This window comes from Pseudoliparis swirei, chromosome 4, assembly GCF_029220125.1.
Source record: "Pseudoliparis swirei isolate HS2019 ecotype Mariana Trench chromosome 4, NWPU_hadal_v1, whole genome shotgun sequence".
NCBI lineage: Eukaryota > Metazoa > Chordata > Actinopteri > Perciformes > Liparidae > Pseudoliparis > Pseudoliparis swirei.
Window position 1 is genome coordinate 5,122,623 of NC_079391.1, and position 288,358 is coordinate 5,410,980.

The 288,358-nt window shown below is 41.0% G+C and overlaps 11 protein-coding genes, 3 non-coding genes and 1 pseudogene across 20 annotated transcripts in view; 10 read left to right on the forward strand and 5 right to left on the reverse strand.

Moving 5' to 3' along the window:
- The first annotated feature begins 24,799 nt into the window (after positions 1 to 24,799).
- znf710b (zinc finger protein 710b) lies at positions 24,800 to 51,334 on the forward strand. Its single transcript, XM_056412175.1, has 5 exons — positions 24,800 to 24,843; positions 42,398 to 43,948; positions 47,491 to 47,682; positions 48,642 to 48,813; positions 49,831 to 51,334. Exons 2-5 carry the CDS (start codon positions 42,440 to 42,442, stop codon positions 50,016 to 50,018), a joined length of 2,061 nt encoding a protein of 686 aa, XP_056268150.1. The 5' UTR covers positions 24,800 to 24,843; positions 42,398 to 42,439; the 3' UTR covers positions 50,019 to 51,334.
- A 2,579-nt stretch (positions 51,335 to 53,913) lies between these two features.
- tmed3 (transmembrane p24 trafficking protein 3) lies at positions 53,914 to 57,172 on the reverse strand. The gene is made up of 3 exons (XM_056412177.1): positions 56,943 to 57,172; positions 56,310 to 56,555; positions 53,914 to 55,103 (listed from the first exon to the last, which is right to left on the reverse strand). Exons 1-3 carry the CDS (start codon positions 57,084 to 57,086, stop codon positions 54,870 to 54,872), a joined length of 624 nt encoding a protein of 207 aa, XP_056268152.1. The 5' UTR covers positions 57,087 to 57,172; the 3' UTR covers positions 53,914 to 54,869.
- A 976-nt stretch (positions 57,173 to 58,148) lies between these two features.
- On the forward strand, positions 58,149 to 65,297 carry si:ch211-107o10.3 (uncharacterized protein LOC407663 homolog). The gene is made up of 7 exons (XM_056412176.1): positions 58,149 to 58,408; positions 58,790 to 58,930; positions 59,112 to 59,303; positions 60,556 to 60,717; positions 61,434 to 61,550; positions 62,766 to 62,970; positions 64,095 to 65,297. Exons 1-7 carry the CDS (start codon positions 58,333 to 58,335, stop codon positions 64,189 to 64,191), a joined length of 990 nt encoding a protein of 329 aa, XP_056268151.1. The 5' UTR covers positions 58,149 to 58,332; the 3' UTR covers positions 64,192 to 65,297.
- A 22,562-nt stretch (positions 65,298 to 87,859) lies between these two features.
- On the forward strand, positions 87,860 to 131,929 carry LOC130192590 (ras-specific guanine nucleotide-releasing factor 1-like). Of its 3 annotated transcripts, none has more exons than XM_056412683.1 (27): positions 87,860 to 88,135; positions 94,260 to 94,366; positions 98,981 to 99,128; positions 99,890 to 99,982; positions 102,678 to 102,931; positions 103,059 to 103,138; positions 104,837 to 105,030; positions 106,547 to 106,656; positions 106,751 to 106,869; positions 109,430 to 109,590; positions 111,234 to 111,294; positions 112,041 to 112,183; positions 114,089 to 114,171; positions 114,897 to 115,145; positions 118,266 to 118,657; positions 122,472 to 122,593; positions 124,927 to 125,095; positions 125,816 to 125,922; positions 126,019 to 126,134; positions 126,593 to 126,653; positions 126,760 to 126,866; positions 127,026 to 127,110; positions 127,768 to 127,965; positions 129,091 to 129,170; positions 129,252 to 129,369; positions 129,455 to 129,523; positions 129,780 to 131,929. In XM_056412683.1, the coding sequence occupies exons 1-27, from the start codon at positions 87,860 to 87,862 to the stop codon at positions 129,870 to 129,872; spliced, it is 3,795 nt and encodes a 1,264-aa protein (XP_056268658.1). In that variant the 3' UTR covers positions 129,873 to 131,929. The 3 variants fall into 3 exon arrangements, with proteins under 3 accessions (XP_056268658.1, XP_056268657.1, XP_056268656.1); XM_056412682.1 differs by having other exon boundaries at positions 118,266 to 118,645; XM_056412681.1 differs by having other exon boundaries at positions 118,266 to 118,645; positions 122,472 to 122,588; positions 124,925 to 125,095.
- Positions 131,930 to 132,110: 181 nt separating this feature from the next.
- On the forward strand, positions 132,111 to 146,007 carry wdr76 (WD repeat domain 76). Of its 2 annotated transcripts, none has more exons than XM_056413548.1 (14): positions 132,111 to 132,170; positions 134,561 to 134,925; positions 140,937 to 141,029; positions 141,512 to 141,570; positions 141,888 to 142,005; positions 142,224 to 142,310; positions 142,499 to 142,539; positions 142,685 to 142,829; positions 143,508 to 143,666; positions 143,765 to 143,880; positions 143,984 to 144,082; positions 144,668 to 144,820; positions 144,915 to 144,968; positions 145,053 to 146,007. In XM_056413548.1, the coding sequence occupies exons 2-14, from the start codon at positions 134,875 to 134,877 to the stop codon at positions 145,300 to 145,302; spliced, it is 1,425 nt and encodes a 474-aa protein (XP_056269523.1). In that variant the 5' UTR covers positions 132,111 to 132,170; positions 134,561 to 134,874; the 3' UTR covers positions 145,303 to 146,007. The 2 variants fall into 2 exon arrangements, with proteins under 2 accessions (XP_056269523.1, XP_056269522.1); XM_056413547.1 differs by having other exon boundaries at positions 132,117 to 132,170; positions 134,544 to 134,925.
- Positions 146,008 to 146,129: 122 nt separating this feature from the next.
- LOC130193150 (FERM domain-containing protein 5-like) lies at positions 146,130 to 216,460 on the reverse strand. Of its 2 annotated transcripts, XM_056413546.1 has the most exons (15): positions 216,446 to 216,460; positions 213,481 to 213,594; positions 163,285 to 163,389; positions 162,705 to 162,747; positions 162,463 to 162,541; positions 159,949 to 160,046; positions 158,639 to 158,762; positions 155,779 to 155,866; positions 155,487 to 155,575; positions 154,471 to 154,534; positions 154,278 to 154,369; positions 153,713 to 153,787; positions 153,000 to 153,068; positions 152,775 to 152,881; positions 146,130 to 150,113 (listed from the first exon to the last, which is right to left on the reverse strand). In XM_056413546.1, exons 2-15 carry the CDS (start codon positions 213,580 to 213,582, stop codon positions 149,521 to 149,523), a joined length of 1,728 nt encoding a protein of 575 aa, XP_056269521.1. In that variant the 5' UTR covers positions 213,583 to 213,594; positions 216,446 to 216,460; the 3' UTR covers positions 146,130 to 149,520. The 2 variants fall into 2 exon arrangements, with proteins under 2 accessions (XP_056269521.1, XP_056269520.1); XM_056413545.1 differs by lacking the exons at positions 163,285 to 163,389; positions 216,446 to 216,460 and having other exon boundaries at positions 213,481 to 213,582.
- trnah-gug (transfer RNA histidin (anticodon GUG)) lies at positions 215,221 to 215,292 on the reverse strand. The gene has a single exon. It is a non-coding gene; the product is annotated as a tRNA-His (tRNA).
- On the reverse strand, positions 215,963 to 216,034 carry trnah-gug (transfer RNA histidin (anticodon GUG)). The gene has a single exon. It is a non-coding gene; the product is annotated as a tRNA-His (tRNA).
- Positions 216,283 to 216,354, reverse strand: trnah-gug (transfer RNA histidin (anticodon GUG)). Its single transcript has one exon. It is a non-coding gene; the product is annotated as a tRNA-His (tRNA).
- A 494-nt stretch (positions 216,461 to 216,954) lies between the features above and the next one.
- LOC130193155 (cryptochrome-1-like) lies at positions 216,955 to 222,042 on the forward strand (annotated as a pseudogene).
- Positions 222,043 to 238,058: 16,016 nt separating this feature from the next.
- alpk3b (alpha-kinase 3b) lies at positions 238,059 to 256,689 on the forward strand. 3 transcript variants are annotated; one of them, XM_056413543.1, is made up of 14 exons: positions 238,059 to 238,096; positions 238,292 to 238,534; positions 244,892 to 245,013; positions 245,578 to 245,695; positions 245,932 to 247,144; positions 248,685 to 250,599; positions 251,491 to 251,638; positions 251,790 to 251,917; positions 252,544 to 252,579; positions 252,686 to 252,960; positions 253,709 to 253,797; positions 253,907 to 254,124; positions 255,110 to 255,158; positions 255,262 to 256,689. In XM_056413543.1, the coding sequence occupies exons 2-14, from the start codon at positions 238,392 to 238,394 to the stop codon at positions 255,533 to 255,535; spliced, it is 4,728 nt and encodes a 1,575-aa protein (XP_056269518.1). In that variant the 5' UTR covers positions 238,059 to 238,096; positions 238,292 to 238,391; the 3' UTR covers positions 255,536 to 256,689. The 3 variants fall into 3 exon arrangements, with proteins under 3 accessions (XP_056269518.1, XP_056269519.1, XP_056269517.1); XM_056413542.1 differs by lacking the exon at positions 238,059 to 238,096 and having other exon boundaries at positions 238,203 to 238,534; XM_056413544.1 differs by lacking the exons at positions 238,059 to 238,096; positions 255,110 to 255,158; positions 255,262 to 256,689 and having other exon boundaries at positions 238,201 to 238,534; positions 253,709 to 253,838; positions 253,907 to 253,991.
- On the forward strand, positions 240,851 to 242,453 carry LOC130193154 (zinc finger BED domain-containing protein 4-like). Its single transcript, XM_056413552.1, has 2 exons — positions 240,851 to 241,716; positions 241,879 to 242,453. Exons 1-2 carry the CDS (start codon positions 240,854 to 240,856, stop codon positions 242,177 to 242,179), a joined length of 1,164 nt encoding a protein of 387 aa, XP_056269527.1. The 5' UTR covers positions 240,851 to 240,853; the 3' UTR covers positions 242,180 to 242,453.
- Positions 256,690 to 266,677: 9,988 nt separating the features above from the next.
- Positions 266,678 to 273,875, forward strand: sec11a (SEC11 homolog A, signal peptidase complex subunit). The gene is made up of 6 exons (XM_056413554.1): positions 266,678 to 266,837; positions 267,352 to 267,461; positions 269,343 to 269,492; positions 269,731 to 269,850; positions 273,199 to 273,256; positions 273,360 to 273,875. The coding sequence occupies exons 1-6, from the start codon at positions 266,787 to 266,789 to the stop codon at positions 273,408 to 273,410; spliced, it is 540 nt and encodes a 179-aa protein (XP_056269529.1). The 5' UTR covers positions 266,678 to 266,786; the 3' UTR covers positions 273,411 to 273,875.
- Positions 273,876 to 275,971: 2,096 nt separating this feature from the next.
- On the forward strand, positions 275,972 to 277,178 carry nmbb (neuromedin Bb). The gene is made up of 3 exons (XM_056413555.1): positions 275,972 to 276,153; positions 276,607 to 276,800; positions 276,897 to 277,178. The coding sequence occupies exons 1-3, from the start codon at positions 275,988 to 275,990 to the stop codon at positions 276,948 to 276,950; spliced, it is 414 nt and encodes a 137-aa protein (XP_056269530.1). The 5' UTR covers positions 275,972 to 275,987; the 3' UTR covers positions 276,951 to 277,178.
- A 7,039-nt stretch (positions 277,179 to 284,217) lies between these two features.
- LOC130193156 (tetraspanin-3-like) overlaps positions 284,218 to 288,358 on the forward strand; it is a 5,213-nt gene continuing 1,072 nt past the window's right edge. Inside the window, exons 1-6 of the mRNA XM_056413553.1 lie at positions 284,218 to 284,368; positions 285,176 to 285,367; positions 285,478 to 285,552; positions 286,437 to 286,538; positions 287,310 to 287,462; positions 287,594 to 287,677. Coding sequence (XP_056269528.1) covers positions 284,306 to 284,368; positions 285,176 to 285,367; positions 285,478 to 285,552; positions 286,437 to 286,538; positions 287,310 to 287,462; positions 287,594 to 287,677 — 669 coding nt within the window. The 5' untranslated portion in view covers positions 284,218 to 284,305. The remainder of the gene's footprint in view (positions 284,369 to 285,175; positions 285,368 to 285,477; positions 285,553 to 286,436; positions 286,539 to 287,309; positions 287,463 to 287,593; positions 287,678 to 288,358) is intronic.

Here is a 288,358-nt window from a genome sequence, read left to right on the forward strand (position 1 = left end):
AGCCCAATAACCCGACTGAATGCAATCTATTGCCATGGCACCCTGCAGCGCCCTAATGGCCGGTATCCGTAGTAACTGAGCAACCACACACACACACACACACACACACACACACACACAGAGAATCACTCGGAGCCTCAGCCTCTCCTCCCATGGCTGCGGTGGCAGCGATGCCGGCTACCGGTGTTTGTCCGCCACTCTCTGCAGAGCCCCTCCTCCCACCCCGGCTTCCTCCCACCGTATTGTCTTATTGTGACCCGCTATCGCCCGCTGTCACGAGAGAAAAGGAGGTACTCACCACGCTTTCCTCCCCCTGCCACCCCCCCCCCCCCTCCCCCCAACGGCGGCAGACAGGAGGCAGGTGGAGCGAGCGGAGGCTGCAGCAGTGGCGGAGGAATCCCCCCGGTAGTGTATGTGTAAAAAGTGTGTGAGAGGGGAGCGTGGAAGTGTGCATATGTGTGTGTGTGTGAATGTGTGTGTGTGTGTGTGTGTGTGTGTGTGCGTGCAGGGAGTCAGAGCTGATCCAGCAGATGCAGACGGGAGCCACCAATAGAATGAGAGAGAGAGAGGAGTGTGTGTGAGAGACGGAGGGAGGGAGAGGCGGCAGAGGAGGGGTCTGCTATAGCATTACATCATGGACTAGGGAATGGCAGGTTTGCAGGGAGGTATGGGCGGGGGAAGGTGTGTGTGTGTGTGTGTGTGTGTGTCTGCATCACCATCACTGTATTATCTCCCTCTGCGGCGGACCACAGGTCGATTAAAGGTTGTGGCCACGCTGCATCCAGTGCACTGTCGTCATGGTGGCTGCACCTGTGTGTGTGTGTGTGTGTGAAAACAACAGCAATAATCAAGAAGGTGCACTGATCACACCACATTTCATAGATCATGCAGCCAAACCTCCTGGAATCTATAAATAAACATTCTCACAGTTTTTATGTGCACGATACTTTCCAGATGCTGATTTTCCTTTCTTTTTTTCTTCTTCTTCTGTTACTTCGAACAGAAACAACTCAGACACGCCCCCTTCCCTCCACACCGCCACAAGCTAATGGCTCCCTTGTCAGTTTGAGAGAAGAAGAAAGAGAGAAAAAAAGCACTGATGGACACCCTGTTAGGAAGTCACTGACATTTCAGGTGAGTGATTCCAAACACTTTCTGCTGGCTGTGACATAGCACGCCTCTAAGTGGAAGAGAAACACACACACACACACACACACACACACACACACACTTCTTCCACCTCATAGCATCAACGATCACCTGTCTTGTGTGCAGCCAACAGAGAGGGAGGAAAACACAAAGACAGCTCAGGGTCATCCTGGCACCTCGGCTCCGTCTGCTCCGTCTGCTCCGTCTGCTCCGTCTGCTCCGATCTGCCCTCATGACGGACGGACCACGAGGTTGGAGGAAAGCAGGTGGCAGAAACACGTAGATAAGGAAGTTGTGTCGGGGGGTGAATTCAACATATTGACCTCAGGAAGCATCATGGAACATTTGAACTTGGCAACAACAACAAAATATTGTAGAGAATATACGATCTTTGAAAGATGTCCTTTGTCCTATAGAGGATAGAGAGCTGGATGCAGCTATATACACGACATGTCTTTACTTGCAGGAGGTGGTTATACTGCAGGTGGGGGGGCCGGACACTTGTGGTAAAGACCATCTTCGCAGTTCAAGCTGCACAAATAATACAGCTGGAGGTTTTTAAAAATCCATTCAGCCACGATGGAGATGTCCTAAGAAAAGTGTCTCGACTGCCAATCTAAAGGCGTTGTTTTTGTAAGTGTAAGAAGTTGTATAGGCGAGTGAATTCAACACACTATTCAACACTTGTGTGTGGGGTTTTTGAGACTCAAAACACAGACACACACACACACACACACACACACACACACACACACGTGTGTAGCGATTCACAAACAAAGGCAGTGCGATCGACAAACAAATGAATAGAAATCCACATAGAAATGCAGAAATATATTTGTGATTTTTATTTTACATTTATATAAATAGCATTTGTTAATCAAATTTATTTGTAAGAAGATAGTGAGGTCTTTTTTATTTTTGCACCATTCAAAAGAATAAAAAAATACAATAAAAATCACAACAGAGATATAAATGAATAACTCAGTGTAGGAAGAGACAAAAAGCCAACTGGGCTAATTTGAAGCCTCCACCTATCTGTCAATCAGACTCATTTGTAATAAGTAAAGTAAGTAAAGTGGATTTATTTTGCACTTATAACATACAACGTATCACAAAGTGCAGTTGAGTTGTCAAATAATAAAATTTGTCAATAACAGGGGCCAAAAAAATGTTAATATTAAAAGAGTAAAGCACAATACACTGTAAAAGGTGCAATCAAATAAATAAACAGAGAAGATAACTAGCAGGACATTTGTGAGACTAGAATACATAAATAACGGTATACTTTTAAAAGTACGGGAGAAAATCTCAGTGTGTGAATCAAACAATAAAAAGGTTCCTGAGTCTGAATGATTGATGATTCTTCTCTATTTAACATATTTATGGGACGTTTATTGTTGCAGCTTTTAGAACTGCTGCCACTCACGCAATATTATGCGATATGGTAAATACTTTTTTCACACACACAAACCTTCCCATAGTGATTCTTGGTGATGTTTCAAGTGAAAGCATACGTTGTCCTCCTTTTACATCTCCCATGTCGAAATTGCAGACTGGGAATGCTCCATCCATCTTCTGTGAGATGCAATGAGGAAAGGAAAAGGAGAAATTCGTCAACCAATGCTAAAAAGAAAAAGGAACAGAATTGCAGAACAGAAAAATCCCTTATTATGTCCATCAAAACCATTAAATCATAAAAAATGAAATATTTATGCCCCCTCCCCCCCTTCCCCTTCCTTCAGAGGCACTTGGGTCCCATGATTGCAAAAGCCTCTTTGCGTGTCTATTTCTTATGTTTCATTTCGGCAAAACATCTTTATTTTTAAATTGTTTACGTCGATGTGCGGGGAGCTCTGAACAGGTTTGACCTTTTATTTGTCACGGGCCAGGAGGTCGTCCTCTCCACTCGCTAATGAAACACGACAAAGTGGACGTGACTCATTCTGGCACCGCGTTCAGCTTTCTAGACCGACGCCTGTTTATCGTAGAAACCGCCGCGAAAGACTGAAAGTGTCATTAATATACGATACATGAAACACAAAATATAAATAAAACACAAGATTAGTTTAGGTAATCAAAACTCAAATAAATATATCTGTTCTATGTTAGTTCTGGAGATAAGACGTTCCGTTTTAATATAAAATGTACGAACGTCCTTCAACCAACAAGAAAAACAATTAAGATGGATGGATTATTTTGTTTAATTATCAAGTTTAATGTATTACTAGTTTAATATCACTCTACAGATATAATTTGTTAGTTTATCTTCTATATTTGGTGTTTTTTTCACAAAAATGGTCCTGTGGTCCACTACAGTGGACATGCTGTACAATTTTAAATACAAAGAATTAAAAAAAATTGTATTGTAAGATGTTTCTTTAACTCTAAATAGGTAGGAAATCGCAAAAAATAAGAAGTTGAAATACTCTATTTCCCCTTAGTCTCCAGGAGGATAGTCTAGAAAAGTCAGATTTTCCCTTTAATTGAAGGATAAAACAGCCTGAATATTTGAATAACTTCAAAATAATGGTAATTTATTGAGTATGGTGGCCAGCTTGTATTTTCTTTGTAAGTTCCAGTGAAGCTGAATCTTCTCGGTCTTACGAAAACAAAAAAATTCATGCCCGGTTGAGAAGGGGCCACATCTAAAGTCAACATGGTGGCAGAGTTCCCAGGCTCTGGAAACGAAGCACCGGCTAAGACCGCTGACATCAGTATGGCAGCCCAGAGTGCAATACATCAGTGTGTGCACACACACACTTACACACACACACACACACACACACACACACAATGCTCCACCGGCTGCATGACAGACGAGATGTTATCTTGGGATTTAATTAGCACATATGGAAGGAAAAAAAATCAATAAAAGCGTTAATGTGAGAGGAGTTCCTGCAGCGGTGAAATTACAGCGTGTGCAGATAATGACGAGTAGATATAGCACAGGTGTAAATAATCTGAAAGTTTAATAAACTAAATCAAATTCAGCCATCATTCATTGTATTGCACACACACACACACACACACACACACACACACACACCCTGTGTGAAGCTCAGACAGAACAGATGTTCTTCAGATGACTTCAGGGCGATTCCTCTTATCTCAGATGATTTGTGGAGGTATTTTGATCACATGTGACGTCTTTTGTTGAATATTCAGGAGTCCATGTGAGGAGTAAACGAGAACATTACCCAGTACCCAGCTGGGATGTTGCAAATACATGATGTACATCTTAAATCACTAAGCAACTTGGCCAGGGTAGACATATATATATATATATATATATATATATATATATATTTATATATATATATATAAATAAATAAATATATATATATATGTGTATTTATTTATTTATATATGTATATATATATATATATATATATATATAGAGAGAGAGAGAGAGAGAGAGAAATAGATAGATAGATTGATAGATTGATATATATATATATATGTGTGGATAGGTGATGGATGGATGGATAGATGGATGGATGGAAAGATGGATGGATAGATAGATAGATAGATAGATAGATAGATGGATGGATGGATAGATATATAAAACACCAAAAATACCTGCTGTTGGAAAAAACATTATTAGAAATGTGTTATCCCTCTAAAAGTACCATTCAAGGTAAAATATCACAACATTGTTTTCATTAAAATATCCTGTTTACAAGCTGGTGGCAGATCTACAGTCAACGAGTTTTAGTTAAGACATAATTTAGACATATTTCCAACGCGCCTCATCTGTTCATCATTTATATGAATGAGTCTGTACTTGAATCCTTGAAAAGAAGACACTAGCATTTCACTTCCTCCACCACCGCCCGCCCGGAGCAGATCTCATCTCTCAGTTGGTAATAGATAAATAAAATGATACGGGGTGTATTTTAACTCCGTTACCAACGACTGCATAGTTCATTTTGCGTGTTCATTTCCAGTGCACTGGAGACCGTCAGATCTGAGGATATCCATTCATGCTCTGGATGCCCGGAATTTTTTTTGGCGAGGCTCCTTCCCTGATATCGGGCTCCTCAATTTTAGACACTTGCCTAAGCAGCACTATTTATGCTTTTTAACCTTCCTCTTGTGTTAGGGTCACCCACCGACCGTTTTTTTTTAAATGCAAAAAAAACCCACACATTTGTTTTTTTTTCAAGGAAAGGCTTTTTGACTGTCTAGAACCTCTAATTTCAACAAAAAAAAACAAAAACATTTTGTTCACTAAAAATTAAAAAATGCTGGTTGTGATTATGACCTTGTTTGTGTTGTTATTGGTTCGTTTACCGGTATAAAAAAAAAATTATAAAAGCAATAAAAGAGCCAAAACTGAACTGAATCATAGCCACTGTCAGCCAACACAGTGACAGCCAGCCCCTCCCCATGGATTTAGGAGCTTTTCATTTCTCATTTGCATTGTTCTCTCAGCCTACAGCACAGGTGGCATCCCTGAAAAAATCCTAAGAAAACCAAAAAAAAAGAAAATATGGTGCAGGTCCCTGCTATGCTAGGTCACAATCACACTATCACTTCCTCGACACACCTTATGACTCAGTAGACCCAGAGAGCCACCTGATGAGGTGAAGCTGCGTGTGAACACGAGACAAGCAAACTGCAAGACGCACCAATATCAAGAAAAGAAAACAATAAAGAAGACACAATTGCAACACACACACACACACACACACACACACACACATACATGACACATACAAGTTCTTTTTTTTTTGTTGGTTTTGTTTTTTTTTGTTTTTTTTTTGATTTGCTTGATTTTTTGTTGTTTTGATTTTGTGATTGGTTGTTTGTTTTTTATTTGAAATCTATATTTTTTTTTTTATGACTTGTTCTGCTTTTTATTTTGTGTGTTTATGTTAAGTTCTATTGCTGAAAAAAATACTTTTTAGCCTTGAAGTGAAGTAAATATATATAAATTGAAATTGAATTAATATTAAAAAAAAAAATAAATATAAATATTAAAATAAAAAAATAAAATATAAAATTTATTAATAGATTTGTCCTCAGTAATAGTCAGGTAACATACACAAATTTTTATTTTATTTTATTTTTATTTATTTATTTACCATTTTTTTTTTTTTTACATTTTTACATGAAAAATGAAAAAAAAAAAAAGAATACACCAAAAACACCAAAAAGCTATTTATTCATATTTTCATGGATAGAACAAGGTAACATGGAGATGAGAAATGGATGTGATGATAGATTTGAGATTTTGTTTGTGGTTACAGCCGATAACCTCAGAGGCTAACACAGAAGCTAACACAGGAGGAAGGTTAAGTAACTTCTCTTATTCTCCCTTAAAAAGGCGAGTGTGGAGTATCTTAAAGCACAAAAGGTGTGTGTGTGTGTGTGTGTCCCCCTCCCCCTCCCCCTTCAGGGTGTCTCCGGTTATCCCCATCGGTGCAGACCTCTTCTTTCACTTCCCTGTTGCCTTGGCAACCCCGTGGCCAGGCCTCACTCACCCTGGATACACAGGGACTTCTGTTCTTGCCCCCGAGCAGCTGAGGAAGGAGTCGCTGAGGTTTTTTTTTGTTTTTGCGCAGAGGCAAAAGGTAGAAGCTCGTCCTCTCCTCCTTCTCCCGCTGAGACGCTCGCAGGAGCAGAAACCAGGAGAACGAAACCGCTCCACCCAGAAAGGATGAGCAGATAAATGCGCTGCTGAATACTGCGCTGCATGTGGATTCTGATGAGGTCGACACCCGCGAGGTTGTGAGTCAGATTGTGTGTCTCTTGATTTCATCCAAAGTTGTGGAGGACAAAAAAAGGTTTTAAAAGTTAAAAAATGTTCTGAAATAAGCACATTTGTTTTCTTTCAGTTCGACGAGAAGAAAGAAAGTTCATGAAGTACATTTAGGTTTATTAGCATTAGCATTTAAACGCTCATTCTTAAAGTAGAAATTAGGAATGCACGTTTAGTTGATTTTGTGTCGTCGACATGTTATGAGTTAACTTATATTTTGACGATAAAAAATCCACTAAAGTTGCATTGATATCATTTTTTTTCTTTTCCACTGTAAGAGACTGACGGATGCAAGTACGATGTTAAATGCCTTGAACCCTGAGATAATAATAGATAATAATAATAATAATAATAATAGCTAATATAGTTTATATTTCGAACTCACTTTGTGCTGCTGCAGTTCAGTTTGCTTAATTCTAGGTATTCTGTATTTTAAGTTATGCTCCATTGACTTCTTCTTCAAGGTCGAATTAAGTAGATGTTGTTTATATATATTTTTTTATCCCAAAGCCTGCGTCCCGTGACCTGCTGCTCGTCGGCCAATCACAGTCGAGTCTAATCTAACAGAACCGAACCAGGAAATGTGAAGAAAGGAAACGTCTGCCACCGTGTTCAATAAACAACACCGGTTATAAAGCAAACCCCTTAATGATGAAGAGATGTGAGTGGAGGGCCGTCGGTTGAATTCTGCTGACACGGCAGAATGCAGCTCTTCCGGGCCGAGGGGCTCGTCCCCGGGCCGAGGAGCTCGTGTCCGGGCCGAGGGGCTCGTTCCCGGCTCCGATCCAAACGATTTAAGGAAGCGCCAGGAGGACGGAGCTCATCGTCTCCTCAGCTGCAGCTCGTCAGCATTAATTGCCTCGATGTTCGTCTCCAAGGAACTTTTATGTGTGTGTGTTTGTCTGTGTGTGTGCGTGCGTGTGTGTGTGGGTGTGTAAGTATGTGTGTCTGTGCATTTGTGTCTGTGTGTGTGTGTTTGTGTGTGCTTGTGTGTGTTTATGTGTGTGTGTGTGTGTGTGTGTGCGTGGGGGTGTGTGTGTGTGTGCATGTGTGTGTGTTTGTGTGTAAGTGTGTGGGTGTGTCTGTGTTCCTGTGCATGTGTGTCTGTGTGCGCGTGTGTGTGTTGGGGTGTGTGTGTGCGTGTGTGTGTGTGAGTATCTGTGTGTGCATGTGTGTGTTTGTGTGTGTGTGTATCTTCCCTTTGGCAGAACAAATTGTTCTGTTCTTAACAAGATCTTCCAGTTTCATGGACTGTCTGGTCAAGAGGCCTCTCAGAGTTCCCCCATCGCCCCCCCCCCCCTCTCAGAGTTAGGGGGGGGTGGGGGGGAGTCAGGTGCAGCCTGAAGTACTTCCGGTTTCTAAGAAGCACTGAAGGCTTCATCCTGCACAGGACTCAGACCAGTGCTTCTCAAATGGGGTACGTGTAGATTCAAAATACATATATCGTAAATAAGCATCCATTAAAAAAATCCTCTAAAGATAGTTATTAAATAAATATTCAATCCAATATAAGTCTACGTTCATAAAGGGAATGGTATATATTCTATCAGACCCTGATGGCACAGCGCTGTGTATTACATCATTATTATCAAACAAAGAATGCTTTGCACTGATCAGAGGGTATACTCTATATATATATATTTATATATATATATATATAAATACTTCACTAGGGGTTCAAATCACTGAAAAGAGATGGAGAACCTCTGAGTTAGAACACAGAACAAGTTTCACTTATTTTAACGATGGAGTGAGTTAAGGGATTGGAAGGGAGACAGAAACAGGATGTCCCTGAAGGCATCATCACTTGACCCTGTTTTCACGAGGCGGAGGAGGAGGAACAAGAAAAGGGACTAATATGGAGTTTTCTTGGAGAGAGAGAGAGAGAGAGAGAGAGAGATCCTGAGTGTGACCGCCCCCGGGTGAAAAGCTTGTTTTATTGACGCTGGCAACGAGACACACTCGAGTAACTAATGAGAGAATTACTCAAATCATAAGAGCAAACAGTGACTGAAGTAACACGCTTTATGAGAAGGAGATAACCTGTGACCTCCTGACCTCTGTCTTCGGCTTCTATCAGCGGTGCTCACGACCTTATACGGTTCCTTAGATCTGATCCCTCGGACACAGGTTGTTCCCCTTTAAGGGAACACATGGAACATGTCACAGCTTAAATTACTTTAGTTAGATAGATTTTGTTTCCTGAAAAGTTGTTTTTATGTTTAAAATCTGAGACTAAATAGTTGAATTATGTGTTCATGTTCGTGTTTATGGGCTATGAACAAAATGCCTTTTGGGAATTATTGTTATCAGAGCATTCAAGAACAGTTAGGGTTTGACTGTATCTTTGTATTCTTATTGTTCACAATGTCATGATGACGTAAACACACACACGCACACACGCACACATCCAATCACACACACACACACACACATCATTTCAACAGGATGAATAATAATCTTTTAAGAAGTAAACGGGTTATTTTATACTGAAAAGGCTGTTTATTTCACACACACACACACACACACACACGCACACACACACACACACACACACACACACACACACACACACACACACACACACACACACACACACACACACACACAGTAGTTTATTTTGAGTCAATCCCACACGCACAGTCCTGCTGCCAGAAATACACACTGTAGCATGAAATCCATATTAATCCACTGCTAAAAACGTATGTATATAAAATACTATTTACTCCTGTTTTTAGGGACAGACTAACACTCTGTTGTTGTTGTTGTTTCACTTTGACAATAAGAAACCCATATAATGACTCTTTTCCTTTTCCTATGGGAGGCCACAGAGACGACTAATTGTGCAGCTCGTCTATATTTCACTCGGTGCGTCTGCCAGTCATCCAGCCAGCCAATTAATCAGCTCGGCAGCCAGTCATCCACAAGACTGATGACATAGTGGGAACAGAGGAGAGGGGGGGGGGGGGGATTACAGAGAGGAAGAAATGACTGAATCGGTGAATTAATTCATTTAAGAACAAGTTCCTGTTTGAGTTGAAGGAAGCAGTGTGTGTGTGTGTGTGTGTGTGTGTGTGTGTATGTAGGAGATATCGTGGTTGCAAATTTCAACCAACCGAGTGTTGAAACACTAAGCCGGCCTTCGGGTTTACAACTGAATGCAAAAAGTCTGGCTCAATTGGGAGTTTCAGCTCATTTGTACACGAAAGAAAACACAGTGTTGAAGATTAAATTCCATTTCTGCCAATAAATCCCCCTAAACCTGCACTCCGTTGTACTTTACTCAACTCCTCCCACTCACCACCAACAACAAGAGAGATCATATGCAATGAATCTTCAAATCCACTTGGAAAGGCCCCCCCCCCCCCCCTCCCCCCTCTCTGATTAGGCTGTATATAATCTGTCAGCGTCTTGTGTAAATGTCAGCTCGGCCACATCGGGCCTGTTTAAATGTTAAAGGCATTAAAAAGGGGGGAAGGCCGTTCAACTGATTATTGTGACTAATGCCAGTCCAGGAATGAGTACACACACAAACACACAAACACACACACACACACATATATATTCTGCACTTAACACACCAACAACGGGGGAGTTGAGGTCAACTTCCTCCCGGTAAATGGGGACGAGTTGGTTCTGCTCTTGGCTGAGTGTGGGGGAGTCAAATATGTTGACATAATGGTGGAAAATGTTCATTTCCAAATTGTTTTCCTCATTAACGCAGGACTCGAGTTACAAGATGTAATCCCGACAGAACTGTGATGTGCGTGCAGTCAATTTGAAATCATCTCGTAAAAATCAATTTGGTTTGGCGCTTCTTCTCCTGTCAGGACGTGTGTGTGCACGGGGGAGAAGAATGTAGGAGTAGGCTGTAAGGGGAGGCTGGATGAAGAAAAAAATGGAAAATTGTGTCAGAAATAGATCAGAAAACATCAATAAGTCACACACAGAAAGATACATGACCTATTATAATGGTGAGAATGATGAAACAACAGCAACGTGGCGACCGCTTGTTGCCGGGCGAGTTAGTGGACTTCTGGACTGAACAGCTCACGCTACCCACTCACAATAGCCCCCCCCCCCCCCACACACACAACGCCTTTTCGTTCAATTAAAAAGAAACAGAAGAGGAAAAATAAAGCTTTCTGAGCAAAAAGTATGTTGGTATAGAGGAGAAATAAGTAGTTTGTCATAGATTACTTTTTTATTCATTTTTCCACAACAGATTTTATCAATGTCAAACACTTACGGGTAAAACCTCTCTACTATCCGGGGGATAAAAGGAGGAGCAAGGAATTCAGACAAACACTCACACGACGTGTGTGTGAATGTAAATCAGTGTTTCAGTGTTTCAGTGTTTCAGTGTTTAGTGTTTCAGTGTTTCAGTGTTTAGTGTTTTATTTGTCTGCAGGGACGAGCACACAGCAGTCAGAGCACATTTCTGCACAGCTGGACCAAAGGATCGAGTCAGTTTTCTTGGAAACAATTGATTCAGTGCGAGTGCGGAGCCGTGGTTAAATGTGTGTGTGTGTGTGTGTGTGTGTGTGTGTGTGTGTTTTATGCTTGCGTGTGTTCCTGTGAGAACACATATACGATCACTTCTTTTTAACTCAACAGCCTCTGAACTTTATTCATAATACAACCTGCAGTCTTCAACGGATGACGAGTCAAGTGACATCACTAGAGGCCATTTATCTACTCTTACTGCTTTTGAATATAAAATGAAAGAAAAGGAGGCAGGCTCCTATAGATGTCAATGTTTCTGAAATGTCACTTGTCTCTTAACTTTTAGTTTCTTTTAACTCGTCTTGTTCTGTGTTTTTTGTTTGTAACTACATGTTTCTCATGTCGCTGCCTGTCTTGTCAAGGTCGCCCTCGAAAAAGAGATTTTTTATCTCAATGGGACTCACCTGTCATGATCCGGAGTTTTTGTGTCTTATTTTGAAGTCCCCGTCTCTCGTGTCTCTCTGTTTCCCTGCACTTCCTGTCCCTGTGATTGGCTGCCCTGTTCCTGATTGTTTCCACCTGTGTGATTGCTAGCCCCGCCCTCATTGTGTACACCTGTGTCTCGTTCCCGGTGTCCAATCACCTGCACCTCCCTGTGTGTTTAAACCCTGTTTGTCTCGTTCGCCAGTGTGGGATTGGACTGTTTAGTTTTTGTCTTTGTTAATGTTTAGTTTTTAGTTTTTGTCTTTGTTAATGTTTAGTTTTTAGTTTGTGTCTTTTGGTCATGTTTAGTTTGTCCTTGACCTGTTTTGAGTGAATGATTAAATCTTCTGTGAAAACGTTGTTGGCATTTGGATCCAATCTCTCTCTGGCTACGAAAACCTGACATCACCTGGTTAAATAAAGGTTTAAAAAAAAAAAATCTCCCAAGAGATCCCTCTGCTGCCACAAAAAGCTTTTCGACACTTTTTTCCCCCTCCCATAATGCAGTATTCCTTCCCCGATGAACAGACTTTAATATGTCCAGGTGGATTTTTACTTTGATACAACAACCACCAAAACATTGAGCGCTGCACATACAGAGATAAACAAACGTGTCCGTCAATTGACATTCAACATCTTTGAAAAAAAATTGGAAATATATCAAAACACATGCTGATCTCAAACTTTTTAGCATAATCTCAAAACCCAAGGCCAAAGAAACAGAAACGATATGACGCGCTCATCATATTTTATGAATTTTAATATGTTACTGAAGCCGCCGCGGAGCTGAGCGTGAAGCACAACAACACTTTGAAGTCCTTTCGCCGAGGAGGGATGAACAAGTTTATTCAGCCTCTCCTCACCTTTTGGCTTCAAGAAAGAATAACGCTGATCCTCGTGTAAGGAGATGCAGTTTCTCGCTGGTTTTGCGAGGCGGCAGTAATTGCGCCCGTCGAGGCGTCTGCGGCTCCCACGCCATCAAGAGAACAACGCAAGACGAGAGCAGCTTTCTGCTAAACACAATGGGGCTCTGACAACATGGAATTACAGCCTCTGCTGCTGAAAAGCGGCTTTTTAAAATTTATTTTTATTTCTGTGCTCCTTGGGAATGGAAATGAAAAAAAGGTGGGACACATCTTGAATAATAGCATTGATTCTCATACAAAGAGCCAAAGTGGCGACGCTCGAGCATCTGCACTGAGCTGTCACTCCCAAATCTATAAAGGAAAAAAAGAAAGGAAAAACAATGCAGAGAGAACACTGGATGTGAGATGATTCATGTAGAGGCAGAGGCCTGCGATACATCAGCCTCCGAGGAGCGTATTGGTGTGTGTGTGTGTGTGTGTGTGTGTGTGTTCATGCATGTGGGCCGGTGCTGAGCTCACTGAACAGCTGTGAGGCTGCAGGTGAAAGATGAGTCGAGTCCTAAAGGGGGGAGACAATCAATCATTGATGGACGGATACATCTGAGAAGAGAAGACAGGAAGGGGGAAGCCCGGAGAGAGCGGACACCAAACTCACTGTTACACCGTTGAGTTCTTGACCTCGCCCGGCCCATCCCGGCCCGGCCCATCCCGGCCCGGCCCATCCCATGTTAATCCAGTTCAGCCCAGAGGGGAAAGAAAGGATGTGATGCAACGTATGATTTACAATGAACACTTGTTTTCCAGAAACATGCATCACCAGTCTGCCCATCGATGTCGTATTAAGGCCAAACACTTAGATGTGTGCGGGGTCCCTATAGGTGCCTTATTGTACTTCAGGATTATTAAGACGAAGAAGAAGAAGAAGATGAAACAGAAGAATATGTATATGTTGTGACTTATTGATGTTTTCTGATCTACTTCTGACACAATTTAATTTAATTTATTTATTTATTTTACTCACTTTTTTACATTTTGTTTTCAACAACATAACAATATGTATCTTCATACAGTCACCTTCTTTGTCAATTTTTCAGTTGTATGTCTTGGTGCAGTTTATACAACACTCCTCACTCCAAGAAAAGAAGAAAAAAATTATAATAATAATGAATAGATTGCATACAAATAATTAAATAAAAAATAATAAAAATAAAATGAAATAATTTAAATAATAATTGTCCACTACTGAGTGTAGTAATTGCATTGTTAATGTTGGATTCTACATTTATACAATTCTAGGAAAATTATCCGTAGTTTGCACATTAGTTGGTCTGTGATGACAAAACTGAGGGACACAAAGAAAGAAAAATGAATGCAAGATATTTTAATGGCAGGGCTTTAAGTTTATAACTTATTACATTCTTTCATTCATTTGGAGTTGTGTTTCTGGCCACCTGTTAATCCAATAAGCTTTAAGAGATATAAGAGGCACAAAAAACCTCCAGATTGATGTTATATTTCTCCGTGGATTTGTGAACTATGAATGTCTTTTTTTTTCTTTTTACATGTTGTCATTTGATTAATTTCCAACATTAAGAATATGGATTAATGCAGCTTCAAGAAGCAAAACAAATTCTACCGGAGACCTCTACTCATGGATATACCATCAGGCCATGCACGGAGGTTTCAGTCTGGGGGAAATTGTAATGGATGTCCCACTTTATGATTTACACTAATGGGACGGATGGCGGAAAAAAACATTGCATGGTTTTTATCCATTTTATCTGGAATCCAGAGAACAAAAAATACATCTGGACCTGATTTATGGCTGAACACATAGTGCAGTTTGCAGATGGTATAGAGTCCTCCAGAAGCCCTCCAGGGAAGAGAGAATGAATAAATCACATTGTGCATCAAAAATTGACTTATTACTATTTGTAGAAAAATTATTGTTCCAAAAACCGAAAGAAAGGTTCAAACATTTGTTACGGAAATTAATGTTTATCACAGGAACAGTTCTCTTGGAGCACAGTTTAAATCTCATTTCAGGGACGCACAGTGTCTCTGACCCAGTTCACTGGTTCCTCCTGTTGGTTCCTCAAGGTTTGTTCTCCTTTATTACCTTCGCATTGAAAATGCGGAAGGTAATGTTTTGATCGCCGTGTATTTGTATGCGTGCGTGCGTGTTATTCGCAAAAGTAAAAAAGTATTAAACCGAATCGCATGAAATTTGGTGGGATGATTGGTTATTATACGGGGACCATTTGATTAGATTTTGGGATCGATCGGTTACATCAGTTTGAGAATGACTGGATCAAAGCTCCTTGGAGAGAGGAGAAGAAGAGGAAGAAGACAACGAAGAAAAAGAAGAAGATGAAGAAGAAGACGAAGATGACGAAGAAGAAGAAGAAGACAATGAAGAAGAAGACAACGAAGGAGAAGAAGAAGACAACGAAGACAACGAAGAAGAAGATGAAGAAGAAGACAACGGAAACAACGAAGAAGAAGACAATGGAGAAGAAGAAGACAATGAAGAAAAAGAAGAAGATGAAGAAGAAGACGATGAGGAAGATGAAGAAGAAGACAATGAAGAAGAAGACAACGAAGGAGAAGAAGAAGACAACAAAGACAATGAAGAAAAAGAAGATGAAGAAGGAGACAACGAAGAAGAAGACGACGAGAAAGAAGAAGACGACGAGAAAGAAGAAGAAGAAGACGATGAGAAAGAAGAAGAACAAGAAGAAGACGATGAGAAAAAAGAAGAAGAAGAAGAAGATGACGAGAAAGAAGAAGAAGAAGAAGACGATGAGAAAGAAGAAGAAGAAGAAGATGACGAGAAAGAAGAAGAAGAAGACGAGAAGAAGAAGAAGAAGAAGAGCCCATCCCGGCCCACAGTAGTGACCGTTGTGTTCTCTGAGTCTCAGCCAACAGGAAGTGCTTCATGTCTCCGGCTCTCTGACCCTCAGTGTGATGCAACCTTTGACCGGCGGCCGGTCACCGAGGTCACAGGAATGAGTCCATGTGCCGCGCTGTCATGGCTCCTGGTGGATGGCACGGTTAAAGTCTTTCCTCTTCACTCCAGTTTATTACTTCAACTTGTCTCTTTGTAAACCTCGACCGACAAGCAACAACATCTAAAAAGATTGGAGGAATAAAAAGGACGGCAAAAAAAAGAGGCTACCACCAAAAATGCGAGTGTGTGAGAAGCAGCGTTCTACATAGTTCTCCTGAGCTGAACGAGGTCGTGCTCGTTCCTTCAGACTCTCCAGATCTCCTGAGGATGAAGTTCAGCCCAACTCAGTCAGCTCAAAGCCCCGAAACGTCGTACTGATCGTCCCGTCGGCCTCTGTGACGCTTCACTGAGACGACAAAGACACCGAGCCGCTCTCTCTCTGAACTCATCTGAACGAGTTGATATCGGTTTGATCTGAAAAGTTCACAAAAATTACAACGATAAAAAAAAGACCGCTCTGGGTGTGAGCCGTACATTTTTTAAAAATTTGTTGCAACTTTAAAAGCGAAAGTGCAGTACAGTGGTCAATAAAACCATCGGTCAATAACAGGGGCCAAAACATGTCAACAGTTAAATAAGAGCAAAGTACAATACGCTGTAAAAGATGGTGCAATAAAAAAAACCAGTAAAACAAATAATAATAATAATGTAATAATAATAATAAGACAACTAAATAAAAAAACAGATAAAAAGCAGGACATATAATATGTAATTACCAAATTATAAGTAGGGATTATCTATCAGTAAAGATATGTTTTACCATTCCTGTGAAAATATTTGAGTCATCACTAAGATGTGCTTTCTGCAAACTCCAAACAAACGACGGCATCTTGATGAAAATTCAGAAATAATTGTCCCTAAAATCAGTGAGACACAAGTACTGTACACGGGAAGAGAGGAATCAGAAGTTCCTCTCTCGTTGTGTGTGTGTGTGTGCTTCCCCCACCAGGACAGAACCACTTTAAAAAAAGAGAAATGGTCAATGTTTTATTGATCAACTGAATGTAGGAGGAGAGTTTATCCAGAGTGAAGCTGTTTATTGAACAATAAAATCCAATATAAAGTATAAAGTCCATCGCTCACACTTAGTTCAGGCCACCTGTAGTAAATAAACCAAAGGCACAAGGGGCATCCATGTCTTTACCCTTCAAAGACTCTCGATGTCAAAGGTTACTTTTAAAGCACGAGTGGATTCAGAAGAGAGAACGTTTAAAAAAAAATACCTCAGGTGGATACAGGTGGCTGGATTTCCCCCATCCTGAGAGTCTACATCAAACAGAGGCAGCACCTGTGCTAGAGCCCCTACACCTCGGGCTACACACACACACACACACACACACACACACACACACACACACACACACACACACACACACACGCACTCTGAGAAACCCCCTTTATAGGTGCACGGCTCACATCCTCCAAAGCTCTGCACTGCAGCCGGATAGAAAACGAGCAAACCCAAATTTCTTCGATTCCATATAAAAACAAATATGTTGTTCTTTGCTGCTTTCAGTGTAGCCTTCGAAAAAACTTCTTAGTTCAAATATAATAATATTTTTTTGTTGCGCGTCAATGCCCGACGCGATAACAGATGTGTGTGTATTGAACTAAGCAGGAATAATCTGATTCTGGACAGGTTTTGTCTTTGTTTTGAAACAATTGCAGCGGAAAAAAAAAGAAGAAGGTGGAACAAGAACAATGAAGTGTTTTCTGGTCTGGTTTCCAAAGCTGATTATAAGTGCTTCTTTCAAGGAAACTCGACGTGTCGGTGCCGGTTTCCATTTTTAATGCGGATATCCTTCTCAGACGTGAACACATATCCGACATGCGAAAAGAAAACATTGAAGTTAATACAACACGTCGTTAGTCTGCAAAGTGGAATAACAAGAATTGCGAATTGAGTAATGATTCTGAATATTTTCATTAAATCGTACTACATTTGAATGTTTTTTGTACTTTTTTCAGCCTGAGCCTCGTAGGTTTTTGTTGTTGGTCACATTTTTCGTTTTATTTTTATTTGAAAAGCAACAGGAAATGCTACATATTTGTCACTGAGCGGCGCCCAGCAGAGCCATATGAAGAAAAGAGGTTATCATATAACTAGTATCTTTCATTAACGACAATCTTAAAAGGGGCATTTCAACCCCAACATTAAAATTGGAATATAAGATTTACACAAGTCTGTGTGTGTGTGTGTGTGTGTGTGGTAAAGTAAGGCAGAGCAAGTTTATTTGTACATTTCAACAACAAGGCAATTCAAAGTGCTTCTCATGAAACCATTAAAAGCATTGAAAGAAAACAAGATTTAAAAACAATTGAGAACATTTATTGACACAAAAACAGTCAAAAAAGCAAGAAATTGAATAAAAGTTGCAGTTCGAAAAATAAAATGTATTTATCAGATGCAGAGATGGATTAATATCCTTGAATCTGGTTCAATTAAAGGCAACAGCAAACCAAGAAGTCCTCAATCTGGATTTATAGGAGCTGAGGGTCTCTGATGGTCTCTGAGGGTCTCAGCAGAGCTGCAGCTTCCAGGGACTTTATTCCAGATATATGGGGCAGAAGACCTGAACGCTGCTTCTCCATGTTTAAATCTGACTCTTGGACCAGGAAGTAGACCAGTCCCAGACCACCTGAGGGGTCGGGATGGTTCGTAAGGTAGCAGCAGATCCAAAATGTATTTAGGCCCTATACCATTCAGTGCTTTATAAACCAGCAGCAGGATTTTAAAGTCAGTTCTTGAGCTGCAGCTTTCTGACTTTTTACAGAGACCTGTAAACGCACCGTTACAGTAGTCAAGTCTACAGAAGATAAACGCACGGACAAGTTTCTCCAAATCCTGTTGAGACATAACTAATATAATAATGATTGATATATTCTTCAGGTGATGGCTGGCGGATGTTGTGATTGTCTCGATGTGGCTGTTCAGGTTGGGGTCTGAATCTTGGTGAAGTTATCTACAGCTAGATGTATGGCTTGGTTCGTCGTTTTTAACATCTGACTTTCAATTGTTCCTTCTTGGGAACAAAAACAATGACTTCTGTTTTATCGATATTTAATTAAAGAAAATTCTGGCACATCCAGTTGTTGATTTATGTAATGCATTTAGCTAGCCCTTGTATGGGATTATAGTCCCTTGGTGATATAGTTGTGTATATGTGTGTGTCGTCTGCATAAAGATGATAACACACTTTGTTGTTCTTCATAATCTGAGCCAGTGGAAGCATGTTAATGTTGAACAGAAGTGGCCCCAGTATTAAACCTTGGGGAACACCACACGTCATCATCTTCTTCAACTCTGATGCGTAATTATCATAACACACTTAAAAAAGATAATCTGAGCCAGTGAAAGCATGTGGATGTTGAACAGAAGAGGCCCCAGTATTAAACCTTGGGGAACACCACATGTTATCTTCGCCAGCTCTGATGCGTAATTATCATACCACACTTTTTCATAATCTGAGCCAGTGGAAGCATGTGGATGTTGAACCAAAAGAGGCCCCGGTATTAAAGCAGTGTGGTCCAGTTGCCCACAATACGTCCCATCATGTCTCTCCTGCATACGTTGTCATATCATATAAACATGTACCCCTCTTCTGAGTTTGTGGAGTTGGTTTCAAAAGTGGTGAATAACTTGTCTAAATCAAGAAAGGTTCAAATAAAAGGAGAATGGGAGGCCATATTGATTACTGCTTGCTGAAAAGAGGCGGAATTAAGCATCTCCCTTTTTCAGTGGACTCCAAGTATCACACCAATGTATATGTATATATATATATAATATATATATATATATATATATCGTATTTTATAATATCCGAGGATCATTTGATTTATCTTACCGTGATGTAACCGCATGTTAGGGTTGGCTGAAGATAAATCAAGTGAGCTGTAGGACGTGCACTCAAGTAATCAAATCAACCGCAGAATCCAAAGGAATGTTCACATATATTTATTCATCTTGAGTGGGAGTGTACTTCAGGTCTCACTTTTAACCGCAAAAGACGCTCGCGATATTCACTAACTTCTCTGACTCATGTCTTCAAGTGTTTTATTCAGTTTTTTTATTTTATTCAAATGGTACAAATGTGTTCAGCCATGAGCGAGCTGCGTGACAGCCGCCCTCCGTGACGGCCTGCATGTGTTGAGGTCGTAAGAGCCATTTTGTTTGTTTTTATGTTTTGTTTAACCTCCCACCACTAGGGGGCGGAGGGCCACTGTCAATTAAGACAGAGGCCAATATAATCAGGAGGAGCACTAAGAGTCAGGTGTTGCTAGATTGGCCGGAGCACACCGTTTTTTTTGACCATGGGCGAACGTATAACATTGTGTTTTTGATTTCTAGCATCATGTTTTTGAGGAATAGACGAATGGGAAGCATATTTTGGATTGTGTTGGAAGCCATAAAACATTAGCAATAAATAACCTAAAAAAACTGACCATACACAGATTTCACAAAATGTTTGGTCATGGAAATTTGATTTAAACTTCTGGAAATCCATCAACAAGTGTATGAACCCTGTTCCTACAATCCTGTGGAATGTGTGTGCAGCAACCTTCAAGTCAATGCTGCAGAGCATTTTAGCATCAAGTTTTTTTTCAAGAAAAGAGAGTCTTACGCAACAGCCCGTGCATTCTCCGGGGCTTTTGGCTTGATTTTGAACACGTGAACTTCAGTTCAACGCGCCCTGCCTTGCACATCTCTGGAAAGCAGTGAACGCTTGGAGTGAACTGTCAAGGGGACGACTGAGGTAATGATGTTACACCCCACTGAAAAAGGGGGGAAACAGAGCAGAGCGCTGACTTGAATGAATAGTAAACACATGTCGGCCCGAAAGTTAAAAATCCAGCGTAACAAATGGAACGGACTCTCATTTTTATGCACCGGTCAATTTTTTAAATTATTAAATATGACTCGACGTGAAGTGTCAGTGAGGCATACATAAGTAGTGGAGGACAGTATCTGTGTTTATATTCTAATTGCAAGATGACTTTCCTTATAATCATTACAGAACAAGACTCTGATTGGCTGATTGAGACTGCAGTGCTTTGAGATAAATGCTAAATGTTAGCACGCTAGCATCAACATATCGGGGGATCCTCTGGGGAACATGATTGATTTATTGATTATACCAATTCCATCCAGTAGATGTTGAGACGTTTGAGTCTGGACCAAAGTGATGAACAGATTCCTTGACTAATATGGCTATAAAAAAACAAAAACATAAAATCTGATAAACACTACCTGGTCCCACGGCTCGATGTGGCTCGCGGCTATATGAACTTTTATGTGACTAGTAAGAACGCGGCTACTCTATAATCAGTCACATTAATTAGTTTGTGGGATAAAAGGTGTAGTTTAAGTATTGCGCAATCGTGAGAATAAACCTCCTTTTTTAATCATATATCAGATTGTTGCACAAACATGCTAAAATTCCTGTTGTTAACCGTCTCAAACTCTTGCATTCACCGTCAATAACTTGTTACATAATTTGGGTCTTAGATGACATCATCACTCGCTCCATTATGTGTATAGCTTTAGAAGAAAATTATACTCTTATCACAGAAACAGGTCTAAGCTCGCCGAGGCCCTGACAGGTCTTTCCCCTCATGAGAATATCTTAAGTTTAATGTTATTAAATCATTGCGCAACATGTTCCTCTACTTTATAAACTAATGCAGCCGTAATGTATACTCATCAGTCTGATGATACTGTACTTACAGGATGGACACCGGCCTCTAATGGACTTCGAATAAAAGAAGATTTATTGGCAAGTAGATCTGACAATAATCTGCTTTATAGCTTCTTACTTTGTTGTTGTTGTGGCTGTTTGTGTGTGTGTGTGTGTGTGAGAGAGAGAGGGAGAGAGAGCACAGCAAACAGTGGACTGACCAACGCAGATGAAGCAGATGGTTATCACAGTCTAGACAGGCAGGCCAGAGAGGAGGAAGGCGAGCAGGAGATGGGCCTTGCTGTTTAAATCAACCACCCACAAGAACAACTTTTTTTTTTAAAGCTGCTTTCAAAGACTCTCCACTACACAGATTTCTGCAATGCGAAATAAAAAAGAGCAAAGCAAGGCAGTCAAATTATCACGGTAGCGCATCATGATGAACCAACAGTACCAGACTGGAATATTAATATGTTGGCAGGAGAAGAAAGGAGGGCGGGTGTGCTACTGTAAGTCGAAGCCTTTTGCTGCATATTAACTTACATATTTTAGGTCGTTGTGCAGAGCTGCACTTTGTTTCTGCTCATAGAGGAAAGAAAGACATATACAGGACTGTCTCAGAAAATTAGAATATTGTGATGAAGTTCTTTATTTTCTGTAATGCAATAAAAAAAACAAAAATGTCATGCATTCTGGATTCATTACAAATCAACTGAAATATTGCAAGCCTTTTATTCTTTTAATATTGCTGATTATGGCTTACAGCTTAAGAAAACTCAAATATCCTATCTCTAAATATTAGAATATCATGAAAAAGTATACTAGTAGGGTATTAAACAAATCACTTGAATTGTCTAATTAACTCGAAACACGTGCAAGGGTTTCCTGAGCCTTGACAAACACTCAGCTGTTATAAATCTAGTTTTTTACTTGGTCTGAGGAAATATTAAAATTTTATGAGATAGGATTTTAGAGTTTTCTTAAGCTGTAAGCCATAATCAGCAATATTAAAAGACTAAAAGGCTTGCAATATTTCAGTTGATTTGTAATGAATCCAGAATGCATGACATTTTTGTTTTTTTAATTGCATTACAGAAAATAAAGAACTTTATCACAATATTCTAATTTTCTGAGACAGTCCTGTATATATATATATATATATATATATATTTATATATAAATATATAGATATTTATATATATATAAATATATGAGGAAGCTTCAAATGGCCTGAAGTTTGACTTATAACCCAGTGAGCTTACCAACCACCCACACATTGTCTGGTTGCTCTGGCAATGCCTGCAGTGTTCTTACCCCTTATATATATATGATATTATATATAATTTTCTAACAAAACAATCAATAACAACTCATCTTACTTCGCTGACACATGTTTTTAACCCACGTTTGAGACCAACAACCCTTTGCACACATTTAAATTCACAGTGCATTTGCATCGATGGAGCCTCTGAATGCTAAACGCCGACCACAGCAGCATCGAAATGTATATTAATGAGCATATTCTGTCAATAACACTGGGTAATCACAGGCTGCAGGAAGGGGTGGAGACGGATATAGCACAGGACAACAGGACTGGAAGGCACAGTAATGACACACATACCAACTGCTATTCTTCTCCATTAGACAATAGAAACAGAAGGAAATAAAACTTGATAAATCGAGAATCATTTAGCTTTCATGTTGTAAAACTGAAGGCCTTTAAACGAGGAGAGCTGCCACACTGCGGCGGACATGCCTCGATCTCCTCTGACAGTTTATTAGAGGAACACTGGTCTGGTAATTCCCACATTAATAGCAATTAATCAATGCAGGGATCATATGAGACATGAATAATCATCTGGACACTGAAAAGAGGTTTTAAACGCCGCTCAGTCACACACACGGTCAGTGGAGCGCTGGTGCCCTCTAGCGGCAACATTGTGCATTTTTATCGAAGAGGTTGATTGCGGCACAGTTTCTAAACACTAAACAGGGAAAACATTATTCACAGTTTCTGAATCTATTAAATCAAAATGTAAATCAGCGGCTCAAAATAACAAATAGTGTTGATTTCATAGAGGGGGAGGGCGTAAGGAATAATATCAAAAGGTTATGTTCTTAATTGAAATCTCCCTCGTTTCCCTTCTATTCAAATAATTATTTAAAAAATGACTTAAAAAAACAAAACTCTGAGTCGCTCATTAAATAATGCTAATGAGTTTGCGTCACATTGTCCTGCTCTGTGTGTGTGTGTGTGTGTTGTATTACTGACATTGTAAGGGTACAAATGTGTTCACACAGTCACATTATGAAGACTCGTGGGTTCTTAACACATGTTAATTATATTATATTTTTTAGCGTTAAGGCTTATTCTAATAAACGTACTCCTCCACTAAAAAATGGATGTTTGAGCTTCAGAATGAGTTTGGCAATCGAGGACATCCGGGTACTTTCTCTGTGCTCAGCGTTTGTATACGAGCAGGATTCTGTGACACCTCAGCTGGTTTGGGGCCCAGCATGTAATTTACATAAATGTGACGTGGGTACTTAAAACATTTTTCTGCAGCTGCATCCAGCAATGACACTTTTTATTCATATCCGGATGTTTAAATGATTTTTATTGTTAATAAGATAGACTTTATTGAATACAATTCAAATCAATCATTCAAAGCAACGTCTGCAGGGGAATCTCAATGGAGTCTAGTCACAGTGCCAAATTAAATCATGTTGTCAGGGGGCAGATTTGGCGCCACCTGGTGGAATTTGTTAATTCCATACAAAATATGTTTTACAGTAAAAAAAGAAGAAGAAAAAAAAGACTCGTTTTTTATTTAATTTTGTAAATATTAAAATAAAATGACAATATAACATAATTATCGTATGGATTATCTTTTTTTAATTATTTTTTTAAGTGGTAATGTTTAAATTATCCATACGCTGTGGCATATTTTAGGCTATAATAGTCAATATAAAAAGGGTTGCGAAAGCTTGTTTAAAACCCCGATATCCGCCGTTAAAGACCGCGTACAGGGGGCCGTGCGATGACCGGTGGCTCGTTCCACTTAGTGAGCCACATTCCGCCTTTACTTGTGGCGTCGAGGAGGAGCTCAGTTGTTTATTCATTCACGTCAGCCCCTCTCGCCTTCCCTTCCCTCCTTCCTGCTACACACAACGGGGACCCACCAACTGTTTTTCCCCCCACATACTGAAATTTAACCAACATCACGCCGCCACCATAAACCGATTTTGGAATCAGGTGAGTACGCGATTTTTATGTTCCTCTTCTCTTCCATTTTTTTTTTTGGGGGGGACGACGATTTAGACGGAAACGTCTGCGCTGTCGGAGCGTTGACTTGTCCGGCCCCGGCGAGGCGGAGGAGGAGGAGGCGGAGTGCTTCAACCGTAACTTATTACATTCTTCCCCTGTCCGGGCGAGAACATGTCTACGCGGTATGTCTGGACATGTAACTGCCTGGACGGTTGGCTCCGGTGTCTTTCAGTCGCGGGGTTGTTTGAATGTTGTGTTGTTTCGTCAACGCTACACGGGAAACCAACGGTCGATGTAGGTCAGCAACTAGTCAAAATGTCGTCTTTTCTTTTTTCTTTTACTTCCACATTCTCTCACGCCACAAACAGATGGCGTCGAGATGGGGGGGTGGAGAGACCGATGGGGGGGGGGGAGAGACTCATCGAGGAGTCGGGACTCTGGGCTCTCCACCAGGCCACATTAGCCCGGGTCTGCCCATCACTAATCTCCGCTGCCCTGCGCTCGCGCGCGGCGTCACCCACCTCCTCGTGCCAGGACGCGGGGAGGCCGAGATGTCTCGCGCAGGGCCCCGTCTTGAACAAAGTTTTTTTTTTTTTTTTTTTGCTGTTAAGTTGTCGGGCCCTTTTTCTTTTTTCTTTTTTAAAGATACAGCGCGACTTTCGGTTGGAATATCGGTTTATTGTTTCCGCAGGCGAAAGTGACCATAGTAAAACCCCCGATGTGAGGCAAAGAAATGCTTTGGTGGTCGCAGCATTCAGACCAACCCAGTGCGGTGGGGACGGGGGACGGGGGACGGGGGGGGGACGTGACACCTCAAAGCACCGGAAAGATGCACTGCAGTAGATAACCTGTGGCCCGGGCTGCATGCCCCTGAGAGGGGAGACGAGCCACCACCAGTTGGCTGACTCCTCACCGGGCTGTCAGAGACCATTGATGGGGGCCACAGGTATCCTCTAATGAGGGCACTGCATCTCACACTTGGCTGTCAAAGGGATGTGAAGGTGCTGTCTGGGGGGCCGGTCTGGGTGCTGCAATGGACACTCTTATTTTATTTTTTTTCGGACTGCTTCCGTCGTGACATTTTCTGTATTTTAAGTGCAAGGCCATCGAATGAGTAATGACGCCGCTGACCCCTCCGCCTACCTGCCACGCCGGAGGAGTCTGATCGTGCGATGCGGATGGTGCGCTGGCTGCACGCATGCAAGGCGGCATGCGTACATACTGTGCATACCAGTTGGCAGAAGGCGGGGTGTGGGGGGGGGGCTATAGATGTACTCCGGTGCAGTTCGGTGTCAGGGCAGTAATTAAAAAGACATCCTCCCCTTGTGGTCTATGGGTCATCTGATTGATGATCATTGAGATGGAAATATTCAAATGGCTCGGCGTGGTTCGACAGAGGTATCCATGCCCCCCCCCCCCCTCACAGATCTCTCTGACCGCAGTTTTAAAAGTTGACCCATTTCTCTTTCAGACCTGAAATGACACCTTCACGAAACTGATTTAATCATCTCGGTGCTCGAGGGACAGAAGGGTGTCAACCGTCTCTGTCCAACTCGCCCATTCTCCAGCGGTCCAGTAACCTTTTGACAGGAGATCATATTTCATTGAGCACTGTCCTGATATATTTTCTCAAACTCCACCTCCTCATCATCTTCTCAAGAGTGCTTTTATTGGCACTTCTCTGCCTCCTTTCCCCGTTTGACGATAACCTCTCCAGTCGGTTTTCGCTCAAAGGCATGTTGCCAGATATTTATTTGCAGAGCTTGCCGTCGCTCAGCTCGCTGCTATATTTGTTGTCTTTGGTGTTAACCTTGTGTTAATGACGTGAACGTAAGAGAATCTCGGGATTTTCGTGTTGTGTGATGAATGATACAGGGATTGTGTTTCGGTATTTGGTGTTATACTTACTTAATTGGTGGTGTTGAATGTTTGATCGATGATAGCGGTTAAACATTTTATTTTTTTACATAACATACGATGATCCAATAACTTGAGTAAATAATAGCGTCCCAAAAATAGAGCTGTCGAGATCTCACTTTGTCTCTGATTTAATGCCTCTGAGTTTAACGCTCCATTTCTTTTATTTTTTTATTGCTTCGCCAGCTTGAGTTGCACGGTGATTGAATGAATTTTCCCCGAGTTTAAAAATCGATAACGCGTTATTACGCTGCTGCTGCAAGCCGCTACTCCACAATCTGCTACCCGGGGGCTCATCACCGGCAGGCTGATGAGCCGAGCGGAAAACACATCGAGACGTCCACGATGCGCATTAAAAAACCCACTGAACAAATCATCTTAACGGACGTGGAAAATGTAGACGCACCTCCGTTTTTAGAAATGAAAATGAGCTTGTTCTCTTTTTGTTCCTCTCTCTCTCTCCATCCTTTCTCTGTCAGGACGTGGCGATGGAGCTGTGCTAAAAGGTTTAGAATAGCTGATGACGGTGTCAGCACATTGCAGCGCTGCAGGCACGGGTTTAAAAAAGAGGCCGATGTTTCTCGAAGCACAAAGGCTTAATGTGTCGATGAACAACCTCCAGAGTGTAACGCCACTTTGTTTGTGTGTTGTGTAGTCCTGTTGCAATAGCTACAATACTTCAAGGCCTTCCTGGAAAATGAGGCCTGCAACATCCAACTGTTCATGAATTACATCCCAAATTATGCTCCGTGTCGTTCGGTTGGCTGACCGCTCGCTCTGTATATACGGCTTCGTTAATAATAAATGCATCTTTCTCGTTGCATGACAGATGGTTGGAGCTTTGGCGCGTTAGACTGTTCACTAAGAACGTAACTGTCAGTGCACACAATGACCACGTGAACACGTATAATTGGGATTCAAAGCAAAAACAATCTTATCCGCTGCTAGATATACAAGTGTTGTTTTTTTAGAGACGTTGGGACCTCGATTTAATCACTCATCTGTCTCCTATATCTCCAGCCAATGTCAGGGCTACTTTATTTTCAGCATGCCAGTGGAGCGTCTATTGACTATCGATTGATGTGATAAATGACACTCGTTGTCCTCAGAGGATGAATCCGAACTTTGGTGATCCTCTGAATTTCCCTCCAACGCCTTTTCACTTATTTGGTGGAATATGTCAACGTCTACGGGATGGATCGGCACATCAGTTAGTGCAGACCTTCATGATCCTCAGAAGATGAATCCTACCCACCTTTGTCAATGTGGTAGTATCGGATGGATTGCCATGAACTTATTACCTTCGCATTGAAAATGCGGAAGGTTATGTTTTGATCGCCGTGTATTTATTTATTTATTTGTGTGCGTGTTATTCGCATAACTCAAAAAGTATTACACCGAATCGCATGAAATTTGGTGGGATGATTAGTTATTATCCGGGGACCATTTGATTTGATTTTGGGGTCAAAGGTCAAGGTCATGAAAAGGTAAAAATCTTATTTTTACCATAGCGCGGTAAATTTCTATCCAATTGGCATGCAACTAATGCCAAAATGTTCATAATTCAATGCCCAATCTTGTGATATGCGAAGGTATGCGCTCTACTGAGTGCCCGTTCTAGTTAATATACTGTAATAACTTTGGTGGTCCCTTAACTTTAACATCTTGTTTTTCTTCACCAAATACCTGCTGGACTAATGTAATTCTCTTAAGCTTCAGCTGCACAGGACTAGACAAAAATGTTTGAACAGTTGCGATCAAGGACTCGGCTCCAAGCACCGAACTCGCCGAGCTCTTTTTGGTCCTGAAATTTTAAAACGCTTCAAATAATTTCCTGTTGGAATACAGACAACTGGCAATTAGCTGTGTGTCTGTTTGCTGCCGATAAATAATGATAATAACTTTATTTATATAGCACCTTTTAAAAACAATGTTTACAAAGTGCTCCACAGAGAGTCAAAGCAAAACAAGTGGAACAGCAAGAAACCAATATTACATTTAAAAGTATATATTAAAATAAAAATACAAATAAAAAATAAATCAGGAATAAGCTAGGAATTGGAAAAAAATCACTGTTTAAGTGCATGCAAATACATATTTGTTCTGCTCCGTGGAGTGTATGCAGGAGGAGTTTTTCTTAAAGATAACTGCAGTAAACTGCTTATTAAGTGCGATGCCTTTCAGTTTGGTCTCGCTGCTTGTCCGGCGGAAAGCTGTCCAGCTTTTACTGCGAGGTTGTTCCTCGTCGTCTGGTGTCGGGTCAGTCCTCCCCAAATCCTGCCAAACTCTTATTTTGCTGAAGTTCAATTTAACATTATATCGTACAATCTGTTCATTTCTTCATAGCTCAAAGTGTTTGTCGTTAAAAACCGGACTATCGGTTCTCGCATAAAGAAGAAAAGAAAAAAAGACTGCTTCTCATCGTTTGCTCCTTTCTTCTCTTTTCAATCTGAATCCCAATTTTTTATCCTTTCGAGTCGAGATCGGGCCGCAATCATCTGGGCTGACGGCAATCGGCACTGCGTGAAGGAAGCAAACAATTGTTTTCATTGTTGACTTTAATCTGTCGACTATTCCCTCAATTATAGAATTAGTTATTTGGTGTATAGACTGTCAGAAAATGATGAAACTGTGTTTCTAACATCTTGTTTGAGCCACAAAGGAGAAAAGAAACCAGGAAATATTCACAGTTAAGAAGCTCGAATCGATTTAATTAATTATCAAAATAGTTGGCGATTTTGACATAGAAGTTTGGCTGAATCTCTGCCGCTCTGAAGCTGGCCTCAGATATCCTCCTGCCCCCGTGTCCCTGCGAGCCTCTGTTCCCTTATAGCTAACGACCACTTTCCTGCAGCGCAGTGGCCTAGTTCATGCCCTCTTCAGTGTAATTTTAGCTGTGTGTGTGTGTGAGTGCATGCATCGTGTGTATCTGCGTACACAGACGCCTCTCTGTTTTTGTCTCCTCCTCTTCATCGTCTCTGTTTCCCGTCCCCTCACTCCCTCTCCGTCGGTGACCAGGCTGTTGTCGTCGTGACACTTGTTGGCGTGCATGAACCCGGGTGGTGACGAGGGGGGGGGGGGGATGACGTTGTTCTCGAGGAAGTCCGAGACGGTACGGCCATTTTTACAGCGTCGGTTTGGTTGACGGCCTTCGTGTTGCTCGGCCAGCACCGGCTGATATCGGGTGTATGATATATGCGCATGAGGCCTTCTAGATTGAATGTTGTGGACGAATGAGGAATATTCAGGTGGTAAAACTCGAAGAAGGAATCACCAGTTTGCACCTGTAACGGTGTGATCGTTGCGTAATCCTCCGGAGAGCACGGGTTTTATTTTTACCCCATCAAGCGTCCCATTCGGTGTGTCCCTCGGTGCCAACTTGAGAGGAAACAAACTAACGTCTCCTTACCAGGTTGTTTACATATGTCACGTCTGTCTGCTGCTGTCGTAAGTGCACATGGAGTCTGTGTGCAAGATTGTCTGAGCGCCAGCTTCATGTGATGAAGATGAATTCACACTGAACAGACGTCAAAGGCTGATGTCAGGCGGATTAAATCTCACTTCAGAAACCTGCGGTGGGTGTTGTGGGAACTTTCCATTTAAAGCCGCCTGTTTATTTCATCGGGATTACTGACAGCCAATCAGAAACCGGATTAAGAGGAATTCTGTCCGACCATTTCTGTAGTTCGAATCCAACGTTGAAAAATCCATGTCCTGACGTGTGATTGGCCAGCAGGAGCCCCGGTTTAAATGTCTCTGACTTGCTCTCTTTAAAAAAAAAAAATTATAATTACACACTATACATTATATATATATATATACAGGACTGTCTCAGAAAATTAGAATATTGTGATAAAGTTCTTTATTTTCTGTAATGCAATTAAAAAAAACAAAAATGTCATGCATTCTGGATTCATTACAAATCAACTGAAATATTGCAAGCCTTTTATTCTTTTAATATTTAATAATTTTTTAATTGCATTACAGAAAATAAAGAACTTTATCACAATATTCTAATTTTCTGAGACAGTCCTGTATATACTGTCTGTAACGCTATGCATATCAATCCCTGTATGCACGCATATACAAGAGAATAATACATGACTGTGCCGTAAAGCAGGGAAAGATTTTAATCTCCATTTCCACAAATGTCTGCCGTGCCGAAGAGCCCTTGAGCAAGACGCTAAATCTCCCGCTCGTCCCTGGGGGTGCTGTTGTGTAGCTGACCTCCGAAGAACAAGTGCAAAGAGAATCCCCCCCTCCAGGGATCCTTATTATACCAGAACACTAATCCTGTTGTTTAAAGGGAATGATTGTTCCCTTTATGTCCTATTTAGTATTTTCACATGGGGGGGATAACAAGAGATCCTGATCATCACACTGTAACCACATGTGCAAACTCAATCTGGAAGAGAGGGAAACCCGTTGAGGATAATAATAAAACAAGCAATGAAGGAGTAGTGGGAGTCTACTGGAAGTGATGAAAAAAGAGGGGAACATGGGGGGAGAGAGAGAGAAATAAGGGATGTAGTTTGAAACTGTTGGAGCACCGGAATATAACGGTGGGCCCGCAGCAGCAGACGACGTTTATTGAGACTTTAAATTGTGTAAGCGATGCACCTTGATATTTTATGACGCCACGGTTGGTGAACTTTTAACGCAAGGACGAAACGCGATCGGAATATAATTGAGTCTGGGACTGAAATTGAAATGCGGCTACGTTGGAAACAAACCCAGACTCGCCTCTGCGATTATTCACGTCTCCGTGGGGAAACAACAACAACAAAATCAAATTGTGTTTTAAATGCTTAGCTCAAAAGTCACAAGGCCGTTTTTCACATTTTAAAGACAACAAAGATGAGCCGGATAACGACGTGTGCTCAAGACTTTATTCTTCGGCAAATATGATTTACTGTAAACTTAACTCACGCATCTGTAAATAGACTTAAATCTGCCGTAAGCTCTGATGGCGTGTTCATAGACGGCAGTTTAATGTTGATTTTAAGATCAATCCTTAAATTCAAAGGCGTGAACCTGTCGGCATTTTAATGTTTTTCCTTTGTAATGCTCCCTCGGTCAAGTTTGTTGTTGTTGTTTACCTTCGCATTGAAAATGTGGAAGGTTATGTTTTGATCGCCGTGTATTTATTTATTTATTTGTATGCGTGTTACTCGCATAACTCAGTCTTAAACCGAATCGCATGAAATGTGGTGGGATGATTGGTTATTATCCGGGGACCATTTGGTTAGATTTTGGGATCGATCGGGTCAAAGGTCAAGGTCATGAAAAGGTCAAAATCTTCTTTTTACCATAGCGTGGTCAATTTTTATCCGAGTGGCATGCAACTAATGCCAACATGTTCATAATTCAATGCCCAATCTTGTGATATGTGAAGGTATGCGCTCTACCGAGTGCCCGTTCTAGTTGTTTGGGTTTATCATTGGAATTCTGTTGGTTCAACTACTTTTGAATACTGTGTTTTTGAGTAGTGCTCTAGCGGCATTTGGAAAGCGATGAAGACGCGTTGCTCTCTCACGCGACAGGCCGACATCTCCCCGGTGTTCGGCTCTGGGTTGAGGTCAGGCGACCAAAGGTCGGAGCACACGACCGGAGACGTTCTTCGTTGACACAACGCTCTGTGATTCGGACGAGTCGATTCGATCGACGGGTTCGTTGAGTTTCTCCACACACAAAAATCAGACGAAAGCAACATTTTTAATCTTGTGTTGAGAGGTGTGCGCATAAGTTTCATAAACTATTACAACTTAACAATAAGAAAACACTAATCTCAAGTCGACTAAAACCAAAACGGCCGATGAGTCGCCCGACTGAGAGGAGCCCTGAGTGGAAGTCCACCGAGTCGTTCAGGTTGTTATCTTTGTATGGATTATATTATCAGGGTTCACTTGTTTTATGAATATTAATTTCCTTCCAGTATAATGCGAGTGTGTCAAAGTGCAGAACTTTGAATTATCTTGTGCTCCTCAACTACTAAGGGTAGTGAGCCCACTCTTTAGTTATAAGTATGAACTATTCCTATAAATAGTACATGAGTACACTGTAGCTACATCTCTCTATTAACCTGCTTTATTATGACGATAAATAATGCTCCACACTCTCTGTATGTCTGTCTGTCTGTCTGTCTGTTTTACTGACTCTCTGTCTGTCTTACTGACTGTCTGTCTGTCTTTCTGTATGTCTGTCTGTCTTACTGTCTTTCTGTCTTAATGACTCTCTGTCTGTCTTAATGACTCTCTGTCTGTATGTCTGTCTGTCTGTCTTAATGACTCTCTGTCTGTCTCTGTCTGTCTTACTGACTGTCTGTCTGTCTGTCTGTCTCTCTGTCTGTCTTTCTGACTGTCTGTATCTCTCTGTCTTTCTGACTGTCTGTATGGCTGTCTGTCTGTATGTCTGTCTGTCTTACTGACTGTCTGTATGGCTGTCTGTATGTCTGTCTGTCTGTCTTACTGACTGTCTGTATGTCTGTCTGTCTTACTGACTGTCTTACTGTCTGTCTGTCTGTCTTTCTGACTGTCTGTCTCTCTGTCTGTCTTTCTGACTCTCTGTCTGTCTGTCTCTGTATGTCTGTCTTACTGACTGTCTGTTTGTCTTACTGTCTGTCTGTCTTACTGACTGTCGGTCTGTCTTTCTGTCTCTCTGTCTGTTTGTCTGTCTTACTGACTCTGTCTGTCTCTCTGTCTGTCTTACTGACTGTCTTACTGTCTGTCTGTCTCTCTGTCTGACTCTCTGTCTGTCTGTCTTACTGACTCTCTGTCTTACTGACTGTCTGTCTGTCTGTCTTTCTGTGTCTCTTTCTGTCTCTCTGTATGTCCGTCTGTCTTACTCTCTGTCTTTCTGGGTCCGTCTGTCTGTCTGTCTGAGTCTGTGTGTTCAAGTTCAAACTTTGTTCCCTTTTATTGGTAAAAATAGTTGTGTTTATCACACACACACACACACAATATTTTGAGGTGCTATTGCGTGAGGCAACCCGCTCTTTGTTAGCCCCGTGCTTTATTTATAGAGCGGCAGCGTAAACACGGGACACCAGATTGAGTTGCAGGTTCAGTCCTCAAACTTCTGGTGAACGGCTCCGGTGAATAAACGGGTCGTTTCTTTGTCGAGTTCTTCTGAGGTCAGGACCCCCACTCACCTCTTCACAGCGGTCACTCTCGTTGCTGTTGGGCTCTTTAAACCCAGGAGGGGGGAAAAAACCAAATAATCTTAACTTCTATCTATGGTATTTCTTGTGCTCGAGCATCCAAACAAATGTATTTAAAAACATTTTTCTAATTCTCCTGTACTTCCCAGTGTATTAATATCATCGACACGTTTTGCATCGTTTTCACTCGTGTGGTAGTGTTGCAATATTTTTTTTGACGAGGAACTTTAAATTGAGTAAATATTATTATTATAATAATAATAATTATTATTATTATAAGTGTTATTATTATAATTATTATTATCATGCAGGTGACCTGGAATGACTGAACCGATGCAACTATTGGAGGAAACACTGAATTATGATCGCAATGACGACGCTATTTCCATCGTAAATAAACGTCCAGAAATTTCGGTCGAATCGTAAAAACCAGAGATCAGTCGCTCCTTTTTTATTCTCGCAGAACTCACCTGAGAGTCATCTGGTTTGGAAGTGTTCTGCAGTGTCGACATAATCCAGCGACGGTCGTCCGTTCATGCAAACGTGAACCGCTAATAGGTAATTCGGCACATCGCCAAAAATGCAAACAAATATATAATTTTAAAAACTCCCAGGAGGTGAGAGGTGATGGGAGGACACGCTTGTCTGGATTTATACATCCACTATATAACATTTTAGCCATTGAAGAACCACATTTAGCCTGTTTTTAGGAAGGATCACATCCATTGATTATGATGGGAGGACAATGATGAACATGGGCGATTCCATCTGAGGCTGTTTTACTGTCACGGTGCTGCTCTGGTGTTTGTTGCATAGAGAGGACTTGGAATAACCTTCTTCTTCTTTTTCTTTTGCTTCTAATTCTTTTGCTGCAGCCATGTTTTGTGAAACCACCAAATAGAGTGAAATGGGTTTTGTGCTCTTTCTCCCTCGCTCACTCCCTCATTTTCTTTTCTGCACGCTCTTTCTGTTTTCTCTCTCCAGCTCCCTTCCCCTCCCCCCCCTCTCTGTTTCTCTATCCTCCTCTCTCCCTCCCATCTCTCTTTCTCTCTCTCATTTTATTCCTCTCTTGCTCTTGGTTTCCATCTTGCTTTACCCCTCCCTCCCTCTCTCTCTCTCTCTCTTTCTCTCTTCCTCTCTCACGTTGCACACTGCCCCTCCCTCCCTCTCTCTGCCTTGCTCTCACGTTGCTCCCTGCCCCATCTCCCTCTCTTTCTCTCTCTCCTTGTTTTCTGTCTCTCTTTCTCTCCCTCTACATCATCCCCTCCCCCACTGCTGCCTCTCATTTTCTCTCTCTTTTCCTCTCTCACTCCACCATTTCACTCGCTCACTCGCTCCCCCTCCCATCCCTGTTCTCTTTATCTCCTCCCCTCCCTCCCCCTTCAATCCCTCTTTCATTCCATGCAATCATCTGTTCTCTCTCTCTCCCTCTCCCTCTGCTTCCTCTATTACGCCCCCATTTTGTCCTCTGCTGTTTCCCTTTCTCTCTCTCTTTCCTCCATGTTCTCTCTATCCTGTTGTTTACCACACTCCCCCATGACATTTTAAGTCGCAAACTTTATTTAAAAAAATGTTTTCTTCCACAGAAAACCCCCCTGAAAGCTGAATCTTGACCAAAAGCTTCTCTCCCCCATCACGACTTACCTGCTTCTTATTTTTAACCTGTCCAGCTGTGATGCTATTCAAGTACCGCCGTCTGCCTCCAGGAGTCTTTGGGGTTCGCTTCTGTTTGTCGATGTTCAACAAGTGGCTAACGCGCCGGGCGACCAAACAACCGCAGAAAAAAACCGTCCTCGTCTTCACAAAATCAAACCCTGTGAACCAGGTGACCGCCTCGCCTCTCGGGTTCAAGCCGAGACGATGGCGTCCGACACCGAAGCTGCTCCTTCTGCACAGCTGGAGGTCTGCTGAGGTTTTAATGGGTCTGAAGTGTCTTTAACACCCGACGATGGAGGGTTGCCGGGGTGACGTATTTAGGCCGACCCTGGAGGTCGGCGTCGTTACCTCTTGACGAAATGCCAATTGGGATTTTTTTTCTTTTTATTGTTGTATTATTGCAGAAATGTAGCTGCGTGGCAAAAGGCGATGAAGGCGGCCTCGTCGCTATGATGGCCCTGAAGGTGCGTTCACACCAAAAGCGTTGCGAATTTTCCGCGTAAGTAGAGCCCATGCAAAGTCAATGTACAGACGCGAGTTGTTGCGATAGATGCACATTTTCGCTGGGCGGCGAATTGTCTATTCTGAACATTCGCAACTCGCCGATATGATGTTAATGTTATGAACCCAAACACGAGGGCGTTGGATGGTCCGACGTTTGTGGGACGGCCTCAACAAGTATAAAGCAGAACTAGTGGTTAGTTCTCCCGTGGCGGCTGGTGGAAAATATACCCGTTTGCATGAGCGCTGCGCCCGGAGATGGCGCGCCCCTCAAGAAGCGTGGTGTTTTTATCCGTTTTTTTTTTTTTATTTTTTTATTTGTAGAACAAAACTTTAAAATATCTTAAACCACAGACTGTAATTCAGTCGTCTAACTAACAAGACATCGACTTTAAGACGAGGGGAACGTTACGTGCTAACATGCTAACGTGCTAACGCCTTTCCGGGTTTTTAAGACTCATTCCTGCAGCACCGTTTAGTTATTTAAAGTTGCGTTCCCCAAAGACTTTGTTACGTGTTATGTAATTTTTTGTTAGAAATCGAAGGTACAGGCCCGTGTGCATAAAACACTACAACCCCCAAGATGCATCTTGGCCACATCAGAGCTTACGGTTGTACTTTTGAGAAAACTGATTTGGAATCTACCATTTAAATCACTTTTCTTTAGTGTATTTATTCTCTATGTTGAGCACGGTGTCTTCCTTTGCTGTCGTTTATTTATTATTAAAAAATCCACGTTGAAGTCTTCTAATATCTCGTTTCGTTCGACCAAACATTTGAGAAGCAACACGAATATATACGGCGTGACAGAATATATACAGCATAATGACGAGAAGAAGAGCAGCTCATCCTCACATTTCAGAAGCTTGAGCCAGCGAATGCCATTGTGCTTTATAAATAAACAATTGATGGGTTTTTTAATTGACGAAATGATTAACTGACTAATTGTTTAACTGAATATTGCTGTGGCGAGCGGCCTCGCGGCCTCACGAGCAGCTTCGTTTACTCGGGTGTCACTTCCTGTTTGATTTAATCGGAAACTGTGACTGCGAAAAAGCCCAATGTGCACTTTACTATAGATCTAGAAAATAAAAAACATATTTAAATAAATAAGTTAACACGTGTTTGGGAGTTTTTTTTAAAGCGGAACAATGCAAAAGCAGCATGAGATTAATTTCCATTTTTTTTCTCACTTTTGCTTTATTAAGCTAAACTTGATGTCACAGACTAAACGCAGTGGAAGAAATCCCTTTGAGCTCGTTGGCATAAGCCCGGATAAAGTTAAACTATCTGTGCAACGTTTTTTATTTTCTGTAGATGAAAACATGGAAATGTAGAGCGCCGACACCGTCGCGTTTCAGACCGGCTCGGAACCATAAAATGCAAAGATTATAGAAAACACGACCAGTGTTGTTCGCCTTATCAAACATATCAGCAGAAAAAAATAATCAAGTAATTTAAATACACATTTAGTTTACGAAATTATTGATCTTTTTAAATCTTTTTATCCAAGAGCCCAATGTCCAATAATTGACTAGTCAAATGATCAAAGTATGGTTTTCGCTCTAGTTTTAATCAAGCAAACCTAATTAAGGTTTTCCAGTTGGTGAAATTAAACCCAAAGTGTTTACATTTTAAAGCGGTAATCGTATTTACACTACCGTTCAAAAGTTTGGGGTCACTTAGAAATGTCTTTATTTTTCAAAGAAAAGCACTGTTTTTTCAATAAAGATAACATTAATCAAAAATACACACTATACATTGTTAATGTGGTAAATGACTATTCTAGGTGGAAACGTCTGGTTTCTAATGAAATATCTCCACAGGTGTATAGAGGCCCATTTCCATCAACGATCACTCCAGTGTTCTAATGGTACATTGTGTTTGCTAATCGCCTTAGAAGACTAATGTCTGATTAGAAAACCCTTGTGCAATTATGTTAGCACAGCTGAAAACAGTTATGCTGGTGATATAAGCAATACAACTCGCCTTCCTTTGAGCTTGAAGTTTGAAGAACAAAATTAATACTTCAAATATTAATCATTATTTCTAACCTTGTCAATGTCTTGACTATATGTTCTATTCAATTTTCAATTCATTTGATAAATAAAAGTAAGTTTTCATGGAAGACACAAAATTGTCTGGATGACCCCAAACTTTTGAACGGTAGTGTATATGACATTCTCAGTCGCCTTTTTATTCCTTGTAATGGATGCTTTCTAGTAGGGCTGCAACAACGAATCGATAAAAATCGATTATTAAAATAGTCGGCAACGAATTTCATTATCGATTCGTTGTGTCGCGCGATTATTACGGCGCTCAATAAGTCGCAGAGTATAATACAAGTTGAGTTGAGCGCAGAGCGGCGCTGGAGAAAAAATAGCGGAGCGGAGGGAGAAGACAGACGGAACGCTGCGTTGTGAGAGCCAATCAGCACTGAGCTGCTCCGCTGTTGATGAATCTAATTGGCTGCTGCTGCCCTCGTGGCGCTGGATGCGGAAGTCATTCACGTCGTCGGAGGGACATTCACGGAGCTGTGTGCGCCTCCGGGTGACGTTATCAGGGCTCTCAAGTGTCACGCATTGAGCGTGAGACTCACGCATTTCGGTCTTACGTCACGCACTCCCGCCACACATCGTATTTCTCACGCTGAAAAACAACTCTCGGCTATTTAATGTTTTAATGTGCCGCAGCGTGCCAACATGAGCCGCGCTGCCCTCACCGTGGAGGAATCAAGCGCTCCCCTGGAGTTCTGCTGTGAGGAGCCACTTATCAGCCAATCAAAAAAAAGAAATGGGCCACACAATAGCCAATCAGAAAATAACTTATCTGTTGTATCTGGGTACGATTTAATCCAGCAACCAATGAAAATAAAGCATCCTGGAATTGCGCGCGACTGATATAACACATTTGCATTACTTTTCCAAACATTTTGGGATTTTATTTTTTTCAATTACTTTTCTAGGCCTGGAAATAGCCATTTAAAAAATCCATGACTTTTCCAGGTTTTCCATGACTGTACCAACCCCGTTTTGAATAAAGGGTTGAAAATTACAGGTTTCTTTTATCCGATTAATCGATTAATCGAAAAAATAATCAACAGATTAATCGATTATCCAAATAATCGTTAGTTGCAGCCCTACTTTCTAGATTTCTATTCAACCCTTCCGACCCTCTGTCTCTGGAGTGATCAGCGGTTCTTTCACCGCTCGTGTTTCAAAGTGTTTCTCTGGATCTCCCACGAGAGACGCGTGGAACCACCGCCTGAAAAAGGAGCGCTGCAACCAAAAAAAGGGACATGAAGTTGACCAGCGCATCGTAAACACGCCGGTTCTTCACCTGGCTGGTCACCAATACCTTCTCCATCACCTGCACGGGCTCACACACTCGTATAAAGTTCATTTCCACGAACGGCCGACTGACGCCGGACGAGTGTTTCGAGACCTCTGAGTGCAGGTTTCGTGCGATGCGACGCGCTGCGACTCGTTTCTTGGGAGGAAGTGCGGCGACGCTCCCGATTCCCCGGCTTCTCGTGTCCAGCCATCGTTTTGACTCTCGTGTCGTCCAGGTTTCATCGCGGGCGTCCTGACGTGCGTGACCTTCGTGCGCCCCGACGTCTCACGCCTCCACGGCCGTCTCATCTCCCCGAATTTAGATGTCCGCGAGATGCTGTGAGAAAAAAAAAAAGTTCTACAAACTCGAACTTTGGATGAGTTGGTGTCAATCAGGGGCCGTGTGTGTGTGTGTGTGTGTGTGTGTGAGAGATTTTGAGGGATACATTGGCCTGTTTGCTGCATCGTTAAAATAAGTGCCAGACCTATTTTTTATTCTGTCCCTTTTACTCTCATTCGATCCTCTTCTCTCCCTCCATCTATCTTCCATTTCTTATTCTTCTACCGCATTCTGCTCCTCTCTTCCCATCCCCCTCTCTCTCCCTCTCTCTCTCCATCTTTCTGTCTCTCCCCTCCAGCCCTCCCCTCTCTTTTCCTTCAGTATTCTCTCCTTCCACTCACTCTTCCTCTCTTTCACCACCACCATTTCTCTCTCTCTCCCTCCATTCGCTCATCTCCTTGTCAGTCACCTTCCCTCTCTATCCCTCTCTTCTTCCTCTCAGACTTGGATACTTGCATCCAAGTCTGCACACAACAATCGTCCAACACTTTTGCTCTTGAACCTCACTTGCTAAATGAAAGAAGGAAAGAGAGAGAGAGAGAGAGAGGTAGCTGCATAGAGGAGACGTAGAAAAGGACTCTGCAATAGATGGAGCTCCAGGAATAAGCAGAAACGAAGAGGACCAGACGGAGATGGAAGAAAGAAGAGAGTGAGGCAAGAGGCAGTCTGCTGGATCCATCATTTCAGACTGATATGATGTTGATTTTATTGTGTGTGTGTGTGTCTTGTGGCTTTGCGGTGACTTAGCCCATTTATCACCCGACTATCAGGGTGTGCGAGCCGGTGATGTATGAGCTATGCATTTATTGTTGTTGTTTGTTTTTCAAACCCACTGACCACACGCTGATTCGTCTGTGACGGTGCGACCAGAGTCACTATGTACCACAACTGTGTTGGAAGAAGAGGGGGTGGAGCCGGGCGATATTAGCCCCGCCTCCCCCCCCCCTCCCATCCCTCACGTATAAAAAGGAAGGGGCCGTCGCCCGTTCTCACTCCAACACACTCGCTCTGGAGGATGAGATCCTTAAAGCACCTGAAGCCTCACAGCAAGAGGAGCGTGGTGAGTTCAATGTCTCTCTCTCAGCGCGTTGAGTGTAGTTTACAGACCGGGGGGGCCGTCGGGACGCTGAGGCTCCCGGGAGGTTGTCTTTGTTTTTAAAGTTGCCGTTTGCAGATCACTTGTGTTCTCGTGTGTGGCGTTAACTCCGCTTGCCCTCTTTCTTTTAAAGCCGTTTTCAACTCTTCTACGTTCCTCTTTTTTCTCTCATTTCGTCATTTTCTTTCTCCTTCTGTCTCTTGGTTGCTCGCTGCATCTCCCTCCCTCTCTCCTTCTCTACCTCCCTCCCTCTCTCTCTCTTTCTCTCTCTCTGTCTTTACATATCTTTCTTCCTCTTTCTCTCTTTTGACTGCTGCCTTACACTCACCCTCTCACTCTTTCACTCAGCTCTCTCCCTCCCTCCCTCCCGTCTGTCTCTCTCTCTCTTCAGGCTCTCTCTCCCCTCCCTCTCCAGTATTTCTCTCTCCAGTCTCTCTCTCTCTCCAGTATTTCTCTCTCTCTCTTTCTCTGTCTCTCTTTCCCTCTCCAGTCTCTCCCCCTCCCTCTCCAGTCTCTCTCTCCCCCTTCCCTCTCCAGTCTCTCTCTCTCCAGTATTTCTCTCTCTCTCCCCCTCCCTCTCCAGTCTCTCTCTCCCCCTTCCCTCTCCAGTCTCTCTCTCTCCAGTATTTCTCTCTCTCTCTCTGTGTCTCTCTCCCCCTCCCTCTCTGTCTCTCTCTCCAGTTTCTCTCTCTCTCCCCCTCCCATCTCTCTTCAGTATTTATCTGTCTCTCTCTCCTTCCCTCTCCAGTCCCTCTCTCTCTCCCCCTCCCTCTCTGTCTCTTTCTCCAGTCTCTCTCTCTCCAGTTTCTCCCCCTCCAGTATCTCTCTCCCTCCCTCTCCAGTATTTCTCTCTCTCTCTCTCTCTCTCCCCTCCCTCTCTGTCTCTCTCTCACCAGTTTCCCTCTCTCCCTCCAGTCTCTCTCTCTGTCAGCTTCCCTCCTTCCCTCCTCCCCACCCCTCTTCTCCTTATCTCTTTCACTCTCCCTCTACCTTTCATTTTATTTCTCTCTCTCTCTCCCCCCCTCTCCTCCTGCTTCCCTCCCTCTCTGTCTCTCCCCCCTGTTCTCTCTCTCTCTCCTCTACTGCTTTTCCATTCTTTAAAAATAAAAAAATGTCTTCACCTTGCTCATTTTTGTCTTCCTCTTTCTCCACTTCTTGTAGTTGAATGTGTGTTTTTGTGTCGATCAGTAGGCCATCGTATCACACACACACACACACACACACACACAGTGACCGCACTAGATCAGGATGGGGTCTGTCACTAGATGTGGACCGTCTTGATTCAGGTGGACTTCTTATCCCAGAAGCATTGATTTGTGACAAGGCCTCAGAGTGTGTGTGTGTGTGTGTCCTTCATAGGGATGCTATTCCTGTTTCTCTCGACAACCAGCTCATGTGTCACCGAAGGAAAGCGCTCCGATCTGAGGACGGCGTGCTGCAGTTTGACTCCAAATCGCTGTCATTGCTTCAGATACTTTTGGACGCAGAGGATCGACACGCTGCTTCCAGCTGCGTCGTTTCCTGAGCTCAAACCATTTTGTTTACATGCTAGATTTGAGAAAGTCTGAAACGACAAACGGACTTTTTTACCTCAACTTCAGACGAGAGAGAAAAAGTTTCCCGCCACAATATCGCGGAGCACTTTTCAGTTTTGCTGACTCCATGTGTGTCTTCATTGTAATTGCTGATGGCTGCCGTGCTCATGCCTGTGCCCGTGTGTCTCTTTCTGCTCCAGGAGGAGGCGAGCCGGCGCCTGGGTAGATGTGAGCCCAAGGTGATGGCCCGGCTGGTGGACATAGGCACACAGACAGACCCGGTAGTCGTGCTGTCCCTCGCCCAGGCCGCCGTGCTAGGTCTCATCTCCCAGAATGAAGTGTTCGGCGCCACCATCGCACCCAACGGCTTCTACACCGGCGAACCCAAAGAGTCCCCCGCGCCGCAGGTAGAAGGAGTCGACTACGAGTACGCCGACCAGCTCATCGGAGCCAACGGAGATTACCTCGGAGACAACGTGGGCGAAGACGGACCGATGCAGCCCAGCTGCAGTCAGAGGCGCTGGCAGCAGGGCCCGGCGCCGCCGCAACACCCGGACACAAAGATGGTCGGCCCCGATCGCCACGGCGGCGTGTCCTCGTCCCACGTGAAGGGGGAAGTGGTGAACTCTGGGATGTCCTCCTGTGTCCACATGCTGAACAATCTGCCTCCCAGAGGCGGTTTAGTCCAAGTGGACCCGGCATCCCTCAGGGGCCCCAACAAGAGCTGCGTGGAGTGCGACCGGGACCCGAGCGACCAGCCGCGAGCCAACGCCCCCCCTCCCCCCCCGCAGGTCGGCCACCGAGGAGGCGAGCACGGCCACCGGGGACCGCAGGGCCAGCGGCCGATGGGGGGCCACGGTCGAGGCGGCGGCGGCGGCGAGGGGAACGACATGATGAAGCCCACGCAGCAGGAGGAAGCCATCAGCAGCTACTTCCAGACCAGCGAGGTCGGGAGCTACGACTCTGCGGAGATGGGCATGGCGGGCGAGTACGAGGACAGGAGCCAGAGCATGATGTGGACCGACGGGAGCGCGGCGGCGGCGGCGGCGCAGCAGCAGCAGCCGCCGCCCCTCCAGCCGCCCCGTCGGCACGGCGGCCGCCGGGTGGACCGGCTGGACATCAACATCCAGATCGACGAGTCGTACTGCGTGGACGTGGGCGACGGCCTGAAGCGCTGGAAGTGCCGCATGTGCGACAAGTCGTACACGTCCAAGTACAACCTGGTGACGCACATCCTGGGCCACAACGGCGTCAAGCCGCACGCCTGCCCGCACTGCGGCAAGCTCTTCAAGCAGCCGAGCCACCTGCAGACCCACCTGCTGACGCACCAGGGCACGCGGCCGCACAAGTGCGCCGTGTGCAAGAAGGGCTTCACGCAGACGAGCCACCTGAAGCGCCACATGCTGCAGCACACCGACGTCAAGCCGTACAGCTGCCGCTTCTGCCGCCGCGGCTTCGCCTACCCCAGCGAGCTGCGGGCGCACGAGGCCAAGCACGAGCGCGGCCGCTGCCACGTGTGCTCCCAGTGCGGCATGGAGTTCCCCACGTACGCGCACCTCAAGCGCCACCAGGCCAGCCACCAGGGGCCGCACGCCTTCCAGTGCACCGAGTGCGACAAGTCGTTCGCCTACCGCAGCCAGCTGCAGAACCACCTGCTGAAGCACCAGAGCCCGCGGCCCTACACCTGCTCCCAGTGCGGCCTGGAGTTCGTGCAGCTGCACCACCTGCGGCAGCACTCGCTCACTCACAAGGTACGGACGCCTCCGCCCCCCCCCCCCCCGGAGCTTCCCGGACGCTCCCGTCGATGTTTTCCCGCATTGATTTAACCCTCCTGTTACCTTTCGGGTCAATTTGACCCCATTCAATGTTTAATGTCGGTGTTCTTTGGGGTCAATTTGACCCCAGGCTGTTTTTCACTGTGTCAAACATATAAGAACTAGAGCGGGCACTCGGTAGAGTGCATACCTTCGCATATCACAAGATTGGGCATTGCATTATGAACATGTTGGCATTGGTTGCATGCCACTTGGATACAAATTTACCGCGCTATGGTAAAAAGAAGATTTTGACCTTTTCATGACCTTGACCTTTGACCCGATCGATCCCAAAATCTAATCAAATGGTCCCCGGATAATAACCAACCATCCCACCAAATTTCATGCGATTCGGTTTAATACTTTTATAGTTATGCGAGTAACATGCATACAAATAAATAAATAAATACACGGCGATCAAAACATTACCTTCCGCATTTTCAATGCGAAGGTAATTATCAACTTTTTTATATATTTAAAGGGCTATTTAGGTAGTCAACAAACAAACATAAAGTACCTCACACTTAAACTTGGGAAACAATATTAATTCTAATAATTTTCTGGAGGTTTTAATTGCTGGGGTCAAATTGACCCCGAGGGTAAAATATGTTAGTAAATGTGAAGGTAACAGGAGGGATAAGACGGAAAGGAATTTTGTTCCTTTTGCCGTGGGAAAAGAAAATGAGAGTAGAGACTAGAGAGCTCATCTTGTGTCCTTCGCTCTGGGGGAAGGAGACGGGCATGAGCACTTTACCTGGCAGGCATCCGCCCTCGCTACTCTCACTGTCCTTTTGGGGCTTTTTCTAACTTCTTTGGCATTTCTGAGGTCACAATAGAAGAAAGTAGAAAGGGCAACAATTTTCTGAGACTTGAAAAGGCGTTATTCTTTTTTTCTCCCTACATGCAGTCACCGTGCGTACAGTTCATCAGGCGCTCTCTATTCAATAGAGCGAGTGTTCTCGGGAGAGTTGAGTTTAACTATTATTTATGTTGACGACAAGGAGGACAGATCTGTTGCAGGATAATTAATTATCCCATAAGCTTAAAAAAAAAAAAAATCCCTTTCACTTAAAAAAATGTATTTAATTGGGGAAATGAGAAGCAGAGACGATATGCGTGTCTCTCTCTCAGATTTAATTCTCAGCACCCTCGAGCCTGAGCGACTTCCAGTAGTCCTCATCATAGTCTCCATCAGAATGAAATGTGTGTAATTGCTCAGTGACCACACACACACACACTAAAACTGCACTCTTTGCAAATTGCCAGACTTTTACTTCAGCTGTAGTTTAAATGCTGGATTCCTGAGTGTTTACCTGAGTTTGGTTTCAGGGGAACAACAACAACAACAACAACAACAACCCAAAGACACCTATTCTCAGTGGAGAGAAAGCTCCCTTTTTGTATTCCAGCCTGCTGGCTGTTCACTGCTCCCCCTGGTGGACAACACGCGCACTGCACATTTGCTGTGCAGACAGTGGCCGTCTGCCAGATCCGTCTGCATAAACAAACGCAGTCTCTCGACCCACTGGCGACCTTTTAATACATATCGGCTCTTCTCGAGACGCCGGAACCCGGTTATCAATGCCCACGTGTTCGCCTGCAGAGTGAAGTGCGTCTCTAACGCAGCGGCGCCTTCATTCAGACGAGCCCGCCCGGAGGCCGCGAGCGTTCTGCTCCCGTGACCCGCTTCTCGATGACGACACATTTCCTGTCGCATGTGGTTCAGAGGACTGGAATAGAAGGAAGACGGGCGGCAAGGGGTTTACTTATAATAATAATAATCTCTTTTTGTACATTATTATGGTCAAACTGGAGGTCCCGTGCTCGATATAAAATGAGAATCTGAATGCGATAGATACGTTTAACAATATTTAATGGCAAGAAGTCTAAGCAGCAAATTGAAGCTACGATCGTCGGGCCGACCGGAATATTACGCCACAGACTAACGTGAAAGTAGCTGATAGGGAACCGTCTTGTAACCTTCCGACCGTCGAGAGAACGAACTCACCCTTTCCACCCGTATTTATTAGTAACGGCATCCACACCTCTTTATCCTAAAGGTTAGTTCCATTGGTCAGTTCAGCATGCTGCACTCTAGTTGGCTTACGGCCAGGTCATAAACAGGTAATAAAACGGGTCATAAAATAGCCGGGTCAAACGTCATGATCCCGCCACCAATATTACTTCCGGTCACCGATGTGAGGAAAGTTCCCTTTCACAATAAAAGTCCCACATGTCACTCTCCTGCTTCAAGCAACGTCACGGACTTCAACCGGCTTCCAACTCATGTGAAACAATAAACTAACTTTCATTCTCATGCGGCAGACATATAATCATAAACATATAAACAATTATAAACATTACTTCTGCCATTGACGTATACACAGAGTAGACATTACCCCTATGCTTCATAACACATCAACTGGAACGGGCACTCGGTAGAGCGCATACCTTCGCATATCACAAGATTGGGCATTGAATTATGAACATGTTGGCATTAGTTTAATGCCAATTGGATAGAAATTGACCGTGCTATGGTAAAAAGAAGAGTTTGACCTCTCCGTGACCTTGACCTTTGACCCGATTGTTCCCAAAATCGAATCAAATGGTCATCGGATAATAACCAATCATCTCACCAAATTTCATGCGATTCGGTTTAATACTTTTTGAGTTATGCGAGTAACACGCATACAAATAAATAAATACACGGCGATCAAAACATTACCTTCCGCATTTTCAATGCGAAGGTAACAATATCAATATTCTCCCTAATATTTCCTATGATAATATCTTGCTATATGTATTAATTTAAAGCACAAACGTTCCCTATGTACATGTGCAAAGTCAAAATGACCGATTACAACTCGACAACACCCAAAATGGCTGCCGTGGATTTTTGATACGGTCAAGCTAACGAGCGTCGTCTGGCGGGCGGGACGTGACGACGCCACAAAAGACAGACGAGCGTCACTGCTCCGGGGAGACGGGAACATGTGGAGGGCACATTTCCTAATCGTGTAAAGAATAATCTATATACGGTCAGGATAGTCATCTCTCGATGTTTTGGAATCGCAGCTCCCACAATGCAGTGGGGGGTGTAAAAAAACCAAATACAATGCCATGAATTCAGGGGTTACCCAGCGGGCTCCTTCGACTATTTTAGCCGACGTTCGTTTATGTTTCGTTTCGCCGTTAAACATTTTTTCTGAATCAGCCGTGAGCGGTTATTGGAAACGGCTCGTAGAGGCACGGACGATTGATCATGAAGAAAGTTCTGGAGTTGTAATGAGCGCGTTTATGACCTGCAAGCGGATCAATGAACATTTAGAGAGATGGGTTTGGAAAGTGTAATCTGTGCGTTCAGATGTGAATCCACTTCCGGCTCACTTTTTTTTAGCGAGGAGTAAAACGATGTCGCTCCATTTGAACGATTAACCCTTTTTGATTTTGATTTCTTTTTCGTTTTTCCTCTCCCGAAGGGAATGAAAGGCCACAAGTGCGACGTGTGTTCTCGTGAGTTCACCCTGTCGGCCAACCTGAAGCGCCACATGCTGATCCACAACAGCGTCCGGCCCTTCCAGTGTCACGTGTGCTTCAAGAGCTTCATCCAGAAGCAGACGCTCAAGACCCACATGATCGTCCACCTGCCCGTCAAGCCCTTCAAATGCAAGGCGAGTGCTGCAACCGAAACATATTACATCATGTCATTTAGCAGACGCTTTTATCCAAAGCAACTTACAACTAGAACGGGCACTCGGTCGAGCGCATCACAAGATTGGGCATTGAATTATGAACATTTTGGCATTAGTTGCACGCCAATTGGATAGAATTGACAGCGCTATGTTAAAAGAAGATTTTGACCTTTTCATGACCTTGACCTTGACGTTTAACCCGATTGATCCCAAAATCTACTCAAATGGTCCCCGGATAATATCCAATCATCCCACCAAATTTCTTGCAATTCGGTTTAATATTTTTTGAGTTATGCGAGTAACACGCATACAAATAAATAAATGGTGCGTACGTAAGACAGACAAACAAAACAACAACAGTCAACATAGAGCAATAATTTAAACATAAAATTTACAATTTTATAAGATAAGTAATTTATTTCCATATGTATACATACCGTGTGCATAGTGACAGGCATTGACAAAAAACAAAATGTACGAATGGAGGACCGTCCAAAGACCGAGGTCTGGAGGCTCCTCTGAGATGAGGAGTTGGACGGCCCCGCCCCGAACCCTTTAGCCCCGCCCCTCCCAACTACTACAGGCACACAAACAGTACACACACACATGGATCAAAACATAAAATGTCGTACAAGCAAGGACAAAAACCCGAGAACAGGAAAAAGAAAAGAAAAAACAAAGAAAAGAAACATAGTAAACATAATAATAAAGGCAAATGTGAAGTATTGATAACTTCGAAAAAATAATATCACGAACATCAATGTATGTATGAAAATAGATAAAAGTGCACCTAAAATATCAGTGGGTTTGCTCCAATGAAATTGCTTCGCTCTTGGCTCGTCAGGCAGGACGTTGTCATCACTTAACTTCCATGTTACAAGTAGACCGTAAAAAAAAAAAATTGTGTTCGTCATCGTCGATATTATTTCTGTTTCCAGGTCTGCGGCAAGTCTTTCAACCGAATGTACAACCTGCTGGGCCACATGCACCTGCACGCCGGCAGCAAGCCCTTCAAGTGTCCGTACTGCACCAGCAAGTTCAACCTGAAGGGAAACCTCAGCCGGCACATGAAGGTCAAGCACGGCATGGACGTCTCGCCAGAAGGACAAGGTGAGGCACACCTGCAATTATTATTTTTGATTTGGCCATTTGGGATACATGTTCAACTGTAATGTTTGTTTTCCTTCAATCGTAAAATTTGTATTATCCTTGGATGTCATTTTCCCCCTGATATATGAATTTCATACAGGCGCTTTTTCTTTCTTTTAAAGGTTCATCTATGGATGTAATAATGTTTACAATAACCGTGAAATTGAAGTTTTAACCCTTGTGTTGCCTTAGGGTCATTTTGACCCGAATCAATATTACACCCTCCCCCCGCCTTAGGATTAATTTGACCCCATTCAATGTTTAATGTCGGTGTTCTTTCGGTAGTCAACAAACAAACATAAAGTGCCTCACACTTAAACTTGGAAAACAATATTAATTCTAATAATTTTCTGGAGGTTTTAATTGCTGGCGTCAAATTGAACCCAAAGGGTAAAATATGTTAGTAAATATAAAGGTAACAGGAGGGTGAAACATTGAATCGGGTCAAAATGACCCAAAGGCGGGGAGAGGGTGTAATATTGATTCGGGTCAAAATGACCCTAAGGCAACACAAGGGTTAAAGTCCATACAAATAAAAATAAATTATCTATTGGTTTCTAATTTGTGAGATCCGACCTCTTCCTGCTAAACATGAGATTTCTGCCATTCGTATATTTTTGTCTTTCTGATCATCTCACTAGTTTTGAGGCGGCCGAAGTTGTGATGATCAGAATCTGATGACAGTTTTCGGGGATTGCCTCAAATCTGATCAATTCTCACCCGTGAAGCAGATTAGCTGAGTTTTAGATTAAGTTTTAAATGCCTACAAATGACATGAGATTGTTGCTATTTTAAATATATATACATATTATACATATCTATTAAGAGGCTTTAAGTTGATGGAAAGAAGAAAACAAACCTATATAAAAGACAAAAGGTTTTTAACCCCCATAAACAATGTTGTCCCAGGAGTTTCGTCAGACTCTGGCTGTAGCTTTGGAAAAGCACTTTGTAATGTTTTTGTTTTTGTTTTTCCAGATGTTCATCCAGGAAATGAAATGAATAGCCAGGGGGAGTATGAAGGTCAGAGCTTCAGCTTTACGTCACAAGACAATATGGTCAACGGTGGCTCCCAAAACCTCACCAAGCTCACGACGGCCAACATGGACGACATGGAGGAGTATTACAATTTCGGGAAGGACTCGAGCAGCTACGCGTCGCCTTGAGCGGCGGCGGCGGAGAACCCGGAGAACCCGGAGAACTTTGGGCTTCTTTTCTCCTCTTCTTTTTACGGCAGACGGAAATTACAGAGTTCTTTTCAAAAGCTTCGGGAGAGACACATCGGGGACGGGGTTCAATTTAGGGGATTGGCCTCCTTCCAGAACTGAACTGAACTGAACGACCTCTGATGGAGGAGGGGGGGGGGGGTGGGAGACACTTCAACTCCGAGACTCTGAAGCTGCGGACGCCGGTCTGGAGCTCCTTTTTTTTGGGGGGGGGAGGGATTACTACGCAAAGCGACTCAAAGACTCACCGGCTGGACAGTCGAATCTGTATGTTGTGTGTACGTATCAGTTATTTGAAGAAGAAGAAAAAAAACGTAGAAAAAGTTGCAGAGCCATCAGTTACATTCGATGTGATTTAGAAATCTGTTTCCCATTTTGCCATATTTTTTGTCATCCACAACCAACGTATGCCCTTTTTTTATTTTTATTATAAATATTTGTGTCTGAAAGTGCCAGCTAGATACATTAAGCTTCCACCGTGTCGGCTATCGACTCACCGTGCAGATCGAACGTTTTGGTACGTAGTCGCAGCATATTCATAGGTTTGAATGCTCTACTAGACGGAGAGGAGTCGACACCGCAACAGACTTTGGTCTCGCATTAATAATCCATCCCCCGTGTCGTGAATGTACTGCTCAATGTTTTACTGAGGGAACAATGCAAAGCACTTCCCCCCCCCCCCCCCCTATTTGAGACCCGTCATCGTTTCGGTCTTCAGTACCCTCGTCTGCCTCCAGGAGAAAAAAAGGGTCGGGAAATAAAGATCGTAGAATCTTCCAAACCCCGCATAATGGCAATATTGTTAAACAGATATGCTCTTCTCTGTATTTTCTTTTATTTCTTCCGCAGTTCCGTTGATATGAATATTTCACAGAACGAGCAGTTTGTGTGTGTTCCGTCTTCTCTTCACTTTCAAGTCACTTTAGTCAGAAAACAAAACGCCTGCAAGTGGATGATATCAAATCCAATCTGTGGATTTCAAAAAAAGAATAAGGGAAAAGAAAAAAATGATCCGTGTGGAGTCGAATTGAAAGTGGACTGACGCTAGTTCTGGTCTTCATCATTCTGTTTCTTTTGGGGGAAGGCGGTCGGCGCCCCCCTGTCCTGCCATGCAGGTCAGCCTCGATATGCACACTGAACCAGAGGAAACCGGTCTGCAGCACTAGTTCTTCTTTTGAGATGAGGAATATCAAAACTGAGACCTCATGGAAATTGACCCATGAATTATTTAATAAAGGTTCTCTAGTTTAAATGATGGAGAGACTGGTGTTTTAATCTGTCACTGTGGGGGTGGGGGTCCTCGGAGTTTGCTGTTTTGAGCTCTGGATGGCGATTGGTCCAGGCTTTATTTAAATATACGTATGAATGGATTGTCATAAAATGTAGTCACTTTTTGTTCTCCACCAGAATCACAGTTATGGTTTTAAATTATGCGTATTATCAGTTATTAGATGGATTGCTCAACATGACTTTTCAACTAGAGCAAAAATAACGGGCAATAATTTAGTTTTATGATTGAACGCTTACAAAACTACAGAAAAACAAAGAAGGAAACGGGACGGCGAGATGGCCGGTGACATCACCTAATATCTAATATCTGCTATGATGCAATTATCTAGATTTTAGTATCCAGCACTGAGGCTGAGTGGACATATCCACTACTATAATAATAACTAGAACGGGCACTCAGTAGAGCGCATACCTTCGCATATCACAAGATTGGGCATTGAATTATGAACATGTTGGCATTAGTTGCATGCCAATTGGATAGAAATTGACCGCGCTATGGTAGAAAGAAGATTTTGACCTTTTCATGACCTTGAGCTTTGACCCGATTGATCCCAAAATCTAATCAAATGGTCCCCGGATAATAACCAATCATCCCACCAAATTTCATGCGATTCGGTTTAATACTTTTTGAGTTATGCGAGTAACACACATAGAAATAAATAAATACACGGCGATCAAAACATAACCTTCTGCATTTTCAATGCGATAATAATAATAATAATAATAGCCTCTGTTCATGCTGTCGTTTGTATTAATTTTGCAAATGATAGCCGACTAACGCATAAAACTAGGACGTTAAACATTCTGCTCCACGTCAGCATTGTGTTGACCTCCCCCCCCCCCCCCTCCATTAATTGGTTATAACTGTTTCATAGATGCTTTGCAGTAGTTATGCATATTAAAGCATTTCCCAGGATGGGGTTCAGATATCTATAACTCTTTTAAGGCTGCGGCTCCTATTAAGTGGGCGGTTCTTTAGCGCTACAATGGCTTCATCGGAATCTTCCTCCAGGAGGAAATTAAAACAGGAAATGGAAAATGTATTCATAGCACCGCGACTATTTTATCTGTCATTTTTAGTGACTGTCAGAAAGAGAGCAGAGGTCAGTGGGGTTCAGTTTGGAAGTGACTCGTGTCCTTTTAATTCACGGCCTTCCTAAAGGAATGTTTTGCTTCCGTCTACTCGGGTTGTTATGCAGGATAACTGAACTCCTGCTGCGCTCGAGGAACAGAAACACATCTGGAGGTACATCCAGGCGTCATTCGCTGTTCTCCATCCATAACGAGCTGCAGGGCCCAGCAATGATTTCAGGAGAGCGTCTGCGAGTGGCAGTCGAAGCCTTCTGCACACGGCTCGCTCGCCGCGTCGACATCGGCCGGTGTTGTGCTGTAATTGTCCTAAAAACTCCCATTAGGCCACGCCCCCTGCTGGAGCAAACGGCACCCACGGTCGTGCACTGGACTCGAGGAGCACACTGCACGATGAATATTCTCCTGGACATGGGCTGCAATTAAAACGTAGACTCAGATGGCTTGAACGTGAATCACGAGTGGGAATCTCTCTAGCGCCCTCTGGAGGCGTTATGTGGAAGTGTAGGGAAGTCGCATTCCTTAACTGTTGTCTCGTTAAATCATATCCGTGAAGCTCTTTCAGAGGGCTCGAGGCTAATCACATCAATACTTCTCGTTAAAATTCTCGACATTTCACGCATTCTTCTTAAATATGTTCATAAACTGAAGCATAAAATGTTCCTCTGTCACATTACATTGAATTATATCCACTTTGTTTGCCCAACTAAATTGAAAATGGGTGAGTATAATCACAATAGAGGATTTGGGAAAATGAATCTAATCGGGAATGGGAAGATGTCTCCAGGGAACGTTGTGTTAACGGCGTTGGTATCGATTCATGAGGCAGAATCACAGTGTGCGATGTGTAACTGGACATCTGGCACCGGGACCATGAGCACAGTGGTGTGTCAGTGAGCTATAGAAATACAAAAATAGAAAAGAGTGGTCCCTTTAAAAAAAATTGGATACAAAGATTTATACAAAACAAAGAAGAAAAAAGTGTCTAAACTTTTTTGAGTTGCCAGAGCCGAGTCGAGGGTGTTATCAGGAATACACAAAGGTGTTTTGTGCACATCTGCAGTCTTTCTGATTAAAACCTATTTATGACCAATCAGGCGACCTCTAGTTTCTTTAGAGTGAAAGTCTAATTCATTTTGTTTGACCTTCTCTTTGATGAACTCCCAGATGATGAGTCATCTCATCGCCGTCAGCCTTGATGCTGAGTGTAGCATAGAGGACAATATTTCCATCAATAAAGGATGAAAATGCTAATATGAAGTACAAGTACCTCAAAATTGTTCACCCATACAGTACTTAAAAACTGTTGCATGAATGTATTGAAATAGAAAATATATTTGTATCCAGGGACCAAAATGTTCTTTACAAGTTGGCAAGAAAAAGTGAGAAATAGATTATAAAATCCCCCAAAATTGGAGTCACCCGTCATTTAGAAAACAGAGACAAGGCTGCACAATTACGTGAGCTACTTAATTTAATAATGAAACCTGGATCTAAGTTGACAGCTCCATACACATTGTTCCAGAAAATAATTTTTTTCTCAAAATACAAACCATAATATGACAAATGTTAAGAAGCCAGAATTTCATCGCTCCAAAAAAAAAAGGCTTTTATCTCAATTAATTTTAATCTATTGATTGTTTTTTACAGATAAACATAGTTTTTGTTGTTGAAAAAGAAAAGCCGCCATCACAATGATGTCACTTAAGTGTTAATTAAACACCTCGCTGTATAAAATAACCTGGATTTATAATCCACGAGAGAGAAAACTGAGAATCCAATCAGTAACAGATGTTGGTACACAACAGACCAATTAAACGTAAACTTTCAACTTGGTAGAAAATTAAAATAAAATGTCTTAAGGCACTTTGTATGAGACACAGGGGGATGAGGGAGACGGAGCTCTTACACCTCTTTTTTCGCACATAAATTAAGGTAATAATAATAATAATAATAAACACAATATAAAACAAAACAACCTACATTCATCCACAACACCTTGTGTAATTAGTATGCAGATGAAAACCCATGATTCTCTTAATTATTAACAGATCAATCTAACCCTGCTTTGTGTTGCACTAAAAATATATATATATTATAAATTATCTGCGCAAGGTTGAAAAGGTGGAAATATCTAATTTCCCCCAAAACGAGTACGAGTCGTTTCTTCTCGCCCGTTAACATAAATCGGCACAGTCTCGATAAAGACACTCACAAGTGTGTTTGACACTTGGTGCGCAGGAGAAAAAAAAAAATCGAGAGACTTCCCAAATTATCCCCTTTTTAACAAAAAGGTCTGCTGAAAATACGACAAGGTGTGTGTGTGTGTGTGTGTGTGTGCTAATCTCCAGACGCACGTGTTGCCACGCCGCCACCGGGTTCTTCCCGAGGTGCAAATCGAGACCACGAGTTCTAAGTGGCGGCCGCCACGGAGCCTTTCCTCTCGCTGAAGAAGCTCTTGAGCATCACGACTTGGCCGAGGCCGATGACGAACAGCAGGACGGTTTCTCCGATGGACCAGTAGGTCACGCGCTCCAGGAGGTGCTCGGCCTTCGTGCGGTCGTGCGCCTCCCTGAGCCGGTACCACGTCTGAGAGTCGTCCACCACCTTCAGGACCTCGTGGATGGCGACGCAGGACGACTCCAACTGAAAAGTAGAAAGATCGACAGCGATGAATCCAGAGCGACGCGTACACAGCTGGAGGAAGAGGAGGGTCACGTATAGGCAAAGGAAAACTGAGACTTCCCACGCATGTCTCCGCACTCAAAGTGGCCCGAAATACAATATATACATAAACTAGAACGGGCACTCGGTAGAGCGCATACCTTCGCATATCACAAGATTGGGCATTGAATTATGAACAAAATAAGATTTTGACCTTGACCTTGACCTTTGGCCCGATCGATCCCAAAATCGAATCAAATGGTCCCCGGATAATAACCAATCATCCCACCAAATGTCATGCGATTCGGTTTAATACTTTTTGACTTATGCGAATAACACGCAAACACGTAAATAAATGAATACACGGCGATCAAAACATTACCTTCCGCATTTTCAATGCGAAGGTAGCAATCGTGGATGTAGTATTGCATTAAAAACACTAACTAGGGATCGACACGTGTGGGAATTGTGAGTTATATTCGGTGTTCTGATGAACTGTAAAACTGCAATGAAGATGTTTTTGCCATTCTCTGAAAAGGGGGCGTTAACAAACCCGGACATTTCAGGTATTTTGGCGTAAGGAGAAGACATTTAAATACTCGCAAATACGATTCAGCCATGGTTATGAACACAATTTTTGCAGTGCACTGCGATACTCGTCAATTCACACTTTTATATAGAATAGAATAGAATATACACTTTTATTAATCCCCAAGGGGAAATTAGTTCTCATTTAACCATCCCAGTTATATTAGAGCAGTGGGCTGGCGGTGAAGCCCCGAAAGCAACTGGGGGGGTTGTGCCTGCTGCAAGGACACTTTGCAGCTAGCGGGGAGGGGAGGCGGGATCACAACCCACAACCCTGCAGTTGCAGGGCCCTACCCTCTGAGCCAGCTGAGATATTTGCACTCTTTACGACATTGTATTAAAAAAATGCAACCCAGCAATGTCCCTAAAGGGCTAAATTAAATAACAGCTTTGGCTCCACTTAGTGGACTTTTAAACTGTCCCGCCTCTGAAACTTCACCAACAAGGGAACAGTAACGGTTGTTCTGAACCTTTTCCGATTATTTCGCCCAATTTACAAAACACATTGTCTCATAATGTCTCTTTAACTTGGCTCATAACTCTAAATGTGCGCGTATTGGATTGTCGTGAACCTGCAGCCCCCTTGTTCCTCAGACGCACCTGAGTCAGCGCCGTAGCTCCATTCATGGTCTGAATGAGAGGCTCCTCGTCTCCGTGGCGGAAGTCCAGGTACACGGTTTTGTGCGTGAACGTGGAGAACTCGTTGCTGAAGCAGACCTTGTAGGCTCCCGCCATCGTCGTGGTGTGAGAGAAGCTGTCGTACTGCTTCTTCTTCTCATTGTACAGGACATTGTATTGAGGATCGGTGACGAAGCTGTCCACGTCGTAGTTGCCTCCTGCGATGACCTGAGAGAAAAGAAGACACTCTCGTACACATGTGGACGACAAATCATATATACATGCCAAAATAGTTGAGATATATATATATATTATTTTTGTGACGTATGGAGTGTGTAAGGTTGAAACTGCTCATACTGGTTGTGCAGCAAAAGTGAACAAATCAGTTTTTTAAACTATTTCTCCTCAGCTTTATTGTGTGATAAACTGGAGGATAAGGAAAGCGAGAAGGCTCAAATTTAGTTGTCAAAATGTGCACTCGGGAAGGCCTTTTTGAAAACTATAGGAACTAAAACGATGCACGTTTACTCAAATTGCTCGTGGTTTTTTTTGACAATATGCTGCATAAGTTCTATGTTAACTCGTGGGAGTGATGAGGCTTTCGGAGTAACTTACTTGGAAGTCTATTTCAAACTTCACGTCTTTCTGCAGTGCCTCGTAAAAACATTGCTTTTCGTTGTCGGCGAGCTCGAAGGTGAGCTCGGTGCCGAGCACCGCGGACACATGCAGCAGGAGACAGCCGAGTCCCAGGAAGAGCATCGCGACGGAGAGAAAGAAACAAGGCAGAAAGCGGACAGACAAGTGTAGCTAGCTGTTGGTAGCGGCGGATGGTAACAAGTGTGTAGCTCTGACGTGGCACGAGCGCGAACCACTTCCGGGGCGGGTTTGTATCTTTTGTATGTAAAATTTAAAAATAATAAAATATTATCGAACTTAAAATACCGTCAAACAAGACAGACGGTGACTCTAAATGTGAGTCGATATGTTTTTTAATCAGTTAAAGTCACGAGATGACACATTGAATCTCAGCCAGAGCCGTTTATTTGATCCAGTTACAGCACCGGCATTTGGTTTTCAAAATAAATTACCCTTTTAATTTATTTTTTAAAGTCAGGCAGCACACATTATTTTTTGCTTTGGAAAATAAAACACACATTTTATGAAGTATAACCCCGAACGGATTTTTGGTTTTAAAGTTCATTTATTTATTTTCAAGCATTCAGAACAATTTATCCTGCATTCAAAATCTATTTAACTAAAAGTACAGACATATATGTAATGTAGTTAATGCTGAACTTGTTGTTGGTTTGTTTAACCAACATTACATTATAATTTACAAACTGATAATGTTTTGCATGTAGTTTTAATTGAAAATGTAAAGTAGTTCAATGAGTGTAGTAAAGAGTTTTTGCATCAGTAGTGGAGTGGAAGTACAAAGTAGCACAACATTGACATACTGAAGTGAAGCACAAGTACCTCAGATTTGTATTTAGATACATTACTTGAGTCAATGGTTACTTTCCACACCAATCATAATGAATAAAGAACGATGAATTAATTTATTTAATAAAATAAATGAAAATAAAAAAACATGTCCTTAATCCAGATAACTGTAGAAGTCCTTTGGACCTGTAATATATTTAAAACCTATGTAAAAGAGTCTGACATTAACATGTAATTTTCACGACAGCAAATTGTATTTTTGTTTGTGAACACACCTAAAGCAGCAGCTTGTGTCATGAGTTGCCAAGACAACAGAATGTAAACAGTAAACAAGAGTTTTATTCTGAAAATCCCAGACGGCGCACGTCACGCCCCCACTTCCGCACGGTGGAGTTGACTTGAGCGAGATCGAAATCGTTTTACAGCATTTGATGTTGTATTATCTAAAGAGGAGCGCGGTGCTATTCTAAACCACACCGTGTTTACTGGACATTGGTGATACTATTCCCACCGAAGCTTGCAGTTATTTAAGCTGGTTAATTCATAATTAACAGGCTAAAATATGCAAAACTACGCAGATGCCATCAGGCACTTAATAACCAGACACGCGACCGGTCTCGCTGTTGCGTGTATTGCAGGTAAATTCATTATTCTATCTAAACGATATTGTGTATGCTAAGTTGTCCTTACATGTAAGTAAACAGTTAAGTGATAATAATCCGCCATGTAGCCAGAAAAGCAGTTTATTCCACCATGACAGTGATATTCTCTTTTGATGTCAAGTCATATTTAAAAATGCACCAGCAGTTCAACTTTATGTATTTATTGATTTATGTTTTCTCCTGCAAGTGAACAAGTTTTACTGCCGCTTTTTTAACGTCACATTAACAAGGAACGAGAATGTTAAAAAAATTAAAAAATAAACTGAACCAAATGGGAAATAAATATTGACAACCACAACAAGGAATATGACACTGTATTTGCTATGAAAGATAACGTTTCCTTTTTTTTTCTGGCAGGGGCAGGCATACTGGCCTTGCGCAGGTGGATGGCTGGGGGAGTGTGTCGGAGCAAGGTCAGACTAGATGGGAAAACAGTCCTGATCACAGGAGCCAACACTGGCATCGGCAAGGAGACGGCCCTGGACATGGCCAAGCGAGGTACGACCCTCACCTCCTATTCGTGTTGCTACTTCTTCTTCTTCTTCTTGACTTTGTGCAGCACTTCCCCCCCTATCTTTAGAGTGGCTTTGGATTAAAGCTAAATTCCAGCCTTCCTGCTTTGACTACGAATTAATTATACTTACCGTCTAACTCCTAAACACACTGCGCGCCGCCAAAGGAGCCAGAGTGATCCTGGCCTGCAGAGACGTGACCAAAGCCTGCATCGTGGCCGACGAGATCCGGCAGCAGAGCGGCAACGGCAACGTGGTGGTGAAGAAACTGGACCTCGCCTCCCTGCAGTCCGTCCGGGACCTGGCCAAAGACGTCGAGGAGAACGAGGAACGTCTGGACATCCTCATCAACAACGCAGGTATGTTCAATACAATACCAACACTGATGGCTGCAAGCGGAATGTATTATAGGGGAGGGAGAGGAGACAGAATGAGTGCGGACTTCATGACACGTGTTTAAAAAAACACCTGTAGTGGCCATTTGTCCAATAAATCAATTAAAACTATAAATCAAATTGCCGCTGACGCACCGTGGGGGTTTTGGAGTTGACGCAGCAAAAAGAAAGTAATGTCCATTTCCTTATTCCATTATTCTTATAATTAATTTACTAAACAAACAAAAAGAACAAACTAAATGTTGACACTGTGTCTCTCGTGTGCTCGTAAAAAACCATAGGCCACCCCGGTGCATGCTGGTCCTGAAGCTACCCACACCTATATATAACCACAGGGGCCCAGTGTTACCAATCAGTGAACCAATCCTAAAACTAAATATATTTAAACAACTATCACAATGAATTAAACTAAATTAAAACTATCGTAAGAAAAAAGCTCTTTCAACATATCAAATATATAACCTGAATAGGCAATGATTAAACAATATTACTTTCCAATAAAACTAAATACTAATGTCAAAAAATAAATAGCTCCAACACCTTTAACAATGTCCTGATGCTGTTTGGTGTGTTGTGTTTATTTATTTAAATGTCAAGGATTGCTCTGTTTTGTTGAAAATGCAATAAAAAAAAGGTTTTTAAACACCTTGCAGCTAGAAAACCTGTATCGAAATTAATCGGAATCATTAAAAAAAAGATCCCATATTTTTCATATGAGCGGCTGCTTTTAATGGCTGAAATTGAGCCGGCTGTATTTATTAACCTCAGTTTGGGGTTTAACTGATGGTCGCATATTCAATTCAATTCAATTCAGTTTATTTGTAGAGCCCAATTTCACAAATTACAAATTTGTCTCGGAGTGCTTTACAATCTGTACACACAGACATCCCTGCTCCAAAACCTCACATCGGACCAGGAAAAACTCCCAAATAACCCTTCAGGGGGAAAAAAGGGAAGAAACCTTCAGGAGCGCAACAGAGGAGGATCCCTCTCCAGGATGGACAGAACAATAGATGTCATGTGTACAGAAAGACAGATTTAGAGTTAAAATACATTCAATGAATATGACAGAGTGTATGAATAGTTCATAGTAGGCATATTCCACGATGGAGACCTCCACGATCCATCAGGCAGATGGCGGTAGAGAGGAGGAGTGGGCGGAGTCTCAACTCAACTCAATTAAGTTTTCATGTCGCATTTATCCGTTGACTTTTAGGTATCATGATGTGTCCGAAGTGGAAGACCAATGACGGCTTTGAGATGCAGTTTGGCGTCAACCACTTGGGACATTTCCTCCTCACCAACTGTCTCCTCAACCTGCTGAAGAAGTCGACTCCGAGTCGCGTCGTCATCGTCTCCAGTCTGGCCCACGAGAAAGGTAAAGACGACCGATTGGTCATCTTTATGTCCAATTAAAAGTTAGAATTGGCCGGTCCGATTGTCATTTCCTTCCTGGACATATTGTACTTGTGTGATGTAATGACTGTGTATCTACTCTGTAGAGTGATGCAGGTGTGTATACCAGATATGTGTGTGTTTAGTTACATATGTAGACGTCTGGCTCGGCTTAATGAGGTGACCTCTTTGTATCTCTTTTGTATATAATTATTTTCCTGTACTCTAGGTAGGTGTACCAGTGGGTGTACCAGTGGGTGTACCAGTTTATTATCTGTTTGTATACAGTGGGTACGAGAAAGTATTCAGACCCCTTAACAATTTTCACTCTTTCTTTCATTGCAGCCATTTTCGAAAATCAAAAAAGTTCATTTTATTTCTCCTTAATGTTCACTCAGGACCCCATCTCGACAGAAAAAAACAGAAATGTAGAAATTTTTGCAAATTTATAAAAAAAGAAAAGAAAAAAAAATCACATGGTCATAAGTATTCAGTACCCACTGTATGTCAACAAAAAGATGAAAAACAAAGGAAATATCAGTTAAAGTGCATGTTTACTGTGTTATGTACTATATTTCCAAATAATAAAGGGATATTACGCTTTTGGTTCGTCTATGATCGATACGACTTACGTGATTGCTTTCGAATTTTTAAAATGTCATTTCTGCTCGAGGACTACACTGGGTTGTTTTCTTGCAGGCAGCATCGACTTCGACGACATCCACCTCGATGTGCAGTACCACCGCGAGACGAGCTACAGGCAGAGCAAGCTGGCCAACGTGCTCTTCTGCAGAGAGCTGGCCTCCAGACTGCAAGGTAGAGGGTCCTAGAGCTGCACAGGCATGCTCCGTCTTCATGGACCCTCGAAGTCCACGGTCTGAGCTCGAAATTATCATACGAGTGTAGCATAGAGTCCAATATATCCATCAACTAGAACGGGCACTCGGTAGAGCGCATACCTTCGCATATCACAAGATTGGGCATTGAATTATGAACATTGTGGCATTAGTTGAATGCCAATTGGATAAAAATTGACCGTGCTATGGTAAAAAGAAGATTTTGACCTATCCATGACCTTGACCTTGACCTTTAACCCGATTGATCCCAAAGTCTAATCAAATGGTCCCCGGATAATAACCAATCATCTCACCAAATTTCATGCGATTCAAGAAGATGTTGACCTTTTCATGACCTTGACCTTTGACCCGATCGATCCCAAAATCTAATCAAATGGTCCCCGGATAATAACCAATCATCCCACCAAATTTCATGCGATTCGGTTTAATACTTTTTGAGTTATGCGAATAACACGCATACAAATAAATAAATAAATACACGGCGATCAAAACATAACCTTCCGCATTTTCAATGCGAAGGTAGTTATAAAGGAGAGGAGTTCAAGTGTATAGTTGCAGAAAATGGAAATGCTAATATTGAGTACAAGTACCTACAAATTGTACTCCAATACAGTACTTAAATATATATATATTTTAAATCTTTTTTACTTGTTGGAAAGAAAAAGTGCGAAATAGATGATAAAATCCCCTAAAATTGGGGTTCACCCGTCACTTAGAAAACAGAGATGGACAATTATGTAAGCTACTTATTTTAATAAATGAAACGCGTTTTCTGAAGAAAATGTTTAAAATTTAAAATACACATTACGTGAACCTGGATCTAAGTTTTCAGCTCCGTACACACTGTCCCAGAAAATAAACAAAATGTCTCAAAATACAAACTATAATATGGTAAATGGTAAGAAGCCAGATTTCCATCGATGAATAACTCTTCTTTCAATTTCTTTAAATCTCATTTACCGGTTTTTTTACAGATAATTAAGACACAGATGAACATACTTTTTGTTGTTGAAAAAGAATGATGTCACTTTCACAGTGTTAATTAAACATATCTCTGTATTAAATAACATTGATATTTAAAATACACATAACGAGACGTCTGGTTTAATGCATTGTATTTTGGTTTGATGGATCCCCCTCTCTCTCTCCCTCCCCCCCCCCTCTCTTTAATAAGGCACCGGTGTGACGGTGTACAGTCTCCACCCCGGTGTCATCCGCACCGAGTTAGGCCGCCACCTGCTGCCCACGCTGGCTCTGTGGCAGAGGATCTTCGTCACGCCGATCATCATGCTGATCAAAAGCCCCGCCGCCGGCGCTCAGACCAGCATCTACTGCGCCGTGGACGAGAGCCAGGCCAACGCCAGCGGCCTCTACTACAGGCAAGAGCAGTGAAACCGAGGAGACGAACTTTAATGAGTTCATGTGTGCAGTTGTCAGTTGACTGTGCGCGTTTTGTACTTTATGGGTTTAGATTATGAGCGTTTTTTACGTGTGTTAATTTGAGAAGTGACGGTAAACCTTAATTAAAAAAAAAAAAACATTTCTGTAAATGTGCCAGAGTTAATAGCCAAGAGGCTATTTTTTCATCTGAAGCCCCGAGAGGCAGATAGTCACAAAACAGACCTAAAAAACATAAGATTACATATTTGTACGATATTTACGCATTTCAATGGGTGCAAAAACAATTAATAGTGAGAATAGTGACTAACAAACAATGCAACTAGAATATATCATTATAATCATAATCCTCATATCATAATATCCCCATATAACTCTCCCCTTTCCCCTCTTTCTTTTCACAAGACTCAGCACTAGCCTATTTATTTATTAACCTCTGGCCTCTCCTTTATGTTGATAACCTGTTTTTTAAAAACTGTATCTAACACTGTATATTCTACCACCTTATGTACAATGTGTTTTTATATTTTGTCTTATTACCTTCGCATTGAAAATGCGGAAGGTTATGTTTTGATCGCCGTGTATTTATTTATTTATTTATTTATTCGTAAGCGTGTTACTCGCATAACTCAAAAAGTATTAAACCGAATCGCATGAAATATGGTGGGATGATTGGTTATTATCCGGGGACCATTTGATTAGATTTTGGGATCGATCGGGTCAACGGTCAAGGTCAAGGTCATGACAAGGTCAACATCTTCTTTTTACCAATTTATATCCAATTGGCATGCAACTAATGCCAAAATGTTCATAATTCAATGCCCAATCTTGTGATATGCGAAGGTATGCGCTCTACCGAGTGCCCGTTCTAGTTATTATAGTGTGTTTGTACCTCGGTTGACTCGGAGAGCCCTGCAAAACAATTCCAATGTGTCTGGACTGTTGGTCGAGGCACGAATGGCAAATAAAAAAACCTTGAGCTCACAAATTCAAAACTGACAAAGCAAATAAAATAAGGGCGATAACTCAAATGGACAGAATCAAAACATCCATTGTGTGAACACGGTGGCTCTTGAGTGATCTCCTCTTCTGTTTCCTCGTGCAGCGACTGCGCCCCCAAGGAGCCGGCGCCACAGGCCCTGGACGACGCCGCGGCCAAGAGGCTGTGGGAGCTCAGCGCCTCCATGGTCGGGCTGGTTTAACACACGACGGCCGGGGGGGGGGGCATGTTTACACGGGAGGATGTACCACCACGACATGCTAGTTTTATTTCATGGGTTTAATGGGCATTGCATTAATAATTATTTCACTTGTTCCGGGTCTTTTAACGATTTGCTGCCCACGCTTTGCACTATTTAATCTAAAGACTCCAGTCGGTCGTGTGGATGTTACCTTTAGGTTTATTGCTTCACCTTTATAATCACGCATATTCTAAATTATTATTGTGAGCTCTATTGTCTATCTGTGTTATATTTATTTAAAAGCGTCTGCTAAATGACATGTAATGTAATGTAATATATATATTGCTTATGTCCTTGAGGCAATGCTTGCTTTTAATGGAGCGTTTAGGCTGGTTGTCCGGCTGTATGCATTAGGAGGGGGGGGTTGTTCCTTTTATCACGGGGCTCATTGTTCGATTCCCCGTCTCCCTGTTTGCACGTCAAAGTGAGCGAGGCCCTGAACCCCACGTTGCTCCTGATGAGCTCATCATCATATTATTATATGTGTTCAGCTCCATCATCCCCTGTGTGAGCGGCTCAACGAGCGGCACATGTCGAAGTAGAAAGGAGCGATAGGAATGTCCATTTTTAATGAGCAATTGTATTTATTTAATTTTTTATTTGGAATACTAAAAATGTATATTTAAAGACTTCAAACTTGTATTCATGGCAACAATCGACAACATACAGTTAAAAATGATATTGTAGTTTTTTAAAAATTCATTCTCTATACCAAATTCACAAACATGTAAAGCGATCCTATCTTTAAGAACTACAAGGAAAAGGTAGACGACGGCGTAGCGCTTCAACCTCGGAGTCGCGACGGAGCGTCGCGTGAAGGCGCGGAAGTGACCGCAACGTGTCGGCAGAGGTCAAAAGGTCGTTGCACTTTAGAAGAGAGAGGATCCTCCACCAGGTGTAGAGGGGGGGGGGGGGTGACGCCTCAGGGGAGAGCAGCAGTTAGAGTGTGTGTGTGTGTGTGTGTGTTCTGTTTGTTGCTTATATTGTGACAATTGAACTGTGTGCCTTCGTTATCCAAACAAACCAAAAGAAAAAATCTGATATAATAAAATCAGATTTAAAAATGATTACTTTTTCTGGCGTATAATTAAATAGCAGGTATGCAATAACTTAAACTCGTCGATATATATATATATATATACATATATTTATTTATTTATTTGAGATGTGATGGCTGTGAATTAAAAGAAAAGATATCAACCATCAATTGAAATGTATGTGAATAAGTGTAATAATGATGAAATAACTCGCTGATAAGTAATTACATAATAGTTGTAGAAACAAATAGAGAATCCTGCTTATCAGCACATTAAAGAAGATTTTTATTATTATATATATAATCAAGTCTGAGCTCGGTTATTAAAAAAAGTTTTCAAGCCAAATGTAAAATAAAAATTATATAAAATATAATATTTAAAAAAAAGCTTAATAGGAGTTCTCATATACTTTGTTTCCGCTATGAATCAACAAATTATTATATTTCATGTTTTATACCAGGACGTTTATGCATCTTTATGATAAGGGAGGGGGGGGGGGGGACGACGACAAAAAGAGTCCTCCCTTTTTAAATGAAGCCAAATATAAATTATATAGAATATATAGTTTTTTTCCCCTATGAATCAACAACATATTATAGTTCTCCCTTTTGAAATGAAGCCAGATAAAAATATTAATTATATAAAATAAAATATTTTTTATAAAACTTAGCTTAATAGGAGTTTGAAAAAATAAAACACCTATGAATCAACAACTCGTTATATTTAATGTTTTATACCAGGACGTTGTTATCGCTACCACAAAAAAATAATGTGTAACTGTTTTTTAACTGCAGGCTATCCAGTTCTATATTATTATGTTCTTGTAAACATCCCAGTGAAGCTGTGAGTGAGAATGCCAGAGCTGCATGTCTGTAGGTGTGACCCCATGTCACAAAGTTAAGCATGCATCACAAATTACTCGCCTGACTTGCGTCGTCATGATTATGTCATGCTGAGTCATGTCGGAGTCTCACTGGTTCTAAATGTGATGCCAGGAGAAGTGATTTGACATGCTGCAGACTTCACCTGACATATAAAACTGTCTGTAAACTGAATTAAATCTTTATAGATCGTCCTGACAACGTGAAGGACTTTAGAGAAACAACACGCAGTCTTGCCTGAAGCCACACCTGACAGATGAATGCTTTCTGTCATATTTTTAGGAAATACCACATCAACCAGGTGTGCTTGCTCCGAGCTGCCTGAAGGGAATCCACGTTCATATTTTGCTGTCTCTCATTTTTATGAGACAGAGGCGCCAACTTTACTCCTTTCAGTCCGCGATCGTCGAGTAAAAAACAAATGCATCCGGCACAAAGTAAAATTCACAAGTCATAAGTTTACAATGCACTTTAAATTGCACTTAAAAGCTCTTATTTTCTTAACAACTCTTCGAAATGCAATGCGTTCCATCTAAACAATGAATTGGCAGCAAAAGCACAAAAATCATCTTGGAAAAAACTTTAAAGATCATTTCATTATTCACAAATCATAAGATTACAATGCAACCTATAGTCACTTAAAACTTCACATAAAAGCTCTTATTTTCTTAACAACTCTTCAAAATGCAGTGTGCATCGAAACAATGAATCAGCAGCAAAAGCAAGCAAATAAAAGCATAAAAATCATCCTTAAAGAACTTTAAAGATCATTTAATTATTCACAAATCATAAGATTACAATGCAACCTATAGTCACTTAAATCTGCACATGAAAGCTCTTATTTTCTTAACAGCTTTTCAAAATGCAATACGTTCAATCTAAACAATAAATTAGTTGTAAAAGCAAACAAAGAAAAGCACAAAAAACAAATAAAAGCCTTTTCAACACGGTCAACAATTCCACACCTCTGAGCCAGGTGTCCCTCGCGGTGCCTGTAGGTAATGTCGTACACATGCCCTTATCAGTTCTCCGTCCAACGCACACACAATCTATAGCTGGGCTGGAAAAGTGATAAGGAGATGTGAGCGACCACGACACCGATGGTCGCAGTATCTATAGCGACCTGAGATTCCTGAAAGGTTAAAAAAACAAACACAAAAAGTCTCCATCCAAGGACAACCTGACGTTGCCCCGAGGTCCCGGTCCCCGAAGAGAGGATGAGATCTGGATGTCAGAAGAGGTGAAAACCTAAAAGTCTCTCCCTCTACGGCTTCGACCGGTCCGAGGGGGCCCCTGCAGCGGTCGGCGGCTCCCTCGCCGCTCGACTGCCGACAAACTTTTGAGACACACCCCACTGATGAGTTGTATTTGACTGCGGCCCCGCCTGGCTGTCGGGAGGGTTTAACTCCCGCTGCCATTGGTCCAGCCGCTCCACGGCTCCCCATGCCTGCCCCCCGGCTCCTGTGGACCGCAGCCAAAATAGTTCTTCCAGCTGTCAATCACGTGGAGATCAGCCAGTGGGATGAGACCCCCCCCCCCCCTCACACAGGTGTGGCTGAGAAGCACATTCCAATACGTACATACCTGTCAGCTCCTTCTTTCCTCTGTTGACCACTCGCTCCTCTCCTCCTCGCGGGGCCCCCCGTGCACAGGGAGAAGGAAACATCGCTCAAAACAAGCGATGATCCACCCAATGCGGCTTCGATCGGCTTCTTTACACCTTCACTCGTGTGGTTCCTGTGTTTCAGGAACGGCCTTTTGTTTGTCAATTGTGAAACCGTAAAGATTTTTTTTTTGGGGGGGGAGAATCAAGGAATCAAAGAGAAATTGTGATTTTGGTATCATCTGTATAACGCCTTCATTTAGAGTTATAATGTCCCCTTCCTGAAGCAGCGCCGTGGTTCTACTCCACCGCTGCCCATGAGCAACGATGTCATGTCACCAATAACATACATGTTGTGTGTAAAGGCTCCTGCTGTTTGGAGTGTAAACGAAGAGCAACTTGTGAACTATGTGAGGAGACAGTACATAAAGGCTACGTTTGTACATATTGTACTATATATAAACGTTGTTTTTCCATATTGCAATATATAAAAACTACGCTTTTTACATATTGCACGATATAAAACTATGTTTTTACATATTTCACTAAATAAAAACAATGTTTTTACATATTACAGTAAATAAAAACAATGTTTTTACAGATTGCACTTTATGAAAACTATGTTTTTACATATTTCACAAAATAAAAACTATGTTTTACATATTGCAATATGTAAAAACTATGTTTTTTACATATTGCACTATATAAAAACAATGTTTTTACACATTGCACTATATGAAAACTATGTTTTTACATATTACACTAAATAAAAACTATGTTTTTACACATTGCACTATATAAAAACTATGATTTTACATATTTCACTTTATAAAAACTATGTTTTTACATATTACACTCTAGAAAAACTATGTTTTTACACATTGCCCTATATGAAAACTATGTTTTTACACATTGCACTATATAAAAACTATGTTTTTACATATTTCACTTTCAAAACTACGCTTTTTACATATTGAACTATATAAAAACTATGTTTTTACATATTGAACTACATGAAAACTATGTTTTTACACATTGCCCTATATGAAAACTATGTTTTTACATATTTCACTTTATAAAAACGACGCTTTTTACATATTGAACTATATAAAGATGATGTTTTTACATATTGCAGAGTATTTCAGGAACCACAGTCTTAACACTCGCATATCTCTCATATTTCATGATACCCCCTATAGTACGTGGAGTCGGTTAGCGCACAGCTGCAGCCAGTGGCATGTGCCCCCCCCCCCCCCCCCCAACCCCAGGAGAGAGAACATCAGATCATCTGTGCCCGTTTCCTCCCTGTGGGGATCATAAAGCTTTTACGAGAATGTGTGAAGTGGAGGGTTGTGTTGTTTGCTCCCTCTGGAATGCAGCCGGCCTCTTGTTTCTGCTCACAGACATTTTCTATATGTCTCGGTCTCTCTCTCTCTTTCTGGCCTTCTATCATCTTGCAGTGTATCCTTCACTCTCTTAATTCCTTTTCTTTTCAGAGTGTGTGTGTGTTTGGGGGACAAACAGGCGTACCTGCCTCGGGCATGTGCGGGGGAATGCAGGTTTTCAGCATTCACACGCCTAAAGCCGAGCGGAGAGGCCAATTCCGTGATTGCCTTTTTTCGGGGACGAGTCTGTGCACGAGCTGATCGGAGCAGCAGTGACTCAGCTCCTCCGAGTCGCCGAGCACTTCAAGTATCTGAAGGCTGCAGATGCTGCTTGTTTTATTTAAAGAATAATACTTCAGGCCTTTAACCCATGTTGTGCCCTCAGATAATAAGAAGCGATAATAAGTGGCTTTTAATATATTCTACTGGTATAGCATCAAACTACAGCCAATGACACGGCTAATACAACCAATATCAATCACGGTAATGATGATGTCACAGGATTTACTTCTGGAAACTGTCGTGGAATCCAAGTGAAGCAGGAGTTTAGCATCCGGAATGCCAAAATATTGAGTGCAGAATGAGAATATCATTGTTTTTGTCACTGATATATATATATATAAACAATATATATATATAGGTATATATTTATACTTTGGCTTTCATATATATATATGTATATAAACATATATATAATATATATATATATTTCTTTCTTATTATCGTGTTTTCTTTTATATTTTGTATTTTCTTTCTTATTATAGTGTTTTCTTTTATATTTTATATTTTTTCTTTCTTATTATAGTGTTTTCTTTTCTATTTTTATTTTTTCTTTCTTATTATAGTGTTTTCTTTTCTATTTTGTATTTTTTCTTTCTTATTATAGTGTTTTCTTTTATATTTTATATTTTTTCTTTCTTATTATAGTGTTTTCTTTTATATGTTGTATGTTTTCTTTCTTATAGTGTTTTCTTTTATATGTTGTATGTTGTCTTTCTTATTATAGTGTTTTCTTTTATATTATATATGTTTTCTTTCTTATTATAGTGTTTTCTTTTATATGTTGTATGTTTTCTTTCTTATTATAGTGTTTTCTTTTATATGTTGTATGTGTTCTTTCTTATTATAGTGTTTTATTTTATATTATATATGTTTTCTTTCTTATTATAGTGTTTTATTTTATATGTTGTATGTGTTCTTTCTTATTATAGTGTTTTCTTTTATATTATATATGTTGTCTTTCTTATTATAGTGTTTTCTTTTATATTATATATGTTTTCTTTCTTATTATAGTGTTCCCTCTAAACTTTTGAGTCAGAGCCCTGGACTGCAGGTCTAGAGGCACAAATGGCAAATAAAAACGTCAATCTTGCATCGCCTCATTATCTAGTGTTTTATTTTATCTTAACAATATTATTCTATTAAAACACAACTTATGCTCGGGGGCCTGTTCACCAGCTCAAAAGACGTAGGTTTAAGATCAGGATCAGGTTTCGGGTCAGGATCAGGATTAGGATCAGGATCAGGTTTAGGGTCAGGATCAGGTTTAGGATCAGGATCAGGTTTAGGATCAGGATCAAGGTTGTCGGTTTGAATTCCAGGGCCCGTGCTGAGAGGAGGATTTGTGAGAGGCGTTCAGGGCCCCGAGGACACGTTCTGTCGCCGGGGATGAAGACATCGTCGGATGAGCACACAGACAACAGGGGAGGTGCTGAGTCAGCTGTCCTCCCGGGTCAGGCCACGCTGCGCTGACTCTCTAACGCCCGGTTCCCATCAGCAGGAGTCACGAATACCACGTTCCTGTTCAACCACACGCATTGAAATACTCTCATTGCTTTATTTCATTTGAAATTTTAAAAAGCACAGCAGCACAACATACACAGAGACTGGTGCATGATGGGAACTAAGGATAGATTTTGAACGTTGGCTATTGTGAATTTTGATTATATGTATTTTCTTCAATTAAATGAACTCCCAAAACTGTTTCGACAAATAGTTACGGTCCAAGTTTGATGTCTAAATGGGGTCATTTGAATTATTTTAATTTTTTAATTTTAATTCTTACAAAACTAAGAGTCAGAAAACCAAAGTTCAATAAAAACCTGCCTATGAGACGGAGGAGAGTCACTGTACTCTAGGATATCATGTCCAATATAACAAGTACATTCACTTAAAGGAATACTTTAACTTAAAACAAACACTTGTTTTTCACTCTCCGTACTTTCTTTATATTACGATTTCATATTTGAATATATTTCAGTCACACTTGGAAGAAAATGGTGTTGAAAATGACACAAATTAGGCTTTTTAAAAGTTGCATTTCCTCTAAAATACCATGGAAAAAGACTGATTTGTCCTGGAACCGCCCCTTTAAGCCCGGGGCCCCCCAAATGGGGCACATTTTCACATTGTGGTTAAACTGTGTAAAACATTGTAATAAACACGAGCAAATAGAATGACGGTAAACATCAAATTAAAGAAGACAACTTGGGCTACAGGAACTATTTCAAAACAACTCAAACACCAGCTAAAATAATCATTAAAATATCATAATCACAATTTTCTCAGGAGTCGGCCACTCGGCATGTCTCATATTTCAAGATTATTCAAATAAAAATTCTAATTAAATCTCTGAGTTTGTTTCATCAACATGTTAAAGTTGTTAAATCTTAACTTTGGATGTGCTTCTTCCGCCTGGCTTCACATTCTGCTCTTGACGTTTCGTGACGTCTGGGCTCAGCGTCCGGGGAGGAGGCCGCGGCCGTCGCTGCTGCCATTGTTGTCGATTATCTAGTTGACTTCCCCCTCGTCGGTGTGAAAGCCGAGCGTCCGTCTCTCTGTAGTCCGGTTCCGGAGTTAGTGGGGAATAACAACAGACACCGGGGGGGTTCGCTCATGTGGACCAGAGGAGATCTGCTAAAACACCTTCTGTCCTCACTGGATTAGAGCGGACACATTCCTGGTGCTCTGCTTTGTGAATGTCCATGTGTGAGCGTTCAATACATCAGCCTGACACTTTGGGCAAGGCACCAGCAGTTTATCATAACGACAAGTGTCATAATGACAACATGGCTCGCTAATAAGTTCTTACATAAAAGTTGCAGAAACAAATGGAGTTCAGAAGAGAGAGGATCCTCCACCAGGTGTAGAGAGGGGGAGGGGGGGGGCGTCTCAGGGGAGAGCAGTTAGAGGGTGTGTGTGTGTGTGTGTGTGTGTGTGATCACGGTTTGTTGCTTTCATTCTGAGAATTGAACTGTGAGCCTTCGTTATCCAAACAAATAAAAAATAAATATATATATATACAGGACTGTCTCAGAAAATTAGAATATTGTGATGAAGTTCTTTATTTTCTGTAATGCAATTAAAAAAACAAAAATGTCATGCATTCTGGATTCATTACAAATCAACTGAAATATTGCAAGCCTTTTATTCTGATTTATTGCTGATTATGGTTTACAGCTTAAGAAAACTCAAATATCCTATCTCTAAATATTAGAATATCATGAAAAAGTATACTAGTAGGGTATTAAACAAATCACTTGAATTGTCTAATTAACTCGAAACACCTGCAAGGGTTTCCTGAGCCTTGACAAACACTCAGCTGTTATAAATCTTTTTTTTACTTGGTCTGAGGAAATATTAAAATTTTATGAGATAGGATTTTAGAGTTTTCTTAAGCTGTAAGCCATAATCAGCAATATTAAAAGAATAAAAGGCTTGCAATATTTCAGTTGATTTGTAATGAATCCAGAATGCATGACATTTTTGTTTTTTTAATTGCATTACAGAAAATAAAGAACTTTATCACAATATTCTAATTTTCTGAGACAGTCCTGTATATGATGTGAGATGTGATGGCTGTCGATATCGACAAACATTTGTATTATTATATATATTATCAAGTCTGAGCTCGGTTATTAAAAAGGGTTTAAGCCAAATGTAAAATATATATTCTATAAATTATAATATTAGTGTGTCCAAAAATCTGATTTAATAATAATAATGTCTGATTTAAAAATTATTACTTTTCTGTCATATAATTAAATTAAATATCAGTTATATACAATCATTTAAACTCAGAGATATGTATTTATTTGAGATTGATTTTTTCAAAGCTTATCTTAATAGGAGTTTGAAAAAAATTAAGCATCTCTCATACTTTAAAATAAATACAGACATGAGTTGTTTTCTTCTTCTGTGAATCAAAGTGAAAACACACAAATAGATTTAGTTTAAAAACGCACCATAAAGCATGTTATAACAAACCAGATGTCCGAGGGCCACAAACAGAAACAGTCAATCACATTTTTAAAATGCTTTTATTTTCACGGATGTTGGGTTAAAACGTAGTAAATGATCAAAAACACCTGAGCTGCAAACAATATTCAATCAATCAAACTTTTATTTCAGACTCAAGGTCCAGATAGTAAAACACATTAAATAGAATAAAATACAAACAACATCACAAGTAAAATACATCGAACTAGTAATGCTTTATAAATAAACAGCTGTACAATGTCTCCACGGCTGAGACTGGCAGAACTAAACTTTAATTTAAATAAAACAAAGATGATTTTATTAACCCGGAAGATAAATGTACACATAAGATTTCTGAAAACAGTTTGGAAAGTATTAACTCCTCCAGCCACAAACATTTTCATTATTCATTCAGCATTCCTTAACGTCAGCTTTTCAAAGGCTCGGACATAAAATGTCGTCCGCTCGGGTGCGTCCGACCCTCACCCCGGATGGACCGCGGTGGAATGTCCCGGATCGCTTCCTCCGGCTCTGTGTGAGGATTTCCACCTCGTGAGGATCCACCGACCACAGCCGGCCAGAAGAGAGAAGAACAAACTGTGTTGTGATCCTGGAATTCTAAACAGCTGCTCAGTGTTTGGCCCTGGAACCTGGAGAATGGACTTTGAGCTCAGGTGTGATGGCTCAGGGTTATTTTTCCCATCATGCTTCAGGTGTTCGTGAAGGTATCGGCTGGTTTCAGTGAACACAGTCAGACATGCCACTGTTTGGGAAAGCTCTGTGTCAGAAGATCTGATCCTTCATGTCGTCAGTGCCTCTCGTGTCAAAAGAGTTCAGAGGACAAACGATGAAATAAATCTGGATGCGAGCAAAAACAAAATTATACTTTTTTTGAAATTACCAATCTTGAGAATTTCAATCATGAAAATCCATTTTAAAGGTTGTTTCTTTTTTCTTAAATATTAGTTTTTCTGAATATGGCTCCTTGTGTCAAAACTGTAGCCAAATAGGACGTGTAAACATCTCACTTCTATCCCAAAAATTAAAATACAATCAAAACCTCACAAGCTGTTTCAAAATGTCATTTTTTGAACAAAATGATCCCATTTGAATAACTTACAAAATAAATCAGTCTTAAATTCCTTGTTTACCTTTAACATTGTCTCATTCAACGCTTCTGTGTAAGACTGGTCCAGTGTGTTGACTGTAAACATAAATGTATATATATATATATATATATATATATATATATATATATATATATAGCTTTTACCTATTTGTGTAGTGTTTTTAAAACGACATGGGTTTAAATGAAACATATTAAAAATGTTAAATTGATCATAATCTTGTATCATCGAGTTTATTTTGGTGCATGTATAACATGTATTTTGTTACGTAAGATCACCAATTATAGCACCGACGTGGGTCAAACTGTGAACTTTTATAAAGTAGTAGTATTAAGAGGATACTACTATAGTATTATAAAGAGATAAACACCACACAAAAAGACATCGCATCACTGGAATCATCTTCAAGGGTGCAGGTGACGCCCTCTAGTGGGCACCGGTGGAGTTGCGGGCGACGCCCTCTTGTGGGCACCGGTGGAGTTGTAGGTGCTTCAACAGCTGAATGTTAATTCACACACGTGTTCACGTGTGATCCTTGAGTCTCTTTGTCAGTTCAACTCAATTCAGTTTATTTTGTAAAGCCCAATATCACAAATAAAAAAATGGCCTCAGAGGGCTTTACAATCTGTACACGTACGACATCCCTGACCTTTGACCTCACATCGGATCAGGAAAAACTCCCAAAAAATAGAAGAACAAAAATGTTCACAGGGGAAGAACCCTTCAGGAGAGCAACAGAGGAGGATCCCTCTCCAGGATGGACAGAAGAATAGACGTCATGTGACCCGATGAACACATGACATCTTCTCACTTTGACAGGCGAAACAGCTCTCGGTTGCCATGGACACAGATCATGTGGTTTCGAGTTAATGTGTCCTTGGAAACCAACTACACAGCTCTCTGTTTGTTTGTTTGTTTGTGTGTGTGTGTGTGTGTGTGGGAGATGCACTATAGAGGTTTTCTTGTGTGTGCACTCGTGTGACTCATAACTCGATACAACAGGATTTACCCACAGGTGAGCGGTGAGCATTATCCAGGAACAACACTTTAGGAAGAAATACTGTATGCTCTTATTAAAATCTATTTAAAAAAGTGCAAAAGCTTTCAAATGAAGCGATACAAAAAAGACAAGGGACACCAGATATATAAAACACATCAAGATCAGAACAACAGCAAACTGCACTCTTTAGATTCACAGTTTATTTATTATCATGTGCAGCATAAAAACAACTTCTTTGATTCTAACAATCATAAAACTAAAACGGTTTCATTTTCCAAGTAACTCAAACTATTCTAATTGTTTATCTGTGTGTGTGTGTGTGTGTGTGTGTGTGTGTGTGTGTGAGAGTGAAACAACACAGTAGAAGATCCAGTGATCTGGAGCAACATGTGGAGCTCTAAGAGCTGCTGCTGCTGTTGTTGTTGTTGTTGTTGTTGTTGTTGGGTTGTGCTCCCACCCTCTTTCTGCTCACTGAAGGGTGACACGTGACCACGGAGGGCTGCCTGCACCCATCAGGACCCCCCAGTTGAAGCGTCACGGCCAGCCCAGCGGCGCTCTGACGCTGCTCTGCGGTCGATGCCCGCCTCTGGCCGCTAGAGGGCGATCACGGCCTCCGATTGGATGATGGCCAACAGTGAAGATACAGTTTATGTAAAAACATAGAAACTAACAGAGTTTCAGTTCTCAAAAGCGTTTTAAGTGATAGAAAAAATGCATTACAGTCATCAAGAAGAGACAGACAGGTCAATAGGTCCCCCGTGTCCCTCAGGCTGGTCTATTACAAGTTACTTTTGTACAATTTTTTCCCTAAAATGTACAATAAGTAAGTATCACAGTTGACTATAATATACCTTTCAACATCTTTTTATCGTCATCAGCTGATATTTAGAAAGTGGGGCACAGAACTGGTTTACAAAACGTAACATTCTCACTTTAAATTGGCCCTAATCGCCTGCCGTATATATATCGTGGATAAGAAATATGTAATACCGCAATTATCTTTACAGGTTCTGCAGAATATTAGTTAAAAATTGAACATTAAAACATGAACAATTCTTCTCAAAAGACCTTACCAGTGATATTCTTTCTTCTTTCTAAAATGTTCTTAAGCCTTTTAAGTTTAAATTAGTTCAAATTTGATATTAAAATTACAAAAAGGTCTAAGTACATTTCTTCAGACTTTTCCATTTTTAAACATTTTGCGCCTTGCGTTTGCTTGACTTTGCCAATATTTATATATCATTAATAAAGTGTGTGTTCATGGCATGTTGTTTTAAATAATAAATAATAAATGATATAAATAATAATGATACATACTACATAATAAAATACAGTCACTTTATTATTACCCAAAGTGTTTTAAATATAAAAATACCTTAACTAATTTAATTCTACTATTAACACTGTTATTCCTTTAACCCCCATTGTTCCTGTGTTGTACTCTGGGTATTTATTTAAGTTGTTTACCTCTTATTCCTTAATAATCTCTAGTCTTCTTCTCCTGTACTTGCTGTATATATATGGAGAACATGTCATATATTACATATACTCTGCATATAAATATAAACACTATTATATTAGTTATTTAGACTGTTACTACACGTGTGTGTTCAGGAGGTGTGACCTCTACCGGACCAACAGCGACCTCTAGTGGCAGGACTTAGGTTAGCTGTGAATAATTTTTCCACAAGTTTTGAATTATATTTTCTAATAATTTGTTCCGGTTGTCCTCCAGCTGGCCGGTACACATGTAGGCCGCTTCATGCCCTCGTCTCCATCGGCCTGTTCAGCTTGTTGATCTGCTATCTTCTTGCTGTCTGTATTTGTTTTAATTAGTTGAACAAGTCCTGTCCAAAAAAAAGATTTTAAAGTCAAAAAGTTATTCATTATATGCCGATGAATTGTGTTATCTGTCTAAAAAAAATAAAAAATATGTATTAATATAGATGCCGTGCTCCATAAAGCTGGTTGAATAGAGAAAATGAGCCTGAAGGAGAACGATATGAACGATTAATTCAGCATGAGCCCCCAGAAGTAATCTAATTATAGACCCAAATGAGTTACTTCATGCATTGTTAAAGAATACAAAATAAACTATTGTAGATACCACTCATGAGCACATGATGAATGATATTGATAATAGCCTTCAGGATGGAGGGATTTTAACAAAACTAACAACGTGGGTCCTATTCCAGTCTCCATCGGTGTGTTCATGCACCGTTGTGCACGGCAGGCGCTGAAACAAATAGAGGGATACTCATGGAGGTTTATTAGCCCCCCCCTTCTCTCTCTCTCTGTCTCTCTCTCTCTCCTCGGGGCATGGCAATGGCAACTGTGGAGACACATTGCCACAAATAGACTCTCTAAATATGGAGGGCTTCAGTCGAGAGAGAGAGAGAGAAAGAGAGAGAGGATGCATGATCGAATTTTGGGGCCCTCTCCACCGAAAACAAGCGTCTATGAAAAGGAACGAGACAGAAGAGGCTGAACTGTTGATGGCACTTTGTGATGTGTGTTTATGTTCTGGAGTGTTTTTGTAGTCCTACTGAGGGCAAGTGGCCGCGTGCAGCTGTGTGTGTGTGTGTGTGTGTGTGTGTGTGTGTGTGTGTGTGTGTGTGTGTGTGTGTGTGTGTGTGTGTCTCTACAGTAGATGTGCAGATTTGCCTGCAGATCTCAGATAATAATAATAATAATAATAATAATAATACAAATAATAATAATAATGATAATAATAATAATACAAATAATAATGATAATAATAATAATAATAATGATAAAAATAATAATAATAATAATAATGCATTTAATTTATTTAGATAAATGTCGTCTCATTAGAATCATAATGCAGAATGTAAAAGCTATGATGTGTCCACCATCCCATTACCGATCTCTCTGCATGCTAATGGGATTCACCCGTTTTTTAATGAGATTAATTTATTAAATTAATATGAGACCGATAAAATATTTTGGCCCGCGAGCTGTGAAACAACATTTTAAGTTGATAGGGAGCATCTTGACCATTGTTTCTGTCAACCTGTTACATGTAAGTCACAATTTTGACTCGAATATTTGGCTTCTTTTTTTGTGGCCTTATCCCATTTGAAGCTGACTTCATCCGTCTGCTGTGTGGTGCTGAGCAGGAAGCGTCCAGCAGGTGTTTACGGCTTCTTCATCCAGCCAATCAACCGGAGCGGTGAGAGTAAGAACCACAACAGGAACGTCAGGGCTTGGAAAAAAACACAAAAAGAAGCTGATATACCTCTCATCGCCTTATTGTTGTTAAGCTCTGCAGGCGATACTTCACTGTGACTCGCTGCTCCGTTCACATACAAGTAGTCACACAATGCATTGTTGTTATAAGAATATTGATTCTAGCCACTTTAAAGCTGCATTGTTTTTATCCAGTCTCACCATTTTATATACATTTCCTTAGGAGTGTTGCACTTCTCAAAGAGTTGTGATGAAGGAATATTTAAACCGTGCGGTTTAGTGACTCAACGACCCTTTTGTCTGAGGACCCTCGGCGTGCCGTGTTGCTGCAATGCACCACACTGACCTGCAGGTGACCCCTTGCTCTGACTCTCCGGCTCACACACACATTGGGGCATTGAGGCTGCAGGTGAAACGAGAACGAGAACCAGACGTCACATGAAGAATCTGTGGAAAGTGCACATTTCATCCCCTTTGAGAAGCTTCAACATCTAAATCATAATCATGAACAACACGCCTTCACGACTCCGTCCTCCTCTTCCTCCCACAGCCCGGCGTGTGTGTGCGTGTGGATGGTTGGACGGTGTCTGTACGTGCAGATATGTGCATGTGACCCTACACGTGTGCGTGTGTGTGGGTGTGTGTGTGTGTGTGTGTTCGAGCCGCCGCGTGTTGCAGCAGATGTCGCCTGCAGCCTCAGCGCTGACCCCGCTGACCTTCAGGAACATGTGACCCGCCCGCCTTGGCAAGGACAGTGTGCACTTCTCTGGCTGACGATCATGTGACGCCTCTCATTAATATGCCTCACCTCCAGATCTGCTAGGTGGCATCTTTTGCTTGATATATATACCGTTCAAAAGTTTGGGATCACCCAGACAATTTCGTGTTTTCCATGAAAACTCACACTTTTATTTATCAAATGAGTTGCAAAATGTATAGAAAATATCGTCAAGACATTGACAAGGTTAGAAATAATGATTTGTATTTGAGTATTAATTTTTTTCTTCAAACTTTGCTTTCGTCAAAGAATGCTCCTTTTGCAGCAATTACAGCATTGCAGACCTTTGGCATTCTAGCTGTTAATTTGTTGAGGTAATCTGTTGAAATGTCACCCCACGCTTCCTGAAGCACCTGCCACAAGTTGGATTGGCTTGATGGGCACTTCTTGCGGACCATACGGTCAAGCTGCTCCCACAACAGCTCAATGGGGTTGAGATCTGGTGACTGTGCTGGCCACTCCATTACAGACAGCATACCAGCTGCCTGCTTCTTCCATAAATAGTTCTTGCACAATGTGGAGGTGTGCTTTGGGTCATTGTCCTGTTGGAGGAGGAAATTGGCTCCAATCAAGCGCTGCCCACAGGGTATGGCATGGCGTTGCAAAATGGAGTGATAGCCTTCCTTATTTAAAATCCCTTCTACCTGGTACAAATCTCCCACTTTACCAGCACCAAAGCAGCCCCAGACCATCACATTACTCCACCATGCTTGACAGATGGTGTCAGGCACTCTTCCAGCATCTTTTCACCTGTTCTGCGTCTCACAAATGTTCTTCTGTGTGATCCAAACACCTCAAACTTGGATTCATCTGTCCAGAACACCTGTTTCCAATCTTCCTCTGTCCAATGCCTGTGTTCTTTTGCCCATACCAATCTTTTCTTTTTATTGGCCAGTCTCAGATATGGCTTTTTCTTTGCCACTCTGCCTAGAAGGCCAGCATCCCGGAGTCGCCTCTTCACTGTCGACGTTGACACTGGCGTTTTGCGGGTACCATTAAAGAAGCTGCCAGTTGAGGACCTGTGAGGCGTCTATTTCTCAAACTAGAGACTCTAATGTACTTGTCTTCTTGCTGAGTTGTGCACCGGGGCCTCCCACTTCTCTTTCTGCTCTGGTTAGAGCCCGTTTGTGCTGTTCTCTGAAGGGAGTAGTACACACTGCTGTCAGAAATGTTCAGTTTCTTTGCAATTTCTCGCATGGAATAGCCTTCATTTCTAAGAACAAGAATAGACTGGCGAGTTTCACAGGAAACTTCTTTTTTTCTGGCCATTTTGAGAGTCTTATCGAACCCACAAATGTGATGCTCCAGATAATCAACTAGCTCAAAGGAAGGCCAGTTTTATAGCTTCTCTCATCAGCAAAACAGTTTTCAGCTGTGCTAACATAATTGCACAAGGGTTTTCAAGGGTTTTCTAATCAGATATTAGTCTTCTAAGGCGATTAGCAAACACAATGTACCATTAGAACACTGGAGTGATAGTTGATGGAAATGGGCCTCTATACACCTATGGAGATATTTCATTAGAAACCAGACGTTTCCACCTAGAATAGTCATTTACCACATTAACAATGTATAGTGTGTATTTCTGATTGATTTAATGTTATCTTCATTGAAAAAAACAATGCTTTTCTTTGAAAAATAAGGACATTTCTAAGTGATCCCAAACTTTTGAACGGTAGTGTATATATTTAAATATTTGGGCCAGCTGAGCTCGTGGGAATGACACCTGCTGGACCGAGAGGCAGCTGCCACTCTGGCAGGTTTTGGGGTGAAGACAGTTTTTTGGGGGGCGTAAGGGAACATTGTCCAGCCGTCATTTAGGACCGGTTGCAGTTATATTTGTTACCGTGGAATTTTTGCTTTGATTTCTTTTTCTAGTGTTATGAAGTTTCTCTGATCTCAAAAAATCCTGAACGAAAATATTTCCACATTAATGATCTGGGGGCAGTTTTCTTAAATAGTGGCACACAGTGCACAAAACCATTATTTATTATTTAAGTTGAAGACGACATATGAAATACATGGCGATCCAGAGATTGTGTGATGGGTAAACGCTCACTCTGTCAATGGTGATTTTTAATGGGTGTAATGTTTGCCTTCTTAATTTAGCATGTTAGTAAGTGAGTAAGTAACTAAAGCCAAAACATGTGAACAGTTCAAAGATCTAAAAGTACAACACACTGTAAAAGATGGTACAATAAAATAAATAAACAGAGAAGATAAAAAGCAGGACATAGAATATTTAGTATAGGATTGAGCTAATTAGGCCTAAATGTAACAAGTAATATGTAACTTAAGCTGATAGGAATGTCATTTATGTAATTATTTTACTGCTAATCAGTCATATACTCAGCATTAGACACATTCTACTGTCACGATGGGAAATGTCAGTAACATCCTGACAAAATAATCTCTCTCTCTCTCTCTCTCTTTCTCTCTCTCTCTCTCTTTCGAAGACAACAGAACTTATTGTTGCTCATCTTTTGGCCTCCTCTTGTCCAGTAAGCCATCTGAAACAATGATTCAATGTATAAACACAGGGACACCGATGACACCACGGCTTGAGCAAACGTTCTTCTTCTGTTCAACAATGCATCTTTTATTTTTACTTCTTTTAAATCACTTCTTAAACCCCCATTTTTTAATAGAACAGCTTTTAAGTGATGTCATCCTTTTATGCTGTTCTTTGGTTCCTCTAATTTAGTTTGTCTTTTGTTCTTTATTTAGTGTTTTACCATTCCATTTGTTTTGCCTTGATTCTCTGAAGAGAACTTTGTAAACTCTGCTTTTAAAGGTGCTATATAAATAAAGTTACTATTATAATTCTTATTCTTATTACTACTATTCTTCTTCTTCTTCTTATTACTATTATTATTATCATTCTTATTATTCTTATTAATATTCTTATTCTTATTATTACTATTATTATTATTGTTATTAATATTATTATTATGACTATTATTATTATAACTATTATTATTATTATTATTACTATTATTATTACTACTACTATTATTATTATTATTAGTAGTAGTAATATTATTATTATTATTATTATTATTATTATTATTATTATTATTATTATCTTTTAAGACGCTTTAATAACTCTTCTCTTCCTTTGGTTTTCTCTTAGTTGGGGCGGTTCAGGGGAGCTCTGCTGGTCGTGTTCCTCCCCGTCTCCAGCGCCGGCTGCCGGTCCGTTGAGACGCTGCTTGGCCGGAGGGCGCTGCAGCCAGGTGGCGACCCGGCATGGCGCACCTGGCACGCAGCGCAGAGCGTGATGGAGCTGCAGCCAACGAGTCCGAGAGCTGCCCACACCGGCCGATCTGCCACCAGCACACACTCAGACACTTATATAAAACACTCTGGCAGGACCATTGAAAAGCTCTTATCTATTGATGCACATTATTGTTTATATATATATATATATATTTATATATACTTATTATGAAGCGTTTAGTTGTGTTGTGAAAAATTCAAAGTTGTGCCATCACTCAATGATCTGATGATGGCTTTAAAGGCGAATAATATCGTCGTATTTACGTTAAAATCCAAACTCAAAGGAGCTAAAGTTGATATTCAGAGCATTAATATATATTCTCTTTGTCACGATATAGTGGTCTAATGTCTGCCTGAGCAGAAAATGAAGTCTCTTTCCCTCTCTGTGTGTAATCTGAGCTTTTCATTGCTTTGTTTATTGCCGTGCATGCTTGCAAAAAAATAAAAAAGTCACAGTTCTCTCACTGCTCTCTTCAAAAAATATTTTTTGGAGAAACAAGCAACTCATTTTTTTTTGCATCGTGCCAACTTCTGTGAGACAGAGAGAGAGTCGCGGGTCCACTTACTAACTGTTAGTCTCAGTCGGCAACATTCGGCCTGATTGATTCAAACCGAAGCGACTGACTTCTCCTCCACATGTCAAACCTCAGCCGGTCTTAACAGACAATTACTGTGAATCTGCATTTCATTGACAAATGTTAGTCGAGTGTGAAGACCGCGTCCCTAATCTGGCGAGTCTCTTGCATCACTTCGATGTTCCGTGAAGACGGACAGCGTCCCGAAAGGATGTGACTCCTCACGACGACTGCGGTCCAACGGTCGCCGGGCAGGAGAGGATTCCTGCTCTTCAAAGTTTTAGAAACTGACTTACTGACTGTCCCTCATGAACAGAGCCCGGGTCCCCCACTGTCCCTCATGAACAGAGCCCGGGTCCCCCTGACCCTCATGAGCAGAGCCCGGGTCCCCCATTGTCCCTCATGAACAGAGCCCGGGTCCCCCACTGTCCCTCATGAACAGAGCCCGGGTCCCCCACTGTCCCTCATGAACAGAGCCGGGTCCCCCACTGTCCCTCATGAACAGAGCCCGGGTCCCCCACTGTCCCTCATGAACAGAGCCCGGGTCCCCCATTGTCCCTCATGAACAGAGACCAACAAAGAAAAAACACAAAATATAAAAGAAAACACTATAATAAGAAAGAAAAATTACAAAATATAAAAGAAAACACTATAATAAGAAAAAGAAAATACAAAATATAAAAGAAAACACTATAATAAGAAAGAAAAATTACAAAATATAAAAGAAAACACTATAATAAGAAAAAGAAAATACAAAATATAAAAGAAAACACTATAATAAGAAAGATAAATTACAAAATATAAAAGAAAACACTATAATAAGAAAGAAAAAAGAAAAATATATAAAAGAAAACACTATAATAAGAAAGAAAAATTACAAAATATAAAAGAAAACAGTATAATAAGAAAAAGAAAATACAAAATATTTTTTTTAAAAACACTATGCAGAAGGTGGTAGTGTGTATGAACAGTTTTGGATGCAGTTTTAAAAGACAGATAGTAATAATATGTCTCATGATAAGTGAGGTGGTGTTGAGTGAATATCGGACTGATTTGTTTCATCACTCCAAATGAAGTACTTTTTACTCTGTTTGCTCCACGTGTTACGCAACAGTTTTTGTTTCCAACACACACAGTGACATAACATAATTGTATATACGGCAATCATATTCTTGAGCCAGAGATTGTCAGCTTGCGTAAACCTCCCGGTTTCATTCCAGCTTTGTTGACGAATATCTTGTTTATTGATACACAGAAACCTAGAAACACAGAAACACAGAAAGAATGCCTTAAAAAATAAATAATCAGGTTCAAAATCACATCCAGGTTGCGGGGCGCTGCTGCTCTCTGATTGGTTGAAGCTCCCCGGGTTTGACTCCCCTTCGTGACCTTTTGTCAAAATGTCATCGCAAATCTTCTGCGTCACTTTCCATTTTCATACCGTCTATAAAAAGGATAGCCATAAAAAAAATATCTTTACAATCGCTGCCCGTCCAGAGAGGAGAATCATCACCTCATTACCAGCCTCGTCTGAGGGGCTGATTATGGGATGGAAGGAACCCGCCCCAAACAGAGCCGAAGCCCGGGGCGCCCCGGTGGCTCAGTCTGCTGTAATGGCTGCATGGGGGTTGAGTTGCGAGCTCATTGCACCCCGTTGCATCTCTCTCTCCCTTCACTTCCATGTATACCTGACACACACACAAAAAAGGGAGAAATACATTTGAAAAATATCAGAACGATGGTTTGTCCTCTCTCTCCTTTAATAATACTAAAAAATACCAATAAGCAAAGAGAGCAGTGGAAATCTCACTCAAATATGCCACCCTGGATCCTTTTTTAAAATTCTTATACTTGATATTTTATTTAGATATTTTTACAGAAATACATCCTTCAAAAGTAAGCATGCATAATAATAATAGAAAAAAGAAAAAAAATGAAAATAAAGTAAAAATTAACCATGCATCTGGCCAAGAAGGGCAATAAGGAAACACAAAAATAAAAATGTTAAAGCAGGAAAATAACTATCAATAAGGAAGCAAAAAAATCAAAACAACCATGCAACACTGGATCCTATTAATGATCCCACACACACTCGCGCGCTGTGATCCCACTGTGAAGACACCCTGGGATGAAATAATCCATTGTGTGTGTGTCCTCGCCTCGATATGGTAATCCAGGATTAATTATGGGCCGACCCTAATGAGTATCTCTCTCTTGCTCCTCTTAGATATGTTAATGTGACCAGCAGTGGACAGCGGCGAGAGGCCTTTTGTTAACTCTGTGTTCTGTAAAAAGAGGCGGGACGGGACAGAAAGAGACGAGGACGAAGGTTCAGTGGCCGTTATTTTAAATAATATAGTGAAACGAAGTATATATACTCACTGGGTCACTAGAAATCAGTGGATAATTGCAGTAAATGTGACTGTGGAGAGACAAAAATATGTAAAGAGCAGAGTGAATTTGAAGAATATTAAGATACACGGTACAAGTTGTGATGAACTATGGCTGTGTGAATATGGGCCGAGAGGAAGTGAGCTCTCGGAACATCCGTCATCCTCTTTGCTTGAGAGGTGATGGATGAGAAGAGCGAGAGAGAGAGAGAGAGAGAGAGAGAGAGAGAGAGAGAGAGAGAGAGAGAGATGGCGGTGTGGGAAGATGCTGGTTCAAGATCTGATGTTTGGAGCCATGTTGTTGCACAATATATATCGATGGAGCAAATATTATAGATAAAGTTATTCAAACTAAAGATTACTGGAAGCTCAGCCCCGAGCCGGATGAAGTTAAAACTCCTCAGCAGGGGTGCAAGAACATCTGCATATTTTCAAATGATTTACTTTAGACTATTATTGTTTTTAGATGTGTATTACTTATGCATTACATAGTAATAACACATAGTTTTAATACTTTATACACAATAGTTTTGAACCTGTCGTAACGGGCACTATAGTCATCTGTCATGTGATACTTTTATTGTTGGCATTGCTTTGTTGTCCTCACTTCAATACAAAAAAATTTGGTGTTAGGATGACACAATAGTAACACCTGCACATGCAATGAAAGCAACAACAACAACAACAACACAACTACAGGATGTATTGCACGGTACAACATGTATATGTTCTACATTATTGCATTCATCTCATTGTTAGTGTTCCTTTTGTTTGTGTTTTATATTAACTACACTGCTTGATAGATAATAATAGTTCAATAAAACAACAACAACAACAACAACAAACACTCCCAATAGACAAGATGTGACTTTATTTATCCACATTGGACTCAATGTGTTCCAGCAGCACAATAAGCAGTTTTAAGATGGATATAACAGGTAATTAACTATTTCAAATGAATAAACTTAACACAAAATAGAACTTCAGTAAAAGATATTTGCATGTTATACATCACAATAGCTTCAAGGATCAAGACTATAGAGCACAATAACAATTCATAAAGCATGTAAAAAAACAAAAACAAGACAGAATATAAATACAACCAGAACAAACAAATAAAATGAGTATCATTGCATGAGATGATGATGTGTTTGTGTGTGTGTGTGTGTGTGTGCGTCTCTCTCCTCCTGTGTGTGTGTGTGCGTCTCTCCTCTTCTCATGTGTGTGTGTGCGTCTCTCCTCTTCTCATGTGTGTGTGTGTGCGTCTCTCCTCTCCTCCTGTGTGTGTGCGTCTCTCCTCTTCTCATGTGTGTGTGTGCATCTCTCCTCTCCTCCTGTGTGTGTGCGTCTCTCCTCTTCTCATGTGTGTGTGTGTGCGTCTCTCCTCTCCTCCTGTCTGTGTGTGTCTCTCCTCTTCTCATGTGTGTGTGTGCGTCTCTCCTCTCCTCCTGTCTGTGTGTGTGTCTCTCCTCTTCTCATGTGTGCGTGTGCACGTCTCTCCTCTTCTCATGTGTGTGTGTGCGTCTCTCCTCCTGTGTGTGTGTGTGCGCGAGCGCGTGTGCGCGTGCGTCTCACTTCTCCTCTTGTGTTGTTCGTCGGAGTTTCTGTCCAAGGTGCTGAAATGTGCTGCTCCGGGGACGGGTCACGTGACTGCGCTTTTTTTCTTCTCTCTCTCCCCCGCCACCCCCCCCCCCCCCCCTCTCTCTCTCCTCTTTCGCTCGCTCGCTTATGTGCGCGCGTGTAGGCTGAGCACAGGGGGGAGGGGGGGAGGGAGGGGGGACACCTCAGTCCTCATCATAAGCGAGTCGGGCTCACGAGGAAAAAGCTTCTCGAACACCGCGGCGGGCTGCAGCCGCGTGGATCCGGTGCAGTTGAATGCGTAACTTTGACTCATCATTTTCTTCTTCTTCTTTTCTTCTTCTTCTTCTTCTTTCTTTCGCCGTTGCAAGACACCATAGTGTGTGTGTGTGTGTGTGTGTGTGTGTGTGTGTGGAAACTGTGTGGATGATGGGCACTGCGCGGGAGTGGGCTGCTGCCCACCAAGTCTGAAGAAGAACATGTAAGAAGTCCGCGGAGCTGCTTCCTCCTCGGATCCGCAGACCGCACCATGCAGAAAGGGATGCGACTCAACGACGGCCACATCACCTACCTGGCTCTGCTGGCGAAGAAGGACGGCACGCGGAGAGGTTGCCTGAGTAGGAAGAGCTCCGACAACACGAAATGGCATTCAAAGTGGTTCGCCTTGTTGCAGAACATGCTGTTTTATTTCGAGAACGACTCCAGCTCGCGACCCTCCGGACTGTACCTGTTGGAGGGATGCGCGTGCGACCGCGCGCCGTCGCCCAAACTGTCGCTCTCCGCGAAGGAATGCTTAGAGAAGCAGGTGAGAGATCGATTCCCGCCGCGGAAGCCGCTTGCACTTTAAAGTCCAAACCGAACGGCCTCGACGACACTTGACGTGTGTTCCCGTCTGTCTCCCGTTGGGAGAAAACTTGCTCTCCTTTCGGAGTGGCGCCCGCGCGCGAGAGGGGGGGGGGGGGGCAGCAGAATCTCAAAACGTTATTTTTTGTTTTTACATTTTCAATGTGTTATTATCCCAAACGTCTATATTTATCACGCAAACAATGGCCCGGAGATGTTCACTTGACGTCGGCTGTTGCGTAATGGCGTCATTCTATAACTGATTTGATTGTCTTCCATTCTGCACTTAAAAATAGCCTCGAATACGCAGCCGCAAAAAGAACATGTTTAAAGTTGACACCAAATAAAACGCAATCCTGGGAGGAACTTCTGCTTTTCCAGCTTCCTTCCTCCATACTGGTTTGTCTCTCCTCATCACAACAACATGCGTTGCGGCACATTTTTATTTTTTTATTTTTTATTTTATGTAAGAGGCTGTATTTTTAGACATCGAGGGGATCGCAGCTCTATATCGGCGGGGGTGTAAAGTAAAAAAAAAAACAGCATCCCAAAAACTTCGCAGGTTATTGCCATCTTGCGGAGGAGAGCTGCCCCCCCCCCCCACACACACACACACCTTTCCCCCTGTCGTTTTTGACGTATTGATTTAATTCCTTGTCTTGATATTAATAGCATCCTACCTTGGCAACTGCGTCTCTCTCCTCCGGTTCACAGCGGCTTGGGTTCATTTGATATATAGCTCAGATGTCATAATGAATGAATGAAACCCCAAACGATATGTCCCAGGCATGCTTTTTTTTTTTTCAGTACCCCGCCCCCCCCACACACACACACACACACACATTTGTTTTGAATTCCTCAGGCATTTAGTGCCATGGATTAACATGACATAACGTGTGAGAGGCTGCACAATATCCACTCTTTAAAACAAATTTAAAAAATGTATGCCAGTGTGACAGGGTCAGACATAATCTCAGGGAAAAGCATTGCTTGCAGAATAAGAAAAAACACGTTGTGAAGGCTTTAGGGAGGCTGATGCTGCTGGAGGAATAAACCTTGTGGCATAAAAAAAGCATTTAAGAGCCGAGAGAAGCGGTCAAGCAGCTGTGATCTGTGACTGCAGTCTCTTTCCCTGCAGCATGAGTCCATGAATAATTGAAGTCAAAAGTCATTTTCATCTGGTCAGTCGTCTTTGTTTTTCAGGAAGAACAAAAAAAGGAAAAGTTCTCACTGTTTTCCCCATCGTGTAATGTTTAATTTGGCATTTATTTCCCTCTTGAGTGCATGTACATGAACGTTTCCACAAGAACGTAGAGGAACACCTGCATGTTGCACTTTCATTATGAAGCATGTCCGCACAACAAAAGTGAGATGGACAAGTTTCCCTCTGAAAACAATCGCACACGTCATGTGTGTGTCGAGTTTTGTGTAACAGTGCATGCAACAAATGACTGAAACCTGCGACGTGAAAATGTAAAAAACATCCGATGACTGCTCACATTATTCTGGACTCACAGGTGTTGTTGAACATAACTCCATTGCAACTAGAACTTATGTTCTCTCTAAAGAAATCCCCAACACGTCATATCCACCTGCTAATATGCACATGTGTTTGCATTTCATATTTAATATAAATAGCAAAATGATCTATATCAACAATTGAAGATGTTTGCATATATTTTGTTGCAATATAGCCAAAGCTATATTTGTAAAAACCATCCCGTTAAATTATCCAGCTTCCTCGCTGGGTTGTCTGGTCGTGACCCCGATCCTGAGATATCATATTTATATTTTCCTGTGTAAATGACAGTTTACATTAATTATGAGCGACTCAGTGGCTCTGAACGTTTCTGTGTTTTCATCTGTTAACTTTGACATCCTGAGTTTCTTTTCTCCTTTTTTTTTAAAGAGTAGTTTTTTTTTACCGTGGTCCACTACTCATTATTCATATTCATTTAATGTGTTTATTTAACTCTGTAATGCTTCCTTCTGGTCATATGACATCTATTCATCTGTTCATCCTGGAGAGGGATCCTCCTCTGTGGCTCTCCTGAAGGGTTCTTCACTTTTGTCCTTGTGAAAGTTTTTTAAAAACATTTTCGGGGAGTTTTTCCAGATCTGATGTGAGGTCAAAGGTCAGGGATGTCGTATTTGTACAGATTGTAAAGCCCTCGTTGTGATATTAGGCTATAATAAAAGAAACCGGATTGAATAGTTGCCTAAAATTAGCCAGAAATAAAAGATGCGGAGCAGAAATAATTTATATTAGTCAAATGAGTTGTTTTTCAAGGCCCTGACTACAACAGCCCACGTGGTCCTTTAGTCATGAGAACTTGTTGGCCGCTCTTAAACTCCTAAACTTTACTCCCCGTCGAGCGAGTTTCCTTAAAAACCCTGTCGGGACAAGAGCTCTATTCTCGGGATGAAATATGTGAGTGACATCTATGATGACAGCTGTTCACGCCGGCTGCTCCAGTGAATTTATTTCAACAGTGAATTAAATGAATTTGAAAGCCTTCAATTAGCATAACACAGTCTTCTGTTCAGCACGTGTCCCCTTTTACATAATATGTGTCAGGAATAAATTCTCTTCAGTTTTTGTGTTATTTGTGTGGGGGTGTGAACATTTTCTGTGCACAATTTGTATCCGTATTTGCACAAATGCAACGTTTTTTTTTTTTTTTTTTACGTGCGAGAACCGCACGTTAATCACGCGCAAGCGCACACGTCTGCGTGCGTCCACGTCTGGACGTCTTGTGCGTGCGGCCCGATGTATTTTGTCCCGCCGTGACCTCCTGGCACGCCGCGATGTCGATCTCTTAAGAGGTGAAATGAAAACCGGAGGAGTAATTAATGCGCCGGGTGTCTGAGGCGGCATACAGATTTCCCTTTTCACTTTCCCCGTGCACTCTGGGAAAAACAACAAACAAAGAATGACACTCGAGTCAACGAGCGGACGTCGCAGGTCACCTGAGGCCATGTGACTGTAGATTTATGACATTAAACTGGATCCATATGCAGATTACAATAGATTTATGATGAGCGTCTTAGTCTGCATGTACTGTGTGTGTGTGTGTGTGTGTGTGTGTGTGTCAGAGCTGCAGGAGGATTGGTCGGGCCGAGTGCTGGATCTTATCTGTGTGTGTGTGACAGGGAGAGGGACAATGCTGCGAATAGATGCCAAGCCAACTGCCACCTTGCAGAGGGGCTACGGCGCTTTTTATAGCCTATCGCTCCTCGAGAAGGCAAAAAAGATGTTTCTCTCTTTCTCTCTCTCTCTCTCTCTCTCGTCCGTCTCTCCCTCCTCATTGTATTCTTTGAGAGTGTTCTACTTTTTTTAAATGTTCTTATTCCCCATTTAGAAAAGGCGAGCTACAGTTTAAGCCCACAGTTACTATGGCAACCCCTATTTGCATCTGAAAAAAGAAGTGCATTTGAAGGGGGGGGGGGGGACGACGAAATGTGCAACAACATGCCTCAGCATTGTGCTCCACTCAGCAAGTGCAGCAAAATATATGAGCATGTAAGAAATGTGAGGTGGCGGAGGGGCGGAGGTGAAGAGGAAATGCTTGTTTTTTATATCTTTTTCGGTGTTTCATGGAACTGAACTAAAGAAAGAAAGGATCTAGTCTACCGTCATATTTCATAACGTGACTATTGTTTGTAGGGAGTTGTACAATCATTTCGTGGAACTTCATTTTTTTAAGTATAATCATGGCAGGTTGTACAGTAAACCAATTTATACTGAGCAAAACAGCACCGGTGGGTTCAGGGTTGAGTTATCGTCGTAATTCTCAACACTATCTGTGTCCAAAGGTCAAAGAGCAAGTGGATCGATGACTAAATGAATGCATCCGTACATCAATAGCGGACCCTTATATCTTCTGCACCACGGTATTTATAGTCCCAATTGTTTTAAAATGTGTCTCTTAATGTATTTTCTTTCTCATTTCACTTTTTTAAACGCCAAGTTCTATAACTCGGTTTACGGCAGGTGGTTCAAATTAGACTTTAAAAAAAAGAAGAAAAAATTACCTACCGTCATATTTCATAACTTAACTTTTGTTTGTCGGGAGTTCGACAAGAATTAGGTAGAACTTTACTTTTCCTTTACAGAATTCATGAAGTATAATCGTGAAGTGTAGGTCAGTAAACGAGCTGAACTAAACAGAAGTGTTGTGTTCAGGGTTAAGTTATCGCCGTAATTCTCAACACAGAAGTGGATCGATGACTTGAATCGACTTAATGAATGCATCCGTACATCAATAGTGGTCCTTTATATCTTCTGCACCACGGGATTAACAGACCCATTTCTTTTTAAAATGTGTCTCTTCATGTATTTCTTTTCTCATTTCAATTTTAAAACATCAAGTTGTATAATTCGGTTTACGGCAGGTGGTTCAAATTAGACGAGGAAGAATAAAACATTAGCATTTGGTACTGAACCAGAGGATTTGCGGCGTCACACATTATGTTATAAAAGCAACTCTCATGAAGTATCGTGGAGATAAAACCATATTAAGTAGGTTATTAATTACTTCTCACAGAACATTAGCTGTAAATGCAATGCATGATAGAAAAAAAAGTTAAACCGAACATTTGAACAACGCTTTCTGGAGTCCAGGTCTACTCGAAAAAAGCTTTTTTTTAAATAAAAAATGTGGAGGCCACATGTATCATAATAAGTACGTCGTGGTACAGTACCGGTATTCATACTTTCTCTCAAATATATATTTTTTTCCAGAGATTTTTCTCCATTGTCTCACTTACCGAGAGTCTCTGCGGTAAAAAGAGAAGCTCGACCTCACCGCTCGCAGGAGGCGAGAGATGGGAAGCACGTTATTGACAAAAGGCTCATCGGGAAACACGGAACATTACTCCCCTTCTCAAATGGTTTGCTCTTGGCATTTGGGAGGAATAAAAAATAAATAAATAAATCCAATATATTGGATTTGTGGGTTTCTATTGACAATGCATTATATCATTTGATGTGTTTAGGCTGTCTGTGCTGTTAATGCAATGACCACCACTTTGTGTTGATGTGAGGATTCCACCTGATAAATTAGAAAACAATTCCACATGCATTTGCCATTAATTGCCATTTCTGAACCTGTAAGGCCGTCGGGGTCACCGGGGGGGATAATTGGCGAGGGAGTTAAAAAAAGAAAAGCGTCGGGCGAGCGACACAGAGGTTGTTTGTGTCACTAATATAAAGCCAAATCACCGGGACAAAACGAAATGCGGCGTCAGTCGAGAGGCTTTCCGCCAATTCAGAGGTGAGTTGCCAGGTTACGGGCAGAATGCACAGAGGCTTTATAATGAATCTCTTAAGACTTTTCCCTCAGGATCGCGCTCACTCTCCCACTCCTACACACACACGGGCATGCATGTGTGTGTGTGTAGACACAACTTCAATTTTAACACAATGTGGGAAGAAGAAAAAAAGACAGTCACAGATGACGTATCATGCGAGGTTTTCCTAATATTCTTGCACTTAAAACCCCATTAATATACACTATCGTTCAAAAGTTTTGGGTCATCCAGACAATTTCGTGTCTTCCATGAAAACTCACTTTTATTTATCAAATGAATTGAAAATTGAATAGAAAATATAGTCAAGACATTGACAAGGTTAGAAATAATGATTAATATTTGAAGTATTAATTTTGTTCTTCAAACTTCAAGCTCAAAGGAAGGCCAGTTGTATAGCTTATATCACCAGCATAGCTGTTTTCAGCTGTGCTAACATAATTGCACAAGGGTTTTCTAATCAGACATTAGTCTTCTAAGGCGATTAGCAAACACAATGTACCATTAGAACACTGGAGTGATAGTTGATGGAAATGGGCCTCTATACACCTATGGAGATATTTCATTAGAAACCAGACGTTTCCACCTAGAATAGTCATTTACCACATTCACAATGTATAGAGTGTATTTTTGATTAATGTTATCTTTATTGAAAAAACAGTGCTTTTCTTTGAAAAATAAAGACATTTCTTAGTGACCCCAAACTTTTGAACGGTAGTGTAGATATACCGATTGTCTTGTTCAATGCTGATTCTTTCCATCATTTCTATTTTCAGTACTACTTTACCGTCACGTTCAATCATGACAACCAGAAGGCTTTGGAGCTCCGCACGGAGGACGTCAAGGACTGCGACGAGTGGGTGGCTGCCATCACACAGGCCAGGTACCTCCCACACATCACCTCTCACCTGCATGCACGCAGTCAGGCTGTGAGGATGTTGAGGAAATGTGTGTGTGTGTGTGTGTATGTGTGTGTATAGCCTGTGATATCGGACATTGAAAGGGTTTTCAGAGCTATATCGGGTTGTACAACTCGATATAATTAGTTTTTTACATGATGGCATCCCATAGATTTGCATTTTTCAGCATTCTCTCATATGCAGAACTTTTCTGCTGAAGTTTCCTTTTTGTCTAACTTGCGAACACACATGTTGTCCTGCATCCAGTGATATAACAAACATTCACTGGGGAATCATCCACTGCCAACATTACATTACATTACACGTCATTTAGCTGACACTTCTATCCAAAGCGACTTACAATAAGTGAATTTATGCATGAGAACAACAAGAATCAAGAAAGTAACATTTCTTCAAGAAAGCCAAATTACAAAAATACTATAAGTAATACCACGAGTATTACCATAAGTAATACTATAAGTAATACCATAAGTAATACCATAAGTAATACCATAACTAATACTATAAGTAATACCATAAGTAATACCATAAGTAATACCATGAGTAATACTATAAGTAATACCATAACTAATACTATAAGTAATACTATAAGTAATACCATAAGTAATACTATAAGTAATACCATAACTAATACTATAAGTAATACTATAAGTAATACTGTAAATAATACTATAATAATACTATAAGTAATACCATAAGTAATACCATAACTAATACTATAAGTAATACCATAAGTAATATTATATAAATAACACCAGTAATACAAGTAATACATACCATAATAATACTATATAAGCAATACCATAACTAACAATTATAAGTAACCATAACCATAGCACACCATAACCAATAACCAATAATTAATAAGTAATACCATAAGTAACACCATATAACACAAATAATATATAATACCATAAGTAATATATATAATAACCATAAGTAATAACACTATAAGTAATACATAATACTATAAGTAATAAGTATTATAATAATTATAAGTAATACATAATTATAAGTAATACCATAAGTAATACCATAAGTAATAATTATAAGTAATAATAATAATATAATACCATAAGTAATAACAACCAATCATAAGTAATACCATAATTACATATAATACCATAAGTAATACCATAAGTAATAACTAATACATTAAGTACCATAAGTAATAATTACAAGCACACCATAACTAATAATTATAAGTAATACTAAGTAATACCATAAGTAATACCATAAGCACAATAACTAATACCATAAGTAATACCATAAGTAATATAAGCATACCATAACTAATAATTATAAGCACACCATAAGTACCATAATAATACCATAAGTAATACCATAAGTAATACTATAAGTAATACCATAAGTAATACTATAAGCACACCATAAGTAACACTACCATAAGTAATACCATAAGTAATACCATAACCAATACCATAAGTAATACCATAAGTACATTATAACGAATAATTATAACAATACACAATATACCATAATACACCATAAGTAATACCATAACTAATAATTATACACACATAAGTAATACCATAAGTAATACCATAAGCACACCATAAGTAATACTATAGCATACCATAAGTAATACCATAACGAATACTATAAGCAATACCATAAGTAATAATTATAAGTAATACCATAAGTAATAATATACAATAACCATAAGTAATAATAAGTACATAAGTAATACATTATAATATAAGTAACACCATAAGTAATACTATAAGTACTACCATAAGTACCAAGTAATACAATCCATAATAATAAGTAATACCCTAAGTAATAGCATCAGTAATACCATAAGTAATACCATAAGTTATACCATAAGTAACACTATAAGTAATACCATAAGTAATAATAACATAAGTAATACCATAAGTAATACTATAATTAATACCATAAGTAATACTATAAGTAATAATACCATAAGTAATACTATAAGTAATACTATAATAATAACATAAGTAATAATTATAAGTAATAACAATAAGTAATACCATAAGTAATAATTATAATACTATAACTAATAATTATAAGTAATACCATAAGTAATAATAACAAGAATAATATACTAAGCACACCATAAGTAATACCATAATCACCATAAGTAATACCATAAGTAACTATAAGTAATACCATATTATAACTAATACCATAAGTAATACCATAAGTAATACCATAAGCACACCATAAGTAATAACTATAAGTAATTATAAGTAATACCATAAGTAATACCATAAGTAATACCATAAGTAATAATAATACCAATACCATAAGTAATACCATAAGTAATATATAATAATACAAGTAATACCATAATACTAATAATACCATAAGTAATACCATAAGTAACTATAACTAATACCATAAGTACCATAAGTAATACCATAAGTAATACCATAAGTAATAATTACAAGTAATACCATAAGTAATACCATAAGTAATACCATAACTAATACCATATTACACAAGTAATACTATAAGCACACCATAAGCACACCATAAGTAATACCATAAGTATAATTATAAGTAATACCATAAGTAATACCATAAGTAATACCACAAGCACACCATAAGTAATACATTATAAGTAACCATAAGTAATACTATAACTAATACCATAACTAATACATAATAATATAACGACCATAAGTAATACCATAAGTAATACTACATAAGTAATACCATAAGTAATACCATAAGTAATACCATAACAATATAAGTAATAATTATACTAAATACCATAAGTAATACCATAACTAATACTATAAGTAATACCATAAGTAATATTATAACGAATACTACAAGTAATACCATAACGAATACTATAAGTAATACCATAACTAATACTATAAGTAATACCATAAGTAATATTATAACGAATACCATAAGTAATACCATAAGTAATACTATAAGTAATACCATAAGTAATACCATAACGAATACTATAAGTAATACCATGAGTAATACTATAATAATACCAATCATGAATATGCTAATACACTGAACCAATGTATACGACTAATGCAAATTGTACCTAACCCAAAAGACTCAAGACTACAGTCTTTAGAACATAATGTTTGTATTAAACTTCCCGGCCATTTTTATCAGGGTATTTTCTTATGCGGTGTACTTTTCTCTTTAAGCTGAATACGATGCTAAGGGCTACAACAGAATGTAATCGACCACAGTATGAATGATAATCTACTAAATTCTCTACAATATATATGTTGTTTGCCTTTCAGCTAACAAATGAATGCACATTAACGTTCCCACCATTCATCTACGATGTAAGATGAGCAAAAAAGCCCCTCATAAGATTTAGAGACACAAGAGGGTCATAAAAGCGGTGCAGTCACCGTGTGTAAGGTGAAAGGTCAATTGATCGGAAGATCACATTGATTAGTTCTCAGGCCTGCAGCATGTTATACACAGCAGGGCATATAAAGATATATCTTTACATATTATTATTTTGCCTTTATTGAGGATTCTCAAGTCTAGAAGTCATATTCTAGGGCTTTTATTTTTTTAATTTTTAAAACTTATTTGTTTCAGCACATTTCCAGTTTGACACACTTTTTTGTTTTGTGATGTTGAATCAAATTAATCTAAAACCTTTTTGTTGAATTGGGTAATGCTCTGAATCGTTGTTCATGCAGAAGCTTTTCACATGGTCTGCTAAGCCCACAACGTATTCGAAGAACGGTTTTATGTAAGTGCCTGCACACAGAAAAATAATGGTTCTGAAATGGTTCTTTAAAATGCTTTGTGGTTCTACGAAGAACCTACTGAAGAACCTTTTTTTTGAGGCACCATTAAAGGTTATTTGAAGAACTATTTAAGGAAATGGTTCTTTAAAGATCCCTGGTTTGAAAGCGTCTTTGTGGAACCAGTGATGATGTCTCAAAGAACCATTTTTTAAGGTTCTTTGTGACACCTTTATAGGTTCTTTAAGAACTATTAAAGGAAATGGTTATGTAAAGACCCTAGTTAGAAAGGTTCTTTATAGAACCAGAAATGGTGCCTTAAAGAACCATTTTTTAAAGATCTTTGAGATACTTTTATCGGTTCTTTGAAGAACTATTGAAGGAAATGGTTCTTTAAAGAACCCTGGTTTGAAAGGTTCTTTGTGGAACCATAAATGGTGCCTTAAAGAACCATTTTTTAAAGATCTTTGAGATAATTTTATCCGTTCTTTGAAGAACTATTGAAGGAAATGGTTCTTTAAAGAACCCTGGTTTGAAAGGTTCTTTGTGGAACCATAAATGGTGCCTTAAAGAACCATGTTTTGAAGGTTTTTGAGACATCTTTATAGGTTCTTTGAAGAACTATTTAAGGAAATGGTTCTTTAAATAACCCTGGGTTGAAAGGTTCACTCAGAAGAACCATTTTCGGTTCCAGATGGCACCTTCGTTTTTCTATGTGTGCTCGGTCCGCGGTTCAAACGTCTGCCGATCGGAAGAAGTCTGCTTCTCTGCTTTGATGAATCTGTAGCGAGCCCATGAAACATGCGTTAATGAGGTTCTCACAATGTCTGTGTGCGTGCGTCTGTGTAGTTACAGGAACCTGGCTACAGAGCACGAGACCCTCATGCAGAAGTATCTCCATCTACTCCAAATAGTGGAGACGGAGAAAATGGTTGCCAAGCAACTTCGACAACAGATAGAGGACGGGGAGATCGAGATAGAGCGGCTAAAATCGGAGGTAACCCGCCTTGCAATGTCATGCTAGTGATACCTGTGTGTTTGTGTGTTGTCACTGTGTGCTTTACCGAAGACAGAGAGAGAAAGGATGGACGTAAAAGTACGCACAGAGTATAAAGACAGAAAAGAGCGACGGACGAAGGTCAAGACCCAGATTCAAAACCAAAATGTTTTGAGTTCAAGGCAAAGCAAGCGCCCCCGGGATGTCGTTGTTAGAGACCCCGCAGTACTAATAATGAGTGTTTTGTATCCTAATTATTCAGTCTAAAATGGATCAAATACATCTCTCTTTAATGTGCTAATGGGTGGCTCCATTTGAATTGAATGTTTTCAATATGCATGAATCAGCTCCCATTGTGACCGGCACCGCCGCCCGCGCCACAAAATGATAATCAGCTGTCTCACTTTAGTAGTAGTAATGGATTCAGGTTGTTTTTGTTTAACATCGGGTCCTTTATATAGAAAGCTGTTTGTCTCTGGTCTGTTCTTCATTCATACGCAGCGTGAGTCTAATGGGGGTGAATTGAAAAAAAAGGTTGAATAAAATGAAATGCGTTCAGATGCAACTGGTTACCGATATCTTTGAAACCAGCTAATGGACAAAGATGAACACAAAACAAAACAGGCAAAGAAATCCCTTCATGAGTCGTGATGACATCAGTGAGTGCAGGCAGAGAATATCACAATGACCCAGATCAAGAGCGGGATTACAGACGCGTACAGTGTGAGGCATACTCGGCTTTTATTTGTGTTGGATTTCAGATCGCCGGGCTGCTGAAGGACAACGAGAAGATCCAGTCCAATCCAGAGGTTCCTCTCAGTGAAGACGACTTGGAAATCAAGAAGATCAAAAAGGTGACGAGCTCCGGCAGGAAGCCGGAATCACTGTCGAGTCTTCACCAAGAACAACTAAAGGGAAGAGAAAAGCCAAGTGGGAAGGGGGGAAAGGAAGGAGGGGAAGGGTCTACGTATGTTTTATTTTATTTTTAACCTTCATTTATTCGAGGAAGCTGCTCATCCGCTCCAACCACAGGCGTGTTCTTCAGCTCTACTGAAGCAGCCGCCTGCTCCTTAATGAAGCTGGGATGTTTTGGGAAAGGCAGTTACTTTAACGCTGAGAAGGGCAACAGATAATTATTATGACCCCATTCTGCTTTTTACCCTCAGCGCTCTGGAGCATTTTAGTGTGTTTGAGCTCAGTATACAGGACTGTCTCAGAAAATTAGAATATTTTGATAAAGTTCTTTATTTTCTGTAATGCAATTAAAAAAACAAAAATGTCATGCATTCTGGATTCATTACAAATCAACTGAAATATTGTTTATTTGTTTTATATTGCTGATTATGGCTTACAGCTTAAGAAAACTCTAAAATCCTATCTCATAAAATTTTAATATTTCCTCAGACCAAGTAAAAAAAAAGATTTATAACAGCTGAGTGTTTGTCAAGGCTCAGGAAACCCTTGCAGGTGTTGAAATTAGACAATTCAAGTGATTTGTTTAATACCCTACTAGTATACTTTTTCATGATATTCTAATATTTAGAGATAGGATATTTGAGTTTTCTTAAGCTGTAAGCCATAATCAGCAATAAATCAGAATAAAAGGCTTGCAATATTTCAGTTGATTTGTAATGAATCCAGAATGCATGACATTTTTGTTTTTTTAATTGCATTACAGAAAATAAAGAACTTTATCACAATATTCTAATTTTCTGAGACAGTCCTGTATATATATATATTTTTTTTTTTGTGTCCGCCTTCAAAGTTTCTGTTTTTATTTACTCTCCGCAGCTTGTATTGTTACCTTCGCATTGAAAATGCGGAAGGTTATGTTTTGATCGCCGTGTATTTATTTATTTGTATGCGTGTTACTCGCATAACTCAAAAAGTTTTAAACCGAATGGCATGAAATTTGGTGGGATGATTGGTTATTATCCGGGGACCATTTGATTAGATTTGGGGAACAATCGGGTCAAAGGTCAAGGTCATGGAAAGGTCAACATCTTCTTTTTACCATAGCACGGTCAATTTCTATCCAATTGGCATGCAACTAATGCCAACATGTTCATAATTAAATGCCCAATCTTGTGATATGCGAAGGTATGCACTCTACCGAGTGCCCGTTCTAGTTAATATTGGTTTTAGGAGTTTGGTGAAGAAAAAAATGGAGCATAAAGGAGAATGAATATTAGATTTGCCAGATCAGCAGAAACACTACTCCAAAATAAATGCTGCTATCTGCGTGATGTTTTAACAGGCAACTGTTCTCTATAGGACACCTTCATAAGGTCATAATACGTCTTATTGTGCTGCCCCCCAATGACCACAAACACCAATTAATGCAGGTTTTAGGAAAAACACAAGGAATTATTTAGCTCCTCACACAGTGGCATCACCGCTAAGCTCTTCTTCACAGCCATTAGCTTCTGGATCTTCGTCGTAGTCTTTATATCTACTTCCAAGAGGGACTACTATCCACATTGTGCAGTGAGAGTGACAGTGGCAGTTTGTCACTATTAATCAACTCACAATGCGTCACGTAAACTTTGATAATTGTCTTAAAAAAGGTCTGTGACTCTATTGGAATCCCCTTTCCCATACCTAATTTTAAATGAAACACTAATTTTAATGTATATTTATAGATTATTATATCAACACATCATGGCTGTCCAATGAAAATGACCTATCTCCATTTTGTTCTCAAAGTCGCAGGATGAACCTGCAATATCTTTTATTAAACAATATTAATATATTTAGAATGTGATTATAGTGTACTTTTGGTATAAAATTAATGTATCAAAATAATAGCATGAATAAGTTGACTTGGTATTTATCAAATGTGTTTTAAATACATTGTTTCAATGCTAATTTTAGAGCATGCATTTTAAAATATAAAAAAAAAGTTTTAAAACAAAGTTTAACCCTTGTGTTGCCTTCGGGTCAATATGACCCGATTCAATGTTTCACCCTCCTGTTACCTTTATATTTGCTAACATATTTTACCCTTGAGGTCAATATGATCCCAGCTATTAAAATCTCCAGAAAATTATTAGAATTAATATTGTTTTCCAAGTTTAAGTGTGAGGTACTTTATGTTTGTTTGTTGACTCCCGAAAGAACACCGACATTAAACATTGAATCGGGTCAAATTGACCCGAAGGCGACAGGAGGGTTAAATATTGAATCGGGTCAAAATGACCCGAAGGCAACACAAGGGTTAAAGAAGTACATTTAAGTAATTGCACAGAACTTACACTTAAATATATTTTTCTTTCATTATATATTTCTTGACAATACAATTATTTTAAAGTGTGTTAAAAGTTGAATTTAAAATAGGTGAAAGTGTGACTTAAGAATACTTAAAAAAATATTTTCAGAAAGTACATTTCTTTGAGAGATGGAGGACTAAATACACCTTTTTTTAGCCCATTAGTTATGCTTGTAAAACTGGGTATCGTCAGTATAGTCACAACTCCATGCATCCACACACACACACATGCATACAAAGCTATAGCTCAACTTCTGCGTTCTGACCCGTTTTCATCACAGGTCCAGAGTTTCCTACGAGGTTGGCTCTGCCGCAGGAAGTGGAAAACCATCATCCAGGACTACATCCGTTCGCCCCACGCCGAAAGCATGAGGAAGAGGAACCAGGTGGTGTTCAGCATGCTGGAGGCCGAGGCCGAATACGTCCAGCAGCTCCACATCCTGGTCAACAACTTCCTGCGGCCGCTTCGCATGGCCGCCAGCTCCAAGAAGCCGTCCATCACGCACGACGACGTCAGCAGCATCTTCCTGAACAGGTGGCTGCATGGGCTGGGGTTGTGACAGTGGGGGCGGTGGAAGATGTCGACCCCCCTGAGAATAAGGAGCCGGGGAGAGAAACAATAGCTCATGACCGCTGTCTTGCTTTTGATTTGTTTTTATCAGTGAGACCATCATGTTCCTCCATCAGATCTTCTACCAGGGCCTGAAGGCCCGGATAGCCAGCTGGCCGACACTTGTGCTGGGTAAGAGACTCGGAGACGACCCCTCAGTTCAACGTGTGGCCGGTTTTTTGTTGGGTTTGGCCAAAGGGTCAGTTCCCCTCAAATCATAAATACACACACACAGAATGTAAGAAAGCGCCACCTGGAACCGAAAATGGTTCTTCAGAGTGATGCCATAGGAACCATTTCTAGTTCCACAAAGAACCTTTCAAACCAGGGTTCTTTGAAGAACTGTTTCCTTAAAGAGTTCTTCAAAGAAACTATGAAGGTATCTCAAAGAACCTTCAAATAATGGTTCTTTAATGCACTTTTTTTGGTTCCACAAAGAACCTTTCAAACCAGGGTTCTTTGAAGAACCATTTCCTTGAATGATTCGTCAAAGAACCTATAAAGGTGTCTCAAAGAACCGTAAACATTTTTTTAGGCACCAAATCTGGTTCGACAAAGAACCTTCAAACCAGGGTTCTTTAAAGAACCATTTCCTTAACCCTTGTGTTGCCTTCGGGTCAATTTGACCCGATTCAATGTTTCACCCTCCTGTCGCCTTCGGGTCAATATGACCCGATTCAATGTTTAACCCTCCTGTTACCTTTATATTTACTAACATATTTTACCCTTGAGGTCAATATGACCCCAGCTATTAAAATCTCCAGAAAATTATTAGAATTAATATTGTTTTCCAAGTTTAAGTGTGAGGCACTTTATGTTTGTTTGTTGACTCCCGAAAGAACACCGACATTAAACATTGAATCGGGTCAAATTGACCCGAAGGCGACAGGAGGGTTAAATATTGAATCGGGTCAAAATGACCCGAAGGCAACACAAGGGTTAAAGAGTTCTACAGAGAACATATAAAGGTGTCTCAAAGAACCTTCAAAAAAATATTCTTTAAGGCACTATTTCCAAAAAGGTTCTTCCGTAGGTGATGGATCTTAATAAAACCACAAAGCCTTTTAAAGAACCATTTAAGAACGATTACTTTTCTGTGTGCAGGCGAAGAAATATATACTTTAATGTATTTAAAATATTCTTAAAATGTCAATAGTAAATTTCAAATATACTTTCAAAGAAATGTAGTTTCTGCAAATATATAAAAGAATATTCTTAAGTCACACTTTCACCTATTTTTAATTCAAGTTTTAACACACTTTAAAATAATTGTACAGTAGTAAATACATTCAATAAATATATTAAAAATATATATTTATTTTAAGTGTAAGTTCTGTGAAATTACTTAAATGTACTTCTTTAAACTTTGTTTTCAAACATATTTTTTGTGTGTTTCAAAATATATACGCTCTAAATTAGCATTGAAACAATGTATTTCAAGCACATTTGATAAATACAGAGATTAATATACCAAATGTTTGTAATTAGTAAGTCAACTTATTCATGCTATTATTTTGATACATTAATGTTATACCAAAAGTATACTATAATCACATTCTAAATATATTAATATTGTGTAATAAAAGATATTGCAGGTTTTTGAGACGCCTACCTGAGAGAGCTCGTGGCGCTCACACCATCCAAACACTTTTCTCTCGACACATAACTCAGAATCATTTTGTACTCATGTACCACTTTCTGAATTTAGGTGTTTGCATAAAGTTTTACAAATATAGAGAAACTGACTCTTTTTCATTGAGAATGATTTAAAAGAGCCTATTTTTTCTTAACAAAAACGTCAACATGAATCTTTGTGTTTCTCTCTGCCAGCCGACCTGTTCGACATCTTGCTGCCGATGCTCAACATCTACCAGGAGTTTGTGAGGAACCACCAGTACAGCCTGCAGATCCTGGCCCACTGCAAACAGAACCGGGACTTCGACAAGCTGCTGAAGCAGTACGAGGCCAAGCCCGACTGCGAGGAGAGGACCCTGGAGACCTTCCTCACGTACCCCATGTTTCAGGTGAGACTGCTGATAACAGGGTTATTACATAATGTCATAAAGTACACGCCTGTACATAAACTTCCTTCTGATAAAAGGTCTTTGTGCTCCTACAACGCTGAGGTGAAATATATAAAGATACGGTCCTGACCTGAGTTAACCAAACTTGGTTTAGCTGGAGGTGAACGTCAATATTCACTTTAGTATTAATCAAACAATCCAGTAATACGTTTTTTTCACACTTTTGACTTTTCTGACTTTGAATTATTTCACAGATGTGTTTTTAAAGTGTAAAAGCCCAAATGCCTCATATCTCATTGTCTGATGTACTTATGAGTTAAACTTTTAACACGGCCACTCGTGAGGCGAATTTGTTTAATTCTTATTAAATGTTGTAGTTATTTATTTATATGTATCCAGCTGCAAATCATGTGTTTCAAAGTTAGACACTATCCATTTGACAGAAAATTACATTTAAGTATAGGAAAGTATTAATTAATCGTGGCTCCACCATCAACATTTAAACCCCAATGTGCATCAATTCTTAATCTTTAATTTTTGATTTTATTTATTTATTTTATCATAGTGACATCACTAATCTGGCCTTAGAATAAAACAAAAAATTAAAAAAAGAATGCCTCTAATAGGCAATCAATGTTATCTGTGTGAAAATGAATTTGTACAAAATGGGACCGCAGTAATATATCAACATGGGAAACTTTGTTTATTGATCTTCAATAATACATGACATTCAAACAGTTGGTGCACAAAATGAACAACATGAGGTTTTCAAAGCTACATTATCAGCGGAATATTATGTTATGACGGTATGTGTTGTGGTGATGAAGAAGATATTGTGTTTTTTAAATTGTTAAAAAATTTTTTTTATTGAAAGTATGCATCAATTTGATATTTACACGTATTTCAGACAATTGATACCACATGTGAATATTCTCAGATGTTGGTTATCTTATCTATACATATCTATAGAAACAACAAATGCAAAACATAGGACAAATAACAAAAAAGAATACAGAACGTAACAGAAAAAATAAATAATACAAAGGAAAACAACTTATAAACTTGGGGGTGATCCATTTTCTATTGTAAAATATTCATCAATTTATAAAAATAAATTCAGGTCTATGAGGTGTTATGTATGTAACCCATTTTTCCCAATATGTCAGAAACTGTTCCAATGTGTAGACGCCAGATGCCGTTATCTCCTCCATGTTATAAATGTCCATCGTAATGTCCGTCCGTGTGTGTAGAGTAGGACTTTCCTCTGATAACCGTTTCCCGGTGAGAGACATATTGTGTTTTTTATGGAGAATATGAGCAAAAGTGCAGAATATTATCGTCTCTGGTAAAACAGACGATCTGTCTGCTTCACGGCCAGTTCATCACCATCAGAGTCAAGATGTTTGACACTTCTGAAAAGCTTGAAATGTCTTTAAAATGTGTGAACACTAAAAGACTAAAGATAACCATTTCAATAACTCATTAAAACCTCTTTCTCTCTCTCTCTCTCTCTTAGATCCCTCGTTACATCCTGACGCTGCACGAGTTGCTGGCTCACACCCCCCATGAGCACGTGGAGAGAAACAGTTTGGACTACGCCAAGTCAAAACTGGAGGAGCTTTCCAGGTAGCTCGTCCGTCAGTCAGTCAGTCGAGCTCTTGAAAAGACATTGTTCGTCGCGCGACGGCGACGTTTTCTGATTTTCATTCTGCGCCTTCAGAATCATGCACGACGAGGTGAGCGAGACGGAGAACATCAGGAAGAACCTGGCCATCGAGCGGATGATCGTGGAGGGCTGCGAAGTGCTGCTGGACACCAGTCAGACCTTCGTCAGGCAAGGTGAGGAAGACTACATGGAGTCAACGGGGAGTTTTGTGCACGCTCAGCAAATTCACCAAAAGATGATGTGTTTGAAGACTCGTTCATTTATGCAAAAATGTTTAGTTTTCTTAAATCAAGGAGGCCGCATCTTAACCCACGGACGATTTACTTGAAACTGTACTTGATTATTGCTCACACATTACACACAGTGAAAGAGTTATGACATCACCAAATACTTAAATTATTACATTACATTACTCGTTAGTTTACGGGTGCTATAGGTTTGTCAAATGTACGTTTTCCTCGACAAACTTTTCTTTTGTATTTAACATGTGGTAGAAATATAAAATGAAATGTAGTAGTTTACCAAGGCCTACATTTATATTTAATGAAAAAGAAAAACGTATTTTATTGTCATATTACATATCTGAAATGTATTCTCTCTCTCTCTCTCTTACTGACCTGACCCTCGGGGGGCTGATTCATCATCAAAAGCACTATTACATCACATTAAATGTCATTTAGCTGACGCTCATGTTACATTCATACACCGAAGACACCGCTACAGGGAGCAACTCAGGGTTAAGTGTCTTGCTCAAGGACACATCGATTAGAGCGGGGGTTCAACCCCCAACCCCCTGATTGAAACATCCACCTGCTGACCACTGATCGCACTTTTACACGACTTAAACAAAACAAGAACTCAAGGCCCTTTTACGTTCGGATTATAGATTTGGAAAAATCAACGACGACTTCGATGATTCAAACCTCACATCGTCAGTCAGAGATTTTCTGAGTTTAGCGGCACGTCGACTCGAGTTCATCTCAGCGAGTGGACGCGGTCACATTCTGGTCCGAGCTCGGCGCCACTGATGTCACATTCATCAGACTACGATGGCTTCTGTGGCTTTCACCGTCTTTTAAAAAGGCTTTTAAGGAGGAAGTGACGTACGGTCCATCAAAGCCGAGCTGACAACAGATAGACAGTCTAGTCCACAGGCGTCAAACACAAGGCCCGCGGGCCAAATCCGGCCCGCCGCATCATTTCATGTGGCCCCTGACAACTTGAAAGACATGTGATTACCTTTTCTTAACCCTCCTGTTACCTTTCGGGTCAATTTGATCCCATTCAATGTTTAATGTCGGTGTTCTTTGGGGTCAATTTGACCCCAGGCTGTTTTTCACTGTGTCAAACATATAAGAAATATCAACTTTTTTTATATATTTAAAGGGCTATTTAGGTAGTCAACAAACAAACATAAAGTACCTCACACTTAAACTTGGGAAACAATATTAATTATAATAATTTTCTGGAGGTTTTAATTGCTGGGGTCAAATTGACCCCGGGGGTAAAATATGTTAGTAAATGTAAAGGCAACAGGAGGGTTAAAGAAATGTAAGATAAATATCCCGTGCTTTTATTTTGAAGGTTTCAAATTAAATGGATTCATGTTATAATATTAGAGAACATTTCTTATGTACACTATTTCTACACTCAAATTAACAATAATCAAATGCAAAGAGAGTTATTGAACAATGTGTTGGAGACTATTTTATGTGTTTATATGTTTTAGTCACAGCCCTTTGAGGGCGGCCGTGATGCGGATGTGGCCCACGGTGGAAATGAGTTTGACACCCCTGGTCTAGTCAGTTCGGTTTTAGGGATTCATCGTTTAAAAAATGATTTGTACACACACTGAAAACCTCTTTCGGATCAGCTTGAGACCGAACTGATGATGAACCCAGTATCTAAGTTCATGGTCAAGCCGACCTGAGATGTTAAAGTAACAGAGCATTGAAGATAGCAACTGTAATGCTATTAGTGAATTTAAAACTAACTATCAACTGAGTAACGCTGACCGGCACAGCGCGCATTATTTGTTTATATATATATACATATTCATTCTTTAACATACATTTAACACCGTCCTCACATGTCTCTTCTGCAGCCTTTCTGGTGCGATGCATCACATATACTCTCAGCCAGATGTTCGACACCTTCCTCCATCTCTGCAGACATGTGAATAAAATCCTCGATCACTTCATGCACAAACACACGGCCGCGATGTGTGTCACTGCAAGGTTCACAGATACAGCCGGAGCAAACTTGTCTGTGCATTCGTCTTTATGTTATAACACCTGATATTACAAAGGTGTGTGTGGACCCTGTGGTACAGGAATAGCTGAGAGAGAGAGAGAGAGAGGGGGAGAGGGAGAAGGGGAAAGAGAGGGAGAAAAGGGGAGAGGGAGAAGGAGAGGGAGAGAGAGGGAGAGGGAGAAAAAGGGAGAGAGGGGGAGAGAGAGAGGGCGAAAAAGGGAGAGAGGGAGAGAGAGGGAATGAGAGGGTGAAAAAGGGAGAGGGAGAGGGTGAGAGAGAGGGAGAGGGAGGAAGAGAGAGAGAGAGGGAGAGGGAGGAAGAGAGAGGGAGAGAGATAGAGAGAAAGATTTGATTATTCCTATAAAAAGCTTTTGAAGCTTAAACACCAATTATGAGATCAAGGTCAAAGTCACATTTAAAGTGTTTTCTCCCGTGTGTGTGTGTGTGTGTGTGTGTGTGTGTGTGTGTGACTCTCCGTAGGTTCCCTAATCCAGGTGCCGATGAGCGAGAAAGGGAAGATCACGAGAGGCCGACTGGGCTCTCTGTCTCTGAAGAAAGAAGGCGAGCGACAGTGTTTCCTCTTCTCCAAACATCTCATCATCTGTACCCGCGGCTCCGGGGGGAAACTACACATCACTAAGGTATAGGAGGAAACTACAGATCACTAAGGTAGAGGAGGAAACTACACATCACTAAGGTATAGAGGAGGAAACTACAGATCACTAAGGTAGAGGAGGAAACTACACATCACTAAGGTATAGAGGAGGAAACTACACATCACTAAGGTAGAGGAGGAAACTACAGATCACTAAGGTAGAGGAGGAAGCTACACATCACTAAGGTAGAGGAGGAAACTACACATCACTAAGGTAGAGGAGGAAACTACAGATCACTAAGGTAGAGGAGGAAACTACACATCACTAAGGTAGAGGAGGAAACTACACATCACTAAGGTAGAGGAGGAAACTACAGATCACTAAGGTAGAGGAGGAAACTACACATCACTAAGGTATAGAGGAGGAAACTACAGATCACTAAGGTAGAGGAGGAAACTACACATCACTAAGGTATAGAGGAGGAAACTACACATCACTAAGGTAGAGGAGGAAACTACACATCACTTTGGTATAGGAAACTACACATCACTAAGGTAGAGGAGGAAACTACAGATCACTAAGGTAGAGGAGGAAGCTACACATCACTAAGGTAGAGGAGGAAACTACACATCACTTTGGTATCGGAAACTACACATCACTAAGGTAGAGGAGGAAACTACAGATCACTAAGGTAGAGGAGGAAACTACACATCACTAAGGTAGAGGAGGAAACTACACATCACTAAGGTAGAGGAGGAAACTACACATCACTAAGGTAGAGGAGGAAACTACACATCACTAAGGTAGAGGAGGAAACTACACATCACTAAGGTAGAGGAGGAAACTACACATCACTAAGGTATAGAGGAGGAAACTACACATCACTAAGGTAGAGGAGGAAGCTACACATCACTAAGGTAGAGGAGGAAACTACACATCACTAAGGTATAGAGGAGGAAACTACACATCACTAAGGTAGAGGAGGAAACTACACATCACTAAGGTAGAGGAGGAAACTACACATCACTAAGGTAGAGGAGGAAACTACACATCACTTTGGTATCGGAAACTACACATCACTAAGGTAGAGGAGGAAACTACACATCACTAAGGTAGAGGAGGAAACTACACATCACTAAGGTAGAGGAGGAAACTACACATCACTAAGGTAGAGGAGGAAACTACACATCACTAAGGTAGAGGAGGAAACTACACATCACTAAGGTATAGAGGAGGAAACTACACATCACTAAGTTAGAGGAGGAAACTACACATCACTAAGGTTACACATCACTAAGGTAGAGGAGGAAACTACACATCACTAAGGCAGAGGAGGACTCAAGAGCACCTGATTTAAAAATATAGATACAACCCAATACAATTTAAGTTTTCTATAAAACAGATCAAATATCTCCAAACTGGTTGAAGCTATAATTCAAGCACTTTTAAACTTTAAGGGGTGAAAATGAAAAGGTTTACCAAGCTTTACATTTTTTCCAAAGAAATATAATATATACATACAATAATGATTCAATCAAATTATGGCTTTGACCAAGATTTTTTAAATGGAGCCCCGAAGGAGACGTTTACAAAGTCTGTAGAAAGACATCTCCACTTGGCTGGGAGCAAACTGTACGTGACCATGTGACCTTGTGGCCTGTGAGCTTGTGACCTTGTGACCTTCACAGAATGGAGTGATCTCGCTCATCGACTGCACGCTGATGGAGGAGCCGGAGGTGGATGACGAGTGTAAGCTACAATGTATTCAACAGTTTGTAGTAGTTGAAACATTCAGTAAGTTGGAGCTCAGTAAACTAGAATAATTGCAAATCTTTAAAGACAAATAGTCACTGATCAAAGTATTAATTTAACTGACTCTTAGAACTTTGTATAATTTCTCCCTATCCAGCTTCAGTCCCACAGAATAGCAAAAATTAAGCAGTTACACCAATACAACCACAGTTAACAATATGTTCAATATCTGATATGTTATATGTGGTTTCTTTCAGCCTTTTGGATACAATTCTCCATAATATAGAGTTTCTTTCTCCAAAAAAATATTGTTTCTTCACTCAACACTTTAAACATAACCAAAAAAATCCCATTAAAACTGGTTGAGAGGGGGTTGGTATGTTGTGTGTTCATGCCGCTTTCTCTTAATTAGAAACTGCAGATGGAAAACACACATATGTGCACTTTAAACACATTTAATGACCCCCCCAATATATAATGACCTCCCAGCTGGTCTGGGAATGTCAAGAATGAAGCAACTTTCTTCTTGTACTTGGTGTAAATATATAAATCGATATAGCAGACGACACAAATCCGATTGAAATAACTTCAGACACGATTAGAAACTGAAACTAATTTACACAAAGTTCAATCTTATTTTTGGACATTTCTATTTCCCACTCACATTGTTTGCTCTCGGTATATTTTAATTTGACCCCCGTCGCAAAAATGTATATCGACATTAACGATGACGCTCGTTGCAGCCAAGGGGGAGCGCGGCGGCCAGGACGTGGAGCACCAGGACTTTAAAGTGATGGTGGAGCCCAAAGACGTCCAGCCCTTCACCATCATCCTGGTGCCTTCGTCCCGACAGGAGAAATCAGCGTGGACCAGCGACATCAGCCAGGTCCGCGTCCTCACCTTTTCAAGTTTTAAGATTTGTTATTGCCATTCGTACCTCTAAACCAGGGGTCGGGAACCTATGGCTCGCGAGCCATATATGGCTCTTCCGGTGACGGCATATTGCTCCCAGACAATTTTGAGTTGAAAACAAAAAAAATCTCCGCCCGCCCCCCTGTAATTTTCTCTATCGCGCCAGATGACAGCAGATGTAATTTAAGGTCCCTTTTCTTCAAGAGCACGTCTTTATTCTTTTATTAAACTAAACAGCCGTCTGTTATTGATCGTATCCAACCAACAGCATGTCATTTCTGTCTCTCCGTGTCGCGTTAAAACTTCTCGGCTCTAAAAATACTATATGACTCTCAATGAAATATATTTAGAAATATTTGGCTTTTATGGCTCTCCCAGTCATTACATTACATTACATGATCGCTTATCCAAAGCATTTCAACCTAGAGTACAAACTAAGAACAACAAGAATACAGGAAGTAACATTTCAACATAGTCGAACTACAAAAGTACCATTAATCAATCCAGATATAGTCGGAAAAGGTGTGTTTTCAGTCTCCGATGTAGAGACTTTCTGCTGTCCTGATGTCAGTGGGGCCACCACTGAGGAGCCAGGACAGTAGTCACAAGTCGATGACCAGTGTTTTGAAGCCACCGTAACCAGTGGAGAGCGGAGCTGTTAATAAGATGTGAGTGAGAGGTCAAAGGAAGACCTCCGTGTCGCGTTAAAACTTCTCGGCTCTAAAAATACTATATGACTCTCAATGAAATATATTTAGAAATATTTGGCTTTTATGGCTCTCCCAGTCAAAAAGGTTCCTGACCCCTGCTCTAAACCAACAGTCCAGGGCTCTCCGAGTCAACAGTTGAGAAATAACACTTGTTGGAGAAAGTCATATAACCTCGGTTGAACTCCTGAGAGTTAGCCAGCAGAAACAATTACGTAACTTGCTCTAATACTTGGTTATCTAACAGATGTTTCCTGGAACTGGACTATGATCCGTGGTTATCATGGCGAAGGAACCCAGCGGGAAGCGTTTTAATGAGCACACGGCAACACGTTCAACAAATCCGTCTTTCCAGAATATTCGGCACATATTTGTAGTGTTCATTTAGCCCCTCCCATCAGAACTTTTCACCAATCAGATCAATTATTGGAGAACCTGGTACATGATTTACTCCGGTTGGATCAAGGTGACCGTGACCCAACCGCAAATCAACGTCTCTCTGCTCTTCATTTGATCAACATAATGACAAAACACTACAATAAGAAATAAATAAATGCGAAATATAAAAGAAAAAACACTATACAGAAGGTGGTGGTATGTACAAGAACAAGCAAGGTGCTAGTATGTACACCTGCGTGATTATAGACAAACAAAGTGATGGATCAGATGAAGAGAGTTTACATGACGGAATCAAATTACAGTAAAATGAGATTTTAGGCTGTAAACATCATTTCGGGGACAGAACGTAACATTACAACAGGGTTCGTACGGTCATGGAAAACCTGGAAAAGTCTTGGAATTTAAAAATGGCTTTTATTCCCAGGCCAGTAAAAAATGCTCGAAATAAATAAAATCCCAAAAGTTTTGAAAAAACTCATGAAAATATGTTATATTCATGTTTTCATTCACGCAGTTTGATTCAAAAGAATAAACTTATATATAAATATTTATACTTTTTAATCAAACTATTGTCTCACTGTGTAATTTAAGGTATTCACTGAGATTTCACAACATGTTTGGTGATGGAAATTTGGTTTAAAGTCCTGGAAATCCAATGTCAGCATGTGTATGAAGCGTGTTACATAAGATCACGACTCTCACGGCCTCCTCAGGTGTGTTAACGTCCTCTCTGTTATCCTCGCTCACGGCCTTTTCTCTGTCGTCTCCTCCAGTGCATTGACAACATCCGCTGCAACGGTCTGATGATGAACACCTTCGAGGAGAACAGTAAAGTCACCGTGCCGCAGATGATCAAGTGAGAGTCTGACACCGAGCACACACACACACACATACATTATGCATGCAGCAAACACAGATTGGCATTGACATTACTTACACACATGAAATATGCATGAACATGTGTGCCCGAACTCTCAAACGCTTTGTTTTTAGTGCTATACTTCGATGATGTAACCTACTCCCCACGCTCTATAACCGTAAAACCATCGCAACTCCGAGCTTAAACCCAAACTTAAACCTAAACCTAATTGGACCCTAAAGTTTAGTGCAAACCCAACAACATGATTTTAATTTTCGAAAAGTCTTCTCAATTGTCTGAAATTGGTTCTTATAAAGATTGCAATTGCAAACACACACACACACCAGTCACACACTGTTACAGCTAAATAATCACTGTAGAGTTAAAATTGCAAAATTAATACGTTCTTCACATTGTATCGATTTTTGTAAATGATTATTTTTTTGTTTAAAAACTATTCAATCCACGATTTCAATTTTCAAAAGTCTTCTCACTCTCAAGGTCTTAAACTGGTCCTCATAAAGATTGCAAGAGCAAACCCTTACACACACACACACACACACACACACACACACACACACACACACCAGTCATTCACTGTTGTAAATACAGCTAAACCCTCAACCCTCCCACCGGTGACCCTCATGTGACCACAACAATGTACCAACTGGAGGGGCTCTGCATCCCTACTGGGGAGCTAAATCCCTATTAATTCCCCGCAGGTCGGACACCAGCTTGTACTGCGACGACGTCGACATCCGCTTCAGCAAGATGATGAACTCCTGCAAGGTTCTGCAGATCCGCTACGCCAGCGTGGAGCGGCTGCTGGAGCGGCTGACCGACCTGCGCTTCCTCTCCATCGACTTCCTGAACACCTTCCTCCACTCCTACCGCGTCTTCAGCAGCGCCGACGTGGTGCTGGACAAGCTCATCACCATCTACAAGAAGCCCATCAGTGCCATCCCTGCACGGTGAGTGTGACCCCCCCCCCCACACACACACACACACACACACACACACCTCGTTTGAAGACAGCAACCCAACGTCTTGTTCTTCATTTTATTAGTTTACGTTAAGAGGAAAATTTCCTCACGTCATATTTACAGGATGCATGTTTTTTATTCCACGCCGTTGTGGGAAAGTCTCCAGCTCTAATTCATTTATTTATTTATTTACGTAAAGAGGTCATGTGACTTGTTTAGCTGATGCTTGAAGCTCCGTTGGTTGGTCCACCATTGATCCAGACTCACGTGCACAGATAGACCCCTAGTGGTGCTCAAGCACCTGCCCTTTGGCCCTGGATGAGAGAACTCACCCTTTTCCTGGAGATTTTTTCTTCATTCATCAGTATTTAAGAATTTAAAAAATACTTTCTCTGTCATCAATTCCCTCCGAATGTGTTTTGATATCTGACGGGGCTTTTATTTAAAAAAAAATTCATGACCACCCATTAGCCAATCAGAACGCTTGTACTGTCGTTGCCATGTAATAATTCATAATGTAAGCTTGTCTAATCATGCAGGCCGAGGACCGCATAATTAGTGTAATGATGCTTATGCTTCAATTCTATCAGAAAAACATTTTTGGCAATGGATGCCCTTTTTTGGGGTTTGAGCACCTGCCCCCCATAATGTCTGTGCACGTGTCTGTGCTCGTGGATCCAGGAAAGGAAATATTTGGAACTATTGGAAGGATTGCATGTCATGCATAGTCCCCCAAATGATTCATCATAGTGACTCCTCATTTAGCACCATTAAGTCAAAGTGTCAATAAAGTTTGGTTTATGACCAAATACTTTAAAAACTAATGACATTCCCATCAGCGTCATATTAGCATTACCACTGTAACCGCGTTAGCTCCAAGCCCGCCGCAGGACGGCTAATGTTGTCGTGTTACAGTAAAACCGACATGGAACGACCCGCCGAGCTCTCAGCGCAAACTCAATCTCCATCTGTCCAAAAAAAACGGCATTAATTATTTGACGTGTGAAGGCGTCGGAGGCGAGTTTATTTGCATATAGCAACGTTTAACAACAACAACAACAACAACAACGCAGTGTGCCGTACATGTGAAAAGGAGAAAACATGACGACATCAGCCGAAGAAAAACAAATGAAAAAGTGCCTCAACCTTTTCTGACAGGAATCGCCGTCGTCGTTACGAGAGCCGGCGCTGTGTTGGGTCGTTACGCAACTTTTTATCTTTTGCCCGCTGCAAATGACTGAAACTACAAAACACACTCAAACCAACAGCTCCCACCTCTCAACATGTTGAGACTAAAGCTGCAACAAGTCACAGCCCTCTCTCTCTCTCTCTCTCTCTGTCTCTCTCTCTCTCTCTCTCTCTCCCCATGTTGTTTTTAACCATTTTCTCACGTGTGTGTCACGCTGTGTCGTATCTGTGCTGTTTGTGTGGACTGCCTCTTCCTCCTCTTGGCCTCCAGGTCATCATTGTAAATGAGAATTGGTTCTCAAGCGATGGTTAACGAGAGGTCATAGATAACCAGCGGAAACAGAAGCACATCGCCCACCTACGTCACGGTGTTTGCGATTTAATTTTTTACATTTTTGCAAAGTTAATTCCGAGTTACCGTCGTCCCTCTCCGTGAAGTGTCTCTCTTCCTTTAAACTGGAGAGCTGATACGGTTTGTTACACTCACTTTGTCGTCGTCTGCGGTGACGACGTAAAAACAAAGTTTGAAATGTATTTCGTTCCTTCCGAAGGATAAAGCAGCAACAGAGCCGTAGTGGTGCAGTGGAGGGGCACGACCCCCCCCCCCCCCCCACCACCTCGTCCAGGTGAGGAGGGACCGGAGAGGAGAGGAGGTCACGCCCCTCGTCTTCAGTCCGCCATCGCGGTTAATTGGGTCCCGCGTCCGTCCGTCCGCCCTCTCTCCTCTTCTCTCTCTCTTTCATTCCTCTCTTTTTACCCTTTTCCATTCTCTCACTTTTTTTATTTCTCTTTCCACGAGTGAGTATGACCGTTCCTCTCTCTCCCTCTCTCTGCTGCGCTGTCGCCATGGCAACCCTTCACTCTGCTGCAGGACCCCACCCTCTCCCTCTTCCCCTCATCTTCTCCCTCCCTCCCTCTCTCCCTCCCTCCCTCTTTTCTCTCCCTTTCCCACATCATCTGCAGCGGCTCTACGGTATTAAATATTGATGGTGGTGTTTTGCACCCAGACCGTTGCTCTCCTCCTCTCCTCTCTTGCTCCTTCTTTCTTTTTTCTCTCTCTCTCTCTCTCTCTCTCTCTTCGCCTGTTTGTTTATCTCCTCTAAATTTGTCCTCTTCCCTGCTTGACTTGCGTCCTCCCTCAACTCTCCACTTTGCTTCTTATGCTTTGCCTTTTTTTCATTTTTGACTCATCCTTCTCTCTCTCTCTCTTCTCTCTCCCACCCCAATTCCCATCTTTGTCGTTCTCGCCTCCCTTTCTTTTTGCTCAATTTTGGGCGCGAGGAGACACAACATGGCCGCAGTTAACGCCGCACAGGGCTGGGGAGGCTTCCCATTCGCCCACTCCCAGCAGCCTTCGCTGTGGTGGAATCCATCTCCCCCCCCCTCCCCCCTCCCTCTTGATCTCACTGTTTTCGCCCCTGTTTTTTCTTTTTCTTCTTCTTCTTCTTTTATTATGCACTGCACCTCAAGTCTCTCGCTCCCCTCTTTTTTTCCTCCTCTCTTCCTCTACCTGCCCCCCCCCCCCTTTCTCTCTCTCTCTCTCTCTCTCTCTCTCTCTCTCTCTCTCTCCCCGTGTCTCGGTGGGCCTTCCCTGGGCTGGTTGCTGTTGGCAGCACCCGTGCCTCCCACACTGTCACTTGACATGCTATTTATAGGCCTTCGGAGGGGGTGGCTCTCAGTGCAAGAAGGATGCTGTCTTAAACAATGTGGCTTAAATAAAAGAGGCAGGAGCTCCCGGAGAGCCCTTAATGTGTTCTCTGCTTCTGTGCACCATGCACCCCCGTTATCACACATTATTCCCTCTTTCTCGTCTGCAGGTCACTGGGAATGATGAACCCCAGACCCGCCCCCCCAAAGCGATGCTCTCAGTCCGTGAGAGACGCTCTTCTTGATGTTCTCCCTTCCGTTTCTCCTCTGCAGTTCTTTGGAGCTTTTCTTCGCCAGCAGCCAGAACAACAAACTCCTGTTCGGCGAGTCGCCCACGTCGCCGCGCGCCAGCCGCAAGTTCTCCTCCCCTCCTCCGCTCTCCATCGGCAAGACGTCGTCGCCCAACCGCCGGCGCAAGCTTTCGCTCAACATCCCCATCATCACGGGGGGCAAAGCCGCCCTGGACCTGTCGGCGCTGGTGTGTTCCCCCAACGGCTACGCCTGCGCGCACGCCGCCGCGTCGCCCTTCAGTAAGGCCGCCCACGACGTCCACAAGCTTCACCTGTCCGGCGGCGCCGCGGCCGGCAAGATCCCCGACGAGGGGGAGGCCAAAGCCGAGGGCAAGGGGGAGGAGTCTGTCCTCAACAAGCAAGGTCAGGAGCACCGTCCATGGGATGTTTCCCTCGGTTTTTAATGAGGTTCATGTGTAGTGGGGAAGTATTGTCACGTGAGCATCCTCCAATCAGACCGGAGCAACGCTGACTGTCAGGCTCATGTTCCCCGTGGGCCACACCAGCATCAAAGGGTTGTGACTGAAACATATAAACGTATAAACTGCTCCAGAACATATTGTTAAATAACTCTCTTTGCATTTGATTGTTGTTTATTCGAGTGTAGAAATATCGTACATAAGAACATTTCTCTAATATTAAAACGTAAATCCATTATATTTGAAACCTTCAAAATAAAAGCACAGCATACGAAAAGTCTTCTCAATTGTCTGAAATTGACACACACACCAGTTGTTACAGCTAAATAATCACTGTAGAGTTAAAATTGCAATTTTGTAAATGATTATTTTTCACACACACACCAGTCATTCACTGTTGTCGGTGATGACCACAACAATGTACCAACTGGATAATTTGGACAACATCAGTGCCATCACACACACACACACACCTCGTTTGTTCTTCACGTCATATTTACAGGATGCATGTTTTATTCCACGCTAGTGGTGCTCAAGCACCTGCCCTCTGTCATATTAGTGTAATGATGCTTATGCTTCAATTCTATCAGAAAAACATTTTTGGCAATGGATGCCAGTGACTCCTCATTTTGGTTTATGACCAAAACTAATGACATTGGCGCAAACTCAATCTCCATCTGTCCACAGCATTAATTATTTGACAGAAGGCGGGCCGAGTTTGTTGCTCTCTAGGCAACGTTTAACAACAACAACAACAACGGTATGCTGTGTGCATGTGAAGAGGAGAGGAGAAATCATGACGAGCCAGAAAAAACAAAACAAAAGTGCCTCAACACTGACAGGAATCGTCATGGTGTTGGAAACCCAGCATATTTAGATGATTACGCCAACTTTATCTTTTGCCGCTGCAAATGACGATCTTTTGTCTGCAAATGACTGAAACATCCCAACTCACAGCATGTGAGACATGGCTACAACAAGTCACCAGCCTCTCTCTCTCTCTCTCTCTCTCTCTCTCTCTCTCTCTCTCTCTCCCCACATGTTGTTTTTTCCATTTTCTCACGTGTGTGTCACGCTGCGCATATCTGTGCTGTTTGTGGACTGCCTCTTCTCCTCTTGCCCCTCCAGGTCATCATTGTATATAGAAATTGGTTCTCAAGCGATGGTTACCCAGAGGTCTAGATAACCAGGAAACGAAACTGCTCGCCCCCACCGGTGTTTGGGTTTTCAATTTTTAATTTCTATTTTGCAAAGTTAATTAAGATTTTAATCCCTCTCATGCGTCTCTCTTGCTTTAAACTGGAAATGATACAGTTGTGCCTCTTTTATAGTCATTCATTTCTGGTGGCTGACGTAAAACAATTTGAAATTTATTTGATTCCTTCGAAGGATAAAGCATATAGAGCGGCCGTATTGGTGCAGTGGGCGACCCCCCCCACCACTCGTCGGAGGGGACCCGGAGAGAGGTCCGCCTCGTCTTCAGTCCGCCGCCAGCGGTTAATTGCTCGCTATCCGTCAAATCCGCCCCTCTCTCTTCTTGCTTCTCTCTCTCTCTTTTATTCCTCTCTTTTACCCTCTCCATTCTTTTTTATTTCTCTTCCACGGTAGAGTATGATGGTCCTCTCTCTCCCTCTCTCTGCTGCGCTGTCATGGCACAACCTACTTCACTCTGCAGGACCCTTCCCTCCCTCTTCCCTCATCTTCTCCCTCCTCCCCTCCCTTCCCTCCTCTTTCCTTTCCCACATCATCTGGCCAGCTCTCACGGTATTAATATTGATGGTAGTGTTTGCACCCAGACCGTTGCTCTCCTCTCCTCTCTTGCTCTCTCTTTCTTTTCTCTCTCTCTTCCTCCTCCCTCTCTCTCTCTCTCTGTATATTTATCCTCCTCTCTGATTTCTGCCTCTTCCCTGGCGGCTTGCCTCAACTCCCACTTTCTCCACTTTAGCTTTTATGCTTTTCCTTTTTTTTCATTTTGACTCATCCTTCTCTCTCTCTCTCTCTCTCTTCTCTCACACTAATTCTTTTCTTCGTCCCGCCTTCCTTTCTTGCTTAATTTTTTAGCGAGGGAGAACCTGTATAACATGACGTTGTGGGCTGGGGGCTTCCCGTGCCACTCTGACAGCGCCATGTGGATCCATCTCCCCTCCCCTTCCTCTTCCAGTCTCCTGTTTTCGCCCCTGTTTTCTTTTCTTCTTCTTCTTTTTTTATTATGCACTGCACCTCAAGTCTCTCGCTCAAGTTTTTTCCTCATCTCTTCCTCTACACCACCCCCCCCTTTCTCTCTCTCTCTCTCTCTCTCTCTCTCTCTCTCTCTCTCTCTCTCTCCCCGTGTCTCGGTGGGCCTTCCCTGGGCTGGTTGCTGTTGGCATGCCCGTACCTCCACTGTCACTTGACATGCTGTTATAGGCCCGGAGGAGGGTGAACTCAGGTGCAAGAGAGACATCTGACAGCCTTAAATAAAGGCGACTCCGAGCTATGTATGACGGTGAGCCTGCTGTGCTGTACACCCCGATTGCAACGTATTCCTCTTTCGTCTGCAGGTCTGGGGTAGTAAAGACTGACCCTTTAAGCGATGCTCTCAGTCCGTGAGCGGCTCTTCTTAATCCCTTCCGTTTCTCCTCTGCAGTTCTTTGGAGCTTTTCGCCGTGGCAGCAAACTTCCTGGCGCCCTGTTAAAGCGATGCATTACTGTCATGGCCCAACATATAAATTCCTCCCTCCTCCGGCTCTCCAGCCAGCAAGCGGCTAAAGCCTTGCATATGACTTCCAAGCTCAACATCCCATCATCACAGGGGGCAAGCAGCCTGGACTGTAATGGTGTGATACAAGCGGCTACTTTCTGGCGCCACGCCCTTGTCCTGCCTTCCTTCCAGTAGGCCATGCAGCGTCCACAGAAAACTTCACCATCAGTGACATAAGATCCCGACGAGGGGAGCTAAAGCCGAGGCAGGGAGGTATCACTCAACAAGCAAGGTCCAGAGCACGATCCATGGATGTTCCTCAATGGTTCGTGAGGTTCATGTGTAGTGGGGAAGTATTGTCACGTGAGCATCCTCCAATCAGACCGGAGCAACGCTGACTGTCAGGCTCATGTTCCCCGTGGGCCACACCAGCATCAAAGGGTTGTGACTGAAACATATAAACGTATAAACTGCTCCAGAACATATTGTTAAATAACTCTCTTTGCATTTGATTGTTGTTTATTCGAGTGTAGAAATATCGTACATAAGAACATTTCTCTAATATTAAAACGTAAATCCATTATATTTGAAACCTTCAAAATAAAAGCACAGCATATTTTTAAAATGTATTTTAGAAAAGGTGATCTATCTATCTATCCATCTATCCATCCATCCATCTATCCATCCATCCATCTATCCATCCATCTATCCATCTATCCATCTATATCTATCTATGTATATATACTGTATATATATATATTTATATATATATATATATATTCATCTATCTATCCATCTATCCATCTCTCTTTCCATCTATCCATCCATCTATCCATCTATATCTATCCATCCATCTATCCATCTCTCTATCTATCTATCGATCCATTCATCTATCCATCTATATATCCATCTATCTATCTATCGCTCTCTCTATCTATCTATCCATCCATCGATCCATCTCTCTATCTATCTATCTATCCATCCAACTATCTATCTCCCACCGAGCTCCACCAGTTATGCCCGGACATTACTTTCATACACGTCTCCATCCTTTGCTGACTTTTTTTTCTTTCTTTTTCTTTCTGTCCAGATCGTTCCGTGAGAGAGGAATGTGGTGAGGATCCGAGGCAGAGCAAGGACGTAGAGGCCGAGATGTCTCCTCCCAAATCACCGTCGACACCCAAGAACGTCAAGTCCAAAAACTCCGGTGCGGTATTACTCCGTCTCAGACTTTTGCTTTAAGAGTTTCCTCGTCCGCGACGTCGTGCGATCTACTTCTGAATACCAACCCACCGGTTCAAAAACTAACGAGTTGGCAAGATTGTTCAATAACTTGGCAAGACTGTGAGACGCTGGCACGCTGCAGTAGATTAGCGCTCAGTGCTGGTGACATAGAGAAAACATGCCAGAGCAAATTAGAAAATGACAACATATAAATCAATAATAACACAACAATAACAATAACTGCTCATGACATGAAGCACAGGACAGGAGTGTGATTCTTATGTCACACTCTCTTTGACCACTTGGATGACAAATTCAAATAGTAAGAAAAAAACAGAATTAAATCAGTTTTTAAAAAGTGCAATTGTTCTTTACGAGTATCGAAAAGACCGATATCAATAAGTAACGCTGGTTGGTTTTCATAAATAGTGAGACAGGATATTTCCTGACAGTGTGTTCGCTGTCTTGCAGAGCTATGGATCAAATTATTGATAATATTGGCAAATTAATTAGGCATGAACTGCTGTAAAACCACGTTGTTGAGCTGTTTTCTGGTAGCAGTTCTTATTGTGAGTGTGTTGATCACATCTATTTCCCAAAATGTTCAAACTATTGCTTTAATGCATTTGAAACATTCAGCATTTTGACTTATTCTTAAAAAATATGACAGATGAAAAAGGCGAAAGGTACATTTTCAGGTGTAAATCAATAATATAAAAAGGCAAAAAAAACAGGTGTCATTTAGATTGTTTACCATCAGATCCATTTCATTCCATGCGGCGGAGTCAGATTGTTTTTCGATGAGAAGAGTAACTCATGGAGTTAAATAAACACTGCAGCACTGTATAGCAAACTTTTTTTCTTTTCTCGGAAAATGACAAACGTAACTAGAACCAAATAAGGTCTTGATACCAAACCCACCCACAGCCTCGTGGCCCTCCCCGTGCCGCACGGAGCGGGAGCATCCACCCCGTAGGTAGGCAGGCACAATTCATCCCCAGCGTGTTCTCTTCCCACGGTGCTGGATACAAGGGAAGCCAGTGCCTCGTGTGAGTAGGTGGAAGGAAACCTTGTACCTAAGCAACGATGTGCAAGTTCTTCTATACCGCCCCCGGCTCGACGGAGGGAGGGATGGAGGGATGGAGGGATGGAGGGAGGCAGAACAGTGGAGTGTACACCGTCACTGCCACAATAAACTGCAGGACACACTGCGATGGGTTTGTTTTAGCTCTCTGTTGCCCTCCACTGGTCAGCAACTCAGTTTGAGTATCCACAATCAGTATTTCCATCAGGAGTAACCTTCAATAATTTACCCGATAACAACCTCAATGACCTCAGTTCCCATTTCAGCCGCATCCCGAGGAAATATAAGACTTGTAAATATTGTTTTTCTAATTAAAAAATGCTCGAGTGGAAGTATCCTTTAACCTTTTGATGACAATAATGAAGAGCAGTTTTTTTCTTCTTTTTTCATTTCTTTATTTGATAAGTGCACATTAATAAAAACATTTCTGTAAATGTGCCAGAGTTATTAGCAAAGATGATATTTTTTAATCTGTAGTCCCGGGAGGCAGATGTCATAAAAACATTTTAAAAAACATACTTTGCATTTTGCACACTGTCTATATTTAATATTTTTTAATATTTAATTTAATTTGTCATTAGTATTGTGTATTGTGTATGCATATGTTATACATATACATATATATTTTATTTTATATTTTACTTTGTATACTCCTATATCTTTCATCCCTGTTTTTTATATTTTATTTTTTATTCTTGTGTGTTTAGTTTATTGGTGCTGCTACTGTGACAACAAATTTCCCCTTGGGGATTAATAAAGTATATATCTATCTATCTATCTATAAGATTACAATGTTTATACAATATTTACACTTTCCAATGGGTGCACAAACAATACATAGTGAGAATAGTGAGTATACTCTGAGACATCATCAAGTAATAACAAGACATGCAACTAGAGGACTCACAAATTAAAAACAGACAAAGCAAATAAAATAAGGGAGAACTCTGTTAAAATGGAGAGAATAAAAACATCCATGTCAGAGAGACATAAAAGCATGCAGAGTAAATTTAATATTTAAATCAGAAACAACTTTATGATGTCAACCACAGCCAAACAACAACAAAAGACACACATGCAGTTCGAGTGATTGGTCGACCAGTAAAGTCCAGACATACAGAGACCTGACCACAGACAGAATATTCAACAACAGACAGAGCGAAAGTTCAAGTTCAGGGTCTTAATCTTATTAAAATCTTATTAAAAGTCCCTGTATTTGCTCTCCATCCCTGTAGAGTTCTCCCTGTTTTCCTTCAACAACGGCATGGTGGTGTCCTCGTGCCGGGAGCTGGACAACAACCGCAGCGCCCTCTCTGCCGCCTCGGCCTTCGCCATCGCCACGGCCGGCGCCAATGAAGGCACGCCGACCAAGGAGAAGTATCGCCGCATGTCGCTCGCCAGCACGGGTCAGTCACTGCTACTTCAATTCAGGACTATTGAGGAAAAAAGAATTCATTTTCTGGTTGGACAAATTAGCCTCAATAGTATACAGTAGATAAACCAGAGAAGCATACGCAGTGGTATGCCGGTACGGCCACCAGAGGGCCTCCAAACTAATTAGAAATGTCACGTCATCATTTACACTACTGTTCAAAAGTTTGGGGTCACTCAGACAATTTCGTGTTTTCCATGAAAACTCACACTTTTATTTATCAAATGATTAGAAAATATAGTCAAGACATTGGAAAGGTTAAAAATAATGATTTGTATTTGAAATATTAATATGAATTTTGTTGAAGGCCAGTTTTATAGCTTCTCTCACCAGCATAACTGTTTTCAGCTGCGCTAGCATAAAAAAGGTTAGTCTTCTAAGGCGATAACACAATGTACCATTAGAACACTGGAGATGGGCCTCTACACACCTATGTAGAGATTTCAAGAATAGTCATTTACCACATTAACAATGTATAGAGTGTATTTCCGATTAATTTAATGTTATCTTCATTTTAAAAACAGTGCTCTTTTTGTGAAAAATAACATTTCTAAGTGACCCCAAACTATTAAACGGTAGTATATATAAGCATCTATTTCAGTGATATCCGGAGAAGAAGAAAACAGACCGTTTCATAGAGTTACATCATTGTGAGAATGAATTTTAACAGCAACTTTGGTCAACCGTGCTGCAGGTTTTCCAACGGACCAGAGAAACGGGGACAAAGAGTTTGTTATCCGGAGAGCTGCCACCAACCGAGTCCTGAATGTGCTGCGTCACTGGGTCTCCAAACACTCACAGGTAATATACTTCACCTTTTCCCTCTCTTTGCAGAAAAAAAGGGGGAAAGCAACACTTCTGTAATGACTCTGATGTTGTTCCCGTGTCGGTCCTCAGGACTTTGATCTCAACACATGCGGGCTAAAGATGCGGGTAATCAGCTTCCTGGAGGAGGTGATGCACGACCCGGAGCTCCTGACGCAAGAAAGAAAAGCAGCTGCCAACATCATCAGGTCTGTTTTCTGTTATCACCGCTTGATGGCACACAGTCATATAAGACACATCAGGGCTTTTTTCAGCTCCCTTTAGAAAACAAACATGCACAAAAGTATTAAAGTATTTCCGATGCCACGCAAATGGAGAGACGGTAGATCCCAGAACAATGACCCTGAACACTGACAGTGAAGCTGCATCAAATAGAAACTTCTTCTTTTCCTCCGAGCAGAAGTTTCATATTGTAAAACTGGAGTGCACCCCCCAGTTTGGTGTGTGAGATAACACACCCCTGCTCCTACACATTATCAACCCGAGGAGCTGGAACCAAAAGTACCTCTAACGCAAAAAATCTGAAATGACGACCCAGTCAAGTTGAGCACTTTTAGACAGTTTAGGTCCATTCATGTCCACTTGGGTCATGCCAATTGTGGACAAAACTGTCAAATAATGACACTTGTGTGTGTTTTGCATGTAGGACTCTCACTCAAGAGGACCCTGGAGACAACCAGGTGACACTGGAAGAGATCAGACAGATGGTGAGTGAAGTAAACAGCCCTTTCAGTATAAAATAACCCCTGTGTTTGTGTATTCATTGTGGAAATGAGTTTTCCCTGTGTGTGTGTGTGTGTGTGTGTGTGTCAGGCCACTGAAGACTGTAAGACCGAGCCGTTTGAGAGCCACTCCGCCCTGGATATCGCTGAGCAACTCACGCTGCTGGACCACCTGGTCTTCAAGGTCATCCCCTATGAGTGAGCACACAGGCGCGCACACGCAACACGCAACACAAACGCACAAACACGGGCACGATACAACATGATAAAGGCCGAGTGGGGGAGTTACGGCAAAGTACGTGTTGGTGTGGTTTTTTTCTCATTGTTGATTATTTGAAACCACATGTTCCTCTGCAGGGAGTTCTTCGGTCAGGGCTGGATGAAGAACGACAAGAACGAGAGAACTCCTGATATTATGAAGACGACCAAACATTTCAACGATGTACGTGTGCACTCTGGTATTGTGACCAACAATGAACATGTGTATTATAGATAGATGGATGGATAGATGGATGAATCGATGGATGGATAGATGATAGATAGATAGATGGATGGATAGATGGATAGATACTGTAGATAGATGGATATATAGATAAATAGATAGATAGATGGATAGATAGATGGATAGATACTGTAGATAGATGGATATATAGATAAATAGATAGATAGATGGATAGATAAATCAATGGATAGGTAGATGGATAAATAGATAAATAGATAGATAGATCGACAGATGGATAGATAAATCAATGGATAGGTAGATGGATAAATAGATAAATAGATAGATAGATAGATGGATAGATAGATAGAAAGACAGTTAGATGGATAGACAGACTGACAAATATATAAATAGATAGATAGATCGATAGATAGATGGATGGATAGATGGATGGATAGATAGATAGTTAGATATATAGATGGATAGATAGATGATGGATAGATGGATAGATAGATGATAGATAGAGATAGATGGAAGGATGGATATATGGAAAGATAGATGGATAGATAGATAGATGGATAGATAGATAGATAGAGATACAGTAGATTGATTGATTGACAGTCATTATTATCACTATGCATTTTTCTCTCTTTTTGTCAGATCAGCAACAAGATCGCCACGGAGATCCTGCAGTGGGACGACGTCAACCTCCGAGTGGCGGTGATTGAGAAATGGGTGGCGGTGGCCGACATCTGCCGCTGCCTCCACAACTACAACGCCATGCTGGAGATCACGTCCTCTCTCAACCGCAGCTCCGTCTTCCGCCTCAAGAAGACCTGGCTCAAAGTCTCCAAGCAGGTATCGCTGACGTTGCTTCCCAACTGGGTGCAAGTTTTCAGGAGTTAGTGAAAGTAATTAGTAATAAAGTTTAGCACGGCCCTAAAGGAATAGTTTTACCATTGTTTGGGAAATACGCATACTTTCTCTTGCCAAGCGTTATATGAGAAGATCAATAGCTCTCGCATGTCTGAACCCGACATATAAGGCTTTCTGGGGGGCGGTGAATTCAGGTTGTGAAGCAACCATCGAAGACACCAAGAAGTCACTGGTCCTGGCCAAGAAGAACATCTTTTCACTTTTTGTACACGTTTCACAAAGCATTGTGTAACTTGTTGATGATTTAGCTTTAGAGGAGAAGTGTTTTGTTTCCTTTGGACAGGAGCAGGCTAGTTGATTCTCCTTGTTTCCAGTCGTTATGCTAAACTACGCTAAGCTAATGACCTCCTGACTCTAGCTTTCTAATAAAAGTTCACATATGAAAGTGGTATCAAACTTCTAATCAAACTCTTGGGATTTTTTTTACAAGCTTGTTTTGGTTCAGTCATACTGAAGTGAGCATTTCAAGCTTCATTAACCCTCCTGTTACCTTTGGGGTCAATTTGACCCCATTCAATGTTTAACGTCTCTTAAAAAAATTATTGCCATCATTTTTTTTGCTTCATATTTTATGACTTTTCCTAATTTATTGGGGACAACTGGAAAAACCTAAAATTCACATGACGATATGTTTTCACTGTCCTGTACAATTTGACCCCAGGTTGTTTTTCACTGTGTAAAACATATAAGAAATATCAACTTTTTAATTTATTGAAAGGGCTATTTAGGTAGTCAACAAACAAACATAAAGTGACACTTAAACTTGGGAAAAAATATTAATTCTCATACTTTTCTGGAGGTTGTAACTGCTGGGATTAAATTGACCTCAAGGGTAAAATATGTTAGTCAATTTGAAGGTAACAGGAGGGTGAAATTTTGTTTCAATAATGTGTAGGCCTATAAACAATGAAACGAAGCCTCGCGTGTTTTTAGTGACGCTGATAATGGTATTGAGCGTTGCCCTCAATTCATAAAACTCTGATGAAGATTTGAATGACCTGTTTTGAGCTGCTGGTAATAAAAGTTTTGCTTCGATCCATCTTCTAGACAAAGACCGTGATCGACAAGTTACAGAAGCTGGTGTCATCGGAAGGGCGATTCAAGAACCTGAGAGAAGCTCTGAAGAAGTACGTATCTCTAGCTCTTCTCTCACACGTTGTGGTTGGGTCCCTCTTCATCACCTGACCCCTCCTCCTCTTGTCCTCAAGCTGTGACCCGCCCTGTGTTCCCTACCTGGGAATGTACCTGACTGACCTGGCCTTCATCGAGGAGGGAACGCCCAACTACACCGAGGACAGCCTGGTTAACTTCTCCAAGATGAGAATGGTGAAGAACACCCCCAGCCGGCTGAAATACACACATCATGTTGTTCCTGTCTTTAAGATGTCTTTTGTATTTAATTTGTCTCCAGATATCTCACATTATCAGAGAAATACGTCAATTTCAGCAAACGGCTTACAAGATTGATTATCAACCAAAGGTAAGCTTTTCTTATGTAATGTTTTATTCTGTATTTTTTACTTTTTCATGTCTTTTTTTGTGGTATTACTTGACTAGTATATGCAATGTTATTTTAGTTTATCGTCTGTATTGTTCAGTTTAAGTATATATTTGCCTCACATTCCTTATTCATATATTTTATATGTCTGTTTATTCCAGATATGCATTTTAATATTTTTTAGATATATTTTGTAGATATTTGTTTTAAAATTTGTGTGTGTTTATTATCACTTTAGGTCGCTAAGTACTTGCTGGACAGCAGTACAACGCTGGATGAGGAGAGCATGTACGACGCGTCTCTGAGGATCGAGCCCAAAACTTTATCATGAAGATGATGTCTCTCTCTCTCTCTCTCTCTCTCTCTCTCTCTCTCTCAACCCTTATATGGATCAACTTACAAGTTATTTATTATCATGTGCACAACAATTACAGAGAAGCGGTCATTGGCAATGAAACTCTTAGATCTCAGGTTCACTCCAACAGTGATTACTCAAATAAAAATGTAAATCTACAACATGAAAGTTGAAAATATAAGGATAAAAATGAACCTATAAAAAATCTCAAATTAAATAATATGTAATTGTGGTAAACATTAATTGCTAAATGAAATTAACAGGTTTAAAAAACAGTGAGTTAAGGTCTATAGAGGGAAAGTGGTCCCTGATAACCCCGTTGGCCTTCTACCTGCACCTTTGGGTGCAGAGGTTGAGGGAAGGCAGCTCCGTCCTGGTGATGCGTAGTTGTTCACCTCCCTCTGCAATGCTTTCGATGGAGAGGGCGGTGCAACCGGCGTACCAGGCGGGCGATGCAGCCGGTCAGCCAGTGTCGAGGAGTGTACAAGAACAATATATCATAATGTACATAAACTATTATTTGTATTAGACACAGTAGGCCGTGCCCTCTTAGTATGTGCTCCCCAATGGACTCGTTAGTGTATAATCGTTATTAGAGACTGAGTAGAAGCCCAGAGAGGTTTTATTTATATAGTTACAGAGTATTTATATGTTATTTCTCGTCTTATGATACATTTATTTTCAACCACATGAGCAAACAGATGAGAGAGTATATAGAGAAGCTATTTAGTCAGATCCTAATGGGAATGTGCAGTCTGGAAAAAAAAGGCGGTGGTCACGTGATGATCAACTGGCCCCATCCATGGTAGTCACATGATGAAAAAACTGTCTCTAAACATGTCCCCACTCACACATTCTGCCTGGTTACAACAGCTATTTCTTCGGCCTATTGGTCCTCAAGTGTAAGATCTTAAATTTAAAATGAATACAAATATCCGTTAATCCGTTAATCAAAGTCGTGTAGTCCTTCGGACGTCAGTCCTGGTGGATTTGCATAAAGAGCGAGAATGGCAAAAAATGTTGAGGGTTTGACTTTTATGACACTTTTATTAAAAAAACGTTTCTACCCAGAGAAATAAAGGGAGTGAAAAGTGGGAGTGCTGTGGTGGGAGACGAACTGAAACAAGAATACCTGCTGATTTCTGCTTGAGCTGGTTTTCTGTTTAGAGATATGGGTTTTTAATGCTTTGCTTATTATTACCTTATTCCCCTGGTGGGCAACATGATGTATATACAGCGTAAGCACCGGGCAGTGTATGTAGCAGACGTAACCAATATTGAGCCACTTCAGGAAGTTAAATATCGAGACAGCAAGAGCATAGTTTTTAATGGTTAATCCTCTTTGGCCAGTGTATTATGGTTTTGCCTTAATCATGAAAATAGATTATATACAAAAGTATCTAAACTATTTTACAAATTTGCCAATGAAGCAGAAATATTTGCTGTGTACAACATTGTGTACAGGCAGTCTGATGCATTTCCTAACGTTGCAATGAGTTTAAAAAACAAACATATCCCTCGAAATGTGTTATCCTCATGATCGTTCCAACTCTGTGATATGATAACTTTTTCCCATGTACGATAAAAAGCAAATGTTGAAAACAACTTGTAAGTGTAACACAATCCGTGTCCTGTCTATTCCAAATGTGTTAGCGGGAACTATACAGTAGTAATAATTGTGCTTATTCTTGGAATATTTATAGGTATTTTTTACAGGCTTTGTATAAAAAAGTAAAATAAAACACCTATAGCTTAAGTGGCAGGCATGTACCACTTCGTGTTCAAATCGAAATCTATATCTAGAACAGTATGTGTACTGTATTTACCCCCCCCACCCCCCCCCCCACCCTTGCACATGCATCTTTAACCCTCTAAACAGGCACTTCCGGTGTTTGCAGTGAGCAATACCCCGTGGTATGAGAACTATCTTTCGGTCTATTTCAACAGCTTGAGTAGTATTTCCAGTTTTGTATGAAAGTGTATTCTTTTCCTGATTACCTCTTGTCAATAAATCTATTTCTTTCTCAGGGGGAGACGTGTCTTCGGGGCTGTTTTGTTTGTTCACGCTGCATGACGACACTTTACCAGGGGACGATATAGAGAGGGGGACCAAGGGAAAGGGGGGTGTTACCTTAAAAAGCAGCCGACTCGCGTGACGCTCTCACCGCTTGTTGGAGTCGACAGTCCGGGGACGAAAGTATGGCGCTCGTCGGTGTTTTGTGGTTCTTCTCCACCGTTTTTAGTTTAGTTCATTTAACACCGTTTTACCCGAAGGTGAGTCAGAACTCGTGCAGTGTAACGGTTGTTTAACGTTTTTTTAACGGTTGTTTAGCGGTTGTTTGTCGTTTGTTGACTTTATTTTCGGTTACAAAGTCCGCGTCGCTTACGGTGAACTAATATCTTGTTGAAACTAATTTGATGGCAGATAATTAATAAAATAAGTGTGAACAGACATAATATGAATGTTTATGCTACCAAAATATATAGTTCTTCTGTCATGAACTATGGTGGAATACGTATTAAGCAGCTCCTTTAGACATAATGACCCTTAAATAACACTTGACTTTATTCTATATGTATGTAAGTATTAATATATATGTAATATATATATTATGTAAATATATATATATTGACGTACTATGCATATATATTGATATTTACATATATTTGTATATATAACTACATACTTTAAATATATAATATATATTCGATATATGTAAATATTTATATATATATACATGTATATAATATATATGTGTAATATATTATGGATTTATAAATAGTAATATATAATATATTGTATGTCAATATTTATATGTATATATTAATTACATAGTATATATATAAAGATATGATATGTAAATATAGATATATATGAATATTTACATATATAGTATGTATATATATATTAATATGTACATACTATATATGTTGTCAAATTCCTTGTGTGGCCACACAGACTTTGCAAATAAATCTTATTCTGATTCAATTCTGCGACATAAAAAACGTCCCGTTAAGCTACAAGTAAACGTCCTTAAACTTTTAAGAAATGTCACTTACATACATATAGTGTATTATTAGATTATTATCAAGCTCTTGATCCATTGCAAGTATTATTTCACTTTTATATGTGAAGCTAATATGAACTATTTGATAGAGCCTACTGTTTGTGCTGTGCATTATATTATATCAACCCGTCAATTCTTAATCTGTTTAATAACTGAAGTTGCCAGATAAATGCAGGAAAGTGAAAGCTACAAATTCCTCCTTAAGAGGAACAGGAACAGCACTTAGCACTAGCCGATGTATTTATTAACCTCTGCCATCTGCTTTTTTATGTTGATAACCTGTTTTTTAAAAACTGAACCTAATACTGTATATTCTACCACCTTATGTACAATGTGTTTTTATATTTTGTCTTATTACCTTCGCATTGAAAATGCGGAAGGTTATGTTTTGATCGCTGTGTATTTATTTATTTATTTATTTGTCTGCGTGTTACTCGCATAACACAAAAAATATTAAACCGAATCGCATGAAATTTGGTGGGATGCTTGGTTATTATCCGGGGACCATTTGATTCGATTTTGGGATCAATCGGGTCAAAGGTCAAGGTCAAGGTCATGAAAAGGTCAAAATCTAGGTGATTTGGAAAAGTCATGGAAATTTCTTATATTCATTGGTTCATTTTGGCTTATTCCAATTACTAAGAAAGCTTCCAGTGATCACAGGCACCTTTCTTTTTTTATTCCGACAGATATTTTTTGATCTAGCGAGGAAACAACATGTGCGGCCTGGCTGCATGCACGTCCTACCCTCTGTCTTTAGTTTGAAGGGTTAACATCAGACGTGGTTTGATTCCCCAACATTATGTACATCAAAACATTTTAAATCACATTTTAAATCGCATTTTAAAAACATTTAGAAACATTTGTGTCACACTGTCAACTTGCCTGTGTGGTGCGTTTGCTTCTCCTTGTTTTAAGGTTGGAAGTTTTCATCTATTATCTTCGCTCCTCGGGATTCCTAATGTGTCTTTAATGAAAGAAAATGTATTTAATCGTATAAATTGTTCCTGTGCTGTCGCTACCATGCATTACTTTTTTATTAAGTATCAGCATTGGGAAAAATATCAGTAGAAGTAGCCACTTTACCAACATTTAATATAAAGTAATGTTGACATGGTGTTACGCTGAGCAACAGACATCTCGGTAGATCAAAGATATGTTATGAAAAATCTTCCATGGGACATTTACTTAATTTTTTAGCAAAAGGCTGGTTCATGTCTCCGGAAAGACAAAATCATGTGTTTGTAAAACTCTGAAAGTCTTGAAAGACGAGGACCAGCTGCCTCCTCCACAGTTCTCTATCTTCTCCGACCTGATTCACACACTTTAGAGATGGCCATGCACAAAGGGTACATTGAGGAGTCGGCTCAGATGTTTCAATTTCTCCATGTTTTGTTAATAAAGAAATCTCCCCCTTATGCTTATGGGTCTTCCATTATATTATTGCCGTTATTAAAATGTATAAAGTAAGTATTTATAAAGTATGTGTGTGCAATGTGAGTCAGTGAATTGTTAAATGTTTAAACTTTACTTTAAGGGCTGCTTTCATGCATTAAAAAAAATAGTTGTGATGTTCCAGTCTGCTTCTACCAACAGGTGGCGCCATTTATCTCAGTTGAAGCCTGAAGCCAAGAGAAGAGATGTCAATCAAAATGTAAGGCCGTTCATTGGCTGTTGGTCGAATAAGAACCGCCCCTTTATTCTGATGACATGTGAAGAAGACCAATGAGCTGTGACATTCAGGTTCATAAACCCCGAGGGGGGGGGGGGGCCAGCTCCACAAAGTTTCCAGCTGCGGCGCGAGGCTTGTTACAAATATCAGGTGCCGACCTTTCAAGTGTTGCATTGTTCACCTTCTTCCAGTTCTCTTGAAAAAAAAGTTTAAAACGCACTTATATCAGTGCACTAACATGGAGGAGAGACGAATAACACACGACGATGAGGTGGAGGTGCAGTCACATGTGAGTGAACGCCAAATTACCTTTTTGTTTTAGGTTTTTTTGGGTACTTTTAACGAATTTAATGATACAATACGATTAATGTCATTTCGCTGCTTTACGCGTGTTTTTTAAAAGTGTGTTTTTAGTTTCGTGAACACGTGTTGAAAAGTTGAATCATGCTTCTTCTATGAAGCTAGCTTAGATGTGTCTTTTTTACGCAAACCCCCTAAAAAATGGTTTGAGCGCAAATGTCACGTTTGAAAGTAAGAATATATATAAACAGAATAAATGTTGTGTTTTAGTTTTGCTTATGAAACTCTTCATTACTTTATAATTCACACCTTGTAGGAAATTACACCTGGGGGGCTCGAGACACGTGTGGGATTAACTGTTTTTTAAATTAATTGGTTTTGGTGCACGTGCGTGAGGCAGGTGTGTCGTAGGAGTGGCCTCTCAGGACCCATGTCGGCTAATTAGGAAACACACATGTCTATCTCTTAGCCTCTCTTTCATGTTCTTTTTATGGTAGGTTTTTTTAAAGATTAAACACGGGTGACTTTGCTGTAAAATGGCCAAACCTGTTCGGGAGGCTGTAGTTGGTCGATACGGAGCGAGGACGAGAGTGAAGGACAAAGTAGGTGATTCTGTTGATGCCTGTGCAATATACTACTAACTTGTGATACTCGGAGCTGTCTTGCATCTCTTGTGTTTTATATTTAAGACTACGGCTCAACATCTCTATCATCGTAGCTATGTTATATATAAATTAATTAAATGATGGGCTTTCCAATGATGCCACGTGGGTCAGAGTGGGATGATGACAACTTCCTGAAACCCATTTTCCCTCGGTTCTCACCTGAGGTACAGTGATAGTCCCACACAATCCATGGAGAACCACAGTTGGCATGTTGTGCACTCAATCTGAAGTGGACAAAATTACCTTTTAACTATGTTCTTACATTTGGTCTGGTTCAAGTAACTTTTCCAGATTAGGATGTGAAGGCAGTCCTTCATTATAACTGAATGCATCTTTGACGCTGGGTGTAAATCGTGCCAGGCCAATAGGAACAGCTATGATGGCACTGTGTTTTTTTTCTTTTTCTCCCCACAGTGAACAACAATAGTGCTACAATGAAACTCTTCAAAGAGTGTGTTGGCTTCCTCTGCAGTAGAAACAACCTTCGCATGGGGTTCTGTTTTGCGCCTGCAGATATAGTACAGATCTCCATCTGGTGTTTGAATGTCATAGTTTGAGTTTATTTCGATCAGCAAAATATACAACAATCAGAATTCAACAAAAGAAGAGTAATTTTTAGTTTGACCATATCAGATGATCATTGCGTTCTAAAGTCCATGCGGCATGCATCCTTACCCTTTACCCTGAAGGTGTCTGCTCTCCGCTTCATGACGTCCTTGTCCTGGCTTGTTGAGCCCTCAGGATATTTGTTGTGGACCTTGAAATCCATAACTTGTTGGATAACAGTCGGATCCATTCTACAACGACACTGTCTCTCAACCTCTCTCACTGTCTCTGGTGTTTGTTACTTCAGCTGCTCCAGTGTCCTCTGAAAGTGCAAAGACAAGTTAGGAGACGTGACATACATTTTCAGTAGCTGTGAGATTGCGAGTGTTCCCCCGGTGGTGTAGAGGTTGCAGTCTTCAAGCCAAACGTTGTTCCTCAGAATATAAATATTTATTCTCACCCACTCGTCAACCTCAGCCCTCCCCGCAAGCCCGACACACTTCAGATAGGTCATCTGTGAAAATAATACAGCCATTAACGTTGTGTTACTGACGACGCAACATTCAAGTAATCCTGTTACACTCCCGTGTCTCTGAATTCTGTATGAGCTGCGTGGCGATGTCCAGCCTCATCTTGCCCCCGCCCTCATGGGCCACAGGGAACAGGACATCTATTTTTTTAAATATCTGCTCTGCAAGTTTAACAATTCCTGATTAGTTGAAGTCTGATTCATTCTATTACCGTGCTAACAATAATCCAGAAGGGGTGAGATCCCCCTAGCGACACTGGCACTCAGTGGCACTTGCCAGCAGGTGCCACAACTAGTCAAAAAGTGCCAGCAGACGGAGGGTCGGCCAGGCGCGTCTGCGGCATGTATGCACAGTGACGAGTCTGCGACGACTCGGTGGCAAGCTCCATTAAAGTGCCCGGACAGCGGAAGAAATCACTTTCATGATCATAGAATGGAGGAGCTGCTGTTTAGCTAGATAGATCCACAGATGGATGGATAGATAGATAATTAGTGTCTTTTTGTAGACTTACTTACAATATGCAATAAGATAGAGCTGTACAGTACTGCTATACTATATTTAATATTGTTTTGCTTCTATATATTACACTGGTATACCATATGTATAATGTAACTGCCTTTTTTAATGTCAGTTTATTTGGAAAACATTTTTTTGTAAGGTGCTGTGATGCTTGAGATAGGTTCATAAATGCAATTAATGTGATGGTTATTAATTCAATACTAGGCCAACATTAAATTACACATCAAAGCACATATATTTGCTGAATCAATAAAGCTGCAGTTGTCATGGGTGTGAACAGAATATGAAAAGAACGAGACGCAGAGAAAGTCAGGAAACGGTATTCACGGAACATATTTGTAAATATGAAATACATTTAATAAAACAAAACTCGACAGGTAAAACAATAGGAGAAACTCATTAAGCATCTAATCAGAGAGCTTGAATGAACCATCCACCTTGCAGCCCTTCTTCATGAATTCTTCAGAAAACATGTTGTAATCACTTTGCTATTCAAAGTTGAAATCAAATGGTCTTTCAGCTGCTTCTTCCCCTCCTGCATGTTTTTTTCCTATGGCCAGCTGTTCTGCTCGGTCCATTAGCGTCACCTCGGGCAATGTCACTTTCCCCTTTAAAGACCAGGTCTGGCACCACTTTGCTGCCAACAGAGCATGCTCAATTTACATTTCGTTTTTAACTGGCACCTAGCGGCACTTGCCGCTTAGTTGCTGCTGAGTGGTCGGTGCCAGTGATTGCACTCGCCCTCTCTCCAATAATGTGCACGAGATGCTGGCCTGCTGTTTGGGATGGCCAATTGCTCAACATGTCAATCTGCCAATCGCAGGACATTTTCTTCTGACCAGTGCTCTAGTGATATCACAGATTGCTTACAGTTCACCATTTTTATAAATGTAAAACACATTTACGTTTAGGATCATGTTTAAAATAAACAAGGACACTTGAGTTGCGGTCACAAAGGCAATTATTGTATGAACTTCGTCTTCCTCCTTAAATATGATCCTAAATGTCTGATGTCTTTATTTCCCCACACATTAAAGCCGATATCTCACTCGCATTGTTATATCCCAACATTTATTTACTTGGTCCTGTGTGTTGCCAAATGGGTCCAAATACAGGGCCATCTTGTCTTTAAGATATATGATCTATAGAAATGCAAATGCTTATAAGAGCAAAACACTCGCCCTTCGTAAAAGTGATGTTTTCGATCGATTCCCCCCCCCCCCAGAGGGCCGTCATTGCATAAGTATCTATGATGCTGGCCCTTTCCTCTGCTCCTGTCTAATATTTTCTTGAAGCACCCGATCCCCACCTTTAAAATGCTCCTCCTGGCCGCTTTCTGGTTCTCTTTTTCGGACTTTATCCTGGCTTATTCTTATGTTTTTTAAACTAGTTGAAAAACAGCCTTTTGGTTTCTTAGTCCTCCGCCAGTGCCTCACTCTGCACCAGGCCGCAGACTTTATCTACCGTGACCTGCCACAAACCACATTTTTAATGTCGTGCAAATCGATGATCCAAATTCAAGCTTTAAAAAAAGGATGAGAACGTTACAGAAACTTGCATCATACTCTTTTGGTACCGCCGACGGATACCGCGCCTCCCTCTCAAACATCAAATAATACGGAGTGTATTTTGTTGTGCGCTTTTTCATCGTCCGAAGAGCAAATATTGTTGCTGGCAGGACTTTGTCCCAAAGGGTTCTCTGACACGGGTTTGTTCAGGGACCTAAAAATTCAATAAACAAATGCATGTATTTCATATATTTGAACAGGGACCGAACCACGGGGTAAATGTGTCGGGCTTAGCTGAGGCTACATTTCAACTTTAGTCTCTGTGGCCAGATAGTACAAGCCATCACTAAGGGAGAAAAGGCTCATCACAGAAACATCATAGAAAGCAATTTGGTATGATAAAATAACCTTTTTTCACAAAGTATATCATTACTAACTACCTGTTGAGAAAGGAATCAGAAAATCTGTGTTATTCTATGAAGAGCTTACATTCGTGTACCTGTACATACCTCTGTATTGTGCCAGTTAGTTTCTCCACGAGGCCGTTGGTCTGTGGGTGATGAGGGGCGCACAGGCTTCTCTACAGTTGACCTGGAAATTCTTATTTGGTTAAACATGAAATTGTCATGCACAGCAGTGCAGCCGACATATTGGGGATTCATAATGCATCATTTTACCTTGTTGAGGACCTCGGTGCCCTGGTCTGTTGGCAGTCTTTTGGTTGCACCAAATTTGTAAAAGAAATCAAGAATACAACTAGTCACCTCATCTGCTGTTTTTCTCTTAAGTGCATATGCCTCGGACCATTTGGTGAAATAATCAACCATGACACGTATGTACTGGTTGCCACCATCTGTTTGAGTTTTCCCACTAGGTCCATGCCAACCAATTCAAACGGTTCTGTTACCTGGAAGAAAGAAAAATCCTTCAGTTGTTTGAAAGTTGACGATATGCATTTCCTTTACCTCTATCGGATGGTATTCTTTCTTCTCTTTGAGGTTGACCCTCTTGCATTGGCACTGTGGACACTGAGTATTCTAAACAGACCAACGGCTTTTCAAACTTATTGTCAATGCGTTATAATGAATGTTAAGAGTACAATTGAATGCATACAGAATCAGCAATATTTCAATTACACGCATGACACTTCTCTGTGCTCTACGTTTGCCAGGCCAAAAGTAACTAGCTATTATGGCACTGTTTTTTTCTTTTTTTCTTTCATCTATAGTGCTACTATGAAACTTCTCAAAGAGCTCGTTGGCTTCCTCTGCAGTAGAAACGACCTTAGCAAGGGGTTCTGTTTAGTTTTTTTTTGCACCTGCAGATATAGTACAGATCTCCATCTGGTGTTTGAATGTCATAGTATTTGAGTATTTTTTAGTTCTACCATATCAGATGATAATTGTGTTCTAAAGTCCATGCGGCATGCATCCTTACCCTTTATCCTGAAGGTGTCTGCTCTCCGCTTCATGACGTACTTGTCCTGGCTGATTGAGCCCTCAGGATATTTGTTGTGGACCTTGAAATCCATAACTTGTTGTATAACAGTAAGATCCATTCTACAACTACACTGTCTCGCTACCTCTGTGGTTTGTGAAGTATTTATTGAAGTTAGTAATATATTGAACAGGCATCAACAGTCACCTACTTTGTCATTCACTCTTGTCCTCGGCGTATCGGCCAACTACAGCCTCCCGAACAGGTTTGGCATTTACTGCAAAGTCATCTGTGTTTATTCTTTAAAACAAACCATAAAAAGAACGTGAAAGAGAGGCTAAGCGATAGAAATGTGTATTTCCTAGTTAGTCGACATGGGTCCTGAGAGGCCACTCCTACAACACACCTGCTTCACGCACGCAAACCAAAACCAGTTTATTCAAAAACCATTTAATCTCGCACACTGGTCCGACGGTCTTCGTGCAACGCTACGGTGCCCAAACGCTTCCAGTACTCACCGGAAACAGCTGGCGTTCAAAGACCCAATCAGAAAAGGGTAGGAGATGGAAATGCATCAAACCAAATATATTTATATTCAATTTGTGTTTTTTGTTCTCTTTCTAACGAGCCTGTCATTATTTTTGTTGAAAGAGAAGAACAACAATACACTTTAACCAAAACAAAAAGGATGTTGGAAATAGTGATGAGGAGGCTTCATCTGTAAGTATGAAAAGCTCTGCACAGCTGTGTGTGTGTGCCCAGAATGTTCAACCTGTGTCTTTTTGTTTAACGCAGGTTGCAAGCGGAGGATTGTCGTCTTATGAACTGGAGCGTCTGGAAAACATCAGACAGAATCAAGTTTTTCTGTCATCTATCAAATTGTTCGAGGTAAATGGGGGGCGGAGTTACAAGTGTTCATTTATTGTCATTTGACAGACTGACTTAAGTCCCATTAAGCTAAATAAGAAAATAAAATATATATATTTATGTCAGTACAGCAGCAGAGAGAAGAGGCTGTGTCTGCAGACGTCTTCTCACCCGTATCTGGTGCTCGTTAGATGGGTACCAATGATGGGCAGTTTCAATCACCCATCTGTACTGGAATGCTTTCTATCCTGATTAATTTTAGGGACAATAATCTTTAGGGCTGGATGATATTTACTGAAATTGCAAATCTCTCACGACCTTCTCTTCCAACTCTACAATAAATATATAGTCTAAATTCCATTGAAATAAACTAAAGAATAGCTAATACTTAGCAGTAACATCTAAAATAGAGTATCTACACTAGTCTCAAATCTCATTCTTGATTCGTCGTACTTTCTTTGAACAGGTCGGATGAGTATTTAATATTTCTTTCTTTTCAAAAGGCAACTGAGGAGTTGAGGCAGTTGAACCGGCCAAAGCCATCACAGAGGCGTCTCGTGAGGTACGGTCGGGGAATGCTGAGCTCTTAATTCAACTTTTTCTGGTAATTATTTAAAATGTGTGACGTAAACCGTTTTAAGGTTTGGTCTAAACAAGTATATCAAGTGTAAGTGATGCCTTTTTAGTTAATTGGTTAAACATGTATATAATATCCTGTTGCAGACATCTTTTTTTTCTCCCATTTCATACCACGGACAATTTATAACGGGTTTATTTTTTTTGTATAGAAGTAGTTCGACTTCACTTTTAGACTGTCTGTTTTTTTAATTAGTATAAACTTTCTTCATGTAACTTCAATGCTCTTTTCCGCTCTGGCAGGACGAAGTCTGCTGTAAAAGAAACGCTGCTGCCTCGCAAATCCCTTCGTCTCCAACATAAAGAGCCAGAGACGCTGACGCTTCCTTCTGAACTCGGGGCGCTGCTGGTCACGCCAAGGGTAGCTACAGATGAATAGTAAAATATATATATATTTTTTTTAAATATATATTTTTATATTTATATATAATATATTTTACTGTTTGTGTGTATATATATATATATTTTTTTTTATTTGTGTTCATGTATATATATATAAAAAATATCTAATGTATATCGGCAGTGTGATTTGTTTTTTTTTTAACTCACTTGAGTTATTTTACTTTGATAAAACTCAAGAAACCTCCTGGTCCTCTGCCCCTGGAGCCAGTCAACATGGAAGAGGGAAGCAAGCTGCCGTCACAACTTCTGGAGCTCTGGTCTGAGGTACGACTCTCTTGGCATTACTTTGTATTTATTTTATAAATGTTGACTGTTGTGCACCGAGAACACATCAACAACGTCTACTGTCTGACATGTTGTCCTACATCTTTGCGCGGTGATAATTAGTGTTGGTTCACGCTGCTCCAGAATCAATTTCTACACATTTAAAAAATATCTTTTTTTTTTCATAGGGTTCAACAGAAGAAAGAAAAACGTGGCTTGATCTGAACGAGTAAGATTCTTTTCAAATGGTTTCAGCCTATCACTTAGCTTCTGAAGAGGTGACTTCTCCATCTCTCAGGGCGCATTAGTCTCCCTTTGGCCATTGCAATCATGTTGAAAATGTTCTCCAGGTGGAAGTAACATCTTTCACGCAGGTACAGCTCGGCCCTGAAGAGCATGAGGGCCACTGAGGGCCGAGTGGAGACGGAGCGCATCTTCTCCGCTGCCTTCCACCCCTGTGCCAGCAGCCTGTTGATGGCCACCGGAGACAAACTGGGGAAAGTCGGACTCTGGAAGTTGGTGTGTTTTTTTTCTTCCTCCTTTCCTTAATGTTAATGATATTATAAATTGGTATGTGTCCACTGGAGGGCACTGAGCTCCAAAACTAGCTCAAAACAACATTGGCTGTACTAATCCTAGTTACTCCATTAGTAAACAGCAGAGGTAGCTTAAATGTGCTTTTTCTTGTTTTATTTGCATATTTTTCAAAAGAAAAGACTGGATACTATTGAAGAGACCGAGGTGGAGTAGTGACAGTCAAATATTTATGGCTGCAGGAGTCAATACTTTACAAGCTGTTTTAAGAAATCTTATGTACAAATTTATCTGATGAGTTGATGACAACGAAAATGAACTCATGGTTTTATCAAACAAAGTTTAGTACTACATGCTACCAATCCCAGCTGTAGAAGCATTGGTACATCTGCCTATTTATAAAGCATTTGTAGTTCTATGTATTTTCTTATGATTTTGTATGTATTTTATTCTTTAAAAAAAAAAATGTTTTGTACTATCTGGACCTTGAGTCTGAAAAAAGTTTGAGTTTCTCACCTGTAAATGAGAGGCTAATATTCAGAAAGTGTTCTTAAAACTGAATTTGTGGAAGCAAAATATCAGTAAGTTGCAGCATTAAATCCTCCTTTTTAAATGCCACAGCTCATTCATATGAAATCTACAACATTTGTATTTTCCCTGCAGGGTGGTGACTGGGGCGACGGCGGCGCGCTGCTCTTCGAGCCCCACACCGGTCCAGTGAGCTGCATGGCGTTCTCCAGGGCTCAGCCCACCCAGCTGCTGAGCCTCAGCTACGACGGATCTCTACGCTGCATGGAAGTGGAGAAGGCCGTTTTTCATGACGTGAGATGGCTTTTGTTTCTCAAAATGTACTAAAAGTTCTAAGTTTAACTGCCGACATGCGAACGTTGAAGAGCCTAACGTCTAGGGATGTGTTCCAGGTGTACGGCTCCACCGTTGGCCTGAGAACATTTGACTTCATGTCCCACGACTGCTTCACACTCGTCGTTGGGAACTGTTTGGGAGATGTCGCCATCGTCGATCGACGGACCCCGGGGTAATGAATACGAGTGTTGAGTCTCTCTCCACTGTTGAAGGATTACAGTCTGGGTGAAACTATTTGAACTCTGGTCAATTAATGCTGATTTTATTCCTCTCAGAAACACCCACGAGTCCCTCCACTTACTGGACCCCAAGACTCTGCGATGTGTTAGTGTCCACCCTTCACAGAAGCACTACTTTGCCGTTGCAGGAAGCAAGTATGTCTGATTTATTGGTTTAATATACACTTCCTGTCAAAAGTTTTAGAACACTTCCTCCATTTCTCCCAGTTTTTAATTAAATGTAAGCCGTTCAAGTCCAGTGAATAACCTGAAATGGTACAACAATAAGCGGCAAACTGCCAGAGGTTGAACAAAAAAGTTTAAATTACCAAAAACTGAAAAATAATGTACATTTCAGAATTATACAAAATGCTTTTTTCAGGGAACAAGTAAAAGCGAATGTGGAAACTTCTGCAAGTGTTGGGAAGAACTTCCTGAACAATATTTGTTTTCCATTGTCTAAAGAATGCCATTTGAGTGTTGGGCTGTTATGCATCTGCAAAAGGTGGATGTACTTTGATGAGTCACAGATGTAGATTACATTTTGTTAAACTAAATGATTCCATGATTTATTTATTTTTATCATTGTTTATTACGGAAATTGTACATTTCAATATAAACTGGAGAAATTGAGATGTTCTAAAACTTTAGACCGGTAGTGGACTTTTTCAGAGACTTTGAGCCATATCTTTTTGTTGTTTTTTTACAAACTAAAAGGAACGATTTGTATTTCGTCTTCAGGGTCGTGAATATTTACGACTCCAGATATCTGAAAAAGACTCGCTGCCGGGCCATCTCCCGGCTGCACGGACACTCTTCAAGCATAACGAGCGCTTATTTCTCCCCCTGCACCGGCAACCGAGTTCTCACCACCTGTCTGGATGACCACATACGGTGAAGCTGGCGCAGCACTTTGAATAATTGTGCGTTACTCGTCGTCCTTGACTTTTCAATTCCAGCTAAATTGCATCCTGAACTCCTTTGACAGGATATACGACACGGCTGCAAGGACGACAACATCCCCCTTAGTGACATCCATCAGGTAAATCGCCCGATTTATTTCACCTTGGGCTCTCTTGCCCTTCTATATTTCTGTGCGTCTCAAATGACCCATCTTCATTTCCAGACACAACATGCAGACTTTGCTGGCCAAGCCATCGGCCGTGTGGGACCCCAAGCGGGAGGACTGCTTCGTGGTGGGCGGCGTGTTTCACAGTCACATGGCGCTGGCGTTCCACGAAAGCGGCGAGCTGCAGCACTCCTTCATCGACCGCGAGGACCTCCACGAGGTGCTGTCGGCCATCGCCATCCACCCGACCAGGAACGCCTTCCTGGGCTGCGCTGCGTCGGGGCGCCTGCACGTCTTCTCCGACTGAGATGAACGGAATATCGTTCGGAGACGTGTTTTAGTTTGCCTTCGTTAAGGATGGAAGAACGAGGTCGGAAATGTTTTTTTTAATTTGTTTTTTTTACACGAGTCAAAGTTCGCAGTGTAGATGGATATCGGTCGTTACCATTGTCTCTTATTTGTTTGCTCTGGATCTCCACATCGCTTTAAGAGTGTTGTCATGGTTACAATACAAACTATACAATATTCACCTTTTTCAGTCTCAAGTCTGCCGTGTGTGGAAGGAGCATGTGACTGAGCAGCGGTGCCTGGATAACTAGAGGTCTGGACTTTTGAAGCCAATTCCGTCTAGATTTGGATTCCTGTTTTGGGGTTTTGTCTCACTGGAAAGTTCATCTTAAGTTCGTAGTTCTCAGATTTATTTGTGCTTTTCTGCATCAAAGCTACGTTTGCTCATCTTTTTGTTGAATTTGTTGAAACTCAATATATTCCGACAGCAATCGAGAAATCAACGTTTCACTGCAGCCGTCTCGTGTCTCTGTGGCCGAGCTGCAGGCTGCAAAGAATAACTGATTGACTGAAGGACTGTGTTGACTTTTTATGTTCTCATATCTGCTTATTGCTGTTTATTACTCCAAATGTTCAAAAAAGTGTATTGATTGATCCTTGTTTTTTTCATATTTTATTTTGTAAATTTTAGTTGACTGAATAAAAATATTTGATTTACACTAAACATTTTGATTGAGGGTTAATAATTTAGTTGTGCAAAAGAATATTTTTTGCCATTTACTAAACCTCAATTTGGGTTTGTTCTCTCTGTGAATTCCCGATTGAACTTGTAGACGCACCAGCTGACACATGTCAAGAATAGATTGTTTATTCATAAACAAATAATTACACGAGTCTTGAGTCGGTGGTTGGAAATGAGCAGTCTTGTTTTGGAAGTAATAAAAGCAGAACGCATGCGTACAGACATCTCCATGGTGCAGGAAAGAAGCTTTTACAGCCGGACCGTCGGGCCTCGCTCCGGTTTCACACGACTCGGCAAAAACAAACCGTGGCCCGTCTATCGGAACAAGTGAATGAAAACCAGATTTTAACAAATACAAACTGCAGCCTAAGGAGACGTTCAGGTGGTTGAATATGCTACTGCTGCCGTTCTGAATTGGCTAGAAATACAAACTTCCATTTTCGGTACAAACCCCGTTGAGTGGGCGGGTCTTCTGTTGGCGTCCGGTTCCTCCACATGAACTGCTTCTCTAAAAGAGCCGCCTGGTTAACGATGAAACGGGACTCGTGACAATATCGACGGTCGTTTCCCCTCAAAGGGACGTTTTGAATGTTTAGCACATTCCTTTGCTGTTCGCGGTTATTATTCATAACTCTTTATTGCTCAAATTGTTACATTTGTCATACACGTAGACAAAATGAGACTTTAAAGTACAAATCATACGACTAATCACATGGTCTGCCTTCAAGTAATTCATCAAGTCTGAAAACCAACCACAAAATGTTTGTTAAATATAAATTCATCTGATCAATACCTTTTTTAAATCGTAGTTGTCCAACTCACAGAATTAATACTTATTTGGCCATTTATGAATATTAATGTACCAAAATCCAATCAATATTCAAAGACCAGGTATTTATATAATACTTCAGGGATCAACTTAAAGTACTGTTTGGTGTTGACTTCCAACCTTTTGGGAAAGATGTGAATATTCATATGGTAACTTTCCAAAAACTGCCTAAACCCCTCAGTCCATCAGCATCCGATACCATTCCTCAACAAAAAAATACATCCATTTTTCTTTCTAGGTATATATATATATAATATATATTATTATATATAATATATATATATTATATTATATATATATATATTATATATATATATATATACCTGTCGATCCTCACCACTGACACACAGAATACCTTTTAGATCCCACTTGTCGGCTGAGAGGACCAATAATTAACACGTTCTGGTTTTCCATTGATTGCTCTGAGCTGTAAAGACACACTGCAGCTAAACTGTGACATAATGATAATAATAATAATATGTAATAAGGCTAGAGAAGGAGAGCAGACTAACAAGTTTCTTTGGTAGGTGTGATGATGAAGATTGCTGTGGGATGTAAACGTGACGGTAACTATACATCCACTTTAAAATAAATGATGCTTCACGTCTATTAACCCTCCTGTTACCTTCGGGTCAATTTGACCCCATTCAATGTTTAATGTCGGTGTTCTTTCGGGTCAATTTGACCCCAGGCTGTTTTTCACTGTGTCAAACATATAAGAAATATCAACTTTTTTATATATTTAACCCTTGTGTTGCCTTAGGGTCATTTTGACCCGAATCAATATTACACCCTCCCCCCGCCTTTGGGTCATTTTGACCCGATTCAATGTTTCACCCTCCTGTTACCTTTATATTTACTAACATATTTTACCCTTTGGGTTCAATTTGACGCGAGCAATTAAAACCTCCAGAAAATTAGAATTAATATTGTTTTCCAAGTTTAAGTGTGAGGCACTTTATGTTTGTTTGTTGACTACCGAAAGAACACCGACATTAAACATTGAATGGGGTCAAATTAATCCTAAGGCGGGGGGAGGGTGTAATATTGAGTTGGGTCAAAATGACCTTAAGGCAACACAAGGGTTAAAGGGCTATTTAGGTAGTCAACAAACAAACATAAAGTACCTCACACTTAAACTTGGAAAACAATATTAATTCTAATAATTTTCTGGAGCTTTTAATTGCTGGGGTCAAATTGACCCCAAGGGTAAAATGTCAGTAAATATAAAGGTAACAGGAGGGTTAAACATTGAATGGGGTCAAATTGACCCCAAGGTAACAGGAGGGTTAAAACCACCATGATGAGACATCAGTTTGTACAAAAATGTGATTTAAATGTTTCCTTTACAGATGAAGGCTTCACTTTGAACACAGCAGGGCTAAAAATTAAAGCTCTCCGACCTTCACTCCACATGAACTAACATCTCTTAACCGAATAACGTGGAGGGGGAATATAGCGGTAATTTTTAGCACTTTAACAAAATGTAAAACAAGGTCAAATTTCACTGAATGGAAAGGATCTTGTTTTTTATATTAACAGTATTGCACATCAAGATAAACTTCTACACAGTGGGAGTCAAACTAACCGAAGACTTCACTACAGTCAACTACTGTTCCTTACACATTGAAGTCCATTGTAGCTATGATAATTATTTGGCTGCTATTTTATTTTAAAAAATTAGTGAACCTACCACCTCCGTACTTACTTATAACCTTACAATTATCCATAATTTCTAGTCATCGGACAATAAAACGTCATCGGTGCTCTAATGGCTCGACGAATGGATGTCGGACCACAATCTAATCACACTTATTACAAATAAACGATAATTCAAGCCATTTTAACAGGGCAGCACCAACATGACCCCTGGGTCAAATAGCTACAGCAAGTCATTATTAGCATTTTTGGGGTTGTATACCACATTAGGACAATTTGTAGACGTTGTCAATCATCTAAAAGTTGTAAAAAGTTGTTTTCCAGCTCTTTCTGGTCAAATTTGAGTACATACAGTAAAATGGATTTTACTGTATGTACTCAAATTTGAATATAAGACAATTATAAATAATTTGTGCACGTGTTATTTGACTCCGATCTACAGTCAGTAATGCTGCTTAGTTTTCCATTTCACACTTTCTCTAAACCCCTCTGCCGCTATACGACATCTCAAAGCTGCAGTTTTCCATCTCATAGCAGGGACCATAATAACATTATGAATTTGAATGTTGTCGTTGGCTTTGAAATATGAAAAATTAGATGAGCTCCACTGCCTCCCCCATCTTCTCTTAATACTTAACTCAAACTCTCACAACACACACAGCACAACACACCAGGCTCATCGTGTCTGAACAACAATATTGCAACGCATATATAAATTAATACAAAAATAAAAGGAAACTATTAACCGATTTGACTTGCTTGTACCTCTTTTTCCCCAGTGTTTAAATCAAACGCTCTTATTGTGGCTTTAGTGTAAAAAATAAAAAATACCTTGAAATGACCTGAATTTTCAAAATAAAATGCGATTTTTTCCCCCCTTCAATCCTTGCAGTGATGGTCAAACAAAATAAACAAGGCCGGGGACAGGAAGCTCTTCCCGGGTTGATGTCAGGTGAAAGGGGGCTCCATCCGTTCCTCTCTCCCCACCTCCCCTGTGTCTCCGGCCCTCACTTACTGATGAGGAAGCCTCCCACCCACCGGAGCTTACAGGCGAACCAGCGCCGCAGGGGGCAGAAGTACTCAAAGTGGAACTGCTGGAACTCGGGCGTCTTGCGGATGTCTCTCAGGAAGGCGATGTCCAGGTCCGACTCGGTGAGCATGATGAGGAGCAGCAGCAGCGCGAACAGCAGCCCGATGGTGACCAGGAACAGGCGCAGCACGCTCAGGATGAATTTGTTCAGCTCCTCCACGTCGCTCGGCGGTGACGGCTTGCCCGTGGGCGCCGTGCGCGGGGCTCTCCTGCCGGAGGAGAACTCCGCCGCGTGGCCCTCCTTCGACGCGCCGGCGTCCGGCCGCCGCTCGTCCGCCGCGCTGCACGTGGCGGCGCCGTTGAGGTGACGCGCCGACGGCATGTCCATCCCGCGCTCGGCCACCGGGGAGGGCAGCACGCTGTCCGAGGGGCTGTAGGCCTCGTCGGAGATCACCGCCGAGCTGCTGGCGGCCTCGTCCGCCGAGCGGCCCCGGGAGGACATGTAGCAGTCCCCGTGGGACACGGAGCGCACCGGCGTGGAGTGAGCGCTGTCCCGGAGGGACTCCAGGCCTGGAACACAACCACAGAGAGAGAGAGAGGGGGTGGGGGTTAAAGAAAGAGTCAGACTGTCTGGTGATGGAGTATTAAGGAAGTAAGAAAGTAAGGAAATGAGTAAGGAAGTGAGTGAGTGAGTGAGTAAGAAAAGAATTAATTTAGTAAGTAAGTGAGTGAGTAAGAAAGGAAGTAAGTGAGTAATGAAGTAAGTGAGTGAGGAAGAAAGTAAGGAATCGCGTGAGTAAGGGAGTAATAAGGAAGGGAGTGAGTGAGGAAGGAAGTAAGAAAGTAAGTGAGTAATTAATAAGGAGGTGAGTAAGTGAGTAAGTAATAAGGAAGTGAGTGAGGAAGTAAGTAATAAGTGAGTGAGTAAGAAAATAAGTAATTTAGTAAGTGAGTGAGTAAGAAAGGAAGTAAGTGAGTAAGGAAGTAAGTGAGTGAGTAAGAAAGGAAGTAAGTGAGTAAGGAAGTAAGTGAGTGAGTAAGAAAGGAAGTAAGGAAGTAAGTGAGTGAGGAAGAAAGTAAGGGAGTGAGTGAGTAAGAAAGGAAGTACGAAAGTAAGTGAGTGAGTAAGTAATAAGGAAGTGAGTGAGGAAGGAAGTAAGAAAGTAAGTGAGTGAGTAAGGAAGTGAGTGAGTAATAAGTAAAGTTTATTTATTTTGCTCTTATCACCGACAAAGTGTCACAAAGTGCAGTTCAGTAGTGAATTAAAACATTTAGTTAACAGGTCAAAACATGTCAACAGTTAAAAGATTAAAAAGTACAACACACTGTAAAAGATGGTGCAATAAAATAAACAGAAGATAAAAAGTAAAACACAGCATATTTAAATGAACCAAATGCCGGTGTGAACATGTTTTGAGATGCAGTTTAAATGATGCTCTTGAATCTGAAACCTTTATTGGTGCAGACAGAGCGTTCAGAGCTCCGTCACCTCGAGCGACTGACGGAAGCTTCTGGAGCTTCTGGAGCTTTCCTCCAACTCGGGATACATGTCAGAAGTCAATGACGCTAAACGTGTGACGCTAAAGAACCGGACCCGGGGTTTTTTTGTAGGCAATTTAAAAGAGGAAGAGTTCATTCTGTTCAGTTGAATGAGTCTTAAAGCCGAGATCTGATCAGTGTCTTTGACCTTTGACCTGGCTTACTGGGAGTATTCAAGTCCGCGGCAACAGGTGGTCAGCTTGTCATGACCAAGAGACGGAGCCCGTCCTCCTGTCATTTAGTCTATTTCTAAATTAAATAAAACCTTAAAGTAAACGAGACTCATTGTGTCATCCTTTAAACTGTTTTTAACGTGTTGTACGGCGACCTCGAGTGCCTTGAAATCCACCTTATAAAATAAATGTATTATTATTATTATAATATTAGTGTGAGTTTTTGAATCTGATAAACACAGCTTCACCCTGAACTTCCCGTCTCACAGCTCAGACTCTGAGGCCACAATCAGATCCACAGAAAGAGGAGGCGCTCCCTCGCCCCGCGTGGCCCCGGGTGGCCCCTGGTTTTACCTGCTGCCGCGTTGGCCGCCGGCGGGCTGCGGCCGTGGAGGCGGGGAGGCGCGGCTCGTCCCGAAGGGGTCCCGGAGCTCGGTCCCGAGGCGGAGGAAGAGGAACCCCCGGGCAGCGCCGGGCAGAGCGGTAGGAACCCCAGTGCCTTGCCCAAGAGCCGGGGCCCCAGGGACAGCACGCGCACGTTCACATCTCGAAAGCAATGGTTGACCATGCGCAGCTGGACGTTCACCGTGGTCTTGATCCAGATCAGACACTTCACCATGGCGACGGGCGGCCGACTGACCCCGGCTGGGTTCCGACACTCGTCCTCTTTTCTTTACCTCGTCTCTCTCTCTCTCCCTGACGTCCGACTCGTTCTCTGACCGCGAGTGAAAGACAAGGCCCCGGGGAATGCGGCTCACCCCCCCCCCCCCCCCTTTGAGATCAGCAGCTATTTTCAGGCTGAGATATTATTACCAGTGGAAATGCCACCGGGACAAAAGACAGAGGGGGTTTGTTTCAGGGTGTTATTGCAATGTCATGATCTCTCTCTCTCTCTCGCTCTCGCTCTCTCTCTCTCGCTCTCTCTGAGGGAGGGGGGTAGGTTTTTTTACATTTTTACCAAAGGCCGTCTTTGTTGAAAACGCCGTGCGATGGGTTTATTTATCTTTAGCAAATTGACTCACAATGAACCGCATCGGCAAAAGGTTAACGGCCCGTCGGAGAGGAGGCGGGTCAGTCATACTGCCACAGGCCACTGGCGCCAGCGGTGTGAGTGTGCGAGTGTGTGTGAGTGTGTGTGCGAGTGTCTGCGTGCGAGTGTGTGTGTGTGTATGAAAGGTCGGGAACCACTGGACTAAGACTCGTGCAACATCTGCTTCACACTGATGGAGACGGTCTCGTTCTCTCAGCCCAGAAAGTTTGAGGACTCACAACTGTGACCTCTTTAGTTTTATTTGTTGGTCTCGACTGTACAGTATTTATCTCATGTTTTTTTGTTTTTTTTAAACTTTTTTTTTTTCAGTTTCACTGAACAAAACATTGTAAATGAAAAAAAGAACAACTTAAATAAAATAGAAAATAATACAAATAATAATAGAAATAATAATAATACAAATACAGATAAATAAAAGACAGACCAGTAGAAAATATATAGTAAATTATTATTTCTCAGATGTTTTACCCTCCATGATGGAGATGTGCACGGCTCTCCGTCGGGTCCTCGGCACACTGGTCAAACGAGGGCCGTGGGTGATGGAGGGACAGCTCCGACTGGGCACCATGCCGTGCCTGACCAATAACACACACACACACACACACACGTCACAACTCATTGTTAACCCACATCTAGGGCTGCAGGCTATATCTTCTTCTTCTTTATATTTACATTTCTTTTGAGGATTCTGACCTGTGTATCTCAGGTGGGTCTCTTTTAATTCTGGCACTTTGTTCCATCACCTCTTTTGCAACTTTTCCACTGAAAAAAAACATTTAAAAAAAGAATGTGATTTAAAAAAACTTGAGGACTAAATAAGGGACGATTACACCTGTAGTGGCCATTTGTCCAATAAATCCAAAACAAACATTAATCAAATTGTCACTGACGCCACATGGAGTTTGTGGTTTACGCAGACAAAAGAAAGCGTTGTCCATTCAGGATTCTGTTTTTCGGATAAGTTATTTAAATAAAACAAAACAAGCTAACAAACAAAAGAACAAAGGAACTCCTCGCGCTGCCTCTCCTGTGCTCGGGGGGAAAACAGGCCTACCCAGGTGCATGCTGGTCCTGTACCTGCCTACTCCTACAGGTGGCCACAGTGTTACCCAATTAGTGAACAAATGAACAAACAAAAGACTAAATATAACTAAACAACAATGAATTAAACTAAACTAAAACTATCATGAGAAACAGCTATTCTAATACAACAAAACATCTAACCAACATACGCAAACAACCTGAATGATTAAACAATAGTATTTGTCAAAAAAATAACTAAATACTAACATCAAATAACTGCTCCAACAACACTGAAAAGACATATGTAGAACTTTTCTATGACTGTTTTTAATGTGTACTTACTTATATTTATGTGTACTTAATATTGCTACTTAATAAGTTACCTGTATCTGAAGCGACTCCCCTTGAAGAAGAGATTACTGCTGGACACGGTGCGCACCTGACTCGACTTCTCCAACCTGTGACAAACATGGAGGAGAAAAACGGGATTTAACGAAACATATAATAAACATAGACAGAGAAAAACATAACAGTGATAAACATGACAATGATAAACATGACAGTGATAAACATGACAGTGATAAACATGACAGTAATAAACATGACAGTGATAAACATGACAGTGATAAACATGACAGTAATAAACATGACAGTGATAAACATGACAGTCATAAACATGACAGTGATAAACATGACAGTGATAAACATGACAGTGATAAACATGACAGTGATAAACATGACAGTGATAAACATGACAGTGATAAACATGACAGTCATAAACATGACAGTGATAAACATGACAGTGATAAACATGACAATGATAAACATGACAGTGATAAACATGACAATGATAAACATGACAATCATAAACATGACAATGATAAACATGACAGTCATAAACATGACAGTCATAAACATGACGTCCTTTCTGCAGGTCTTGAGACTCACTTGAAGAAGGACTGATTCTCCACTCCACACTTCCACAGATGCTTACAGGCGTCAGGTGTCGGCGCAAAGTACGTCAGTATGATCTTTTTATCCTGTAACATACATTACACGGGTTATATAACCCACACTTCAACGAGACAAGCGGTCGCCCATAGAGGCTCGAGAAAGGCTCTAATAATGCATACGCACATACCTCCATCTGATTTGCATAAACATGGAACGTCTTTGCTTCAAACTTGAGTTTGGTCACCTCCTCCCTGTGGGTGAGATACACAGACAAGAAGAACGGATGGAAAGAGAGAGAGAGGGAGATGATGATGAAGAGGTCAAAGTGGGAAAGAAAGAGACGGAAATAACCAGAACATTGAGAGCAGGATGGAGGGAGGAAGACAGAAAGAAGAAGGGATGAGCAGAAATAGATAAACGGTGGTAAGATATGTATTCTGGCTGGAGGTAAAATGGCCAAAGGTGCTTCATTTTTGATCTTGTAAATCTCGACATTTTTAATCCTGTCAGAAAATGACAAGAATAAGGTGCAAGAGATATATATATATATTTTTTTTAAGTCTTAAAAAGGCGTCGTAAAGTGTGCCATAAGAAAGTTATCGTGAGACTGGTACAGCTTTAATATGCCATAACAAAATAATTAAAAAGTAATACTCTAGTAAGTCATAAAACGGTAATTAAAAAGTCGTATTACAGTAAAAAAATGACAATTATATTTTATCTCATAAAAATGTCATACAAGTAATGATTTAATATGTCATAAAAATGTCGTAATAGTAATAGTTTAGCATGTTAACACGTGAGTGAAAGAGTAAAAATCAAAAGTCATATTATAGTATTTCATTAAAAAAAGTTTTTAAAAAACAAGGACAGTTTGTGATGAAATATTCCGATAAAAAGCTTTTTTTTAAAGTTATGTCGTCGTAAAACTTGAATATTTGGACTTGAACGTGAAATGTTTTTCTTTAAGCTTTCTTATTAAGCTGTTAATTAAGGACGGACGTATGTTTATACATAGTTTCTATCTCATTCAAGTTTAAATGTTATTATTTCTGTCTGCTTAGCACCTTGCGCTGCTCTAGCTTTTGGAGTTTACTTTTCTGCTATAAAGTCCGATGTTATGAGAGTGTGAGCATGCACATGCCTCGGATCTAAATATTGTTATTATCTCATGTAAAGTTTGAACTGTTAGTCTCAACTCACCATTTGAGGAAATGGACCCTCCGGTTTCCTTGCAGCACAGTGAATCCAAAAGGAGTAAAAGCCAGAAAAGCTGGGTTGCCCGACACATCCTGACAGGCACATGAACACATGTTATGTTATTTAATTTTAGAATTATAATTGTATATAACATTTATTAATTACACTTCAAGACTGTAGTATAAAAATCCCCTTTTATGATTGACTTTAAAAAAAAAAATACTTTACACATTTCATCCAATTAAGCTGAGACTAATGCAAATCAAAAGCTCATAAATACAGCATAAAAATCCACCTTGCACGGATGAGGGTCGACTCCATACGTCTCCAGACTCTGAGCCTTCTGGAGGAAGTTGAGCTCGGATGTTTCAGGACTCTGACCTCTGAGAGAAAAAGAGCGCAGCGTCAGTTAATTTCCTTATTTGGCTATTTCCTCATCATTTGATTCAGGGTTTGTGCAATTTCTTGAAATAAATAAGTTGAAACCAAAGTGTTTACTCCCAAACACAGGAGCAATGTTTCCCCTCTAGTCTTGAAGTCGACCAGTGCCGTGGTGATTCTTCCCTAAAATGGTTTCAGGTACAACGAGGTGGAGGAAATGAGCGATAGAGGGCAGTGTAGGATCAAACCACTGTCCGATGTGTGTGTGTGTAAAAAAGAGTGTGAGATTACAGAAAAATGCAAATGTGCCACAAAAAAAGGGTTGATTCACATATCAGCTAACAGATCAAACACAGAATGCACAGTACATCTTATTATCATTTTTACATGAGCACATGTTAAACTCACTTGCATTGCAGTAGCCAATCAGAAAAGCCACACACACACACACACACACACGCACACACACACACTCTTGGACCGTGCAGTCATCAACTGAGTCGCCGGATGCCACGCGGTGTCTGCTGGCGATGACAAAGTCACCGCGTGCACCTGCTGCGGCGCGGGGGCGGTGACCTTGGCACGCCGTGTCTGGCACCTTGGAGGGCGGAGCAGGCGGAGCAACGCTAACCGACCCTCACTGAACACTGGGAATATGTCTCCGGGAGGAGTGCAAACACTTTGCAAATAACTTTCGCCCATCCCGAAGACACGAAATCCAAAAGGTGGTCCGGCTTTTGCAAAACCGCCTTTCTTCGTGGATTAGAGCGAGAAGCTCTCTCACACTCAAAAAGTGTCTCGCTGTAGAAGAACGAGCCGGACGTCCTCGCCTCGCCCCTCAAAATGAGCTTGTGAACTGTTCCCAGACAATTTGAAGTGTCTCGCCCCACCAAGGGGAACGAAGGAACATTCCCCGGATCATTGTTGGGTTGACTGGGCTCTGGCTTGTGGCCCCTGTGTGCCGGAGGCAGGGCCCCTGGACACGGGGAAGCGGACTGAGTCTAGCGCCTTGTTCTGCAGAGGTAGGTATGCAAGTCTATGGAGTATGAAGGCAACAACAAAACACACACACACACACACATGCATATTGGACAGAAGTGAATATTCAGCACATTAAGTAGATGTGACATTTCAAAGCTCTGATATATAGTCAGAATATTTACTTTCAGATGCTCTGAGTGTGAAATGTTACCGTCGGTGAGGAGCTGCATGTGATCTGTTTAGTCGTGTTTGCAAAGTATAGCGTCACAGTTTAAAAGTATATACGCTCCTCTTAAGCCGTGCTTTTGAAAAAGAACCAATAACCAAACTGTGGATTCAGTTTTACAAGTGTTCACTCAAAATGTCAAATCGTGAAAAGTCTTGTTCTGAATTCAGAGTGAAGGGTTGAACGCTGACATCACCAACCAGCTGTCATCACATGTGCACACAATGATCACAGAAACACGCTCTTTAAAAGAATAAAATAGTTTATTTATCTTCAACAATACTGATGAAAAATCAATAATAAAAAGTTAACAAACATGTTAACATCATGATGGAATCATGGAACAACACAGTGACATCATCATGGAACAACACAATGACATCATCATGGAACAACACAGTGACATCATCATGGAACAACACCATTACATCATCATGGAACAAATCAATTACATCATCATGGAACAACATGATTACATCATCATGGAATTGTGGAACAACACCATTACATCATCATGGAACAACACAATGACATCATCATGGAACAACACAATGACATCATCATGGAACAACACAATGACATCATCATGGAACAACACCATTACATCATGATGGAACAACACAGTGACATCATCATGGAACAACACAATGACATCATCATGGAACACAGTGACATCATCATGGAACAACACAATGACATCATCATGGAACAACACCATTACATCATCATGGAACAAATCAATTACATCATCATGGAACAACATTATTACATCATCATGGAATAACACTGTTGCATCATGCCCAGGCAAAAGCCTCTTACTTGAGATTGCTTCGTGGGGCTCGGCGTGTTTCTCCGGACGTGTTTGGACTGAGCCTCAACGCGTCGGCGGGTTCTTCGGCGCGCTGACCCTCGTCTGGCGGCGACGGACAAAAGAGCGAATGTTGAATTGAAAGAATCCGTGAAGTCCGTGGTCGTTTCTCTCTCAGGATCCAGGCGTGTCCTTGAACACAACACGGTCTCTTGCTCAGGCGGAGTCAGGACTATCACTTTGGGTTCTTTTCTTTAAATGCACCAACGTTGTTTCGCCCCCTCTTAGCAACGTGAGCTGCACGGACGGTCTTTTTAACCTGTGACATCATCGCTGGGGTTCCCGGGGCTCTCGTCCAATGAGGCGCCGGGAACCCCAGCGATGATGTCACAGGTTCTCTCTCTCTTTACTTCCAGCTCATGAAGAAGTCCCGTCACAGACGTGTATTACAGCCTATTTTTGTATTCCTCTGATTCACGTGTTTTTATGAACGATTTTAAATCCTTGAGTGTTAACGGTTCTGTGTAAGGCCGAACACCCACGTGTTGTTTCTCTTTACGCCTCCATGCTTCCCTGCTCACCCTGAGTTTAGCGTCACAATGGTATGAATCGGGTGAGTCATTCATTCAGACAGCGTCTGCAGAAATATGGAAAATGTGCGTTAAAAAAAGCGCGAGGGTGGCGTGAAGCAGTCGGTGTGTGCGGGTCAGTGGGAGTGGACGTTTGGGATCGGGCCGCGTGGGTCAAGTGTCACCTTACATCAGCTCAGCCTTGTGGATGTCGGCAATCCGCCGCTCCAACTTCTCCGAGTGTTTGGGGAAGAACTGGAACTTGGAGCTGTAGCCCTCCGGGTGTTTCCCGGGGTCGTGGTCGCCAATTTCAGCTGCGAGGAAACAAGGGAGGAACAAAAGAAAAGAAAGAAAGGTTTACTTCCATGTATTGATGAACACTTTAAAAAATAAATGTAATTGCCTTACCAAAGCGTCATGGCTGACACGAGGTGCAGCAAGTGCTAGAAGTACTTTGTCAATTCATAATAAACACAACAAATTTATATTCTGAAACGTACGGTAGGGTAAGGGAAGGGAAGGTAAGGAAAGGAAAGGAGAGGTGAGGCGAGGCAAGGTAAGGAAAGGTAAGGGAAGGAAAGGAAAGGAGAGGGAAGGAAATGAGAGGTGAGGTGAGGGAAGGAAAGGAAAGGTAAGGAAAGGAGAGGGAAGGAAAGGAAAGGAAAGGAAAGGAGAGGTGAGGTGAGGCAAGGTAAAGAAAGGTAAGGGAAGGAAAGGAAAGGAGAGGAAAGGAAAGGAAAGGTGAGGTGAGGCAAGGTAAAGAAAGGAAAGGAAAGGAGAGGGAAGGAAAGGAAAGGAACGGAAATGAGAGGTGAGGTGAGGGAAGGAAAGGAAAGGAAAGGGAAGGGAAGGAAAGAAAAGAAAAGGAAAGGAAAGGAGAGGGAAGGAAAGGAAAGGAACGGAGAGGTGAGGCAAGGTAAGGAAAGATAAGGGAAGGAAGTTTATTGTCATTGTAAAACTCATCAGTCAGTACAGCAGCAACAGGTAAACAACATGCATAAAAACATTAAGACAGGACATTTATAATTTAAAACAAGACATTTAAAAAATAAAAATGAATAAATAAGAATAAATAAAACATAAAACACAGGCATCAATGGCTTAAAAGTGAACAACTGTCGTGTAAATTAGTATTTTGCTCCCCACGCACCAACTGTCCAGTGTCAGCTGGGTGTGGTGTGTGTGTGTGTATGTGTGTGTGTGTGTGGGGGGGGGGGGGGGGGGGGGGGAACCGCTCTGTGGAAGAAGCTGTTAGTTTGGGTTTTAATAGTCCTGAATCTTCTGAAACCTCTGTGAGAAGATACAAGGTCATATATATTTTGAGGTTTTAGATTTGGGGTGCGACTCTGACGACCGTCAAAACAATGTCTGCTATAAAACATGTAACCGTCCCAAAATGCCCCGGTCAGAAGTGGCTATACTGGCTCTCTGGTCACATTGTAAACCCTGTGTGAGGAGAGGAGTGACGTGATGGAGTTTGACTTCCTGTTTCCGGCGCACCTTGTAATATGTGAGCGGCCAGCAGGGCGGCGTCGGATGTCTTGCAGAGGAGGCGTCCGTGGTAGAGATCCCTCTTGACCTGCAGGAAGACGAGATACCTGCGGAGCGGGAAGACACACAGAGAAACTGATCTGGGTCATTATTGAGATGAGCCCGAAAACCGACGCTCCGCTTCTTGTAAACATGTGTTTACAATTTAGAAGTTGAGGGATCCTCTGAAGCAGAAAAAGGGGTCAAAGAGATGAAGAAGAAAACCTTGAGAAACCTTATGCAACGACAGCTCATGAGGCCTGTGTCTTCTCGTCGAGTTTTTTTTCAGAATAGCTGTCGTGAAATGTAAAATAAGAATGTAGCTATAGCAACAACTCCATGACTCGGGGGTCCTTTCATTAGCCATTCATAATTAAGCTATAACCTAGAAAGATATGTATGAATCTGAGATTGCGCAATCCACGATCACGAGACATGAAGCCGACCTGGAGGCAGAACTCTGTGAGGTGGGCATATCATTTGGAGAATTAAAAAAAGGTCTAAAAAAATATGCCCACTGGAAGTCACTGAATTTTCGGATCTTTGTCCACAACATCCAGGAAGTCGACGTTCCCGCTCGGCAGCGCCTGGGATTCAGTTTCTCTCTAATCAGCAAAGCAATAACTAAACATTGCAATTAAAACATTTATTTCTAATTATTGAACCTTTTTTTTATTGTACATCCTGCCACCACCGTGTAAAATGACATAGAATATAACGACAGTTGTCTAAGCGTATGCACCATGTCTTTGTAGAGGATAGAGGGGAGGATGAAGAGGAGGATGGAGAGGAAGATGAAGAGGAGGATTGAGAGGAGGATGGAGAGGAGGATTGAGAGGAGCCGGCACTTCAACTCAATCAAGAAGAGCCGGATTGTAAATAAGAGATTTCACTGCTTGGCAATCGGCAGAGGGAAGTGATTTACAGAGATCTGTCCGTATAGCTCCCTGGCTCTCACTCCTCACTCCTCACTCCTCACTCCTCAGAGCAGTTTGTTTAGCTGTCGACGCAGTCCAGTGTGGCGAGGAGCTTCATGACACTGCAGCTTATTGTATAAAAAAAAAGAATAGAAAACTGAAATCCCCCATGCACACGTCTCACTGTTGAGCTCGGGGGTTTGAGCTTCTACTCGTGTACCGGCTTCACTGATTGCAGCCACATTACATTTTAAGAAGATTGTAGTTGTATGATGAAGAAGGATAACTGGAAACATGTTTTTCATTCAAATCTATCATAAAGATATTTAATTTTGAGTTTTTAAATCAATAATATAATAGTTAGAGTCCTAAGAGGTGTGTAGTGATCCAATTCTACGATATCAGAACACTTTTAATCGGATTTTATGAGACAAATAAAGAGAAAGACAAGACACAAACACTCCCTGTGATTGAATAAAACCAAAGTGTTTGATGTTAGCGTACTAATAATGTTTGCTCTTTGTAAAAATGGTTACACCCTGGTTATTACTCCCAAAAATAAAAGTTGTATGGTGTGATTGTCCCTCGCTGACTGGAAATATGCCCCCCCGAGTTGTATTTCTGTTTTATAGACGTCACTTTTTCCATATTATAGTTGGATAAACAGACCCAACAGGTAACTGTTACGCAACAACAGGTATCTGTGATACCAGAACACGACATGATGAGTGTCTCCCAGGACGTTCCGACTGTCTGTGGAAAGGTTTGTCAAAAATATGTTGACATGTTTTCACCTTTTGGGATTTGGAAAGCTGCCTCGCCCCTAAAAATAGCGGCTCCCGTTTCACCAATGTGGCATCATGCCAGCTCTGATTTGTAGCATGAGATCATGTATTCATTGAAATGTTGAGACAATAAACTAATAGAACAAGATGCCGAACGTGTGATGCATGCATAAGTGCACATAATCATTTTTAGGACTCTCAGAGGCAGTTGTGAGTCCAACAATGTGAAGAGCAACGCTAATAATAATAATAATAATAACTTTATTTATATAGCACCTTTAAAAACAATGTTTACAAAGTGCTCCACAGAGAGTCAAAGCAAAACAAGTGGAATAGCAAGAAACCAATATTACATTTTAAAGTATATATTAAAATAAAAAATAAAATGGAAAATAAAAAATACATAAATTTAAAAATTAAGTATGTCACTCAACCCGACTTACATAAAACTCAAAAAACTGATTCTACTTCATGTTTTTGAATGTTTATGTCACTTGTCTCTTAACTTTGAGTTTATTTTAATTCGTCTTGTTCTGTATTTTTCTTTGTGACTTCGTGTTTTTTATGTCGCTGCCTGTCTTGTCCAGGTCAACCTCAAAAAACTGATTTTTAATCTCAATGGGATTTACCTGGTTAAATTTAGGTTTAAATTAAAAAAAATTAAAAAGACATGTCACACTTGTCACTTTTAAAACTCCGTCAGACAAAGTGAGACATGAGACACAAAGATGTTTTTTTCCATCCATCCCATCTGCAGCCCAACAAGCAATCTTGAATCTTACCTGGTGATTTCCTCTTTCAGGGCGGCGGGGTCCGGCGGGTAAAACTTGACGCGCAAACACATGGTGAACGGAGGCTGGGCTGGGGAGAGAGACCCGTATTGAATATCTATACGTCATGTTTCTCACGTGGTTGGCACATTTGGTGTGTTCTTCTTTTTCTTTTTTTAATTAGCACATCTTTTTTAAAGGGTTTATCATCTTAACCAACTAATCTAAACTAAATACAATTGTTAAATACTTACATTTAATTTGTTTGGCAATCGACTTTGTAAACTCCAACCAGTGCTGAAGGGAGAGAGAGAGAGAGAGAGAGGTTAAGGACCTCAGGAGTCTGATCGCTCAGCCGAGCGTGAAGGATGGAAGTAGAATAACTCTCATCTCCTTTATTTTATTTAGACCTCTACGACACAGAGATGATGACACGCTGACAACAACACGATGAATGTGAATGAACTCCTGCTCTCACATTTCCATAAAACGTTTATTTAAATTTAAAACTGAAGTGTCATCGGCCTCAAATCCGAGTCTGGCCTGTTTAACAGATCGCTCTATTACCTCTGACAACGTAACACGGTGTTCTACGAGATAAGGGATTTGAGCCTCAAAACTTGGGCGAACTGCTTTTTAAGGGGGGGCAAATGACTCAAAATCATTCCAGATAGTTCAGATGAAATGCCACAAATGAGAAGAGAGGAATATTAGATCGAGTGGATATGAAGGAAAGGAAGGAAGGAAGATGGGCAGATGGGAGCGGGAAGGAGATGAGAGAGGGCCACACATTTCACTGAAATGCAGTTGTTTTATTATTAGAGAAACACTTACCCTCTGTTTGTCTGGGTCAACATATCTAATACCAAAGTAGTCTTTCTCCAGGAGGTTGAGATGGTGGCAGAGGACGTCGAACAGGTACTGTCCCTTGGCATCGCGCTGAAGGAGAAATAATAAGGAGGAGAAAAAGTCACGTCATGAACTCCCCTCAATGGCTCACATGGCGACTGTACGTTAAAATGACATTGCACGTCTTAAAAACAATACACCGATAGAGTCGGATCCATCGAGAAGTCAAAACAAGCCTCCAGAAAGTGTTCTAATATGCAACTACCCCTCAGGAGACATTTATGAGGGCTATCAAATATTCATACTGAGGCAGCAGCCACCTGTGTAAGCTTTGAGAGATTTCTGCTGCAGAAAAAGACTTGGAAAAACAGAGAGAGGAAGCCCCTGTCCGGCAATGCAGTGTGATAACCGGACCCTTCTATATGTAAGAATGTCTTTTGTATCATTCGAGAACCTGGTGATGCAATGTTTATTTTAGAAAAACTAAGAAAATAGGTCGTCCAGAAGTGCGTAGGAAAAGGAAACTGCTCTGCGATCCTGGGACGTTGCATAAAGCTGCGTCTGCCCCCCAAAAGATCCATCAAATACATATTTTAATTACGTCTTTATTTAGTTTTAATTGCAACAATAAGGAGCAGGCAAACAAGGCTGCCACTGAATGCATAACAAAGCACGAGGCGTTGGATCATCACGAAACAAATTCAACTCTGCAGCCAAGACATATTTGAACATATTTAAAAATGAAGGTTGTACGATTATGACATTACGGCATGGGTCATCAACAGCCTCAAAGCTTACGATGCGATGGCAAGTTAAGATCGATGTCTCCTTCACGTTTCCTGTCTCCTTTATCTTGTCAGCCTTTTCCAAAACTATTGAGATGTTTCAAAGGAATAGTTTACCATTTTAGGATTAATACTTATTAGCTTATTTGATGTAGAGTATAGATACAAGGAATGATACCTCGCTCATTCGAGAAACTCCTTTAATAAACTACTGGGTAAGGTCACGGTGAACATCTGGACAGATGTTGTGAATTCAAACAAGAAGGTTGAGGAAAAACATCACGGTTGGATTTAAAATATGTAAATTAACTCAATGAAACCAATGAAACAACCTAACATGAGTATATGAGAACGGAAAACCTGTGAAGAACATCACTAACGTAACTTTTGGATACGAACGCCGGTCTAGATCAATTCAAGTCAGTTCATTTTATACAGCCCAATATCACAACATTTCTAATTTGCCTCAGAGGGCTTTACAATCTATACACATACGACATCCCTGACCTTTGACCTCACATCGGATCAAGAAAAACTCCCCCCCAAAAAACTAAAAAAAAAATCACGGGGAAAAAAAGTGAAGACACCTTCAGGAGAGCAACAGGGGAGGATCCCTCTCCAGGATGGACGGAAGAATAGACGTCATGTGACCAGAAGGAAACATTACAGAGTTCCATAAACACATTCAATGAGCATGAGAGACATTATCAATAATGAGTCATAGGCATGGACCACGATCCAGACCACCACAATCAATGAAACTGCATCAGCGGGGCCATGGCAGGAGGCATCACACACAGCCAGGTCCAATGGACCCGACACACCAGGGTCCTGGTTGAAAGTCCTCCATTTCCTTCACCTCCTTCCGTCCCACTTTGTGTGACTTATCTCCGTCTTTATACGACGCCATCGCACTCTCTCTCTGTGTTTAATAATGACTCGGATGGGAATACAAACAGGCTGTGTTGTCCTGTACAAGCTGTTCAGAGTACATTTATGGTGCAGCTTTAAAGAGCCCGTTAACGCCAGTTATCTTGACATGGAACATCCACTGTTAAGATGATATTCCCAGCCGTATTACACGGGCCTCTTTCACAATCTCGGCGTACACGTGCAGAAACTAAAGCCGGTGATATCGACGCAGACACAGATTTCTGTCCTACTTTCAGCGGCAGAGGACGCTATAAAATCCCCCCCGAAGGAGACACACTGCATCCACATTAATGACACAGAAGTGCACAGTCAGAAAGTCAAACGGGGGAAATACAAGAACAGGAAAAGGAAGACAAAACCAAATGGAGAGAGGTGGGGAGGAGGGGAGAGAGCGCACTTTTAAATGCAGCGCTGGCACACGAGGCCCAGGTGTTGCCAATGCTGCTGATTACCTCAGGTGTTTCCACTCTGCTGACGACCCTTGGCCACGCCCACCTGCAGGGACACGAGCCAATGGCAGAGAGGGTCGGTTGTCACTCGCCAAAGTAAAGTTTCAAGGTGCTCGCTCATGTCGCTGTTGCTAAGATTTAGGGCTCACTGGAAGGTAAACAACAAAAACAAAGTGTATGTCCGAAAAAAAATAAAGCCAGGCCAGTTGACAGTGATTCATCTGTCTCAATGCAGCACAGCAATCAGGAAGACAGAGACAGGAGAACATCGAAGGAGTCATGTATGAACTATTTACAAACCCCGGTGAGACGTACCATTTTAGGACAATGTGATAATCTGTAATGGATCAAATGGCACAACAAACACGCTTCATCAAATCTGTCATATCTTAACGGCGTGCCGATGTCCAGTGAGAGTCGACGGTATTCAGTTGAGTTATACATTGTTCTGTGCGTAATATATTGACAGAGAAAGTTCTCCTGCAGTGCAGTGTCTACATCTACAAGGATGCATTGCACCAGAGCCTCTGGACGCCCGGAGGGTGCTCGCCCCGCCTATACAGCCTCTTTTCACGGCTAACGCAACATGGCTTACACAGCCACGGCTAACGCAGCCTCTATGGCCGCTGCATTCCTTCTGCCATGGAAGAGATAACGGCTGAATATCCGAGTCAGCCGCGCAACACTGTGAAATGTATTCCTCGACCATCTCCAATCATGTTGTGGCATTTTCTCCGCTGCTGGAAATATAGCTTGTTTGCAATATCAGGGGGAAAAAAGGGGAAGTTGTTTGTGAACCCAGAAGCAGATACTAGAAATCCCACAGCTTCAAAAGATAGACTGTCGTTCATCCAGGACTCCAAAATATGTCACTGTCATGTGAAACGACAACGTTGGATTTAAGAAGAAGAAATTTCGCAGAAGCAAAGTCAGCTTTCTCCTTGTTATTATAGCAAATATATTCCTTAAATTGACATTTAGATGTCAGCCACTGGCTGAAGACTGAAATTTATAAGGAGGATTCATAACATTCACATTTTTTGCTCAGGTTGAAACATTTTCCACGAGCGAGGCTGTGAATGTGATTTACGTCTTTCCGTCGCCGCCTCTCAGTTTCTTTTCCCATACATCACTCTGTATCTGCTTATGTCAGCACTTTATTGAACGCTGCAAGTACATCACCCATATTGAATAGAATATTGAAGTCCAAGATGTGACTAAAATTCCACAAATACATTTGTAGAGAATGTAATTTATAAATGATCTGAACAGTGATTGAAGATATACAGGATTGTCTCAGAAAATTAGAATATTGTGATAAAGTTCTTTATTTTCTGTAATGCAATTAAAAAAACAAAAATGTCATGCATTCTGGATTCATTACAAATCAACTGAAATATTGCAAGCCTTTTATTTTTTTAAATATTGCTGATTATGGCTTACAGCTTAAGAAAACTCTAAAATCCTATCTCATAAAATTTTAATATTTCCTCAGACCAAGTAAAAAAAAAGATTTATAACAGCTGAGTGTTTGTCAAGGCTCAGGAAACCCTTGCAGGTGTTTCGAGTTAATTAGACAATTCAAGTGATTTGTTTAATACCCTACTAGTATACTTTTTCATGATATTCTAATATTTAGAGATAGGATATTTGAGTTTTCTTAAGCTGTAAGCCATAATCAGCAATATTAAAAGAATAAAAGGCTTGCAATATTTCAGTTGATTTGTAATGAATCCAGAATGCATGACATTTTTGTTTTTTAATTGCATTACAGAAAATAAAGAACTTCATCACAATATTCTAATTTTCTGAGACAGTCCTGTATGTATATATGTGTGTATATATATATATATATATACAGGACTGTCTCAGAAAATTAGAATATTGTGATAAAGTTCTTTATTTTCTGTAATGCAATTAAAAAAACAAAAATGTCATGCATTCTGGATTCATTACAAATCAACTGAAATATTGGAAGCCTTTTATTCTTTTAATATTTAATATTTTTTTAATTGCATTACAGAAAATAAAGAACTTTATCACAATATTCTAATTTTCTGAGACAGTCCTGTATATGTGTATATATAGATATATATTCATATATATACATATATATAAATATATAGATATATATATAGACATAAATATATATATATATATACCTCTATATATATATGTGTATATATATGCACATATATTTCTATATGTATATATATATAGATATATATTTATATATAGATATATATTCATATATATACATATATATCGATATATAAATATATAGATATATATCTATATATACCTCTATATATACATCTATACATATATATATATTTATATATATACATATATATATATATATACATATATATTACATTGAAGCATCAAGGAGGAGGTGCGTGACTTGAAGACTCACAACGCAACCGAAAACTATTGTTCAGGTCTACTTGTGTCAAGCTGAGCATTTGCCAGACCTTTTCCCAGGATGCACCGGGCTGACCCTCCATCTCCTCTGTTGGTGTGTCTGCATGTCACTGTCACCCTGACTCTCCAGGACAGGCCTGCTGACTGGCCCATGCAGCCAAAATAGAAACACACACTTCAGTGTGCAGTCACGCACAAGGAGTCCCCATCTTTCTTGCTCTCTATAATAAATGTCTCTGGCACACCTGAGAACCCTCTGGAGAGCTTCTACCCTTCCAGTCGCAACATGGTGAAAACTACAGCAATGCCCCCCAAAAAACCTTCCAAATAAAATATGTTGTCACTGACGCTCTCCTGCGGACCAGTGTTTGAAAACCCAATGTGTGTGTGGTTGTGTGTGTGTGTGTGTGTGAGGCTCCTTATGAAACAACAACAGTGAAGCGGTGCGATTCATCTCAGTCCAACACTTCAGCAAATAGATGAAAGATATTACAATGGATGTAGAATTCCAGAACTCCTTGGCAAAAAAATATCCTCACTCACAAAAACAGTGTAGTAGACACACACACACACACACACACAGTACAATGGATCAATCAAACACTGGTTATAAATGGTACGACTTAATAAAGAGCTTTTGATCTGCGGTCGTCTTCTGCAGCGTTACAATGCAGTGCGGCGCAGGTAATCCCATCGGCCCCTGTAATTGACCTGACTCAGCACTATGATGCAGTTTGTAACAATAAGATATTGAAGCGCACTCCAAGTTTCTCTCGGACTGGCTCAACTGAACAGCGTTAGATAGAAGCAGCGGTCTCGCTCTCTATTTTTATTATATTTATTTTAAAGGGACCATGTACAGTTGAAACATAAATGTCACCATGTGATGCTCTGGACCAGATTGTAGCTATGCAGCTAATTAGCATCTTTAGTCCCTTGACAGACCATAATAAACATAAAACAACAACAAACAGTACAGAATAAGACACACTACAACAGTATATGTGGTAAAAAGAACACAAAATACACACAATGCAAAGCTACAGTACAGCACATTCAAAGTAAGTAATACATACTATTACAATTTAAAAAATATTGAAAGTAAGTAATACAAAACATTAAACCTAAGTAATACAGACTATTAAAAGTAAGTATTACAAAATATTGAAAGTAAGTCATACATATTATTAAAAATAAGTAATAAAAACAATAAAAGTCTAACAAAATATTGAAAGTAAGTAATACATACTATTAAAAGTAAGTAATACAAAACATTAAAAGTAAGTAATACATACTATTAAAAGTAAGTATTACAAAATATTAAAAGTAAGTAATACATACTATTAAAAGTAAGTAATAAAACATAAACAAATAAGTAATATGAACCATACATGCAGCTGACTAATCACTTCTAATGTACATGTGGTGAAACATTATGGATCTGAACTGTTCTTCAACATCCTTATGACTTATGAGCTGCACGTACACCGGCGCCTGCAGGAATTATTGCATGTTGCTAGTGAAAGTATTTCAGGAGATAGACTGCAGCTCTTTCATGTGGTTTGTGGTCATGTGACTTCAGTCTGGGAATTGAATTCCTTTCCAGTTTTCTCCCTCCCGTAGGTTATTTTTGCTCTGGGGGAACTAATAATTAGATCCAATGCTCTCCGAGGATTAAAACGCTTTTATTGCCAAAACATCGGGGACTAAAGTATCTTGGAATTGAGATAAATGTCTTTACACGGTAAGAACTTATATAACAGGCGACGCCGTAAAGAGGTATTTTAGTTTGATACTCGACAAAATGATTTACGATACACCCCCGTTGTGCACATCTGTAAACTGGAACAACTCGTGAATCGGGATGGGTATCATTTGTTTTCTTTCCGATACCGGTGCTAAACCGGTACTTTTAAAACGATACCGGTACCTAAAAGGTGCCTGAAATGATACTTTACAAAATAAAAAAAGAAGCACAAAACGACTATTAACAATGACTGATTAAAAACCTCTTCGGCCATACTCCCTGTAAAAGCCGTTCTCATGGAGCACTGACAAAAAACGGATATCAGACTGTCGCACTCGTAGCTCGTAGCTAATGCTAGCTCGTAGCTAACGCTAGCTACGAGCTAGCTTAAACATGTTTATAATGGATAATTTATTACTTTTTGGCCTACTTTTATGAATGCAAGACTTGCAATCAACGTTACGGTACTAATCTGAGTTACGGCTGCTCTTGTCATCACTAGGGGTCTTGCATTAAATTTCGACATTTTAGAAAAAGCAAGCGTTAGAGTTCTGCACGTGTGTTGTGATAATAGCTGGATGTTATAGTCCACACCAATTTTGAGACTTCAAATCTACAGTTTGGTTATTGGTCCAATTGGTTATTGGTCAATGTTTTCATGTGATGGCTGAGTTGTAATTGGGCTTTAAAACCAGGTTTATTGAGTCACACAACATCATGTTTCATCGTAAACAAAGCATGGCTTGAACATTGGCTCCTATCATCTCGTTGCATGGCTGAGATGTGTTCATATTAATGAGCTGACGGTTTTCCTTCGGGCTCATTTGGGAAGCGTCTGTTCTGACAGTCGTTTCACGGATTTCAGATCAAAAGGAAATAGATGAATAGATATGAAATATCTGTTTATTTCCTGCATTTTCATGCTTGGTGAATACTCAAAGATCTAGATGTGGGCCTCTTAACCCTTTGACCCGATTCAATATTAACCCTCCTGTCGCCTTGGTCAATTTGACCCGATTCAATGTTTAATGTCGGTGTTCTTTCGGGAGTCAACAAACAAACATAAAGTACCTCACACTTAAACTTGGAAAACAATATTAATTCTAATAATTTTCTGGAGATTTTAATAGCTGGGGTCATATTGACCTCAAGGGTAAAATATGTTAGTAAATATAAAGGTAACAGGAGGGTTAAACATTGAATCGGGTCATATTGACCATTGAATCGGGTCAAATTGACCGAAAAAACCTGAGAGTTAAGCCAGTAAATGTGGTCTTTATTCAACCATAGATTTTTTAAAATTCCATTACAGGCCAATTGATGTGCTGCATGGAAAATTAATTAGGGTTAGATCTGTGACATTTTGCCACAACATCCTTACAGTAGTTCTGATTAATGGTGTTTCCACTCGACACCCGGACCGATTTTCCAGATTAATTAAACCTAATTTATGACCAGCTTTTCTACTGGACCTGAGCACAGCTTCCTCAACTGTACGGCAAGTGAAGAGGATTACGCTTTCTTCTTCTTTGAGCCAAAACAAATTATTTATATTGGAATATACTGGACGTACATTGAACAATTACATAATTTCTGAACATATGACTCAGGCTATACCTCCTATTTATCAAGGTGAACAAACTTGTGTCGATACACATCATGAACTGTGATGTCACAAAGGTAATATAGTTGATGTGTAAGTGTTGCTATGGCTCAGTGTATGCTGGGAGCGAGCTGGGGTCATGATTGTCCTGTCAACTTCCATCTGGTTCACGGGGAAATCTTTAAAGTCAGTTTTTTAAGACAAATGACTGGCCTGGAGAGCCTTTTTTCTACGTTTATCTCTGTGTCCAGTTGTGTATGAAATCTGTCTTGGAGGTGTTTACAGACTCACAGCAGATGACAGGTACTGAAGGTTTGAGAACTTTCCTTTGGCCTCAAAGACGCTCCAAAGCCAGAGGTCTCAGTAGATGGAAGGAAACCCGGAAGGGTCATTACGAGTTTGCTCATACAGCCTACACACATTTCAATCAGGAGAGACTTATTCCAAATTTATCGATACTCTTTATTACAAAGGTAACACAGTGGAATTGTGCATTGTCTTTTTGGCGAACGGACTCTATCCCGAACCAGGAAAAAGAAGGGGCGGTGACGCTGAGTTCTGATCCGACAGAATCCCCCCTGGAGTCCGACCACTGGTGGTGGTGGTGGTGAAGAAAAAAGGAGTTGCTGCCTGAAGGAGTCTAGGGTGGAGGAGGGTCGCTTTCCGGTTCGAGCTGATACGACAACTGACAGCAGAGTAGAACACTCCTTTAAAGTTTGATAGCAACGATCTTATTGGCTTAGAGATATCGTGCCGTATCCAATTGGTTGCTTGAAAGTGGACGCCCCCCCCCAGATCTGCTGATGGCGTAAAGGCTGAGACGCTGTGGATGATCTGCCGTGTAAAGAGAGTCTTCCTTCCTGAACTACCGCTTAAGCTTCATGAGTTGTGGACTTAGTAGAGGTGGCAAAAGCAGATATTATCTTTCGAGGAGCAGTTGTGGAAACGTCGGGCGCACGGCTGCCACCGCTACGAGCCGTGAAGGGCTTGTAATCAGTCGGCAATCAGATATTATCGTCAAAAGCGTTCTTAGCGGGTGTCGAAACCTCAGAGTGGTTTGTGATTTTTGAGGGACGGAAACTCAAGCTGCAGCTGAGGTGGGAGGCAAACAGGACGAGGATGGGCGCTTCAGAGTTAAGAGGCCGCGACAGTCCTCTAGATGAGGGGGAAATGTGTCTCAGGGTCTTGTTCAGGAGTGAGAGTTTAGATGAAGTGTGAGACAAATGGGCAGACACATCCCAACTCTCACGTGCTCTCGTTGGCTGATTCCAATAATATGGGGAGACGAGCAGCGACAACGACCTTCCTTTGCAGAGTGTCTTGAGCTCAAACAGAATATTTGAGCCATGTACCATAAACATCCATTATCCATACCGCTCATCCTTCTTTTAGGGCCGCGGGGCCGATTCAAGCTGACGTTGGGCGAAGGCAGGGTTCACCCTGGACCGGCAGCCAGTCCATCTCAGGGCACATATAGAGACAGACAACCATTCATGCTCACAGTCACACCTACGGGCAATTTAGAGTTCAATTAACCCGAGCTGCATGTCGTTGGAAGGAAGTCGGAGAACCCGGAGGGAACCGTGACAACCATGACACCATGCAGACTCCACACAGAAGGACCGCCCAGTCCGAGAATTGAACCCGGAGCCTTCTCGCTGTGAGGCGACAGTGCTAGCTGTTACACCACCGTGCAGCCACACGAACCGTAAACAGAGGGATTTAAATCCTTTGCATTGGTTTTAACAGATGAAACATGTAGGGGGGGGGGGGGGGGTTAGAATAACAAACCTCCATTGTTACTAAAAAGTTCCAGATTGATTACAAGAAGGCGAGATTGTTTGTATTTGTTGTTTGCTAAAAGGGGTTGAGGAGGTGATTTTGACTTTAACCAAAAGGTGAGGAGTTGGCATTGCTGCTCCTTCGCACTGGAAGGATCCACTTAAGACGCTCGGGCAAGAACAAAGACCCAGATCCAGCTGCAGGAGACACCGGAGAGATCCCGCATCTCGTTTGGTTCGGGAGTGTCTCAAGAATCGTTCAGGGGAATGGAAGTATGTGGCTGAGGAAATGGACATCTGCCACTGCAACTCAGACTCTATGATACATGTCCTGGCAACATGAAGAAAGGTATTGACACTGAAGTAGTTGTCGTGGTGGTAGCAGAGGTACCTGCTCGCAGTAACTACAGTAGTTCTGCATGTGCAGGTAGTAATGGTTATACCGAATAACGTTATCAGCCACTGGATTATAAAAAAACGAGGCTTTTGAGGTGGTATAGCACCAAAGTTGTGGAATATTCTGACCGCACTACTACTCAACTCAAGAAGTACCTGTTTACACTGGCGTTAGGGTCAAATTCACGCTTTTAATCTGTTTTTAATTGTGTATTTCACTGTCCCCTTATATGGTCATATTGTGTTAATTTAGTTTTTTCACTCCAGTCGAGCATTTTGTGACTTCCATCTGTAAAAGAAATGCTATATATATACATTTTACTTACTTAAATGCCCATATCAATGTATTTAATTTGTTGCTTTTGAGAAATGTGATATAGGGGTGCAGTGGCCAGCCGTGATATTCGCCGCAGTGACTCACGGGTAAATGAGATTAGTGCAGGCCTGTCAGTGGGCGAGGAAAGTATTAAACAAGCGGCGGCCAGTAAGTGCTTTATGTAGGCACGCATTGCTTCTCATCGCGGCGATAATAAAAGTGATAAACGGGGAGATGGAAATACCCTCGACTGGGGCCAGATGATCTCGGCCCTCAGTGCAGCGGCAGCGCGCCGCTCTCTGGGCCTCCCGGACAAGCCTCGCGCCCGATTAATTATTGAGAGGGCTTCCATGTCAGCTTGGGAAACACCACATCAATAAATAATGGTGTCATTTTAAACGAGGAGGATGGAAGTTGCAACAACTCAGCAAACGGTCCTGAAATGTCTCTGCGTCTATAACACCGCTGCTCAACAGCGTTTTTAGTTTAGTCTTAGCATACAGCTCCGAGCTCCTGGATAGCAGGTGATTAAGTTGCCGGAGGTCCTGAACAACGCCCGCCCGCTTCTTTTGGGGCTCAGCTGCAGTGTTGACAGTTGGCATCGGGCCGCCTCGCCGCATGATCTTTATGCTGATTTTCACCGGGCTCGTATAGAGCGGGTGCCTCCGAGGCAGCAAAGCTTGTAAATGGCTTACTGTAATCTGATGATATGGTAATGCGTGTGTGTGTGTGTGTGTGTAGGCTACTCTGCATACACTGGAGAGCAGACACAGACGTGGAAAAGCGTAGCGGAGGCTCCTGTCAAAGTCAGCCGAGGATGTTCCACTGAAAATGCCTTCCTATAGACGATCTAATAGAAGTGATAGATATGTTATATTTGGCCAGAGTCTGCAGGGAATTATTATTCAGTGTTATGCAGGTGTGTGGTGCACACATGTTGCTTTACTTCAAGGGAATGAACAGAAGGTGTAACTTGGTGGTGAATACTAGTAGCATGGATTTAAATAAACTGGTGATGTGCACAACAGGCTGGTTCCAATGGGTCTCTCTCAGTATGTATATAGAAGAACTGAAAGGAATGAACACATTGGCAGAATGTGAAGGCAAAGTCTCTTTAATGGGATGCTGGTTATCTCTTACTTTTTGTTTTAATAATAATAATTCAGTGACAACTTAGCAAGACAGTTTGTGTTTTAGCTATTTCAATTTATTGTCTATTTTTTTTTAACAACTCTGAGTAAAATAAATCTGTGAGAGTCTGTTTTATGAGCCTTCACACTGGAACTGCTTTCACATTGTACTTTACTTTCAAGTGAAGTACTTTGACTCTTCTCGAGCAGAACTTAAAGCTTAAACATTTTATATATTTTCTAATTATGTCTATCTTCTCTTCATTTATTCTTTTGTAAAGTTTTGTTGCGTTCTTTTTTGTTCAGTGAAATGGCAAAAATCAAAAAATCAAAAGTGAAAAAAAAAGCTTAAACTTTTTTTTATATTTTCTAATGTCTGTCTTCATCATTTTTCTTTAATTTATTTTTGTGCTATTTATTTGTTCTCCTCTTTTCGTCATTTATAATGATTTTCGCCTCCTTTTTTGTTCAGTGAAACTGAAAAATAACAATAAATGAAAAGTAAAAAAAAAATGTATAAAAATGTTATATATTTTCTAATGTCTGTCTTTTCTTTTCTTTTTATTTAATTGTAATTTTTGTTGTTGTCATTTTTGTCACTTACAATGTTTTGTCATGTTCTTTTTTGTTCAGTGAAACTTAAAAAAAATCAATAAATAAAAAGTTGAAAAAAAAAAAAAAAGCATAAACATTGTAATGAAACATGTCTGACTGCAATGATGGCCGTCACATTGTGTGTGTGTGACTCCAGCTCCCAACAGTAAAACTGTAAACCTTTCTGTTTTCTAACCGTTTAGTCCTCGACATAAAAGAGTCCCCTTTGCAAAAATAACTCTTCAAACAAAAGACTCGTCATCGTGAAACACGTCATTGTGAAACAAGTCGACGCGCTTTTTTTTAGATCAAAAAAAAAAAAAATGCAAGACGGAAAGACAGCCATTCTCTTAAAAAGCCGTTTCCCCGTCAGCAGGCTGCCATCGTATTGCCCCTCGGTGTCTCAGCGGTACCGGAGGGCCGCCGCCTTCACAATCAGTGCTCAGTTGTGTAAATCCTTTTCACATTCAGACAGCGATTCGGGCTCCCGGGGGCTCCATTACAGAGACGCCACGGCGGAGAAGTGGCCCCGAGAGCAAGAGTTATAAAAAGGGCGACCGCACTTGGAGTGCTCAACCGCGGCTTTTAACGCGATAACTGGGAGAGGAAAGATGAAGAGAAAGCGGCGTTGTAGGGGAAAAAATGAACCCGACGAGAAAAGGAAAGTGGAAGAGGGAAATGATAGAGGGAAAGGTGAAGAGATAATAAAGGAGAAAAGACGTGACGACAGTCACAACATGTCTGGTGGTCCCAGTTGAGAAGTCTCTCAGGCTTCTGTGCAGGAGAAGGAAGGTGACGACAAGAAAAGAACCCACTGAGCACTTGTTCCCTACGTCCTTCCTTTAACCTCGCAGCTCCAGGGACTAAGCGCTACACTTTCAATGAAGTCTTAAAGCTTAGAACTCTGGACATTTTCAATCTGGATCCCAATTTTTCACATTTTCTTTCTTCCATTTGCCAGATCTTGAACAACATGAATAATTGCCAGTCATGTCCAACCATCGGGAACAAGAAGCTTCAGTCAATATCAGGATGTAAGTGGTCCTTGAACTTGTCACGAACCCGGCCGCACAGCCATGCCAACAAAAGAGGGATACACACAAGTAGTAGTTAACAGAATGATTTTATTTAACTTGGGTAGAATAAACATTGGCATCAGTAGTTTCAGTTGGAAGTGTGTGTGATATGTTGGAAGGAGGGAGCGAGCGAGAGCGAGAGAGACTTTTAAATACAGCACTGGCACACAAGGCACAGGTGTTGCCAATGCTGCTGATTACCTCAGGTGTTTCCACTCTTCTGATGACCCTTGGCCACGCCCACCTGCAGGGACACGAGCCAATGGCAGAGAGGGTCGGTTGTCACTCGCCAAAGTAAAGTTTCAAGGCGCTTGCTCATCTAGCTGTTGGCAGACTTAAAGGCCACATTTACACATAGCCGGGTATTTACAGAAACGAATATTTCTGCCCCTCCGTTTTCAAAAATAACGTCGTACACACAAGGTCGTTTTCAAAAAAGTTCGAGTCGCCTTAGATTATAAGGCAAATAAAGCACTCGATAATGTGGATTGGGAATCATGCCAAACTAAATATAGGGATATGTTGGCATTGTTCTTAGAACAGTACCCATCCGAGACCTCCGAGGAGTATCCTCATGTCAAGGAGGAAATAACTCGGGCGCACCTGATAACGAAAATGAAGGCAGTCAGAGGAAAGCACCGGAATGCAGTCGACACTGGACGTAGGAGCGGCCAAACTAACTGTAAACATAGGGCGCTCACATGACGTGAAGCATTTTTAGTCGCATACTGTGACGTTTGACAACCGAAAACTCCGTTTGACTTAGTTCACACGCAAACACAAAAACTGAGTTTTCAGAAATCTCCACTTTGGCCGGAGTTTTAAAATATGATCGTTTTCAGTGATAAAACCTCCGTTTTTGTGTAAATGAAAGGCCAAAACGCATGAAAATATATGCGTTTTCCCATCGTGTAAATGGGGTCTAAGACCAAGCTAAGCTCCACAGGGCTCACTGTAAAGTAAGCAACAATAACAAAGTGTATATGACCTAATCGATGGCCATGAGATACACAACAAACCAGGAGGATATGTTATGGTCCAATGGAAGAGCAGCTGAATGCTGAATGCGTGCTCTCTGTGCCTTGAATTTAAATTTAAATGTATACCGAAGCGGATTATTTAATAGAAATCCACAACTTTGAGAGACATCCAAAAAGACGGTTATTAGCTACAATTAAAATAAATAAATAATGTGTAACACAGGTATATTTGAGTTTAATTATTAGAATTTGAATATCTACTTATTGTTTTGTCAATATATATATATAGTACAGATATTAATGCATATATTTCTCATTCTGGGAATTCGTACATATTATAATTTCATTCAGATGAAACGGTCACGTCTAAGCCCTCAAGAAATTACTGCGGGATGATTTTTGTCACATTAAACTATTACTGTCCTTCTGAAATGAGCCTTCTCAGAAACGAGGGGACGCTCTAAATTGGATTCACTCAACTAAACTGTGCCAAAAATCTGGAACATTGCTCCTGAGCACAGGAGACGTTCTGCGAATAGAAATGTAATGTTCTCACGTCCGAGGTATTCAGCATGAAACCTTACTTTATAGTCTCGGAGCTCATTAGACATACGGTATAACTGCCAAACATACCTGTTCATACTGGTGTTTGCTTAAATAAAATATCCTACAGCCTGCTTTTTATCTGTTTTGTTTATTTATTCATTTGTTTTATTGTGTTTCTCACTGCACCATCTTTTACAGTGTATTGTACTTTTGCTCTTTTTTCTTTCTTTAAAAAAAAAAAAGACTATTGATAATGCACAATGTGATAAACAGTGATTAAATAGCAAGTATTTTAATTGTGTGTGTGTATGTTTTAGATTACAATTGTAAAGAGGAAAAATAAATAAATAAAAATAACATTGTTATAATAATGAGTAATGAAACAACCAGCTACCCACAGAGCCACCCACCCATGGCCTTCCTATTCTTTCACAGTTTGCATAGGACACTATTGTAAAACTAAAGTTAAGTATTTAGGTTTAGTTACAGTTAGTCAGACAGATAAGGACAGAGGGCCAGATACATACTTTTGCTCTTTTAACTGTTGAAATGTTTTGCCCCGTTATTGCCAAATTGTTTGAATTGACTGCACTTTGTGACACTTTGTCTGTGATAATTATGATATAAATTCTATTTACTTTACTTACATGACAAAGTAATCCAGCTCTTCCAGTTAGCTGTGACATCATACCATATTTTGGCTTTGAGATAATCAGTGAGATAACCAACAAAAGAAGGATAAGCGACAGAAGACACATCTTTATACTGTAGGATGTAAAAACAACTGTATTTATCTCCGTTAGACCTTGGCGGCGCTCTGTAAGCCGGTCTGGGCTGTAACTCGAGGAGCAGACGGCGGTTCGTCCTGACGGCAGGTCAAACGTGTTACTGATCACGGCCCACGATGGAAAGAGGCGCCCTGCATCTGCTGCGCTAGCATCCAGACAAGGACGCGTGTGTTGTGTTTCAGAGCTCACACACACACACACACACACACACAGAAATACGTTTTATCATTATCTTATTTCATCAAAGTACCAGATTGCTCTCAATCGACGGAGAGGCATTTTTTTTCTTCATGATCTTTTCCTCATCCTCCCCAGAAGGCAACATGAGCACATTGGTATTGAATGAATGGGTTTATTTCCTTTGAGGACAGTGTGACCGTCAGTGCCTGTGTCACAATAGTCGGGATGCTTCCAGGATGGTTTTTTTGTGAATAGAAAACTGAGCCGCAGCGGAACTGAAACGGCTTCCCTCCTGTACCGATCCGTTGATGAAGTGAGCCGGATATCAGGGACAGCTGAGAAAAATCAAAGTGCTTCATTTATCGTACGAGAAAAAAGGAGCGCCTCAGCAAATCACGGCTGATCTTAACACCCAGGATGCTGCGTCTCAAACGGAGAACAATGAGCTGAAAGAGAATTCCGCCCTTTTTGACACGGCTGAGCCGCCTCAGGCTCCGCCCCTACAGTAAAGGTCACTGTCGTGGGCCAAAGGGCCGAGAATGTGGCGCATTATGTGTGAAACGTTGGCTGCTTATAGTGTTATAGTGTTATTTTAATGTGCCTCAAAGGTGTGCATGCATCTCACAGAGGCTCCATGTGATTTATAAAGACAAAATGCCAAATACTGAAAACAGTTCAAACATTATTTCTAGGCATTGGGCTGTGAACAGTTTGCCTCCCATCCTGTTTAATATATTTTAAGACCACATGTGTGTGTGTGTGAGTGAGATGTATTGGCATCGAGTGGCGTGTGGCAGATTGCAACCAACTAAATACTCCACATAGTTATCTTTAGGAATGTATGCAACCAGGAGCTACTATGATCATTAATCTGCTTTTCTACGTATATTTGTTTTAAAAACACAAACAGAAAAACATTTTTTTTTCAAACAGACACCTTTAGAACAGGATTAGGAATTATATTCAAAATATATCTAAATATTGTTTCCAGAGCAACAAAGTCACAATTAAAAGTAAGACATATTTTACTGGAAACAAATGTAAAAATTATAATAAAATATCAGCTGTTCCTCATATTCTCTATTCTTTTAACTGGCAGACATGTTTACAAAAAAGAGCTTTTGGCCGCTGGTGTAAACATAGCGGTGTTGAATTAGGTTTCACTTTTTGTTAACATGTTCACAGATGCATTCATAAAGTGTTTGGCTTTGTACTCGCGAATATAAGCGTAGTTGCCTGTTAGCTGGAGTACCTTCACCATGATTCACTTCACTACATACGCCTATCTCTGCTCACGCTGTGTGTGTGTGTGAAAATCATCAGTAACATCGAGTCTCATCAATACTCCGGCTGCTGTAGAACATGGCGGTAAAATATGGCGGTAAAATATGGCGGTAAAACATGGCGCTAAAACATGGCGCTAAAACATGGCGCTAAAACATGGCGTTAAAACATGGCGTTAAAACATGGCGTTAAAACAGGGCGCTAAAACAGGGCGGTAAAATATGGCGCTAAAACATGGCGGTAAAACATGGCGCTAAAACATGGCGTTAAAACATGGCGGTAAAACATGGCGGTAAAACATGGCGGTAAAACATGGCGGTTAAACATGGCGGTTAAACTTGGCGAACTCAGAGGAAGATATAAAAATGGCTTTTTCTAAGCTAACGAAAATGCTACGATTCTTCGTGTCACGTGATTTATACGCTGAACAAAACAGAGTTATGCATATTATATTCCATTGCTACCAATTAATCTCCCTAAAATATCACACACTGTTTGGAGTTTACTTTGAATCTCTTTTTATTAATTACACCTGAGGGGGAAAGAAAATAATAACTTCATATGTTGACTTAATTTCATTTACATTTGTGCATTAAACTGCCCATTGTGGAGCAAAAATAAACTGATATTTATTCTTTCTTGCACACTCATTCCCACAGAGATTGATTATTTCAAAAAAATCTAAGTGCCTGCTGAGAGAAATGTTCTTCGATTCATAATTGCCCATAAACTTTAGTTATTTAAACAATTACCCACAGAGAAAATGGACAAGAGTAGTTTTTTACACAGTAAGTTGAACATGTTTACTGATTACAAGATTTAAAAATGTTCATTGTCCAGAACTTAATATTTAGCATATTATAAATGATTTTATTCCTATAAAAAATATATTTATATAAACTCTTTTCTTTTTGAAAATCTAATACTTTGCTTGGAAAATGCCTCCGTTTATAACTCTGCTCGACATATATAATACACCTGTATTCTCCATTGTTCTACCTGCAGGCGTGCACAGCCCTCTGCCATCTTCAGCTCGGCTGCATAACCTCAGCACATGAGATTAAAACACCCACACGAGACTTTTCACGGAGAATACGCACAAATGCAACAAAAAAAACAGCTTGGAAGTGTATCAATCAATCTGAAATCACACGACGGTGAACCTCGTGAAGCTGCTGGAATAAGAAAGTCGTTGGTAGTAAGTCATCACAGAAACCTCCGCTACGGCCCACACGATAAGCTATTTGCAATCATTTTTATTGTATGCACCTTTTAGGATTAAATGTCTCGCTGATGGAAAATGAAATTTATCTTTATGGGCCTATCGAAAACCCCGGTGATTATATTCACCTCATTTAAACATGGTAACATGTCAATGTGTATTTTGCAAAACAGCGATCCATGATGACGCGATGATATCATTTTGCTTTTTTTACTTTAAATTTGCTTTACTTTTTGTTACATTTACAAGCGTTGCAAACATTTTGAGTGACGGTATCAGAATGTAAGATGTTATAGTGATTGCATAGAGTTACAATTGTGTGTAATAACCCACATTTACACAGATGTGGGATCTAATTGACCTCGGTCCATTGTGACTCCATGGCCCGATGGGTTGATGCTTGGGGGGGAACTCATCAGCTGAACTGTGCAGGCATCCATCTTGCTGACATTTTGTCCCAATTTTCACCAAAATATCAACATTTCACCTCGTGCCAGCTCGTTTCATCTCTTTCCCCGCTCACCTTCCCGCCAGGCTCATGCCAAAAGTACAAAAAACTAGAACGGGCACTCGGTAGAGTGCATACCTTCGCATATCACAAGATTGGGCATTGAATTATGAACATGTTGGCATTAGTTGCATGACAATTGGATAAAAATTGACCGCGCTATGGTAAAAAGAAGATGTTGACCTTTCCATGACCTTGACCTTTGACCCGATTGATCCCAAAATCTAATCAAATGGCCCCCGGATAATAAGCAATCATCCCACCAAATTGCATGCGATTCAAGAAGATGTTGACCTTTCCATGACCTTGACCTTTGACCCGATCGATCCCAAAATCTAATCAAATGGTCCCCGGATAATAACCAATCATCCCACCAAATTTCATGCGATTGGGTTTAAAACTTTTTTTGTTATGCGAATAACACGCATACAAATAAATACATGAACTAGAACGGGCACTCGGTAGAGCGCATACCTTCGCATATCACAAGATTGGGCATTGAATTATGAACATGTTGGCATTAGCTGCATGCCAATTGGACAAAAATGTATCGTGCTATGGTAAAAAAAAGATGCTGACCTTTCCATGACCTTGACCTTTGACCCGATTGATCCCAAAATCTAATCAAATGGTCCCCGGATAATAACCAATCATCCCACCAAATTTCATGCGATTCAAGAAGATTTTTGACCTGATCATGACCTTTGACCTTGAACTTTGACCCGATCGATCCCAAAATCTAATCAACTGGTCCCCGGATAATAACCAATCATCCCACCAAATTTCATGCGATTCGGTTCAATACTTTTTGAGTTTTGCGAATAACACGCATACAAATAAATAAATAAATACACGGCGATCAAAACATAACCTTCCGCATTTTCAATGCGAAGGTAAAAAGTGCATTTCATGGTCATGAAAATGTGTCGTAGCGATGCTCGTGATATAAAAGATGAATTTAATTTGTCACTGCGTGACTGAATGAATAGAGAGCGGGCTTTAAGGCACTAAGTCCCTTTGAGGAAATAAACTTTGGAGGCACACAGCGCAGAGCTGGAGGCAGATGAGGGGTTTACAATTCTGAGAACATGATTATCGGCTGTTATCTGGCGGCTTCATTGAAGAAAAAGTGATTAAATGACAGCTAGCAGTGAAGGGAGTTTGACAGCGACAGAAAAACCTCCTAACTAGTTATTCAAAAGGAAAATAGTCTTACCGATTGAAACGTAGATATTACTTCAATAACCATAAACTATTACTGAGCTGCAATGGAAAAGATTTTCGGTAACTTTGTTTCAAAGTGGAAACTCGGTGTGTACACAAAGAGCACGAGGTTATTAAAGGATGAAGAAGCACCGTAAGGGCTCTCTTTCCTCCCGCTGACTTCACCGCTTCAACTACGAGGCTTTTGGAGTTTGTCAAATCATCTTTCTTTTAAATGCAACATGTACTTCCTTCTTTTGCAAGACACCAGATGTATTCATTATCTACTTAAACAACATAAGCAGGTGTTTCCAATTGTTTATGAAGTATTCAACGGGGGGAAACGGTAACTTAAGGCCACATTTACACATAGCCGGTTATTTACAGAAACGAATATTTCTGCCCCTCCGTTTTCAAAAATAACGGCGTACACACAAGGTCGTTTTCAAAAAAGTTTCTGTTTATATGAACCCGCATGAATACGCCCCCGGGCGCCATCATAACTATGCCAAACCTGTAGTCGGCAGTGTAACGAGAAGGATAAAGACATGCAAACCAATCAGAATTCTCAAAACCAACAACAACTACGAAAAACACGATCAACTTCCTTTTCCTTTAGAGAGTAAATATGGCGCGAGGTTCATTTGTAAGGACAGACAGCGAAGTGGAGCTGCTGCTTCGAGTCGCCTTAGATTATAAGGCAAATAAAGCACTCGATAATGTGGATTGGGAATCATGCCAAACTAAATATAGGGATATGTTGGCATTGTTCTTAGCATTAAAAAAAGAGTTTGATCTATTCATGCGAGAAGATTGAACTGAAATATGCATTTAAAGTACCAGATTGCTTTAAAAAAAAGAAATTGAAAGTATGAACAACTATATAAATATTTCATACATGTGTCTGTAGTAGAAACTACACATTTGGGGTTTCATACTGATGTAAAGCTCCAGAGACGATGAACGATAACAGAGCTATTACAATAATAATTGAAAAAATGACAAGACATGCAGCAGATTATAACGTTTTTGCACAACTTTAAGCATGATTAAGAGATTTACTTTCATATTGGCAATACTATTAATACTACTACTATTCCGACTATATCTGGATTAAAACACAGATTAGCACTTCAGTGGCACTTAAATGGCTCTTATTATGGTACTTTTGTAGTTCGACTATGTTGAGGAAATGTTACTTTCTGTATTCTTGTTGTTCTTAGTTTGTACTCGAGGTTGAATGCACTTATTGTAAGTCGCTTTGGATAAAAGCGTCTGCTAAATGACATGTAATGTAATGTAATACTATTATTTTATACACAAAAGATGAACGAAAAACCGAGGCAAGCTCTCACCGTTGACATATCTTTGAAACAATTATGTAGTTGAGATGCGAGTATAGGATTTATCCCGTAAATAACATGTAAAGTTCCCGGTAAAGTAGAGCAGGGAAAAACATGGCACAATGTCGATTGTTGTGAATATGCTGCACTGGTGTTATTTCAGTAAATTATTTCCTTTCAACGTTTTTTTTTCTGTTTCGTAATGAATGCTAAAAGAGTTTAGTTTGTCAAAGCGTGCATTGAGTGCTGTGCAGTTCTGCCAAAACCTTTGACTGATTTCCCTGAATCACGGCAGCCTTCGATATTCCGTCATGGACGGCGGACCCGAGGAAACGCATCGCTGTAAATGACCGTTTTAAAGAAGGCCTTTGCTGGCAGTGTGCACACACTCTCAGTCTACTCTGCAAAATACCAAGAGGGGTGTAAAGGAAGCCAGGAAATTAGTTTGAGCTGACTCATTAAAATGCAATTCAGTTGCAAGTGTGCCAGAAATAAACACAGACATTATTCTGTGGCGTTGAGCTGACTCACTGCAGCGCACTGGCAAATAAAGAGAAGTCTGCATATTTACGCCTGGCGCTCACGCCTAGTGCTGTGACTACACACCATCCACTAAGAGACGGTGAGTGTTAGTCACGTTTTTGTATACAGCATATTTGCTTTGTCCCTTAGACGTTACGTGACTCGTAGTTGGAGCTTTTCTCCTGCTTCGGTCGGGATGAAACTATGTCTATATCTATAGAACTATACTATGAAAATATATCTGGTTGTCTAAAAAAGAAAAAGCTTATGTGTATTTGCACATAAATACTTCAAGGAAAATGCGAGATGCATTTCAGCAAAATAACACCAAGTGTTATTGTGACATTTGCAGCTAATGGCAGGTATGAATATGAAATGTAGAGATGGCGCTGTTGCAAAAACTGAAAACCTGCTGAATCACTTCCCTTAAAAATGTGATTCTATTCAAAACAGCAATTTTCGCCCCTAGTTGAAATATTTCAACTTTGAGGCGGTAATCTCGCAACTCGGGCCAATCAGCTCTTGAGTTGCTCCGTGCGTCATCGCTGTCCCGCCGCTGTCGAATCAGAACAAGATGGACAATAATGTTATGAACACAAGAACATATGTTATATATTATAATGTTATGAACACAATAACATATATTATATATTATAATGTTATGAACACAAATACACATGTTATATATTATAATGTTATGAACACAATAACATATGTTATATATTATAATGTTATGAACACAATAACATATGTTATATATTATAATGTTATAAACACAATAACATATATTATATATTATAATGTTATGAACACAATAACATATATTATATATTATAATGTTATAAACACAATAACATATATTATATATTATAATGTTATGAACACAATAACATATATTATATATTATAATATTATGAACACAATAACATATGTTATATATTATAATGTTATAAACACAATAACATATGTTATATATTATAATGTTATGAACACAATAACATATGTTATATATTATAATGTTATGAACACAATAACATATGTTATATATTATAATGTTATAAACACAATAACATATTATATATTATAATGTTATGAACACAATCACATATATTATATATTATAATGTTATGAACACAATAACATATATTATATATTATAATGTTATGAACACAATAACATATGTTATATATTATAATGTTATAAACACAATAACATATATTATGTTATGAACACAATAACATGTTATATATTATAATGTTATGAACACAATAACATATGTTATATATTATAATGTTATAAACACAATAACATATATTATAATGTTATGAACACAATAACATGTTATATATTATAATGTTATGAACACAATAACATATATTATATATTATAATGTTATGAACACAATAACATATGTTATATATTATAATGTTATAAACACAATAACATATATTATATATTATAATGTCATGAACACAATAACAGCGTTAAGATGTTCCGCTCTCATAGCGCTGGAAGCGGAAGTCTTTCAGACGTAACAGTAACTTCATCGGTGAAAGTGACCGAGCTGAGTGAGCCTACGGGTGATGTCATGAACCCAAACACGAGGGCGTTAGTGTGTGAGACGTCCACAACAAGTATAAAGCAGAACTAGTGGTTAGTTATTCCGTGGTGGATGAAGGAAATGATAACGGTCTTTACGGAGACGAGACGCGGAGACAAGCCCCGCCCCTCGCGGAGCGTCTCGACGCTCATGGCGTGAACACCGCAAATGGCCGAGAGAGTAAACTCACGCGATTTGGGCGACGCGAAAAATGATGTGAACGCACCTTAACTGTGGCAGCTGCAGCAGTCCACAAAGTTGTTAGTTATACAGCACGAGAAGTCAATCACTCCCTTTCTCCCAGACTGACTGGAGCCTTGCTGATTGTTCGTGTCATAGTTGAGTCAGATTTAGGTCAATGTGCAACCAGCGTTAAAGGTTCAGGTTCAGGTTGCTTTATTTGTACCTGTAGGTAGACTTGGTTCACAGAGGAAAGTGAGGTATTCATCTCCACACACACACATTACAATCAACACAAACAACAATTCAGACATGATAAGAGTACACAAAGCCACAAATCACTGTTATATTTTTCTAATTTGTTCACCTGAAATATGGCTGCTGGAGAATAGCTGTTTTTACACTGCTTTGTTCTACCCCGTGGTTCTAAAAACCTCCAGTCCAGAGGGAAGAAGCTGAACTTCCCTGTGCAAAGGGTGGGAGTCGTCCTTTAAGATGGAGCCGGTTACTGTTACTGTGTGGCGTTCAGGGACTCTGGGCTCAGCTGGGACTCAGTAATCAGCCTGCTGCACCGTTTCACAATCTGATGCAAAGATGTTTGTGTTAAAAGACAGGCCTCCAAACCATGACACCAAAAAAGAAATATACAAAAAATGGATTTCATAAAAGCACAATAAAATAAGGTCATCGTGATTTTTGTCAATGTGGAAATATAACAAAAATATTAATTACTTCCAGAACCCATTCCCTTCTATGTGGAACAAGGAGGTGTCTCTCCCCGTTCCACATAGAAGTGAATGGGTTCATTGACACATAACAGCTTTGGATAGACTTTGAATAATCCATATTAGCTTTCTAAGCATGAACATGAACACAAGCCACCAAAACAAACATGTTCCAATGAAATATGCAGTGCAAACTTTAGGCTATAGATATGTTGATTAAAAGATGCCCTGAGGTCTTTTCTCCAGATTTATTGCAGAAATGAAAGTGCTGCCAACAATCCCTTCGGCTGACAATTAGAGGTGTTGACGTATTGCCGAATGTCCCTGGCTTCATCTTGCATCATAATTCAAAGTAAAAAGCATTTCCACTGTGGGCAAATAACCAAATGAGGCTGGCTAGAAGGACTGCGACACATTTATTATACCCCAATATCACCATGCTACTTCCTGGGGACGGTCAAATTTGTATGCAAGAATAATAAGGGACACAAGTGTTCTCTCATTTAATGAGAGAGAGAGAGAGAGAGAGAGAGAGAGAGAGAGAGAGAGAGAGAGAGAGAGAGAGAGAGAGAGAGAGAGAGAGAGAGAGAGAGAGAGAGAGAGAGAGAGAGAGAGAGAGAGAGAGAGAGAGAGAGAGAGAGAGAGAGAGAGAGAGAGAGAGAGAGAGAGAGAGAGAGAGATACTTTTAAATGCAGCAACTGGCTCACGAGGCCCAGGTGTTGCCAATGCGGCTGATTACCTCAGGTGTTTCCACTCTGCTGACACCCTTGGCCACGCCCACCTGCAGGGACACGAGCCAATGGCAGAGAGGGTCGGTTGTCACGAGCCAAAGTTTCAAGGTGAGAGAGAAAGAGATGCAAATGAGCACATCCATCAAGTACTGAGATTACTGAGTGGATCCTCTGATTCTTGACACTTTGGGAGGTCATAGAATTGAAAAAAAACGCTTGACGCTTCAGGAAAAAGTTAATCAGTCAATTCTTAAAAAATTTATGATTTAAAAAAAGGCATCTCCTTCTCCATTAATCCAGATGACAAACAGTCGCCTGTGACTCGGAGCCGAGACGTCGCTGCAGCATCCAGAACGCCGCCGCTCGGTGGCGGAGGGACAATTAGCTGCAGAGATTCACGGACCAGGACTCGTTCTCATTCCTGTCACACGGCCCGCCGCTCAACAGCACGCGCAAACAACACGGCGCGGGGAAGAAAAACAGCTTCCCCGTTTCAGATTGTTCATGTCTGGGCTCGACGTAATGCATCCGCCTCGACACACGGGTCAAAGGAGGAGATGCTTTCACAAAAACCGCAGCAGCATACATCTCCGAGGTGTTGGTGTCTGTTTGCTGACGCACGTTGTTTCCCGTCTTCCTAATGCTGAAGCTTATAGCCTCAACACCTTGTAATGTCACCACTGACTGACCGACATTGCACCAGACAGCTGGAGGCTGGAGGTCAGGCTGACAGCGGCAGGTCAGAAGAAGATGGATGTTTCCTTTTTTTAGGGGCAACATAGACTCAGTCACACACAGGGCCAAGACGGCTCCCAGGGCACAAAACCCCCCAAAACACGCCAGCTTCCTCTTGTTAGGTTGTAATAGTTTATTTTGATAACATCTGCAGATGTCTTATGTTTTAAATTAATACATATAGAACTAGAATGGGCACTCGGTAGAGCGCATACCTTCGCATATCACAAGATTGGGCATTGAATTATGAACATTTTGGCATTAGTTGCATGCCAATTGGACAAAAATGTATCGTGCTATGACCTTTCCATGACCTTGACCTTTGACCCGATTGGTCCCAAAATCTAATCAAATGGTCCCCGGATAATAACCAATCATCCCACCAAATTTCATGCGATTCAAGAAGATTTTGACCTGTTCATGACCTATGACCTTGACCTTTGACCCGATCGATCCCAAAATCTAATCAACAGGTCCTCGGATAATAACCAATCATCCCACCACATTTCATGCGATTCGGTTCAATACTTTTTGAGTTCTGCGAATAACACGCATACAAATAAATAAATAAATACACGGCGATCAAAACATAACCTTCCACATTTTCAATGCGAAGGTAACAATATTATAATAGAAAATATTAGGGAGAATATTGATATTGTTATTAATGTATTATGAAGCATAGGGTTAATGTTTACTCTATGCAAATGTAAATGGCAAGAATTAATGTATGTTGCATGAGAGTGACTGTATGTTCGTATTATAGATTGACGAGGCCGGTTGAATTCCGTGAAGTGACTTACAATAACAAGATACTTTTATTGTGAAGGTGACTTTAATGCGGACAATAACAACACGGGACTCTTATTGTGAAAATACTTGTTTGGCGACTTGACCGGAAGTGACGTTTTTACCGGAGCCAGTGATTTGGAGTCTAAAACTCCGTGGATTAGAGAAATCGGGTCTCTTCTACAGGCGGAGCAGCCGGGAGCCGAGGAAGAGCGCCTTGAATGTTTGTTTACACTTCCTGCCATTAAATGTTGATAACTTAATTCACGCGCGTCCGGAAGCCTGTTTGCCATCATCTGCGAAGTGCCCAGTTTCAGAACTACTTTACACTCTCGTAAGGCAAGACAGCAAAGCTCAGGAAAACATCAGCTGACATAATGTCCAACACAATATGAGTCAGGAGTTTTTGTGTCTTTACTGAGGCACGAGGACAAATGAGAAGGATGAAAAAGAAGAGCATACAGTTTGAAGGGGACTCGATAAGATGTACATCTGTCTTACAAATGGCCTGAATGTGGTTCAAGAGGCTTTGGCCATTACCGTGCATCACCTGTGCTTTATTGTACGGTGGACCCCTAAAATGAAGCAAAGAGTGTTTTTTTGTATCTCCTCAGGTTGTTTCTGATATGCAGTTAGGTTGATAATTAAATATAAAATGGTGCTCAATGGTCACGAGATACCTTTGAAAGGTGGACTCGTATTGTACTGAAGCATATAGCACTGATTACTAAAGTACCTCAACTCAGCGCCCGTGGCATCTCTGTGGTATCATCAAATATAATAATAAAAAACCTTGAAGCCTAAACTGATTCCCATTCTTGTGCTTTCTTTTCTTTTCTTTTCCCCCCTTCTTTTGGGGTCTGCTGCAGCTCATGGGGATGAGTGGTCGTCCGGTTCGATCCCCGCTCTCCCCATTAGTTGCATGTCGAAGTGCCCTTGAGCAAGACGCTGACCCCCCAGTTGCTTCACTGCAGTCCACTGCTCCTTAATAACTCAGAATTGGGGTAAATTAAATACATTTCTTTCATGAAGGGGAGAGTTGAGCTCTGAGCTCATATACCTGGCTACGGAGGAAGAGTGGAAATCCCATTGGGACGACAGAGATACCTCCAGCACAAGTCTTTCAATTTAAAGCTCCAGAACCTCAATGTCAGACTCCCTGTGCACAGGAGGAGAGGAAGGAAGGAAGGAAGCAAGGAAGGAAGGAAGGAAGCCTTAAATAGCAGGTGACTTATTACAGAGCCTCTCGTGCGTTCACGTCACTCCACGGATGCATTGCAGACACATTCCAGATGTCTCACATTCCAGATATCTCACATTCTAGATGTCTCACATTCCAGATGTCTCACATTCCAGATGTCTCACATTCCAGATGTCTCACATTCCAGATATCTCACATTCTAGATGTCTCACATTCCAGATGTCTCACATTCCAGATATCTCACATTCCAGATGTCTCACATTCCAGATTTCTCACATTCCAGATATCTCACATTCTAGATATCTCATATTCTAGATAGATCATATTCCATATATTTCATATTCCAGATATTTCATATTCCAGATATCTCACATTATAGATATATCACAGTCCACACTTCTCTTATTCTACATATCTCACATTCTAGATATCTCACATTCCAGATGTCTCATATTCTAGATATCTCATATTCTAGATATCTCATATTCTAGATAGCTCATATTCCAGATATTTCATATTCCAGATATTTCATATTCCAGATATATCACAGTCCACACTTCTCATATTCTACATATCTCACATTCTACATATCTCACATTCCAGATGTCTCACATTCTCGATGTCTCATATTCTAGATATCTCATATTCTAGATATCTCATATTCTAGATAGCTCATATTCCAGATATTTCATATTCCAGATATTTCATATTCCAGATATATCACAGTCCACACTTCTCATATTCTACATATCTCACATTCTACATATCTCACATTCCAGATGTCTCACATTCTCGATGTCTCATATTCTAGATATCTCATATTCTAGATATCTCATATTCTAGATAGCTCATATTCCAGATATTTCATATTCCAGATATTTCATATTCCAGATATATCACAGTCCACACTTCTCATATTCTACATATCTCACATTCTACATATCTCACATTCCAGATGTCTCACATTCTCGATGTCTCATATTCTAGATATCTCATATTATAGATATCTCATATTCTAGATAGCTCATATTCCAGATATTTCATATTCCAGATATATCACAGTCCATACTTCTCATATTCTACATATCTCACATTCCAGATTTCTCACATTCCAGATGTCTCACATTCTAAATGTCTCATATTCTAGATAGCTCATATTCCAGATATTTCATATTCCAGATATCTCACATTATAGATATATCACAGTCCACACTTCTCATATTCTACATATCTCATATTCTACATATCTCACATTATAGATGTCTCACATTCTAGATATATCACAGTCCACACTTCTCATATTCTACATATCTCACATTCTAGATATCTCACATTCCAGATATCTCACATTTTAGATGTCTCACATTCTAGATGTCTCATATTCTAGATATCTCACATTCTAGATGAAGGCTGGGCCGAGGGCTCGGAGGTTTTTTTTAGGAAAACGCTAGTGTCCGTGCACTATGGGCCCCATTATCTGAAACATCTCAATTTGTTTACTCTGGAGTCGAAATGTTTTTTGGTCCACAGCCAATGAGCAACCTTCATGCTCTAAATCCAGTTCTCTTTATATACATCCATGGTGGAAACAACTATGTCGTGAACACGTCGGCCGATGACAACACGAACAAGAACAACTACAGGGACTATAAAAACTGACTTAATATTATCTCACTTCTCGAGTGACACTTAGTTTGGAGGTCAGACTCCATACCTACACGTTAAATATCTGGGTGACCCCGTTTCGCCGGTCATTCACAGTGAGATCTGGACACTTTGAAAAGTAGTGTGAACTCAACACATCGAGCATCATTTCTCTGCACTGCCTCCGGGAGGACGACTGACACGTGAAGCCGCCTCGAGACAAATGCCCATCAGTGTTAATGATTAATCTGAAGAACAGAGATGGAGCTGTGGAGCTCAGGCATCCTGTAAACCGAGTGCACTCAAACCTCCTGTGAGATCCTCAAAGCAGATCTCTTCCCTCGCGAGAGTCATCATTGCTCCTCTGCTGCAATATTGAATAAATGTCACCGTGAACAAACGATGTTTGGAGTGAAATGTCCGTTTCTTGGAAAACAAAGATTCATTGAGAGAGAAAGTGGGTTTCGAGGTCCCGGTATCTTTGTTATACTCTATTTTCTTCAAGAACGGAGCAATTATTGAGCCTTTGAGTTGGTAATTGACATTCAGATGCATTTCTAAATGTGCTTAGTCTGGCTGGCCGGGGAGCCGAGAGCGGTCATCCACATTGTCCTGATACAAAAGAAACGCGTTAACGAGTGTCTTTGTAATGCATGAAGCCATTGAAAGACATTGAAAGACATTTCTGCTTGGTGTAGAGTGGATTAATAATAGAAACTACAACGGAAGAGTCTTGTTCTCAGTGCCGTGGCTCTATGGATGTCAGTCTGCCTCTTTGCTCAAGACCTAAAATATCCTGTGTGACTTTTTATTCAACAGTTTTGATACATTTGATATATGAATCTTAATGACTTTGGTGATCCTTTAACTTTTCTAATATGGAAATGTGTGTAAAATTCATGGCAAACCATTGGATGGATTGCCATGAATGTGTCGTATTTGTACACATTGTAAAGGCCACAGAGGCAAATTCGTAATTTGTGAAATTGGGTTATATAAAATAAACTGAATTGCTGTTGTATGGCTGCAGTCTCTTAACCATCAATTTTGGGAATAACATAGACTGACCGGGGACTTAATAAAATTGTATCAGGCATTTACTATTTTTTACAACCTCACAATTGATATTCAACACTAGTTATTGATTGGACTATTTCATTCGCACTTTGTCAACTGAAAATCCAAACGATCATCACTTTATTTTCCCCCAGATAATTACAGATATAGATAACAACCCGTCTTGATCCAGAACTGATGATATGCACTTTGTGATGGCGGTTCCTCCCCACAAGAGCCAATTATTGATCCTTCCAAGTCTCCAGGTAGGCCCGCAGCAAACTGGGGTCAAACGTTTCTGCTAAGTCAGAACTATATGACTAATTAATGAGCACTCTAATGAGCACAGCTGAGCAATATATATATATATACAGGACTGTCTCAGAAAATTAGAATATTGTGATAAAGTTCTTTATTTTCTGTAATACAATTAAAAAAACAAAAATGTCATGCATTCTGGATTCATTACAAATCAACTGAAATATTGCAAGCCTTTTATTCTTTTAATATTGCTGATTATGGCTTACAGCTTAAGAAAACTCTAAAATCCTATCTCATAAAATTTTAATATTTCCTCAGACCAAGTAAAAAAAAAGATTTATAACAGCTGAGTGTTTGTCAAGGCTCAGGAAACCCTTGCAGGTGTTTCGAGTTAATTAGACAATTCAAGTGATTTGTTTAATACCCTACTAGTATACTTTTTCATGATATTCTAATATTTAGAGATAGGATATTTGAGTTTTCTTAAGCTGTAAGCCATAATCAGCAATAAATCAGAATAAAAGGCTTGCAATATTTCAGTTGATTTGTAATGAATCCAGAATGCATGACATTTTTGTTTTTTTAATTGCATTACAGAAAATAAAGAACTTCATCACAATATTCTAATTTTCTGAGACAGTCCTGTATATATATATATATATATTATATATAGATCAGGCGAAATGTATATATATATATATATATATTTATATTATATATATATATATTATATCTATATTTATATTATATATATATATAATATAATATATATATAAACATAAATAAATCAAGTTCTAAATACATGTTACATTTTAGTACATTATACAGCCAGCAAATATATCCTTTGTTTGAGTGTGTTTGAATCTATTGTCTGACATTACCCGTCTCCTATCTGAGACTCTCTCCATCACATAACGATGTGCAGACCAACGCCAATTAAAGATTCCTTAAGATTTAGAACTTTTCGGATACGGTGGAGTTCAGAGATAACAAACTTCTGGCCCAAACTGTATGTGATCAAAGCCAAGCAGAAGTTTGGAAGTTATTTGTGATCCTACTGCCTGAGAGGTGAGCCACGATCTCTTCTTTAAGGCCACGTAAAAATCTACTTAAAATAATAGAAATTCTGCTCGTCAAGGAAAATGCCAACCAATTTTTGTTAATACAAAACGGTGTCATTATTTCATCCCCTTCATGCCGTTTCTCTCTTCACCTTTTTATGCTGCACTCTTACACCTTCTGACAATTTATGCATTTTTAATGACTGTCCCGCAGATATATGTGCCGACTTCGTGAATCTTATTTTTAGCTTTGCTCGGAAATGTAGGAGGATAATGTGTAACAGCCATGAAGGAAGTGAAAGGGAAAGCATAATATTTCATATTTATAATCCAGTATATACATGATTCAGCTTCTTTAGACCCAAAGACAGCATCACAGCTGCTGCCAGCCAGGTGAGTCCCATGGAGCCTTTTTTTATTTAACCCAACCTCTTCTCATATCTGCCCTCAACCCTTCCTCTTAATAATAATCATATTAATAATAATGCATGACATTTTGATGGTGCTTTTCGAAGTCCTCTAAGACGCTTTACATCACATATTGAAAGATCCTAGAAGCTATGCTATATAAATCTCTCAGTGAGACTCATGGCTTTCAGCGAGCTGTGCACACATCAATGTTCTGAGAGTTCAGTGAGGCGGACAAGGTTACTCTGACCTCTGTCGGCCTTCTGGGATACACTGTCCTGTCCTTTGCCCGAAATGGCAACTTGATGAATGATTCAGGTATATTTTCTCACCCTTCTTGAAGCGACGTCGCCGACAGCCAGGAGCGTCGTTGAGCCTATTTTAGGGGAGATTTTGTTTTGTGATGCCATTAAATTAAACTATTATTTCAAACATGGACATGTTATTTATAACTCTATGCTACATATGTGCAGGGGTTCTGGTTTTTATGTTTTCTCCTTACTTGAAATTACAATCCAATAGCCTATCGTGATACGTAACGATATATAATCCCCGGGCACTAGGACCTTGGGGAGGCTGCCAAGTAACGTCTCTCCTAAACTCGGCCAGGATTACAGACTGGAGTTACAGTCCAGGTAGCTACAGAATGTGAGTCTCTGTAGTTCTCAATTATTGTTACCTGCTTACATTCAGGTTTACTTGTCTCCATTGAGCGAGTGTGAACGGGCAAATTCGAAATACAAGAAATATCTATCGACATCGCTCTATTCTTTTCATTAATATATTATATTCTTTATCTGAGTGAGTGTCCAAATGAGCATAAAATATCACTATGACCCTGAGATTCTGTCTCTAACAATGGATACCCGAGGCCCGGAAGAGAATAGCAGCGCACACCATGGCTCTTCCCTTGGGGGGGGGGGGGGGGGATGCCGTTGGACCTTTTTTGTACCAATCACGACATCCTCTGTAGGCGCACGTTGCAGATGGCTGTAGGTAAGTGTGTGACTATCCATCACAGGCATCCACAGGGACACAGAGCACTGGAAACGGGGCTAATGGAGACTGTTAACCCCATTTAAACAGTGCCAAACATTTTAAGAACTAATCTTCCCTAAGGCAAGAACCAAACTGGGGTAAAGAAGGCGACAAGTGTCACCACTGTTGGAGGGAGGGAGGGAGGGAGGGAGGGAGGGAGGGCGCTCCAACAGAATAACAGGTCTAAACCGTACAAACCTACACTGGGGAATGAGACACACAGGATTTAAATACACAGGGAAGGCGCAGGTGATTGGACACAGGTGATTGGACACAGGTGGAAACAATCAGGGACAGGGCAGACAATCACAGGGACAGGAAGTGCAGGACAAGGCAGATGGGACTTCAAGACACAAGACACAAACACTCCAGATCCTGACCACACGTGGGGGAGGCAGTTCGAATCTTCTGGTGTTTTCGTATCACTAATAGTTCCCTTCAAAAAAAGTTTCTGTTTTTCATCGTAGTATCGTATGGTATAGTCGTAGTATTAGTATTGCTATCATCCTGTTCTTGCTTTCTTTGCCTTCATTTCTTCCCATTTTTTTCTTTTCTCTCTGGACATCTATATTACATGGTTTCAGGGATGGCTACAATACATCATGTTTTATTCCTCACGCAAACTATGAATTATTTGTGAAAATAGTGTGAAATATATTTTCTTAGAGGCCAAAGTTGCCGTTTTTTTGTCAGACCAATACTTTTTTAACGTATGAAAAAAGAAAAGAAGCAAAGAGTCACATTTAAGAAGCTCGAACCATTAAATGTGTTACGCATTAAACGCCCATTCTTTACCATTTGAGTTGTTTTACACAAGAAATCCTGAGTGGAAACAAGCCGGCTGCTATCAAAGCACATGTTAATGCTCTTTTGTGTGTGTGTGTGTGTGTGTGTGTGTGTGTGTGTGGAGTCACAGTCGGGCTGCCGCAGAGCTTGGACCAAACACCAGCACCAGACGACAGCAGCTGGAGAGTAGTGATGTAATAATCTTGTTGCCATGGAGACCTGTGGTGCCCCAGCATCCCCCCCCCCCCCTCCAAAAAAAAGAAAATCTAAGGGCGGAGGAAAGTCAGCGGGCCGGCTGGCCGGGTCGTGGTACGGCTGCGACGATGATGACGCACGGCTGCTTATCGGGACTTCACTTCCCATCGTGCGGCGTAGAGCTGACGATAGCTTGTTATGTGGCTGATTAATTTTTTTTATGAATAGAAGTATGATAGAATATACATCGTTGTGATATTCGGACATGTTGGGAGAATCAAAACATTACAAAAACTGGATTTTGCTTAATTTAAATGGCAACAGAATAGTTTTTTGATGTACGATTCAGCCCTTTAAGCTAAATCTCCATGACCTTCACAGGTTTACTCATGTTTTTTTTTAAATAGCTGTGTTCCTCAGGATTGCCCAAATCCTCGGCCAGTGTAGTGTGTGAGTAAATCTCCCAATGAAAAACATGTTTGTATCTTGGTATGGGAGAGAAAATAGAAAAAACGCTGTCTTTCATCACATTAGTCATGTAGTTAAAAACAGAAACGTTTTCAGTGTACTAATAACAGTGTCTTTTAAATCACTTCGTAAAACACATTTTTAATGAAGTGCTTTTAAGTGATGTCATCCTTTAATGCAGTTCTTTAATTCTCCTAATTTAGTTTGTCTGTTGTTCTTTATTTTTATGTAACCATTCTGTTTGTTTGCCTTGATTCTCTGTGGAGCACTTTGTAAACTCTGTTTTTAAGGTGCTATATCAATAAAGTTATTATAATGTTATTAATAAATTGTCTATTGTTCTTGAGGTCAGTTCTCACCTTTAATTGAGGCAGAGAAACATCTGGATTTGAATTTCTCTTCCTTCAGAGAAACATCTGGATTTGAGATCAGATGTTTCTCTGAAGGAAGAGAAATTGTCCGAGAGAAAGAAAGCGATGGGACACCAAAAAAAAGGGGAGAAAAGAAAGAAAGAGCTCTTAGCATCCGGCATCTCCTCATCCGGTGAAGCCTTAATGTTTCAGAACATGGGCATGAAGTGTTGCCTCTTGCCTTGATGTGCGAGGCCCAGAAGACTAACTCGGGAGGCTGATTAGATGCCTGTTTATATAAGAAATAAGTAGCATGTGAAACCACTTCAGGTGAAAACAAGAAAATGCTTTGAGGGGGAGCTAAAAATAAATAAGTGACATTATGAAACTGAAACTCTTTGTCGACACACAACACTCACAGGATTTAGTAATCAAGAGTTTTTCCACAATGAATCACACTTCTTGATGGTCTTGTGCAGTGGGTCTCCCCATGGGGGTACGTGAGATTTGTTCAAAATATATTTAAAATTAGCATCCATTAAAAAATGTATTTCACAATAGAATATAAGTGTAATTTCATGAACAGAATTGTATATATTCTTTATTAAATCAGACACTGATGGCAGAGCGCTGTGTATTTAACCAGAAATGGCTGTTAGAGGGTACTTGGCTGAAAAATATTTCACAGGGGGTTCATCCGTGAAAAAAGGTTGAGAACCACTGGTTCTTAAGAAGACTTAAGAAGAAGAAGAAGAAGAAGAAGAAGAAGAAGAAGAAGAAGAATCCCCCTCATGGCATGCAGACCTGAGCTTCCTTCTTCTAGTTTAAAGAAACACGAACACACACACACACACACACACACGCTCAGCGAGTGGCCGTGATGACCAGCAGCTCTCTGGTGGAGTGTGTTGGTCAGTCTGCTCTCCGACCGCTCAGACCAGGAGACGGTGGAGAAACTATGAGCTCCAAAAAGAGACAAAGGGAATATTAGAAGGCAACAGACGGAGTGTGTGTGCTTGTGTGTCTGTGCCGGCCGGGAAGAGTGCGAGAGGGAAAGCAAGAGAGCCAGGAAGAAGAAGGCGAGGTCACTCTCTCTCTCTCTCTCTCTCTCTCTCTCTCTCTCTCTCTCTCTCTCTCTCTCTCTCCGACTGGCACTCGACTGAAGTGTGTGTGTGTGTGTGCGTGTGTGTGTGACTGCTCTGCGTACATGGGAGTCGACGATGACCACGCAGTCAGAGAAGAGGATGAGCCAGAGCCGGTTGGAGAAGGATTACTTGATATTCCACGCACACATAGTTGCTCCACTATGGCGAGAGTTTAAAAATAGACGGCAGCAGACTTGTGGAGTGAGGAGCTGAGATAAAAAAGAAGAAGAGTGTGCAGCCGTGTACAACGAGGGGGATCCAGACCGAGTGATGTGTGGAGGGGAATGATCATTATTGACTGAACCCCTTCCTGTTTTACATAATAATCTGGCAGAACATCTTCTGATTCACCACTATTGTCTATGCATTCTTTTTGTTGGTGGTAAGAGTCCCAAAAAAAATCAATTCACAAGTAAAATATATGGATTGATTGTTTTTTGTTGTTCATATTTCTTCCAAAATTACCTCACATCTCTCCAACTATAAGCGTGAGATCGAATTTATTCTTTTAAACCATCTTTTTAATGATAATAATGCCATTAGACTGGCGTGGAGACGTTGAGTTATTTTAGGAATATGCTTGCTGGTTTTCTTGCCTTAGTTATATACTCTTATGTCAATCTTCTCTATAAATCTCGACAGGAAGGCAATAGTGTCTCAAACTATTCCTTTCACACTCCTGCTGTGCTGTAAACAGAATGTATATCTGGCGTTGCACACATGGACATCAGCTGCAGAGCAGACGGTGCCACATCAAGCGCTGCAGTGCCAGATGTGTGATTGCTTTCATTAAGTTTCTGAAGATACATACAGAGGAGGAGGATGATGATGATGCATTGAAATGAAAAATATGTGTTACGGTGAAAAACAGCGTATACAGAATATCACGAAGAACTTGGGACTATCACATCCAGGTTGGGTACATGTAAACGCAAATATGGTTTAAAAAAAAGCCACTTTCCTCAAGAGTAATCCTAAAAAAATCTGCATTGAAAAAAGAATTAAATAACACACAAGTATTACAAAACTGCAGAGATAGCGAGTGCACTTGTTAAATTCAGTTGGTCCTTTTATAAAACAAATGGGAATAACCTGCATTATTTTTTCAAAAGCCGGCAAATCAACAGCGTATCTCCTCCTAAGCCCTGTGAAAAATTAATAAGTGTATAGATTGAGTTTTTATCAGCACAAACTGCAGCCCAAGTTTTGCTCTTTCCCGGTCCAACTCTTAATTGAAATCTGATTCCACATGTCTGAAGGACTGAAGAGGTTTGTTTTATGTTCTATATTTTTTTCCCATGAGACATGACCTGGCAGATGAGATGAAATTAAAAGGTTGTCGAGCCACACTGGAGTCTGACTCTTATCTTTGAAGAGTGGAAACAGCAGAAGGAGAATACTGAGTTTAAATTATGGGTTTTTCCAGTGAAAAGACTTCAAAATAGGAACAACTGTCTGCACTTTGCTCTACAGCAAGATGTGGATATTGCTGACCCTTTGACCTGGTGAAAAAGATCTCAGACATTGTTATGTGGCCAACAAGCTTTAACCAAATGATGACTTATTTAGCATATATGACTAAGAGCCTGCTGTGGTTGCTTCACAATAAAAGCCTTCAGGTGTTTCGCTACTAAAAGGCTTTTATTGTAATGTGAAGAGACAAATAAAACATGGAAAGTGAATATGGCTTCTACCTGTGATATAAAAGTAAGAATAGGAGGATACACCGTTTTGCCGTATTAATGACGGGGAATAGTGAGCTTTCCAGATCAGTGAAACTTCGTAGCGTTCATGTTTTTGTCTGATTTTGCTCTTGTTAAGGTTTTTTTCAACAACATCCACTTATACATAGACAGTGCCAGAATTTCACTGGATCTCAGTGCTGCATTGGATCATGACATACTACAAGACCGACTAAATGTCTGGGTAGTGTCCTCTCTGGCACAGGACCGAGAATACTTTGTGTCTGTAGCTAATAACACACCAGAGCTAACGAAGATGACATGTGGTGTTCCCCAAGGTTTAATACTGGGGCCTCTTCTGTTCAACATCCACATGCTTTCACTGGCTCAGATTATGAAAAAAAAGTGTGTTATGATAATTACGCAACAGAGCTGACGAAGATGATGACGTGTGGTGTTCCCCAAGGTTTAATACTGGGGCCTCTTCTGTTCAACATCAACATGCTTTCACTGGCTCAGATTATGAAGAACAACAAAGTGTGTTATCATCATTGATTCATTATGCAGACGACACACACATATACACAACTATATCGCCAAGGGACTATAATCCCATACAAGGGATAGCTAAATGCATTACATAAATCAACAACTGGATGTGCCAGAATTTTCTTTAATTAAATATCAATAAAACAGAAGTCATTGTTTTTGTTTCCAAGAAGGAACAATTGAAAGTCAGATGTTAAAAACGACGAACCAAGCCATACATCTAGGTGTAGATAACTTCACCAAGATTCAGACCCCAACCTGAACAGCCACATCGAGACAATCACAACATCCGCCAGCCATCACCTGAAGAATATATCAATCATTATTATATTAGTTATGTCTCAACAGGATTTGGAGAAACTTGTCCGTGCGTTTATCTTCTGTAGACTTGACTACTGTAACGGTGCGTTCACAGCTCTCTGTACAAAGCCAATCAGAAAGCTGCAGCTCGAGTCCTCACTAAGACCAGGAGGTCTTTGCACTGACTTCCTGTCCAACACAGAATTGACTTCAAAATCCTGCTGCTCGTTTATAAAGCATTGAATGGTTTAGGGCCTAAATACATTTGGGATCTGCTGCTTCCTTAGGAACCATCCCGACCTGTGTGCGTGTGTGTGTGTGTGTGTGTGTGTGTGTGTGTGTGTGTGTGTGTGTGTGTGTAAGAGCTCTGGACTTGCTGACTAAGACACAATGCAATGATTTTTGTGGAGGGAAGGGAGGTAGGGGAGGTTTCATCAATTCTTGTTGTTTGTCTTACTTTAATACATTTCATACCATAAATTAAGGGGTTTTGAGTTCATATTTATTCGTAAAAACAATCCATTAAAGAACATCATCTTTTTCAAAGGAAAATGTAACAAACAGAGCTCTTATTAAGGGTTTCCAGCAGCAGTTTGTGTGATCTGAACAATCCCACCTATCAGCTGATGAACAACACCATGATGTCACCATCAGTGCGTTGTGTTTGAGCAATGAACACAACGCTCACACCAGCTGTAGGGAACAGCCTACCCAAACAATAGTTTTGCACACATGGCCTCGGCTCTGTGGCTCTGGCAGGAAGAGGAGTGCGGCTTCATCCCACATTAGAGCGCAGACAGCCCCACTCCCCGGAGACGACAAACAAGACAACAACATCGCAAACACCCACCCACCGCAGACCGCGCAGACGGAAAACCCTCTTACATTAGTACATGGTGAGCCTAGCCATCAGCAAAGACGTCATGTAGAGATACCACTGCACATCTCCAGGCATGTTTAAACTCCTAGCCCTCATATACTTCCAAAAATCATAAAGGATATAGAATTTACTTTTTTTAAATCCATGTCGCATCGCATCATCTCACCTCGACACATTCATGCGTTTGCTTTCTGTCACTCTGAGTAACCAGCAGACACACTATATGTACGACCGCGAGAGTCCAGGGGTCATGACACTCGCTTTTTTAAATGGTGTCATAATATCTCTCCATCATTTTCTCTCTTCTAATGTTAAAACCTGCCTTCCCAAAGCACCTGCACACACACACATTCACAAAGCATGCACACACAGGATTGTGTTGTGTGTAATGTGCCGAGCCAGCGGGCGGCCCAACAGGACGTCAGCATCCAGGTGTAATTAAAGCTTTTTACCCTTTTCTTGACAAATCACACAACACACACACCCTAGCGGACGCAGAAAAACGATTGTGTCGCCCTTTATTTATGCACGACTTCACACAAATCAGATCATGCAAGCCAACCTTTTTTTGGGTAAAAAAACAACAACAAAACACTGACACACAAATACCACAGGTAAGGAAAAGAAATATACACTTTAACAATTAGGAGCAGCTCGCTGGACAAGAAAAACATCATTCACATGGCGAATGGATACAAACTGCTTCGACCAAGGAGATGAATTATGAATAAGGCGCATGTCTGGGAGAAAGACAGAGAAAAAAATCACGGCAGAATGATTTCCAAGTCTATACCGAATCACCGCTGTGCCTCAACTCCTCAACTCCACAGCAGGCCTTTCTGCCTCTCCTAAAATAAAAGAGCAGAGGAAAGACTTCATTGAGAACGACGAAAGCGCTCTCTTTATTTCTATAAACCTTTAAAATAATTCCCTTGCTGAAAATAAACCTGTGCCGGAAAGAAAGATGTATCTGCCAGTCCCATGTCAACCAGTGTTGAGAGGCATTCATTGTGCTCATCTGAAGAGCCTCTCAGCAGCTCTCGTGGTGTACCTCTAACACCGCGGCTGGGCCTAATGTTGTGGATGGAGTAGTGACAGCATTTACTAATTGACGGATGTGTGAAGAAGATGTTAGAAAGACAGAGACAGAAAGAACTAGAACGGGCACTCGGTAGAGCGCATACCTTCGCATATCACAAGATTGGGCATTGAATTATGAACATTTTGGTTATTAGTTGCATGCCAATTGGATAGAAATTGACCGTGCTATGGTAAAAAAAATGATTTCGACCTATTCATGACCTTGACCTTTGACCCGATTGATCCCAAAATCTAATCAAATGGTTCCCGGATAATAACCAATCATCCCACCAAATTTCATGCGATTCGGTTTTTAAAAAAAAATTGTGATGCGAATAACACGCATACAAATAAATAAATAAATAAATACACGGCGATCAAAACATAAGCTTCCGCATTTTCAATGCGAAGGTAATTATGAACATGGCAACATCCATTTTCCCTTTTCTCTGCCCCCCTCCAGTCTCTTGGTAGTCGTACTAAATAATCCCCGAGATGTAACTGCTCCCCGACACGCAGTGGGGGTGATGGAGTTCAGCTGCTGTTTAGTTCCCCCACATTAAACCAGAATATCTTGATGCTGCATAAATATGACAGGAAAATGGCGTAATTATGTTTCAGCTGCAAAAATGTAAAACCCTCCACACTGGGGGCTTCTGCAGCGCTGATCGTTTCCATTTTAATGAAGCTGATGCAGCTCAGCGTGACTCAATGTGATGGTGACCTACGCTTCTGCAGTCTGTTCTTCGTTTCCACGTGAGTTTGTTTGGACTCGAGCTCCCTGAGAGACGTAATTCATCAGTGTAAAGAGGCAAAGGATGAGTATTGTGCATTACTTCTAGTTATTTCCTGGAACTTTGGTTCGAGAGAACAATATGGTTGTTCTGGTTAAAGCAATGCGACCAAAGTAGAGAGAGAGACGGCCACCTGGGGCCACACAGACTGTAACTTATAAGCGTGTCTAAAATTAACACAGATTTATATTACTATTAGTACAAATGCTGAATATATATATATATATATATATGCATCCTAGATGTTGCCAAAAGAGTAAAATGCAGCATTACTTTGTGCAATTATATTATCATGGAAAGTAGGAAGAAGAAAAGAATAACATGGGAGGTTCAGACATTTGGAACATTCAGACTATATATGGACTATATTCAAATGAATTAATCATGTATATGATTTAATCAGGCATCAGGAACCTGGCCCCTCAAACTGTATGTCAAACGTTACCTCTGTAGCTCACCCCTCATCTTGCTTTTGAGCACATAACCTGCTGCTCACTCATCTGAATCTGACTCATGTTGCATTGTGGGTAATGTAACATTGCGTTAAAAACAAAGCAGACACCTCTGATTGTTTTTTAAAAACGTGTCCAAGGTGAGTCCGTCATTGCTAACTCGATGGGGGACTCTTTTAGGCCCAGTGGTTTGTGTCTTAGATAGCCAACATTCGCTAATTAGCATTTACCAGAAGCTTAATCCACGTAAAAGTAAGCCTTTTACGTGGATTAAATTAGATTAGAAAACTTTATTAATCCCCAGTGGGGAAACTCATCACCAAAAATGCATTCAGACAATAGACACAGTCCAGAGTAGCCTACAACGGACAAGAAACACACTAAGTAACGAACAAAACATGACCCTCAGAAAGATGCTAAACCTAAATCTACATAAAAATGTCAAAACTAAAGCTGTTCATTAAAAAATCAAACTGCTGCTGGAACAAACAATGGATGACGATGGTTGTGACGCCGATAGCGTTCAGCCAAATGCACCCAGCGTCCTCAATGCTGCATCATGTATAGCGCGACTTGTATAGCATTATACACTGTGTCGGCTAACGAAGTTCGGTTCCATCAGGGCAACCTCGCTAATCTGTTCAGCTGCCGTGTTCCTGGCGGAGAGAGGAGAGAGAAACAACGACACGAGGGAAGAGGAGCTGGAGAGGAAAACAATGAGGCATTTTGTGGAATTTAGCACAAAAAAGAGAGGAATAAAAATGGTTTACAAATGTAACGAGAGAGCGAGAGATGGAGAAAAAGAGAGTATACTTACTTATATATTTACTGAATATTTGGTATTAGTATTAGTATTTAGTTTTTAGTATTTAGTTTTGTGTTTTATATTTATTTTCATTGATGCTCTGATGTGCACCGCTGCTGTGATTTTTGAAATTTCCCCACTGTGGGACGAATAAAGGTATATCATCATCATCATCATCATCATCATCATCATACAGAATGAGCTTCACTTTGACTCCTTCAGCAAATGCAGTGACATCACTGGAGAATCCAGATGCTCTACACCAGTGATTTTCAGCCACTGTGCCGTGAGAGATCGCCAGGTGTGCGATTGGAAAATGTCCAATTTCACTTAATCGGTAAAAAAAAAGATATTATTTAGTTGTCGCAAAAAATTTGCCATTTTTGAGCGTCTCAGCCTGTAATATAGCGGCCGGCCTAGTCATTTAATACTCTTCCGTGCCAGTAGGTGTCGGTAGGTAGCGCAGTAATTAATTGAACATTTAAGATATAGTAGAATTAAATGATGGAGAAATATTTCAAAAGGAAAAATGCAGACTCTGAACTGACATTTTGTCATTGTTTTGGTGTTGGTCTATTCTTGTAAATAATGTGCCGGAGTTTAAAAAAGGTTGAAAAACACCGCTCTACACTCTATGCTGACGGGGTTCTCCCGCCACTGCATCCCATAATCACACGGGCCGACCTCATCAAACACCTCGTGTGCAGCGGAGACGACCGGCGTCCAATATTCACACGTGTCACATACACATTTAAAAAGCCATCGACCACGGCGAGCTCGCCCTGAAATACACAACGTCAGTCGGCGGCTGTGATTTCAGAGTGAAAGCTTCAGCGGAGCATGGAGACATGAGAGTTCCCCATCCGAATGATGCAAATATTATATACGTGCCATTTACACTGAACTCAACGTTATTATGGGTGAATCAGCTTGTTGAGTTGAAATAAAGATAAAAGAAAATGAAAGTGATAATCAATCCAAAATGTATCTTTGTATGTATGAAACATACAATACGCTGTGTGGTTGAGGCGGATCGTCTATTAGGATGCTTTTGCATTTTAGTATATTATTAGATTAGATATTCCTCATTAGTCCCACATTAGAGCAATAACAACAAAATAAAAGACAAAACACTAACATTACTAAATACTAAAACTAAAATACAAAATATACAGAGGAAACACAATATATACACAAGTCAGTGGCCAAAGTGAATTAGTATTTTTAGTATTAGTATTTCATGGAAACATAATTTCTTTAAATCCGTCAGTGCAGAACGTCGGATCACGTGGACGTTCATGTAGAAATTGGTATATTGACGTAAAGTTATCACCACCGATTGCTCATGGGCGCGAGGTAGCCGTTGGTATTGGTTATGAATGTATTACGTGTGAGCACATTATTTGTGTTTGTATTGAATCAGTTGGTTTGAATCTCATAAGGATTCATCTGCACAGCGTGTGGCAGAACAATCGGTCAGGGTCGTGGGCGGGCGGCCATGTTTATCGGGTCACGGCCGACAGACACACGTCCTAATCTGAGAGCGCCGAAGCCTTGAGGGGTTTTTATCTCAACCTTCCTTCACGTTGTGAATGAACATGCTATTCAGCCGGGCACCTTCACATCAGGAAGACGCGTCTCTCGGGTTTCAGCAGGCGGCACGTAGCCGGAAGGCGATAAGAATATTAAACCAGGTTAGAAAACACGTACCAGCATTCCCAGTCTGTAGATTATTATTTGCTCAAATCTCTCCAAACCCATTGCAAACTGAATGTCAGATGGGTATATAAATATATATATATACCCATCATTTCATATATATATATATATATATATATATATGAAATGATATGCTAAATACTTTATTTATACTTTATGAATGAAAGCTGCTCCGCAATCACCACCGTTCATACAATTCAAGGTCATCTAGCTGCAGTGTGTGAAAGAGAGGCTATCAACACACCCGGTAATACACTTATTATTTAGATATTTAAAGACACAAACAGAAGCCCCTTTTTTCATATTTCCCATGTTGCTCCTGCAGCTTATACATGTGGGAGCTTCCCAATACGAGCACATTTCTGTTATCAGCTGCTGAGCAGAGACTGAGAGTCTCGATCGAAGACATGCTGACAGCCGTTTCTGAGTGAAGTGAGAGCAGCGTATCGAAGATTAAAAACCAGAGAGCAAAGCCCAAATCATCGGTTGGCTGGTTGTCCACCGACTGCATCACAAAGTTGTCATATGGGGTGACTTATTGATTCATTTATTTTTGACCTACTACACATTTACTCCAGTCATACATATTGACAAATGCCCATCAGACGTTACCCAAAGTTACGACTTCAAATTCTTTACTTTATCTGAGCACGAGTTAAAAAGTATCCCATATTCAAAGATATGAAACTGAAAAAGTAGGAACAATCTTCACGTTTGACAAGCATGAAACGGCAATTTTAGTATTTTCACTATACATGGTATGGATGGCTACTCCGGTCAGTCGGTCCACCACTGTGGTTCAGACTTAAATACCTCTGCACTATTGGATTGCTGTGACATTTTAACAAAGACATTCGTGACTCCCAGAGGACCGACCCTGATGTCTCTGGTGATCCTCTAAGTTTTCTCCTCGGGCCACCATGAGGTTGACATTTTTGTTTTTTGACTGTAATGTCTGGACAACTTCGATGAATGGCCATAACGTGTCGAGATACATTAATGTGCTCAGGATTGGCCACCAGGAGGCGGGACCCAAACACGACAACATTGCAAAGAAACTGTAGGAGTAAAGTCTGTATTATATGTTTGAGTGTGGGGCATATCTCAGGTCGACCACAGGTGGCAGTGTGGAGCAGTGTGGCAGGTAATGGATATACGGGGCACAGCACAGGTGCAGCTGACACGGGTAATGATGCATGGGTGATGGGGAGATCGAATGGCCGAGGACAGAAATCCGTCACTACAGAAACTTTATTCTTCTTGAATCGAGGAATCGCACAAAACAACAGGTCTACGACGCACAATCTAAACAGGATTGGACACAGGTGCAGGTGATTGGACACGGGTGATTGGACACGGGTGATTGGACACAGGTGTAAACAATCAGGGACAGGGCAGACAATCACTAGGACAAAAAGTGCAGGGAAACAGAGGACACCGATAGACGGTGACTTCAAAATAAAACAGGAAACAAGACAACAAAAACTCCAGACCCTGACAAGGATGAAATGTAATAACTTTGGTGACTTGTAATGTAGCACCATTTATTCATGAATCAAATATCTGCAGAACTAATCTCTATCCGCCGCAGCTGTTCTGTAGGTTTTGCAAAACTAATATCAAGGTAAACATTATTATTTAAAGTGTTGAATATGGATGTAAAATGGTTGAGTTTGGGCACATAAGCAGTGTGGGCTTCTGTAAACATACACGCTAATTTTGTTCAGCAAGGCAAATTGGAAAAAGTGTAATATGGATCGGAAGGGTTCTGGAGATTAATAAAACATGCTTACAACCAATCACGTCGCTGGTCTCATTGGCTCTGGAACAGCTGGGTCACTCACAGGGAGGTATAATAAACATCAAACATCCTCAATGTCACACACATTATCTCTGACGTGAAGGTGAAGTTCTTCTTCTTATTATATTAAGGATTGCCGTCGTTCAGTGTATTGGGACCATTCCAATACCTCGCAGCCAAAGGAAATCACACTCAATAAATCACAGTTATGTTAATCTTAATATAAAAACATCTGCATTCGTATTTGGCTGAAATCTGACATTGTGGGACCATTTTCGATGCCCGCCATGAACATTATCTCCGTACAGAGGAGAAGGTCACGCCCGCAGAGGAGCGGACCGTCTGCATGTATGAAAATTAAATATGTTACAAACGTCTCTTCCAATTTTACCAGAGGATGCTGAGAAGAAAACAATATGAGAGCCCGGAGACCACTTAAGAGACGAGAGCAACCTGTTTCAATAATGCATCTGCAGCGCAAAACAAATAAACGAGAGGAGCTCCTTCCAAGTTTTGCATTTGGCTTCAAAAGAACTGACTCCTAATTTCATTAGTGGACTTCACAGGTTCTGACTTGGTGCCAGGTGGACTGAACCACTCACAGCGATAAGGTCTCTCTGGAGCTACGAGTTTCCATCATTCATCTTGATTTTTAAAAACTTTTGATGTACATCTTTTGGTTCCCGGTTGGAATATTAATTTAGGTTTAAATGTCCCACAGTATCTGCCTCCAATCTTTACCCTGATGGTAAACCTTTGTTCCACATGATGTTGACTCAATATAACCTGAGCTGATCTTATCAGAATCAGAAACACTTATTAGCTAAGTGTGTTAGACACACGAAGAATTTGACTTGGCGGCTGGTGTGTACACATTAGACAAACAAAACAACAACAATCAAAAACAATCAACAGTCAACATATAAGATGAAATAAATCTGTTCATGAGGGACAGTGGGGGACCCGGGCTCTGTTCATAAGGGCTTTGTGTAAACTATAATTAATATAACTCCCTAAATGCTGTGTTCACATATCCTAATGCTCGCACATAAATGATGAGGTTTTGTTGTCGTTGTAAACAATAGACGATTGATTCAGCCCGTCATCCTATTTATGTTTTCATTTACATCAGCTGCGTTTCATCAAGAGCCCCACAGTGTGGAATAATGACATCATTCATTAATTTCTCACGGTTGGAAATTATGAAATGTGCCAATAATACAGAGAGCTAATCCCTCTCAATAGAAGCGCCGCTACAGATGAGGCATCGGGTCGCCCTGCTTTGCGCTTTCAGTTTTGCTAAAGAAGGGTGGGGTCGGCATATCTCGACGGCCACACATTTCACCGAGAAATCATGACTCGCGATCAAAAAGTGGAGGATGGAATAAGTGCAGGCAGTAAACACAACGCCAGACACGCCGTCTTCCCCCTGCAAACGTCTGTCACGGCGCTATTAGAGTGGACCCAAAAGCCCGACTCAGACAGGAGTAACAAAGAATACTGTCTTTGGTTGGAAACAGGCTGGGTCAAAACCGGGAGATCAGTCGAAGAAGCAAACAAGTCCAAAAAGGGGCGGGGCAGAGAATCAGAGGTCAGGGCAGGCAGGCAGGGTCAGAACAGGCAGGTCAGGAATATACTCTAAAAACACTGAAGAACTTGGCACGAAAACACAAGACAATCTGGCAGGATAAGTGGAAGTGAGGGAGCTAAATAGTGAGGGACTAATGAGGGGATGGGCTGCAGGTGAGAAGGGCGTGAGGACCAGGTGAAGGGAATGAGGGACTAACGAGGTGACCAGAGGCAGGTGAGAAGGGCGTGAGGACCAGGTGAAGGGAATGAGGGACTAACGAGGTGACCAGAGGCAGGTGAGAAGGGCGTGAGGACCAGGAGAAGGGAATGAGGGACTAACGAGGTGACCAGAGGCAGGTGAGAAGGGCGTGAGGACCAGGTGAAGGGAATGAGGGACTAACGAGGTGACCAGAGGCAGGTGAGAAGGGCGTGAGGACCAGGTGAAGGGAATGAGGGACTAACGAGGTGATCAGAGGCAGGTGAGGGGAGTTGGACTGACGAGATGGTGTGACAGGATGAAAACAACTATGACAAAAAGGAAGGCGTGGAGCTAAACTGTTGCATCCACAAACACGGCTTTAATTTTCACTCAAATGTAATTAATAGAAAGTTAACCTCAAGGTGGCCTTTATTTTGTTACAGGCAGGGACCCCGAGACTGCTGTAAAATCACCATTTCATCTGCCTGAGCATTGCCACTTTAAGTCGTTCGACTTTCCTTCTCCTCAGATTATAGCGAACAGCTGATCTTCTCTCTGTTGTCGTCCCCGAAGCAGCAGCACTGGAATCCCTTTGAGCAACAACCTTCAAACGCACTTCCAGCAACTGTAATAACCAGGTTAGAGGACGCACACAGACTTCTGAATGATGGACACACACACACACACACACATGCACACACATGCACACACATGCACGCGCACACTTGATTTAAAAGGGAAGTAATGGACGTTAATGACCCTGTACTCATCCGCTCTCTGTCTTATAAACACTCAGTCTGTTTACTGACTCCACTCCTCACCTTCATTTCATGTCAATACAATTGATTTTTCGAGACAACAACTCGAGAAGCGCGAGAAATAAAAGATTTTAAAAATGCACCGCACCGATCTGCAGAGGGGCCCCGCTGCGTGGGGGCCCGACTGGCTAATAACCCGACGTGCAGGACGAATCTGTATCCCTGGAGAACACGTGAGAGTTGTATCCAGGAACAAAAGACTCCAAAGCAACCGGGAACTTCCTTTAGTTGTTTTCTATTCAGCGGCACCACAAGGATTCAGAGACGAGGAATCGATGCTCCTCTGCACACACGCCGTCAACGATGGATAAAAAACAATGACGAGGAGAAGTTAAGTAGAAGTGAAGTGGCGAGCGCTGTGGCCTCACAGCAGGAGGGCGGGTTCTCTCCGGGAGTTCTCCGGCCTCCTCCCATCCCACTTGTTTATTTGGTCATTACAAAGCTGCATGTGTCATATTGTATCCTGCAGGGTGCACGGTGTTTGTGTCACTCACTTCCATCAAATTGATATAGGAAACAAGACTGTCAGAGCAGAGGAAACCCACGACCCCCCCCCCCCCCCCCCACACACACACACACACCTATAACACAAGTAGGGTAATGTGTCTTCATAAAACGCTGCTTCTCATGAGTTTACTTGATGTGTAGGTTTTAGCAGACGCATGTTTTTTTTCCGGTTAAACGTTAATCTGTTGGGGTCCAGCGTTCATCGCAAAGTGACACTCCATCGTCCAACACAGGGTCAGTCTGAAGGGCAAATTAACAACTCTGTTGTTAAGGCAAATTAAAATGTGCCCACCCTCTATATTTAGAGTAATATAGACCCTTTGGTATGGGACGCACACCTCCGATCCCTCTGCCTGTCTCACAGAGAGGATTTAGAAATCCTCGTCCCAAGATCCGAATAAATCAAGATGTGTTTTCTGATGAATTCACATCAACGCATGAAGCAAATGACCAACATCCTCAACAAAGAGGTGTCCTTATGTTTGCCAGCTGTTAAGATTGAGCTAATGAATAACCTTTGACGCAATGCACACATCCTGATGTGTCCACACACACAGGCGTGGCGAGGCCACCGATGACAAGACGTCTGGACGTTAGCGGCAGCGTGCAATCAGGTGTGTGTGTGTGTGTGTGTGTGTGTGTGTGTGTGTGTGTGTGTGTGTGTGTGTGTGTGTGTGTGTGTGTGTGTGTGTGTGTGTGTGACATTGCATGGGGAGAGGATGACACCACGTCCTTTGCAGAGAGAGAGTGAGGGAGAGAGAGAGAGGGAGAGATGTATGGGTACCTGATCACCGCCCCGTTCGACGTCCTCCAAGGTGACGTGACATGTCGGTGCCCACTGACCTGAATCGTGCAGGTGTACTCCGAGTCGTCCAGCAGCCTCACGGTGCAGTTGCATTCCCGGTCCAGACTCCTGATGCTGCTGCTCATCAGTCGGCTCAGCATCTTCTCGGTCGTCTGTGTACGGGACCCGGGGAGGAGAAGCGCGCGCGCGCGGCGCATGCATTAAGCGACAAGTTGTATACGTGAAACGACGTTTCCCTGTTGTTGTTGTTGTTGTTGTTGATAAAGTCCACCACCCCCCCGGTGTCAGCGGCGGTGACGGTGCGGTGCGGAGCCGCGGCGGCGGTGGTGGTGGTGCATCGTTTTATCCACGCGCGCGCGCGCGAGTGTGTGTAAGAGAGAGTGCGCGCGCTGACTGGTGCCAACACGGTGCGTTTCTCCAGTCAGTGGAGAGAGGAAATAGTGCTGCTGCTGCTGCGGCTGCGGCGGCGGCTGCACTCTTCCCCTGGTCCCGGTAAGACGGTCTCCCTCCTCACCTCACCCCCCCCCCTTCCTCGCCGTTGCCATGCCGCTGTAATGCTAATGGGCGTGGCCAAAGCCGGTGAGTGGCGAGTACGTCAGCCAAAAGGAATCCGTGGCCGGAGACGGAATTCCGATAAACTGGAGTTCATCCGTGACTTCAGCCACATGGTTGGGGAATAGTAACATACAGTCGGGAGAGAACCACAACACAACATTTAAATCACATCAATGAATAATAACTTTCAAATTATAAATTGTCTTAATCGAGACATTTCGATAGCCAAGCACAAGCCAGATGTCCTACTTTTGTTTAATGGTGATGTTTCCGACATGTCTTGAAGGCAGCAGCACATTCAACCTCCACAGGTTGATAACCTGTCTTTTCTCTGGAAGTCAGCACGACTACGGTGGGATATGCAGTCATGTAAAACTAAAATAATCATTGTTTCCGAGTCAGTTTGATAGAAAGGTCCATCTGGGCACCGACATATATACTTTTCTAAATGTAGTACTAAATAATGAATGAATGAGTAAATAAACAAATAAAGGTAGCATTCTCTCAATCTCTCCTGCGGGAATAGCTGTCTCTTTGGGATTAGTTTGAGACAAACTGTTAACAGTTTAGTTTCCGATTCCTTTGACTGTGTCTCCCTCTAGTGGCGATGGATGGTAAATACAACGAAGTAAATAAAAGAAAAAGCTAAGTATTCAGGCCCTTCACTTTAGTAACGGCATCAATACCACACTGTGAACATTATTATCAAAAGTCCTGCATTTAAATCCATTCTTAAAATAAAAAAAATTTATTTAAAAAATGGTTTCCCCTTCAGTGTTTTGCTCTTATGGGGTTTTGGGTTTGGTATTAATACAATATTTAGTGCATGTTGCATTTTACTGCCGTATATTTTTACGGTTATGCTCATTTGAACTCCTTTATAATAGTGTGGGTATGTTTGTGACATCGTTTTATGGCGAGAACCACGTAACGTTATCTTGACACTGTCAGCTGTGTCAAAAACAGCCCTGTTTTTAGCTTTTGTGGCGATACATTGTTGAGCGATCTAAATGTTGTTGTGGTTTCTAAGGCTAAAATGATTTATTTACATGACTAAATGTGGGTAGGCCTTTACTTAATTGACCAGAGGCAACCGTAACGTAAAATAACTTCACATGCGGAACAATAATGTGGTTATTTAAATATAAATACCAGTCCTTGTTAGTCCATAACATAACTATATCGACATAAATACAGCCCGTCTGCCGTGACATTGTGTTCAATGCCGTGACCCGGATTCGAACCGGGGTTGCTGCGGCCACAACGCAGAGTACTAACCACTATACGATCACGGCGCGCTACGACGAGCTGTGCGATTTGGAATGCGTCTGTGTGTTGGGGGTGTGTGTGTGAGTGTGTGTAACCCGAGGAAACTGTAGAGCGAAATAACTTCCCACGCGGAACATTAATGCGGTTGTTTAAAAAATACATGTCACTCCTAGTTAGTCAATAACATTATTAATAATAATAATAATACGTATTGTTATTATTATTATAATATCAATAATATTAATAAGTATTATTATTATTATTGTTATTTTTATTATTATTATGATTATTATTATTATTATAAACTCCAATGAAGAAAAAAAAACTACTCATCTGCCGTGACATTGTGTTCAATGCCGTGACCTGGATTCGAACCGGGGTTGCTGCGGCCACAACGCAGAGTACTAACAACTATACGATCACGGCGAGCTACGATGAGCTAAGTGTGTGCCTCTGCGTGTGTCAATGTGTGCCTGTGTGTGTGTGTGTGTGTGTGTGTGTGTGTGTGTGTGTGTGTGTGTGTGTGTGTGTGTGTGTGTGTGGGGGGGGGAAACAGTAACGTAAAGTAGCTTCACATGGAGAACAATAATGCGGTTGTTTAAACAAATATACCACGAAATATATCACTCCTAGTTAGTCATTAACATAAACTATATTGACATAAATTCAGCCCGTCTGCCGTGACATTGTGTTCAATGCCGTGACCCGGATTCGAACCGGGGTTGCTGCGGCCACAACGCAGAGTACTAACCCCTATACGATCACGGCGAGCTACGACGAGCTGGGTGAGATCCAACGTGTGCGTATGTGTGTGTATGCGTGCGTATGCGTGCGTACACGTGCATATATGTGCGTGTGTATGCATGTGTTTGTGACCAGAGGAAACCGGAACGTAAAATAACGTCACATGCGGAACATTTAAGCCGTTGTTGAATCAAATATATCACTCCTAGTTAGTCAATAACATAAACTATAACGACAAAAATACAGCCCATCTGCCGTGACATTGTGTTCAATGCCGTGACCCGGATTCGAACCGGGGTTGCTGCGGCCACAACGCAGAGTACTAACCACTATACGATCACGGCGAGCTACGATGAGCTGGCGGATTTTCAATGGTCGCAACGCGATGTGTTGAATGGGGTGACGCCTCTACAGCCGGTTGAGAAACGCTGAGGCTGCTTGTTGTTTCTCTCTCACCGGACGACAACGTGAAGGGGACACTTCCTACACTTTTTAATTATATAACATCTTTATTTAATATGTATTCTTCTTTAATATAAATGTTATTTTTAACTACGGAAACGTACAGCACAGTTTGACTTGTTGGCTCAGTAGCGACATCTGGTGTTCAAACTGACAAACTGCAGGGGCCGCAAACACGTGATGCTTTACCTCCTCTCTGATTGGCTGGTTCCGCCGCGACGTAGCAGAGCTTCCAGTTTTGTAATGCAAGACAACAACGTGCTGTTTACTAAACTACATATCTCAGCAAACACAGCATCTACCAAGCGTACCTTTTGTTTTTTAAGGTAAAGTTTCGCTTCACAACTGCGTATCGTTATTTTGGGGTTTTATTTGCCACACGATGTCGTCATATTGTTGGCTCGTTGTTTTGGGGTCTGTGTAGCCATTCCCCCTCATGCCTCCAGGTCTCATCGTGGATGTGTTCACAGGTTCAGAGCGTCATGGGTCATACGTGTGTTCACTGGTTCCGAAAGGGCCTCCGGCTGCACGACAACCCGGTTCATCCTGGACCCTCACCTCCACAACGACACCTGTGTGGGGATCAACCGCTGGAGGTTCCTCGTCGGAGACTTGGACTGCAGCCTCAGGGAACTCAACTCCAGGTAGAGAGACACAAGGGACATATGGAATATTAAGAACCTTTTTTAAACACCTCCCAGGCGAAAACATTTTATATTTTAATGTATTTAAAATATACTTAAAATGTCAATAGTACATATATATATATATATATATATATATATATATATATATATATATATGTGTGTACAAAGTATACTTTCTAAAGTCACTATTTTAAAAATTCACCTTCTAACACACTTTTAAATAATTGTACTGTAGTATGCATTCAAGAAATATATTATAAGAAAAATATACTTGAAGTGGACCATCGCATGCATATTAGCACATCCACAGTCATGTACTTAAATTGTACGTGTATTAAAAGTATACTTTAAGTTGTTCCACTTTAGCACACACACAAAAACGTAATACACTTCAAATAGTACTTTAAATACAATTTATCACAACTTAAATATATTAAGTAGAAAATTAGTTGTTCCAAAATAACACACATTAAGTATACTTATAATTTCTAGGGCTTCATCTATACTCAAGAATGCTAAGATTAAATATACTTTGCATATTTATTTTTCACCTGGGCTATAACATATTATTAATATTATCATATATATATATATATATATATATATATATATATATATATATATACACACACACATTGTGTCTCATTCAGGCTGTTTGTGGTACGAGGGAAGCCAGAAGAAGTTTTTCCCGACCTTTTCGACCGATGGAAAGTCATCAAGTTGACCTATGAGTCCGACACGGAGCCCTACAGCCTGAGCCGGGACCGAGCGGTGACCTCACTGGCCAAAGAACACGGAGTCCAAGTCATCTACAAAATTTCGCACACTCTCTATGATATAGACAGGTATCATTTACCTTTATACTTGTGAAATATTTTGGGTTGCATCATGCGTTTAGAAAAATAAATAATTGGTCTTTCATGTGTCTCAGGATGATTGAGGAAAACAACGGAAAGGCTCCGCTTACTTATAATCGTATGCGGGCGATAGTGAAGACTCTCGGTCCTCCGAAGAGACCCATCGCTGCTCCAACGATGGAAGATATGAAAGGTGGATTAATAACAATACATTCATGAAAAAAGCTAGACTGTGAGTGTAAAAGCTGATTTGAAATAGTCCCGTTTCTTCTCCTGTCACAGACGTGAAGGCGCCTTGATCGGGAAACCGCGAGCAGAAATACGAGATGCCCGCGCCGGACGAGCTCGGCCACGACGCCGCAGCTCTCGGAGAGGAGAAGTTCCCCGGAGGAGAACGAGAGTCTCTCAGGAGATTAGATGAACACACGAAGAGAACGGTATGTCACTCTCTTGTGTGCGTTCTTCATCTTTTCATAACTGGAGGGGTTTGAAATCGTGCAACTCAGGGTTGTGAGACACATGGTGTTAAATGAATCAAATCTGATGATCCAGGAGGAGGTTTTGTAGCTAGAATAGTTAATACACATTTGATTTGATATCATTTTTGTAAATATACAGGTTTTGAAAAGTCATGGACTTTTAAAATGGTTATTTCCAGTCCTGGAAAAGTCTGTTAAAAAAAATGTTCTCCCAAAAGTTTTGGAAAAGTCATAGAAATGTGTTATATTCATATGTTCATTTACACAGCTTGATTAAAAGAATGAACATTTATATAAATATGTATTCTTTTTCATCAAACTATTGTCTCATTCATTTGTGTCATTTAAGTTATATATATATTATATATATATATATATATATGTATGCACAGAGATTTCACAACATTTTCCTGGAAATCTATTGGTCAACATGTGTATGAACCCTGAATATATGATATAAACATATATGTAAAAAAGAAATTCCCGAAAATGTCCACATCTCGTCTTTTCTTCAGGGTGTGCGGCTTCGAGAAGCCCCACACGTCTACGAACTCTCTGAGCCCCAACACCACCGTCCTCAGTCCCTCCGTTACGTTTGGCTGCCTGTCTGCACGCACCTTCTGGTGGAGGCTGACGGAGGTCCATCAGGGGGTGAGCGGCACCGTGCACCACAAGTACGCTCCACCAGGAAAAAGGCGGCGCAGCTTATGGTTTATAATGGAATTGTAGCTTAAATTTCACCCAAAAAAAGAGGTGCAATGTTGATTTAAACTAGAGATGCACCGATCAGGTTTTTGGTGCCGATCACCGATCACTGAAATCAGTATCTGCCGATCCGATAATACCGATCACGGTGTCGATTGAAGCATTCTATTTATTGTGTAGCATTATTGCCTAGGACTATGAGGAAATACATATATAAAGCAACTCAAACATTAAAGAAATTACAGATTTCTTTAAACATTTAGGACTTTTACTTTGAAAAATGTCCTAATTGATACATTAAAATAGTTTGATTGCTATTGTAGGGGATTTCAGATATGTATGGAACACATCTGCATCATTCATTTCCTGGAACTCTTGGGGAAATCCATTTACAGGACTTTGTTTAACATACAAAAGTCTGACTTATTTTTATAAACTCTTCCTTGGTACAGTAAAAATGTTTTAATGTTAGCATAATTTAAGCTAAATCTCAGAAAAGATCTATAAAGATACAAAATCAGTTCATTGTTTACTTTTATATGTTCGTGTATGATTTGTCGACATCTTATTTTGATAAACGGATGTTGTTTCACGTGGTTCTTTCCGCTCACTTTGCAAAACCGGATGTTGTCACTTAAATCCTTCCGCTAACGTTATCAAAACCCTCTTTGCTCCTGATGGAATGCGTTTACCGTGAACATCAGTCTATAGGGGCTCAGACATGTGAGAGTCGGCTGAGTCGACCCAGAGATTCAACTCGGGGGACGCCGCTCGGTGGTGAGGATCCCCTCTGACCTCTCACTCTGCGGCCCTCGCCGGGCGCATCGTCTCCATTGCGGTGCGCCGGGATTGAAATGTCTCTGATAGTTCTCGCAGATGTTACGTCATCTGATCGGCCGTTTTGAGAACGCCGATCAAAAACCGATAATGGGAATATCGGCCGATCAGATTCTCCTTCTATCCGGTGCCATATTAAAATCACCCCGACACGAGGAGGGGCTGTGAAAGTTAAGGAAGTTACTATCAGCATATCGGATTTTACCTTCCACAATGACGACACCTTTCTGTATCCTATTGGCTGTCAATCTCGTATCGTCTCGAACCGATCGATCCTATTGGCTCTAAAGATTCCAAAGAGGGGTCGTTCATTTTAATCGGCCCTCCCCCCGGTGAGAGATCTGCCTGCGTAAACCTCCGCAGCGAGCAGTGTTGCCAGGTCCGCGGTTTTCCCGCGGAATTGGGCGACTTTTGAAGCGTTGCCGCGGGTTGAATTTGTTGTCCGCTGGTTCGGGTAGACCTATTCTGCATGCAAATTACATGAATATCTTTAAATAAAAATCCATATTTAAAATGAAATAATTTATTTATACCCAAATCCTACCAAACTGACTCCAGATCAGCACGTACACGCCGACACATCCGCGCACACAGTTGAGCACACTCTCACTAGCAACCCCCCCCCCGTCGACAATGCTCACAGTGGGTCACTTTCCTATCTCAGGGGGGCATCATGAAGGAGTTATGGGCATATTTTGAGTTCTGATATTGGGCTGGTTTTTGGGCTGGTTTTATTGGCCATTGGGCTGGTTTTGTCACACAGACCTGGCAACCCTGGCAGCGAGTCAGAAGAAAGTCGCCATTACGCACGAGGACGCAGGATCACAGGGCTCTCAAGTTTTGAAGACAGGCAAGCGTGACATTTCCATCATTTAATGAGTTCACTTAAAGTCACCACGAGGAACTTTCATGTTGCGTTGATTTTGGCGTCCCCTGTGGACGAAAGTGGCATTGTTTACCGACAGTAGATTCCCTCTAGAAAGCTTCAGGGGTCTGACAGTCTTCTCTATGTAGATCTGCCTCTGGCTCTCCCATGCCTGCTTTCTCTCCAGAGATACAGCAACAGGGTCTGGGTCTCCAGCGGCGTGGTGGTCTGTGCGGGGTTAGGTGGGGGGCGGGGCTTCCGCCTACAGGTTGAAGTCTCCAGGAAGGCCGGATCTGGGTCGGTGGGCTGGGTTGCTGCTGGAGTCTGAGCTGAGGGAGTTTCTTGTGAACATGCATTGTTTAATTTGGTTTAGCGATAGCGTATGTAATAATTAAATATAAATAATAATTAAATATAAATAAGCAACAGGTCGTGAAAAGGTCAACATCTTCTTTTTACCATAGCTCGGTCAATTTCTATCCAATTGGCAACTAATGCCAACATGTTCATAATTCAATGCCCAATCTTGTGATATGTGAAGGTATGCGCTCTACCGAGTGCCCGTTCTAGTTTATAATGTAGTTGTAACAAATTATAAGTAAACTGTTTATTTAATACAACTTAAACTCCCTGCAGTATAAAGCATCCATAATTGGATAATAATCAATACATAGTTATCATATATGCCTTCAAAATACATTTATAAACCATATTAAACCTGCCTGTAAATGTACATAAACAGTTATTAAATGCTTTATAATGGTCATGATTTATTCACATATGATTACAACTTTTATGTTTTTTGTTTTTAAGCATTTCTACATGTTTCATAGGATGGGCGATAGTCATATATGTGTAACTGTTTACAACTTCCAAAACATGAAGTGTTATTAAACCATTAAGTAAGTTACAATAAACTCCTAAATGCTAAACTGTTATTAATTTGTTAGCACCAGAATACAGATGGCTGGCTGTTTTTTTTTTTTTTTTTTAATTGGTCGGATAATGTTTTCCTTTCATTGGTGGCATGAAAAGCACCTTGTGTGTCATAACAACGCCATGTTTCAGACAGTAGGTTCTGTATGTGATCGGGCCGACATCTGACCTCTGACCTCCACCTGCCCTTCCCTCCCTCCCATTGTCTGTTCTGTGGAATAAATACAATTGGACGGTAACTCAACGCGTGTACGTGTGATTTTACTTCTTTTCACTCAAATATATCAAGGAATGCTGGATTGAGACCTTCAGTGGCATCACATTTGAGATATATTTACATTTTTATTGACTAATAGGTAAGTTTATACGGATTTATAAAACAGATTCCCCACGAAGAATCATACGGCATGACAAAGCATTAAAAATAGAGATGCTCCGATCAGGTTTTTTGGTGCCGATCACTGATCACTGAAATCAGTATCTGCCGATCCGATAATACCGATCACCGATCACTGTCGAATCGACAGTGTCGATTGAAGCATTCTATTTATGTGTAGCATTATTTATTAAATGAATTATTCTTATGTATTTTAAGTATTTACAATTAAAATACATGAAATACACAACATTTAAATTTAGTACATTAAAATTGTTTGATTGCCAGTGTAGGGGATTTCAGATATGTATGGAACACATCTGCATCAGTCATTTCCTGGAACTCTTGTGGAAATCTATATACAGGACTTCAAATAATCAGAAATGTGCTTTTTTAACATACAAAAGTCAGACCTTTATTTTTATAAACTCTTCCTTGGTACAGTAACAATTTAATTTTAGCATAATTTAAATCTCAGAAACGATCTATAAAGATACAAAATCAGTTCATTGTTTACTTTTATTTCTTAGTGTATGATTTGTCGACATCTTATTTTGAAAAACGGATGTTTTTTCACGTGGTTCTTTCCGCTAACTTTGAATAACCGGATGTTGTGTCACGTGAATCCTTCTGTTAACTTTATCAAAACCCTCGCGCGCTCCCGATCAAATGCATGTACCATGAACATCAGTCTATCGGGGCACAGAAATTATTTGTCGGCTGAGTTGACCACGGAGATCCGAGAGCTGACCGCATTTCGGCGGGACAGGGACGCCGCTCGGTTAGTGAGGATCCCCTCTGCTCTTTGCCGGCCCTCTCCGGGCGCATTTTCTCCGTTGCTATGCGCCGCCATTGAAACGTCTCTGATAGTTCTCGCAGATTCTATGTCATCTGATCGGCCAAGTTTGATCGGCCGTTTTGAGAACGCCGATCGAAACCGATAAGGGGAATATCGGCCGATATGGATCGGCGCCGATCAGATCGGAGCATCCCTAATATATAATGATATTAAATGTCATCGCAACATTTCATTGAAGTCAAGCACAAATTCCTCTTCATCCTTTGAAACTTTCACTTTCATTTATGTGGTTTCGCCATTTTGGTCAAACTTAAGAAAAATTAATATATATTTTTAATGAAATAATGCAATTACATACCATTGGTGGCGCTAACACCAAACAGTTGTTTGCCAACCGCATTAAAGAAGAGAAAAATTGCATAAATCTGTTGTCATGGAATAAAACCCATCAACAAATTGGACTCATATTCATGCTACATATATGATCATCATTTCTATGTTTATGAATCTGTGAACATATTATAAGTAGGAAAACCTTTAGCTTTGAAGTTAGAGAAGCAAGCACAGGAATTAAGCGAAAGAGAATGCAATCATATTAGAGAATCAGACAATCAACTGAGCATGATTATAGCTATGGATACGGACATGATCAACAAACAAGTCATGAAATCATGGAGGTATTGAGAATCTGCATAACCTGATGATTAAGTGTTAACATACAGCTCAAAACCAGCCTGGATAATACGAAAAGACTAATTGGCAACTGTTCAGTTGGATTTCCGATTGAGAATCAATGCAACCATTTGATCAAACCCTGATAAGATGGGCAGGACGAAAGTGTTGGAACATACTTGTACAATGAAATTTATGTTCTCAGGCCTGAGAACACATTGCAGGAAAGACCTTTCATTGGCAAATGCCTCGAAGCTCTTCAGATCAATAGTGGTATTGATACCCTATTTCTGAGAATTTGAAAACAAGGATCAAGTTTAAATTCAGGTTGTTTACAAAATGACCAACCGATGGGAATAGCAGCTCGAACTTGTCAAACTGCATAAACCATGATGGAAATTAAATCGCGAGAGAAGATCGGCTGAGTTGGACATCGGAGATAAGACCTCTGGAAAGGCTCGGTCCGTTGCTGACCGAGTTGATAGTGAGAATCAATCTGCTCAGGCTTTGATAAATCTCGTGACATCCGCAGTTAAAAGTGAAGCTATTAGTAAAATCTGAAAGTTGAGAAAAACACCACCCGAAGAAACGACAGGCCCAAATTTATCAGCAGACCAAAAACGAAGAAACCGCAATAGGAACAAGAGTTATAGGCATGGAATATGAAACAAACCTTCAACATACTCCAAAGCCCAGTCTAAGGCTCGCAAATGCAAATCCGTGAGACAAAGCTTTTAAAACAGTGAAGGATGCTCATAAGGCCAGCTGGAAACACCCGTGGTGGGAGGGGATCAACGCCTCAAAAAGTGAAAGAAGCCTAGAGTCGAATGGACTAAAATGAAAGGGACCATCGCTTTGAGGATTCACTTCTGAGATCAGCTAGGTAAAGGTGGAGAGACACTGGACGATGGTACAAGAAAGATCCTCGAGGAGATCCACGCGCCCAGAAGTTAACATCAAGAAACGAACCATTTTCAAAGGGAGAGTGAACGGAGCTCCGGTCTGGAGACGGACAAAACCAGGATCAGTGGAGAAAACACCTTCCTCAAAACTGCAGCTCAACAGCAGGATAAACATCAGGATCAACTGAGACCAGGCGGTTTATCGACTGTAAGACCCCTGTTGGGCAAAGCAGCTGCCAGAGGGGTTGGAGAAGAATCAACCTGAAAACGAGGAAGTTAAATCAGCAGAAGAAGCCAGATATGATGACCAGGCCTGGAGATCTAGAACTCGAAAGACTTAGGGAAAAGGCCCGTCACGTACTGACCGAGTGATACACAACAGATCAAGTTCGATCAACATCCAATACGAGAAATAGCGACAACGTTATGAAAAATGAGGACAACCGTGAGACCACCGGACAGGAGGCCTCGGTTTATCAAACCCAAGCTGGGAGAAAACACTTGGAGTAAAAGAGTTACGCTGTCAATGATCAAAGTTACCTGCAGGACGCTCAACACTTCCCAATGGGTCTGTAACTGGAAGACTTGTAAGGCCGGACAACCCAGTGTGTTGGAGACAAGAAACCTCGTAAAATGCCTCACGTTCAACAAGGCAAACCACTGGTTGGAGGAGAGAAACACCTCAAAACCAGCTGAAAGACTCAAGTCAAAGCAACGAATGAAGAAGACTGGGAATCCTGTCAGTGAAGCAGAGAGCTTCTGTAGTGCTCAGAAGCGTTCACAAGACTGCGGACACGCCTCAGGAGACAGAAAAACCAGCCTGCGTGAAAGCAGACTCCTCCAGTGGCTCACAGGCCGCCAAATCAAAGACTGAAAGACCATCTGCCTAATCAGACAGTGGACCGGATCTACTGGTTGACTCAAAGACACTTCCCAGGGTGGAGGAGAGAACACTCCAAAGACTCCACGCCAGGTTAACACCAAAGACACTGGAGACCATTGCTTCTTCAATTTGGACCGGGTGCCTCCTCAAAGCGGACAACACCCAGGTGGGTTGAGAAGAACACCTTCCTCAAAACTGAGCTCACACAGCCCAACACCAGTCAAAGCCCAGCTGCGAAGGAACACTCTCAAAGTGAGCTCCACGCCCAGCTCAGATCAAACAGCTGGAGTCCATAGCTGCTCTGAATGAGAAGGTAAAACAACATCCGCTCAATCAAGAGGCAGCCAAGGACCAGGAGACTCTCAAAATTTACCAGCAGAAAACAGATAAGCTCAAGAAAGACCTGTGGAAGTGGAAGCAGAGTTGCTTCTTCAGGTAGCTCCACACTGCCCAGGTTACCATCAAAGACCTGATGGAGACCAACGCTTCTCTCAATGTGGCAGTGAACCGAGTGCCTCTCGATCAAAAGGCACCGGACAACACCCAGCTGGTTTTGGAGCAGGAGAACATCCCCAAAACAGAGCTGAAGAAGCCAGGTCAAATATGCAAGGACCCATATATGACCGAGGATTCTTCTGTTCATCCGTGAGGTACAGGCTGCGGCCCAGGACCTGGAGAAGGGAGGAACAACCTCCGCCAAGATCTCCACGGGCCCAGGTCAACAAAAAGAGCTGCTGGAGACCATAGCAGCTCTTAGTGAGATGTGAAACAACATCCGCTCAACTTAGAGGCAGAAAGCACCAATCTGGTGTTGAGGAGGAGAAGGACTCCCCAAGAAGAGCTGAAAAGAGCCGAGGTCCAAAAGATCTATGAAAGGACCATCTCTGATATGGCGAAGAACACCAGTGTTGATCCTTGAGACACAGGTAGCAGCCCAGGACCTGGAGAGCGGCAGGAACTCCTCCAAAAGATCTCCAGACAGCCGAGGCCAACAACAACGAGCAGCTGGAGGCCATAGCAGCTCTGACTCAGACGATGAATCAGAAGCTACTGGAGCTAGAGGAGCACGCCTGGACCTGGACCAGAAGACCGCTACCATCGAGGAACAGAACATCATGTTTGAAGATATCAGGCGAGAGAAGGAGGCTGAGGAAAACAACAAGCTCCGTTGGAGCAGGAGGACACCTCCTTCTTCAGGCCACAGAGATCCTCCAGCAGCCCGAGATCTCCAACCGCTGGGGAAAAATGGTACCAAAAGATGAACCCATTCCACAAACATCAACGAAAGACAAAAGGCTAGAGACAACAGGAGCACAAGAGACACAAGAGACAACAAGAGACAGTAAGCAGAGACAATAAGAGACACAGGCCACAATAATGGACAAAGAGAAAGAACGACAATAGAACTATGTTGCTGCATGTCTAGCTAGAGTTCCAAAACAAAGGCTCACCTGGTTAATAAGGTCTGAAGGGTCTCCGAGACAATGCGGCCTATACGTTTCTCTCCTTTCTGGCCTATCTCTGCAGCCAGAAGATCATTTAACAGAACCAAAAACTTCTCACCAACAACTCTTTACTTCAGCCTCTGACCACAGCAGCGGTCGGACAGGAGAATGCTCCTCAAGGGATCTCCTCACATTCTACGAGCCTTTGGACTCCTTTAGCCAAGATGGATCAAGTCTCCTTCATAATTCAATCTCTCTCACACACTCCATTAACTTTTCTGTCCCTTTCCCTTCAGCTCCAGGTCTCTGATCAGGTTTTACGTGAAGGCCGAGACCTGACCTCTTGACGGATCCCATTCACATTCTCAGCTGTTGCTCTGACCTTAACCTTTCTACCATTTATCAACAAGCTGGTACTCAACGTCCTTTTCACTAACCCTCTGAAAGGTCGAGTGAACGTCTCTGAGAGACTCTTATACCGTCTATGTCAAAACTACAGACTTTCTCTATCTTCTTTCTCCAGTAACTCTGAGGCCATCTTCACCAGCCCTCTCACAGAGATCTCAGCAGAATCTTCAGGACCTAAAGGGCGAAGCAGACTTTTCATCAGCTTGAAAAGCTCCAGAACCAGTCTCCAACAGGCCTCCGAGGAGCAAGTGGGAAACACTGATCCCAGATGAAAAGGTAACACACCTGAAGAACTTCCGTAACTAAGCACAGCGCTACAGTCAGTACACTCATCATTCTTACTTGGACTTTGCTCAACACGACACTACGCAACGCATCTAAATCAACACTCGCAGTCACTCTCACGAGACTCAGCCAGCATCGCAGGCACGTAACCTGCACTCACCATCGACGAACTTCAATTCGCACGCTCGAAGACACTCAGAACTCAGCCTGAACTGCTCTCGGCAGCAACTCGACCGAACTCGCCCATGATGCACAATTCATAACCTAATCGAGCATCCTCAAGACTCACTCGTCACTCATCACTGCACTCCCTCACAGACACTTACTCAGCTCACATTCGATCTCGCTATCACTCACTCGTTCCATCAAAGCTGCATGATCCTGCACGTGCACTCGCACTCGCTTGACACTCGTAGGATCTGCATGAAACAACTGAGATGCAGTTGTGAACTCCTTCTCTGCAGAAACGTGGACCAGTGTATCGAGACCATGACATGAACCATTTAACTGAGATATGAGCTACTGAACCTGCATCATCATCGATTATCGTTCACTTATCGACCAGACACGCACTATCTCTGACTAACTGTCACTACACGCACTTGAACACTGATCACTTGGAAAATGCGGATACAGAACCTCGTATCAGCACACAGGTGATGAAGCATGGAGCAGTCTGAAGTCTGACTCAGGAGTAGCCTGATGCGGGATCAGTGTTGTCCCACTGCCTCAGAGGCTGTGAAAATCAGGTTCTGGAGCTTTTCGAGTGGGTGACAAAGCTCTAGAGACAAGCAATCAACAGTCACTAGAGAACTGTTAGCTAGGATGTATACTCATTGGAGAATGCGACCTTGTGAAACCGAATGGAATCCACCTAGACGTCTGAAGAACAGGAGAAGAGCCATGAGAAAGTTGTGGTAAGGGCTGTCAGAGCTACGACCGAGAAGGATAGTCAAGTTTCCCTGAGATCGAGGGAGAAACATCAAGATCGTTTGTAAAAGAGGTTCCTTGATCAAGAAAAGTCATCTGAGTTGCAGCGAAACTGCGAACCCAAGAGGTCAACCAGAAGGTAGAGCACAAGCATGGAGAATGTGACGTGGAAGATGCAAGTTGGGTAACAGGCTCGGTCAGGGATCGACCGAGTTATGGATAAAACAAGATCAAGTTTGATGAAACCTGAAGTGATCCGCAGGAAAAGGGGAACATCCAAGATTACGTTATAAAACGGAAGGTTCCGTTGATCAAGAAGATGGCATTATAATCGAGATGCAGCTATTCGTCCACTTGCATCATCCTATAGGAGTTGACAACAGTGCACGTCAGAATGACCAGAGGAGAACTGAGCCACTGAGAGAAGTTGGAAAGGTCTCGAGTCGAGTTACGAGAATGGTGGAAAACAAGATCAAGTTTTGAGAAGATCTTTTCTCAGATGACGAAAGGAAAATAATCGTCTGTGCTAAGAAATGATTCCTCCAAACGGAGCTCCCAGGACAGGTCAACAAAAGACCAGCTGGAGACATAACAGCTCTGAGAACAGAGTCTGGTGAAACAGCCGATCAGGCCGTACTCAAGTGCGACGTCTGGAACGGATTCAAATGGATCTTTAAAAGTTTTAGTTGATTTAGGATTTCTTAAATCTATGATTATGTGCCACAGGAAAAGTATACCACTTCCAAAAGTTGAGGGATCAGCAACGGTGTATAAGAACAGAGGCGTATCAGACAAAGTCAACAGGAGGATGGGGGCCTTCGCACAGAAAGAAAATCAAGAGCAAGCGGTAAACGGTACGCCAGAACGCAGCATGGGAGGAACTGAGATGGAAGAGCTCCTGAGTGAGAATGGATCGTAGATCTAGACCTTGAGAACAAACGACAAAGACTTCACGTTTATAAAGACATACCGAGAAGATCCATGGAGATAAGTCTGCTAATTAACTCTCAGAGATTTTTATATTAAATTCCGTGTAAGAAGCTGAAAACTAAACAAAGATTGGGGAGTTAAGCAGGCTCAGAAACATGTCATACTCGAACACAGACAACCCGAAACACGAGAAGTACTTGTTGTCGGGTTCCGCAACAGGTCTCGTGCAGAGCTCAGAAACCCTGTTATGGAATACACACGTACGAGTTAAAGACCCCGACAGAGAACGGGAAGCCCTGAAAGCGCAGATCACCGAGATATGGAGGGTCGGATCAAGAATCAAAGATCCGGATGCTTTGGTATGCAGCTGCCCAAAACATTTGCAGAACCCTGCATAATCAACCAGAAGGTTGTTACCATCAAAGTGGGCTGAATTGATCCATGCGTGGACGTGGACAACTCAGCCACTCAACAAGCCCTTTGCGGGGCAACAGGCTCGGCCAGGGATCTGACCGAGATTATGGATAACAACAAGATCAAGTTTGATGAAACCCTGAAGATCGATCCGCAGGAGAAGGTGGGAGACACCAAGATTAGTTTTATAAATACGGAGGAGTCCGTTGATCAAGAAAAACATTTAATCTGAGATATGCAGCTTTTCGCGTAGAAACTCTGCATCATCCATCAAGAGAACGTTACAACCAGTGAAGACGCTCAGAAGACCCACGCACGGAGAACTGAGCCACTGGAGAAAGCCCTTTGCGGGGCTAAAGGTCTCGGTCAGAGCTACGACCGAGATGATGGCTAACAACAAGATCAAGTTTGAGAACACTTTGAATCTCGAGCGATTGGAAAATAATCGTCTGTGACTAAAGAAAAGACTTCCCTCCAAACGGAGCTCCACACGGACAGGTCAACAACAAAGACCAGCTGGAGACATAACAGCTCTGAACGAGACGGTGAAACAAAGGCCGCTCGACCTCAAGGCCGCTCGACCTCAAGGCCGCTCGACCCAAAGGCCGCTCGACTTCAAGGCCGAGGATTCTGAGAGGATTCAAACTTTTATTTCTTTTATTTTTATTTTCTTTTTTCTATTTTGTTTTATGATTTTGTATTGATTTAGCAAACACAGGAATGAAGAATAATACCACTTCCAAGAAGTTGGGGTATACAGAACGGTGTATACAGAACATTCAGTCGTTTGGAAAAATACAAATACAAAGTCATGAAGGAGGGATGGGGGGGGGGGCCTCCAAAAGAAAAATGGCACTGGTAATGGTACTCCTGGTTTACTGGGATGGGGTTCGATACCCTGAAGTGTCGGTAATCGGCTCACTGTTGAGAATGAGAAACTGAGATCTGCCTTGAAGAACACCAACGACCAGGAGACTCTCAACTTTTATCAACAGAAAACCGAGAAGATCTATTTATTTATTTAATTCATTTAATTTATTTAACTCATTTTATTTATTATATTTATATCTCCTCCGTGAATCGCCACCTTAACGTGGTGGAGGAGTTTGAGAGGCTCAGTGATCCCGGGAGCTATGTTGTCCGGGGGTCTCCCAAGGCAAACAGGTCTCGGGTGAGAGTCCAGACTAAGAGCGGTTCAAAAACCCTGATGAAGAGCAGCACACGAGCTTCAGCTACCTCGCCCGGACAAGGGAAACCGGGGCACCCTCCCGGAGCCAGACCCAGGAGGGGAGCTCGTCGGCGAGCATCTGGTGGCCGGGCATTCGCCTATTTATTTAATTTAATTCATTTATTTAATTTATTATATTTATTTTACTTATTTAATAAATTTATTTCATTTATTATATTCATTTATTTACTTTACTTTATTTTTTATTTTTATTCATTTCTTTTAATATATTCATTTATTTATTTTACTTATTTATTTTAATTTTATCCGAGTTAACTAGAAATTAAAATAACCCACAAGCCTCCAAAAGAAAAATGGCACTGGTAATGGTACTCCTGGTTTACTGGGATGGAGTTCGATTCCCTGCAGTGTCCGGCTACTTTTTTGGCATAAACGTGGTTTAATACATACTACATATGTATATATGTACTGCCCGACGTGTAAAGTGTTTCTGCTTCAATCGCAAAAGGAACTGCTTCTCGCTGTGGCACACTGATTAGAGGATCAGCTCAGTAAGCCCCCTCCCCCTTCATGCCGCATTCAGACACGGTGATACTAGAGTTCATCAATGGCTCAGTGTCCACCTCCCCTTTTAGAATTGTGTAATAGTATAGTTTTTTTAATGTGTTTGCAATTTGTGTTTTCACAATTTTGTTTTTTACAGTTTTTTTTCTTTCTGTGTTTTTACAGTTTGGTTTTTTACTCTGTTTTTGTTCTTACTGTTTTTTTTCTTTTTTTTTCTAAAATTAAATCTGTTCCATTTGATTTCAACAGTTCATTTGTTTGGTTGTTTTGATTTGGAAAATATTTATTTTGAATTGCAGTTTTTTTATAAAGCCAAAGACTGCTGTATTTGGATGTATTTGTAGGTAATATACAAGTGAAATCTGGTTTGGTACATGAACACATTCAAATAGCACAGACGGTGCCCAAATGCACATTTTGGAGACCTCTCCTAAATTCTCTTTTCTAAAAACTAAAAAATGTTGCTTCACTTTATCTAAAGTTAAACTTTGCAGACTGACATATTGTGCTATTATCTGGGTTAGTTTGGGCCTTTGCTGTGTGTCCTTCCAAGAGATCATCATCCTGAAGGAGCTTCTTTTTGGCAAACCTGAAACTATTTTTGCAGTGTTTCATCTTTATTTACTCTTGACCAGCAATATATATATTTCATACCTGCAAACTTGTCACCTTTCAGTGAAATTCACCGTTTTGAACTCAAAATAGGTCATCCACGTGAATCGTGGAGATCCAAAGAGTTTTTGTTTTTTTGGGGGGGGGGGGGTCACCTGGCCCGCTGCCGTTGAGATTGCAGTGAGACGCGGAGAAAATGTGAAGTGTTGCTCTTCGCAATAAAACATCTTTGATGGGACGTGTCGCGTCTCGGCCAATCAGCGTTCAGATGTCCACAGCGTTTGGGGGTTCAGGTTAGCTTGAATGTTAGCCCGCTACATCTACTCCTGTCACGCTGCACGGTGTAGCGATGCTAACAAAGTACCCGTACGTTAAACACGATGTGATTTAGCATATTTTTAGTATCGATACTTCATTAAGAGAGCGATCAGAGCTCACGCGCTGCTCCGTGTCGAGCTGTCTGCGCACACTGCGCTGCGCAGCTCACAGAGAGAAGTGGCGCAGCTTTAGAGACTTCGGCTTAACAAATAAAAAGATGCCAGAAGTGAAATGTTTCAGTCTGTAAAGTTCTGTAACTCTACAGCTGCTCATGATGAACTGTGTATCATCTGGTCAGAGACTAACGGCCTCATAGTGTATAATCAATGCTCTGATGGAACCATGTAGTTTCATTCATATCTGGCTGTATTAATACTAATATTACTGACATTTGTTAAGTGTTGAAAAAGTTGGTAAAAAGTGAACCATACAGATGTTTTATTCATTACTATTATAGATAAATATACCAGTCTCGTATTTATGGTACCATATTGTTTTTATGGTATTGTATTGGATTCTGATGTTGGGTATCATGATATTTATGGCAGGTATGTCATATGTATAGAAGTTATAATATGAGTATCGTGACAAACAGGTAGAGACAGAACAGATTCAGGGAGAAGTCCATGAGGATTGTTCAGGCAAAAAAAAGGAAGTTGGTTCATGAATGACTTTAACCATATTATATATAATGACAATGTATATTTGTTATTACTATCATTATAGGGCTGAGTCAGAGCGGAGGACCTTTTGTTCTTAAACTGTTTATTATCATTATTTAGATTTGTGGTCAGAACAATAAAATGACTGTAGTTGTGGTTTTAAAAGCTTTGAGGCTTCAAACAACATGGATGTGGTGTGGTGACAAAAAACAAAAAAAAGTCACCTGCCCCCCGTTGTCACCTTTTTCACCCCTCATGATATTTGCAGGTATGATATTTATTTACACATCTGGACAAAGCTCACATGTGTTGCCTTTTTATTATTATAACACCAACATTATTTAAATAGCTGTTGTGGTTGCAGAGATGCCCCCTTATAGTCTGGGCATTTTATTTCGAGCAGGAACCTAAACAATGGGCTGTTTTTAAAAGGTTAATATAAAATTATAGTTCATGCAAAATATTTGCAGGTATCCACAAGTGAGGTGATGTTTTCAATTTCTACTTCTGTCTATGAGCTTTCGTTTTTTACCTTTTATTTATCGATGAAAAATGCGACAACTTCGTCAATGACAAAAAGAGCATGTCGTTAATCTGCATAAGAGAGGTACATCAATAGAAAAAAATATCTTTGCATCTTCGAGCAGCCGATGGACGCTCGATCCCAGCTTGTGCACTGGTCGTACTGAAGCTCTCACGATCACCACTAGAGGGCGCTGTGAGTCCACCTGCTGGAAAATCACTTCATCCTGCAGAACCACTGACGTCATTATTAGTTGAATTGGTCAAGTTTAATATTTGGTCAAGAATTCTGATAAATAATTTGTACATTTGTCGTATGGAAGCTTTAGTATATTTAACCCTCGGCAGCTGTGGTCCACAATGGAGCAGCGGAGAGAAGGATCACAACATTTATATTTCATGTCTGTCAAACCGATAATCTTTTGCATAATTTATATAATCTCGCTATCAATCAAATGTGTTTGTAACCTTACACCAAAAGGCTACATGTGTCCCATTCGTCACAGTGGCCATCGGCCCCTGTCTGATGGGAGGGTGCAGCAACATTACCTTGGGCCCATTAGTCAATAAAGGCAACATGCTGCATGTTGACGGTCCGTGCACGTGATTGGCTGAGGGCAGTGCGTGTGCGTGTGCGTGTGTGTGTGTGTGGCACACAGCTGTCCTCGGAGGCCAAGTCTTCTCCTGTTTCGGCTTCCTTGGAGCTGACACTGGTGTGAATAACCAGAAGATGATGTCACCGCCTCAGCAGCGGCACAAAGCCGAGCTCAGTTTCCACAGAGACATCAAACATCAAAACAATCCGCGGCGACACTGCGCATGCGCGGTGAACGGTGTTTTAGGAGTACGCTGCCAGTATTTATGTTTTGTGTGCATTCTGCATTTGCGGTCCGATTAAAGTGTTAAATTGGCCCCGCCCACAAAAAAAACGTGTTAATCTGAGATTAAAATCCCATTCATGACGGCCCCTGGCCTCCATCCGAGTGTGTCGCCGCCATCTTGGATCTGGTTGCTTTAATATCCCAGTTGGAGGAGGACAGCATGTTCTGCATGCAGCTGGCGTTTCATGTATCCTAAATAAAATAGTGGTGATATATTTCAGGAGTTTATTTTTTTCCACGGTGCAGCGCCATCAAACAGTTAGTTTCCTCTTTCTACGATAAAAAAATAGTTTAAAGAATAGAAGATACTGTGTTTATTAAAACAAACCCCAGGACCATGATAGGATTTGGGCTTTTTTTAAATAATTCATGACAAAATATTATGAATGCACTCAACCAAACAAGAGGAAACACTCAACACTGCCCATGTGAATAAATAAATATGCTAAGTGTATTTAATTTTCGCATACTTGAAGCCCTACTAATCATACGTTTACTTAAAGTGTTAATTTTGAACAACTAATGTTGTACTTAATATATTTAAGTTGTGATTAAATAGTATTTAAGCACTATTTGAAGTGTATTAAGTATTTTTTTTGTGCTAAATTGGAACAATTTAAAGTATACTTAGTAACATTTAAGTACATGACTATGTGCTAATATGCATGCGGATAGTTCACTTAAATTATATTTGTATTTAAGCATATTTAAAATAGATTCAAAATATATTAATATTGTGATTACCAAAAGTATACATTTGCTATACTCTAATCACATTATAAATATAATAACAGTGCGCTAATAATATACCAAAGTAATAATATACTTTAATACATAATATCCTCCTTCACTCAGCAGCGGGGTTCATCGCCTCATAAAACATCATGCATGTTCAGATTTCATGCGTCAGAGCCGGAAACCAGAGACTAGAGTCTCAGAGCTCCGTCAGTCACAGGCGTACCTGTTGTCGGGCTACTCTACTTGGTCGGTACACACCTGTTCGTAGCACACACACACAAAAACTGTTAAATTGCACAGAAACATTGAACTACATTCATGATACTTCATGATTTTGTCTGACGATGTGCGTGAGGGACGAGAGTGAAGGTGTTCTACGATGGACATGCACCCCAACATGTTTTTTTCATCTCTTTTAGTCGTACTAATGGCATCATGACCAGAGAAATCACGCGTGACGAGAGGAAGTTGTGAGGGAAAGGTTCATGACCTCATGCTGAAGGGCCGATATTTATTGGAGGTAAATTGGAGCGGGTAAATACATGCCTCAGTGAGCTGACAGATGTCTTGGTATCTTTTGTCCTCCTCTGACATCGCGATCAACAGTCCTCTGGGCCACGGGCCGGTCCATTACCGCTCCGCCTCTAATGACTGATTATAACAATTTTACATTTGCCCCGCAGTGACCTCTTTCGCTGTTTCTGGCACGATTACGTTAGCAGAAGACAGATAGGTATCAATAAAGCCAGAGGTGGATATCTCAGTGAGCATCATAAATCCGACAGATTAAACCCCGACAGGATTTTCGAGAAGCGATAGACAAAGAAAAGCGCGGGTCTAAATTGTGGCCCCCCAAAACTCCAACAGAATTCAGATTTGGAGAGGAATTCTTATAAAACGTATGTAATAATTTGTTTTAGGGAAATGGGTGTGGTCGGCCAAAATAGTTGAATAAAAAAAAAAAGTGTAATTGAAGAGTGACATTTGGAAGTCTATCAAAAGCTAAAGAATCCTTTCCATTGGGCCAATTTATTTTTAAACAAGATTTTGACTTGCTGAATAACAGAATTGCACAATTGTTCTGTATCGTCAACATTAGGAAATCCCTCTCGCGCCATCAGCAGTTTGGGGAAGATGCTTGGGGGGGGGGGGGGGGGGCATGTCACATGACTGAGTCTCCCGTCCTCTGCAGTGTTTCCACACCCTGCTGAGCTTTGATCTCCCTGTACACACCCTGTCCAGAGTATTCAGACCATGTGTGTGTATATGTGTGTGTGTGTGTGTGTGTGTGTGTGTGTGTGTGTGTGTGTGTGTTTTCCAGCCCCTACACAGAGGACTGGCAACCAGCCACACACTCCGCCGCCCATACATGCCTATCACTGCGGTGTGTGTGTGTGTGTGTGTGTGTTTGTGTGTGTGTGTCTGTGTGTGTGTGAGGGTGTGTGTAGAGGTGTTTGTTTATCCCTCATGGAATATATTCTGAAATAACTATGACTGAATTCTACATGTCCATTTGGCATGGGGGGGGGGGGGGGGGTTAAAGGACCCTTTGTCATTATTTTCTCTTCCTTATTTTGAAATTAAATTATTTAGTTAATCCCGGTCGTTTAGATTAAGTCACCTACCTGGCAAAAAAGTGGAAAGTATATGGAACACCATGATGGATGGAACAACACGTTTACATAGACAGAAGGATACAAGGTGTGATATGAGAGAAACATTCAGATTGATATCTTTGGATTTGATTCAGGGAGAACAGGAAGCTGCAATTCAAACAAGATGTTTAGGATTTACAGTTTGTTTACCAATGTAAAAAATATAACATTCATAAAGCTCGATGAGACCAAACATTTTAACGGGGTACATTTTTCCATTCGAACATTTGTATGAATAAATGCAAAAAATGAAAATACTAAGTAAATTGCGGACCGCTGATTTCTGTGTGTGTGTGACAATACCCGCGTGTGTGTGTGTGTGCATGCTCATGCAAACATAACAACTCGTAGCTCGTTGGCAGCCGCTGGGATCTGCCTATATAAGGCTGTTCTATTCCTACTGCTTTTCCTCTGGGGATCCAATGCAATTGTCACTCCCTGGACAATGCATGCCAGAGAGCTCGGTAGGCTTCGCCATCTTATATTGCGTCATAGAAAGAAATGTGATTTTATCTTGTAAAAAAATTGGATCATTCCAAAGAACAAATAGGGCGGGGGGGGGGGGGAGAAGAAGATGCCAATTCAGGCAAACAGATGCAACTGAAACACACTTTAATGTCTGGATGTTATATCAATGGACGTAAGAGCGAAGGCGTCATTCTCCTGACGGACGGCCTCGTATCTGATTGTATGCAGAGCTTAAAGTTGAAGGAGAAAGACGACCAACTGCTCCCTCTCTTCTCTGAGTGCATTTAATCCATTGTAAACAAAGTATGAAATGAAAACAACAACCTCGCCCTGATTTTTAAATCCTGTCCTTCAGTTCAGGGAACCATATACCAACCCCATAATGACCTTGTGTTTGACATTGGACTTATTGTGGATGTTTCTTCTTGTTTCTGTGTATGACATTTCACAACGTGGCTTTTAGCTCGTTTTATAAGATGGTCCGTACACAAGTTTTGGAAACTGTGATGTGGTCTTGTGCCTATTTGCAGGCCGACTATAAATAGTGCGGCCGCCCACACACGCTCATGTTTGATTGGAAATCTCAGCGCCTGAAGGCAGTGCTGAGGGGCGTCTGTCACAGGAGGGACGGGAAGCTCGTGGACGGTGAGTTAAATTGATTTAAAAAATCATCTGCTGAATAATGACGAGGAAAGGATGTAAAAGGAGATTTTTTTCAAGTTTTTTTTTTTTCATCTCAAACTTTTTCCATCTTAAATTTCAGTAGAATTTGATGAAAACAAAACTTTCAGTTGTTTCTGTGTGTGATATAGTTATCAGTGTTATTGTCTTCTCTTTCAGCTCTCATTGTAGCCCTCCTCCTACCCCTCAAAAAATAAGCGTGACAACGCAACGTTGTGGCCCCTGGAGTCCCCAGAGTCCTTCCTTTATCTGGTGTGAAATGTATTCCCGGAGAACGACGACTCCGACGCCGCCGCCGCGCTCCTCTCGTGGAAATGGAAGATCCCACAATGGGAACGACGTCGGCGGGAGTCGCCGGCCCAGTAGCTGCAGCTACCTCTCTAACGTGAGACCAGAGAACAGGTACAGATCCAACACTGTGCTACCTGTGGTTAGTCCAACGTTAATACGTCAACACTTTATCGTTTTATTAACCTGGAATGGATTTATGGGGCATATTATTATTTTATTTGTTGCCACGGATTAAAAACAGCATCTCAGTGACGCACCACGGGCCCCATTTCATCTCAAGCATCAACACAAACAGCAAAAATCTGTTCGTGGAATAACCTTTGTTGACCTTTAAGTTTGCGATACAGAAATTGTTAAATACACGCAATATCCAAACCCTCGAGTTATTTGATAAATAAAAATATGCGTCATTATCAGCTTCTGGCAATATAATTACAGTCAAGAATTTGGATTATTTGTCATATTCTGTTGGCCCTTAACAAGATTATTGCTCCTGTGTGATTCATTCCCAAAGTTTTTAATCACTGCAAAATGTGAAAAAATTATTTTGGGAAAATGGACTGTAGTATTTTTTCCAACCGGAATTGGGACAAGCTCTATAAAAACTATTGAGAAAAAAAATATCTGAAAGGATGAACAGAAAATGCAGTTTCCTGCGGAACTCCTACTGTTAAAAATGTACTCGTCATAGTTAGATTGCTGTAGTATTTTTATCGGCGACATTAAAATCCAACAGGATGAACAGCGGCACATTAATGAGACTGTATATTAATATTACTGTCGGCTTTTGTTTGCTTAATCCCGAGTAACGTGCAACACCAAACCGCACGTTAATGCTCTTACAATATGCACGCAAGCCAACATTCATCTACGCTCTGACATGTGTGGGATATGTTTCTTCCACATTGCTGCATGCAATTATGGGTCAATATTCTTTAGCTATTACATTCATGGAAATGTGTTTAATTTTATTTTTCTAATGAACATATCTGGACTCATCAGGTCACTCTGAGGCCACAACACATTGTGAACTTCGCATTTCCATCTTGTTTTATATGGTATGCATAAATAAAAAAAAGAATAAGTAAGATGTGCCTTTTGTTTTTGTTGCATCAATGCTCAAAAGACCAAATCTTAGTCTGGTTTTATTTTGTGTAAGTGAGGTGATTGAAGGCTAAATTTCGTGATTTTGTGACCAAATCAGCACATTAAAAAAAACATAAGTCTCTTTTATCATAACTAAAACCTGTTGCTGCGCGCTTTCCAAAATTTGAAACAATTTAGGATTTACTTTTTCCAACAACCACCATGACACGAGTTGGCTCTTTTTTTTATTTTTAAATGGTTTATTTAATAAGGGACAGTGCACATTGATAAAAACATTGCAGTAAATGTGCCAGTTAGCCAAGAGGCTATTTTTCATCTGTAGTTCACAACGTTTGTTTACATCCTTTTTTTGCGACTGTGGGTGGCGTTACAGTCAATAAGCCTGTGTTTTTTAAATGTTTTTTCTAGGGCTGTCAGCGTTAACGCGTTAATCTATGCGATTAATTTGGCCGCGTTAACGCACTAAAATATTTTAACGCAATTAACGCAACTTTGTTTACTTCCGGTGTTCGTTGAAGTTTTTACACTCAAACCGAGTGTCAAACCGCGGCAGTACAGCTTAACACTGTTTCCGTTTTTAAAACAATTATTTCTCCGCGAAAATAAGGAGCATAAATCAATTTAAACTCGTGGATGAATCAGTCGGGTTTCCTCCTGCTCCTCCTTCCTCCCGTCTCCCCCTCTGATTAGTGATGTGTCGGTCGCGAACGAAACGGCTCTAAGAGCCGGCTCTTTGACGTGAACGACGGGAGTCGGCTCATGATTAGGAGCCGCTTTTTTTTTTTTTTCTCTCTCTCTCTCTCTCTCTCTCAAGCCGCATTTGATTGGTCAATATGTGTTGTGTGGTCTCTGTGCCTGCGCTGAGCAGAGGGGGGAGGGGCGGGAGTTACACACACAGCACACACAACAAGCAGCACACGAACAGGAGGGAGACGAGTCACGAGAGAGAAAGAAAGCAACGGACTGGAAAGGTAAAACAAAAAAAAGTTGAGAAAATGAGCATCAACAGAAAACGCAGCAAAATATGGATACATTTCAATTACATTGACCAAACAAAGGCAGAATGTAGAGTCTGCAAGACTAAAATCTCATATCGAGCTGGCTCCACAAACAACCTGCACAGGCACATGAGAACTGTTCATCCGTTAGTGCAATTGGAAGAAAAAAGACAAGCAAGTGAGCCTGATATTCATGAAGGTGCCAGTATGTCTACTGCAACTGTTGCTGCAACTGCAGTGTCTACAGCATCGTCCAGTATCGTCCACCACCACAACCACCTAAAAGTACACCCCAGAGCTCTATGAGCCCATTTTTCAAAAGTCTATGACCACAGCAAGACAGAAGACAATTGATGAAGAACTGGCCAAAATGATTGCATGTGATTTCCAACCATTTTCAGTTGTGGATGACAAAGGATTCAGAAGGTTTATTCATGCACTCAATCCAATGTATGCAATTCCAAGTAGGAAAACAGTCTCCCAAGGAATCATCCCAGGCCTGTATGACAGAGAACGTGCTACACTGCAAGAGAGGGTTAAAAAAGCCACAGCAGTTTGTCTAACAACTGACAGCTGGACATCCCGTACCACCACATCCTACTTATCAGTTACATGTCACTTTGTTGAAAGTTACAAAATGGTGTCCTGTCTTCTGGATTGTTTTGAGTTCAGTGACAGACACACTTCTGACAACTTAGCAGAGGAGCTGCTCAAAGTGGCAAAAGAGTGGGGCGTGGAAAACAAAGTGGTTTGCTGTGTTAGTGACAATGCAGCTAACATAACCAAAGCAATTAAAACCCTGAAATGGACCCACCACCCATGTCTTGCACACACAATCAACCTGTTTGTAAGAGATGCTCTGAAGGTGATGAAGCCCACTGTGAACAAAGTGAAGACGATAGTGGAGTTTATCCACAGGAGCACAACAGCCACACACAAGCTCAAATCTACCCAACTACAGATGGGCATGCCTGAGCTGAAGCTCAAACAAGACTGTGTCACAAGGTGGAACTCCACCTTTCATATGATAAAACGGATTCTGGAGTCCAAGGATGCAGTCATCTCTACCCTGGCTGTTATGAATGCATCAGTTGATCCTCTGAGCCAAGAGGAATGGGAGGTACTGCAGGAGGCATGCACTGTTCTGGAGCCATTCGAGCAGGTCACTGTGGAGATCAGTGCAGACAGGTGTAGTGTACAAATGTTATCACATGATTATTATTGTTATTATTATTTGTTGTTGTTGCATTATTGATATGAAAAGCGAATTAGACATGACCAGAAGTAAAAATATATACTGCTAAATAAAACAAAGCATAATTTTAACACTTATTGTTTACTCTTTTTCAGCTATGTCACAGCCTCCAAAATGTTAATCCTCTGCAAAGGTGTGCAGAGAGTGACAGCTGAGCACCAGACCAGAGTAACGACAGGGAAAGTGACAGAGTTAGTGGCTGCTCTCTATGCATCCATGGACAGAAAGTTCCACAGAATTGAGTATAACCCTATTCTCTCAGAATCCACCGTTCTTAACCCAAGATTCAAGAAGCTGGCCTTTCATGATAACAGAGCGGTTGATGAAGCTCTCCAGAGAGTAACTGCAGCAGCAGCAAGGTCCGGCCAGCCAACTTCACTCAGTGCGGTTACATGATGGTATAATTCGAATCTTGCTTTAGTCGGACTATGCTATCTTTTGGGGGATCAGCTGTTATCCCAATATACATGGCAGTGAGTAATTCGAATCATTGGTCGAAAGCATGTCATATCCGATACGATAGGTGGCGCTGTTTTCATTACAACTCGTGGTGATACAGCCATTTCCGCTTGACCTCTTCACCACCACCAACAACAACATCAACATTTCGAGAAAGAACCATGAACTTTAGTATGTTCAACTCCTTCAATACATTAAGCATAAATTCTGTCTGCTCTTGGTCCAGAAATGTGTGGTGGCTCTTGTGTTCTCCATAGCGTTGTTTGCAGCGCCCGCTCCCATAACGCTGCACGACGCGCTGCGCGTAGGGCACCAAGTCCTGAGGGGGCACCACAAAATAGGCAACTAATAAAATCCTCATAGTTATAATAATTATAATGCCGATATTATTTCAGTCTAGAAATATTAGGCGCCTTTTAAACAGAAAACAGGCAGAACAAGAGATATATTTAATCGCTCAGCAACTCCCCGTTAACACTTCTCGGGTCGCATCGCTCTGCCGTGATGCGCGCCGACACATCCGCGCACACAGACCCGATCAGGGGGGCATCATGAGGAGTTATGCTTAGGGCACCAACATGGTTAGCAGCGGACTGGTTATTTGTTGCAACCTGGCCGGCAGAAACAATTTATCGTCTCTTTCGACTTCCGGGTCACGACATGGGAGGGAGGGAGGAGGGCGGGCGGCGGGATCTCGAGCATGCGCAAAGACGCAAAGTCCAGTTCCGAATCGAATTCAGAGTTACATGCCGCGAGAGTCGAATTATCAACTGGATCGGACCGAGCTATCCAGGGGTGTTAATCGGACCGAAGTCGGACCGCACATAGTCCGACTAAGGTGTTTACATGAAACGGATAATTCGATTTCAGTCCGACTAAGCCAATAATTCGATTGCATGTAAACGCACTGACTGCCAGAGGGCCAAGAGGGAGAAGAAGCAGCAGAGCACGAGGAGCCACAAGCATCTGCTGTTTGGAGGTTCTTTGAAGAACGTGCAAGTGGCGACACTACAAGAAGGAATCCTTCAGCAGATTCGATTCTGGAAGTGAGATCCTACCTTGAGGAGCCCCTTTTCCAGAGAAGTGCAGACCCACTGAGCTGGTGGGAGACCAAGGCTTCAGTGTACCCACACCTTACTTGTGTGATGGCACGGAGACTATGCATTGTAGCAACGTCAGTCCCCTCAGAGAGAATCTTCTCCAAAACAGGGCAGATCATTACAGAGAAGAAACAGGATCAGCCCCTCAAAGCTGAGGCACTTGATCTTTCTCAATGCAAACCTTCACTGAAGGACAAAACTGCTGATTTTTTTCTTTTTGTTTTACACATTTTAATTTATATTTTGTTGTGTGACTCTGTAAGCTTCTGTATGTTTCACTTTAAATTTGTTCAGTATTAAAAAGCTAAAAGTTTTAAATAGTTAAAAGTTAGTTAAGTTCATTTGTAAATAGTTAAACGTTTGTTTTTGCACTTTCTAATTATTATTTGTTATCACTCTGTAGAGTGTACATAAAAGTGTATTTATATAATAAACATTTGATATAGTGCATTAGTAATTCATATTGTGCATCATTTTACATTATTGTTGGTAATAAATTAATTTAAGCACCCAAAAATCTGAAGAGCCATTTGGGAGCCGAAAGAGCCGGCTCTTTTTAGTGAGCCGAGCCAAAAGAGCCGGTTCACTAAAAAGAGCCGGAATTCCCATCACTACCTCTGATACACAGAGGAACAGAGGGGCGACGTGTCGGGTGACCCGGCGCGGAAAGAACTCGTCACACGAAACCTTCAACGTGATTTGTCAATCCGTTTGTCTGTCAACATTTTGGGAAAAAAACAACCAATGAACACTCAGTAAATCACAAAGGACCTCCCACCTCACGGGTGAGGCTCTATAGCAGCCTGTCAGTCAGAGAGCAGAGAACACGGCAACAGGACAACTGAGCCTCATTGAATAGAGCTGAGATTGTTCTGGAATGTGTGATGTATAACACGTGGGTATGTGTCATATGCAAACGCCTTTAAAAGGTGAATTTGTTGTTGTTGTAAAATGTATAAAATGCCCCCAGCCTCCAGAGGGTTAATGTGACATATTTGAATGTCAGTCAGTTTACCAAGGCCACTGGTTCTGCTGTTGTTCAGTGTTAAAGATGACAGGACCAATGGGGTCTCAATATACTTCTTTTTTTTACTAATCTGATGTTTCACTGAAGAAACAATTTATCATCCACAATATTAAATACCTCGCTGGCACTTTATAGATAGGAGCCTCTTTGAAAACACAGCTCTGTGTGAAGTTTGGTCTTTAAAAAGAATGAACTTTTAACTTTTAATTGCGATTAATCGCAATTAATGAATTTCAAAATGTGCGATTAATTAGTTAATTTTTTTAAATCGATTGACAGCCCGTTTTTTCACAATGCTCCGTTACAGAATATTTCTGTTTTAATCAAAGTTGCATTTTTAGAAAATATAGCCTACTGTTCACGAACTTGACCGTATTGAAGGCAGCCATTTTGAATTCAGTAAACCTTATAAATCATTCAAAGCCAATACCTTTGAGTCTAAAAGCTGTCCATCTTTGCAAAACAATAATCCAACTATGTGCAGAATCCAGGTGACCGAGCGACTGCCCTCCTCTCTCACAGGAGCACGCTGTGCAGCGTGATGGCCCAGCTAACGGAGGAGACGCAGCCGTCCTTCGAAACGACCCTCAAGTCGAAAGCCGTGTCGGAGAATTCCTACGTGAAGTTCACGTTTGCGGTTACAGGTGCGACCCAATGGAAATGTCTTACAGGCAGGAACGTACAATAATACAGTGGACTTGATGGAAAATCTTAATTTTTATTTTTTATTCGAGATATTTTATTTAGGTATTTTTACAGATATATAACCTTCGAAAGTAAGTCATGCATAATAATAATAAACCTAAAAATAAATACAAATAAAGTAAAAATTAGCCATGCATCCGGCCAAGAAGGGCCATAAGGAAAGACACAAATTAAAATGTTAAAGCAGGATAATTATAAAAAAGGAAGTCAAAAAAATCAAAACAACTGTTGCATGGAAAATCTTGATTTTAACAATGTGAAGGAAGAGAACGCAACGAAATAGTGTTCGACAACTGAAAAAAAGGCTGAAGGGAAATCTGATTACATGCATCTTTAGCAAATGAAAAATACAAAACAAGCTCTTTCTTTCTTTACACTTCAGGGAAGCAATTGCTAGTTAAACTGCTATTTTTTTGTGTTAATATACATGCATTGTTTGCCCTGATGACCATATATATATACATATATATATACGTTCTATTTTTTCTATATATTTCTTTCAGGATACCCTATTCCTCAAGTCACTTGGTACAAGGATGATGTGCAGTTGGACCGATACTGTGGACTGCCTAAATATGAAATCTTCCGCAATGGACAAAACCATTCCCTGCACATCTACAAGTATGTATGTTCGGAAACACTGATATGACATCTGAGTACACTTAAAGACATTTAAATGAGAACAAATGAACAGGTACTCTAATGGAGTTTTAATAAAGAGCTTATGTTCCGTGTAAAGTTTAGCTAACGCAACTTGTTCTACTTTTTCAGCTAAGTTTAAATCGTTTTTTCTCAAGGATACGTTTTGTTAAAAATAGTTTGAATCAAGGCAACTTAAATGTGGCTTTTCTTCGTAGTTGCACCGTGGAGGACGCTGCCATATACCAGGCTTCGGCCAGCAACAGTAAAGGCATCGTGTCCTGCTCCGGGGTTCTGGAGGTGGGCGAAATGAACGAGTTCAAGATCCACCAGCGCTACTTCGGCAAGCTCAAACAAAAGGCGGAGATCAGACGCGGGGAAGCGGAAGGGAAAGAAAACCAGGAACCGCTCCGAACCATCAGTCCGGACCGCACGCAGAGGAAGCGCCGCTCGACAACGGACGCCTTTCTCAGCCCTCCGAGCTCCGTGGAGGACGAGGGCAACGAGGAGAGCGTTCAGGCGGTCGCTGTGGGGACCGAAGCCAGGCTGCAGGAGGCACCTGTGGAAGAGGTGGAGGAAAAGCCGAGCCCCGTCACTAAAGGAGCAGCGTCAACCTTAACTAATGGACAGACTCGCGGCGACAGCGCTAACAAGACGTCTATACACGACTCGGCCCAGAAGATTTCTACTGCGCACGAACCCAAAACCCCCTTTGTCAAAAAGAAGATTAAAATGTCCAACAGTACAGCAGGAGAGCGGCCATCTGAGGAAAGGAGGGCCCAACATGAGACCGTAACCTCTGTAGCTCTGGGCTGCACAGAGCCGGTCGAGCCTGAGGGGAATTCAGAAGAGTTTATGGAAGTAGAGAACACTGTTAGTTCGGATTCACGCTCCAGGAACGTGACAGAACGACATAAAAAAACTGAAACGGAGGAAGTACTGCGTGTCGAAAGGCCTTTGAAGGGTGAAAACACGCGTGTTGAGGTAGCCGCTCCTTCACAGAAAGGACCGCCGCCGGCCTCGGTACCCGCTGCCGCTCGCACCTCTACGAGTCACAACGTTTCGAGGACCGAAGTGGAAAAAGATGCAAAGCACGAGAAGAAAGCCGAACAGAATTCGGAAGCGCGGAAACAGAGTCCTCGCGTGACCTCAACGCCGCGGCAGGCAAGCGCTGCAACGGCGGCGTCCCGACCGGCCCGAAGCGCAGTAAAGGACGACCTTTCCAAAACGGAACATGTTGAAGTCATGGTTGTGGACGAGAAGTCAAACACTTTCGCACACAGAGACTTTGGGTCAGTGAACGCACCACGTGAAGGCGGAACCTCTTTACTTCAGCGTCCATGTGAACGGACTGGAGGTCAGCCGCCGGCGAGTAACGCGAGCCCCGCCCGAGAGGATGTGCCCGAGTCTCGGCCAGCGCGGCTGAACGAGGTGAGCGAGCCTTTTCACGCATGAGCTCATGAAGCGCTTTGTGCTGCCAACGCCGGCCTCATCGGCAACACACGCATCCTGCAGCTATTTATGGCTTTTACAAGTATGCCCCCGGCTGTGTGACACGATGTCCATGACGCACGTGTTGACAGATGCAGCAGTAGATGCATTTAATATATTCTTAGTTCAAAGGTCTGAGAGTTACGGTACTTCTTATGATATACATTTGAGATTATACTTAAAATATTATGGTAGGCCTATATGGATGAAGCAGACTTTCCCCTAAGCAAAAGTTTGACATTTGGGAAAAATACCTGTTTACTTTCTTGCAGAGAGTTAGGTCAGAATTACCGCTCACATGTCCGTCTGTTAAATTTAAAACAATAGCTGATTAGCTTAGCTTAGCACAACGGCTGGAAAGGGGTAAACAGCAAGTCTGTCCCTCTCACTTTCTTTTTTCATATGGATTAAACAATTAGATATATTATGTTAATTAGTGAACTTTATAGGGGCTGGTAGTTTGATTTTAATGTTGGACAGAGGCAATCTAGCTGTTTACTCCTGTTTCAAGTGTGATGCTGAAGCCAGAAAGATGCCTAAGCAAATATGTCAGCTATGCAGACGAATAAAATATTTATTATTCCAGATGGATTTAAACAGACAGACATGAGGATTGATCTTTTGGATAAGGGTATTTCCCCAAACGTGTTGCGATGGTGACGTGATTGATGATGTCATGCCTCTATAACTACATTCAACTTCTACATTTGACAACAGCCACTTTAAGCACTTGTTTTGCTATTTTGATTGCGTATCTTTATCGCCCGCTGCTTATGCAATCCTCCTGGTGCATGGTTCAATACTGACGGCACTGAGTGCTGAGACAAAACACTGCACAGCTCGAGCACCTCTCAAAATGATTCGCATTCCTTTCCGGGCCACACTTCACATGTATAATAGCCGGCCTACGTGTGAATAGGCCTCACTGTGTCAGCATTGGGGGAAGGTGGGAATCAGAAATGTAATTTGTATGTAATCTATTATGACATTGAATATGACATACTTGGATTTTTTTTGCATTTGCTTTTTTAGGGAAGCTATATGGGCAGAATGAGGATAAGCCTAAAGCTACATCCTGGTTTATCTCATGAAATATGACACAGGGAGCCTCTCGTGCTAATTTTAAAAGGGATTCAGCTCAATTAAAAACCTTATGGGGATTTAAAGCGTAACCAACATGCTTCTATATAGCAGAATTGTATGGAAGAGAGTTTTGCACCATGAATGCAAACGCTAATGTGGCAGGACTGTTTAGAAAATTACAAACTGGCGAGGAAAAGTTTCTGGTTATCATCACGTTCTATCTTTTCTCTGGTTCATAAATTCCTTTTTTGCTCCAAGGTCTTTCCATGCTGTTGTTTGTTGCTGGTTACGCTGTTGCTGTTGTAAGATTACATTTGTTTGTCCATGTTCGGCATTGTCAGGGATGAAGGAATAAGTATTTACAGCACGGACACCTCTGCTTGTATTTTGTCCCAAGGTTACACCCGCCCATACAAAGAGGAACAGGAATGATGCACCTGTCAGCCTTGAGCTTCCACACAACCAGACGGATGCGCAACCACCACCACCACCACGAAAGGCCAAATCAGAGAGACAGACTACGGCGGATGACGTCCAGACCCCGTCTTTGCGGTGTGGTTTTCAAGCAAAAATGACACAAGACACATGGGATCATTCCAGGGGATCAAATGAAAGCCGCGGGGTCCTTTTTACAGACGTACAGAAGTCACCCCTCCAAAGGCCCGGTGGTGGTGGTGAGAATTCCCGAGGGTGTAACGTTTCTTCCAGCACCAAGCGAAGCCAAATTAATACAGCTATAAAAACTGTCGATGGGACGGAAATACAAGTCGATGAGAAGGTAGAAGGTACGTTATTAGTGGAGTCCAACAGCGCGGCTCCAAATGAGAAGATAGTTGAGATGGAGACTGAAAGTGGCGCTCTGAGTATGATTGGACACGTGAAAATAGAAAAGACCAAAGATGCAGCGAGTAAAGACGCCAATGTTATCATTGTTGATGGATCGCATAAAGAAACTGAGAAGAATGAGCATATAGTAGATATGGAAACTAATTCAGCATCACAGGCTCTACGGTCATCTGTGTTAGAGTCTGCAATCGTGACAAAAACGTCAGAAAACACAAACGTGTCCGAACTCCAGATTAAAGACTTCCAGGAAATTCCCAAACCTGTCACAGAAGTCATATCTGTAGCGGAACATTTGAGATCACAAATAAAGACTCTTGAATCCAGAACAGTAAATGTAGTGGCCGCCTTACCGGTTCATCCAACGACCGAAACATGCGAGGAGTCAAAAGAAGATAACAGAAAACCGACGGCGAAGAAGTCGACGTCTGACAGGGAAGCCGGCGCGAGTATTACTCCCCCCGGAAGCTTAAAAAAAAACCTTGTCGAGGTTTACAATCAACAAAATGAAACTGATCGGGAACTTATTTCGTCTCACGGTGCATCTTCCCCGCCTGCCCTCCCTCCTGTCTCTGTCTTAGACTCTGCAGAGACCGAAGGACTTCATGGCAGTGACAAAAAACACCGTAAAGGTGTCATGGACATCGGCCAGGAGACAACGGAAGCCTCGACTCAGTTTCCTCCGAAAGATCGCCCCGTTCTTTCCCTTTCCGGTCGTGAAAATGTCAAACGCAATCTTCCTCCTTTGACCTCTCGGGACGAACTGACGGAAATACTTTCATCTGGAGCCGTACCACGAGAACCCGGGACTCCGATTGCAGTGACAAATACCACAGTTCACGCCACCAAAGGTGAACCCGTTCAAGGCAAACACATGGGAGTTACACTGAAGTTAACCCCGGAAAGTAAACTCAACTTCCAGACTGACGTGGGGATAACCGTGATGAATTCCACACCGGTGGATCAATACGACATGGAAGAACACGCCGCAAACGCCAGTTCTTCAAGGACTGACTCTTTAGGCAAACCGACTCCAGAGGCTAGTCCATTGTTAAAGAAACGAGATTGCGTTTCTCCCGTTCCTTCCGCGACTCCACGGGAGCTCGCCTCCGGGGCCCGACGCAAAATCCTAGCGCCCAAGGCCAAACCCGAGGAGACCTCAGAGGCCTCAGAGGCCCCATCACCGGTCGATAGCCAAACTCATATAAAGGACGTTCCGACGGAGAGCGGCAACCTTTCCGTGAGCCCCGCGGCCGTCGCTCCGTCTCCTCGCTCGTCGAGGAGGTCGGCTCTACTTCAGCCGCCCGTTGAGGAAACCTCGAGTCCGGCAGAGAAGCGTTCTCCGCTCTTGAACCGGAGGAAGCCGGCATCCGAGACTCGAGCGCCAAGCCAGCCGCCCACCGAGGAGATCCACAGTCCGAAACCTGAGGGGAAACCTGCAGAGGAGGACAAGCACGACCCATTCAAAGGTATTAAGCCAACATATAGTTAAGAGTTCATGAGAAACTCTCTGCGTTAAGAGAAATTGTTACTAATTGTTACTACATAGCATGTGAACTCTTGTGAATTTATTGTTTGAGGCATGGTGTTGCAGTGGATTGACATTTGCTTTCAGTGCCATAATATATATTTTCTTGTAGTAAGTTGAATTATGCAGCAAAGAAATGTTTGCTATCTAGCATATGGCATATTATTAGCAGAATATTAATATATTTATAATTTGATTATAATATACCAAAACTATATTTTTGGTATATTATAATCACATTCTAAATATATATAAAGTATACTTTTGGTATATTATTAGCACACTATTATTATATTTATAATGTGATTATAGTATACCAAAAGTAGACTTTTGTTATATTAAAATCACATGAAAAAATATATTAATATTGTATACTTTTAGTATACTATTAGCACAATATAAATATATAGAAATAATATATTTCAAATATACTTAAAAAACATTGTAAAAATAATTTAAATGAAATATTGGCGTGCATATTAGCACATATAGTCATGTACGTAGTGCGTGGATTAAAAGTATACTTGAAGTTGTTCCAATTTAGTACAAATCTAATTTACTTAATATACTTCAAATAGTACTTAAATACTATTTCATCACAACTTAAATGTATTTAGTACAAATAAGTTGTTCCAAAATAACACACTTTAAGTATACGTATGATTAGTAGGGCTTCAAGTATACTCAAGAATGCTCAAATAAAATTTACTGAGCATATTTATTTCCCCCCTGGGGACACATTATGAATCAGACTGGATGAATCAAGGTTGCTAGAGAGTTTGAACGTATAAAAGTGACTTCACTCGTCTGTGTTGCGCCTCTTTCCCTCCAGCCCCTCAAGTTATTCGTAAGATCCGAGCTGAAACCTTTGCGGACGCCTCGGGGCACCTGAAGCTGTGGTGCCAGTTCTTCAACGTACTCAGTGACTCGACCATCGCATGGTACCGAAATACAGAGGCGATCGCTCACATTCAAAGAAAGTAAGTTTTCAGTATGAGACTCGAAAGAGAATATTTCAGTTTCGCAAGAAATATCATGAAATGTAGTTCTGTGTCGTTTATTTTGTCATTTATTATTTTGCAAATTTGCAAAAATAGGAAGACAAATAGCTTTTCTTGTTGTTCTTCTCAGTGCAGGGGATGAGACTCAGGTCAACCTCGCCATTGTTCAGGCGACCGGCAAAGACTCCGGTGTTTACGGATGCACGATCACAAATGAATACGGGACCGACTCCACAGACTGTCTGCTCAGTGCAGAGAGTATGTACTCCTTTTAACTTACACTACCGTTCAGAAGTTTGGGGTCACTTAGAAATGTCTTTATTTTTCAAAGAAAAGCACTGTTTTTTCAATAAAGATAACATTCATCAAAAATACACACTATCCATTGTTAATGTGGTAAATGACTATTCTAGGTGGAAACGTCTGGTTTCTAATGAAATATCTCCAGAGGTGTATAGAGGCCCATTTCCATCAACTATCACTCCATTGTTCTAATGGTACATTGTGTTTGCTAATCGCCTTAGAAGACTAATATCTGATTAGAAAACCCTTGTGCAATTATGTGAGCACAGCTGAAAACAGTTATGCTGGTGATATAAGCTATACAACTGGCCTTCCTTTGAGCTTGAAGTTTGGAGAACAAAATTAATACTTCAAATATTAATCATTATTTTTAACCTTGTCAATGTATTGACTATATGTTCTATGAAATGTTCAATTCATTTGATAAATAAAAGTGTGAGTTTTCATGGAAGACACAAAATTGTCTGGGTGAGCCCAAACTTTTGAACGGTAGTGTACATTTGGCATGAAACTAAAACTTTTTCCTTGCATTACTGGAGCGCCACGAGCCTCATTCTGCTTTCCCTCTCTCACTGTCGCAGTCTTGGCTGGAATGTCCCTGCGTGAGGACCTCGGTGGTAAGTTGAGACTTCACATGTTTAGATATCCCAGTTTTTCCCCTTGTCAAGAGCCCACATGTTTTTTTCTTTTCTTACTACCATTCTTACATTCTTCTGTATGCAGTTGGAGAAGAGATCGAAATGACACCCCTGATATTCAACAAGGGCGTGGCTGACACCGGCGTTTGGGGTAACACATTTTTTGGCCGTATAATGATGCAGGAATCTCATATTGGTGATGGCTGTGCTCATAAAGTCTGGAGGGCAAAGGTCATCTACGGTCTGGAGCCTGTGTTTGAGTCTGGAAACACGTGTATCATTAAAGTATGCAACCCCCTCGCCTACGGAGGCAAAGCGGAAAGATGCCTCATCGAAAGGAACCTGGACATTGCCAAGCAGGTGTGTGAAAAGGTTTCATTCATTCGTGTCTTCTGAGATTGTGTCATATTATTAGTATCTATAATTTAAAACTGTATCCAAAACTGTACATACCAGCACCTTTCTTGTTCTGGTACATATGACCACCTTCTGTATAGTGTATTTTTTTATATTTTGAATTTTTTCTTTCTTATTATCGTGTTATTTCTAAACGATTGACTCAGAGAGCCCTGCAATACACCTCCAATGGGTCACATATTTTATTCTATAATCTTACACATCTAAAGTTTAAGTGAATCAGTCAGAAGTCATTAATGCCACCCATATGGGATTACCGAGGTACTAGTCCAGGTGTGTTAAACTCATGTTCACCAGGGGCCACATCAGCATCACGGCCGCCCTCAAAAGGTTGTAACTGAACATATAAACGTATAAACTACTCCCCAACATATTGGTAAATAACTCTTTGCATTTGATTATTGTTTATTTGAGTGTAGAAATATTGTACATAAGAAAAGTTCTCTAATATTATAACATAAATCCATTCAATTTGAAACCTTCAAAATAAAAGCACGGGATATTTTTCTCACATTTCTTTAAGAAAAGATGATCATGTGTCTTTCAAGTGGTGAAGGGCCACATACAATGATGTGGCGGGCCGGATTTGGCCCGCGGGCCTTGTCTTTGACACCTGTGCACTAGTCAAATAATGAATAAATAAATCCACCGATGTAAATTGAGCATATTTCTTTTACTTGCCGTTCTCCAGGAGTGTAAAATTCGTAACTTGGCTCGGGAATACTGCAAAATCTTCTCGGCAGAAGCACGAGCGATCGAAACCTTTGGCCCGTCGCTCGAGTGAGTGTGACCTCCTCGTTTCCTTCAAGTTTAACATCCTCGTGAGTATCATTTACAGCACACAGGACTGGTAAGCCTCTCTGAAAGTCCGATCTTCTTTATCACACAGGGTGATCCCAGTCTACCTGATGTACCGGCCGGCAAACACGGTCCCTTACGCCACGGTGGAGGCCGATCTGCCAGGAAACTACCAGAAATACTCCGTCCTCGACGATTCGGGCGGCTTGGCCACGAGGTCCGGCTCTGAGGCGGAGCAGAAGTGCTGCGCCCTGCAGCACTGGATCTTCCAGTGGACCAACGGCAGTCTGCTCCTCACTCGTCTAGAAGGTACACGGCGAGACACTTTGAGTCCAACGGGAATGTTGGTTTACCCCGAGTTTGTGGCAAAAGTTTTGAATGATGTGAAAACTGAGGCCACCTTCTTTTTTGTTTTAACTCCCGGTTCATCGCAATTCTGTGTTCAAGTCAGTGGCGTGTTGAATTAAAGGCAGTGAGTGTGTGAAGCTCAAAATCTATTACACACACACACACACACACACGTTACTATAACTCATTAAGTAAGTTGTTGCGTGAAATAAAAACAGATGAGCACTTCAGTGGCAATTGAATAGTAATACTTATACTATTTCTTATGGTATTACTTATAGCATTACTTATGGTATTACTTATAGTATTACTTATTACTTATAGTATTACCTTTTACTTATGGTATTACTTATAGTATGAATTATAGTATTACTCATGGTATTACTTATGGTATTACTTATTACTTATAATATTACTCATGGTATTACTTATTACTTATGGTATTACTTATGGTATTACTTATTACTTATGATATTACTTATAGTATGAATTATAGTATTACTCATGGTATTACTTATGGTATTACTTTTTACTTATGGTATTACTTTTGGTATTTTTGTAGTTTGGCTTTCTTGAAGAAACGTTACTTTCTTGAATCTTGTTCTGAGTTTTTTCTCGTGGTTGATGCACTTATTTTAAGTGGCTTTGGATAAAAGTGTCAGCTAAATGACATGTAATTTTTTTTGTGCCGTTACATTTTCACGTTCTCAAACCCTCAAAGGAGGCAAGTGTATTCTAAACATAAAACACGATATTACGCAGCTTTATATATATTTACAATAACAATGAGAGTCAACTAGCCTTTATTTTATTTTTCTCTACCTCTTACATGTTCAGTGCTGGACTTAATGAGGTGAATAATCACATTTCCACTGTCTGTCACATTTTAAAATGTTTTCCTGAACAACTGAAAAATGAAAGTAATTGTGTTGTTTTGTTTTTGCAGGTGTTGACACCAAGATCACCAACGTTGGGATTTCAGTTAAATCGACGGGGTAAGTATAAAAAACTAATTTTACAGGCAATTTACATTCACGATGACCACAATCACGACTGTGACATTTGGCTTTGTTGTTGTTGTTGTTGTGTTGCTTGCAGGCATCACGGTCTGTCCGTCGAAGGGACTCCCAAAGTGTTGGAGCAGTTTGTCTCCCAGCACCAGTGCAACTACTTCTGCGGGCTGCTGAGCCTGAGGTCACTAAAGGTCATGGACTCTTTATCGACGCCATCGAAACCGAAGGGCTCCCGGAGCCCATTGCTTCAACGCAAAATAGCCGCCGCCGACTCCTCCAGCCCTCAGGCCGGCCGGAGAGCCGCCGGCAGCCCCAGACCGCCCGGGAAGACCGAGCGAGAGGGCGGAAACGCTCATTAAGATGCAATAGAGTGAGACATCAGGGATCACACATGTGCTCAAAAGTAGAGAATTCTCATCAAATTCTGTTGACGATGAAGTCCGAAAACCAGCAATGGTTCAAAAAGGATGTTTTTAAGAGAGGTGTCAAACCCTTCGGAGACCAGGAGAGAGAATACAGAGTGTTTTGACAGCCACCATTCCTCGCTGTTATCATGCATCGTGGATCGATGCCCTGACGTGTTGTGGGGATTATTTAATGTTTCCTACAATTTAACAATCTTGGGGTTGAAACTACCGTGAAGTGTCGTGAGAAGTAGAGCAGTCCTGGGTTTGTGTTGCATCAATCCTTGACCCATCGCAGGTCACAGGTCGTGAGGCCCAATCTCAGGTCAGTGTGTTTGTACCAAATTAATTTGTAAGATAACCCTTTTTTAAAATATATTTATATTTTCACAATGCAGAAAAATAAGAAAATAAAGAAAATAAAAAATACACAAGAAGATGAAATTAATTAAATAATAAAATTTATTGAATAAATAAAGTAAATAGATCATTCCACCTACCCAAAAAGAAGTTGGTGCATAGGATGTCACAGCACAGAGATACAGCAATGACATAATAATTCAGAGCTCCAAATAAGGCTGCCGGATATTAAAAAATAACTCATATTTATTTCTACAACTATTTGTAATCTTTTCAAGAGGGATACAACTGTCAATTTCGACACACCATCTGTCTATAAGCGTGGGGGAATCAGACTTCCAGGTCATTGCTATACATTTCCTCACCACACATAAAGCAATTTCTGCAAATGTAATCTGTAAAATAACCCTTTTTGAACTGAAGTGGCATACTAAGTAGTTTATTACAGTAACATGAACCAAGGGCAGTTCGTATGTCAGTAAAGTCAATAACAGAAACACAGTGCAGCACATTTTTTTACGGCTGTGAGTGAATAAACTACATTTTGGGGTTATGTATCAAGCCAAATGTAGCTTCACATGACATTGTTGTACAGTGTACAAATGGTGCTGGGCTTTTTTTTATTGTTGTAACCTGTCCTGTTTACTTGCTGTTCGACATTGCACTGCATTTTTTTTCTATTTTTAGAAACTGCACCTTTGAATGCAAATGGCCGTAAAAAATAAATAAAAGATGTGATTATAAGCCTCGTTCGTTTCGGAGAGAAAGTGCTGTAAAAGTGCATGACGTGCTTTTCTAAATGTCGAGTGTCATTCTTAATAGACATTCGCATATTGAGGAGTGAACTAAATCAGGGCAATGAAAGTCTCTCTGACATCCGCAGTCACTCGTTATCATTTCGTCTTGAGAGATAAGTAACCCGGCGTTATCTTCGCGACTCCTATTATCTGAGAGGAATGTCGGAACCTGTTATTTATAGCATTTCTATAAAAGGGGATTGCCATATTTGGTGCTGATTCCGTTTGACAATTCTAGTAAAGCAACAATATTCATCAGAATTATAGACAAGATGTAAAGCTGATCTAAAGGGTGCATGAATGTGCAGCACAGCCATCTTGACACAAGGACTTGGTCATCAACAAATTCAAATAAAAAAGGTCTTAAGACGTTTGGGAATGACAGAAATACACTCACTAAACTACATTAAAGAAAATCTGCATGATAATATGGTTAGCATGTTGCTATTGTAGCTTAGCATTGTAGCATGTTACCGACTTGCTAATCCACACTAAATTCACATGTCTTTAGTTTTGCTGACACATTTAAATTTGCACCGGATGATTGCACAAGATGAAAAATGAAGGGATCACCAAGGTTACTACAATTCATCTTGAGGAGGACATGAATGTTTGTACAAGCCATCCAATAGTTGTTAAGAATTTTTGTTAAAAACACAAATATTATCCTACAATTGTTCGTCAAAGTGAGTTAGGATTTATCCTCTGGGATCTTTAAACATTGAATCGGGTCAAATTGACCCGAAGGCATCAGGAGGGTTAAATGTCTGTAAAAAAAAAAAGTATTCCATCGTATAGTTGTTGAGATATTTCTATTAGGACTAAAGTGGGTGAACTGACTGCTAGCACGGCTAAAAGAATGACTGATTAATTACAATAGATTCAAAAGAATTTGTTGTACAGTATATAATTTGGATTCAAAAAAAATATTTATTTACTTTTTTGAATAGATCCTCTGAAGGATTTATCACTTTTCGCTGAAGGTTCTTATTAATATATTAATATCTGATGTGAGACAAAAGACACATGGTGACGAGAGTAAAAAAAGGGATTCCTCAGCCAGCTCATGCTAAACAGCTCGACCGCTTAGGGGCAAATCACCTCCACAGAAGTTAGGGAATGACGTGTTGCTTGCCAACAGTGTGTTTGTGACGGGGTGAAAGGCTAACAACTTCATCACGCTGAGCAGTCAGTGAGTCATCGCTGATGTAAGCGGTGGCCTCATGCACACAGAAATGTAATCTTCCCAAATAAGGTCGCTTAGTGTCAATTCTGTTGTGTAGCAGCGTGAGAGAGCGTCGCATGCTGCCAACAGAAGGAAGAGTTCACAGACTTTAGTGTGAGGTAGCTGATGCTTCTGATATTTACTCTATATTTCTTAGACACAACTTTTTTTTATAATTAAGATTCAAGGTTTTATTTGCCATTTGTGCCGAGACCAACAATCCAGACCCATTGGAGAGGTAGTGCAGGGCTCTGAGTCAACAGTTTAGAAATAACACTATAATAAGAAATAATAAGAAAGAAAAAATACAAAATATAAAAGAAAATACTATGATAAGAAAGAAAAAATACAACATATTAAAGAAAACACTATAATATGAAAGAAAAAATACAACATATTAAAGAAAACACTATAATAAGAATGAAAAAATACAAAATATAAAAGAAAACACGATAATAAGAAAGAAAAAATACAACATATAGAAGAAAACACTATATTAAGAAAGAAAAATACAAAATATAGAAGAAAACATTATAATAAGAAATAAAAAATACAAACTATAAAAGAAAACACTATAATAAGAAATAAAAAATATAAAAGAAAACACTATAATAAGAAATAAAAAATACAAACAATGAAAGAAAACACTATAATAAGAAATAAAAAATATAAAAGAAAACACTATTATAAGAAAGAATAATACAAAATATAAAAGAAAACACTATAATAAGAAAGAAATAATACAACATATAAAAAAAACACTATAATAAGAAAGAAAAAAATACAACATATAAAATAAAACACTATACTGAAGGTGGTAATATATAGAGGAACAAGAAAGGTGCTGGTATGTAATCTGTGACACATGTTGGCAGCAGGGTAAGAACAAAAAAAGTTGTATAAATAAAGTTGAGGCCTTCTAGCTGCTGTGTAAGTGAACTGAAACCTGTCGGCCTTCACTACCAAAACGATGTGTAACACAATGCAACATAAGACCCGTGCGTGATAATCACTTTAAAAACAACTCGTCGGGGTGCAATTAATGTCTTTAAGGAAGGAAAACCATGTTCTCAAACAATGAGAAGAAAACCTTTAATTTAATGTATTAGAAACCAAAGTGCATGATATCTGGCTCACGGGTCTTATTGATTAATTGATTTAGTGAAATTGATGTGTGATGACAATAAGGAGGAGATTGGACCCATCACACGACAAGACGCTCCTGCCACCTGCTGTTTGTTCAATCGCTGCACGATTGATGAAGATAAGAGATGTAAAATAACTTCAAGGCTCTCAAATTTTAAAATGATGTCTTTTTTTAGTTGACCAAACTTTATATGTTGATATATTGAGGGTGAATGCTTGATTTATATTGGAAAGTCATCATATAAAGGTATTGTTCCACATTTGTATTGTATTTTTCTTTTATTATATTTATTAATGTCTCTTGTACACATGTGTGATAGTATTTTTTAAACATTTGTAATGTATTTCTCTTCTATTCTATATTAATGTTTAATATACATATTTGTTACAGTATTTTTAAAATAATTTCTTTAATATTTCTTTTATTCTATATTTATGTTTCTCATCTTTTTATATACCTGCTTTTATTAAAAGAATATGTGACATTGTGGTTAAATGGCATGAGCTGCTGCTCATTAATTTATCTCTATGTGTATGCACCAATACACCAAATTAAATGAACATTTGAGAAAAACCTGCTTCTCAATACATCTGATTCTGATTTTAAGTACAACTGTCATTATACAGTTTGTTATTGCCCATTGAGTCAAATATTTTATTCATATTTCATAGAAAATACATGCTGATTATCAGTTTTTAAAGAGAAATAAGGAAAAAGCATAATAGTAAATGGGGGTATAGTGCTGTGAAAAGTAACGTATTCATCACAAAATACACACGAAAATCAAAGAATTAATAGTATGCGTGAAAGGTTATGCACAATACTTTTAGAGTGGCAAAATATGTAAAATCAATATTATTTTGGAAATGAACCGGAATGAAATGTAAGTATCATTGTTGATTAATCCAATAATGACAATGAGACATCACAACTCAATCCGAATGAACTTCCTGCAACGCCTCACAGAAATAATTAGGAGCGAAGCGTGGAAATTACAGAGAAAAGATGCACTGGCACAGCTCTTCCTGCCGCACTCAGCAGCTCTGAGCACTGAATCGTTCACAGTAATCTTAGCATTAATACCACTTTCATTTCACTGCACACCCTGTGTGTGTATGTGACAAATAAAACATCTTGAATCTTGAATCTCTTGATAAGACGCAGCAAATGAGAGAATTTTAAGTCCCCATCTGTAGAAATTGTGTGTACATTTAGACCTAATTAAATGCCATTTAATGTTAATAGGACATAATGTTGAGTCAATGTGAAGACCTCACTCTCGGAGCCGGGCTCTTGTAACACATTAAACACATTTGTAGAATTCAGTCGCACATTCGGACTCATTATGTGGCAACGTGTACAAAGAAATATGCTAAGATCTTATTTCATTCTCAAAGTTTTTAAAATAGTTTTAGAATAGCGTCTTTTTCCATTCTGCCAGACGTTATTTGAACAACATCAGAGCCACAATGAGTCCGAAAGATCTCATTAAATCAAAAGGAAACTAGAATGGGCACTAATGGGCATTAGTTGCATGCCAATTGGATATAAATTGAAATAAATATGGTAAAAAGAAGATGTTGACCTTTTCATGACCTTGACCATGACCTTTGACCCGATCGATCCAAAAATCTAATCAAATGGTCCCCGGATAATAACCAATCATCCCACCAAATTTCATGCGATTCGGTTTAATACTTTTTTACTTATGCGAATAACACGCAGACAAATAAATAAATAAACTAGAACGGTCACTCGGTAAAGCGCATACCTTCGCATATCACAAGATTGGGCATTGAATTATGAACATTTTGGCATTAATTGCATGCCAATTGGATACAAATTGACCGCTATGGTAAAAAGAAGATTTCGACCTTTTCATGACCTTGACCTTTGACCTGATCAATCCCAAAATCTAATCAAATGGTCCCCGGATAATAACCAATCATCCCACCAAATATCATGCGATGCGGTTTAATACTTTTGGATTTATGCGAATAACACGCATACAAATAAATACACGGCGATCAAAACATAACCTTCCGCATTTTCAATGCGAAGGTAATAAAGGGAAAAACAAAACAAGTGTGTATCTGGTCTCTCTCTCACAAGGCGGCCTGACCTCACATTGTTGTGCCCGACTGACCTCAATTACCATCGGCAGGCCCGGGTAGTTGTGACCATTCGGGCAGATTGTATGAAAATGATCCCACCCGTCCCTAAATGCCACAGACTAGTTGGCATTTGAACAAAGTTTTATCTCCAGCTCACCCAAAGTCCCGGGCTGCCACTGGCCTGTGCGCCATCGGCAGGTTGACTGTCGGTGCCGAGGTAATTAACCATATCACAGAAAGCTATCGCCGACTACAATAGTGACATTCTGATGCATATCTCATGCTCTCTCCTTCTCACGAGGGAACATAAAGGCTAAATCTGAATGAAATCTCTGTGAACTCTATGATATATGCACATGACGAAGAGCTGTGCAGTAGGGCTGAGCATGCAGAGGAAGAGGAGGTGTGGTTACGAGATGAGTCTTCTCGATTATGTTTCGCATGAAGCACGGCAAAGCAACTTCTAACACCCGGGTGTCAAGAGGCATCTGTAATATCGACAGGAAAAACATCTGGAGATTTTGAAAAAAATAATCAAAACACGAGTCGGTATCACTTCATAACTACATGACTATATAATTGCTTAGAGAAGTGGCAGTCAAAGGGATTTGTGGCCGATACAGCGAGAGATCACAACAGTCTGAGGGAGTAAAAGCCAGTTGATAATTTAAGTTTGCATTCACACCCTCCTTTTTTTATTTAAGCGTCTTTGAGTACTTTGAAAAGCTCTATAAAATGCAATGCATTATTATTATTCTGAATTACCTTTTATTTATTTATTTTATTCAGTGTCACTGAAAAAAAAAAAGCACAACAAAACATTGTAAATGGAAAAACAGACGAAAGGAGAACATATTTTGTAAATTAATAAATTTATATTAAATTGATCAAATCAATCGCTCTTTACAATTTTTAAAAATCTTTTCAGGTCGGCTGAGAACAATACACCTTTTTTGATGTGTACTTACATTAAACAAGGCATCCTGATTTGTGTACAGTTGTGAGGTCACAACTATACAATATATGTCGAACATTTCAGATTTAGGCGGGCATACATGTCTTCCACTTTATTTATGGTCGCACTGTATTTGAGACGGATCAATTGATAGGAAGAAAACTTGGAGCCAAGCTGTTGCCTAGCAACGAAATTGAGTTGAAATGAGCTCAAACAGACAGACACGTGATACATACAGGTAGGTGTGCGGAAAGAATGATGAGTCGAGTATTTCCTTTTGGCCGTGGCCGTTTATTTCTCATCCCCACACCTGTGTCTACCTCTACTTCCTGGTGCCCTTTAACACCCTGCGTCACCAGGGCTCCGCCCCTTTCCTTAAAGGGCCCTCGTGAATTCGTAGTCCCCTACAACGTCATATTTAAAGTAGGGCTGTGAAACGCTAAAAAAATTTAATCGGATTAATCACAGGTTTTTGTGGATTAATCATGATTAATCACATATAACCGATATTCTCGGTATATTTTGTGAGAACATAGAGATTTATGACAAAAGACGGATATATACATTTATACATTCTTCTATACAATGGTGCTGCAACTCAGCAGTTATTTAGCAGTTTTCTTCCATATGGAACATTAATACATCTTCATCCTAAACAGAATGTTTAACCCTCCTGTTACCTTTCGGGTCAATTTGACCCCATTCAATGTTTAATGTCGGTGTTCTTTGGGATCAATTTGACCCCAGGCTGTTTTTCACTGTGTCAAACATATCAGAAATATCACCTTTTTATTTATTTAAAGGGCTATTTAGGTAGTCAACAAACAAACATAAAGTACCTCACACTTAAACTTGGGAAGCAATATTAATTCTAATAATTTTCTGGAGGTTTTAATTGCTGGGGTCTAAAATATGTTCGTAAATGTAAAGGTAACAGGAGGGTTAAACAGAGCATTTTTCTCTTGTTTGTCAACCATTAACTCCACCATGATACAATCTAAAGGTGGACAGATTGACAAGTGACTTTTTTTTGCTCGGTCCCGATGCGCGCGCACGGAGCTCTGTGGCGCGCGAGACGGAGATCGATAAGTGTTAACGCAACGCGTAGAGACAGAGATGACATGCTGCTGTGGAGATACGATCAACAACAGACGTTTAGTTTAATAAAAGAACAAAGACGTGCTATAGAGAACATGTCAGGGGCGGGCCAATCTCTTTAATGTCATGCGATCTACCAACACTACGCCGCGATCGACTGGCAGGTCGCGATCGACGTGTTGAGACCCTGATCTACAGGAAGTAAAAGTCGTAACAAGGTTTCCGTAGGTGAACCTGCGGAAGGATCATTACCGATGAACAGACCGTCTGCATGAGAGCGGACAGAGTTCAGATTGAAGTGGTGGATTGGAAGCTCATTTTGCAAGTGACTTTTTTTTCGTCCCGACGACCAACAACAGACGGATTGGAAGCTCATTCTGCGCATGTGTTAAATGCGTTTAAAAAAAAAACTAGTTAAACCTGGAATTGAATTAACTGAGTTAACGCGTTATTTTTCACAGCACTAATTTAAAGTCTTAGGTCACATGACTCTGATCATATCTGTCAGTTGTATTCTTGATTTGTCACACTAAATGAGAACTGACTGACGGAGCTTTCATTATTATCATTATTGTTTCGGGTGAGTATTTTACCAAAATAACAGCTTTAGTTGACTAAAATACATGATTTTCATGATATAACTTTCATTTTATTATTACAATATTGAATAATTTGGACAAAGCTATCAATAGCCTCTGTCACTTAGCATCAGTAGCATCTGTAGCATCAAAAAAGGGTAACATCATTGTCAAATATAACAGTTTTAGGAGCCCTTATTAGCCAATCCTTTATTAATGTAGGTAATACTTTTGTATCTACTTATTGCATATGTATGTGTTTCACAGTATTCGTGCAATTTAGAATGAATGGGAAATTCTGGGATAGACTATGGTAACCCATGTCAGCTGATGTTATTCATTTATTCAATTGTACATCATGAACATACATTTTTTTAATTTGAGGTATATTGTGTGATTGTTGTTCAATGTAAATTTAAACAGTTAAAATCAAAGCTATTAACAGCATTTCGAGGGTAACGTCAGATAAGTATTTTTTCCTTTTTTAATTTTGTGTTATTTATTATGTATTCATGCTTAATCGATTATAAATTTGCAAGCTAATGTACATGTTGTCTGTTGGTTCAGTCAGCTCCATGACAGCCAATTACAATTTTAAAAGTGCAAAGAGTAATAATAAAGAAACACAATCAGTTTAAAGCAGTATAAATCCTCTACTTTCATATTTTTATGTTGTCTTTTCCTTTCAGAGAAACAGAGTGATAAATATCATGGGAGACTGCATTGGCGTGGCACTTATTCAACACACAGATCTGAAAGACGACGAGAATCAGCTCCTGGAAATGGAAAGGTAGAAGTCTTGATGGTCTCATCTTTATTACAAATATTGCTTATTATATATAGTTGCTAGATATGTCAAGATTAAAAGGTCGCCTGTCCAAGATTCTACTTTTTTAAATTTATATAAAGCAGGTCCGGGTGCTAAACAAGTATTTCAAAATGCTCAAAACGCTCAATACACACAGCCCGTATTCAAGAACTTTGCTTAAGCATGTATGAACATGTGAATTCAGAAACATTTGAGTTACATATTTGTCTTTAAGAAATATTCAAGGCACAACATATTAAAGTAAGGTCAGGAACGGCCCAAAAGATGCAGACACATGCATGAATGACTAAACTCTGCAGTGTTTGGGAACTTGACAGCTGCCGTTGTTACATAAGGGCGCTTGGATATTTATGCGCGCAGCACATATTGCACAGAGGAAAGTTTTGTTATAAAGTTAGATTTATATGTGTATTAACTGTTTTTATTGAAAACAACCCTATATGCCCTTTGTTTTATGTTGTGACAGATTGGATCACCTGTATTTTACATGTCTAAAAAAATGTATATAATGTTTTAGGATACTCCTTTAACATTGGCAATGTTGATTAATAATCGTGTGTTACACACCAGCAATTATAAAAATACAGTATGTATGTTTTTCTTTCCGTATGGAGATATAAAACTTTTAAATATAATTTCATATCTTTAACATGGTCAAATTAAATACAATTCAGAAAAAACACACAACGGCAAGACAGTCTCAAATAAATTATATTTATTTGATTTGTAAACACAGGGAAAAAACAATTAAGTATTCGCCACATAAAACCTGAGTTTTTAATGACGGCTCAAACAAGTGTTGCTATAATCTCTACAGGCCGAGTCAACATACAAACATGGCAGGTGGGTTTCAGGTGTGTCAATAATTATGTTATCACTCAGTCAGACGCACGTCCTCTAGGAAATTAGATGTGGTCCATGATATAATAAAGAAGTTAATAATTAGTGGTGTTGAAAGCTTCTCACATGTTGTAGTGTGTATTATATTATTCCATTGTTAACAGTTCAGGTGTTGATTAGATTGGATCGTGGAAAGTAAACTCACCTACATGCACGTTATGCACTGTTTTATTTACAGAATAGAGTTTACCCACCTTTTAAAGACGGTCATTAATATGCCATAAATTTCTATTTCAGAGTGATTGTTTATATTGGTGTCTGTTTGGCATATGAGTCATAATAATGATATCACTGATTTGGCTATGAATGAGAAGGACATATGCTTATGAAAAGAAAGGCTATTCTGCATGTGTGTAATCTGAAAGGATATAAAAATCATGTACATTCTGCATTAATTATGCACTCTTACACTTAGACTCTATTTATATATAGTGATTGTGTTCTAAGACTTTATATTTGCACTCTTCCCACTTTGTATTATAAATGCTGCACAACAATAGGCCTATAGGCTACTGAATCCACAGGGAATTATTATCAAACTCAAAACTATCCCAACTAGAATGGGCACTCGGTAGAGCGCATACCTTCGCATGTCACAAGATTGGGCATTGAATTATGAACATGTTTGCATTAGTTGCACGCCAATTGGATACAAATGGTAAAAAGAAGATTTTGACATTTTCAGGACCTTGACCTTGACCGTTGACCCGATCAATCCCAAAAATCTAATCAAATGGTCCCCGGATAATAACCAATCATCCCACCAAATTTCATGCGATTCGGTTTAATACTTTTTGAGTTATGCGAGTAACACGCATACAAACAAATAAATAAATACACGGCGATCAAAACATAACCTTCCGCATTTTCAACGCGAAGGTAATAATGTCCGTATTTTAATGTAATATTCCCTCTTAGCTGTCCATAAACTACTGTAAAGCACTATTGAAGAATCGTCGAGCTTGCGACACGTTTCATTTCATTTCGCGGTCAACCGGCTTAGCTCTCTCTCTCTCTCTCTCTCTCGTATCCTGAACTGACACCTCAACACAGAGCTCGCGCGCGGGCGGGACTTCCGGTCTGCGCGCCCCCGGAAGCTTCGGGTGCATGTTTCAGTGCTGGGCGGTGCATCCGTACGCCAGTTAACTACTTTAAACGTCCTTAAATGTGATTTAGGTGCTTTTTTCTATAGTATTCGCAACCATGTTGTCGATAGACTTCCTCGACGATGTCCGGCGCATGAATAAGCGGCAGGTATGTAGCCGGACGCGAGTTTACGCGGATGTCACGAGCGCCTCTTTGTATGCTGAGCTAACGTGAACTAGCTTGTTTGACTGGAGCCTGTCTCTCACCTGTTGGCAACATAGAAAGATCACCGTTTCGTGCGCGTGTGTCTCTTAAAGGTCCCCTTTTGTATTGCGGCATTAAACACAGCTGGTATCTTTCCCCCCCCCCCCAAACAATACTCCTGACTTCATTGAAGCTAATTTAGCTATTTTCATAATTTCACCACACTATTGCCATGGCACCGTGAGCTAAAGTCTCCAGTGTAGCTCGCTATTTTCCTAAATTCACCACACCATTGCCATGGTAACCTCAGATTAAGCCCCACTGAATTTAATGTTCTCAAACATATGTAGGGCACAATTATGAGTGAACTAAGTTGGGTCTAGAGTTAGCTATTTATAGCTACACACACACACACACACATGTTTGTTTTAATGGTTATTGGACGTGTCGTTTTAATAAATCCCCTTTTTGTTTGCAGCTCTATTACCAGGTGCTGAACTTTGGTATGATTGTTTCCTCTGCCCTGATGATCTGGAAGGGACTGATGGTTGTCACTGGCAGTGAGAGTCCAATTGTTGTTGTTCTCAGGTATGTGTGTTGGGAATTAGGTTGTTGTTCTGTCTTAATTTGACACGTGTTGATGAGTTAGTGAAGTGGGAATGTGACGAGCTAACGTCCGGTGAGAGATGGGCACATGGGGAGGAATGCATGTCTGTTATGTACATTTCTAACAGCCGGTAGGTTTTCGTTTTTTTGAGGCAGTTTGCATTTTTTCTCAAGCAGCTGTACATTATTATTGGTCGACACTAAAGCAATTGAGGACTTTGTTCGCACGCTTTTGATAATGTGAACTACATTGTACCACAACACATCTCTGAGAGAAGTTGCTCAGTCACTGAATCTCGTGGATTTCCTCCTTTTCACCAGGATGTAGTTTTGCTGTATATCTCTATAGCATCTGTACAGTTGTGATGTAAGTGGTCTTCAGAGAGAGCATCGCCCAGATTGAAGAACACCTCATTTGACAACATTGAATAGTAACGGTGCAGACAGCGGTTGATCAGCTGTTGGCCTGGTGGCATGACTAACAACTCCCGGTGATTCATGATCTACCAGTAGGGATGGGTACTGTTTGGGTTTTTTCCGATACCGGTGCTAAACCGGTACTTTTAAAACGATACCGGTGCCTGAACCGATACTTTAAAAAAAAAACGCACAATGAGGACATTAAAAACCTCTTTGGCCATATTCCCTGTAGAAGCCGTTATCATGGAGCACTGACAAACAACGGATATCAGACCGTTAACATACACAATATATGTTCTCCATTATATGATGTGATATGTATTGTCATGTGCAGACTTTATAGGGTTAATCCTGTCACTGTTTTGATGGGCAAAGAGAACAACCAATCAGAGGGACTGAAGATGACACGTGACACAAAGTGTTGCTTCTGACAGCGAGTTACACTGAAACAAAGTGACGCCCCACGGTCTTTATTCCTCCGTCATTATATTCCCGGTAACACCGGGTATACAGCCGGGACCGCTGTACATCAACACATCTGCTGACAGACTGTCACGCTCGTAGCGCGTAGCTAGCGCAAACATGGTTATAATGGCTAATTTAATATTTCTTGGGCTACTTTTATGAATGCAAGACTTGCAATCAACTTTACGGTACTAATGTGAGTTCAGGCTGCTCGTCATCATCGGTCTCCACGTGTTCAGGGGACCGGTAACGGCCTCCCCGTCGCGCCCAGCCTGACGCTGGTGTGCTCCACACGGACTCACGCAGTCACACACGGCGCAGCCTCCGCTGTCAGAGTTAAATATGAGAGGCTCGTAACCTGCTGACAGGGCGGAGTCACCAGAGAAGTTCACAACAATAGTTTTTTTCAATTTCAATCGGCTCAGGCACCGGAAAGAAGCACCGAAATGTGCGTTGCGTTTCTGTCCGGGTAATACCGGTTGTATTGGAACCGGTACCATATTGGCACCGGTTTCCGGTACCCAACCCTATCTACCAGTGACATCATTCTTTTGGAATGAAATAGGTTTTTAGTTCAATCACATGCTCTTACATTTTAGTTTTAAGTAATTAAAGCTATACGATCCCAGTGTAACCACTGATGGGTAGGGGTGTGAGTCATGATGCAGTCATTTAAAATATATCTTAATCTCATGCCGTGTAATGTTGAGCAGTCATGTTGACTCTCAGTTATTAATACCTCTGTGTGACTTTATAAACAGTGCAATATGCTATTAAGCTGAGTTTGTTTCTTGTTTTTTCAATTAAATAAAAATCCACACTGCACACATTTAGTTGTTTATCTACTTTAAAAGGAGTCGCTCATGTGACTAATGTCTGTTAATGGTTAAGATTGGATTTGCAGTGGAAATGTTCTCTTTAAATGTATATATATAGAATATATGAACTAACTACTTTGTTATCTACCATTCCTTTCAGTGGGAGTATGGAGCCAGCGTTCCACAGAGGAGACCTGCTGTTTCTGACCAACCGAGTGGAGGATCCAATCAGAGTCGGAGAGATTGTCGTCTTCAGGATAGAAGGCAGGGAGATTCCAATAGTACACAGAGTACTAAAGATCCATGAAAAGTATGAATGCACCTTGTATTCAGTGTTGTCAGTGATTCATTCGTATTTTCCGTATCATTGAGAACCAAAGCTGAGAATATCATTCATACTTCATCTAAAGTTATCAAAAAATTCTCAGACAGGCCTCCTGTGATATTTCCACGCACATCATGAATCCTCAACCGGGCACCGACCTGTTGAAAGAGGAGGACTCGGTGTTCATCGTGTGTCTAAATTTACACTCCTACTTTGTTCCCAGGGAAAATGGAGACATTAAGTTCTTGACCAAAGGGGACAACAACGCTGTGGACGACCGAGGACTGTACAAGCAGGGCCAACACTGGCTGGAGAAAAAAGACGTGGTGGGACGAGCTCGGGGGTGAGTGCATTGTCTGGAGGAAAGATGTCTTCACATGTCGTAGTTTGTTACCGTCGCATTGAAAATGCGGAAGGTAATGTTTTGATCGCCGTGTATTTATTTATTTATTTGTATGCGTGTTATTCGCATAACTCAAAAAGTATTAAACCGAATCGCATGAAATTTGGTGGGATGATTGGTTATTATCCGGGGACCATTTGATTAGATTTTGGGATCGATCGGGTCAAAGGTCAAGGTCATGAAAAGGTCAACATCTTCTTTTTACAATAGCGCGGTCAATTTCTATCCAATTGGCATGCAACTAATGCCACAGTGTTCATAATTCAATGCCCAATCTTGTGACATGCGAAGGTATGCGCTCTACTGAGTGCCCATTCTAGTTTATATATGTTTATTACTCAAAACTGGAGCATTGAAAGTTTAAACTATATAAGAAAATTTATTAAAATCAAGAGTCTGTAATGGCAAAATATAATATGTGTTGCCAGGTCTTTTCTGCAGGATAAAATACAAGACCCACTTAAAATCTAATGGATCTGATCTAATTGTCATTGGTTGGGGACAAACTGAGAAGAAGGTCATATAGCAGCAATTTCCCATCTTTGCCATTTTAAGATTAGGGGATTAGTTGTTCTATTGTCTTTGGCCAGTTAATTTACATCGACCAAGGTTGGACGTGTTCAGTTCATGTGCTTCACCGGCGCTCGACTAGATGGAGGAGAGAGACGGTGTAGTGACCCATCAAATATGGTAATTAGTCTCCGTCTGACGCCGCGTTCAAACACATCGCACGACTCCATAACTGCGTTCCGTTTTTTTTTTTGTACAAACAAAACCGTTCCAGATATGGTGCGCATGATGCGATATTACGGGAAAACGGAATAATAGTCGTCTCCGTACTCGCCTGTTTATCCAAACAAATCTAATTACACGTAGGAAATACTAATTACACAATTCATCCCTCGCTCCTCCAGATAGGAAGCGCATTGAAGCCAGGTGTGTGTTTTAGGAGATGTCCGTCCCAGAATATGGCCGTCACGACCATAAAAATTGAGATAGATCTACAAACGATTATTAGCAATTTACGGTTTAATTGTCTTTTTCATTTGACGTCACGCGGCGCCGTTAAGTCCGGCTCCGCTCCTCGACCTGGATCCACGTTGTGCGTTTTAACGGCTGCTCGTCGAAATGACGACGTCAAAAGAAAGCGAATTCATCTTCAGAGAGTTTTCTGAAACGGAGTTTCGACCTCTCGCTCTGCCGCACGTTCACTTACGTTACGCCGCTTGTTCTGAACCTGTCGTTCGGGCCGCCTGCAGCAAATGTAACGAAAAAGAGGTTCAAGATTTCCAATGAGCCTAGAGCAGGCCTATTCAACTAGCGGCCCGCGGGCCGGATGCGGCCCGTTTGAGTTTAACTACGGCCCGCAAGACTGCCTGCAAATCACTATAGCTTGGTAAGAAAAAATAAAACTGACGGACACGCCTCTTTTATACATTGAGACATCTAACCCAGAGCCATTGAGTTTCACTGTTGCCTCAACCAAACCTGTATGGTTACATCTTTATGTTACGCACCCGTGTTGGTTGCCGTTGTTACACCCCTACTGGTTTTCAAACCTACTGGTTTCCCTGCGCGTGCGTTGTGTTCTCTTCACATCTGCAGCGGGGCTCTGTCTCGCGCACCAGATTCGTCACACATTCACAGACATATTGCTGGAGATCTTCAAGCCACCGTTCATATCCATTTGGGCGATTACGATTGTATAAGTGAGCAGTGCATCACAGCCACGGATGAAGAAATACATTTTCGAAAAAATAAAATAAAAAGATCGCCCGACCTGGTTTCGATCCCTTTCACGCAAAAGGAGTCTGCACTGAAAGACATGCAGTCTGTGCGCTGCGCCACCAGATATTAGTTTCAGCTCAAGTAATTTATATATTGATGCATTAAGTCACATTTCTTATGTTTTCATGGGAACAGTTTGGTTGAAAGGATCTGAAACAACTGGTTACCTTGAGCGGATATTTACACTTTGAAACATGTTTATAGTGATGCTTGTTCGCAACACTTTTGCCACACAATACCGACGCATTTTCGTGTGTGACTGTTTACCTGTGGAAATATACATTACTGTTTTTCATTTTTAGCCATTATTTTATCAATATTCTGTGCGGCCCTCACACCCCCCGTGATTTTCTTATTCGGCCCACTTGCTACTGAAGTTGAATAGCCCTGGCCTAGAGGGAGGGCTTGAGAAGTGAATTTATGCAACGGGGATTAAGCTCCAGCTTCAGGCCGCTTCGCTTCCCCCAGCAGAAAGAGAAACACGGGAACTTGAGTCTTGAGGAGCTGCCGTGTGGATCAGAGACCAACCGGGATGAATCGAGAGCGCTCTCCATCATCATCGTCGTCATCATCATCATCATCGTCTCGCTCCGGAAATCTATTTCACTGTCTACTAGTCGGCACGTTTCTCATTACCTTCGCATTGAAAATGCGGAAGGTTATGTTTTGATCGCCGTCTCTACGTCTTCCGTCGGAGACTGAAAACACACCTTTTCCGACTATATCTGGATTAAAAAACACAGATTGATTCAGTTCAGTAGCACTTAACTTACTTTACTTTACTTTGTAGTTCGTTGTTTGATGTTATGTTACTTCTCCTTTCTTTATTCTTGTTGTTCTTTGTTTAGGTTGTTGATGCAGTTATATGGTAGTGGGATAAGCGTAAATAAAAGCGTAAATGTAATTTATTTATTTATTTGTATGCGTGTTACTCGCATAACTCAAAAATCTTCTTGAATCGCATGAAATTTGGTGGGATGATTGGTTATTATCCGGGGACCATTTGATTAGATTTTGGGATCAATCGGGTCAAGGTCATGGAAAGGTCAAAATCTTCTTTTTACCATAGCGCGGTCAATTTCTATCCAATTGGCATGCAACTAATGCCAAAATGTTCATAATTCAATGCCCACTCTTGTGATATGTGAAGGTATGCGCTCTACCGAGTGCCCGTTCTAGTTTCACGTTGTTGTGGAATCCAAAGATTACGTAGAAATGATTGCGGTCGGCTCAAATGATACAAACAACAGATATAAAGTCGGACCCAAACCAGAAAGGTGTCTTCTGATTATTAAAGTTCTTACGACGTGTTTTACCAACATTCCTCGAGGCACATGTGATTTCTTCTCTGTCTGATGACATCCTTTACGCAGAAAGTCAACGTGTTTTATTCAGTGCTTTAAGTTGGAGACATGCTGTAGCAAAACGTTATAAGTTAAAAAGTGACATATTTGATGCATCAATGCAACTCTTGACCGTCAGCATTTTTGTCATCTCCAGGTTCGTGCCGTACATCGGAATCGTCACCATCCTCATGAACGATTACCCCAAGTTCAAAGTAAGTCGGCGTGGACGCCATCGCAGCTTCTTCTTTTAAAGCTCGAGGGTTTTTCGGCGTGACTAATTTGTGAAACGTTGTTGTTGTTGTTGTCCTCCTGCAGTACGCTGTCCTCCTCATGCTGGGTCTCTTTGTGTTGGTCCATCGAGAGTGAGATGCCAAAACTTCACGGCTCCAAAAAAGCAAAAGATGAACGACGTCCAGGAAACCTCAGTCATGCCTTTTTCACAACCGAATTAAGTTAGCTATTTGTCAAACCATCCCCCCCCAAACTGGCTTTTGTACCATTTTTGTTTCCACATTTTTGTAGAAAGGTGGATCAGGTGTTTACATTTGAAAAATTCAAGCTTTAAAAAAAATATTTTTGTGATGGGCTACATGGTTTTAGTTTGAAACGCGTCTCCGTCTGTGATCCTCCCGAACGTGAAAACTGACTTGGTGGAGATGCGTCGATTGGTGTTTCTTTTCTTTTGATTCATTTGTCTTTGAAAAAGATGTGTGAAGTATTTTATGAATGATATTAAATATGAAATCTGGTTACGTTCACTAGATTATTTTAATTATTTTTGTTTCGTGTTCTTTTGCCGCCTGTTACATTAAAAGCCGCTGTCCACCCTGCCACCTGTTTTTAATTCATGAAGCTAAATACACACGCTATCAAATTTATGTGAATTTACCCAAAATATTTTGTTGCTTTCACATTTTTTGTGGAAATTAAATATTTTTGTATAACTTACACTACCGTTCAAAAGTTTGGGGTCATCCAGACAATTTCGTGTCTTCCATGAAAACTCACTTTTATTTATCAAATGAATTGAAAATTGAATAGAAAATATAGTGATGACATTGACAAGGTTAAAAATGATTAATATTTGAAGTATTAATTTTGTTCTTCAAACTTCAAGCTCAAAGGAAGGCCAGTTGTATAGCTTATATCACCAGCATAACTGTTTTCAGCTGTGCTAACATAATTGCACAAGGGTTTTCTAATCAGACATTAGTCTTCTAAGGCGATTAGCAAACACAATGTACCATTAGAACACTGGAGTGATAGTTGATGGAAATGGGCCTCTATACACCTCTGGAGATATTTCATTAGAAACCAGACGTTTCCACCTAGAATATTTATTTACCACATTAACAATGTATAGTCTGTATTTTTGATTAATGTTATCTTTATTGAAAAAACAGTGCTTTTCTTTGAAAAATAAAAACATTTCTAAGTGACCCCAAACTTTTGAACGGTAGTGTATGTAAAGGTCACTGGAATGAGGCTCACACACAGTCTCCGGTCAAGTGCTTAGCTTGTCATTGGACGCGTTGAGCGTTGACCTCTGAGGGACTCGGCCTGTTCTTCAAGATGAAATGAACCGAGGCGTTCCAACGCTGCCTTTTAATCATAAATAAAACCGTAATTTTGATCCACTTCAAACTATCGGGGTACTTTGACAGATTGTATTTGGTCGTGGTCTCCCCAAAGCCCTTGATTGTGTTTTTTTAATTCATATTTTTTTTATCTCTGCCATGTTTGGACACAACTGATTACACTTCAGTGGTCGCACACAGACGCGATACATCACACATGGATTAAGAAAGTCATAAATCAAGAAGTCTCCTTTTAAAACTAAAGCTTTTTGATACATTTTATAATAGTTCTGTTGTTAGTCAGGTGTCAGTTGAAGCATGAGCCGCACTCATTTTGGTGTGTTGAGTGAATAAAGCAACGACGAGTAACACCTAAACATTTTTTGGGGTTATCCGTCACGTCTTTGAAGGAAAATGCAGCATGGTCCAACACCACGGCCGTCTCAGTTCATCATCTGTGAACTTCGTGAGAGTGATGCAGTGATGGTCAAACAGAATCACAAGTGTGTGTGTATGTGTGTATGCAGCTTGGTATGTTATTGCATATCATAGTTGATCAACAATGTAAAATACAATATAGGCTACGAGGGCACGGTTATAATCATTGCAGGTAAAAAGTCACTAATGGTATGTGTCTGGTCCCTATCAATGTTATTTGTCTGTCTGTCTGTCTCTTGTGTTGTGTGTATATTTATGTCCCCCCCCCCCCTCTTTCCTCTGCTTTATGGTTCTGAGAGACTCCTTTGGTCTCAGCATATTGTTTGTAATTTGAAAAGGGCACCATGTGTTGGTGTTCCGCCATCCTGTGTGATTATGATAAATAAAAACATTTGATCGCAAAAAAAAAAGTCACTAATGGTTAAAACAAACATACAGACATGTGTTCCAATTTTTCCAGAAACAAGATTAGTATACCTCGTGTCACTGCGGTGGTTTTCACGTGGACTATAAAAGCTTGATGAAATTCAGCCTAGAAAAAACGTCTGAAAATTCCTCAACCTTGAACAGGAGAAAGTATAAATCAAACGATATGTAGTTAATGAAACCGTAATGCACATGCGCGCACTGGTGTATTGCTGCGGACTGTTTTTCATTAAACATTCGCGAAAGATGAATCGCGTGGCGCGTAATTACGCACAGCCAAGAGGCTCGTGTCCAACAGCAACGCCGTGACAATGACTCGGCTGATACATTTCGATTTATGCAGCTGGCTGAATCAAAAGTGAACTATACCCGACAGATAGCCAGCCCCCCCCCCCCCTCTCCCCTCACAGGAGAGAGGCTATAAAAACCAGGGTGCGTTCCGAGCAAGTCCACGACGGAGAGGAGACACTTGAACAATCTGCACTCCACTCCCGCCGCTGACATGAGAGGCTTCACGCTGAACAACGTGTGCCACTGTGGCTTATTTGCTTGTCTTGTCCTCTTTTCTTTCATGTCTTTCACCGCCGCGGTCAGTTTCGACCTGTCCGAGCTTCGGAATAAAGTCGCAAAAATCAAAATGAATCCAAGAGGCAATCTTTGGGCAACAGGTAAGAATCATGGTTTTGACTTTTAAAGCCATTGATGCCTGTGTTTGATATTTTTATTTATTCTTATTTATTTTGTAAATGTCTTGTTTTAAATTAGAAATGTCCTGCCGTAATGTTTTTTATACGTGTTTATACCTGTTGCTGCTGTACTGACCGAGGAGTCGCCAACTTACAATGACAATATACATTCTTACCTTACCTTACCTTTCCTTGTTACCTTACCTTACCTCAATGTCTTTTTTCTTCCCTTTCCTTATTACCTCTCTTTCTTCCCTTCCCTTACCGTACCTATATCCTTCCCTTTCCTTACCTTCACATGTTCTTCGTTTAATTGTTACATCATAACCATGTTATGCCTCTATATTTCTTTTTCCACGTGTCCCTATAAGAGTTCAGTTTATTCTCACTTTAGTTTCTAGTCTCCATCTATTCACGGTGTCTTTGGTTTCTCAGGACATTTCATGGGCAAGAAGAGCGTGATGGACGCGCCCCCCCTGCTGCCTCCGGCTCGGGGCCCGGACGCCGACGCGCTGGAGCTCAGCCTCCCCGTGGAGCAGAGCGCGCTCCTGGAGCTCTTTCACGAGTTCCTGCGGGTGGCGGCGTTTCAAGCGCAGGTGGACACGCGAGAGAGCCGCACGAGCAATCAGGTGAGTGACGCCACGTGACGCGGGGTTTTTACGCGTGGGAATGAAACTCATTTTTGTGTCTTGAATATGATATTTATGGTCTCTCTCTTGTTTCAGGAGGCGGACATGCTGATAAAGATTTTAGAGAGCGACTACCAAAGCCGAAAGTGACATAGCTGGATGTCGGTCACGCACGTGAACACGCGGATTCCAGGTCATCAACAACACATCTAGATTCGACGCAGCCAATATAGTCTCCTGCTCATTATGATTGTAATTTACTGTGACTGACGTCATGCTCTTCAGCCGTTTACAATACACGTAACGTTTTTTTTTCTTCTTTTCCCCCCAATTTATTTTGATGATATTTCACATTGTCTTGTACGTTGAAAATTATTTATATTAAATAAAATAATTATTTGCACTGTTTTGTCTTTGCTATGAAGCAGATACATTACGAGATGTTAATAGATCCTGTTTTTGATAGAGAAAATGCTTCTTTATGCCTTTTTCCTCACATTTGTTTTCTTAATTAATGGAGAATATAGCATATATATGACTCATCGGGACATCAACCATGCACGTGGTGCTTAAGGTTTATCAAATGAACACAGAAAAGTTGATGCATTCGTGTTAATATTGTCTTAAAAACTTCAACATTGCGTGCGGGTCGGATACATTTGACCTCCAAAGTGCTTATTATATAATAAATAGTATTTATAGGCCCAACATAACAACTGATTAAGTAAGAATGCTTTGCACTTGTCACGGGTAGCGAGGTGCACAGAGGAATCGAGAGGACTCAGTGTGGATTAACAAAAAACACTTTACTGAGACCAAAAGGGTGACAACAAAAGGCCAGGCAGGCAGGGTCGAAACAGGCTGAAGCCACGATCCCAACATGCAACACAGGACGACGGGAAACAGACAACAATGCAACAGACAACGGAAAGAGTGGCACAATATATAGGGGGGAAAACAGGTGTACGACATGAGACAGTAACGAGACGAGAGTGGCTGAGGGCAGGTGCAGGGAATGAAATAATCAAGGAGACAGGAGAGGCTGAGGGCAGGTGAAGGGAATGAAACAATCAAGGAGACAGGAGAGGCTGAGGACAGGTGAAGGGAATGAAACAATCAAGGAGACAGGAGAGGCTGAGGGCAGGTGAAGGCCCTCCAGCAGACAAGGGAAACGTTATGTGGCCCTCTCAGGAAAAAGTTTGGGGACCCCTGGGCTAGAGAATTGGGTACAATTTAATAAAATTAATATCTTTCATTATGCTACATGCAATATGAGTCCTTAAATGTAATCATTCAGCTTGGAAAGTAAGTACAATTTAAAAACACATTTCCTCATTGTGGTTACATTTTTTATTTTTTGTACCTGTAACAGTGCAAACTGCTGCGGGCTTTGCAGTGAAAACACTTGGAGCTCAAATTCTGATGTTCTCGTCTGTATTTTTAAATTTTGAGAGAAATTTCATCTTCAAATGCAAATATTGTGTCTTTAAATTAATTAACTTTAATAAGCAGGCGGCCGCATGCTATTAATCTGTGGCACAGTACAGCTCTACGCCTTGAGTACAATAATAATGAGTAAATACATATAGTGTCCTCTCAGGACTTAAACGTGAAGATCTACACGGGTTGCAGAGTCTTAATAGAGGAAGATAATCTCTCCACTCATAAAGGTCTCACTAGATTACATTTAGCATCATATGCTCTCTGCTTTAATGTCAGATATCCAATAATCCATCTTCCTTTCCACACAATAACTTAATAGCTATACGCTACTCCAAATTCACAGGGTGTTGATGCTTGCCAAAGATAAAAGACCATTTAAAGTAAAATTCCAGTTTATGAAAATGTTGTTTCTGCATTAATATGATTGTTTTCCTTTTCTTAAATGTATATTATGTTGTTGTTTGGAATGAATCCTTATGAATGTATTCCCTCAATCTGTAAATCAATTAGACAGAACGACATCATTATTGAATCAATCAATTGAGTTGTGGATTGTACAACATTTCATATCGAAAAGATGCCCCTAATATTTTGTATATTCACTACTCATTGAATTGTATCCATCAACTATATTTATGTTCATCCAAGAGGACACTATACACTCTCTGCTGTGATTATTATAAATCAAATTAAAAGGGAATGTGGTTTAAAGACTCAATAGCTCAGCCATGTTATGCATAATCGCCAATAAAAAAAGTATGGCTCTTACATAATTACAATTAGCATAAAACAACACAACGGAAGACCAGAAGAACTAGATGATGGTATATATCCAGCATATAGTTCCACCAAATGATGCTCCAGTAAGACAATCATTGATGAGGATACATGTCCTCATCTTAAGTGAAATTGATATTTGAAAACATATATTTTTGATTTTCTTTACAGTTAAAATCTGTTTACGTTTAATTAGCTGCAGTGTGATCCACATCACGGCCCGTTATCCTAGAAGTCTGCTGTGATGAATTCATATTTTTCAGGAAGGGATCAGCAATCCCTTCATTTGCTTTTGTCTTTCGAGGAAAGGAAAACCTGTTCTCATATGACCTCGTCACATACTGACACTTTAACTTTACTTTATTATCACCACTTTTATCTTTATCGTTGCTCGTGTAGAGTTTCTGTGTGAGAGCATTTCAACTTACAGGTACAGCAGGTAGTAAAGAGCAGCGGTTCTCACATGGGGGTACGTGTACGTCAGAGGTACTCAACTTCGGAGGCCAAGAGGGCCACATTTAAACCACAACAGGTGCAAAGGGCCACACATTATTATTAACATATATTTGTACCATTTTATTCACTGTATTTACTACTGCTGTTTAATATGCTGTCTTGCTAGTCATTTTTAATGCATTCCAAAGCATCATGGAATATTTAACAAATATTCTCAATTTCAGTAACAAATGTAGTGTAGCGACTGCGTTTCCAAGGATGACAAGTGTTGGTCAAGCTGATGTTTTATTAACACTGGAGTGAATAGCTTTGCATTGATGACATTGATAAAGTTTGCAATTGCTACTTTTCCTAGTGAGAGCTCTGAGTCTGCATTTCACAAATATTAATAACAATAACAATATAACAAACAACTGTTTACTTATTCCTAGTGAGAGCTCTGAGTGTGCATTCTTTTCACAAGTCCTTTCAGATCTGGTTGTTGCTCAGTTGTAGCTGCTCTGAGATAGTCTACCAAATGTCTGTCAGTTAGATGGGAACGCTGCTTTGATTTTATTATTCCCATGGCAGAGAAGGAGCTTTCAGACACATAAGTAGATCCAAAGCAGGTCAGGATTTTCTGAGCACACAGGATTAATGCAGGGTTTGTGTTCCTCAGAACACAGGATATCCAGAATGTGTCAATGCTCTCCTCCTTGTGTCTTTCTTTGAGGATGTTGTTGTGCTGCAGCTCTATGAGTTGTTCCTCAAACGCAGCCCTTTCGACTCCAAATTGCCCAGATGTGACGGAGACTGAAGTAGCCTGTACGTCACAAGCAAATTCTCTGTAAATGCCAGCACGGGTTCCAAGGATTTAACGTGAGTGAACCGAGGAAAACTCCTCTTTCAATTCCATGAGGTAGGCGCAGTAAGGTGGGTGAAAATGAACCTGGTTGTGACACTTGGGCCTGTAGAACAGGAAAGTGTGTGACATTTCCTACCTCAAGCTGCTGCGCAAACAGGCTCAGTTTGGTTTCAAATGCAGCCTCATCATTCATCATCATCGGCAGAACCCTCTGTTTTCCTCGAGCTTAAGATTGAGTGAATTCAAGTGACGTTATATCAGTCAGAAAAGCGGTGTTGTGCATGAATGTGTCATCTTCCAGGGTGCCAGTAAATCACGCCGGCCCTCTCTTCCAAAAATATGCGCACAGCTGGTAGCAGCTCCATGAAGCGATCGAGGACCTTTCCGCGACTAAGCCACCTGACCTCCGCATGCATCGCCAAGTCAGTGTATAGCACTTTCAAACTCTTGGACCGAGGAACGGAACTGTCTGTGTTTCAATGCGTGTGCAAGAATAAAATTGACTGTTCGTGTCACAGAGTCCATTGTCACTTTGAGCTCTCCACCTCTCAGCTTGCTGCACAATTGCTCTTGATGCAAAATGCAGTGATATGAGAAGAAGTCCGGCGTTTCAGGATCTTTTCTGAGCAAAGCAATTAATCCTTTCTCCTTTCCTACCATGGAAGGAGCCCCATCAGTAGTCAGAGAAACCAGCTTTTTTAAGTTGATGTTTTGCCTGGTCCGTGAAAAAGCTCATCATTGCAGAATAAATATCCTCTCCCGTGTTTGCCCTGTTAGCGGTAGCAAAGCCAGCATTTTCACAAGCAAATGTGTGAAAGAAGACCCAGACTATAAACTGCGCGATGTCTGTGCGGTCGGTGGATTCATCGAATGCTAGACTAAAGTACTCGCACTTTCAATGTCTTTTAGCAACTTTGATAAAGATCGTCTGAAATGACTTCCACTCTCCTGGTCACGGTAGAATCAGACAACTGCAGCTTTGAGATTTGTCTGATGATGTCGTCCTTGTTGTTAAATTCCGAAAACAGTGATTCCGCACAGTCTGCAAATGTATTTTTAAGAAATTCTCCCTCTGTAGCTGGCTTCTTGGCTTTCGCAATATTCCAGGCGATGTTGAGCGAGGCCTCTGTAACGTTGTCGCTGTTTTTAACAACGCTGCGGAACATGGATTGCTGGGCTTGAAACCCACTGAGCAACGTTTGTATTTTGTTTCTCCTCAGGTCGCTGCCAGGTGGATCGGCATCTTTAAACTCCGGGTGAAGCTGTTCGTGATGGCGTTGTAAATTCGCTTTGAGACAGAGATTGTTTTTGACAGAGGAGACACATTGGTTTCCGTGTATCTCTCCAAAAGCAAATTCACTTTTCCATGCAGAGTTGAAAACCCTGTTTTCGTCATCCACTTTCCTTTTCTTTGTCGCCATCATTAATTAAGGTGCAAAATATTTTAACAGATGAGCTGGTAGCGATAAAAAGGCGGGAACTTAAATTAAAGGCGCACTACCTAATTTTCACACGATTTTGGTTGACTAATTATAATTATTATGCATTCATTTTAAGAGGGCCACTGCTCCTTAATAACTAAGGATGGGTTAAATGCAGAGAACTAATTTCCCCTTGGGGATTAAAAAAAGTGTATAAAAAAAAAAAAATTTAAATTACAAAAAAAATTACAAAAAAAAAAAAAAATAACCAGGCATGTCGGGGGCCACAAAATAAGCGTCCGCGGGCCGCCTGTTGAGTAAGTCTGGTGTACGTGAAGGCACTGCAGGGGGTGAAATTCGTAAGAAATATATTTAAAATTAGCATCCATTAAAAAAACTTTACAAATAGTTATTTAATAAATATTCAATATCATGTAAATTATAAGTTTAAATACTGAATTTTCTATATTAAATCAGACACTGATGGCCCAGCACTGTATATTACATAATTAGTTCAACCAAAAAATAGTTTGTGCTGGTTAGGGGGTTCTTAGGTGAAACAGTATTTCACAGGGGTTACATCCCTAAATATAAAGGTTGCGACCCACTGGTCTAGAGGACATCACTCGGCCCACCAGACACACCATAGTGGTTCCTCTCGAGGCAACTCCATTTGCATTCGTGCACAAGAATTTTATGATGATTACCTTCGCATTGAAAATGCGGAAGGTAATGTTTTGATCGCAGTGTATTTGTGCGTGTTATTCGCATAAGTCCAAAAGTATTAAACAGAATCGCATGAAATTTGGTGGGATGATTGGTTATTATCCGGGGACCATTTGATTCGATTTTGGGATCGATCGGGTCAAAGGTCAAGGTCAAGGTCATGAAAAGGTCAACATCTTCTTTGAATCGCATGACATTTGGTGGGATGATTGGTTATTATCCGGGGACCATTTGATTATATTTTGGGATCGATCGGGTCAAAGGTCAAGGTCAAGGTCATGAAAAGATCAAAATCTTCTTTTTACCATATAGCGCGGTCAATTTTAATCCAATTGGAATGCAACTAATGCCAAAATGTCCATAATTCAATGCCCAATCTTGTGATATGCGAAGGTATGCGCTCTACCGAGTGCCCGTTCTAGTTTATCATTTTTTTGTCACCACATTGAAAGGATGTCATGTTTTTATACATGTAGAAGAGGGCTAGGACGTGTAAACTCAACCGAGGCCTTAAGAAGACACACTGAACTTAACGAAGGTAACTTACCACAACATGAACCAGACATTATTGTTCATAGTGCACGGTGAAAAAGAGTGTAATTATATGTATAAATTGTAAGTCACTCAAGTTAATATGACCCTAATTCACTTTGAAACTTTTTACACACTTGACTTCCTGTTTATGTTTCTTTGTTTCTTTGTTTTATTTGATTCTGTTTTAATAATGACTCACTCTTTAGCCAACAGGTAAAGTTGATGCATAATTCACAATACAGATGTATGTCGTGTCAAAACTTGAATTCGTAAGTGCTCGGTTTGAACAAGCGACAACTCACAGAGACAAATGTGATGAGCGTGTACTCAATAAATAAACAAGTCTTCAGGCTCCAGTCCAAGTCCTGATGGAGCGAGCGCCCCGAAGACAAGACAAGAGTAATTCATCTTGCCCTCGGAGGAGATTCATATAGGTTTGAGTAAAGTTAATTCATTTCTATTTATTTTATTCAGACTGAACATCTGGACAATGTATGAGGTCATCCTCAGGTTTGTCATTTTTTCTTTCTTTTTTCTTCTTCTTGCCAACAGCTTCCACTTGATATATGTTCCTCTCGTTTGAATCCAGTGTGAAATCAGCGATGCTACACTGCCACCTTGTGGCAGAAAGCCGCATGACATGAGGGGATTAGTTTGTTGATAAATGTATAAACACCTCAAACGAACCATTGCACCGGCATCAGTTGAAGATAAATTATTGCAGGCTTACTACCTACATTGATTTCATGCCATTGAGAAATTAACACAAACTTAAATTATAAAGTAATTATTATAGGTCTCTCCAAAAAAACACTCAACTGCAAGTCCAGAGATGTGAACATGTTTAATGGATGTAGTTAAAACATAAATATTCTCCGTAACAATTATTCTTATTGTTAATGACACCTAATATCCCACTGAATTAATTAAAATCCAATAACTAAATAGACATCTGCAGGTATACTGTTAAACTTTTCTTTTTTAAACACATAATTATATGGGTCTGTGTAAGAGAGTCCAACTACATTCCTGCAGAGCTGAAAAATATATATACTCAAATACACTCCATCACGGTTTTTTTTTTTTGATTGGTGACGTCATCGGAGCATGTGACCTTCTTCTTCTTCTTTTTCTTTTTTTTTGCGACGTTTTCATTGGTCGAGCCCAGAATAATCTGCACTTCGGGGGCAGGACCACCGAAGCCATTTTATTAATCATACCAGCAAAAAGGTGCAGCAGGTGCATCACTATATATATTTTTATAGTCACAGTTTTTAATTTTTTGTTGGACACATCAAGTTACCATGGGACAGTGTGGGATTACGTCATCCAAAACCGTGTTGGTTTTTCTCAACCTCATATTTTGGGTAAGAGAGAAAACGACGGAGAGGTCTTTGAACACAATGATGCAGCATCACGAGGCCGAGGATGGAGACGCGTTAGCGGGCACGCACACTGCGCCAGACACGCGCCGCAGTGTGCGGGCGGCGATGCGCGAGCTGCTTTATTCAGGCAGGATATTCACAAACAGTAATGTGACGTTAGAGGACCGAACAGCTGCTGATGGCACCACAAATTGTAGCAATGACGTAATGCAGCAGCTGTTCGCTCCTCCGGCCAGGCTGCATTCTGAGCTATTTAATCTGTTGAATTTACATCGCTGGATTAAGATACACATGAATATATTGAATATTGCTCTATTCGGTTTATCTTTAAATAGAAAAAGAAGAAAAAAAGACTATCATCTCCCAGGATGGATGAAACATAACAAGTGGCCTCTCAGTAATGTGTTGTCTTTGTCAGTTTGAGAACCATAATCTATTCTATGTATGACATAATGCATATTTTCTCCATGCAACATGTGTCTTTAGTCGAGTTCTTGAATTGTTTACTTTTCCCCCTTTTTTCTGTTTTGAATTCAATTCAAAGCTTTATTGGCATGATCATAATTCAATACAGTGTTGTCACAGGAATACTAATTTATATTATGAGGAGGCGAGAAATGCACACACTATATAACAACTTAATTACTGCACTGCATAGCACTGTGTGTTATAATTTAAAATAAATAAATCATCCATGATTACACAAAAATTATAAAAAATGAAGAATTGACGGATCAATATTAAAACAAGCCCTCAGTCTTCCTCTGTGCTTTGTGTTTCTCTCTGCAGGCTGCAGCCGGGATCCTCTGCTACATCGGCGCCTACGTCTTCATCACTTATGACGACTACGACCACTTCTTCGAAGATGTGTACACTTTGATTCCGGCTGTCATAATAATAGCCGTGGGGACCCTCCTCTTCATCATCGGCCTGATCGGCTGCTGTGCGACCATACGTGAAAGCTCCTGTGGTCTGGCGACTGTAAGCGTGGACGGCTTCGCTAAATTAAATATAATTTTTTTTTAGTTCTAACTCACCTGACTGATAAAGCCTCCGAACGTCAAACAATGCGTCTTTTCTTGTCGTTTCAGTTCGCTGCCATCCTGCTGCTGGTGTTTGCGACCGAGTGTGTGGTGGTGGTGCTCGGCTACGCATACAGGGCCAAGGTAAACACTCTGATTGGACGACAAATGGTGTTATAACAAGTAAAGTCAAATGGAAGTTGGATTCATCCATCCATCCAGCGGACCCAGCAGGCCGACACAGACTTCCCTCTCGCCCGCAACATTTCCGGCTCATTCTGGGGGATCCCGAGGCGTTCCCGGGCCAGCCGGGAGATGTAATCCCTCCAGCGTGTCCGGGGGTCTCCTCCCATTTGGACGTGCCTGGAAAACCTCTAAAGTCCAGGAGGCGTCCGAATCAGATGCCCGAAGTTGAATTCATTTCAGTTTATTTTATACAGCCCGATATCACAAATTCCGAATGTGCCTCAGAGGGCTTTACAACCTGTACACATACGACATCCCTGACCTTTGACCTCACATCGGATCAGGAAAAACTCCCAAGAGACAGAAAAAAACCCTTTCAGGGGAAAAAAAAGGGAAGAAACCTTCATTAGAGCAACAGAGGAGGATCCCTCTCCAGGATGGACGGATGAATAGATGTCATGTGACCAGAAGGAAGCATTACAGAGTTACATAAACACATTCAATGAATGTGGGTGTAGGTTTGCAGCATCTATATGTGTGATATTGTATGCTGTGTGTCTGTCTGCTTTTATAAAGCAATGGAAGATAAAATGGATTATAGTTCATAATTCAATTCAATTCAGTTTATTTGTATAGCCCAATTTCATAGCATTCGGAGTATTACTTTTGTTACGTCATGTTTTAGTTTCAAACTTCCTCTGCTCGGATTAATTCATGTTGATTTGTTTCTACACATCCCATTGGGTAAGAGTGTGACCTCTGGGGCCTACAGTGTAAATTTGATTTATGATAATAACGTGAAACAACTGCTTCTTTGAGATAACGTGCGTCTTTGGTTCCAGGTGGAACACGAGGTGAATCACTCCATACAGAAGGTTTACGACCAGTACAACGGCACCAACAGCGACGCCCCCAGCCGCGCCATCGACTATGTGCAGAGGCAGGTGAGAAGACAACTTTAAGAAAAACTTTTGACGGGTAAATCGTCATGTAAAAAAATACACTGAATGAAAATGAATGAGTTCATTTATTTCGATCAGCAAAATATAAAACCACCGGTAATAAAAAAAAAAGAAGAAAGATACATGTGGCGGCCCGAAAGGGTTAAGGCTGAAGCTATCTAGCTTATAAGTGCCCTCACCTATAACTGCTTAACAAACTTGTTCCAAAGAACCGTATATATATATATATATATAAAACAAAACAAACAAAATCAAAACAAACAAACCACACAATCTAATTATAATCATTTTAATTATTTTAAATACAATTTAAATTCAATTCAGTTCATTGTGTAAAGCCCAATATCACAAATTACCAATTTCCCTCAGAGGGCTTTACAATCTGTACACATACGACATCCCTGACCTTTGACCTCACATCGGATCAGAAAAAAATTCTCAAAGGAAACCGAGAAAAAAAACTTTCACATGTAAAAAAGGTGAAGACACCTTCAGGAAAGCAACAGAGGAGGATCCCTCTCCAGGATGGACAGAAGAATAGACGTCATGTGACCAGAAGGAATCATTACAGAGAAACAAACACATTCAATGAGTATGAGAGGCATTATGAATAGTTCGGAGTCGGCTTGGACCACGATCCAGACCTCCGTGATCCAGACCTCCGCGGTCCAGACCTCCACGGTCCAGGAAACAGCAGAAATTGTGTTCCACACTCTGATGTATTCTCCCTCTCGATTTTTTTATTTATCTAAGCTTTGCTGCTGCGGCATCCACAACTACTCCGACTGGAGGAACACGCACTGGTTCAAAGAATCTAAAAACAACAGCGTGCCGGCGAGCTGCTGCCAGCCGAGCGTCATCAACTGCTCCGGCACGCTCAGCCGGCCCGCGGAGCTCTACCAAGAGGTACGAAACAAGACGCCGAGAAACCCAACAGCACAGAGTTCAAGTTGTTATAGATGGCATTTGTATTTCTCCTGAAATGTTTTTTTTATGCCGGTGAAACTTATTTTAATGTCGTTGATTTCCTGTTGCAGGGTTGTGAAGCTCTCGTGGTGAAAAAGTTGAAGGAGATCATGATGTACGTCATCTGGGCTGCGCTCACTTTTGCATCCATACAGGTGAGGAGGACTTCAATGCCACCGGGAATTAATAAATACAACAAATATTAAGTCGTCAAATCAGTGCAAGCAGCCAGAAAAGTTTTTTTTAAACAAATCCCCAGCTTGGCAAGAGACTCTGAGACACGTATTACAGCTAATGTTAGATTACACGCGCACATTATTAGTTCTTATAGGTTTTACTGGATTTATTTAATAATAATAATAATAATAATAATAATAATAATTCAGACTTCTATAGCGCTTTTCTAAGCACACCATTTTTACATTTGGTTTTAATTCAGCTGAACCTGATGGTTATAAACCTCCCAGGGGAAAAAAAAGATCTTTATTGAGAACTTCACATATTACAAAGTACATAAAACTAAGTCATGAATAAATAAATGGTGAAATATCTGTACTTTAGTGTAAATGTTTACGTTACATTGAAAACGTATTGACGGAGCAATCTGGTTTAATTAAAAGTGATTGCAATATATAAGAAGTCACAACAAGTAAATAATAAGAACAACAATATTATAATAAACAGGAATTAAATAAAAAAATACTAATAACATTTTGTGCTTACACTGTGTGATTTACCATAGTAGCGAAGTGGTAAAAAAAGAAAGTAATCCACGAGTTCAGCATGCTTAATAACAATAAAATAACTGATTGTTACCTCTTGCCCGTGTTGTGCAT

What these genes read in the sequence shown, in the direction of transcription:
- znf710b (XM_056412175.1), top strand. Translation starts at nt 42,440, where the DNA reads ATGGCCCGGCTGGTGGACATAGGCACACAGACAGACCCGGTAGTCGTG. An exon ending in TCAAGCCCTTCAAATGCAAG is followed by an intron (nt 47,683 to 48,641) that starts GCGAGTGCTGCA and finishes TTCTGTTTCCAG; the next exon opens with GTCTGCGGCAAGTCTTTCAA. An exon ending in CGTCTCGCCAGAAGGACAAG is followed by an intron (nt 48,814 to 49,830) that starts GTGAGGCACACC and finishes TTGTTTTTCCAG; the next exon opens with ATGTTCATCCAGGAAATGAA.
- tmed3 (XM_056412177.1), bottom strand. Translation starts at nt 57,086, where the DNA reads ATGCTCTTCCTGGGACTCGGCTGTCTCCTGCTGCATGTGTCCGCGGTG. An exon ending in AGTTTGAAATAGACTTCCAA is followed by an intron (nt 56,556 to 56,942) that starts GTAAGTTACTCC and finishes CTTTTCTCTCAG; the next exon opens with GTCATCGCAGGAGGCAACTA. An exon ending in GAGCTACGGCGCTGACTCAG is followed by an intron (nt 55,104 to 56,309) that starts GTGCGTCTGAGG and finishes TCTACTTTTCAG; the next exon opens with TTGGAGTCGTCCTGCGTCGC.
- si:ch211-107o10.3 (XM_056412176.1), top strand. Translation starts at nt 58,333, where the DNA reads ATGCAAAACTACGCAGATGCCATCAGGCACTTAATAACCAGACACGCG. An exon ending in CATCCTCATCAACAACGCAG is followed by an intron (nt 59,304 to 60,555) that starts GTATGTTCAATA and finishes GTTGACTTTTAG; the next exon opens with GTATCATGATGTGTCCGAAG. An exon ending in CAGTCTGGCCCACGAGAAAG is followed by an intron (nt 60,718 to 61,433) that starts GTAAAGACGACC and finishes GTTTTCTTGCAG; the next exon opens with GCAGCATCGACTTCGACGAC.
- LOC130192590 (XM_056412683.1), top strand. Translation starts at nt 87,860, where the DNA reads ATGCAGAAAGGGATGCGACTCAACGACGGCCACATCACCTACCTGGCT. An exon ending in CTGGCCGACACTTGTGCTGG is followed by an intron (nt 103,139 to 104,836) that starts GTAAGAGACTCG and finishes TCTCTCTGCCAG; the next exon opens with CCGACCTGTTCGACATCTTG. An exon ending in GCAGCTGCCAACATCATCAG is followed by an intron (nt 126,135 to 126,592) that starts GTCTGTTTTCTG and finishes TTTTGCATGTAG; the next exon opens with GACTCTCACTCAAGAGGACC.
- wdr76 (XM_056413548.1), top strand. Translation starts at nt 134,875, where the DNA reads ATGGAGGAGAGACGAATAACACACGACGATGAGGTGGAGGTGCAGTCA. An exon ending in AGGTGGAGGTGCAGTCACAT is followed by an intron (nt 134,926 to 140,936) that starts GTGAGTGAACGC and finishes TGTTTAACGCAG; the next exon opens with GTTGCAAGCGGAGGATTGTC. An exon ending in CATCTATCAAATTGTTCGAG is followed by an intron (nt 141,030 to 141,511) that starts GTAAATGGGGGG and finishes TCTTTTCAAAAG; the next exon opens with GCAACTGAGGAGTTGAGGCA.
- LOC130193150 (XM_056413546.1), bottom strand. Translation starts at nt 213,582, where the DNA reads ATGCTGAGCCGACTGATGAGCAGCAGCATCAGGAGTCTGGACCGGGAA. An exon ending in GGCCGCTCACATATTACAAG is followed by an intron (nt 158,763 to 159,948) that starts GTGCGCCGGAAA and finishes GTTTCCTCGCAG; the next exon opens with CTGAAATTGGCGACCACGAC. An exon ending in ATCCACAAGGCTGAGCTGAT is followed by an intron (nt 155,867 to 158,638) that starts GTAAGGTGACAC and finishes TTTTTCTCTCAG; the next exon opens with AGGTCAGAGTCCTGAAACAT.
- alpk3b (XM_056413542.1), top strand. Translation starts at nt 238,224, where the DNA reads ATGAAAACAAAACTTTCAGTTGTTTCTGTGTGTGATATAGTTATCAGT. An exon ending in GTTCACGTTTGCGGTTACAG is followed by an intron (nt 245,014 to 245,577) that starts GTGCGACCCAAT and finishes TATTTCTTTCAG; the next exon opens with GATACCCTATTCCTCAAGTC. An exon ending in ACCTTTGGCCCGTCGCTCGA is followed by an intron (nt 253,798 to 253,906) that starts GTGAGTGTGACC and finishes TTTATCACACAG; the next exon opens with GGTGATCCCAGTCTACCTGA.
- LOC130193154 (XM_056413552.1), top strand. Translation starts at nt 240,854, where the DNA reads ATGACCACAGCAAGACAGAAGACAATTGATGAAGAACTGGCCAAAATG. An exon ending in GTGGAGATCAGTGCAGACAG is followed by an intron (nt 241,717 to 241,878) that starts GTGTAGTGTACA and finishes ACTCTTTTTCAG; the next exon opens with CTATGTCACAGCCTCCAAAA.
- sec11a (XM_056413554.1), top strand. Translation starts at nt 266,787, where the DNA reads ATGTTGTCGATAGACTTCCTCGACGATGTCCGGCGCATGAATAAGCGG. An exon ending in CCAATTGTTGTTGTTCTCAG is followed by an intron (nt 267,462 to 269,342) that starts GTATGTGTGTTG and finishes CATTCCTTTCAG; the next exon opens with TGGGAGTATGGAGCCAGCGT. An exon ending in ACGATTACCCCAAGTTCAAA is followed by an intron (nt 273,257 to 273,359) that starts GTAAGTCGGCGT and finishes GTCCTCCTGCAG; the next exon opens with TACGCTGTCCTCCTCATGCT.
- nmbb (XM_056413555.1), top strand. Translation starts at nt 275,988, where the DNA reads ATGAGAGGCTTCACGCTGAACAACGTGTGCCACTGTGGCTTATTTGCT. An exon ending in AGGCAATCTTTGGGCAACAG is followed by an intron (nt 276,154 to 276,606) that starts GTAAGAATCATG and finishes TTGGTTTCTCAG; the next exon opens with GACATTTCATGGGCAAGAAG. An exon ending in AGAGCCGCACGAGCAATCAG is followed by an intron (nt 276,801 to 276,896) that starts GTGAGTGACGCC and finishes CTCTTGTTTCAG; the next exon opens with GAGGCGGACATGCTGATAAA.